Here is a 288,358-nt window from a genome sequence, read left to right as displayed (position 1 = left end):
CATATGTGAACTCATCACCACAATCAATGCTATAAACTTGTTCATCACTTCCAAAAATTTCCTCCCACTTCTTTTGCTTTTATTTTTATTTTCCTTTTGTGGAAGAGCACTTAACATGAGACCTGCTCTCTCAGCAAAATTTAAAATGTGCAAGAGAATATTATTGATCATAGGCCCTATTTTGTAGAAGAGCCCTCTGGAACTCCTTTATCTTGAATGACAGAAACTTCGTATTGTTTGATCAACATCTCCCTCCTCCCCTCACCTCCCAGCTCATACCAACCACATTTCTACTCTCCGTTTCTAATGAGTTTGACTACTTTGGATTCCAGAGTGAGATCATGCAGTGTTTGTCTTTCTGTGGCTGGCTTATGTCCCTTAGTATAATGTCTTCTAGATTCATCCACGTTGTCATAAATGGCACGATTTCCTTCTTTCATAAGGTTGAATAATACCTCATTGTATATAGTACCACATTTGCCTTAAAGCTTCATTTGTCAATGGGCATTTAGGTTGTCCCCATATCTGAGTTGACATGAGTAATGCTGCAGTGAGCATGGGTTGTGCAGATATCTCTTTGGGATCCAGATAACATTGGGGAGTTTGTGTTTCCCAAGGGTAAGCTACTAAGACCTACATAATACTCAGTGCAGAACACCAGTTATGCAGTCCAACTGTGGTTGGCCAGGCCCATCTGGACCTTCCTAGAGAGGCAAAGAGAGGATTGGCCTTTGACTCTGCTCTTGCTATAGTTTCTTCTTTGCCTCTGATCAAGACAAATAGTCAAATGAGTAATGGTAAAAGCACCCTTTAACAAAGATGGGAGTTAAGGATGGCAAACAAGTACAAAAACTTACAGTGATTAAAAAAAATGCAAATAAAACCCACAATGAGTGCCACTCCATACCTGCTAGCATGTCTAAGATGAAAAAACCAATAACATCAGCTGACAATGCCAAGTGCTGTGGAGCACTGGCTCTCAGATGCATCACTAGTGGGAGTGCAAAGTGGTACCGCCTGTTTGGAAAATGGCGTGGCAGTTTCTTATAAAGTTAAATCTACACTTACCATACAATACAACAGCAATCCTACTCCGAGGTATTTACCTGACAGAAATAAAACTATCCATACAAAGGTCTGAACATGGATGTCTACAGTGTCTTGAGTCATAATTGACAAAAACTAAAAACATCCCAAGTACTTATGAACTTGTGAATGAATAAAGTTCCCTACAATGGAATACTACTCAGTAACAAAGGAAGGAAGGAAGGAAGGGAGAAAAGGAAAAGAAAGAAAAGAAAAGAAAAGAAAACAAAAGAAAAGAAAAGAAAAGAAAAGAAAAAAAGAAAGAAGCCCAAGGCAAAGATAGTATGATACTGTATAATTTCATTTATATTTACATATCAATATTTTATTTCTATGTAGTTTAAAGCAAAACTACAGAGACAAGACAGAGGATGAATCAGTGGTTGTCAGTGGCTGGGAGTGGGAGAAGGAACTGACTTTAAAGAGGCATGAAAGAATTTGAGAGGGTGATGGAAATACATGTATTTTGATTGTAGTAGTGGTTACATGATTTTATATATATATATATATGTGTGTGTGTATACACACACACACACACACACACACACACACACGTACACATCAATACATTTGGAAGTGGATACTTCAGCACCGATCAAACAGCCTTTAGATGACTGTCACTCTAGCCACTGCTTAACTGCAATCTTGTGAGAGAGCCTGAGGTAGAACCTTCCAGCTAAACTGCTCCCCCCAATGATTCTTGACCAACAGAAACAAGGTAATAAATGTTTGTTGTTTTGAGCTGCTTTTTGGGATAATCTGTTATGCAAGTATAGATTACATATACATCTCCTATTATGTGTCCTTCCTATCTATCTATCTATCTATCTATCTATCTATCTATCTATCTATCTATCATTACTCTATCATTATTCCAACATAATCTGCATTAGCTTAGAGCCACTGAAAGATATACTAACTTTATACAGAAAACTTACAATCTAAATCTGAAACATTATCATCTGTATTATTTCTGTTTACTTCTTCCTCATGATTGTCTTTTATCTGCCTCACCAAAAGGGCTTGTCAAAATGATTCTCTACGTAATTAAGAGAAGGACTTTCTTCAAAATCACTTGTAACATTATCATAAAAGGCTGTAGTTTTAAACCATTTACAACTGAAAAACTGTCAGTACATTCATTCAGCAGTCACGGTTTGAGTACTACCTCTGAGCAAGACACGAAGCCAGTCATAGAAGTCATGCTGGTGTAAGACATCTGTGTAGCCTCCACTTTCATGGGTCTTGCTGTCTAGAAGGGAAGAAAGACATTAAGTGAAGAATCCAGCAACTGAATATGAGTGTGATAAAATACCATGAAGGAGACACGTAGGATTCAAATTTTTCAGTTTCAAAAATACCTTACAGTATTTCCACTGGCACCTCTCTACATAGGAAAATAGTCATTAGTTCCTAACTATAAAACATATTCCCGTTCGTAATTGTAGACATTTAGAAAAACAAAGTGCTCATTGTGAGAAAAAAAAAAAACTCAAAAAGATTTAGAGAAAAAAGTAAAAATTATTTGAGAGGCCCTTGTGCCCTGTAGAATGCCTTCTTCCATGGAGGTCATCCTCCCTTTTCTGTGCTGGGAGGAACTGGAGCTGCGGCTGACCCTGCATATGACATTCTTCGTAAGCACCAGCTGCTACATGGTGACCTACATCCTGCCCACACCTTGCATCGGCTGAAATGGATATGTTGATCCTTGTGTTTGCAGCCACATGGGTCTACTAACAGCAGCCAGCAGTCATTCAAGGGGCCCTGAATGGCCTTGAAGTTGTTTATGGGCTTGGTGCGAGCTGGTGCAGGATAGTGAGAAATCACCGGGGCAGTTGCCCTGGGACTGAGCTGCTGTTGTCTAGGCAACTTTATTAAGAACCTTCTGTTCCTCGGAAAATGAAACCTAGATTAACTCTTGCATTCTTAGAATTAAGGCTTTTTGTGCTGAACTGATCTTTGGCATTTGGAAACTTCCAGGTCTCTTCAGTTGAGTCATTTTCATCTTGTTTGGAGTCCAAAAATATTCACCAAATGGAATTGTAAAAGTCTCTTCATTCTTAAATTACAACTGAAACAAATTCTTTTACCATCCAGATGGCAATCAATGTATTTCTAGAATGAGATCTAACCCCAAATTCAATGCTCAAATCCTGATTTGGCCTTCAATTCTAAGATCCTCCAAAGATGAACAAAAACCCAAAGGGTGTGATTTTTTTTTTTTAAAGCCTGTTTCTTCCACTAAGTAAAATGTGAAAAAATCATGTACATTTCCTGAGTTTTAGCAGTGGCAGCCTCATGTCCATAATGCACAGCATGAAATGAATTATGTGCTGCATTGATGATCAGTGAATCTTCTTTTAGTATTTCCAACATGAAGAATTTCTTCTTCAGTGCTGAAACAGTTATTTGTTCAGTTGAGCAGGAGGCAATAATAGTTGATCCTTCTGTAAATACTTACAGTGTATCAGGGATGATTTTAGGCACTATTTTGAAGATGTTAACTCATTTAATCCTTATAACAAACTTATGGAACAAATGTGCTAGTATCTTTATTTTATAGAGAAAGGAATTAGGGCATGCAGAGGTTAAGTAACTTGCCCAAGGCCACAGAGTCGGAAAATTTGGAGTCAGGTTTTGAACTTGGGCAGTCAGGCTTCAGAGTCTAATTACTGGTATAGCACTTTTGAAAATAGTCAGCTTATGTTTGGAGTCACAGTACATGGAATTCTTCCATTTCAAACACTAGAATTACACTTAACACACACAAAAAATATTCACACCAGGAGAAATATGCAGGAACCAAGACCAAATTATGAAATTGCACATGACAGATTCATATGTTCCAGATAGTTAAGTTAATTTAAGATTAGCATTATTAAATTCCATTCTCTCTCTCTCTCCTTCTCTCTCTGCTTGAAAAAGCATAGACTTTGAATTCTAGTTTGAATTTTGGCTTCATTGTACCTATTGTTTGTCATTTCATACTCTTCCCTAAGTCTTTTGTCTTCCTCATCTATGAAATTGATCCTTTATTCCCATTACAAAGTTCACAGGCGGTCGAGTATATGAATGCTATGTAAAGTATAAGGCAGAAAGAATTTCAGGGATTTATTTTTAATATCTAAAGGTAGAATAGGTTACCACGTATCTGGTGTAATTTGGAAGCTTCCAAAAAGGACTTGCTTTCTCCAAGTATCTCTTATTCTATTTTTTTTTAAATCAGTACCTGAAACTCTACGATTAATAAGCAAATCTTCTAAGTTTAGAAGATTTTTATCTTAAAAAACTGATTGTTTAGATATAAATATAAATGGAGGAGTAATTCTTAAACCTTTTCCACGAATGCATTGGAGATGATCTAACCCATATTTGATTATCTGTCCCTGTGGGAATGAGACAGTTGGGCACCAGACTGGAGAAAGGGTGGGAGGAAATACACACTTTGCAGATAGTACATTTTTGCTAAATCTCAGCCTTGGGCTATTTGAAAGCCAGTCTCTGTTCCCTGTTATTAATGATGATGTCACTAACTATGATAATCTTTATAATTCTCTTATAGCAAATTTGAGTGAGGTACTTTCCTTATTAGAATCATATTTCTGTTCATTTGTTTATGCTACATATACCGAGTATCCACTCTATGCTATATATTGTTTAAGATGGATCCCATACAATGGTGAGGAAGCCAAAGTCTAGTGAGAAATAGGTAATTCAGACAGTAAGCCAGTGATTGTGCAGTGTGATGAGGACTGGGAGAGGTGGCCAGCGCTGTGCTGTTGGCATCGTATTGGAGGAAAACCTAACAAAGCCTTTGGAGGGAGGGATGGTTTCCCAGAGGAACCAAGAACAGAAGCAAAAGGAAATGTCAGCCAGGCAGTGCTATGATGGGGAGGGAGGTGGGTGGATTTGTGTTTCAGATTAAGGGAATGGTACACTCAGAGATTTTGAGTTGAGGTAGAGCAATGGAGCTTCAGAGAACTGAAGGGTATTTCAAACAGCTTGACCACAGGATGTAAAAGTAAGAATTGGAATTAAAAAGGGAAATAAAGATAAGGTCAAGGAAGGCCTTGTAATTCACATCAAGGAGTTTGAATTTTATCAGTATTTATCGCAGGCTATTGAGCTGGGGAGCTGGATCAGAGTTCTCTTTTTTGTGTGTGGTTCTGGACCCTCTCTGACCTCATCTTCTATGATGATTACCCCTCACCCACTGTGCTCCATCCAGGTACACTCCCACCTTGTCTCCGTGTACTGGCATTCCACTAAAATCAATCTTGCTCCCAGATCCCCATCCCCTCACTTCTTTTAAGCCCTTGCTTCTCAGTCAGACCTTCTTTGTTTACCCTATATTTATAAGGTCAATCCTCCTTCTTTCTTAACAGTCTCTACCCACTGTCCCCAGCTCCCTGCCTCTCTTGGTATTCGCCAATATCTGATATACTGTGTTATCTGTCTGTCTGTCTGTCTGTCTATCTATCTATCTATCTATCTATCTATCTATCTATCTATCTATCCATCTATCCATCCATCCATCTATCCATTCATCCATCCATCCATCCATCCTTCCATCCATCCATCCATCTAATCTATTTCCCTGTTCCCTGACTCTACCCTCACTAAAATGTAACCTCTATGAGGGTGTGGGTTTGAGTTGAGAATTTTTATTGGTACATAGCAGGAGGTAAAAGATATGTACTTGCTTCAAGAAAAAAATAAAAGACTCTTGAGTAGTCATTTTAGCTTTAGTGTAGAGGTAAGATTGGTGGCAGATCTGGAACCAGGAAGGCCAGCAGGAAGCTGTTGCAGAAATCCAGACAAAGGCATGATGGTGACCTGTACCACTGATTCTAGAAATTTTAAGAAAATTGAATGAACAGGGCTTAGTAATTGATTGAGAAAGATGGTGGTAGAGGTGGTGGTAGAGTATGGATAAGGGGAAGGAATAGTTAATAATGATCCTGCCTAGATTGAACTATTCGTAGAAAAGATATTACTCCCATCCTTGTTCATGCTGGATTTGGCTGTGGAACGCACTTTGGCTGATGGACCACTAGCAGAGCAACGTGAGCAAGAGCTTTACATGTTCTTGTACAGTTTTGGTTGGTTTTACACTCTAATAATGTGGTATCTGAATAAAATGTTCAGGATGTCCATTTGCTTTATCAGCCTGGGTTCCGGGGTACACATGTGGAGTCAACCTGGCCCCAACCTAATAACCCAAGTCAAGCTACTTGATCTGCAGCGGGAAGTAGAGCTGCCCCACCAAGCTCACACAAAATCAATCAAATGGCAGTTAGCTTTTAGACCTACAGATATGATAATGAATATTTTAACTGTAAGCCACTGAGTTTTGAGGTTATTTGTTTTGTAGCATTATTATAGCAATAGCTGACTTACACACCAAGGTTCTGGCTTAGACTACTTGGAAGATAATTGGTACCTTCTATAAATATAGGGAGTCTGGAAAAAGGAGCAGATTTGAGGGGCGCAAGATAGCAAGTTCACATTTGGACATGTCACGTTTGAGGTTCCTATGTGACATTCAAGTGCTTTTATCCAGTGGGTAGAGAGATAATTGTGTCTGTAGCCCAGGAGGGACAGCTGATCAAGAACTGTGATTTGAGAACCACTCCACATGGAAAATGATGGGAGTAATGAGAGAATGCACAGAATGAGAAAAGACCCTAGGACAGAGGCCTCACTGGCCATCTGCCTCTGCAAGGACTGAATCATGAGCTGCTGGAGCCACTAACCTTCAGCACACACATCTTCAGGGAGTTTAGGGTAGAGATCAGGAATGAGGCACTCTGTGCTCTGGGAAAAGCTGATGGTACAGGCCTTCAGATGGTTAGGTATTTTCAGGAGATCTTATGAGCCCAAATCCTTTTATCTCCTCATGTCTAGAAAAGCACTAAATTCATTATCAATGGCATCTGCTCCTTGTGACTAGCAGCAAGCCTCTGCCAGGCGTGTGCCTGGCTGCATGTGCCCCCTTCACAAAAATCGTATAAAATACTGACCCTCCCCACTTTGGAGCAGTTACTCAGAGCTATCTTAAATGCTCTCTCCTGGACTTTAGTCCTCATTTTACCCCAAATAAAACTTAACTCACGACTCTCACATTATGTGATTTTATTTCAGTCAACAGAAGTAATGAAAGCATGCATAGAATGAGGAAAGACCCTAGGACAGAGATCGAAGAGGCATTTCATTTTAAAGAACAGTAACTGAAGAACCCTTAAAAAAGCTAGACTTCATAAGGAAGTTGAAGGCAGCAGGGCAGGAGTGAGTGCAGCATGTTTTCCAGCCCTGCACTGGGGGCTAGGTTCAGTACATGTCTCCCAGACCCAGAGAGTAAAGCCCTGAGTTAGCTTCCATTCTGTTGTCCCCATCCTCCACAGCCCTCAGCAGAAACAACAGTAGCCCCAGAAAACTCAGAAGGCCGTTTGATAGCGCCTCTTCCCAGGTTATATGCAATGGCCGTTTCTGAAGTACTCGTTATGGAAACACATAACAAGTCACAAGTTCCTCTGATTATCAAGAAGGGCAAGGAAGGGCAGAAGTGTTCTTCTCTGCTCAATGATCCATGCGGCTGAAGCAATATCCATCGTAGGCAAATTCAAAGCAGAGATAAGTTAAGATGTACAGCCCAGCAGTTCTCATAAATGAATTTAGTTCAAGTTGAATTAAGGTGATCTGTGAAAATGTATTCCAAAATGATTCTCTTCAGTATTGAGGACACCAAATCATTCTGAAAAATGGCTTAGCACTTTTCGTAAATGTTTCTATTATAGCCTTATAATTCTATAGAAGTTAGACTAGGGACCCGCTAATGAGCTTATTGAAATGGTGAACACTAAATGCTGTTTAATATTTGCTGTCACTTTCCTGAAGGCAAAAAGACCTCTTCATTCTGTTTTTGCTGACTGCTCTCAGCTGAATTGTAAATGGGTAAAAAGACCATGTTTGCCAGGCATGGAAAAAATAATCTGTTGAAGCTGGAAATTACAAATGATTGTTCTTGGTGAAGAAGGGTGATGGCATTTGAAAGAGACAGGGGCTTTTTCCTCTTGGAGAATTCTTCCAGCAGCATTTTCAGATCTTATGGGAAGAGTCAGCCTTCTGACTTCTCTCATCGCTTACTGATCAATCTTGGCCAGACTTGACTTAGAACTTTCTGAATCCCACTTCATAAAGTGCTGCAGGGGTGGAGACTGTCAAGGGAGCCAGGAAAGATTTCCTAAAGGGGCTCCATATGGAGATTTGGAGTGTAATTTGACTGGCTACTGGAGAAGGGATTACGTCTCTATATTCAGTACCATGGGGAACCTTTAAGTATTTCAAGCACTGGGAGAGCATGATAATATTTATTTTGTGAAAAGATCACTTGGGTAACTGATTGAAAGGAGGCAAGAGTTTGTAGAGTTGAATCAGTGGAATTGTCCACATGAGAGATTCTGGTGGGTTGGATTAGGGTAAAGGTAGTGGCTATGAACATGAGAAGACATATCTGAGAAATAATTAGAAGGCAGAACTTGGAAAAAGAGACAAATGATGAAGATGAAGGTTGTAAGAAACAACTTAGAAGGTTGACCAACTTTTGGAAGAGAACCAGTTTCTGCCTTATTTAGTTAGCTGGGGTGCAGAGTGAGTGGAGTTGGTACAGGAAGATAATTTGATTTTGGACATTTCAAGAATAAAGCATCACTGAGACATCAAAGTGGAGATGTCAAGTAAGCAGGAGGCTATATTGATCTTGACTGCAGAGGGAAGTCTGGAAATAAAGATTGGTTTATAAATTGTTTTGGTGGTAATTAGAACTGAAGGCAGGGATATGTTCTTGTAGGGAGAGGATACTGAGTGAGTCAAGAAGAGGGTCTTAAACAGCACTAGGTAACTACAGGATTGAATGCCTGGGGGAAGGAAGATGAGGTGTCAGAGAAGACAAGGCAGGAGGCAGTGAGGAGGAGGAGAAGCAGGCCAATGGGATGGAACAGAAGAACAGTTTTAAGAACAGGGATGTGATCAGGAGCATGAGGTAGGATGAGACTGACAAACAACCACGGAATTCAGTGGCATGGAGGCATTTGCTAAGTGATAAGAAGAAACCACATTAGAGAGGAGCGTAGATGTGGAGTCTGTGTGACCCGTGTAAAGTTTGACTTTGAAAGAGCATAGAGAGGGTGTTAGGTGAGTCAGGGGGAGACATGGCAGGTCAAGAGAGGTTTATATTTATTTGTTCTTTTTAGCAAAGACAGTTGTTCATGTTTAAATAAATAAGATGGTAAAGATGCTAATAGGGTGGTGGGAGGAAGAAGTTATTTTGAAAGTGTTCTAGTTGAAGGGTACAGCCAAGACTGAGCTACACCAGGGAGTGTGCATGGAAGATGGGGAGGCAGTGTAGGTCCCTGGAGGAGGGAAGGAGGGGGTGATCAAGAAAATGAACAACCAGGGTGTTGGATAGGGAATCCATGTGGATGAATAAGTGCCTGGGTTTATAGCGGGGCTTGGAATGGAGTAAAGGGTAATGCGCTAAGCAGCAAAGTGTGTGGTTAATAAGAGGCTGTAATCAAGGGTATGACAGATGACAGCAAGGAGGAAGGGAAGGGTGGGATTGCTATAAATCCTAAACGTCAAAGCAGCAGCAGATTTTGTTAGAGGGTGGGAAGTAGTGGTAGAGAGTAGGGAGGACATCAACTCCCCTTGTGGTCCCTAAGGTCACAATTTAAGAGGATTGTATTCAAAATAGGTCCTCAAGAATAGAGCATGCTCAGTTAAAGCCAGGCATCCTGGCACGTGTTTGGGGTGAGATTGGGGTTTGGGGGGATTTTTATTGGCTATGGAGTAGCAGATTTAATGTCAACAGTGGAAGGTTAAGTATTATCCCCCCCCCAAATTAACTGATTTTCTTATAAAATTTCTTCACTAAATATTTAAAAATTAAATAATAATAAAAAAAAAGACATAGTAAATTTAAAAAAAGAGAGAAGTGTCTCAAAACTTACCTAAACCCGCTTCTGGTCAATTCAAATTGGGGCTTCTAAATAATAAATCCTATTTCTTGTTTGACTATAATTAGGAAGCAAGTAGTTTCTGACTGGGATATTAGTGATTTCATTATTTTCTTTAATATCAAAAATAACCAGAAGTACATTTCCCCTGAACATTATTAATGTGTTAAATATCTCACAGTATGGTGAGGGAGCTTTACCAAAGAGCTACTCTGACAAAGAAAACGCATCTTTTATTTGAATGGGGATTTTCAGTGCACACAGTTGCAATGTGCACTTAGGCTGTGCTGTAAAAATGTATCGCTGGTGAGGTCGTGCTTCACCCTGAGTGCAGTGGGTCTTCTACATGGATAAAATTAAGTGTCCAGTAGCTCCCAACAGCCACCCGCAATAACCAGAGCCTTGAGAGTTCTTACCAACTCAACCAGGCAGGAAGATTTAAAGTTAAGTGTTGGGAAAGAAAAATAAAAATGGAATCGGTATTGCTAAGAGAGCTCTCGGAAATGGAGCTGGGAAGCCATGGAGAAAGTGTGACTCAAGCACGTCTTAGCCTGGATGGAACCTGACCTTTTGACCACTTACTGTCAATGCAGGCATCCAGCACAATGTTCCAGAAACTCAAGATACTTATCGGATCCTTACCCTAAATAATTCGTGACAGCTTATTCCTTAAGGACCAATGCTTCCTTTCCTGAGTCAGAGTCAATCATAATTCCTGCCAGAACAAACTTGTGGCTTTTGCCTTTTTAAGTCCCTGACTCTTTCTCTTCCCTGAAACACTCTTTCAGCTTTAACCAAATCTGTGTCTCCAAAATTGTAATTCGAAGACCCCAAATACACTCTTTTCTTATTTGCTGCCTTCTACATTTTGTTGGTTGACAGTGTTAGCACCCAGACAGCAGACATTTTGTTATTTTTACTTATCTTTCTGTATTCATTTCTATTTCTTGGAATGTACTCAGCTCTATTTTGGAGAACTTAGAGAATTTTATTCTCCCATCAGAAAGCTGATGAAGGAATGAGAGATACTGAGGAGTGGGCAATTTTAGCTAGAGACATTTTAATAATATGGAAACAGAGGACAGAGTTTATAAAATGAGTTCTTAGCTGAACCAGGATTGGAAACCGGGATTTCGGACTTTCAATTTGCCAGTTAGCTTTGGGCCTTAGCATATCATGTAGTGTCATTTTATTTCCATTTTAAATGCCCAGAAGTGCTTTCTTCATAGGCACCTCTGCTGCCAACTATCTTTTTAGAACCTGGCTCCAAATTTTTTCCCCCTTTCTCCAATACTTAACGAGCATGAATGCTGTAAATTGCCAAAAAGAAATGGGCACCCATCCTTACAAGATTAGCTCTAAAAAGACACAATCATCACAGCCAGTGAGAAAAATGTCTGTACCTAATTGGCTGTGGTAGGGAGCAGGGATATGGTTCTTGAGACCTGAAAGTCACACAGATATTGGAGAAGTGAAGAGAATGGTAATTTTCCAATGCCCCTGATTAAAGCCATCTGTGCTTCCCTAGTGCCGGTCCCCTAATGCATTCTAATGCAAAATAGCCTTGTCTCTTGTTTATTTTGGAGCACAGCTGTTGTCTTAATTGAGTCTAACAGATAATGGAAGCATTGTTGTTCCCTCACCCCCTTCTCCAAACAAGCCATTTGTGGGATTTAAGGAAGATGGGAGGGAATCATCTTTGCTATTGGGAATCTGTCTGCCTGTTCTCGTTCTACAAATGTACTTATCTATTTATGTTGTTAAAAATGGAAGGTGGAAAATATACGTGTGCACACGTGTGTATTCTATTTCTCTTGGAATTTGAACTTGCATTTGCTTTTCTGTGTAGTCTTGATAGATTTCCCCCACATTGTTATCACATGATACATCCAGTGATTAAAGTTGAGTTTTCAGAGAAATTTTTTTTTCTTGCCCTTACCTTTTCCAAGCTGAAGGAGGTACAAATGATAGAATAGATTGGTTTGCTTTTTTCTTATTACCTACCCCTGCCTCTCTGTCTCTTCCCACCAAAATCATTGCGTGCCACTTTGAGCAAGTTAAACTGTTTGAAATTCTATCGTTTTCTTAATCTTTATTGATTCACTTAAATCTTGTTACAGGATATTTCAGAATTCTAAAATCTAGGTTTTTGGTTTTTTGGGGCTTTTGGGGGGGTTTTTTGTTTGTTTTTTTGGTCATGAAGTCTCTACAATCTTGTGAACCCTTGTTAAGGAAGAGAATACAGCTTTTTAATGGTGACAGCACAGAACTCACAAATTTCAGACAAATAACAATATTTATATTAATTAACTACCTCAAATGCCTACATAAAGTCTTTTCCCCCCCTACATATTTTGGCTGCATACTCTTTGCCTCTTCATTTGACGATAAGTCAACAATACTAGTTCTATTGGGAGAATAAAGACAATTCAATCTTCTTTTTCTTTATCTTTATTAGTAGTAGTGGTATATTTAATTGTGATATATAAAATGTGTGACTTCACAATTGTACTTACTGTTTCCAACACTGCTACAGGTTTGTGCCCTGTAAATATAGAAATTCAAAAAAAATTAAAATGCATGATGCCCATCAAAATAAAAAAAATATGTGGAGTTTCCAACTACAATGCTACTGGTTGGAAGTTGACCTCCTGCTATAAACTATAACACTGGACAAAATATATGAAGCCATGGATTCTTGGCTTTGATAATAGGCAGGACTGTAATCCCAGAGGGTGTGCCTCGTGTTCACCTTGGATCTCCCACAGTTTCCAGATTCTGACACAGAGGTGGAGCCTATGCAAAGGGCATGGTGGTATTGCTGAGGTGAGAAGGCAGAGATTGGATCTGGGGGCTTCTGAAACAGATAGGACCTGTAGGGCTGGCTACAGGAAAAGATAGAATGCTGTATATGGGCGGTAGGAGCAGAAATCTGTGTGAGGTTTGCTGCGGGACCTTAGCTAAAGCCTGGGCTACACATGTAGGTAGGACCCCATGAGTCCTAGTAGAGAATGGCTGCCATGGAGTAGAGAGTAGAAAAAAGATATCAGGAGCCACAAAGTGGTGGCAGAAAAAAGTGCTCCACACTCAGCCAGGGTGAGGAGATCCTGAGGACCTAAGGGTCATATTCCAGCCCTGAATGGTCTGGTAAAGACATTAAGACATGGTGGTTCTGTAAAGAAAATACTCAGTGGGGGTTAGGATTGAGTTTGCTTTTGAACCCTTAAACCCATAATTTATAATATTTGCTATATACTCTATGTGTGTCAGGCAGTAACTTGAGGAATGAACTTACATCCTACATAGGAAAACTTTTGAGCCTTCAAAAATTGAAGTAGCAAATACCTGGAGGAGCTGGCATTCCAGCTCAAGTCTGTGTGACTCCAGAACTGAAACTCTCAGCTACAAAACTGCATTTCTCAGTGTGGAGTAGGTGAGGAATGAGAGAAGTCCACACTGAGGAATTGGAACAAATACTGAGTGTGAGTTAGAACCCTGCACAAAACATGCCTCTTCTCATTTGTGTCCTCTCCTCCCACTTGTCACCCAGAGGAGTGGGAGAGTTTGTCTTTGTTTTTGTTTGGGGTTGTTGTTGTTGTTGTTGTTTGTTTGTTTTTATTTTTACATTTTTAAAAATTGAGATATAGTCAGTTACAATGTGTCAATTTCTGGTGTACAGCATAATGTTTCAGGCATACTTATACATGCATGCATTTGTTTTCATATTCTTTTTCATTATAAGTTACTACAAGATATTGAATATAGTTCCCTGTGCTATACAGAAGAAATTTGTTTCTTATCAATTTTATATATAGTATTTAGTATCTACAAATCTTGAACTCCTAATTTGGCCCTTACTACCCTCTTTTTTTTTAAACCATGTCTGGACCTAGAAAATTAGCACATATACTCTTTACATAGAGAATATCTCTGGGAATGTCATTGTTTAGGACATACCTCTTTCTCTGCATGTAAAGCTTCTATTCTGAGCTGACCTCAGTGAGCTAGGTATTTCAAGACATGGAACTAATAATCTACTTGAGCATCTGTGAGACCAGCTAATGAGCTGCATGACCCCTTCTCCCCTATGATTGAAATCAGAATGAGAAGGCAGGCTCAGGAGGCATGGCGAAGCACAGAGACACATGGAAAAAAACAGAAACTAAAGAACATACAGGAATGCTGGGTAAGTGTCCCAACCCACCAGCCTAACAGGGCTGCAAAAGCAAGCTCTCACCTGAACTACCAGCAGGAGGGGCTTCTGCTCCTATTGCTTCCTGGGATGCTCGACCACCTCAAGCATAGTCCTCCTGTGGATCAGGGGTGAGTGCCCAGGGGCACAGAATGTTGTTCCAAATAAGGATGGGCCCTTTCCCTCAGAGAGGAAAAGGGGCAGTCTTGCTGCCAGAGGGCTCTGAGCAGGTAAAGTGAATTGAGCTGGTGCTTATTAGCACAGCACAAGGGGAGGCAGTCCATACACACATGCAGATGCTAAGCCACCTCCAGTTGGTGTAGGCTCTCGGGTTCCCAATCTACAATATTTATACCTTCCCTTCCTCAGTGTCACCACCCTTCTCTCTCATTCCTTCTCCTGGTCACCTACCCACTCATTTCCCTCAATGAGTCTTAACAAGAGAAATACCAGGAACAAAGGCCAAGAAAAAGTAACCAGGAAAAGTTTGAAAAATGACACTCAGGGGAAGACTGTTGAGTGTGTCTGTTAGAGGCAGAATTGTAATATTTAAAAAAATAATTTTAATTCAGTGGATGTGCCCTCAGAACCCTCACAGCTAGGGGGTAAGCCCCACTCTACTCTACCATCAGAAGTGCCACACACAGAGGTATCTGCCCAGTGCTTTGAGATCACAGAGGAGGGTGTGATTGATTTTGCCTGAAGCCAGTTGGAGTGGGAGTAAGGAAAGGATCATGCATTTAAGCGGGTGGTTGGGACCACACAGCTTGAGTCCAGCACAAGAGCATTCTCCAGCCCCATACCCCACGCAGTTGTGCAGGGAAACCCTGTCTAAATCTCCCACCTGGAGTGGAACCCTGTCCATGGTAGGACTTCTCTATTCCCTGCAGTTTTCTGCACCCTTTGATCTCCATTCCTGCAAGATGCTTCCACCTGGTCCATCTCACCCTTGATAACTGGCCTGTTATCAAGTCAGCAAAGGATGGATGCATGACTTGCAGATGTCCCTCCTCCATCCTCCCTGATGGAGGATCTGACCCATTGTTGCTCTGTGCCTCGCCTGAATCCTGGACCCTCTTTTTGCCATCTCTTTGCCTCATTCCTGCTTCCCTTATGGTCTTTCCTGCACATTCTTCTCCTTTCCCCTGCAGACCTCCTGGCCCCCAAATGATGTTCTTCACTTGCAACCCAGATACAGGGCTCACCTCTTTTTAGTATTTTCCCCCTGGATTTGCCTTAGAACTTGACCTGACTTTGCTGCTTTCATATACTTTGGCATGAAATGACTGACATGTTGCTAATCTACATAATAAGTGTTTATGTGTGTTTATTCCTCAAGTCTATGCTCCAGTGCTTCTCATGTTTTATAGAATAGGACCTGGACCTCACAGTCAGACAGGACTGGGTTTGAATCACATTTCATAGCCGTATGTCCTTGGGCAAGTGACTTAAACTCTGGGTCTTTGTTCCTTCACATGTGAGCTTGGGATGACGGTAATACCTGCCTTGCTGAAGTCGAAGAGCAGTTGCAAGTAGTTGATGAAACAATGCCCGTAAGCTATTTAGCACAGCGACCAAAACATAGTAAATTTTCAGTGCATGTTACTTGCTGTACTAATTGCTACCCAATCACATATAAATAGATGTTCGGTCAACATTGTGGAAAAATCAACAGGGAAAGAGCCCAAAGATCAGAGTCACATTGTCTGGGATTGGGAAGCTGTACAGTGTACTGAGCAGGGAACTGAGAGGATCTGACTCACGAAGCTCTGATCCCTGCTCCGTTGAAGCATGGGCAGTTCAGCCTCCATCATGCTGCCTGGCTCTGCAGGAATGAGATCCTGAATTTGTGAGATCTGCCACCTTTGGATGCACAAATACAAAACACAACTACATAATGCAGTGTGGAAATTAAGTGTGATCCACTGTATCGGTTCTGGGCACATTAGCGGAGATTGAAAATGGGTTCACACATAGACATTTCTGATGGATGATAAATAGGGTTAATGGATTGTGACTAAAATACTCCTGCCCTCTTAAATCTTCCAGGAAGCTTTTAAAACTGGCAACTGCATATTCTTTATGATGGTTTGTGAAAATCTGCTCTAATTCAATTTTGAGCTGCTTAGGACTGTGCAGAAATTCAAAAACCTGCTTGCAGAAATATCCGAGCCCTGGCCCTTAAAAAAAAAAAAAAAAAGACATTGAAAATGACACCTCTAAATCACCAGCTTCCCAGAGTCTTTTGAAGTCCTGCACATTAGAGTTGGCCTGGTGTTAATCTTCTTTTAAGATTAAAAACCAAGGTCAGTATTTTATTATTTTGCATGTTTATCTCAGGAAGCTTTGGAATGCTCAGGGTGGTTCTTCAAATTGATTTGTGCATGTAGTCACGTGTATGGGAAGCAGAAGAGGGAACTGGGGGCCATGGATCTTGTCGTCTGGGTGGATGCAACGTCCCCCACCTTGCCTCCCTTAGCCTTGAGGGAACTAAGCTCACTTGAGCCAAGGGAATAACGTGACAGAACAGCTAGGATTGTGACACTGCTTGGAGTTATTCAGACTTGCTTCCCTTATAACTCCAAAGGCTTGAGGGCTGCATTCCAGTAAGATCCTTATCATCCCAGTCGTCATGTAAGTGCTCAGTGGGGAATCTGCTCTGCTGCCCTCTAGTGATAATGACACAGTAGAGGTGGCAGGACCCCAGGTCTGTACCCTCATGGGGCAGCTCAAACCCAGGAACAAGGAAGAAATCTGAGACAGCAGCAGTTTTCGCCAGGAAACCTGGGTGAACCCAGGGCACAGAGGCTGCTAGGATGGGGCAGGGAAACACGAGCAATGACAGATATGAAGTACAACACAAGCTGGAACTAGAGAGGTGGGTCTTTCCAGTTTCTAAAGTGCATCACCTTTGAGGGGGAAAATGGAAGCGAACTATCCTCTTTTAACCCATGTCCTGGGCATAAGACTCATTGTTCCACCGGAGGCTTGACATAGCTATGCTGTAGAGAATAGTGCTTGAATTTGGGTAGGAAAGTCTAAATTTAAGCCACTTAGTAGCTAGATGGTTTGGGTTTTCTTTTTTAATTTCCCTGTTTTGAGATTTTAATTGCTTCCTTTGGAAAGTGGGGTAGTCAGATCTACTTCAAAGGGTTGTTTTCTATATTAAATGAGATAGAAATATTTTATAAACTTTAGAGTCCCACATAAATATTAATTATCTTCATTAGCACTACAAGTAATTTCTCAGGAAGTGATCTGGCAAGGCGGAGTTTCGTTTTCCTTGTAAAGACCTCAAGTCCACAGACCTTAAAATAACATGACTACTGATTCTTAGTGGATGGGCTGGGGAAGCACGTTCACCTAACTCGCGTTTATATCTTACTTCAGTGTAGCCTCCGTAGCATCCAGATGGTAAATTAAATACATTTAAATATTTTTTAAAATGATTTAATAACAGTCATGGTGAATCAAATATTGATTTGTTTTAGGTTTTACTCCCAAGGGATTTTGAAGAATGAATTCCGGGGGGGTAGGAAGGAGTCAGAGCCAAGACCATGTGTTAGATAGATCAGTGGTTGTCTCTCTCTCTCTCTCTCTCTCTCTCTCACTCCCTCTCTCCCTCCCCACCCCTCTCTCCCTCTCTCTTTTGAGACCTTTATCATTTCAGTCAGCCTGGGTACCTGATAAAAAGTCGACAAGTGCTTTATTTGCCCAAGGAAGGACACTAAGACAAAACAAAACAGAAAGCTCCCATCTATTCTTATTCTCATTTCATAAGGGAAAGACTATTTAAACACCCTTCTTTCCAAAGTTGGGAGGACACAATCACAGGTTTGGGTTTTTTTAAGTAGCTTTAAGGAAAACATACTTAAGCATCCTTCTCATGTCCTGATAAAGTCAAAATGTTGTTGAGATCAGGGGGATCTGTGTTTGGAAATCATTTATATGCATGTCTCTGGACACATCAATCTTCTGAGATTTCTAAACCCAGTTTCTCCTTGCCTCCTCCTCTCCTGTGTAGAAGTAGCTATGCCATGTTCAGAAGAAACAGGGACAGATGAGACTATAAAATTCATGTTCTCAGAAGCTAGTAACCCTTGTTAGGGCGCTTCCTGGAATAATTGCTTTCTCATTGCAATGGGCATTTGACAGACACACATTTTCCCTTGTATATCTTTCAGCACAGACATAGAAAGCAAACCACTCAGGATAATGGAATGAAGAACCACATTAGGATCTGCAAGCATATGTGCACTTATTCATAACAATGCTGAAAAGGACTTAAGGCATTTAAATCAATTGCACATGTATTCACCATATAATTTAATTAGCACTTACGGAAGGCACCATATGAGCTCCTATTACACTGCTTCCATTACAAATAATTACTTATATTATTAGGGGCAGTGTTCTCTTTGTAATTACAGAAGGGCAGTTTATTTAAAAGCTCCACTGACGTCATCCATGCAGTAGCTATTTGTCATTTCAGCAAAATGCAGCGGAGAGATTTTTGCCGAAGGAAATAGTGTTTGTCACTGTAGCACTTTACATTATTTAAATATACATAATGAAGCCAATAGAGTTAGGTGGTCACTAACTACTTAAATTGGCTGATTTTTAAATCATAGAGAAATTTCAGGAAAAAGGAAGAGGAATATAAACTCAGTGTTTATACTGACAGCAGTAATAGCTTCCACTATTTGCTGACTCCTGCCGGTTACTGGGCTAAAAACTAGGTTTAATACATACAATGCCTCCAATTCTCACAAAGAACTAATTCTTATAAATAATCTTTCTTTTACTTATAAGGAAACTAAAGCTCAGGCAGTTCTTTATGTAATGTGGACAGGGTCAAATCAGAGGCATCAGGAGGTGAGGTTGTATCAATTCCCATCTTATTTCCAGTATAGAGCATTATTTTTACTAAAGTATACTGGTTTAGTGTAAATAATAGGTGAAAATCCACTGTGAACCCTCTCCGGAGCTCCTTTTAAGAAGAACCAAAGGAATTTAAACTATACGCTGCTGTGTCCAGGTGATTCTGTAAACAGTGACATGAATTCAGACCCACTCAATTGTTTCCAAATTTTGTTGCAAATATTTTTGACGATCATAGTGAAAGAAAACAAAAATGGATTTTTTTTTGTTTTTGTCCTAAATATTTTTCATAAGAAGAGCAAGTGATTTTTTTTCTTCTACAATCAGAGACCAATGCAAAACCAAAAGATATCTGAGCACTTAGGATATAATATCACAGGGGGAACCTCACTTATCCAAGAAATGCTAAACTTGAGATAGTCAGGGTACGGCATTTGTTATTTCCTCTTTCACCTTTCAAATATTTCTGATGACATCCTAAAAACATAGCAGGGCTCACATCTCAAGTCACTTCTTCAGAGAGTACCAGTCCACTGGGTAAACCTGACTGGGGAGCCCTATAGAAGTAGACACCTTTAAAAGACTCAATTGAAGTTGCTAATTAATAGAAAATCACATCTCAAAAGCCATCACAAGACACCAAGAGCTTGCCTCTCTCTGTAACTCTGAAACCATTCTTTGTGTTGTTGGAAAGCGCTACATTCCTGATATACTTAATTGCGAATATGTTTTCCCTCGGAATAGGACTTTACTTGGGACTCTATCTACTTGGGACTCTATCATTGTTTAAAAAAAAAAAAACTATTATCACGATAGATCAATGTTTTTTTCCAACTGGCATAAACTGAATAGAAGCATCTTGGAAAGGTTTTTTATTTCTCTCTAGGGAATCACAATGCATATTAGCCTTCTAAAGGCTCTGAGAAGTTCTGCAATAGGAATTCTGTTTAAATTTCTGTAGCTGAGCAATTACAGTCTGAGAGTGCAGCACTGTTTTCCAGCATTCCTACTACTAACAGCCTGCAGAAAATTTGTAGTGGAATCTGAGATGTGCTATCCAGGTACCTCTTCAAGGAAGGACTTCTTACTCCCACTGTCAGTGCCTTTAAGGTTTGCCTCAGTCACAGAGAGCCTTACCCAGTGGTATACCCTTCCCAGTGGTCCGGAGGGAGACTGGACCACGTTCAGTTGCATGTTGAGGCAGGAGTATAAATCTCTAGGCATTCTGGCCAAATGGAAGACAGCTTTGACCGCGGTACATGCTGCAGGGCTCCCCGTGGGGTTGAATGAGGTGTTTTTGGCCTAAATAGCAGTTTCCCTTTTCTGCTTAAGGCTGCTTTCTCTCTCTGCCTTCCACTGTTGACCCCAGTAAAGAGCTTCAACACCAAGCTCCATCTCAGAACTATTTTCTTAGAACCCCATTTGGGGATGTTACCAGGGGGTGTTACCAGGAGTGGTCCCAGAAAGCAGGCAATAAGAGGGGATGGGGGAGCTAGAAAACTTACTGCCCAGCAGACAATGGATACTTTGTTACTGGTAGCAAAGAAAGCACACCCGGGCTCCTGGCACCAAATGCAATAGAATTGTTCAAATTCTCACCGGCGGTGAATTGGGATGTTGTACAGATGGAAAAGAATGCAGTGGCTGATGTGATTCATCAGGCGTTTGAGAAATCCAGAGGAAACAGTGTCTATATGGATGATGGGAGGGGGCAACTATTGCTAAGCACCACTGGTACTGCAAAGAGGGAAACGAAAAGCTTGATTTGTTACCAGGAAACTGAAAGCCAGTTTTGAAAGTGGGAGGGACTCCTTGGTAGCTTATAAAGATGCTCTCATCTTCTGAAGTGAAAGAGAAGGGACAGTTGAGTTAATAAGGTTCTAGGACTTGATGGTCACAGTGGCAGAGCTCCAGAGAAGGTTGAATGCTCAACCAACACCAGTCTGTTACTGCACGGTCAGGACATAGGTTGGGAAATGTATGAGTGATGGATGTCACTCGACTGGTAATTGAGGCAGATGAACGAGAAGAGGCTAGCACATGGGAGGCTTGGTAGAACTCACGAGCTCCAGAAGATAGGAGATAAACCCTGTGAAGATTCAGGGGCCTGCCACATCTGTCACATGTTTAGTTATCTAGATTTCAGGGGTGTTTGGGGATCATCTCACATGAGTAAAAGACAAGTTACAAGACACTAAATGACCACTCATCTGGAACTGCCTACTGTGAGCTGAGTTCTGCCAGATCCACCAAGTCATATAGTGAAGCAGCCCCAGTTTCCCAACAGAAGGTGGACGTGGCATTGGATATATCTGGGATGATGCACTCTTGTCATGAGTGGGGCACAAGCAAACTGGTAACCCAGTCTCCAGTATCACTCTCAGTTTGCTCTGGTGATCTTTCCTCAGCTCACATCTGTGGTCACATGAGAGATTCCTTAAGATCAGCATCCAGAACCCTAAGTTCGGTTTGAGGTGGTGTCAGCTTGGTACATGAATGCAAGCCAAAACGGATGGGAGTCTCACAGCAGCCTGACTTAGGAGCGACCTTGAGAGAATGTGATAAGGGAAAATCCCCTGAGGGGTAGGTGGGATACTAGGCTCTCAAAGTGTACGGACATGAAGTAGCTTAAGGTTAGAGTGTATAAGGGCTTGTGGGCAGTGGGGGAAAGTCTGGCTAGCCAGCCAGGGGCTTGAAAGAAGGAAAACTGGGCTTTGGGAATGAGATCTGAGCTGGAGATAGGTGGAAGAACACATGGGCGAGGACAGCAGGTGGGGTCTTTGTGCGATGGGTTAAGATCAAAGAGAGGGAGGGTGTCCTCCAGGGAACAGGCACTGAGCAAGCAAGTAGCCAGAATGACTGGGTCGCTGTTGTCAGTCAGCCTCAGCCGTTGGCCACCCCAGGGCTGGTACAGTAAGCCTCTGAATGGGGTGGTCACGATTGGAGAAATGGAAGTTCTGCCTGGGTCTAACAATTACAAAGGCTGATTTGGCTGTGACTGCTTCTGTTTGTCCACCTGCTAGAAAGAAAGGTAAACGCTGAGCCCCTGATGTGGCAATACTCCTCAAGAAGACCAACCAGCCACTTAATGACAGCTGTGTCAGGACGCTTTTATCCTGTAGGGCCACATGTTTGTTCTAACATTAATAGGCCCACGTTTTGCTTTTCTCACTGAGGACTAAGCCAGTACCTCTTTGCTGGTAGCTTATGGAGTGTTTGATCTACCCACATGGAATCCCATATAATGTTGTGTCAGACCCCAGGACTCCTCTTACAACAAAGTAAATGTAGACATGGCCCACAAACGTGGGATTCATTGGTAGAATCACACGCTATGTCATCCAGGAGCTACTTTCCTGATAGAGAATTGGAATGATCTCAGACGCTCAGCATATGTGATGGCTGAGAGTGAGGCGGTGTCAGAATGGAGAGTAGAGGGAGGAAAAATGAGTATCACCTGTGGTCTTGAGAACGTTACACAGTGATGGGGGCTGTAGTTTGTCCCACTAACTTTCCTCTTCAAAGTTGCACCCAGAATGAGTACTTCCCACTGGAATATTGGAGGTGCTGCTTCCTGAACAGAAGCGAAGTGGGTCTGAGCAGCACTAAGGGGTAGACTGCAAGAGACACAGGGTGTGCTGCCCAGATCCCCTTTCAAGAAAGGACTTCTTGCCCCAGCTGTCAACTCCTTCCAGGCTTGCCTCAAAATGCTACTTCTCCCAAAGGCTTATCCAGCCCCTGTTCAATGAGTGACAGAAGCAGTACTAGAAAGGCCTGGCTGATGCAGGCAGATGCAGGACAGCTCTGACAGGCTGCATTAACTGCACACCTCCTCCAGGGGTAAACTGAGGCTTCCTTGGATGTGAATCACAATTCACCTTCTTCCTCTGCCCATTCTGCTGCTTCTACTTCTATTCACAGAGATCGGTTCCTAAAAAATACTCTGAACTCTAAATTCCATTCTAAGCATTTGCTTCAGGAAACCCTACCCAATGAAGGAAGTGTTCTGTAAAATTCTGATTTGCAAAATGTTCTCCTAGAAGACTGTAAGAATGAATTATATTTTCCTTCTCACTTATTAATCCTTTAAAGATAAAAAGTATCTTAAAAATTATTACCACCTCTTTCGTATCTTAAACCTTTTCACTTGTTTCTCTTTTAATTAGGTATATGATCATTAATTAGGTGCACGTGGATTAACGCAAGCATTAAAAAAAAAAAGAGAGAAAGAAAAAGAAGAAAGAAAACACCTTCATGCCAGGCATTACTATACCTGGAAACTATAAGGGAATTTGTGGCAGTATAGAATGCCGTGTTGACTAGAAGAGGCTTGGAACCCTATTGAGACGTAAGAAACATACGGAAAAAAAAAATCAGAATAAGAGATGGAAAAGCAGTTCACTTTAAAGTACAACAGTTGTAAGACAGTACATGATTACCTCCTTAAGACGGAGTGCAAGTAAAACATGGTCCAGGAGCTAGAGTCACAAAAGGGAGGACACAGTTAAAATACTAACAAAAGATATAAAAGAGGAAAAACAAATAATCTCAGACAGGAGTTTTTGGAATCTTTTTTTTTTTTGAGAAAGTTATTTTTTAACATTTTTTTTATTGATTTATAATCATTTTACAATGTTGTGTCAAATTCCAGTGTAGAGCACAATTTTTCAGTTATACATGAACATATATATATTCATTGTCACATTCCTTTCTCTGTGAGCTACCATAAGATCTTGTATATATTTTCCTGTGCTATACAGTATAATCTTGTTTATCTATTCTACAATTTTGAAATCCCAGTCTATCTCTTCCCACCCCCCAACCCCTTGGCAACCACAAGTCTGTATTCTATGTCTATGAGTCTATTTCTGTTCTGTATTTATGCTTTGTTTGGGGTTTTTTGGGGGTTTTTTTGTTTTTTGGTTTTTTTAGATTCCCCATATGAGCAATCTCATATGGTATTTTTCTTTCTCTTTCTGGCTTACTTCACTTAGAATGACATTCTCCAGGAGCATCCATGTTGCTGCAAATGGCGTTATGTTGTCAGTTTTTATGGCTGAGTAGTATTCCATTGTATAAATATACCACCTCTTCTTTATCCAGTCATCTGTTGATGGACATTTAGGCTGTTTCCATGTCTTGGCTATTGTAAATAATGCTGCTATGAACATTGGGGTGCAGGTGTCATCCTGAAGTAGGGTTCCTTCTGGATATAAGCCTAGAAGTGGGATTCCTGGGTCATATGGTAAGTCTATTCCTAGTCTCTTGAGGAATCTCTATACTGTTTTCCATGGTTGCTGTACCAAACTGCATTCCCACCAGCAGTGTAGGAGGGTTCCCTTTTCTCCACAGCCTCTTCATCATTTGTCATTTGTGGACTGTTGAATGATGGCCATTCTGATTGGTGTGAGGTGATACCTCATCGTAGTTTTGATTTGCGTTTCTCTGATAATTAGTGATATTGAGCATTTTTTCATATGCCTATTGATCATTTGTATGTCTTCCTTGGAAAATTGCTTGTTTAGGTCTTCTGCCCATTTTTGGATTGGGTTGTTTATTTTCTTCTTATTGAGCCGTATGAGCTGCTTATATATTCTGGAGATCAAACCTTTGTCGGTTTCATTTGCAAAAATTTTTTCCCATTCCGTAGGTTGTCTTTTTGTTTTGCTTATGGTTTCCTTTGCTGTGCAGAAGCTTGTAAGTTTCATTAGCTCTCATTTGTTTATTCTTGCTTTTATTTCTTCTAGGAGAAAATTTTTGACATGTATGTCAGATAATGTTTTGCCTGTGTTTTCCTTTAGGAGGTTTATTGTATCTTGTTTTATGTTTAACTCTTTGATCCATTTTGAGTTGATTTTTGTGTATGGTGTAAGTGAGTGTTCTAGCTTCATTGAGTTACATGCTGCTGTCCAGTTTTCCCAACACCATTTGCTGACGAGATTGTCTTTATTCCATTGTATATTCCTGCCTCCTTTGTCGAAGATGAGTTGACCAAAAGTTTGTGGGTTCATTTCTGGGCTCTCTATTCTGTTCCATTGGTCTATATGTCTGTTTTGGTACCAATACCATGCTGTCTTGATGACTGTAGAGGACTTTTTGGAATCTTTAGAGAAAAAACAGGGATTTGAACTGAGCTGGTGTCTTCCTTCCAAATATATCTGCCTCTGTATAAAATCAAAATGCTCAAAACTTATTTGAAAAAATCCCCATATTTGTCAGGCACAGTGCTTCATTCCACAGATAGAAATTGTCAAAGACTGAATCGTTTTCCCTCCAAATTCATATATTCAAGTTCTAATCTTCACTGTGAGTGTATAAGAAACTAGGGCTTTTAGGAGATAATTAAGGTTGAACCAGGTCCTAAGGATGGGGATCTTAATCCGAATCCCACAGGATTGATGGCTTTCTAAGAAGAGGAAGAGAAAGCTCTCTCTCTTCCTCCATGTGCATACATCAAGGAGAGCCCATGTGAATACACAGTGAGAAAGCAGCCATCTGTAAGCCAAGAAAACTCTCACCAGAAACCTTATCTGTCCTTACCTTGATCTCGGACATCCTAGCCTCCAGAATTGGGAGAAAATAAATTTCTGCAGTTAAAGCCACCCAGTCAGAAATGATTCTAAAAGGAGAGGTGGCCTCTTTCCTGTCAGATTTTATATTCTGCCAGAAACAGAAAACACTGGCAAGACCCATGTTAAGAAGGGAAATGTTCCAAACACATGTGTTCTGTATGAGTAGGAGAGGAGAAGGATAACACACACACACACACACACACACACACACACACATCACATTTTATTTCAGTTGGATATAGCAAGTTTGTTTGATTATAAGATATTTATAATTTTATAATCCAGTAAGTTCAAAATAAGCCCATTGGGTGAGAGACACAAGGGAACAAAATACTCTTTGAGCAGGAGCAAAGACCCTACAGAGATTGCATGGCAGTTTGCAGGTTGGGGGTGGTGCAGGGTGAAAATTGATGATATAATCTTTCAACTTAAATAAGACAGAGCAAGTCAAATGAACAGAAGCCACAACACCTAAATGCAGAGCTTCATTTACATAGAAACAGGAACAATTTCACATTCAAGAAATGTCAGTTTTCTATAAATACGGAGGTTCAGTCATTACCACCAGAATTATTCATTATACTATGATTCAAAACAAGATGAATATACTGGGCCAACATTAGAACACCAATCCCCAAAGTGGCCTTTCATGGATTTTTCAAAACTGGCTTTGTCCATCCAAAAATAGACGTTTGCTTAGTATGTGATAAGGTCAGAAAATAAAAAAGAAGTGAACTCATTTCTTTCCCAATTCAAGTGAGCAAGGACTAGTCATTATAAACATTTGGGACATTTAACTGACTTGCATAGATTCTCATTTCCTTAAATATTTTGAATTTAAAATTTGGTAATGGAAGAACATGAGCATCTGAGTTCTCATTCCATCTCATTATCTCTTCCCTGCTCTGCTGCCATTTTTCACCCACTTCTTTTTTCTTTCTATTCTTTATCACATTCATTCTTTTGGTGGTTGTGGAGGGGGAGATAATTAGGTATTTATTTAATTATTTTGATGGAAGTACTGGGGATTGAACCCAGGACTTTGTGCATGCTGAGCATGCACTTTACTGCTGAGCTATACCCTCCCCCTCCTTCACATTCTTTAATGAATTACTTTTTCCACCGACTATTTTCTAATGGCTTGCTTTTAGGATTTTCTTGAGGAGTGTATGTGTGTGTGTTCAGATACACATGTACACTCTTATTCATATTGCTCAAGGTTTAGTGGACCTTTTAAAACTGAAATGTCAATTTCATTTTTAACTTCAATTTCAGGATATTTTGGTGTATTCATCTTTTCATAATTGCTTTATCATCATTGCCTCTGTTCTCTCAATCTGGAAGTCCTTTTAGAAACATCATTTAAATCTTGAGTACATGCTTCTAGTCTGTGTATTTTTCTCTCATATGTTTCATGTCTTCTCTGTTTGACTTCTAGATCACATATTTTGCCTTCTACAGCGATCATTCTAGTAAGTTATTTCAGTTGTAAATAAATTTTTATATTTAAATGCCAAACATTTTTTTTGTTTTCTGTTATTTTATCATAGCATGCTGAGTTTATATTTATATATGTACATTGCCTTCTCTAATTTCATTGAGGCTCCATAGAATTGTTTCTAAAGTCTTCCTCTGCCATCTCAGTGATCTCTGTTTCCTCCAGGACCCGTCTTTCATGTGTTCACTTTGTTCTTACTATTTCATGGTGTCGGTTTTTCTCAGATGAGTGGTGATCCTTGTTGGTATGCTCATGCTGACACATGAACTGGGTTAGTGGAGTCGGGAGGCCTGGGGTTTCCCTGCGCTTCTTCCATTCCTTTCTTCTACAGGCTTCTACCTGAATGGAAGGGCTCAATTAGGTCCTAGGTGTGTAGATACCTTGTTTCAGCTAGCAGGCTACCTTTTATGTGCACAGTCATGGAGTTTCCTCAGTTTTAGATACCCCCACCATTGCCAAATAAGAAGAGACTTATTCTGGTAGCAAAGTTGAGTATGTTTTTCTCCTCAATAGAACTGCCTTTTGCGACTTGTTTTTTCTTCTCTCTCCATATTCTCTCACTTTCATAGGAATTTTAAGTAAGCCCTCTGATCAAGTCTGAGCCCTTCTCAGAAAGCATGGTTTCATCACCTTTTGGATTTTAGCCTGGGGTAAGATTTTTCTGGAGTCCATTCCTCAGCGTGTGTGTGTGTTTGTGTGGAGAGAGACAGAAAGACCAGCTAGCACAATGACTTTAATTATAATTCTTTAATAAGGAGTTCGGATGGATTGCTCCAGGAATCCATTTTGTTTTATCTCATTTTGTTTTGCGAAGCTTTGTTTCATGTGTTCACTCTGAGCTTGACGTTTCTCTGCGTATGTGATTATTTTCACAGTGATGTTCATCTACTCGGGCTTGCCGTGGTTTACCCAGTTTCATCAGGCCCAGTCCATCTGTTTTTTATGTTTCAGGACTCTTTTACAATAGCTGAGATTTTCTTATTTTCCATCTGTTATGAACTGAGTCTTTCTTTTCTTTAAGTTGAACGGAATTTACTGAATATAATTCTAATTGTTCAGCATATATATAAATTCACATTCAAATTTGAAAAACATTCTTCAACCACATAAAATGAGACATTTTAAAAAACTGTTATTTTGAAAATGAGCCTTTCGTAATACACTATTGTTAAATTGAACTAATATATTAGTAACTTTCTTATGTATATATAACCTATTTTTTGTAAACAAAATCTTGAGAAAGGCATAAAGATTCCATATAAAAATTAACTCAAAGTCATACCTTTAAAATCAGATTTGACTGTGGAAGAGAACTTGTTTTTGACCCAGTCTTCAATCTTGATTTAATCTTAAAATATCTATCCTGACAATTTATTTTACTTACTTTACTGACTAGAAAAATGTAAATGGAAAAGTGATACTTCTTTCTAGCCATTAAAATGTTAATATGAGAGTATATTTGGAAAAAAAAAACAGCAACAAGGAGGCAATGTTTTAATCTCTTTTATGCAGAATTAGATCTTGGCCATAACTTAGAGCTACATGGAGCCTCGGGTTGTTCATCACTGGTTGAGATGTTTCCTCTCCCAAGGGCACTTGCATTTTAATAGAGAACTCTTGTAGAACAAAAGCCTTCAAGACTAAAAAAAAATTAATCTCTAAAAGTGAAATTTGAGATATTATGAGAGCTCTTGGGGCAAAGACAGGGGGTGATTTTTAAATGGCAGTCCTTCCTACAACCTTCAAATTATACCATACCTATCTTATGAAGCTTTACGAGGGAAAAGAAGGCAATTATATAACCCCGTAGAAAGTAAAATTTATTTTAAACAGTCAGAAATACTAAAGGATACAGATACTAATATAAAAATGCACCAGACTATTTACATACTTTGCAAAACATACACTGTAGCTCTTTTGATATAGTATAAAGTCATTGTATAAAACGTTACTTTGGACCAATTACCTAGTCCAAATCATCTTCTTCCTCCTAATCCCTACCAAACAAAGAGTTGATTCAGATTGATTTGTGTGAAGCATACACTATTAAATGATATCCATGCATGGATATTGATATAGTGCCAGGTACAGCATCAGATATTTTTGGAGTAGATAATATTGATGATGGTAATCCCTGAGTTGAACAAACTGCCAAAAGATTAGGTGCCCATAAAACAGACTGAGGCCATGATTCCAAAGTATGCATTAAAATTGATTTCTCCAACTGAGATACAGTAGATCAGATAAATTGCATAGTTAGGTATTATAGAGCCTAGGTTATGCAACAGTTTTTCTTACACCACTATGTACAAGAGTAACGAATCATCATTTTCTTCTCCTCCTTGTTTTCTTGTACAGTCTACTTCCGAACCTACAGTTATGTGTAGAAGTTAGTAAGTAAGTAGAAATGGTGAACAATACGCTCAAATCCTAGAAGTGACTGAGAACATAGAAAATGAGCTCCTTCCCTCCCACCCCAATTTTGCTTAAAGAGATAAAAGAAAAGAAAAAGTCAATCAAGGGGAAGAGATACGTAAGACTTCTGTTTCCAGCCAGAAGAAACCTAAAAGAAGTTTTGACCCCCGCACAACTAGAACAATTGCTTAGTGACAATGTGGAAATGCTGTTTTGCAAAACCAGGTTACATGTTCCTTTTATTTAAATGGCATAAATGTCTTTAAAATGAAGTTAAAAACTGGCAAAAGAGGTTTTTATTTCTGAACACATAACAAAAATCAACTGGAGTATTTTAACACTTCACCCACTAGATAGGGGAAGAGCAGCATATGGAAAGTCATGTACCTTCAAGTAATTGTAAAGACAGAAATTCTGGTCATCTCAGGCAATCTCCTCTCTGAACTCTGAGTCCTGATCAGACCACTTTTATATTTACACTGATGGCAACAATAACTGCTTTCACTGGACCTAGTAGAAAAGTATCCTTTCCATGAATGAGTGAAATATCTGTGACCAAAGCAACTAAATAAAGGTTTTAGGACTTTTTTTTTTTTTCAGCTTAGAAGAATTATTGTCTGTCTGGCTTTAAAAAACAAAACAAATAACCTGTAAGCAACATTATCCCAGACTCCTCTGGAAAAAGCAGATGTCACAGACAAGAAATTCCTTAAGTCATATGTCACAGAAAGAGCAGGTGTGCCCTCGAGAAAAACAAATCTGGTTTTCATGCAATTATCTTTTTTAATGAAAATAAATGAAGGAGAAAAACTCTCAAGACCGCATCAACATCAATATCTTCTCTCTTTCCCCCTCCCAAACAGTTTCCCCTGAAACTAAAGTAGCTCTTCACTTCCTCAATTCTTGAATCTTCTACTGAGTAAGCACTCATCAAGATAAGGACTGAAATCTGAAAAGAATCTTACTGATTGATTTCAAAAGCAGCCATTCAACCTCACAAGAGTAACTTCTTTAAATTAAGAACTGAACAGCAGGTAGATTGCAAGAAGACGGGAAAACAGATAAAGGAAGCTTTAGCAATGCAGAGAATCTCAGCTAATAAATGTGGGAGGGCATTCTAAATATGGAGGCCCAAATGTATTTTATGCCACAATTCAAGATATCAGATAAGGAGAAAATTAGAACATTAGAGTCCAGAATGAGAAATGAAGGTACTTGGATCAGAGAAGGGAGTGAAGTATATTTCATAACTGCGCTCTTAATCCATTTATCTAACAAAGAACAATGGGAAAAATTACAGGGGTCCCCTGAGAAACGTAAAAACAGCAGAAGCCTTGGACATCAGATGGCTGACACTATGAGGAATTCAAGTGTCAAAACCCCAATGAACCTAACGTGTCCATGAGTGGGGTGACTGGTCAAGTGCTGAGGATCATACGCTTCATTTTTTCTGTACATTTTAAATAATTTCAACTTTGCTCATTTATTCTACCATCAGGAACATTTTTCCTCTTCTCTACAACACTTGTTTATATTCTACCATTCTTCAGTTCCTATCTCTTCTCTGAATACTCCTGCTTTTCTCAGGCAATGCTGTCAAAAGCTAAGAGAGAGGCAACTAACTGGTGGTCATTTCTCACCCACTGGCTGGCTTCAGGTAGGGCTGTAAGTAAGCAAATGAGGTGCTATTGGCCTGACCTAAAGACTAGTGTAAAGTGGTTTTCTTTTTTAAATGTAAGCATGCGAGTTTTAAATTGTTAAGTATTATGAAAGTCAGGTAAAAGAAAGGGGGTCTAGAGTGGTTAGGAAACGGCAGTGGAAGAAAATGGGCTGGAGCTTTGTCTTGAAGAGTAGGAGGGACAGGAAGAAGAGGGACAGGAGGATGAATCAGGCAACAGAAGGAACAAGACTAAAGGCCCAAGAACAGGAATGGGAAGCATTCTTAGAGGAAAACAGAACTGACCTTTACAAAGCGTAAACCAGATCATAGCCCTCCTCCACTTAAGTCTCCCCAGCGGTTCCTTACCATAACAACAAAAGTAAATTCCTTCCACAACTTTCAAAGCCTTGCATGACCTAGTTGCTACCTACTGTTCAGCTATCACCTCGTATTCTTCCTTGTTTATTTCAATCCAGCCATTGACCTTCTTTTTCACATCTGGGGCCACACCAAGCTGTTGCCACTTGAAGCCACTAAATCAGCTTTTTCCTCTAATAGGATGTCCTACCTTCTTCTTATCTTTGCATGGCTCACTCCATGATATCTGAGTCTGTTGACTGTCATACTCTGGTATAGCTTCTTAGAGGAACTGGGAAGTTTTGCTCCAGCAGAAGCTAGAGGGCGACAAAATGCGAGTGGCTTACTAAAGTCTGGTGGTCCGGGTGGGGCGCTTGTAACTGTCCTGCAGATAGCATATCGGTGATGACCTGTCAGTGTGAAAGAAGTGCGGGTACCTTGCTCATGAGAAGTAGGATGACGTCATCAGAAGAGTGGATGTGGCTCCACCACAGCTGCTGAAGTCAGGAGAAACCAGAGCCTGGGAGGACAGGGCGATTCCTAGAAGCAGCCGGCCAAGCCTAATCCCAGAAGCCATTAAGGATGGGATTCTCACCCAGCACACGAAAGTGACTCAAGAGAGACAAGACGTCGAATGTTCTAACGACATCTAGGGAGAATGTTATTTTGTCTTCCCACAACAGATCAGCTTACTAGGCACTCTACCTTCCAATAATTTGAAGATTTACAAAAAAGAAAATCTAAAGTTTAAGATTCCAATAAGTCATTGAAATGCCATTGTTATAATAACTCATGTGTGTGGAGTGCTTCCTGTGTATCAGACCCTGTGGCACACCCACTATGTCAGTTAACTCTCTCAGCAACCCTTTGGGGAGATACTGCTGTTGTTCATTTTAACTGAGGCTTAAAGAGGTAGCACATGGCAAACTCAGTGTTTCTAAACACAAGAAGTCTTAAATGAGAGCTGATGCTCTTAATACCTATGCTTGTGGGCTTCCTCATCTAAGAAGCTCAACTGCAAAGATTCACAAAAAGAAAAGCTAGAAAAGGGATCCAGAAAAATTCTAAATACCCGGATATCATCAACCAGGTCGTAGATGAAGCATGATATTGAACACAGAATTATAAATGCTATTACATGATTTTTCACCACAAGACTCTACAATTGGGGACTCCTACAAGATGTCTACAATTAGGGATTCCTTTCTTTGGCTCCTGACAAATTTTTGGATTCCCAAGTTCTCATTAAAGAAAGGAGAGAGAAAACTTCCCCACAATGAATTCTTACTGAATCAGAATCTCTGAGGTTGGAAATCTGCATTTTTTTGTGAAAGCTCCTCAGGAGATTCCAGTGAACAGACAAGTTCATATCATTGCCTCAAGCTAACTCTTTATTAAATAGTTGGAAGCCTGTTCAAGGCCAGACTGATACTTGGTGTTAAGACAGTGGGAGCAAAGTCAGGGAAAATGAGAGTAGTAAGTAGAAACCACATTTTCTACATTTCTTACTGAGATACAGCCCTGTGGAGGGGTATTTTTTTCAAAACTGCCTTTATCTCATTTAGGGCTCTGAGAGACTTTGTAGCAAACTGCCCCCATGAAGTAAATAGAAGGGTAGCACATTCTACAAATCTGCCTTTGTCCCTCAGAGGAATGAATGTCCTGGGGATAAATAACCCGAATGAATACAGTATCATCCTTGGACAGACAGCTGGAAGCCAAACTACAAGCATCATCACGTGTTGAACGGCACAAACAATGTCACGTTGAAGTGAACAGACATGACTTCACGAGCAAGTTCTTCATATCAGAGTCACTTGTATTTGTGTTATTTTCCTCTAACGATGAACTGATAGTCTGCCTGATGTTCTGGCATGTCCCTGTCACTCTTGCACTCATAAAGCAGAAAAATGGAACTGCATAGCAGGAATTCTTAGAATATAAACTTATACTGGGAAAAAAATCTCAGAAAATGAGTAGTTTTCAAGTCAAGGATCAGTTTCATGTTCTTCTATACGCCCATTTGTGGCTTTGTGCACAGCATGATTTCGTATCATTCTGTGGTCATTGGTCACGTGTAACTATTGAACTATACTGATGCCATGAGGATCATAAACCCTTCTACAATACTGTCAATATCTATTTTCTTCAAGTATTATTTTCAAGTTAATTTAATCTAAAGCGTTCTGGAGGAACAGAAAGACTATTTTAAAGGAGTCAGCATAATAATTATAATATGATTTATGTCTTTATCTTTAGAAGCAGGGCAGGACATCTTGAGTCATTTATAGCATTAGATAATGGTGATGCTGATAATAACATTTCACATTTGATGAAAGTCAATCTTAAATAGGAATATTAGAGGAACAGTCCAGAATATCTACGGTTTCCACTGAGTTTAAGAGTATTTAGACAAAAATGCCTCTGTTACCTAACTCATAATTATAAAAATAGAAATGAGAGGAGGCTGATGCCAGATGTTTGCCTAGTTTGGCATGTGTTCATTGGAGGATTGTGAGGGTTGTTTATTGAGAACAAGTATATCTGTTATCTGTTCTTCTTTTTAATGGTAAGGGTCAGAAAAGTCTACTCATCTTATACAATTTCAAAATCTTATTATTTGCAATGTACATGCAAGAGAGCAAGAAGATTGAACTGTCAACATTACTTAGATAACGTTAGTATTTGCACATCTAGGGGAATTGAACAAGGATGTTTTCATTCGACAAATGTGTGCATTATCATGTTGCATGATACTGAATGTGCAAAACATGAAATTTATTACAATTAATGTCAGTTAAACTCAAATGTTGCTACCTGGTGCCAATAAAAATTTGGGTGCATCTCTGAATTTCACATGCACAGCCTGTGCTTCCTAATCAGCAGAGTGATGAGGGGAAAACTCTAATCAATTGCTTTTTAAATTGCTGATTTATTTGCTTCATCACAGATGCGACAGTAGGGCTGATTCCCCCCAGCAAAGTGAGAAGAAAGACTGAGGAAAAATAATGGATACATATTTTGTAAACTTGGCAAGTTTGTTTGGGGTTTGGTGCAAGTGAGAAAAGGCAGTTTAAGGTCACGTCTCATTTCATCCAAATTAATCTCTTTAGTCGAGTTATACATTTAGGGGGATATAATCTACAAAATGCTCCAAATCACTTAACTTTCTTTCACCCAGATGAATGTAGTGTGGCTGGAAGGCTCTGCCCAGGGAATGAAGGTTTCTAAATTGTGGCTGGTTTTATCAGAGGGTGAATCTTCCCTCAGAGAGAGGATTGGAGATGTAAGGAAAGGTCCTAGCCAGCAGCAGTAGCAGACTCTGTGTCACAACACTAGCAGCAGAAGGAGAATTGAAATCTAAAAATGAAATGTGCTATTGGAAGGAGGCTCTTTGTCTTTGCCCTAAATGCGATCTGTTCTCATTGGTTTAGCATATACCCTTGGCTTGGACACTCATAGTGAGGACAAGAACGAGAAAGGAAAACTTAAATTTTGAGCCAGTTCATTAAATGTTTAATTACTAGTGATGGATAGCTCTTTGGTTCTCATAGATTAAAAAAATATTATTTTTTTAATTGAAGTATAGTCAGTTACAGTGTGTCAATTTCTGGTATACAGTGTAGGTTCTTATAGATTTGTATCAGATCAAGGACGATCTTGGATATGATAGATCTCTGTTCCTTGCATCCAACCTCTGCCTAAGCAGGCGTCCACCCCAGAACTGATTTGGTAGAGAAATGGAGTCAAAGGTGAAAACTAGCATTATTCTAGTAAAACTTGGGCCATGCGTTCCTGTCACACTGTCACCTGTCAAAATTCCACTGGCCCTTTTATTTACTTGTTTCAGTGCCTACTCCTAGAAATCATTAATCTTTGGAATTGGCACTTTAATTAAAACCTACAGGGAAGTGGTTGGCATGAACTTGTGCACATGTGTTGGTGCATATGTGTGAATGTGTACGTTTATATGTTGTTTGGAGTTCGTGTGCATGTATGTTAACATATTTAAAATATACACATACTTCCAAGTGACATTACATATTATGCTTTTCAGTTTTCTTTAAAGTCATATTTGTTTTGGAAAAATCTGCAACACATGGAGACACATCTGAAATTGTAACAGATGAGTGTAGTTTTGAGAGGAGAACTATTGTAGATTCTTGTATAAACAACTATTCATTTCAAAAACTGAAAGATATATCTTTTTGTAACTTTTGTGCAAGATCAGATGTTTATAGATTACGTTTATTTTAAACAAGAAAACTGTAGATAATAGAACTGATTCTGGTCAGGCAAAAGAACAATTAGATCTGAGGATGTTTTTAAATAGGCCAATCCCTAGAAAACCAACGTCTGTCTTTACTTATGTGAGACTTCCAATTAGATTTTTCCACACAGAGCCCTCCCTCAGCAGGATGATAACATTTCTGATTTCCTTCCCATCTTCCATCTTCCTTACTAGTGTCATTTTCCATCCTAAGTCTATTTCCTCCCTTCAACAATCCTCTGGATAGCCAGTCAGATCTCTCCCATCTGCCACCACATTGGATGTGTCTTCTTCTAAAAGAAATTTCCCTCTGTAAACTCCAAAACCCATCAGAAATCTCCTTTCAAGGAACTGTCTTTAGTTAACTGTCATGTTGGATATACATTAATTGCTACAAAGTTTAGATGAGGTATTCCAAGGGGGAATTTCCTTTTAACCAGGGCAAAACCATAATCAATATAAATGAATTTCTAATGGAATGTCAAATTCCAGCAACACAGTCAATGAGACACATAAAGGAAAAAAATTAATCTCTGTCTCCAAGGAGCCTGTACTCTTCTGGGGTAACCTCTCAACAGGGCAAAGGAATAAGTGATGTTCTTGCAACAGTGCAAAAACGTATGTGGCTGGGAAGATTGTGTTCTGATTTCTGTAAGCTGAAAGACCACGTTGACCATTTTCTCCCACTGTGCAGACCGCGTGCCATGAACATCCAGCATCCCTCCTTGCGCCTGCTGTCGGAGGCCCTCGTTGAACAAGCCATAGTCACCTTCACATGTTAGCAGAAGAGAGACTGAATCCAGGTCACTTTTCTCAAGTCAGGAGTAAATTAAAAGGGACTGTTACGGCTGCCAAGAAAGGGGTCATCTGCAGTTGAGGTCTTCTGTACAACAAAGTATTACAAAGTTAAGGGTATGTGATATTTTAGGAGCATCGACAGGAAAAGTAACTCAGAAGAAGCAATGAAATCATTGATGGATCCTGTTTGGCTGTGTATTTCTGGGTTGAATGTGGAAAGATAAATACATGCATGTTACAGTCCCTCAATCTCCATTCTCTGTCTCCCAGAGATGAATCATATTAAGTAACCATAGCATCTTGGCAATCATCACCTTGCAAAAATATGCAGATAGACCTGGTTTCGTAAACAGTGAGGACAGGGGAGTGTATCACAGGCTGTGAGAATGTCGTCCATGAGAGTGGAAGATGACAAGAGACCATGGGAATTTTCAGCTTTAGGAGAGTGAGAAAAAAACCTTGTGTAAGGCTGAGGAGGAGCATATCATAAGAGCCCCGCTGTATTAGTTTGCTAGAGCTGCTGTAACAAAATACCACAGACCAGATGGCTCATAAAACAGAAATTTATTTTCTCACAGTTCTGGATGCTAAAACTTCAAAATCAAGATGTCAGCATTTTGGTTTCCTCTGAGACCTCTCTCCTGGGCTTGCAGATGGACACCCTCTTGCTGCCACTTCATATGGTCATCTCTGTACACACACACCCTTGCTGTCTCTTTGTGTGTCCAAATTTTCTCCTCTTACTGGAGATTGGATCAGTCAGATGGGAGTAGGGCCATCCCAGCAGCATCATTAACGTGATCACCTCTTTAAAGGCCCTAACTCCAGATATAGTCACATTCTGAGGCTCTAGGGGTTAGGTCTTCTGTGTACGAAGTTTAGAGGAACAGAATATAGCCCGTAACACCCATTGTTCCGTATACTACAAAGTGCTGTAACCCAGTCTAGGGCTTAGCATGGTCTTGGTTACCTACGTAGACTGTCAAATCTCCTAAGTTAGCTTCTGTTTTCTTCTATTTCAGCATTTTAGCAATACTGGCTCTAGAATGATGTATCTGGAGCATTATTCCACCCATTTGCCATTCCCTCCATTATGCTACCTCCACTTCCAGTTATATTAATAATCATTATTGATAATTACCTCTGGAGTATAGCTTCTCAGTAAAATGTTTATGTCTCTTTGATACTTGGCTTTGACCGGGAATCACAAATTGAATGCCTGCGGGGGATGGGTAGGCAACACAGCAATGGGGCTGGCTCAGCACAGGCTAATAGGACTGGGGGAACGAAGGTGAACTGGAGAGTAGAAAGCACAAGACTCTTCTACAGGGGACAGGGCTGCAGAGCTCTAGCTGATTGAAGTGATGTGGACATTTCAGTAATACTAGATTTCATGATTTTTTTAAGAGAAACTGGGAATACAGATTTTAACTGAATACTTACAGTTTTGAAATTTTATGAACTATTTCAAATAAATAAAATGCTTTGTAGTTCCCCAGTCCATGTTGGCTCATCGAGATGCATTTTCATCTCTTGGAGATGCTGTTTCAGAACCATTGGGCAGTATAGAAATCTCAGGGATACTAGGAAAGACTAGAAAAGGATATTCATTCACGGAAGGAGATGGAGACATTTTTATTTTCCAGAATCCATCTTAGGTGAAGCATTTTGTGTGTTTCATTGGAAAATGCTACTTACAGTGAAAAGAAACCTACAGAGTCATTCTCAAGCAATAAAAAATATATTTCTAAACCATCAGTCACAAGAGGAAGGAAGGCTAAAGAATAAGGAAGGCAGGAGAAGGGAAGCAGGGACAGGTGAGCTGGCGAGATGGGGGAAGGCTATGCCTTAAAAGGCAAGGAATGGTCTAAACAATCAGAAGCAATCAGAAAGGCTTCACAGAGGTGGGGCACTTGAGCTTGATTTAATAAATGAATGGGAAAGCAACTTTTAATTTTAGGATATTGTAAAGGTAGAAACAATGTGTTGTTACATTTGGGAAATAATAAGGACTCTTAATTATCTGAGAGTGGTGGCCATCCTTCTGTAAAGTTAAATGAAACCAACTGGCATCTTTAGTTTGGTATTATTTCTGGTTGAGTTTCCTCACCTTGTGATCTTTGCCTAACTAAGAAGAACATGCAAGTGAAGAAAGGAAAAAAAATAAACTAAACTCTAAAAAATGTTTTGTCTAGAGCAGAGGTCCACAAACTTTCCAAGGGCCATGTGGTACTTGGGACAAGCGCACAACTTGGTCATAACATGGAAACAGCATGGCTGTGTGCTGATAAACCTTTATTTATAAAAGGAGGTGGTGGTCCGGATTTCGCCCACAGGCCATAGTTTGTCAAGTGCTGGTCTGGAGAGCAGAGACACACTAATACCGGCCAGGCTTAGCAGGGGAAAGCAGCAGCTTCCAGAGGGTGACTCTAAATAGTGCCGGGCACAGTACCGGGCACCCTCATTAATATGTTTTGCTGAAACTCTATGGAAGTAAAAGGAAGAAAGGAAACAGTGGGCTAGGGAGTTGATAGATAAATGATTTTTTTAAATGCAGAAAGAATTGTGTGTTACTGTATGGGAAAGAGTAAGATCTAATTGAAATGAGAGGCCAAGCCTATTTGAGAAGGCCAAATGGAAGAAGAGAAGCCAGAGCACGGAGGTCAAATCATTCGGAGAAATATCAACGTATCAAAGATCAGGGCAGACGGGGGCTGTGCTCTGACAACAGTAGGTGATGACGTGAACTCACCGCATTACAAGGCCTAGTAAGGGGGGCTTGGGCTCTGTATTCTACTGGCACTACTTCTTTGAACCAGGAGCTCATAAGCCTCAGCAAGCAAGGCCTGATTTTTCTTTCAGCAGCTGCCCTAACGTCCTACTCTATCTCTAATCAGTCATCCCAACTCTGGGAGGCAGACGGGAAAATGAGAAATAGGGAGGGAAGTCGGCCTCTGTGGGTGTTTCTGGGCCCCTCCTCAGCACCAGGCCCAGGTGACACCTCTCCTGATTTCTGAAAGCTCTGTCTATTCTGGTGAGGCGTGGACGACCCCATCGGCACAGCGTGGTGTCTCATCTACAGAGAATGAAGCCTGGCAGGTGTCACAAAGGCAGCATTCCCAGCTGATACAACGAATGCGGCCAGCAGGAGACGCAGAGAATTGAGTTTATCAAGGGGATTGGAGTAGTCTTATTATCTAGTTCAACAATTTGAGGACCACCAAACCACATATCATCATCCCTCCCTTTCTGCCAGTGTTTTCCCCTTCTATTTCCAGACCTGCCGCTGAATCCTTTCACAGTACACTTTAATGACAGTGGATATGGGATTCACTCTGGTTTCATAATAAAGCTGCAGCTGACAGGCTTGTCTAAAGAATGACAAGGTCTGTTTTCCACGCACAGTGAAATGAATATCACATCAAAAATAACACCGAGGATTTAAAACTAAATGGTGCTTGGATACAACCTGCAAGGACCAAATTCTCTTGTAGTTTTTCTCCCAGAGCATTTCCTGAGCATCAAGAAGATGCCCTTTGGGTGAAGTGAATGTGAGGTGAGGATTTGCTCAGGGCGGAACTAGTTGAGCCTGTGGCCTCCATCTTTAGCGAGCCCAGGTGACACCCCATTCATGTCCTTGTGCAGCCAGTACCTGGCTCAGTGCCTCGGCCTAAGAGATGCTCAGTAACTGGGAGGTAGGTTGGATGGATAAATAATTACAAATTTTCCTTATGCTTCTCAGGTCTTGGGAGGGAGCTGGTTACTGTCCTCTTCTCTTGTTTTTTTCATCTTTATTTGCAGATCACCAGCAGGATTGGGATGCATTCCAAAGAGGGATTTTTATTTAGCAATATGAGAACTAGGCAACCTACTTTCTTATTTTCACTCAAATTTGAACCATTGCTAAGGAAATATTTTGAATTGGTGGAGAAATGGATCATATCTCTGCACACAGCCTACATAGCTTAGGACCCTGAAACTTGAGCTGTTTTTCAGAAAGACTCATTAATGTACATGCTGTGGTCAGTACTTACCATGACTTTAATTACTTAATAATTAACACAAGTGCCATCATGTGAGTAGATATTTCTCCCCGAGGAAAAGCAAGACATAACCTCCTCTTGATCGTAATTTCCTCAAGCTCCTCCTTTGTCATCTCTCTGCTTTTTCTCCAGGTAATTAAAATCTGTGAAATTCAGGATGAAATCCAATAGTTAAATTTTTGTATCGTTAACAGACAAGCTGTACTCTTCACTTATTGAAGGTACAATTAAAAACACATAAAACTTTAATTCATAGGTTTGAAGCCAATTATGGTACCAATGTGCTCTTCTCTCAATTTTAACTCCTACATTATTTTTCATTTAAAATGTTAAATTAAGAGAAATTGTCATGAAGTATAAGCAAAAGCTGTCCCTGAACATAGCAGGTGGTACCTGTTAGCAAAGCTAAGTTCACTTAGGAAAATGGTTCCAATGGAGTCATTTCTTGATAACCACTGTCAGGCAACACACACCCACCCAACCCCCAACACACACCACACACACACCACACACACACACCCCCACTGCAGTATTCTGTATATTCTGTACTGAAAGCTTCAACATATTCTCCAAGCCAGAACATTGGAAAGCATCAAAATATTTTTTTTAAATCCATAATGAAATACACATGAGTTAACACTTACAAGACATAAAATTGGTACTCTTTAAAAAGATAAATGTGTCTAGTGCCCCAGAGACACAGGATTACTCAGCTTAAAATGTTAAATGCTACTGGATAGGATCTCCTTCCCATTTTTGGCTTTGCTGCCTTCCCAAGAGGACATTCACATCTAAGAAAAAACTAAAGTAATCAAAGCCATTGGTACAATTGAACTCCTGATCTGAACCATGAATGTTATCTCTGCCCCTTTCTGCTTCAATTTTTCACAAGAGGGCTGTAGTCACCATTTACAGTCTTAATCAAAGCAACTTAAAAATTATAATCTCCTCTCCTTTTTGTTTGATTCCTTTTCTCCAATTTATATACTTTCTATACTTCTTTAATAATTACAGACCCTGACTGGAAAAATGTTTTGTACTGGAGTGTGGACTGTGCACAATTGATGTAAGATGAGGTAGAAATCATTCTGTCCTAAGGAAAAATCAAAATAATGTCACAATTCCATAGACATCTATGTTTTTACCTGGGGACAGTGTTTTCTAGTATTCATGTGCTAATGGATCTGTGAGTTGTATCAGAACATTATTACATGTTTCTCGATTCTCCTTTCAGGGTTTCCCGTCTTGTCTGTCTTTCCTAAGAGTTTCATGTTGGAAGGAACCCTAAATATTTTATTTTATAGTCTTCCAAGATGAAGATGGCCTCCCAGCAGCCCTGCAGGATTATCATTCAGCTTCTGTTTGAAGATTTTCGGGGAAAGAAAGCTTGCTGTTAGCAGGCATCACATCCCACTTGTGGGAGACGTTAATTTTAAGGAAGAGCTTCCCTATGATTTCCAGCCTTCATCCTGGACCAGGGGTGTGGTTATGGAAACAAGGCCAGAGTTTTGATATCCTGGCATATGGTTTTTCAGCTTCTGCTGTTCTGACACTTTGTAGGGGAATGATTCTTTGTTGCAGTGGTGGGGTTGGGTCGGGGCTGGGGACTGTCTCTTGTGCTGGAGAATCCCTGCCCTTTTCCCATTAGTTGCTAGTAGTACCCCTCCGTCTTCCCCTACTCACTCCCCCCACCAGCTGTGACAGTTAAAAATGCCCCGAGGTGCTGGGATGGGGGAATAGCCCCTGGTCGAGGACCACTGTCTAGAGAATGAGAACATAGCTAGTTTGTGGCAAAGCTTGGGCTCATACCCAGGCCTCTGTGCTCTTTAATATTTCTGTATTCACTTAGCAGGGACTCTCATTTAAGAGATGACTTTGGGAGTTCGAGATTTGCAGATACTAATATATATAGATAAAGTAGATAAACAACAAGTTCATACTGTATAGCACAGGGAACTGTATTCAATATCTTGTAGTAACCTATGGTGAAAAATAATATGAAAACAAATATATGTATGTTCATGTATGACCAAAACATTATGCTATACACAAGAAATGGACACAACATTGTAAACTGACTATACTTCAAATATATATATATATATATATGTGTGTGTGTGTGTATATATATATATATATGTATATATATAAAAGGGAGATGGCTTTAGACTGATGAAGAGGACAGGGATTAGAATCTCTGGTTCTAAATGAGTGTATATGATGTCACCTGGTGTCACTCAGCAGACCTGCTTCTACACTTTCACGACACCAAGTGCTCACCAGACTGGGGCATTGGAGTATATCTCTAAGAGTCTCTTTTCACTAGAAGTCTGCAAGCTTATGTGATACATAATGGAAAGATTTAAAGATGCATCATAACATCACATCTGCTATGGCTTGGCCTGACCTGCTACTTCTTTGATAGACACTCCGGATATAGCTTCCAGTTGGACAATTTGCTAATTTCATACCCTGCTGTCCTGTTCCCCCACTCTAACTTTGAAAATATATATGTGGGTTTTATTAAAATTTTGGGGGGCTTTTTTTGTGCTTTGATTAACAACTGTGCCTGTTTTGAGTTAGTCTACCCCAACCTTATTTTTCTCCAGGAGCCCTATTATTTTTAGTGGTCAATTTTGTCGAATGTAAGATTTCTCAGGAATGTGTATATTGTGTTATTACTGTTATGACTTACAGTTTTAAAAAGTGAAATACTGCCAGAAGGTTTATAAAAATAGTCCTAGATTTCTGTCTCAAAACTTTAGAACCTTTTCTTCATCCCCAGTGTTCTAAGATTTCATGATGTGCCTTTTTATGGGTCCTCTTTCATTTATTTCACTGGACACTCTGTGGGTATTTTTAATCTGGAGTTATACGCCTTTCACTTTGGAACATTTTCTCATATCATTTCTTTGATAATTCTCCCTTCGCCATTTTTTCCCTAGAACTTCTATTAATATAATGGAAGTGGAAGAAGATTTAAATGAAACTTCTTCAGTTATATAATCCAAACTATAAAAATAGACCTCAAGAGGAGGCTGATGCCAGGTGTTAGCCTAAGAGTTGGCATATATTTGTCAGAGGTTTATTGCAAGCAAGTCTTGCTGTTATTTGTTTAAATTTTTCAAAAGCTAAAAGTCAAAATAGCTAAAATAACACAGATCATCTCAAAAACTCATTATTTGCGCAAGAAGGAAGTTAGACTATGAAGAGTTACTAGGAAAGGATAAAATTAGACTATCTACATGGGGAAAATGAATGAGAAAGTTGCATTTGGGTAGTAAGTATGCTCTTTTCCAGCTAGTGCCTCTCATTGCTTGGGGCCGGGGTGGGGCGTGGCTGGTAACTCACAGCATCCTCTTCTCTAAAGAACTGTCCTGGCCAATCAGGAGCTGTCTCTTCTGAGTGGCTATGCACCTCCTTCTCATGGCTGAGAACTCACACAATAACTGACCAACATGAGGGTAGACAGGCTGGATGCTTGTCCAAAGTGGGGTTGATTTAGAGAGGGTCAATATGTAGTCTGCGTTTTTTCACTATGGGATCAGACTGGAGGAGGTCTCCAAATGAGACCAGATTCCTCTGTAGTTTCCTGCCCTGACCCACCCTGCTTCTCTCCTCTCTCCCAAAAGCTCTCCTGCGATCTATCACTTGAGCAAGAATCCCTATCTCAGGCTCTGCTTCCAGGGTACCTAATGTAAAACAGCAGTCATAATTTTAAATTCAAAGAGGTCTTTTTTCCCCCTCTGATTATTCCTCTTTATAGTATCCTGTTCTTGTTATATGAATGTGATATTTTAAAAGGTTTGTTGTGTTTCATGCATCACCTCTCCTTTCTTTTTATTGTTTGCTTTGGTCACTCCTTCACAATGAAGGCTTTCCTCAAATGTCTGGTGATTTTTGTCAGTCCATTCCTATTTAAGATAGGAATACCAAAACATGGTTTGGAAGCTCTGTGTGGATGGTGGACTTGTCTTTGGTGGATGTTCCTTGTGAGAAGGTTTAATGGCCATTGATTTATCACTAGATATTCACAAATATTTCATCCTTTGAATGGTTCAACTTCCCAAGAAGGGTTCCCTTCTCTCTTACCTACATTGCATATGTAAGCTCCGTTGCCTCATAGGTTTTCTGGAGCAGTGGAGGAGGAAGGGTCTACAGAGTCATTATTCAGTGGGCATCTTTCACTTCATCCCCTTGTTTCAATCCAACTGCTCATTCCTTGCCCATTTTAAGCCTAATGTATCTTCTTCTAGAGCCTCTCTGGTTCTATTTTTATGGAAGATAAACCCAGTTATCTCCTGGCAAGAATCAGGGAGGAGAAGAGGTAACCAAATGTCTGATTCTTATTATAGGGACTTTCAAATAAGTCCCTCCCACCCTACTTTTTTTTTTGTCTTGTCACCTTAGTCATCCTTCCTGGACAGCCTTGCTTTTTATTCTCCCTATCACCACACATTTCATCTAGAATAGATCTTTCCACAGCATTCTATTTACTTAACAAATACTTACATAGTGTTTACCACACACTAGTGTAGGTCTCAGCACTCTGCAGATAGAACTCATTTCAATATCACAATGATCCTATGAGGTGATATTATTACCCCACTTAATAGTATTACCCCATTTTACACAGGGTTCCTTGCCCAAGTCACATAGCTAGAAATGGCAGTGCTAGATTTCGAATCCTCGCAGTTTGGTGCAGAAGTTTTCATTCTGAGCCACCACAGGACTGTTGCTTTAACTTTGGGTCACTTGTCATTTTACCAAATCTTATTATGGCTTGGGGTTACAAATATCTGAGTTTACTGCAGGTAGAATGTCTGTTCCTAATCTTGGTTGAGGGATAATTTCAAGGGGAGGAGCTCACCGGATTTTTTGAGTTCCTTTGTGGTTAAAGTTTTGCACTAGGCATAATTATTTTCCTTAAAGTCCTAACATCCGCTTAGAGGGACAGTAGTACTAGAACACTATCACTTTGGAAAAAAAAAAAAAGAATAAATTCTCTGGCTACTTGATAAGTTTCTGGGCCTTTGGATATCTTCTCTCAGTCTGGACAAGTCATCTGATTTTTTTAATAGTTTTATTGAGGTAAAATTATAGTAACTACACAAACAAATTATAAATAAACCATATACAGAGACGGCTATGATAACTTTTGACACATCCTGGTTAAACCATCATCAAAATCTAGATAGTGAATATATTCATCACACCATAGAGTCTTTGGGCCCCTTGGCAGTCCCTCCCTTGCCAACTCCCCATTCCTGAGGCTCATCCCCAGGAACCTGATCTGCTTTCTGTCACTAGTGATTAGTCTGCATTTTTGAGAATTTTATAAAAACAGAATCGTGGAATCATAAAGTCCGTACCTTCTATTGTCTGTCTTCTTTTTCTCAGAGTAATTGTTTTGAGAGTCATCCTTACTTTTGCATGTATCAGTCATTTATTCCTTTTATTGTGGAGCCGTGGTCCATTGCATGGATGTGCCACGTGTGTTTACCCACTCACCTGTTGATGGGTATTTAGCTGGTTTCCAATCTTTAGCTCCAACAAATAAAGCTGCCATGAACATTTGTCTAGAACTCTTTTTATGAACACCTGCTTTTATTTCACTTGAATAAAGCCCTGGGAGTAGAAAAGATGGAACATATGGTAGATACACATTTAACTTTATGAGAAACTGCCAAATTGTTTTCCAAAGTGGATTTAATTTACATTCTTGTTAGTAGTGTAGGAGCATTCCAGTTTCTCCATATCCTGGTCAGTATTTGGTATGGTCAGTCTTAATTTCAGACATTCTGATAGGTGAATTTCATTAAGGTTTTAATTTGCCTTTCCCTAATGACTTACAACATTGAGTACATTTCCATGTGCTTATTTACTGTCTATATACCAGAAAAGGTGGAGTAATGGTTGAATTTTTTTGCCCAATTATTATTTATTTTTGTCATTATTGAGATTTGAGAATTGTTTCTTATATATTCCAAATACAAATCTTTTATCAGATATATGGTTTGCAAATGGTTTCTTTCTGTAGGTGGTTGGTCTTTTTTTTTCCTTAATAATGTCTTAATAATGAAGTCAAATGAACAAACTTATTTTATTGCTTATGCTTTGGTATTATATGTAAGAATTTTTTGTCTAACCCAAGTTCATGAGATTCTCTCACATATTTTTTCTGGAAGTTTTAGATTGTACCTCTAGGACTGTGATCCATTTTTAATTTATTTTTACATATGGTGAGAAGTATGGAGCAAAGTCCATTCTTTTTTACATGAATATCAAATTATTTCAATTGTCACTTTTTGTAAAGGCTCTATTTAATTCAATTGTCAAAATTCAATTGAGCAAATACTTATGAGTGCATTTGTCTACTCCATTCTGTTTTATTAATCTGTTTGTGTTGCCACCAATACCTCACTCTTTTGATTATTGTAGCCTTATAATAAGTCTTGAAGTCAAATAATATAAGACCTCTAACTTTGTTCTTTTTCAAAGATATTTTGATGATAATAGATTCTTTGCATTTTCAGATAAATTTTGGAATCAATTTGTCAATTTTTGCTAAAAATAATTCTCCTGGGATTTTGACTATGTTGAATTTATAGATCTTGGGGAGAATTAACATAATAACAACAGTGAGTCTTTTAGTCTATGATCTTTTCATTTATTTAAGTCTTCTTTAATTTTTCTCAGCAATATTTTGTAGTTCTCAGTATAAAGGTCTTAAAGATATTTGGTCAGAATTATTCCAAAGTATTTCATATTTTTAAATATCATTATAAATGATTTTTTCATTTTTAATTTCTAATTATTTATTGCTAACACATATCAAATAAAATTGATTTTTGTATTGATCTTATATTTTGCAACCTTGCTAAACTTGCTTATATTTTGGTAGCTTTTGAAATAAATATCACATAGGATTTAAATATAGACAGCCAAGTAATTTGTGAATCAAGACAGTTTTGCTGCTTCTGCTACTGTCACTTAAATTAACCTTAACCATTGTTCATTCCTAATCTGTAAGTTAAGATATGTGCAAACTGAGTTCCAAAGAGAATGAATTCACCAAGTTCATATTATTGGTGAAAGAGAGATTCAGAATTGAATTGAAGTCTCTTGACACCCAAACTAGTGTATTTCCACAAGTTATTATTACCTCTCAGGAGTAAGATTCTCACTCAACTGCCCTAACTAAAAAGGTACTTACTCTCCTCTCATCCCAAGAGATATCAGAAAGAACGTCCCTAACTCTCACCTTCAAGTATATTTCTGCTAATCAATTGCCCACCTTCAGGTAAATTTCTGAAACAAATCTTGGGGAAATCTCATAAAGAATTTTGTTCTATCTAGTCCCAAGTCCCATCTTAGACCCTAGTTGATTCTACTTTTTCCCCTCTTTTTCATAGGTGTCAAGGAAGTGGGTTTCATCCCACTTTTCTCTCCTTTGAAAACTGCTACCACCCCTCTAACCTTTTTGGATCTTTCTCTTGCAAGTCTGCCTGGAGAGTATGAAGCTATATTTCTGCTTTCTTCTTTCCTAATGTCCTGAAGATAAGCACACAGACTCTTTTTATTTTAAGAAGTTTAATGCTAATCACTATGGGGAAACAGATGGTAATAGCAAAAATAGCATTACCAGGAAAGTTAGGAAGGTTCTAGAAATTTTACAAAATTCTTATAGTTGTTTTCTATGGCCGATGGTTCTCGGCATCTCCTAAAGGGATAACAGGCAGTCTTTTGTTTATGTTATCAATGTCTGTAGGTAGGACTCCTCATCCACTTCTAGCAAAGGAAGTTTCCTTTACACTTGACACTCTAATCAGAGGATGCAATAAATCTAAAGGTTTAGTAAAGGGAAGCGCCGTATTCCCTCATGTGGGAAGTCTGTGTCTCTGCAGCTTTCCAAACTTGGTGATAGCCATTGTCCTGTCCAAGACTGATCCCTTAGGAGTTTTCTATGTAAAGACTCTGTGATTACACAGTTGAATCTACACCAGGAAGTCCTGGTAAATAAGATTCAGATTCAAAGTCCCATTAGATGAGTTTCCAGAGGCTAGGAAAAGAGAGAGCCCAACTCTTAGAGTTCTCAGAAATTGGTGGATGGGTTTTAGAGTTTTCCTGTTTCTGGGAGATCAGAGAACAGGTAAGGATTGGGAGACAGTCCAGAGTTATAGCACCCAGAAGCAAAGTGTAGTTAACAGTGGGGAGTTAAACACAGAGAGCTGGAATTGGAAAGGAAATGCTGACTTAGGTCAAGAAGAGAAGCCAGTGATATAGCAGCAGTGCTGAAAAGCTGAGTCAGAGTGGTGACTCTCAGTTGGACAGGGGTGAAGGCAGAATTCCTTTGGTGTCACTGATTATGAGGGTAAAGACGGAGTCAGGACAGCAGCATGGCAAAGTGTCCTCAGAGGCTTTTGACATTTAGCTACACCTGATTCTGACTTTTCTTTCATCTGGTCTGGCTTAGAGACGACATCCTTTGCCAATTGTCCACATGGTCTCGACTCACTTGAACCTGTTGTGTGAGTTCATTGATGGTTAAGAGTGGTAGAAACATTGAGTGATCCTCTAGTTCAACCCCCTCACTTAACAAATAATGAAAAAGATATAAGTTTAAGAAAAAAAATTATGAGACAAGTGTGACCTTGTGATGGTCTGCAATGTATGGGGAAGAACACCCAAAGAGATGTCAGCAGGCCTCGAGGAGATCCCTGCGCATGTCCTTTCTACACTATGGATTCACCCTCTGTAACACCCGACTTCCTTGTGTGATTGCATAGTTGGAAGATCAAATGAGATGATGCTTGTGAAAGGTCTCTGCAAATTGTGAAGACAGCAGAAAAATAAGGCCCAAGGATCGCAGACTGGGTAGTCCCAGGAACTAGAATTTGGAGAATTCAGTTGGCACATATAAGGAAAAAGATATGATCAGCAAATATCTGTAAGCTAGGGGGAAAGGACACAATTAAATAACAGTAATGATAATGATTACCATTTGCTGAATCAATACCATTTTCTCATCTCATTTCATTCTCACAATGTTACCTTTACATGATTCCCTCTATTTTATGAATGAGGTGGCTGAGACTAGGAGAGGTCAGGCAAACTCTCCATGGCCAAGCAGGCAGGAGAAGCTGAGGCAGGGTTGGAACCCTTCAGTTTGATTATAAACCCATGTGCTTAACTAACCACACCGCCCTGCCTCCCTAATAAAAACAAAAGCACTTGGAAGATGTTTGGGTGCAACACGTTGTAAAGTGATGGTCTTTGTGTTCAGCCTACTGCTTCTGAACAGGCAAGAGGCTTGATTTTGTAAGTTACCAAGAGATTTCTGAGAGGTCGGTAGATACTTACCAAGGTGATGCCCTGGGGAAAAGTTGAGTGTTTCAAATAACAAAGTAGGCTCTCCAGGGGAGCGCCTAGTCAAGGGATGAACTAACTACCCACTTACCTTACATCCACAATTTTAAGGGAAAAAAGAGATTTACTCTGACCTACTGTTTGGAAAATACGGTGTGGATTTGCCTCATTAAAAGAGGACAGTAGAGCCTTCTATTTTACTGATAAGACTTTAATAGGGGGCTGCAGAAGTACTGGCCCCCGTGTCAGGGAATAAAGCTAATTAAGCTTGAAAGTCACCTTACTGGATTGGAGAAACAGAGAAAACCGTCGCTCTCTCCCAACCTACTAACTCCCATGCAGGAATGTCTCATTAACACCAGGGTTCTGATTATGTAAGAGCCAAGGATTTGCTGTCCAAGGGAATGCAGCAACTATTTTGAGATTCCAGTGAGAATAGAATTAAGAGGCATGAGACATTCCACCAAGTAAGTTTACGTTTGCTAACAGCAGAAACCAGAACTAACAGATTCTGACAAAGGCTGATTTGGACCCCACCACCAGATTCATTAAAATAAGATCGAATTGAATCTTCTGGAGGTCTGGAGAATCTAGCTTGGTGCTCACATCTTGGGGTGGTTGTGAATACTGAATGGCTTCATATGACGAATCTAAGTGGAAGTTTATTTCACCCTCCAGCAGGTGTTTAGCAGTGTCCAGAAAGACATTTGTTTATTGTCACTTTCATTGCCAGTAGGGTGCTACTGGCATCTAGTGGGTAGAGACCAGGGTTGCTGCTACAAATCCTAGAATACACAGGACAGACCTCCTCCCTGACCCACGTACAGAAAACAAAGAATTACCCAGCCTGCAGTGTGAACAGTGCTGAGACTCAGATTGACTCATCCTGTGCCCTAGTCAAAGAAAACTCTTAAGACAGTACCTGACACATAGTTGGCTCTCAGTAAGTGTCAGCTATTGCTCTTAGTACTACAGAGCCAGCACGACACACACAAAAATAGATGGAGGAGAAAGGTAAAGAATGGTGTCCATTCTAGGCAGGTTGATGCTGAGATGCCTTGGGAGAATCAAGTAGAGATGATAAGCAGGTAGTTGGCTGTATGCGTCAGTGTTTGAAGGAGAGAGACCTACAGCCAGACATTAAATGCAAACATCCTCCAGGCTTAGCTAGTGGTATATCCCATGGACAGACATGACCAGCTACAGGGTGTGCAGAGTCAAAAGAAAAACACTGATTAAATCCTAAATAACTTCACAATTTAAAGAAATAATTCAACCAGAGGGATCAACAAAGATAACTCAAAAATGGCGAGGAAGCCACTCCTGCTGCTGCTGCTGCCCCCAAGCAGTTGACTTTTTAATGGTCCCAGCTGTTTAGCCAGAAACTTGATCAGGTTGTAAGCGCTCCTGCTTCCGGAGACAGATTCCTGCAAGGTTTCTGATTCGTGGCATCATTAGCTCCTGTATCAAATTCTAGCACTGGCGAATCTGATGAAATGTAGATCACTGATCATGTCTGAGCTGCAAGGGAGGATGGAAAAGAGAGTATCTGACCTTTTCCTCTTCTGTCATGGGAAGTGGGACCTGCTTCGCACCACACTTCCTGAGACAGAGATTCCCCAAACATAGGAAGGAAGTCAGTTAGACAAAAATTAAATAAATAAATAAATAAATAAATAAAATGCCCATGACACTGAGGTATTGCAGTCGGTGACTCTGAGAGGTGACAGAGATGCATTACCATGAACACTACTGAGAGAAAGGCAAACAAGTATCTTTGTATGTTCTAAAACAGTAGAGAGTCTATACTGAGGTGTTCAACTAGAAGAGAGAGACTGAGAAACCTCCGTTCTAGGCTTGTGTTCTTTTCACTCCAGTCTAATTATCAGCATGCAAGTTATCCTTAACATGCCAGTTATCAAATTGGCTACCTCTAGCCTATGCCTTAGCCACTCATCTGCAGTGTTGGATACTTTTGACTCTCCCTATTGATTAAAATTCTGTATTCTTTTGATTTCTGAGTTACCCCTTTGATCTCTTTGGCTGGATTCTCTTCTTCTTGTCTCTTAAATCCTGAAGTTACCCAAGTTTTCATCTTTGTTTTTCTTTTCACTCTGTAGTTGATCTTGCCTGTGTCCATGGGCTGTGCTAAGACTGGATGATATTTGCATTTAATGCCCTGTTGGAGGTCTTTCCCCCAAATACTGACCCATGTGGCCACCTACCCACGTACTGTCTACATGAGACTGTCCTAAGGCTTCTCAGCACCAACCTGTCTAGAATGGACACCATTCTTTATTTTTGTCCTCCACCTATTTTTACTCATATTTTCTGTCTTATATAGTGTTGCCAATATTTGACAAAACATCCAAGTAAGAAAGGAAACATTCTAGATTTTTTCTTTCTCATTGCTCATATCTAATCAACAATTAGGTCCTTTTATTGTCTCTGTCATATGTTATATCTGCTCCTTCCTCTCCCAGCACAGTTATTTCCTTGCATGTCTGGTCATCCACAACAGACAGTAAAGCCTTGAGATCAGGAATATGTCTTACTCAACTTTATATCCACAAAACTGAGAAGCAAGAGTGTCTGTGTCAATAAAACTTAACTGTAAAGAGAAGACTGTGAACAAACACAAAGTTGGCTGTTTGTTTCAGGCAATTCTGGCAAATCAGTTTATCCAGGCAACCTGTTTGTTCATCTGGGCAAACAGTTCTCTTATGGGCCGACCTTCTTCTCACTGGGGCAAACAGCTCACTTACCAAGCAACTGTTTTCTTATTAAATTTAAATTTGTATGTTGACTAATTTAAAACTCTCCTTATGCATTTTGCCCAGTTCTAACAACCTCTCCCCACCTAGAAAGACTCACCGTAAATCATGTGAGTGAGGCAGGTCTCCAAAACCCTCTAAATATCTTTCCCCGACTCTCCTCTGAGACGCTAATAAGACTAGGAGTGTGGTTTTTCTCCCTTGTTGCGGTACCTCTAATACATTCAGCTTTGCCTGATCAACACGCTTCTCTGGTGGAGGCTGTGAAGGAGTCAGCAGTCAGCATAGTTCCTGACACCTGGTAGAAGCTCAACAAAGTTTTTTTCCATCAAGTAACAAGGCAGAAATGTGGGTAGGGTGTTGAGTAAGAGAAATGTACAAGAGAAACATATCTGTTTCTGCTCATCTATCCTGAAGGGCTCCTGTGTGACCTGGCAGAAATAGTTCATGGTTCTCTTGTAAGAAGAAAGTGTTGATCTCATAGTAGCAACAATAAATCCAGGTGTTGAAGGTATATGGCATTTCCTCATGCTCAGTCTGAAATAATTATAGACCCGAATATTCAGCATTCCTTACTTTCACTTTACCCTGGGCCAGGCTGTGAGAAGCAAAATGAATCCTTGCTGTTCTCCTAATCCATTTCCACTCTTCATCTGTCTCCTCCCAATATCTCTGCTTCTAGGAATCTAACCTCTTAACTCGCAGTCAAGATTAGAAATTGTTCTGATAAGCTGATCTGCACTAGGATATTACCTTCATAGGAGATGTTTGAACATGAAAATACCTATATATTTGGAATAAGTAAACGAATTTATAAGCTTTATTGAATGAGTCAAAAATGAGCCTTACAGAGGGTAGAGGAAGGGAAGCCGTACATGATACATAGTTGATCCTTGATATTCTGAAAGGAATTGTCCTGAGACCCTAAATCTCTGAATTCACAAATACTAACAGGCCTTACTATTCCTTCTACCAGCTGTTTACCCGATAAGAAATAGTGGAGAAAGCAAATCCCCACTGAATTGCAGATGCTGAGTTGATGAGCCGTTTGCTTGCTAGCTAACTTACTAGCTAAAATATTTCCCTTCCACCCCTACTCTCCATACAGATCCCCAAATCTTATGCATCATAATTCAAATTCATGCCTCTTCAAAATTACAAATTCCTCTGTTACAAACTTTGAACACATAGTAACTGTTGAAACTTGACTATTAAGTCTAGGAATGACAAGCTTCTCCTGTGTAAGACATGCTCTTATTTACTCAATTACTTGATGGTAATCTTTCTGAAATGAAAGTCCTGAACTTAAAATGTTTTTATTTTCACCCCAACAGCGTGCATGATGCTGAACAGAGTAGATATTCAATTCAAGTGTTTACTGAAGTCATAAATTAATTTTCCTCAATGAAGTGAAATATAAAGGATGACAGTAACTTTCCCCAGGTCACACAAGGAGCCAGTCGAGGTTTCTCATGTGGTGACTACACATGGATTTTCCCAGGGAATCCCTATTTATACCTGGTTTCCCGTTCAGTCCTACTTAGACTTTTTCAGAACAGAAGTATCCAAATTTGGATGGTAAATTGTCAGATCACCCTCTGTCTAAACTTGATCGTTTCTTACTCTAAATTTGAAATCTACTAATTGGTTGCTTTCATTTTTGTTTGGGAAAGATTTTTCCTAGAGTTTAAAAAGCAACCTTTCTCTGGGAATGACAAAGTACAGAAAGCTAACTCATACTGTAAGAAGTTCTCTCAACTTAATCCAGTGGGCGCTTTGCCCCATAATTCAGAGACTTCGAGTATTTCATACCCAGAGACTGCTAGAGCATTTAAACTAAATCATTTGTCATAAGAAACTCTTGTGCACTTGCCAGTCTTCCCTGCAGACGTTTCAATCCATGATCTTCCCTTGTTCTCTATCAGGCTGAGGTAATGGAACTGGCCCTCAGTTCTAAGAATCTTAGAGCTCAATGAGATTTTACATTCATGAAGTTGGCCAGTCGGTGTGTGGACATGTATGTTAGCTTCTGCAGGTTGTGACATAGAAGGAACAATGAAATTACCTGATAGATCTTGCAAGAAACTGTGAATCTGTCAACATTTTCTGTCCCTAGAGGAACAGCTTCTCCTGCATGTCTATATTATGCCCAGGCTCAAGATTTGCCTGCACGGAGTAACAGGAGATAAAAATGTATTCACTCATACAGTCACTGAGTACTTATTTAGTATTTGCTATGTTAACTAAGCACAATTCCAGTTTCTAGCAGACACTGAGATGGATAAAACAGAGTATTTGTTTTCAAGCATCTTTTGATATATGGATGGGGCTACAAAGCTAAGATTCTATTTTCTCAAAGAGAAGCAAATGAAAGGAAATAACATCTTAGGGCTACACAATTTTAAAAAGACCCATGTTCATACACTTTCAGCTAATCTCCTGTCGACCCTCAAAGGTACCTACAAAAAGCAAAATCATCTCTCCTGGGAGGGTTCTCTTTACTTTTTATATAGACTCTATTAACTTAGGAAAAGAGTGTGGCTTAGAAGTTATTGTCAATTGCATTTTGTTGCAAGGAGGGAAAAATAAATCTTTTTTGTTTGTTTAAAGGAGTAGAACATCAAATAATTCTTGAAACGGAGGATGACTCTTCAGATACCATTTTCGTGTAATTACAGCTTCACCAAAGATAATATCCATCAAGCCAAATTATTAGTAACACTCTCCAGTGTGGTAAATCCAAAATGCCACTTGGCTACTTACGTAAGCACATAACAGCTTTTAATGGCAGTGAGTATTTCTTAGGAACAAATGCTAAGTCTCCTTCCTCATGTGAATGCTAAGCCTAACTCTTGTTTTGGACTCAGTAGAGATGGGGACGATCCGGCTGCTCTCCTAGGAAGAAGCGTGTTAAGGCTTCCATTAATTAGACCGTTGGCACATTTGTTGAGGTTCATAAGACACTGAGATATACCTTAGGAAATGAAACATGTTTGCAATAAATAGAAAAGTAGCAATTCCAGGCTATACAAAGGCTAAAAGGATGGTCCTGGTAAAAACGTGCAGTGGGAAGAGGGAGTATGGACAAGGGTCTTGGAGAGAACGAGACTCGTGGTAGGCGCTGAAGTGGAGGAGCCGGACGGAAGCTGGACAGAAAGGAGAGGCCATGGAGGGGGGAAAAGCAGCATGGACCAAGTTTCCTAAGAGAATGATTTTTAAGGAAAATTGAATTAATTTATTCCCAGCATTAGAGATCGTGTGCTACCTAAGAATATTTATTAAATAAATGTAAGAACAATACATTCTTATTAAAGAAAATTTAAATACATTTAAGATAGAAAGAACAACAAAAATTTCCTCAAATCACGTCATTCCTTTGCAGCCACTATCGATGTTTTAGTCAAGTTGATTCCAGACTTACTCTGGGCATTTTTAAAACACGGTTTCAACCAAGTCTGTAATCATGTGGATTTTCAAATTTAACGCTGCAATATAAAGCATGGTCCACATTAATTATGCATTTATTTTATTCCATCAAGTACATCTACCATAGTTTTATTTAATAACTCATATATAGTTGTACCTTCGAATAATCTCACATTCATTATTATTATAAATCACTTTGCTATGAACATCTTTGTACATGACACTGTTTTTCCATCATGCAGTCACTTAGAGTGGGAGCATGGGGGTGTGGACAAATCCCAGACTTTGGAGTTAGATCTGGTTTGGATTTTTAGTTCTTCCACTTATAGCTTGTGATCTTAGGCAATGTGTCTAACTTCTCTCCAGCCTTGGTTTCCTAAAATATAAAATGAGCATCACTATGGTTACTTTGTAGTGCTATTTTGAGAATGAGAATTAATAATTGCAAAGTGTGAAGTGCTTAGAACAGTCACTGGCACATAATGGATGTTTAATAAGTAATGGTTATTATTGTCAATATTGTTATTAGTATTGAGTGTGATATTATGTGACTCCCCTTGAGAACATTGGGGAATACTGAGTAAAACTTTCTTGGAAGGTGGGGGAATCCTGTAAGGAAACTATGAGAAATAAATTTAGAGAAATTCATAGCCTGATTTGAGTGTCTGTTTAAATCCTGCTTCTTCACCTCTGGGAGCTTGTCTAAACTCTTTTTCTAGGAGCTATTTATGATTCTAAACAAGAGAGTCTTTTAATGAAAGCAGTATTTTGAAGAAATCAATAATTAGTCTTGTTTTTTCCTCGAGGGTAAACAACCCCAATATCGTTAGCCTTCCCCTATCAGACCTTATGCTTTCCACGCTAATCCTCTGAATCCTCCGTGTAGCATTCCATTTACATAGACGTGACTTCTATTTAAGTATGTGATGTGGCTCTTCCCCCACCCAATTTCTATCTAACTCTATCACAGATAACTCATGTTTGGGGCAGAGAATAGAAAATTTGAAATTGCCTAACATCAGATAAATAAAAACAAGAACAAAACCCAAAATTTTATAATTGAATCCCGATTTCAAATCTTGGTCTAGCAAAATTAATTAAATGGCCAAGCCTTGAGAGGAGACTGCATCAAATACTTTGGTAGGTATTTTATTACTGAACTCTTAATATATATTTTTCACATTCATGTAAGTCCTTCAAAGATTTATTCTCTCAATTACCAATCAAAAGAACTCATAAAGGGAGAATCAGTGGACCAGGCAGGATTAGAGCTGCCCTGGGAAGACGGATGCACTTGCCACAGCATCTGAGCTTTAAACGGCCACACCTGCTGCTCATTCCTGGACCAGGTGACAGCTGACACAGAGAGTGGCTCATGATGAACCATTTAGACTTTTAAAAAGCCACAGTCCCCACTTCGTAGGATTAATGAAGATTGAGACTAAATGGGTTGATTCTTAACACTTGTTGGTAAGAAATCAGAAACTGAATTCCTTTCAGGGGCAAAAATAGCAAAAAAAAAAAACCAAAAAAAAAAAAAAAACCCAAAAAACCTAAGAAAATACATTGTTGTAAAAGCATTGAGCCATTCTTTGTTTCTTTTCAGAAAAAAAACAAAAACAAAAACAAATAAACACAGTTAAATAAAGTACATGCCTTACTTGACTTTGGGCACCTTTACTGAAATCTGTGAACACTGTTATTGCCTGCTTGGAACTGGATGTACTTCCCTTCCTTCTTAGGAATGAACTGAGGTGGTGAAGGGTATTTATGGGGTTTTGTCATATTCTTAATTCTGTGACCTTCCCCTGTCTGTATTGATTTGCTTTTCCACAGATTTATCAAAACTATCATTGAATTAATTAAAATAATATTCATAATATTGTTTTACTATATACGATAATACATAGTAAACCAAGTAAAATGATATGAGCTCAGGAAATTAACATATAGAAGTCATATGAAGTATCTTTTTATGAAAACACATTGTTTTTAACTTTTCCTAGTATTGATAGAACTACATCATTTTCTTCTTCAACTCATCTTCCATGGAAGGTGTGTCCTAGAGTTGCAGACTCTCCTGCCTTCCAGTTAATTCTGCCATCTGTTATCAATTATTAGCAAATATGAGTAGTCAATAAATATTTAAATATACTAAGGGCACGTCTATTTAAAGTCACACCATGTTGAATTCCTTTGTAATGTTTATCCTTAATAAAGTAAGATAAGTGAGGAAAAAGGGACCAGAGCAGGGCCCAGGCTACATAAAGGGGGAGGATAGAGGGAGGGGGCAGTTGTTTGGGGGTCGGGAATTTGATGGTTGATGTTTGAAAAGAGCCATGGCTAGGGGATATGTCGACTCTGTACGCCAGCGTTTATTAACCATTTTTTTCATTATCATCTCCTGAAGCAATTTTTTTTTTTTGCCTTTGTAGGCATTTTTTTCCTACCACTGGTATTTTAGTACCATAGATACACTGTATATCTGTTTTTGTCCTATGTGTACATCTGTGATTTACACATAAAAAGAGTAAGTTGTTTTATTTGTTTTTTTTTTACTTCACACTCATGTTTACTCTCTTGGGGATGATATTGCTTCCATTGAAAATCCACATTCTATGCAAGCTTGCTACACTTGAGATAAATTGTGCACGTAATGTGGCATAAGAGAAACTATCTATATCATAAAGAATGGGCAGGAGTTGGATTGATGCACTCTTTGAATGGGAAGGATGAGAGCCAAAGTCCTTTGTCATGGGGTTGTGTGGAGAAGGAAACTCCAGGGTTATCCTGGCAGGAATTACCAGGTGCAACGCTGGCAGTGTGAGGTTGGGTTTGAGTTTATCTTCTGTGCTCAGAGTAGGGGCTTTCCTTTTACCCAGGAGATAGACTCATTCATTCCACTAATACCTATTCATCAGTTTCGAGATTGGGGGTTAAAATGGTGTTTATCTCTTGGCTGTGGAAAAGTTGATACTCTCCATAAAATAGAAAAAGTGCGTTGTGTACTGGTATCACTAATACAGTTTTGCAAATAATTCTACTCATTAGGCTTTTGCTAGTGTCTTTTCATATGATCCTGCCAATGATTGCAAGGATGTTTTTAGCAGTCTTACATAACAATGTAAAAAGCCAGACTTTCCACATGGAGGGTTCCTTAAAGAGTGAGAAGTATGCTTCAGACAGTGTCTGTTATAGGTTGAATTGTGCCTCTCCCCGCCCCCCTAAATAAAGATACGTCAGAAGCCTAACCCTCGGTCCCTCAGAAAGTGACATTATTTGGTGATAGGGTCTTTACAGTTCAAACAAGTTCAATGGAATGAGACCTAATCTAGTATAACTGGTTTCCTCATAAAAATTTGAACACTGTACTAGTCAGCTTAGATTGCCGTAATAAAATACCAGAGACCGAGTTGCTTAAACAGACATTTATTTCCTCACAATTCTGTAGTCTAGAAGTTCAAGATCAAGGTGCCATCAGGGTAGGTGTTTGGTGGGACCTCCCTTGCTGGCTTGCAGATGGCCACCTTCTTCCCACGTCCTCACACGGCTTTTTCTCTGTGTGCTTGCAGAGAAAAAGAGCTTGCTCGCTCTCTTTCCCTCTATTCATAAGGATGCCAGTCCTATCAGATTAAGGCCTCAGCCTTATGACCTCATTTAACCTTAATTACCTTCTTATGAGGCTGTTCTCCAAATACAGTCACACTGTGGGTTAGAATGTCAACAATGGGTGGCTGGGGGAACACAGTTCAGCCCATAATAGACACAAAGACACACATAGAAAGAAGACGATGTGAACTGACTCAGGGAGACTTGGAAGGCCATCTGCAAGCCAAGGAGAAGAGCCTGGAATATGTCCTTCTCTCACAGTCCCTAAAAGGAACCAACTCTCCTAACACCTCAGTTTCAGACTTCTAGCTTCCAGAACTGTCAGGCAGTAAATTTCTTAAACCATCCAGTTTGTGGCATTCATTATGGCATCCCTAAAAAACTCATACAGCATGCGTCTCGGGGTCTTGTAAAGTAGGAGCGGTCTAAGTTAGCCTCACGGTCATTGTAAGGAAACACTAGAGGCCAAGCTCAAAGGAGCAAAAGTAAATTAAGCCTAAGTCTTCTGAAACAAATTGTGAAAGCTTTTATCAAACTGGTATCTGGTCCATCCTCTGTTTGAGGCAACTACATTCAAGCTTAGCTGCTTCTGTGAGTTGATCTCTGCCCACCCTTCTGGCGTTTTGGAGCAATTGTTCCTAGGACAAAGGAAACTGTGGAAGCTTAAGCTGAAAAGCCAGATGAGGGTCAACAAAGTCAGGGTGGTGAAGAAAGGATGGCCTGAAGGGTGAGGTGCATGAGGATAGTGGGAATTGGAGATAAGGCTGATTTAAAGGTGCTCGTAAAGATAAAGAACCTTTGGAATGGGGAAATGAATAAGGGTCCTGAAAAGTAATGAATTACCAAAAGGAGCAGTAGTGAGAGGAAAATATATCTGTAGATAATTTCCAGAGAACACAGGATCCTGATGGTGAGGATTGATCTCGAATGGGAAGATGAGAGATTAGCAAGTGAAACACATGTTGCATATTCCCAGTAAAGATTATTTACCTCTTTAAGAGCAGATGTTCCTAGTTGCTCATGAGGCCAAATTACTGGGATTCTTGGTCTCCCTTTGGTGAAGTGTGTTCTTTTCTGCTTTAGTACACTGTTTGGTTAAGAGACCACCTCTTTAATACTAAAATGTGAAGCCAGAATTGACTGACATGATAGTGTAGGATTAATAGACAAGGATGTAAGATCATATGGGTTCAAAGATTTGAGGAGGAAACAAAATGACTTTTAGCCACCTTAATACAACTCATTGTTCTTTTGTAGTAATCTGTAGAGGTCTTTTAGAGGTCTCCTAATTCCATTTTTCTTCCATTTTTTCCTGCCTGGTAGAATATATTTTTTCTATTTTATCACCACTTTTTTTTTTAAACATTTTTCCAGAGATCCAGATAACTCCATTCGATTGTACTGTGAGACAGCTAGATTTTAGCCCTCTATTCCAACCTGTTGTATTTTTCCACACTCAAAGTAACTTTTTCTTCTTTTATGGTGGTTGTTGCATTAGGTTATAATGGAAATTGTTTGCTTTTGCTAAAGTAAGAGAAAAAAAATGGAGTGAAATCAACCGTGATTTTTTTTTAATGCTAGTTTTTCCTGCAGAGAATGTTACTGATGATATGGCAGAAAACATATTGCTGTATTAACAAGGTCACTCAGTCACAGAATCCTATTAATGTGGAAAATGACAGAACCAAGCTGTGTGGTGACAAATAAGGCAAATTGTCACCTTGTATTCTTAAGATTCCTTGTTCAAATTCACATGGATGGCAGGGAAGCTGAGAACCAACTCAGGTGATGTGCATGACTCTGTAAGAAATATAATTCATATATCATCAGTATTGACTGTTTTCTAATTTTATTTGTTTTTTACTTTTTGCAAAAATAATGGTAGCACACTAAATCAAGAAATATATTTTCTCATTTATGTTCATATTAAAGGCTTATCTACAGAAGTATAAAGGAACCTGCTGAGTAGAAAATTTCAAAATAAGCATATACATTCATAATATCCCTGACATATTTACTTATCTTAGAAGTAAAAGCACCAAATAGTCATTTGCATTTTGAAGGATAGCAAACGCATTTCAGATTTAGTTGTCAATTTAATGAAGCCTCAAATATTGATTTTCGCAAAACAGTAAAGTAGGATATAAAATAAAAAGGATCATTATAATGGTACCCCAGAGGGAATAACTATGGTCACTTCAGTCAATGATAAACTGATTTTAGTGTTGTGGACTAGACAAATAAAAATAAAGATTATCCTGATTTAGCTTAAGATGGAAAAGAAATTTGCAGGTTTATGGCTTCATAAATTGTTCTGAATGTTTAACATCCCATGAAGAAGAAGCAAACATTGAGGACACTTCATTCAACAATGCAAAATCAGGATACTCAGGCAAAGGCTTTGTAATTCAGATTTAGCATCTTGTTATCCATGTTTGCATCGCTGAAGGGCCTTCTTTGACTATTCTCAAAGCATTTCCATGCAGATGTTACTGACCAGTTAGCTTTGTGTTTTAAATACCTACAAGTCTGTCTGACTTAATGACATTGTAGTTATCTGACACCTTTGTATACTAGGTTATATTTCTTTTAATGATTTATGACTTTTTGGTGATTACAAATCAATTACATACATTCTGAGAATTAATTTCTTGCATAGAGTGATAACAAATTGTATCCAGCAAACACTTTCATTTCTCATTGGAAAACATAAGGGAAATTAAAGTTGGATGTTTTATTAACTATAAGGTTGACATAAAGCAACATCACAAAAAAAAAATAAGAATTTTTTAGGTATATCTTAGTCTATAATAAGCATGTCATGGAGAGGTTCTCTTGAAATCCAGGAATGCTTTAATTCTGTCTTTCTTCTGAACTGGAGATTTCTTAATGAATGCAGCATCATGACAGGCCCCACATAGGTTTAACCTATATCAACCCTGTTCTCCATATTCAAATAGAATTTCTGAAATGAGAAGGAAAGGGATGGTGTATAGTTTTGGTTCTTTTACCAATGTCCCTGCATAAATTAAAGAACAGAGTCAGAAAAGAATATATTGGAGGCTCCAACAAATAAGAACCATCCCCAAAGAGCTGAGAGTAAATAAGATTGGTTGAAATAGATATTTATTTTTTAAATAAAAATAAACCATGAATTAGCAGATAGAAAAGCTATAAAACTGATGAATATATTTAAGAACTGGTTATTTAGGAAGAATAATACCAAGGATAAACCTCTTACAAAGATATTTAAAAAGAAAAGTGAATTTAAAAAAATACTACAATGAGGCAATGGATATAAATCATAGATACAAAAGGGTTTATTTCAAACAAAATAAGATACCATCCGCTCAACCAGAAATAAATTATAAAGTTTCAATAATTAAGTTGAGACAAATTAGCACAGGAATAAACATATAGACTAATAAAATTAGGGAAAATATCCATAAGGAAGTCTCCCATATAAATTTAATACTTTATAAAGATGGTAATTCAAATCAATTAGAAATAGAAAAATCATTCAATAACTAGTGTCAAGCAACTGGCTGATCAGTTTAAAAAAATAGGCATTTTTTTTTTCTCACACCATGCCACATGGAGGGAAATGAATAAAATCTTAAAAAAATAATTTTAAATTGTTAAAAAATTATAGGTGAATATTTATATATTCTTGGGATGGCAAAAAGTCATTCTGAAAATGACTGTTTCTCCAATGAGCTAGTCACAATTTTATTAAAACAAATAAGCAAAGAAAAAATAATGAGGTCTACTGAGAAAACAGCAGAATAAGAACTGCTTTGTACAGATGGCTAAGGAAATAAAAACCATTTATATTCTCCACTTTTTAGTTGCTAAAAATCATAACTATGTGGCATTGACATGGTGTACACACACATACATAAATGTTTGCTTTTGAAATGTGTTTTGGATGTGTGGGTATATATGTAAGAGTGCAGACATAATACATACACACAGACACCTGTATTAGTTTTTATTTATGACCAAAAAAAAAAAAAAGGATTCTAGAAGAGGAATGTTGAGGATACTGGATGGGACACAGATTCCCTAGGATGCTTGAGCAATAAAAGATTGGTATTCAAGCACTAAGTGGCACAAATCATAGCTAAAATTATCTTCACTGACACTGTTACCGACCCTCTTGGACCGAATGGACCTCAGTTGGATATTTCGCTTGCTCAGCTCTGCTCCCCGCCAATTGAAGGAGATCAGGTTCAGCAAAGCAGAGCAGAAAATTAATTCGTTGATCAAGGAATGAGAAAGGAATAGCTTGTGCTCTAGAGATTCCTCCTCCAGGGATAGGAAGCAAGAAACTGTTAAGGGGTAACAGGTGGATATGCCATCAGAATTTAGGGAAAGTGGCAGCGCGTGGTTAAACAGCCGGTGCATGCGCAGTCCTCCGGGCCCCTTTGAACCGGCACTAATTGTGCCTGGCCACGTGCGAGTTCCGGTTTCGGCGGGGAATCGCAGCCCGGTTATAAGGCCTTGGGTGTTTCGTCTGCGCAGGCGCTGACCTCGTGGTTAGGCAGAAGCGCGTTCAGGAAGGTTGCCGGTTACCACTTTGGCGTTTTCTGCCTGCGGCTGGATCTGCAGTTTTGCTTGTGTGGCGTCTGCCTTAGTTTCTGTTAAGCCCTCACAGCTATGGGCACAGACTAATGGACTGTAGTGCAGAAAAAGGGAAGAAAGTAGGTTTGTCTGTGTTCCGGTGTGGGTGTCTTCCCTGTGACCCCGCCATTGCCTCTGGAAACATTCTCACTGCCGGTCCTGGAAACTGTTCTCCTCCGTCCTTGCTTCTTTGCATTGCTTCTGATTAGCCAAGCCTGCATTTTGAGTCCTTGCCCTGGCTACCAGGTAAGTAAGGGGAAGCAGCTACTTAATTGTGGTTTCTACAGTGAGAGGCAACCATATGGATTTGTAGATTTTCATGTGAGTGTCCTATGAGTGTGTTTGTGTCTATGTGCTTGGGTAGCATTTGTAGTTTGTGTAAATCACACTGTCAGTGACATTGTCTGAAATACGTTACACATTGATTTGGTGTTTTTGGTGTATATACCAAGTATATAATTGTGTTGCATGCGAAAGTTTTTCCCTTGCTCAAGAATATGTAGTCTGGGAGCTCAGGCTAGCCTATGTGAAAATAAGCAATAAGATAAGGCAGCCTATATTAAGGTTTGCAGTTATTGATACAATTGTTAATTGCTAAGGGAGCTTGGAAAAGACAGATTTAAGCAATTGAAAGAGCTGAGAAGGCTTCATAGAAAAATTTGAAATGGACTTTAAAAGATGGATGCTATTTATTACAAATTGTCTACAAGTCAGTGTGTATATATATATATGGACAAGTATGCTTACATTAGTAATTATGAATATATCTTCATCCAAGACAAGAGGCTCATTTCATGGGTGGATTCAGTTTATCTAAAATAATCCATTGATTTTGTGTGGTAAGATTCTGAGCTAAAATGTCTGCAATTATTTTATAAACTTAATTATATGTACATAAAGAATAGTGTACAAGCTATAGATGTATACATCCTGATAAATACAAGGTGAACAGATCATATAACTAACAGATTAAGAAACATAACATTTCCAGTATCCTAAAAGCCCCAGTTGTGCCCCCTTGTAATCACTGCCTCCACAAGGGTAATCAGTATCTTGACATCTCTTGCCATAGTTTATATAAATAGAATCATGCAGAATGCATTCTTTTGTTCTAGCTTCTTTTCACTCCGAATTATATTCATGAGATTTATCCATGCTACATGACAGTGTTTATTTTCTCTCATTACTGTATAATACTCCATTGTCACAATTTATTTATCCATTCTGTTCAGCTCATTTTCATTGTTTCCAAATTTTGGCTTCAATATTGCTGCTGTGAACATTCTTTCTGTGAACATATGCATGCTTATCTTTTAAGTAAACATTTTGGAATGAAATTCCTAGGTCATAGGGCATGCCTGTTTTAAGTTTCAGTGGATGTTAAATGGTTTCCAAAAATGATTGCTTGAATTTACACTTCATCCAACTGTAAGGATTCTGATTCTCAAAATCCTTGCCAATGCTTGATACTAGCAGCTTATTTGTTTTTGTGTCTATCTGTTTTAATATTTATCATTCTAGTGTTCGTGTAGTGGTTTCTTACTATGGTATTTACTTGGATTAATGTGTTAAAAATGTTACCAAACCAAACTTGGGTCTGCTCGCCCACACCCAGTAAAACCAATCTACTGACACTGGGTTGTGGTGAAGGAGAGTGCCGCATTTATTGTAAGGCACCAGACAAGGAGTCGATGGCAGCCTATGCTTAAAAAGCTGAAACTCACCGGTGGGTTTCAGGGAGGAGTTTTTAAACGACAGGTGAGGGGGGGAGTCACAGGGTTGTAATCAGCTGGTGCACGATTCTCTAATTGGTTGACGGTGGGGTAACAGGGCGGAGTTAACATTATCACTCCTCAGGCTCCAGCTGGTATGGGGGCTCTGTGCTCATGGTCATCAAGTTGTTAACTTCTTCCATTTGGCAGGGGTTTTAGCATCTGTAAAAGAGCTCAGGAAACCTGCATCAGATACTGTTACCGAGGTGCTTCACAGAGGAACTGAAGCAGAGGATGTGGGGAGAGGCTCTGTCCCTGGAAGGCCCCATAGGGTCCTGCGCGGTTACAAAAACACCTTTCCCTATGGTTTTTGAACATTTGTATATCCTTCATATTTTTATGTGAAATTCACTGTTGAAAACTTGGCCATTTTTTTATTTGGTTGTCTGTTGTCATTGCTTTATAATTCTATATCCTGAAGGAGTTCTATTGCTTGTGTTAGAAATATTTGCCACTTAGTACTTACCTTTTCACTCTCTTAACTGTGTTTTTGATTATCATAGGTTTAGGTTTTATTGAGGCCTAGTTTATCAGTTTTTTCCTTTATACGTGGTTGGTGCTTGTGTGTGTGTGTATGTGTGTGTGTCCTGCTTAAAATCTATGACTCTCCAATTGACCAAGCATCAGTTACTGCTAAAAATGTAATCTCCCTAGTGCATTGCAGTGGAATTTTTTTTGCAAAACAAGTGACTAAATTTTTGTGGGTCTCTTTTTAGTCTTCGTATTCTATTCCAGTGGTCAGTTTTGTGGATAAAATCAGTCAGTTTAAGAAAGAAATGGAAATTTTTATTTGAGCCAGATGTGATGATTATAACCTGGAAGAACATCTCAGAAAGCTCTGAGAACTCTGTGGCCTGTTAGAAGCCAAGGCGCGGTCATGTAAGTTTTTTGAGACAGAGTGCATATTAAATAACATACTGTTGACAGTTTACACAATCCAGATCTGAGCATCATGGAGGCCCCATACAAAATCCAAAAGAAATGTCATCTTTTATGGAGTTGTTTTGTTGATGCTATGAGAATGTTACTCTTGTGTTTAAACAGGTACTTCTGCCAATGGGAAAGATTTGGTCAATGCATGATGCAGATGTACAATGTATGGGGGCAGGGAGTGCGGAGAGAAATGGAAGAGAAAATTTTTATGTTTAAGTTTTCTTGTCTTGCCATAAAATACGAGTTTTATTTCACAGTTCGTATATGCTTGCTGGTATGGAAAACTGCTCGCTCCTTTAGACGGCAAATGATGATAAAGAATCAACTTCCAAGCAGAAGTCAAATCCAGGGAACTTCCAGGGAATATGGTCTAAGGATAACCCCAGAAGTGTGGTTGTGAAATCATGGCCTCACTTTTCTCCTCTAATCAGTTGTTATGTACTTGTTATGTTCATACTATTGTCTTTATTCTTACTGCCCTCATTGATTTGCCCAGGTTAGTTCTTGCCTAGGTTATTCCAGTCAACTAGTACTTTTTCTCCCTGCCTCCCCCATTGGTAAAGAATAATTAACCCCTCTTTCAGTTCTTCCAGTTACTTCCCTTCTTAGGAGGTGCGGCCCAGCTTCTGAATGTGAGAAGCAGGGCCGCGGCCTGCACCACTATTTGATTTCATCTCCCTTCTTTCTTGCGTTTATCTTACAGCAGTGTCAGTTGTAGTGGCTCAAACCTTAAGGTTTTGTTCCACAAATCTGTCTTTACCCTTGTGTTGCCTCTGTGAGGAATTTTTCACTGACCTGACAAGCTCTGACTCATTCTTAAAGCCCCAGCTCAAATTATAAATTCTGTATGAAGCGATTTTTCATTACTTCCTGACAGAACTTAATCATTCACTTCTATCTACTGGGTATAAACTGATATTTCGGCTGTATCGTATCCATCTTCGTATCCCAAATACCTGGCAAAGATTAGATGCTTAATAAATATTGGTTGAATTGAATCAAATTGATAAATTTTGATTTTCTTGTAGCATTACTCACACTCTTCCACACACACAAACACAGAAAACCCAAATGGATTGGAGTTAAATGTTAAACATTAAAGCTTAGACATAGTACAAGATAAAACTGTATATGAAACTTCAATATTTGGAAAGCACAGAAAAAAATCACACAAAAATGAATGTCTCTTTTGAAAATATGTGTTATAAAAGGTTTTTAGTAAACCTTTTTAAAGAGAGCATGCTGACCCTTCACATATCCAACACCCACATACAGTTATCAAGATCTTGTAATACTTGCTTCATCTACCTCTTTTTTACATGCTTTTCCTCTGCTGAAGGTCTTAAAGGAAGTCAGTGATGGCAGGTCATTTTGCTTTTACGTCTGTCAGTACATGTTGTTTTAAATATAAACATTTTCTTACAGAACCAAACTGTCATTAACACCCAAAATAAATTCTTACGAAGTGTTACTTAATATCCAGTCTATAATCAAATGTCCATGATTATCTCAAAAATGCCTTATTGTAGTTGGTTTGTTGGAATCAGGATTTAAACAAGTTCCACTCACTGCTTCCGTTCTTGATGTCTCTTGGGTCTCTTGCTTTGTTTCTGTAGCTCACCCACCTCTCCTTCGTTCCCCTCAGGCTATTGAGGTTTTGCAAAAACTGGCTTAGTGGTCCTAAAGAATATTCCACATCCTGGGTCTGTTTTTTCAGGATTTTTTTTCCAGTGTCATTTTCATTTAAATAACTTCTGTTTATCTCCTGTTAATGAAGTTAGCTGTGAATCTTGATTAGATGTAGTTTGTTTTTTTTTTTAAATTTTGTTTCTTTGTTTTGCGAAAGCACTTCATAGGTAATGCTGTGTGTCGCATAACATCACATTTCAGGACCACAGTGACTGCTTGTTCCATCTTTAGTGATGCTAAGACTAATCAGTGGATACAGGTCCTGGCAATCCAATCCTACCATTATGAAGTATCTCAACTTTTCATCTGCTGTTTTCATTAATTTATGATCGATCATTGCCTGAATCTATTACTTATTTCATTAGGAATTGCAAAACAAAGATTTCCTATTCTGTCAATCCTTCACATTTCTCGCTGGGATTCTTCAGCAAAGTATAACTCTTTTCATCAGCTAGAGATATTTGATTATCTTGAAATATATTAACACAGAGAAGGCAGGATAGTGTCCTTCTCTTTAATGGCCAGTTTTCAGTTACTGCCTTAGTTACTTTTATTGATAGCCAATGAGGCATTCTTTCCCCTTTCTCTTTCTTGAGTATCATTTTGAACTCATAAATTTTTATATATCCAGTGTGTTTTAATCAGCTGTACTCACCAGATTGCTGGTGTTCAAATTGTTATTCCTTTGACCAAAGGGGGTCTTTGAATTTGTCTCTCTTTTCCTCTTATGCGTTAAGCCATCATTCCTGGAAACTTTCTTGCTTTCTGGCACAAGGTATCTCAGCCTAATCCTGTATATTTCCAGCTCTAGACCTGCCTGAAATCAGGTATTCCTCCATGGAACTCGGTACCAAGTTACTCATTGCCAATGAGTTGTCATTAATGCTAGTCATTTTCCATGGACAAAGCTAGAAAATACATAGTTTTAAAAACAAGATAAAATAATCAAGAGTCCATACTGACGTTTCCCATTTACATGAATAAAATACTGTCAGTATTTTTACTTCATTGCTTTGGTTTTATCCGTATATTTGTTTACTTTTATGCTAAACTTGACTCCTAAAAGCAGTAATACGATTTCTAACCTGCTTTTTTCTGTACTCTACGTAGGACAGGTTAAAAATTGCCACATGAGTGTAACTATAACAATGGGACTACCTAATAAGATTTAGTGTATAAATGCTACTAATAATGTAGACATAAAATAAAAGTTATCTCACGAGAAAATATAATACAGTGTTCTACAGTCACTGGAAATAATTCTTATCTGTGTGTTTATGTTGCAACTTGATATATAGCCAAACTCAATCAAGTAAGAATAAAGGCATTTTTGACATAAAATGACTCAGGAAATTCACCTTCTATATACTCCTATATTAAATAATTTCTTGAAGTTTCCCCTGGTAAAAAAAATAAAATAAAACAAAATATGGAGGGTTTAGGAACCATGAAACAGTGCATTAACTTTAAGAGCACAGCATGGAGACTTCCCCAGAAAGCAGACAGCTGGGGTTCTAGAGAGGAACCAGCGCAGACTGGAAAAGAAACATCAAAGTTTTAGACAGAGAGGTAGCTGTAACAAAAATACTTATTCCATGGACAGTTTCAATAGGATGCTTGAGGTATTGGAATAATTTAAAGATACAAAATAAAGGTACTACGTAGAAAAAATTGAGAGGGCACTTTACAAAAACTAAAGGCTCTGTGAGAAGGGAAACGCTATCATTGAACTTCCATTGTTTCTGCGGTGAATCTCCCACATTGGTACTAATTTGATGATGCTTAATGATTTTCAACGTTTAGCATTAGTGTATGAACAAAACACAGAGGATTTAATTACAGTTGTGGAGAGGGGTATAAATATTAACAGCACTAACTGTATAATAATACAGATAGCAGAATTTAGAAGGTCAAGTAATGGGAGGGGAGATGGGCAAAGAAAAAGCAACTGCATTAATATCTTCATCTCATCAAGAAGGAAATCAAGAGACACTATGAAACAGATTTCAGTGTATTTAAATATGCAGAGGAAACTTACAATCATAAAAAGAACTATAGCAGAAACTATTAAAATGTGTGCTCTTTGGGGGAGCAGCATTAAGACTGAGAAGTGTAGTGCTGGGATAGGTAACTTACATTTTTTGTAAACCATTCTGTAGTAATGGATTTATTTTAAAATGTATAATATTAATATTTACAGTAGTAGCATTAGATCACAGAATTGCCACTTCAAGAAATGTATCTCACAATATGAAGCTTGGGATAGTCTCCCAGGATGCCAGTTAAACTTTAAATTACTGAAAGTGGAGAAGGAATGGTCACTTTGGAGACCAGAAAATAGAAATACCATCTGTGAATAATTAGTGTGCCTAAATGAATTGAAATAAAATGATATAGATGAAATAGGAGCTATAGTCAAAGAAAGTAGAAAAATATTTGTACCTGATAGAACTGTGAGTCAGAAAAAGAAATGACTTACTCTTTTTATATATGCATATATTTTTATTGAAGTATAGTCAATTTACAATGTTATATCAATTTCTGGTATATAGCACAATGCTTCAGTCATACATGAACATTCGTTCTCATATTCTTTTTCACCATAAGTTACTGCAAGATACTGAATATAGTTCCCTGTGCTATTCAGTATAAACTTGTTATTTATCTATTTTGTATATAGTGGTATCTGCAAATCTCGAGCTCCCAGTTTATTTCCCACCCCCACCCCCCCCACCAGTAACCGTAAGTTTGTTTTCGACGTCTGTGAGTCTGTTTCTGTTTTGGGTTTTTTTGTTTTTTTTAAGATTCCACATACAAGTGATATCATATGGTATTTTTCTTTCTGGCTTACTTCACTTGGAATGACATTATCTAGATCCATCCATGTTGCTGCAAATGGCATTATTTTATTATTTTTTTAATGGCTGAGCAGTATTTCTTTGTATAAATATACCACAGCTTCTTTATGCAGTCATCTGTCAGTGGACATTTAGGCTGTTTCCATGTCTTGGCTGTTGTAAATAGTGCTGCTATGAACAGTGGGGTGCATGTATCCTTTTGAATTAAGATTCCCTCTGGGTATATGCCCAGGAGTGGGATTGCTAGATCATATGGTAAGTCTATTTTTAGTCTTTTGAGGAATCTCCATACTGTTTTCCATAATGGCTGCACCAGACTACATTCTCACCAACAGTGTAGGAAGGTACCTTTTTCTCCACACCCTCTCCAGCGTTTATCGTTTGTGGACTTCTGAATGATGGCCATTCTGGCTGATGTGAGGTGATACCTTCTTGTAGTTTTGATTTGCATTTCTCTGATAATTAGTGATATTGAGCATTTTTTTTCATGTGCCTATTGGCCATTTGTATGTCTTCATTGGAGAATTGCTTGTTTAGGTCTTCTGCCCATTTTTGAATTGGGGTGTTTGTTTTTCTTATTTGTATGAGCTGTTTATATATTCTGGAAATTAAGCCTTTGTCAGTCTCATCTTTTGCAAATATTTCCTCCCATTATGTGGGTTGTCTTTTTGTTTTGCTTATGGTTTCCTTTGCTGTGCAAAAGCTTGTAAGTTTAATTAGGTCCCATTTCTTTATTTTTGCTTTTATTTCTGTTGCTTGGGTAGACTGCCCTAGGAGAACATTGCTGAGATTTGTCAGGTAATGTTTTGCCTATGTTTTCTTCTAAGAGGTTTATAGTGTCTTGTCTTATGTTTAAGTCTTTAAGAGAAATGGCTTATTCTTTGAGAAACAAATTTTATAAAAAGCATTACTTAGACATATCTGCAGAAGAAAGTTATGAAATTAAGAAAAGAGAGATTACAACAAACATCCCGTCAGGCTCTTTTTTTTAAGTTGACTTACAAAGACATTGGGCTGTCCTAGGACTTCCCTTCCTAATACTTGATTAATATATGATCACCGGTGTAGTATGGGGTAAACAAAAGTAGTGATCCAAGAATTTGATAGAAACGAGTTGTTGTTCTCATATCAAAAGAACAAGAAATTCTCAGATACTTAAGGATTCAGAAAGTACCCCCCAATGAAAATCGCATTCTGAAACAAACTTGAAGGCAGTGTGGTGCTGACGTTAAAAGCAAGGATTTGAAACCATATCTCCTGTTCAGATGTTGATTCATTTCCGTTCCTGGTTGCATGAGGCTGATCTTGCACTTCTAGAACTTGTAGCTGCCTGCCAGATACATACAGAATTCCTTCTCTCCAAAACAAAAATCATTCTAAGCCACAACATATATCTTAATCAACTTAATAAAGGGAATAGAAAAAGGATGAAACTCCAGAACTTGGTTTTCTGTAGCTAGTATTTATCTGATGCTGGATATCCAATAATGGTTGATAAATAAAGGAAAATGGTTGTTGTCTAAAATTTATGAAACAAAATAAATGTAAAAGTTGTTCGGGTTATTTTAGGAAAAAAAAACAGGGTGCAGACAAAAACTTTAAAAGTATACTATAATTCTACAATAATAAATACTACATGTAAATGTCAGAATATACAAATTCATTAATGAATCAAAATTGTCTATCTTGAAAGAGACCTAAATGTACGTGTAGAAAATAAATGATAGAAGTGATTTTTTTTGTAACAGGAAAGAATGAATTATTCAAAAATGGTTTAAGAACTAAGTAACCAAAAAAATATATAAAAATCTCATCCCACCTCATACTTCACAACAAAATTCCTAATGGTTTAAAAACTATTTTAAAATGGAATTATGGAAGCCCTAGGAAAAATGGAGGAGAATATTTATGTAATTTTATAGACAGAGATGATTTCTATCTATGACACCAAAGGAAAAACCATAATGTTTATTTTGATTGATAAATTTGACTAGATAGGGAAATATTTGTAGTTATGATACAACATGAATGGAAAATGGGCAGCTTTTGCTGTTGGCCATAATGGAGTGACGTGGCCTGGGATTACCCTACCATCTTAAACCAGTTTTAAAAAAACAGACATTTATGAAACAGTGCTTTTCAGACATTGGATACAGGCTGCACAAGAGAGTGATCTTTGAAAGAAGGGAAAAAGTTGAGATGAGCCTTACAATCACCTGGTTTTCGTTGCCTGCAGAGAGTTTCCATGTTGCAAAGCAGGAACAGGGAATCCAAACAGTGCCTGGTGGTCTCCCAGGGTTGAGAAAATGGTTGAGTGTTCAGGGAGGATGAAGCTGCTAGAATTTACAGGGCAGAGGACTGGGGAAGAGAGGGCAGCACGGAGAAAGGCTCTGGAGACAGAGATCCCCTTGAGTGCGTGATGACAGAAGAAGCAGGTGAGGAATTACCCAGGACTGAGGAAAGAACTACTATAAAGGAGTGAAGAATCAGTTCCTAAAGTTTTCAGAGAGCTGGGAATAGTCACCAGCATCGTGACAAAACCTACTAATACTCAGGGCATCAGGCGGAGACCTCAGCAATGGGGGCACATCAGCTCTAGACTCAGGGCTCCTCTGTTCTGCTGATCAGAGATTAGAAGCAAACCTAAAAAGGATTAAACTTTTCTAGGTAACATGACTGTGTACCAGAACAAAGCTCAATATTTAGAAGCTAAGTTGTTTTTTGTTTTTTAAGTTGGTAAGTAAAAAAAGTACTCTTGGTTGCATATTAACTGACTTTTACATACTACTTTCCAGTTCACAACTGGTTCTTATAAACATGATCTCACCTTCCATATGATGACCTTGTGTTATAAATGCAGATATTTAAGTGGATTAGGATCAAGCTGATCCAAACATCTGACCATCCTCACATACAGGAGACATATCTTGGTGCCCTTGTTTATAAAGCTCAGTTTAGAGATGGCTCTCATGGAGGTGGACTGACGAATACTTACAGAAGCTGATTTCCAAAAGGACTTCCTTTTGTGATTAAATAAAGCACAGGATGTATTTATGACTTAGACTTGTCTCACACCTCATCCCAAAGATCAAGTTTTCACTAGTGGGGTCCTAATTTAATTATTCGAGGAAGTAGTGAAAACTGTTAGGTAGTTTAATGTGGTGACAGCTCTCTGTGTTGCAAGGTGGTTTAAACTAACATACTAACAGCTGATAGTTTTGTTACCTGCCCTTGTGCTGATGCCAAGGTCAACTGACAAATACAGTTGGAGGTGGGGGACATGGGGAAATGCAAAAGCTTAGGAAGTTGCTTTTGGGGAAGAGAGTTTTGATGCATGTGCACGTGTTCAGTGACCAAAAAGGGAAATGGCAGATGTTGCATAACTGCCTGTAGCTTTTCTTGTTTGTTTAAGTCACATTTAATGGTCTCATCAATTTAAGCAGTGAAGTAAAATATATTCACAACTAATAAATTTACAAAAGCATTAATATGTGCAAGGAATACCTAAACAGATTCTATATGCAAAGTGTAAAATATCAAGCTGAACTAGAAAAGGGCACATCCCAAGAAATTACTGATGAATCTATTCAAAAATTAACTCCTAAACATTGCTTTCAAATTGCCTTTTCATATATAATATTGTGTGTTGTTAAATAATGTTCTGTCTGATTTTCATCCTCGATGGTTAGCTTTTTTCTTTGATAGTTATTAATATTTTTATTTCATTTAATGAAACAAACTGTCCTGTTGCTTAACAGAGGCTAACATCAATGAGTCATTTATTCTTCAAAAGGGCACATGGTCAATTTTTTTGAAAGAAATATACAAAACAAACCACATATGGATAAGAAATAAACATGCTTTCGTATTCTTGAATACCATGTTTATTTGATAAGTGAAGAAAGATACATATTATTATTGATACTTTAATTATCACTTTCTTTTCCCTAGGATAATCCTTAATATCAAAATTGTGACAAAGATAATTTTGAAAAACATAGTAAACTCCCTGGTTTTTGTCTTTGAATAGAGATGGGGTCACAACTCATCCTGTACTCCTGCCGGTTTTTCTTACCAGCATCTCCCTGTGTATTCTTCTCTGTTCAGGTTTACTGCCTTTCACTAATGAGGTTGTGAGTGTAAAACAGACTTAAGACTTTTGCCTTATTGTCTGAAAATAAACAGTGATTTTTGTCTTTTGCCTCAAGAAACATGCTTGCCACAAGATAAGGGTTTTATGTAGAGAGAAGGATGATCATTGATTGCTTCCCATCTCTTCTTTATAATAGGTACAACAGAAAGAGATATTAGAAAACAAAGCAAAAATAAAGCCCTCTGATGCAGCATGAGATCAGGTTTAATTGACTAGGGTGCCTTCCTGTTGGTTTCTGTAAAAGTATTTTCCCTTGCAAACCTTATCAAGAAATGCATCCCCAAAATGATCTGTCTCTGCTTCTAATATGTCAGACTCAGAATGTAGTTTTTTTCGCAGTGAGAGATGCCGGGGAAATTGAAAGTTAGAATTAAAAGGAAGCTAGGAGGGAAATTAATACTTATGCTTAAGGTCATTCATAAAATCTTGCTTCTTAGCAGAGTGATGAAAAAATAAACAGTTTTATTTCCAGGAATAGGAATTCAATATTAACCTTTGTTTAATGTCTTAGAAACAACAGAGAGGGCAAAACCATCCATCACATATGACCCACAATAAAACCTTGTGAAGTAATAGGAAGAGCTTTTGCTCAGCCGGTCATCGGAATGGAAGCTGGAAAATAGAGACTTGAATTGACCACTAAATAAATAAGACTAACTGTTGGACATTAACTTTTTAAACAACCAAATGCCATTCAAGCCAAGTCTCTGGAAAATTACTTCAGAATTAAAATCTGCCTATTGGGCCAAGCAAGAAACCAGTTACCAGAAAACCCAGACCATATGAAAATGGTACAATTTTAATACTACTACAACAAAAGTAACAAAGTTCCACAGAAGGAGCAAGGTCAAGTCCCTGCATGCCATTCAGTTCATTGCTTATCATGCAGTTTGCATTATACTGTCAAAACATTGTTCTTGGGAATATAAAACCTCAAATTCTTTTGAGGGGAGTTTGGCAATATTTAGATAATCTCTGCCTTTACTTTCTGACATAGACATCCTGTGTCTAAGTAGCTATACCAGGTTACAGTGAGAAATGTAGGAAAAGACAAGTGTTTCATTCTGGCATTGTGCTAATAGTGGAAGACAGGAAACAACTCAAATGTGCATGAGATAGACAATGACTGAACAAATTATTGCACATCAGCACGTTGAAAAACCATCAATAGTATTTAAGAATGAAAATTTTGTTGTTTAGCTATGAAATGATCTCCATTACATATTGTTAATTGAAAAAAGCAAGGTATAGAATAGTATATGTGAAGTACACTCCCTTTGATGAAAGAAGGAAGTTCTATATAGATCCATATAAGAATAGTTTTACAAAAGGTAACACTAAAACTTACACCAAAGTTAATAAAAATTGTTACCTATAGAGAGTAGGAAGAAGTAGGGTAGAGGGGACAAGTAAAGAAGTGAGATTAAAAAACAAAAACAAAAAAAAACTTGGTATATGGTTTTGCATTGATAAATGTTTTGAACACCTAAAATAAAACCTAATAAAATAGGAAACTATTTAAAAATTAAACAAGAAATTTTAATAAAGCACACAGAGTTAGCTTTTTTAAAGCAACTTTAAAATACATTATTTTCACTATAATAGGCTTAGTGGAAAATACTGTAAGGACAAGTAGAACTACAAAGAAATCGTGGATTTTAATCAGTAGTCTAATTGAGAATAGTCAGATTAACATTCTGAAACTACTTTATAGATTAATGAAAATAAGCCATTTTATCAAGAACAAAATTCAGTTTAAGAGAAAAAAGATACAATTATAAAATCCAAATGTCAAATAAAAGTACTACAGTATTAAATTTGAATTGAAAGTGTAAATATGAACTCTTTTTTTTTTCTTTCTCACCAATACTTATTTCTAAGTAATTCCTTGAAGTAATAACTGCTCAATAGCAGTGAACATATCTAGTGCCCAGATTGTGGTCTTTAAATACCATGAGAAACCAGAGCTCCTTGGAATAATAAGTGATTCCCTATCTAGGGTGAAAAATATACAAGGTAACCTTGGAATATCTAGTTGTAGCGAAAAGCAAGAAAACTATCAAAGATAAATGGATTCTGTCAAAGTGCTATGGGGTAAAAAACCTAAGTGGAATCTCTTGGCCAAATTTGAGACAATTTGCACATGAAAAAGAATAATGAATGCATTTGATTGTAAAAGACTGAATATATAAAAATCTTTGTGTTAATGATGTTACAAAAGGGGGTGGAAAAGACAAAATAGAAAACAAAGCCAGCAAGGATACAGTTGGAAGCAACTAGGGGATCAACCCCTTAATGAGAAAATTGAAAGGAAAGATTAAACTATTTTAAATATTTATGCTGTCTTTGCTTATAAATTGTATTTTTTAGTAACCAAATAGCTTAAGCTGAAAAGGGATTTCATATATATGTATATACAAAGAATGATAAGACTTTGTGTAGAAAAAGTAATAAAACTAGGAAATACCATTTTTCAGTCTCTCATGAAATAATTTCATTCAGGCAATCATCAATGGATGAAAAAAATGATGAAAAAATGATACTGAACATAATAGGGGGATGAGTCTACCACCACTTAAATCCCCAAATCATACCTAATATTACTGAAAGTGGGAAACAGAGATACTGCTTTTCTCTTGATGAGACAACATGAAGTACATAACACCATTTTTGAAGATTTCTTAACACCCTCCCCACCAAAAAAAGGGTAAACTTTAGCCTAATCAAAACTCTGTCATTTACTTTTATTTGCAGGAAGTATAAAGAATAGAGAAATTAAGCTACACCAAAAGGAAATCAACAGACACATCTAAATTGCAGATACATATAATCAGTAGGAGTACTGATTCCTCTTCTGTGAAAAGTTAATAACATGAAAGAAAAAAAAAAGTAGAGAGGCATCAGCTTTTGATTAAAATGTCTTGAGAGACATGACACTCAAAAGTAAAGTGTGAACATTGTTTTCACCCCAGTTGGAACAAACCAAGTATAAAAAATACTATTTTAAATATATATCTGTATGTAGAAATATGGGTGTGAATTGCATATTAACGTCAAGAAATTACTTTTATTATGATTGGCAAACAGCAATGTGGTTATGTAAGAAAATATTCTCATAGATGCCTACTAAAGAATATATGGGTGAAATGTATGAAGTCTGGAATTTACTTTAAAATACTTTAGCAAAGAACAAATAAAGAAAAAGACAAATGAAGCACATATGGCAAAATCTTGATAGCTGCTGAATCTGCTACAGTTATACAGGAGTTGTACTATTTTATTATATATGTTTAAAAACTTTTATAGTAATTTTTTTAAGTTGCAGATGTTTTAAAATTAATGCAATTAATTTCTTTTTGAAAATGTTACAGTTGCTTGGATATGTCTAGACAAACAATGAAAGATGTGGAAAACAGTAATGCCCATATTTTGGGTTAAGTTACTGCACCATTCTTGGCTACAGGTGAAGTTAAAACAGAAATATTGGCCTTATCTAATAAGCATATAAATATGCTCTATTCTTGAATTTCTAGTAAGACAGAGACTCTAAGAGCTTCAAGCAAAGTAGCTCATCTTACATATCAAATACTTACATGGAAAAGTAAATATGCAACAGAAGTTAGACTACCTAAAAATCACATGATAGAGAAAAATGTTTTTTTCCCAAGAAAATCTTTATTAAAAAATCTGTATTTCTGATTATTAATTAACCTACTTTACTCATATGGAAAAGCTAAATATTAAATTAACATAACCTTCAAGAAAAGAAGCATGAATTCAGAGCTGCAACATTTTATTAAAAACACTAGCTCCCTACTCTGTGCTAGATACTGTTATTGGCTCTGAAAATACACAGATATTTTGTGTATCTGTATCAGGGAACCTAATAGTTTAATAGAGAGCACAGAGACCTGAGCATTCATACAAGCTGAACTGAAGTGATGAGGAGGAAATGACCAGCTGAAAGAGTTGGTTTGTTTATTTTTATAAGGAAAACTGTTTTGAATAAAGAAAAGCAGTAAGTGGAGAATCCACACAAGTGTTTACAAAATAAATGAGCAGATTAGTGTTGCCAGAGCTGCAAGGTTAAGACATTAAGAGTTGAATAGATCTTACTCTGAAAGAAAGGCCACACCAAATGGATGGGAAGAATTCTGAATTTGTGAAAGAATATGAAATCACTATCATAGACAGTGATACAAAATCACCTAAGTTCATTGACTGAAAAGAGAAAAAAGGGAAAGCACAGGCACTAGTTAGGTGCACAGTGATACACTATTGGAGAAAAATAAAAGCATGTTTGAGTAAAATGGCCTTTGTCCTGCCAAGGCAGCTGTGCTGTGGTGCACTCTGAGATTGCTCCTGGCCCATTCCTGCTCCAGCACCAGCCAGGCTGCCAAAGTCGCTCAGAACCCACAGGGTGTGCTCTCACATAAGGCCTATCCTTTAAGACTGGGAGCAGTAGTTCTTTCACCTAATTCACGGAAACAGACACAGAAAGTCAAACAAAATGAAGAGACAGGAATATGTTGCACAAGAATGAACAAGATAAATCCCAGGATAAAGAAACTCTCATGAAATGGAAATCTGTAATAAAATGGTCATAAGGTTGCTCACCAAACTTGAAAAAGAATGGATGAACTCAGTGAGAACTTCAGCAAAGAATTAGAAAACATAGGAACCAGTCAGAGCTGAAGAATACAGTAATTGAAATGAAAAATAAATGAGGTAATCAACAGCAGATTAGATGATACCAGAAAAACAGATGAGTGATCTGGAAGATAGAATAGTGGAAATTACTGAGTAAGAGCAAAAAGGAGAAAAAAAAGAATTTAAAAAGATGGGGAAAGTTTAGCAGATCTGAGACAACATCAAGCATACTAACATTTTCATAATAGGAATCCTAGAAGGAGGAAAGAGAGAAAAGGGTAGAATATTTATTTGAAAAAATAATGAATAAAATCTTCTTTAACCTGGGGAAGGAAGCCAACATGCAGGTCCAAAAAGAACAGAAAATCTAAAACAAGGTGAACCCAAAGAGATCCACACCAAGACATATTAAAATTAAAATGACAAAGGTTAAAGAGAGAATCTTAAAGACAACAAGAGAAAAATAACCAATCACATACAAGGGAAACCATATAAAACTATCAGCTGATTTTTCAGCCGAAACTACAGGCTAGAAGGCAGTGTCACGATATATTGAAAGTGCTGATCAACAATAAGACAAAACAAACAAACAAACAAAACCCTTACAGCCTGGAATAATCTATATGGCAAGGTTATCATTCTTTCTGAAGAAGAGATAGTTTCCCTGACGGGGGGAGGGTATAGCTTAGTGGTAGAATGTGTGCTTAGCTTGCACAAGGTCCTGGGTTCAGTCCCTAGTACCTCCATTAAAATGAATAAATAAATAAACCTCAATACCTCCCCCCCCAAAAGTTTCCCTGAGAAGCAAAAACTAAAGGATTTCATCACCACTAAACCAGGCTTGTAAGAAATGTTAAAGGGTCTTTTTCTTGTGGAAAGAAAGGCCACAACTAGAAGTAAGACTGGTAAAGGCAAATATATAGTAAAGGCATTGGATCAGCCACTGAAAAAGTTAATGTGATGGTTAAAAGACAAAAATTGTACAATCAGCTACAACTGTAATAACTGGTTAAAGGATACACAAAAAGATGTAAAATATGACATCAAAAACATAAAATGTCATGGGGGAGTAAAAATGTAGTCCTTATGGAATCAATTCAGACTTATTGAAAGATATACCCTGCTCACAGTTTGGAAAAATCAGTATCATTAAAATGTCCATGCTACCCAAAGTAATCTACAGATTCAGTGGAATTCCTATCAATATATCAATGGGGTTTTTTTTTTTACAGAACTGGAAAAAATAAAACTAAAATTTTTATAACCTCAAAAGAACCTCAGAAGATCCTGAATAGTCAAAGGAATCTTGAGAAAGAACAAGAAAACTAGAGGTAGCATGCTCCAAGACTTGAAACTATACTATAAAGCTATGATAATTAAAGCAGTATGATATTGGCACAGAAACACAACCCACCTTCATATGGCCGATTAATCTATGACAAAAGACACAAGAATATACAATGGAGAAGTGACAGTCTTTTCCAAAAAGGGTGTGTGGGAAAACTAGACAGCCACATGTAAAGGAATGAACCTGGACCACTTTCATACTCCCATCTACAAAATTAAATTTAAACTGGTTTGAAGACTTAAATGTAGGACCTGAAACATAAAATTCCTGGAAGAAAACATAAGCAGTACACTCCTTGAGGTTGTCTTAGCAATGTTTTTTTGGATCTGTTTCCTCAGGCAAGGGCCTCAAAAGCCAGAATAAACAAATGGGGCTACATCAAACTAAAAAGCTTTTGCATAGCAAAGGAACCTATCAACAAAATGAAAAGGCAGTCTACTGAATGAGATATGGTATTGGCAAATAATACAACGGTTAAGGGTTAATATTCAAAATATTCAAAGAACACAAATAACTCGATATCAGAAAAGCCAAACAACCAAATTAAAAAATGTACGTGTGATCTGAGTAGACATTTTCCTAAGGGAGACATGTAGATGGCCAGCCAGCAGACGCATGAAAAGATGCTCATTATCACTGATCATTAGGGAATTAAAAATCAAAACCACAGTGCAATACTGTCTCACACCTGTCAAAGTGGCTATCATCAAAGAGACAACAAAAGACAAGTGTTGGCAAGGATGTGGAGAAAATGGAACCCTCATATGCTGTTGATGGGAAGGTAAATTGTTGCAGGCGTTATGGAAAACAGTATAGAGGAGTCTCAAAAAAACCCCACTAAAATAGAATTATTATACGATTCAGCAATTCCACCTCTGGGTATTTATCTGAAGAAAATTAAAACACTAATTCAAAAAGATACATGCATTCCAATGTTTACTGCAGCATTGTTTACAATAGCCAAGATATGGAAGCAACTTAAATGTCCATTGATAGGTGAATGGGTAAAGAAGATGGGTAAAGATCTTTAAGAAGATGCCTAAAGTCATCCTTTAAGCATATTTAAGAAATCATCTTATTTTAATGAAAATCCATCATACTATAAATACCTAACCTTTCTCAACACATTTTAGGTAAGTTTATCTTTGCATAAAATAGGTTTTTCTTAAATTCATCCTACCTCCACTAATAGTTAATCAGATACTTGCCAAATTTTGCAACTGTGAGCAACTCAAGACTGCATTTCTATAGTCACATAAAAGGCTTAGGACATAAAAGAAGAGTTATTATAGCACTGAAAATAATTGTTAAATATCAGAAGGCAATGTTCCAGAAGTTAGTTTTCTAGCCAATTAAAACTGATACCCAAAAATACTAATTGATATAGTTAACAGATTTTAACACAGAAACATTTAGGAAAGAGGTAGAAAGTCATGAGCAAGTGTTTAAGTGTTTCTTATATTATGGAGAAATATTTTTAAGGAAGGATCTCATGAGATATGTTTATTTTTTCCATTTTATTTCTAATTCTGTATCCATTTCCTCTTGTTGATTGTACCATTTGAAACACTGAGCATGTATTTCTCAAATTGTAGGCCAATTCACAGAAGGTATTCAAGCAATGGATTTCCTGGCCATAGTCTCAGTAAACTAACTGTAAAATTAGACGACAACTAATATTTTCTGCATAACCCTAATATTCTCAGCATTCATTCCATGAAGAGAGTGAAGTAGTCAAACATGCATTCCTTTGAATTAAAGAATTTAGTAGGTCCATTTAGCAGCACTGCTGTAGAGAAAGCATAAGTCTAAACATGAAAAAATTCATTGGGTTGCCATCCACTACTGAGAACATCAATAAAAAGTAAAAGATGAAGTTGATGGCTTATAGGAATTCAATTGGGGGAGAAGATGAAGAGGCAAAAGTAACCAAGTTAAGACATTGAGGATCAAATAACTTTTGTGTGTTTTACTTTATCTTTGGTTGGGTATATAGGTGTGCTTTTAAAGTCTTATACAATATTTTCAGGAAAGGTTTTAGCTTTAATATGGAAAGCCTGTGACCTAACATAAACATATTAATAATAAAATAATGGATTAATTTCCAGATGAACTTCATCTTCAGTGTGAGATAATATGTTCTGCTGCACACAGAGGCAGTTACAGGTTTAATATATTTGGTGTTGGACATCAATCTTGCTGAATCAGTCTTGTTAAATTATCTCACATACATACCTATAATTTCAATGGCACAGACTCAAGTGGAAAGCTAGCAAAGTTCACCCAACAAAAGTGGCACACAGATTTATTTTGTTGTTGCTCAAGAACGATTCTCAAAGTCTATTTAAGGATGTCCAGATATGATGATTGATACTCTATACACTGAGTCTCCTGTGTCTCACACAGCACATAATAGACTCAAGAAAAACTTGCTAATACACAATTTTTTAAAAACCTGCTAGTCTTGGTCCCACTTATTATGGTTTCTTCATTCTAACACTCATAGTGCTCTTCAGTGTTAAATTTCTGCAGTATCATTGCATCCTGATAGGCAGAGTAATTTTTATACCCATATGAAGATGAGAATGTGTGTTGTATTTCTATAGACTTCTGTCAGTAATTAAGCTTTAAATGGTGGATAGAGGTCATAGGTATCCATGGTGCCCTGAAATGATACATGTACAGCTCTTTGATTTCTCAAGACTTCAATCTATAAGCTTACTCAAAGGAGGAAAGCAACTTCTGACAATGGAAAGATCCCTTTCCCACCTTTCTGCTCTAGGTTTCTTTCTGCTTGCTTCTCAAGCATCTCAGTGGCATCATTGTTATTTTGCAACAAGACTCCTGAAACAATTCATTTCTGTTGTACATAATCTTGTTACAGAAATAAAAATTTCTTGTTAAAGTTTTTCAGTTAACTAGATGGGAGGAATCCTTTTACAACTTATACATATATCAAATCATCACTGTGTACTTTAAATACCTTGCAATTTCATTCATCAGTTATAGCTTACCAAAGCTGAAAGAAATAAAAATGATATTTGACTTTCCAAAAATATATAAAACTTAAATTTTCCATCTTTTTTCTACATATATGGCTAAATATACACCAAATATATGTATTTTTAATTTATAAATACATATCAAATAGACATATTTTATCTATTTTATATTTTATGTAGATAAAATATAGTAAGATAAAATGTCTATTTGATGTATATTTATATATAAATGTATAATATATATGCGTGTGATATACATACATATTTGTATGTACATAATCTCCTATTAGTCTAGCAAATGTTGGCTCTCAGTTCAGTGCCTTTGGTACTTTTTCTTTAAGTTGGGCTGATTTCAACAGAAGACATCTTCCAGATATTGGAAGGAGTAAGATTTGAACCCTGCTACTACTGTGTGTTCTTTTGTCTACTTCTGGCTTGAAAGAGACCTGGCAAAAGCATGCATACTTACACACAGAGTGAATCTAGATAATACACATATTGTTAGTCTTGAATTTTCTATTTTCCTAATATTTAAATCTCAAAACAAAACAAAACAAAAAGGGAATAGTAAACATGGCTCTCCCTTGGTGTGCTTAATAATACAAATGCTTAAAAATTACAATAATACTGTAATGAAAGACATCTTGATTGATCAACAAGCTGACGCACTCTGCCTGAATATTAGGCACTATTCATGTGGTTTCCATTTGGAGCTGGTGCCTCTGTAAGTCAGTAATTGTCTTCTCTGGCTGAGATCATGCTCCTCCAACATTTTAAATGGTCATCTGGAATGGCTGCATGATGGGCTGGCCTGATGACTTCAGGTATGAAAACCCCTTTCAGCCTATTACAAGCTAATTTTAGCTAATGGGCTTTCATATCACTCTGCTCCTCTAAGCTGCACCCTCCCCCGACCCCCCTGCCCATCTCCAGCCCAGAATCCAAGTCATCAAACCAGATATTTAAAAGCATTCTGATCCTACTGGAAACTACTTGCATTTTAATTTTGTATAAAATTCACGTGGCCAACCTAACAGCCCAACTTGGCTCCAGACAGTATCATAATACTGTACAACATAACTAAAAAGGAATTCCACTTTTTTCTAACTGGTCTGCATAGGAAAATGAAATAAGGCTTTCAGCCTACTAAATAATTCAGTGGTAGTATGCATTCTCTAAATTTATTTCTCTTGGCTAATCTATAGTTTTAAACATAAAATAAACGTTAGAATCTGAACTAAAATGCATAAATAGAACTGTCTCTAACAACCGTGGCTATAAAGAAAATTCCATTTGCATAATTCACTGACAGTGACTATGTATGATCAAATTTATTTTGATTAAAAGTTTAACAAATAAAGTGAGAAACAGATCTGACTAAAATAGCATTCAGCACTCTAACTTCAGGACCATGTGAGGGCAAGTAGTGACATATTTTTGGTTAATTGCTTCACACATACTCTTGTTTCTAACACTTCTGCAGTAAATTAGACAAGACTACTAAATGTGTTATGGAAGTTATGTCAAAGATCACATATTACTCCGCTTGGTTTTTACACTATTATAGCTTATAAAGAAAAAGATAAAGCAGAAGTAATACAAATAAAATCAGATACAACAAAGGCATTTTAAAAATTTGGCCATTGTCCTCTCCTATTTTTGAAAATTTTATTTCAACAACTAGAGATTATGTCCTGTCATATAATCCATCAGTTTCTCAGTCTTCTCCATACTTTGTCACTACATTCTCTGACACAATTGTCTTCTTCCTTCTTGATGCTTTTGTAGGCTCACTTAGTGATAATGATGATTAGGCAACAATATTAATAACAAAAACTGTAAAGAATGTTTATTGAGCATTTGCTGTGTACAAGGCATCATGCTAAGAGCTTTACCTAAATTACTTTTTGTAAAATCTTCACAACATCCCTATAGAATTACAGTAATTAGCCCCTTTTGACATGTGAAGCAACTGAGATCCAGAGCAATTAAGTAATTTGACAAGTGTCCCTCCTAGGGTAGGATTTCATACACGGGCATCTGGCTCTAGTGCCACACATCTAGCATTTTAAAACATAAGTCAGGTGTTATCCAAGCCTTTACCATGTCCCACAAGCTGTTTTATGATCTCTCCCACTGTTTCCCTCTGACTGCACCTCCTCCAGTCTCACATTCACTCTCCTTTAGCTCCAATGGTTTCCTTGATCCCTCCAACATGTGAAGCACACTCTGATCTCAGGGCCTTTGTGCTGCCAGTTGTTCTGCTTGAGCCAATTTGCCCTCATGCATTTGCTTGGCTTACTTCCTTACGTCATTCAGGTCTCTGCTCATATGACATACAAAGAGAAATTCCTCCAATGTCCCCTCCAAAATGCTACCTTGCTCCTCTTTAGCTTTATTTTTCTTCTTTTGGGCTTAACATTTGCCATTGTGTTACATATTTGTATGTGTATTTTTTTCTTCTTCCTCACAACAATGGAAGCTTCAAGAAGGCAGACCCTTCATTCTGTTCTGTTCACTGCTGCTTCCCTAATGCCTGGTGTTGTACGTGGTACATGGTGGGTTGTCAACAGTTGTGGAAGGAAGGAAGGGAGGGAAGGAAATTAGAAATCACAAGCAGGATACAAGTTCTCAAGCTCGACCTTCTGTTCCCAACTCAAAGCACTGAATCAAATTTCTAACAAAATAAAACACACAGACAAACACACGTTAAAAAAAAAAGCATGAGTATTGTTTTAAGGGAAAAATGATAGTGATTCAGGGAAAATTTTTTTCTCAAAGCACATGATGATTAGATATCATTATGAATACATATGTAATACCACATCTGGGTTAAAGTAAAAAAATAGGAGATTTATAGTTATTTAATTTTATAACCGTAAGCATTCCTGGGAATTGTTGATTTTATTCTAGTTTGAAATTGATCGTAGTTCTACTCCAATGTTGTATATATACTATGCTAGACGTTTACTTGGAAACCATGATATTTAATCACTATCCAGATGTTTTCAAGGAAACACCCCAGATGGTAGACATTGTGTCTGAAAGATCCAGTCTGGGAGATTTTCAGAATTTTTATTAAGCTAAAAATTTTGTCCAATGCATAAAGCCAAATGAGAATGAATAATATTCTGTTTTTTTCTACCTGTCTTGCTTCTTTTCTTTTCTACTGCCCCCGCTCTAATTCACCCTTCAAATTTTGTTTGTATTATTGTAATAAATATTCTCTAAACTGATTACCCTATAATTCTCAGTCTACCAGCTGGCTCAAAGTGGAAGATACACTCTATTTGCTTATAAAATCTTAAGCTCTCCATTGCTTACAAGGTCAATTCAGAATTATTTTAACTAGCTTTAAAGGTGTTCAATAGTCTTATCCTACCATACTTATTGAATGTTATCTTTCAAAATCCCCCCTAAAAAGAAGCAACTAGATTCATTGCTCTGTATAATCTGAATGAGAAATAAACTCTTAGCTTGAAGTATACTGATGTAACAGATGCCCCTCAAATCCCAAAAAAGTTTGTCATTCAGGTCATGTGTCCATCAGGTCAGCATGGCTGTACTCCACCATGCTGTCACCCTGGGAGCCAGCCTTCCAAAACTGCAGCATTTCAGAATGGGGATGTACAGGTCACAGGGCTAAGCTTGCCATCAATGGGAAGGGGAAGTATCAACCATCCCAGAGAGAGGCAGGGAATACTTTGAACAGTAATACCGCACAAAGAGAAATTCATTTTTTTTAAAGAAACATATCAAATTACCAAAAAAAATTACTCAAGAAAATATAAGATTTTCAGGTATATCATACCTGAGGCCCAGCCCTTTTAAGGCAAGGAACAAATTCTCACCCTTATTGGTGAGTTCTTCAGTTCTCTGGCCTTTCTTTCTACCTCTACCCTGTAGCGCCCAGCACTGTGGTTCCACAGAACACACATTCCAAACACATGTCCAGACTGAAGTGACTTTATTTACCAGCTCACGGTAATATATTGTATTTGAAAAGTATATTCTTGATAAGCGAATTTTTCCTTTTCTCTCCTTCCTTCCTTCGTTCCTTCCTATTAATTTCCCACCAAAGGAAAATAACTTCTAGAAATCAGTAAGGAAAAGAAAAATATACACCTTTTAAATGAAAACACATATGACCAGTGAGTTCACTTAAAATAAGTTTTAAAAGGATAATAAACTTAGAAAAATATGCTCAATGATGATTGTTATTAAGCATAATTAAGAACAAATTGGGATAGTTTTCTACCTTGAAAATCATCAAAAATTTAAAAATTTTATAAGTCCCACATTTGGCAGATATTGGTGTGACTAATGCTTATTGCATTTAACTTAACCATTTTCTCACTTTCATCAGTGTCCCTTTGTTCTTGAAGTAAGAAGAAAAGCAACTAGAACAATGCAGATTTTATTTTAAGCCCTGCATTGTGCTGACAGTGAATCCACTGAGCGTATTGCTTTGCCAAATAAAAATGTTGGTTAAAAGAAGCATGCGAATTAGGGTTGATGGGGGTGCAGCCAAGCCCACCCACTAGGTAAGTGTGACCAGCACCTGAAACCCTGAGATCTCTGGTGAACAAGGATAATTATGAATAACTGCACACCTTGCCGGTTTGGAGCATACGGCAGTGGTTCTGCATTGCCAAGAAAATAATGTTTCTGCCTGCGTATATTCCGATGTTTCACTCAGAAGCTTTACCTACATGAGACCCTGAAAAACATAAGAAGGTCTTTGCTGCACCATGCTGACTGACTTCACTGCAAAGGCTGATATTCTAAACAAAATCATCAGGAGTTGCCTAGAATTAAATTTTAATCTGATGCTGGAACTGCAAAAGCAGTTCAAATACATACAGTATTTCTAAAGACCGTGCTTTCGTGTACTCATAAATATGAAATGCTAACAGCCAGCATGAGTCAATTGGTTGAATTTCTTCCATGAAATTATTTAAGATTTTTTTCAAAAGTACATTTTTTCTTTCTGATTATTACTAGTCGTAAATAATTTTTATTTCTAAGTACAGGTTTCTTCCTGCTGTTAGGAAATACTCACTTTGGGGAGGCATATTAACTCTTTCATTGATCCTATTCAAAACAAGGAAGTAAAATCTACATTCACTCCCTCTCCTTGTCTGCTTCCACTCGATCTCACACTCATTAGAACTCCTCCCTCTGTGAACCTAATATCTTCAAACATCTGAAACCTCTCCCATCGCCAGCTAGCAAAATATCACTCTGGCAGTGCTTCGCCAACTTTCCCAGTTGCTCTGCCTTATCAGAATATTACTGTTCTCTGTCTAAGCATCTCCTGATTCCTCTCATTAAAGAAACAAACAGCTCATTTTATCCAATAATGACAAAATGTGAGGGAAAGATTTAACCTATTATTCTTCTCTATTAGCCTGTTGTTGTTGTGATAATGCTGCATAACAAACTACTCTCTGAAATCCATTGTCTTATAACAGTAAGCATTTATTTTTCTAACACAGATCTGAGGATCAGCTAAGGTGCTCTGCTTCAGGGTAGGCTGGACTTGGCTCTAAGCTTTGGTCAGATTTAGATTTGCTTCATTGAACTCTTTCTGGGGCTCAGGCTAAAGGGACAGTAGCTTTCTAGAATACACATTTCTCATGATAACCATAGGAACATGAGATGGAGCCAAATTGTGCAAATCCATTTAAGTCCTCTGCTCACATAATGTCCACAAATATTTCTTTAACAAAAGCAAGTTGCATGACCAAGTTCAATATGGATGGGGGTAGTGAAGTATATACTCCACCCACTCAAGTGCACTGTCAAATCACATGGCAAAAATTAGTAAAGTATTGAGAACCTGCATAGCCTCCTAGGAATTGTATCTGCTCTTTAGTGGGAATTTGCTAATGATACTATTGTAACTTAAGGGAAAGAATTTTATTTGTACAAAACGTTGGAACCATTGTAATTTAAGAGACAGTTGGAGGAATGGAACATCTTATGAATCATATCCAACAGGTATTCTTCTATTCTACTGATCATTTAGTAAGAAAATATTCTGATGCTTATTATGTGCTGGGCACTGTTTTAAGTACTTTATGTATGGTAACTCATTTAATTTTCACAATCATCCTATAAATTAATGACTATTCTAATTCCATTTGGCAGATTAGAGGACTGAGGCACACAGAGATTTACCAGCTTGTCCAAGTGCCACACATTTAGTAAGGCATGTCCTCCAGGGTCAGACCCTGTGCTTCTGAGAGGCTAAATATGCAAGTGGACAATAACCAGACCGTACATAAAATGAGGATTCTGCCCCACATCTTGCAGGAAACCAACCTGTTATCTGTAATAACCAGTCTAGGAAGCTATTTTGCTATAAATCAGATTTGTACGAAGTCAGACTGCTATCTTTAGCAGCAATCCAGGAATCCAATCAATAGTCCTTGTATTATCCCCAAGTAGGAATGACTTGACAACTTTCCAAATATTTGTCCCCACTTTGGATTTAGGGCCAACCGGAGAAAGCCAAATAATGCCCCTTAGCCAGTCACACAGGGTGCCCTACTTCTAGTTGGTGTACCTACAGCTTCCGCATTCCAGCTGCCTCCAGTCAGGGCACGCCTGAGGCCTCCGCATTTGATCTTTATAAAGCTTTCCCAGTCCTCTGCCTGCCTTTGAGTCTCCACCAAGCACCAGTGACAGTGGCCGACTTCCTTGCTATAGGAAACTGAATGAATAGCTTTTGCTTTTCTCACTTGGCTAATCTTCATCTATCTCCGCATAACCAGAACAGTACCCGTCACATCCATCGTATCCAGTGCAGCGGAATTTGTGTGTATCTAACGTAGATACTGAGCCCATAGTTGAAACTGCTGAAAGGCTAATACTCAGCTCTTTTCAGTACTTAATTTTGGTAATGTGGCCCCACTAATACTTAGTATTCAGAGAAGTTTATAAATATATTTTAATTTTCTGTAAAGTCCAAGTTAATGACAATCACAGTAATAGCAAGAACAGAAAATACAAGTCAATGATAAGAACAACAGCATAGCAGTAATAAAAGCAGTAGCTATTCTATTAAGTACTTACAGCACCATACACATTGTTAAAGACGTGACTTTAGATTTGCTGGTTGCATACTCAGATTAGCCAAGTGAGCTGATTCCTGGGATCTCGCCATTTCACAGATGGGAAACTGAGGCCTGCAGAAGTTAAGTTGTTGATACCACATTGTTTGGAGATAGATATTTATATATATGTATCAACTGGATTTCCTGTTTAGATAAAAACACCTTAAGAGCAAGCAGTCATTTTTCTTTTTCCTCAAGGGTTTAACTTAACAGTGTGCATGATGCGAACACTCAGTCAGTGCCGGGGGGAAGCAGATCCAGGCTTCTGTGCTACCCACTTACCCACTTGTGCGTGCACCTGGTGAATATCCCAGAGACTTCAGGGAGCAGTGGCTGTGGACTCTCGCCTCACCAAATCCAAAGTCCACAGTCTCTATTAAGCAATCATCAAATCTGTTTCTATTGAAGAATAGTTTATCTACAATGTTGTGTTAATTTCTGGTGTACAGCATAGTGATTCATTAATATGTGTATATGTATATTTTCCTTTTCATATTCTTTTTCACTATAGACCATTACAGGGTATTGAGTATAGTTCCCTGTGCTATACAGTAGGACCTTGTTGTTTATCTTTTTTATATATAGTAGTTAGTACCATCAGATCTTGACTGACTACTATGTATTATGCAAAAAGTTATGGCTAGGAGGTGACTTCCTGACAGTCAAGTCTCATGAGTATACTCTTAGCAATGAAATGTTAGAAATAACCAGTTTTTCAGTTGTTCAGCCGGATAGGAAATTGTAATCCTAATGTGTACATGAGTTAGAAAGCACAACCCCTTTACCTTAAAGAGTTTGAGCTCCATTGTAAGGAGACGGTGAAATGATGACTTAAACTTCACTGTTAAGTGCCACAGTAATGATATGAGGAATGCTCATATCAAAATTGATTGAAAGATAAAAATATTGCAAGGAGAAGGTATGATCTGCAATTATGAAAATTTAAAGGCAAGAGAAAAGAGAACATTCCAGTCATCGGGAAAGTATGGCCAAAGGCACAGCAGTAAGAAAAAGTAAGAGGCATAGCGCTCAATCTACTGTCAGTGCAGTGAGGAGAAGACAGTTTATGCGAGGAAATACGTCCCTTATTTCTGTTACACCCTCAGTGTACATGGGGAAGATCATAGAATAATGGAAAGTAACACAGGAGCTTATTTTGGAAGCAGAACTTCCAAATGGCACTTCTACAATTTACATTTTTAGGGAAGGGGTTATCATGACTGCCATTTTTCTTCACATGTGATGATGCCTGTTCATGTGACAACACATTTGATAAGTAACACTTTGTACCATCCTTCACTGTTTCGAAGGAAATTTGCCTGTGATCCATCTCATTTCTTTCTTGATATCTCACTGCTTTACCCCTTCATAAATTATGTACCATTCCAAAGAATTACACTGACAGCTTTTTTTCTTTTCCCAAAAAAGTCATGAAAATGTTAAATCTGTCTAGTAGGTCATTGAATTCTAGTCTTCCCCCCACTAAAGATTCAAAAGTAAGTTAACAGGCCATATAATCATAACACTGGGAGAATTTTTTCACCTCTCTGCCGTTTACTAGCATGCTGAGATTATCCCTTTATTAGCGCTTTTTCCTTTTTTTTTTTTCTTTCCTGTTTGGGCTATGACGTTTCTCACATCAAACATTTCCCTATCATTATCTCCAATTTTGTTATCTGGATTTGTTTTCATTCCCTGGCACTGATGCATCTTAGATATGTGAAAAGCTGTGAGATTTCCGTAGACCTGGCAGGTGATGATGGAAGTGCTTCCCTCAGGGCACAGAGACAGTGCAGACACTGGAGAACGACAGCTTGAAGCAGCCTCCTCCATTCACACAGCCTGTGTGGCAGAATGGAGTGAGAAAGGGAATTCGGGGCCAGTTTATCATGTTCTATAAAGAGTTTTATTCGACAGTTATTACTAACTCCTCTTCTCACAAGGCTCTGTTCTAGGTGCTGTGAGGGTACAGGGATGGCAAAGATTCTGTTCTTGCCAACAAAACCTTACAGTCTAACACATAAGATGATTTCCTAATCTGTCAGAGAGTAATGGGTATTGTAAGAAAAGTAGGAGATAAAGGGCAATGCGAATTCTCTAAGAAGAGAAGGATTCTTTCTTACTGGCCAAGGGCCAATCATGCTTTGTTGGAAAAAAAAAAAAGCAATACTTTATCTATGTCCTAATGATTAGACTGTAAGCACTTCACAGTAATACTGCACAGCTAGGCACTTTGAGCTATAGAGAATTGGTCAGTGTCATCTGTTACAATCAAACCTTTTCTCCTTCCTAGAAATGATTTTAAGTCCATAGTACCTGATCCCAAAGAGCTCAAGCAGTACATGTCAGCAGTATAAAATGAGCTGCTTAAGTTAATTTCAAGGTTTTACTTTTGCTCATATTGCCTGCAGTTCCATTCATTTGGATAAGGGTAGAAAAATAACCCCAAAAATAATTAAGTAATGGTGCCAAGATTGCTTTCACCCCAGCATTTTATTCTTCCCATTTCATCATAAATTTTAAATTTGCCTTTAGGCTCTAACTGTATTCTAGTGAGCATGAAATGTGACTATAATTATGAAAGTAACTGGAAAAGAAAACATCAGCTTACTAGATATCTTAACCTAAAATATAAATACTTAGGGATGGGGGAGTCTCTGACTTGGAATTGCAAAGCTTCTATGAGGATGTGAAATTCATCTTTTAGCTGCTACTTTTTTCTTTTCTTTTGTTACTTCTCTTTTGCATTAAATTAAGTCTATATTATGAAGTAGCCTGCATTTTTCCATTTCAAATTTTCTAATACATGAGAAGTAATTAACCTTATAATAGCTCTAATTCTAGATGCCCAAATGGTCTTTTTTCTTATTAGTTATTTTAATTTGTCTAGCATGTATTGGGATCCTGACAATAGCAGTCCAAATTTTAATTTAAATAGGCTGTAATCTGTTTGGAAGAGAGAATATCTCAATCTGTAATAAAACCCTGTAATTTTTTTAGTATATATTTATTTCTGAGTGATACGTTACTGTGATTAACCCATCATAGTAATTTTAAAGAAAAAATTACTATCATTATTCCATACATTATTAAAAAAACCCAATGCACAAATTTTATTTTTTCTCTTTTTCAGCTTTATTGAGATACTATTGACATATGATTTTGTGTAAGTTTAAGGTTTACAACACATTTAAATATTGCAAAATGATTACCACCATAGCATTAGTTACCACCTACTTCATGTCACGTAATTACCATTTCTTTTTTGTGATGAGAACATTTAAGATCTACTCTTAGCAACTTTCAAGTGTGTGATTCAGTTTTGATAACTAGTCACCATGCTGAGTATTAGTCCCCCAGAACTTGTTCATCCTACAGCTGGAAGTGTGACTTCTTTGTGTAACATCTCCCTCCCCCACCCCCTGACCCTTATAACCACCATGCTATTCTCTGTCCCTCTCAGATGGGCTTTTTAAGATTCACATATAAATGATATCATGTAGTATTTGTCTTTCTCTGTCTGGCTTATTTCATTTAGCATAAATGTACTCAAGGTCCATTCATGTCACAAACAGCAGGAAAGTCGTCTCATGGCTGAATAACATTCATATATACATTTATATATTTATGTATTTTCTTCAGTTCAAGCATTGGTAGACACCTAGGTTGTTTCTGCATCTTGGCTATTGTGAATAGTGCTGCTGTGAACTTGGGAGTGCAGATATCGCTTTGAGATCTTGTTTGTATTTCTCTTGGATACACATCTAAAAGTGGGACTGCTGAATCATATGGTAGTTCTATTTTTAAATCTTGAGGATCCTCCATACTGTTTTCCATAATGGCTGTACTGCCTTGCAGTCTCACCAACAGTGCACAGGAGTTTCCTTTTCTCCACATCCTCACCAACATTCATTATCTCTTGTCTTTTTGATAATAAACATCCTAACCAGTGTGAGATATTTCATTGTGGTTTTGATTTGTATTTCCTTGATGATTAGTGATGGCGAGCACCTTTTCATGTACTTATTAGACATTTGTGTGTCTTCTCTGGAAAAATGCCTGTTTTTAAATTAGGTTGTTTGGTTTTATCATTACTGAGTTGTATGACTTCTTTCTATATTTTGGATATTAATTCCTTATCTGGTATGTATAATTTGGAAATACTTTCTCCCAGTCCATAAATTGCCTTTTCATTTTGCTGTTGGTTTTATTTGCTGTGTAGAAGCTTTGTGGTTTCATGTAGTTCTGCTTGTTTGTTTTTGCTTTTGCCACCTTTGCTTGTCAAATCAAACAGTTATTGCCAAGACTGAGGTCGAGGGACCTACCCTTTGTGTTTTCTTCTAGGAGTTTTATAGTTTCAGGATGTACATTCAAGTCTTGAATTATTTTGAGTTTATGTTTATATATGTTGTATACAAAAAATGTTTCTGATACTTTGAATACTCAAGAAGTGACAAAGATCTTAAGCTATGTGTGCTATTTGACTAAGAGCTACTACACAGGCTTCAAAATTATGGTAATTTTCAATCCTGAGGTTTTGTTTCTTAAATTTATATTTCAAACAACAGCCAGGCACATTTTATAAATGGCACCACTAAGAAACCATCTGTACATTTTTATATATGGCACTTAAATTTTGTTAAATTTGTTAGCTGCTGAGCTGTGGTTTCTCCAGTCATTGAAAGGTAGCTCTCAAGACCTAAAGCTATTGTGGTCGTAGGTGGAAAATATACCAAATGCCTGTTGTTGCTTTAATACTCACTGGGAACAAATAAAAGTATAAAGCAGCTAAGAGCTTGTGTCTGCATATAGCTAATACATCCCACAAATGTGGAGGATTCGGGTAGTCAGTTAGCCAGATGGTGCTGTGGCTTAGAAACCACCAAATGCTGGAGGTGTAACATGGCTTTTCACATTGATTTACAAATGGCATTTGGTAAAGGTCATACCCCTCCTGACCTCACCATGTGAGCATCGTTGGCTGGTTTGTGACTAGGAGTACCTGACAGGAGTAACCATTGCCCCAGGACACGTGGATTGCCTTAGTTTGGTTTGTACCTAAGTGTAGCTGACCAGGCACCGGCAGTCCCCTGACTTCTGGCCTTGGCTTGCCTTTGAAGTGCTTCTCCTCTGTCAGGGATACAGGCCATCAAGAGTGTTTCTTTAAGTCTAAACTCACTGTGCCGGGTTTCTGACCTCAGACTCAGCCACACACAAATGTCGTTTTTCTTTTGCATGTGGCAAGGAAGCTTAGTCCTGCCCAGGATGTCTAGCAAATCATTTCCAAAGTTTTAGTTTAGGCAAAGTACGCAGAGTAGTCCTTAGTTAAAAGTCAGTCTGCGTTTTTTTTTTAATTAAGTTACTACTCTATCTTTTCCTCTGTATTGTATGTCATCATTTCTTATTATTAATATTGTCCTTTAGAACTGATTGTTTCATCTAATTATGATTGCTGACCAGCAGTAACAATGCTGACAAGAAGTGACCTATATTGGACTTATGCAATATATCTGTATATGTTACTTTTTTTCTGAACTGTTTAAGATTATGGTATAGCTTCGAAATGCTCCAGTGTGTGATTATTAACAACAGACATAATTTCTGGTGCAACTGCAGAGAAACTATCAAAATCAGGGAATTAACATGAATACAACACTATTACCTAATCTGCAAGCCTTAAATTTCACCATTTTTTCCCATTTCAGAAGGTATAAGATGTCAGTTTATCCCATTGCCTAGATCACTTGGTTACTGTAGTGTCTGCCAAGTATCTCCAGTGAAAAATTTGTTTTCTTTGTAATTAGTATTTTGTGGAAAGAAATGTGCTCTTTCCTCATCAGATTTTTACTTAGTAGTTTTAGCGTCCCTTGATGATTCTTGCCTCAATCATCAACTTTTACTATGCTGACGGCCGTAGTGAATTTTTTCTACATTTATCAATTGGCATTTTATTGTTTAAAAAAAAGAGAGACATTTTAAATCTCCATTTGTCTATTTATATAATTATATCTGTGTGGATTCATGGACTCGTTTTAATTTGGTGGGTTATATTCTGTGTGATAATGGAAATGCACCACTCAGATCTCCTTTCAAAAGAATGTGTTCTGTGGATGTGGGTGTCTGCAAACTCCAGTTGCTGCACCCTCACATTCACGGCCACATCCACATCCAAGCCGTGCTTGCCAGGGCTGCTCCTGATCAGTGCCTGGGTACGACACAGGGACCAGAGGTGGGCCATTTATGCCCAGTGTTAGTTTCCAATAAATAGGCGGTCTTCTCTAGGGCTCTTGCCAGTCTGGACAAGACTTCTGCAGAGCTGCCCTGTGTGCACTCTTTCCTTGTTGGAGACTGTGCCTCAGTCCTCTGGGTAACTGCCAGCCTTGATTATCTTTCGCTTGATTTTGTTTGTACTTTTTTGGATACAACAAAAATGTATTCCTAAACATACTGTGTATGTTTTGAGCTTTCCCCAACCAAAGCATCATATAGCGTTTAATTTGCTTCTTTTATGAAGAAATGTTTGTGAGATATGATTCATTATTTTTAGTATTGTATTATATTCCAAACATACAAAATTTAGACACAACTTCTGTTGGTGGATATTAAAGTAGTTTCAATTTTTTTTTTTGCAAATACGAACAGTGTTGCAATAAAAATTCTCGTGCTGTCTCCTTGTACTTACATGCAACAGATTCTTTAGGTCCTCAGAGAAGATTTGCTGTCCCAGAAAGTACATACATCTTTAACTTCATGCAGCTTTGTGGTGCTTTTCAAAATTTGGCTACCAATTTACACTCCTGCCAGAACTATGTAAGGGTCCTTGTGGCTCCACATTCTCATTGATAGTTGCTATTGTGAGACACTAAACTTTTTTCCTTGAGAGTTGTGAAGTAATGTTTTATTTTGGTTTTCATTTCTGTGAATATGAGTAAGTTGTCATCTTTTGTATGATTACTGACTACTAGTGTTTCCTCCTCTGTGAGTTGCTGTCTTTTTTCCCCATCTTTAGATTGTTTTTTAAAATCTTTTTCTCATTGATTTGGAGGAGTACTTTACATATTCTGAATTCTAGTCATTTGATAACTAAGTTTTGCAATTATCTTTCTGTAATTGGTGATCTTTTTTTTTTCAATTGCTAAATGGTATGTTTTACTGGACAAAATAGTTAATATACTTACCACTTTTAATTTATGTTTTGTGTTTTATGTATCTTGGTTAAGAAATTCTTCTGAATACACGAGTCACAAAGATATTTCCTTACATTATATTCTAAGATTCACATTCAGGTTATGCAGGTACATTAAACTGATTCTGGGTGTTATATGAAATAAGGATCAGATTTTATTTTATCTCTATGTATCATTATCTCTATTATCATTCTAGAACAATTTCCAGAATCATTGCCCCTACAGTACCACTTATTTCATATATTCAGTTTCCATATAAGTGTGAGTATGGCTGTAGGCTTTCTGCTCTATTTGTTTATTAATCTCCTTCTATACCAATATTCCCAATCTTTATTAGCATTGGTTTAAAATAAGATTTCTTATTAAACAAGTCCTCTTATTCTGTTATTTAGGAATGTCATTATTCTTGACTTTTTGTTTTTCCATATTAATTTTAGAATCAGCTTGTCCAATCTCATTAATATCTCTGTCAGTATTTTTTTGGAACAATGATTTTTATTGAACATATAGGTTATTTTAATGAGAATTGCTGTGTCTATGAAATTGAAACTAAATGAACATGATAATTCTTTTTTATGTAGGTTGTCTTTAATGTATTTCAATAAAATTTCATAATTTTCTCCATAAAAATCATAAGCATCTTTATCCTTTTTATAATTTTTTATAATTTTTTATATTTGATGCAGCCACCAATGATATATATATATATACACACACACATATATATATATATTTTAAATTACATTTACTGTTTTTGCTGGTGTATAGAAAAGTAATTTATTTTTTAACTGGACTATATATATATATGATATATATATATCTCATTAATTCTAATCATTTGCCTGTAGATTCTCTTGGGATTATCTCTGTAGGCAGTCATAATATCATCTGCAAATAATAGAACCTTTGCTTTTACTTTTTTTAGACCATATACCTCTTAATTATATCATTCTTTTTTTTTAATATGGTGAGAACACCTAGTACATTATTAAATAAAAACAGTCATTGTAAGTATCTTTGTCTTATGCTTGCTCTTAAGAGGACTATTGATGCTTCCAGGTTCACATTATTAGGATTTTGCTGTAGGTTTTGTAAATACCCTGTATTAGGAAAAGAAAACTTTTCTGAGGAGTTTCCTAACTTTTTTTTTTTATTCATGAATTGGTGTTGAATTCTGTTGAATAGTTTTTGTTAGCAACTATTGAAATGATCATGTGGATTTTTCTCCTTTAATTTGTTTATATGGTGAATTTCGTTAATAGATATTCAATTCTAAATTCAAACTCTTTATTCCCAGGATAAAACCAACATAGTTTTAAAATTTATTCTTAGCTACAGTAGCTAACATTTGGTTTAGGAGTTTTGCATCAATATTCATGAGTGATACTGGCCTGTCATTTTCCCTTTTAGCTAGTACTGTTCTCTGTTTTAGTTTCAAAGTCACATTAGCCTCAGAAATAACTAAGGCGTTCTCCCTCTTTCTAGACACAGTGACCAAGACAGCCTTAGTTTGATTACAGTTTAAATAGATTTATTCTTGATTACTGGCCCCGACCTCCCTTGTCTTAGAGCAGTTACTTTAGAAAGTTGCAATTATAAATTCTTTGCTCGTATAAGATGTAAATCCTCTACAACCTAGGAGTGTCTTTTTCAAGAACCTCAGAGCCATCTCTTTGAAATAAAATAAATAAATCACACTGATATTTCTTCAGTCATCAATTTTTCACATGTATGCTTAACCTATACAAACTTCTAGAGCCATATACTTATGTCCCTTCCCCCATCCTCCCCCAAAACTATATCAGTTTCAGGGAGGTGAAATTTATAAAACTATTGTTAATATGGCCAAACATCAAATAATCTCTCTTTTTTCTTTTGGGTCACGTCTTCTAGAGTCTCGCATCCTCCTGTTTCCATCATGTCTGGTTGTTTTCTAGGTCAGGTGTGCAGCTGGCACCCTGGGTCTTCCCTTTACCTTCCTCCTGGGAATTCCTTTCCCGGGTCATGTATTTTTCTCTTCTTGGCTTATCCTTTATTAGAATTCTGAAATATCAAGATGTAGCTCAATGGAGATCATATTTATGTTATTTATTTATTTTTTCATGACATAACCTGGCAAAGGGCTCGCTATCAGACTCACGTAGAAGCCAACACTGTGGTGCCAGTTCTCGAGAAAAGAAAAGGGTTTATTGCAAAGTCGACCAGCAAGGAGACAGGAAATGGTTCAAATCTGTCTCCCTTATCTAGGGTTGAGTCACACTTTTGTGAGTTAGGGGAGGAGAGCTGGTATTTGAAACTACTGGCAGGCAGGTTCCTATTGGAACTTGGCTGTTTATGCTAAGGTAGGGTAAAGCGTGCTTTAGCATCCATCTTCCTGGATGATGGAGCCTTCGCTTCTGAGAGAGTTCTGGCGTTCAGGTTCTGGTCCTTTGGTCCCATGGGGGAGGGAAACTTTGGTTCTGGGTGTTGTTTGAAGTCAAAATTTTCTCCTTTGGGCCTGCTCTGGCTACATGACTTGTGTTTTTATTCTCTTGTCTCTGAAAAACAACTCAGTATCTTGTTCAAAGAAGGATAGGACCAGTTTTGAGTTGGTTCTGTGGTTACAGCGACGCTAGACACTTGGAGAACCATTTCAATCTAGAAACACAAGCTGCTCAATTCTAAGAAGTATTTTGATTTATAATTTTATAATTTCTCTATTTCCTCTTTTTTTCAGAAAATACTATTTTTCAGTTGGATGTTGAATCTCCAGTAATAATACTCTAATTTTGGTATTTCTCTCTCAGCTCTCTTTTTGCTCTTGTTATCTCTTTGTGTATTTGTTCTAATTTCTTGAAAATGGTCTCCACTTCATTATTTAAGCAGCCTATTAAATTGTCTCCACATATATTTTAATTCCCACAAACTATTTCTTTTTCTTTTATTGTCTATTGCCCTGCATTTGTTTCATGAATATCTTCTCTTATTGCTGATGATATTAATTATCGTTCTTCTAAAAAGCTTTGTCACCTGGCTTGCGTTTTTTTCCCTACTTGTCTTGTTTCCCTCTTTTATGCCAGTGATTCCCTTATATGTCCTGTGACTCTTGCCTGCCCTTCATACCTAAGAATGAGACCAAAGCACTGAAGCTGTAATTGGAAACTACGTGCATAACAAGGATTTTTGACCAGAGAAATTTAGTGGAGGTTTTGGCATTTCACTGAGGTGCCAAAATATCCGAATCTGTAAGCAATCTCTGAAGTAATTAATTATATTTTTTAAGATAATAATACTCCAGTCTTCCACCTGGGAAGGGGACTGCTTACAGGCCTACTTATAGATGGAGTGGGAGCTTGTTTCAGCACCTGTTACAAATGATACAATTATTTTGAAAGAGCGGAAGTCAAAAGGGTAGAATCACGAAGCAGTTTTATGGGGTACATGTGGGGTTTCTCGGTGAACACCCTCACATGGAACCTGCACTTACATTTACTGAAATGCTGCCGTGTGTCATTTTCTAGTAGCTGCTGTGACTTCCTCTTTCAAATCCTGCATTTCTGGCAGTCCAGGTCCTCCTTGTGGTCTCATCATCAGGCAGTTCTGGAGTAGGATTTTAAAAGAACCCCAGGCCTGTTCCCACTGTGGGGCCCTCACCTGGCCCCTTTGAGTCACCATCTAAGTACCCGCCTCCTTTCCAGCACGGTTCTCTGTTCTGCTAGTCAGAAACAGACGTGGTTCTGACACTAGTGTCTGCTCCCGGAAAATCCAGCGAAGATAGTCCAGATTCTCTAAGGAGCTCTCCTGGAGCTCCTTCACTCATCTTAAGGTGACTGTGAAGCAGGCTCCTTTCTTCTCCCACAGGAGAAATACTGTGAAGGGATTGTCTCTGAAAGTACAACTCCTTCTTAGCATTTCAAATCCGTTACATATCCTCATGGTAAAAGTTAAAGTAAGGAGGACAAACCAGTCTTCTCTCCACGTCATTCCAGGTCCTGCTTAGGTGATCCAGCACCTGGCTGTTAGATACAGTATTTGCTCCAGGCACCCAAAGTCTCAGACAAAACTGAAACAGAATCTCATGACAGGACCACGTTACCTTCTCCTTTACCTCTTAAATAAACTATTTCTAAAAGGAAGGAAAGAAGGAAGAAAACATTGCCTATAACATAGATTCTGGCCTGAGTCCTGTTTTTTTCCTACATTATCCAGGGGTTTATTAATCTTGTTTTTGTTATGTTTTGTTGGTTTGATTGTTCGTACTTGTGGATTTCACCCTTGTTGCTTCTTTTTTGTTGAGTTTAGGGTAGAGAGAATCCCATTTTAATAAAGACTTTCACATCATCCTCATGAATTCAGTATAAGCTTGTTTGGCTCATTTTCCCCTGATGTTCCATGATGTGAGCCTCTCTAAATTAGGGTTTTCAGAGAAGAGACTCTTTTATTCTGCCACAGTAGATGGATTTTCCCTTCCTTCAGATACATCGGGTTCTATCAGACTGGTATCTCCACACCAGATGTGGCCAGTGAGCTACTACTTTACAATCCCTGTCCTAAACTAACCATTTCAGGCACGAACTTAACTCATTCTCAGGAGAACTGGTTATGTAACCTCATGTTAGAAATTGTAATCCTTTTTGCATTCATCAAAATAAGCTTGTCCAATGTGGAGTTGAGTTGCCTCCACACTCTGCAATAAAATTAGCATACACTAGCTTTTCTACTTTTGAGAATAATGTATTCTGCCTGATCATGTTCTCATTTCCGCAAGAGACTGATCAGTTATGCCTTCGTGCACAGTTCATCCTACTGTGTTCTAAGTTGTCTAGAGTTATTGGACTGTATTTTGAACCTAATGTGTCTTGAGTACCTCCTGGCACAATAGTTTTATGTGACTCAAAACAGCAGGACTTGCATTGGCTCAACCAAAAAAGCCAAAGCTTTATCCATAGCAACGTCAACTAGGAGTTTTTTTGTTTTTGTTTTTTTTCATCTTTCATCATTTTTTTATGAAAGATTTCTTGAAACCAAGCAGAGACTAATGCTAATATTTACTGCTGACCAACAAAATAAGCTTATGGGGGATTTCCTGTGCTGTCTCTCCAGTTGCCACCATGTATTAGTTCATTAGCCTCCCTTGTCTCCCTCCACCCTGGAGATGTGTACTTCAGACTGGGTGTGAATTGATCGTTTCCTCCTTTAACTCACCTCTGTTCTAACACTAGTTATAGCTGGAACAGAGGGATTGTGAAATTACAAAGAGAAAAGTGAAGGGAGTCAGTGTTTACTGAATATCTACTACGTGCCAGGCTCTCTCCTAGATACTTTCTATCCATCATAAGTGAACTAATTTTCAAACAGTCCTAGGAAGTAGGTATTATTCGTCTAATTTTTCTAATGAGAAACTGTAGACTGAAAGAGCAGGGTCTTATAGTCAGTTGTGGTCCAAATACTAAAATATGTTTCTCTTACTTGAGCGCTCATGCTTTGTCCTCCCCATCCCCCTGCATCAAGGTCAACATGCAGTGAAACACTTCAGTTTCACAGGTAACCTCTTGAGGTCTGACTAAGTTTTACAATCTGCTCAGGACTTCTATTTGGAGAGCTCTGTCCTCTGTGAATGAAGCAGACATTAATTTCCTCACCTGAGCTGATAAAGAAGTTATAATACAATTTATAAAGATTGTCAGAGAACTGAAAAAAATCTAACAAATACACAAACATACACACACCACATTATCCTGTGAAACAACTATTACAATGCTTTCACATGGGATCTGCTCTCAGTTGTAAGGGCCAAAAGTAGAGGCACGTGGTAGATTTTAGATGGAACAGATCTTGGATCATTATTTTCTATTTAAGAATAGGTGTTTAGTTTAGACTTGTGTCTCTGCTTGAGTTTAAATCATGACAAATCTTGATAAAGCAGTCAACTTTCAAGTTGTTATATAAATTCCAGTAAGCTGGAGGCTGGAGGAGACCAAAAAATCAAAAAACAAAAAGTGCTATTTATAAATATTATCAAGTTATTACAGACCAGTGCTGATTTTTTTTCAAGGCCTTGATTGGATATTGTCACAGTACATTCTTTGGTAGATGAACACATGAAATGTACATATTATTAATTAATATAAATGATCATTTTAATAGCCCAAACACTCTGTTAGTAAACTTACTCCTCAGCCCCTAGAAATGACAAGGAACACATTATTATTAAATAAGCATTCTATTTTTTTTTCAGATCTCTGCCTTAATGCCCTGTATTTCTTTGGCTATCAAAATTTTGTTATTTTTGGAGGCTTGGACAGGTCCAATAAAAGACAATTTACTAGGCCCACTTCTACTAAATAATAATTCACAGAAATGCATGAATCAAGAATTAGAAACTAAGTTTATTATCCACATTTTGTTCTAGTTTTTGGTGGAGGAAAAAGAAATACATAAACAGCCTTTTGATCTGCCTCCTCTCTAATTAGGTCATAAATTCAAACTGCATAGTAACAATGTGTCACCTAAAAAATGCACATTGAGTTCACCCTTTTAACTGTGAAGGAAAGGAAAACATACAGACACACACACAAACACACAAATGCACAGACACAAACACTCAGCATTTAAGTCAAACAATTGTAAAGTCAAAAATGAGGTAGAATATATCTGAAGGGAATTTCCTATCAGATACAAGTTATAGCTGCAAGAACTACAGATATTTAATTGGTCAGTTTAATAAGAACAGTCATTCTTTAGTTTTCTAGCAGTTTTCCTTTTACTACTGTCTTAAAATTGTATAATTTTTCAAACATTCTATTGTTATTATCCCTGCATTTAATAATCTAAATTCAGTTTTTCAAAGAAAAGAATATCCTTTTGGTCAAGAGTGAAATTAACTTTGGAAATACACAGCAATACATACACTTCACATTCAATTGAATCTTATAAAAAGATAGCAATTTGCAAGATAGTACTATGACTTTGGCCACTGAGATTTGTTACATTTATGTCCTGCTTTAAATCTTCAATGAGCCTCTCCCATCTGTCAAAATTTTATAGCTCCTAAAAGATGAAGGCTCTGTTGCTATGGTAATTATTCCATTACCTAGGTGACAGTGTTCGAGTGATGTCACTGTTAAAGTGATCTAACTCAGGAAACATTTTTAATTTTAGTGTGCGTAGAGAGAAAAACTTAGCAGTGTCACAAAATCAAAAGGGCCAGAAGTACGTTGCTCTTCTTAATAAATAGGGTGTTCACCAGTGAGACTTAGAAGGTGACGGCTCAGGTGAATTTCTCCAATTATGTCTGCTTTAGCTGGGTCAGTACCTTCATCAGCATTTTACAAAGCTGAATGAAGAAGAAGAAAGAGTGCATGTGTGGAGAAAATAAAAAGAAAGCAGGATGTTCATGGGGGAGAATGGTGTAAATGGCATCCCATTTCAAGTATATTTTTCCTTAATTATCTCTGCAGTTGAACCTTACGCTTAATAGTTACCAAGAGAAAAAAAAAATGCTCTGCCCTTTCATTTTGGTACCATGATCTAGTTATTAACCAGAAAGCTGTTTACAAAGAGATATGGAGAGGAGCATAGAAGAGAAAAGAAAAACAGGAAATTAAGTGAAGAAAAAAGATCAGAAGCTGGGTTGCAGGTCCCTGTTCAAATTATGATGAAAAAGGGATTAGAGAGAGAAAAGAGGTAGCAAGATGGGTGGATAAGAGTTTCAAAAGTTTGTGGAACTTCAGTAGGACCTGTCAGGAGGTGACTGCCTTGTGCCTTGGCTGTGTCCATCTCAGCTAAAGGACTTTTAGGTGTTGGCAGAGACACATGGCACACTGCCCTCCAAACTCACCAAATAGGCGACAAGGAAAATGTCTCCTGAGCTCAGAAGAGTCTATAGCCAACCATGCTCTACAGATCCCCGGTGAGTTAGTACCCACCAAAGAAAAATCATACTCACATCTCCTTTACCACAATGGTAAAGCATGTCTTCAGAGATCTTTCTCTCTCTTTTCATCTTCTGGTGTCCTCTCCTGTACATTCATCTACCCTCTTCTCTTGTGCAGTAAGGGCTGAGTTACGAAGCTTCAGGAGAATGAAGAAATCCTAGTCATCCACTTTATTGGGAAGGCAAAAGGTCCAGAGAGGTTCCTTGCCTTGTGCAATAATGAAAACTTCAGAGCTGGAAGAAAAATGTGTCCATGTAATGGTCTAATACCTATTTACCAATTCAAGTCCTGAATGCCTGGTAACCCCCTCTAGCCTCTTGCCCCGACGCTTCCCTGTAGAAGGGTTCACCACAGCTTGGAGGCAGTCCATTTCCCTTGGGCCCCATTGACATAATTCATTCAGGGCAAAAGAATTACATCAGCCTGTGAGAACTTAACGTGTTAGTCTCCCATAATATTTGAATTCTGTAATAGGTGCATGGAGAGAGTAAAATGATTGCTTTGCAAAGCTCATGTGGCAGCATCCCAGACACCATGGTACTTGGGCTGGTGTTTGGAGGATAGCGTGGGGAAAAGGAAACTCCTGGAGACCCCACAGATCACACAACTATGGGCCACTGCTTTGGTTACCTGTAAAGCTAGACTGGGTTTACAGTTTTTTCTTGGGATGTGCTTACACACTGTGTAATATGCATTTTCTGTCAACGGTATCAATCAGGAGACTGGGAACTGACGATGAGCCCCAAGCCAAACCAGGGAAGGAGTGGCTGCAGGGGCACCACCTCACTTTGTGAAAACAGAGACCCATTCCTTGTGGGGTTTTAGGCAACTCCCAGAGCCAACATGGAAGGCATTTCTTGGTTACTAATTAGCCTTTATTCAATTAACAGCTTCATGCATCTTGTTCTTGATATGGATTACACGACTTGACACTGCACCCAGGAGGGAGTTTTTTAAGGAAAATGTGTTCTATAATCAGTGTTACATTACAATGCCTGTTGGTTTCACATTCTAACAGGTTTCTTTCTTTTCCTCAATGGATGAGGGAGGACATACCGAAGGCTGGAATGTGAATGTCTAAAACCCAAAATAACTTGTCAGATTGAACCTCCAGCATCATAAATCAAACTCATTAGCCGCATCTGATAAAGCTTATCTGCCTCACATCACTGGGGAGGCGCTTGCTAGCAGGGCCTTTGCAGAGAGAATTTTCCGTAGATACCATCATTAGAACTCAGTGAACTAGCCATCCACAGGAGCAGCTTGCAGCAGTGGCTTCCCTTTCATAATTACAGAAGTGATTACAGTAGCAAATATTAAAAAGAGTGCCATTATGCATAATTTCTACAACACGCAATCTAATTTGCCGGCAGTACAAACAGTAATAAAAGCATTGCCCAGCTAGGGGACAAAGCAATTTTCAGTCAAGATGCCTAAAAATAACATAAGTTTTCTTACAGCTGGATTCATTGTTAACACGGTTTGCCTAGCATCCCGCTTGAGGGAGCTTAATCAAGAACTGGGCGATAACCATGTTAGCTAAAGTGTGATGCTAATGGACTTTTCACACAAAATAATAGGACTTCTGGTTTTCTTGAAAAGCTATAGCTTTGGCAGAGGCCATCCATGGAGGGTAATAAAGTCTCAGAAGGAAGGCACCATTTCATTTGTCCTTTGAACGCCCCATTTTCCTCCCTAGCACTTCATGCTCCTCTTGGCTCTCACCTGTCTCTATTTGTCATTCTGCTGATATGTGTCCATATCAGATGCCCCCCACCCACCCATCATAGTTTAAGCTCTTGGAAGAGACTATAACTGATTCATGTTCTTAATCTCTCCCTCCCTAGAGAGTCCCACAAAGTAAATGTTTGTCAAATTAAATTGGTGGACCTGGGATGTCAAGTTATTTAATATAAATAAAATATTACTCAGAAATGTCACAATAAAGAAAACATAATCTGCAGTATCTGAGCCCTGATGGAATTGAGTTTTTTCCTTTAAAGCAGTAATTCTCAGCACTGCCAGGTCATTATGTCACCTGTAAGGCTTTACGAAAAACCTAGCTGCTAAGTACAACTTCAGACCATGTAAATCAGAATTTCTAAGAGTAAGATCTGGGCAAAGGGATTTTTTTGAGCTCCCCCAGAAAAAGCCAGGATTGAGACTCATGGATTTAAAAGGTATGAGTAAAAATACACTGAGCGTGTGAGCATGGGAAATGTCTGATGTGCTGGGGGAAGACATAGCTTCCTGTGCTGTGTGTCTTTGGGCATGTGCTTCATTCTCTGGGCCTCTTTTGATTCCACTGTAAACAGAGAGGAGTTTATTATATATGCAGTAATCCTTGAACTATTTTTCATAACAAAATTACATAAAATACATAGCAGCATCCATACCACCAGGCCAGCACCCCACACCGTAAGCTTACTGAGTCTTAGTTCCCAACAGTGGTGCCAGGAGTTTGTAGTTTTAAAAAACTCTCAACCGCTCTTTAGACAAGAATGACAGGACAGGATGACCTTTGTGGTTTGCTGTTAGAGGACAAGATAAGCAATAGGAAAACAAAGTGTTTTCAAAAAGCATTTTAGTTCAGATCTTGATAGCTTAATGTCATTCTTCACCACAAGGACCCAGGACTCCTTGGAGAAATTGGCTGAATCTAAGGCAGGGGAAGATATTACCCAAGATGAACTTGGAGCATCGTGTAGGGCCAGAAAGTAATGAACTGATCAGAAAGCAAAATCATGTGGGCATGCCAAAGGGAACAGGGGCCAATCTGGAAGAGTCCCCAGTGGCCAAAGGTGAAAGAATTTGAACAACAACAACACACACACACACACATACACAAAGACATAGTATTAGATTTTAACGCAAAGTATAAAATAAATATCCATGACATATTGACATAAATGTTTGAATAAATAAGTGGGGACAGAAAAGACAAATCTCCCTTTAAAAGGAATTCCAAATAATTTATGTAGGTATTTCCTCCTCTAGGAAGCGAAGCATAACTCCCCCTGTCTTCGGTGTGGGCTGCACTTACGACTCCTTCCAAAGAACAGTATAGAAAAGAAAAACAGTCACTTTACAGTGAGAATCATGTTAGACACCACCTTAACTGGGTCATCATGATTAACATCCCCAGTGAGGAACCCCATCACTGTCACTTATCCCCTGATAGGATGACAGAGAAGGGCATTTCCTGTGCCCTCCCTCCCCAAACCCACAACCCCAATCTGATCATGAGAGAAACATCAGACAATAGTCCAAAATAATGCAGCACGGTATCTTGGATTGTGTCCAGAACAGGAAAAGGACATTTGTACAGAAACTGGTGACATCTGAATAGTCTGTACTTTAGTTAAGAGTAGCTCACCAGTGTTAATTTTTAAATGTTCACAAATATATCCTGGTTAATATAAGATGTTAATATCAGGGACACTGGATGGTGGAAACATGGGAACTGTCTGTACTATCTGTATGTGTCTTTTATGTAAACCTTAAACATTTACATAAAGTAAAACTTTATTAAAAATTGTACACAAAGAAATAAGGCAAATGTAGGCATGAAACAAAAATATAATTATAAAAATTTCTTATCTTTTGATTAAAGATACTTAAAATTTCTTGAGACATAAAAACTTTGCAATTTCCCTGTAGGCTTGGTCAAAATTAAATATATATTAAATAAATGTATATTAATATATTCACATTTAATATGTTATGTATTCCACTTTTTAAAATAACTTGAACCTCACATTAAGTCAGTCTGGGCATAAAATCGCCAGATTGAGTTAGCAAAGTGTGCATTGTACCCAATGTGGCACCAGAGTGCCTTCCTGACTACTTCCCAGGAACCACTTAGTGGGAGGCACACTTCCTCATTTAAAAAAATATAGGGGGGTGGGTATAGTTCGAGTGATAGAGCATATGCTTAGCATGCACAAGGTCCTGGGTTCAATCCCCAGTACCTTCTTTAAAAGTAAATAAATAAATAAACAAAGAAACAAACAGACCTAATTACCCACACCCTCAAAAAAAAAAAAAAGAAACCATGTCAGGTGCAACCAAATAAGGGCCCAGAGGAGTGTCAGTTCTGTATGAACTCACCATGTGGCTGCCGTGAGCTGTGAACACTGCATAATGATTCACACAATTCATTTTTCTTGAGGCCTAAATCCTATCCCAGAGCAGAATAATTCCCATGCTTACTAGCGGACGTTTTTTTGTTGTTTTGTTTTACTAAGTTAAAATTTGTCCAAACAAAAAGGAAATTTCTTAGCTAAAGATGGGATGTTGAAGTAAATTCAAATTACAAATTCCAGTTGCCGATTTTTTTCTGGTTTACTTCCTAAATGTATTTGGAAAGCAGCCTTTCCACTCTTTTTACTTGCATCCAATCTCAAGTCTTCTCACAGGTCTCTCTCTCTCCCCATAATGTTCTGCTTTTTCCTCTCATCTCTAGTGCATCCATCTCACTCTACCCAGAGTGGTCCATTCTAAGTTGCACATATGACCTTGCCCCTTCCCTTGGTACAACTCTCTTAAAGCTACCTGCTAATTATGTGTTAAGTTCAGATTTTTTCATATGGCACACCAATTTCCCACAGCATAACCCCTTCTCACCCTCTAGAGACTCTGAAAAGGAAGCAACAGCCATATCCATCAAAATAGGTTATGCTTTAATATCACTAAAGTACTTACTTCCTGTACACATCATACAGCTATATGCTTTAGTATCTCTCCTCTTGCTGTTCCTTTTTTTCCCCTTCTTTAATTTGTAAATTTCTAATTATATTTCAATAGTCTTTGAAAGTTTCCTCTCTTCTGTGAGGTTGTCCTTAACAATACTTTTCCATCCTTCCTCTTTCCCCTGCAAACAAGCATTGCCTTATTTTTCTCCTCTGTGTCACTCTTGAATATACTGCTCTTTAAACATTCATCATACCACTTTTCACTCTGCAGTGTGCAGCGTTTTTCTTTCCACTAGATAGTAAGCATTTTTGTTTAAAAAGTACTTAACTGTATTGATTTACAATGTTGTGTTAGTTTCTGGTGAACATCTTCAGATTCTTTTCCATTGTAGGTTATTACAAGATACTGAACATAATTTCAGGTGCTATACAGTAAATTATTATTGTTTATTTTATATATAGTTGTGTATACCTATTAATCCCATATCCTTAATTTATCCCTCCCCTTCTCCTGTCCCATTTGGTAGATATAAGTTTGTTTTCTATGTCCGAATCTGTTTCTATTTTGTAAATAAGTTCATTTGTGTCTTTTTTGTTAGATTCCACATATAAGTGATATCATATAACTTATAGCATTTGTCTTTCTGCCTGACTCAGTTCACTTAGTATGATAAATTCCAGGTTCATCTGTGGTGTTGCAAAGGGCAATATTTCATTTTCTTTATGGCTGAGTAGTATTCCATTGTATACATGTATCACATCTTCTTTATCCATTCATCTGTCAGTGGACAGTTAGGTTGCTTCCACGTCTTGGCTATTGTAAATAGTGCTGCTTGAACATTGTGGTGCATGTATCTTTTTGGATTAGAGTTTTCATCTTTTCTGGATATGTGCCCAGGAGTAGGATTGCTGGATCACACGATAACTCTATTTTTAGTTTTATTTTTTTAAGGAACGTCCAGACTATTTTCCATAGTGGCTGCACCAATTTACATTCTAACTAACAGTGTAGGAGGGTTCCCTTTTTCCACAACTTTTTCAGCATTTATTATTTGTAGATTTTTTGACAATGGCCATTCTTACTGGTGTGCGGTGATACCTCACTGTAGTTTTGATTTGCATTTCTCTGATAATTAGCAATGTGGAACATATTTTCATGTCCTTGTTGGGCATCCTTATGTCTTTTTTGGAGAAATGTCTATTTCAGTCCTCTGCCCCAGTTTTTGATTGGGTTGTTTGTGGTTTTTTTGATATTGAGTTGTATGAGTTATCTGTTTATTTTGGAAATTAAGCCCTTGTCAGTCGCGTTGTCTGCAGATATTTTCTCCCATTCTGTAGGCTGTCTTTTTGTTTTGTTTACGGTTTCTGTGCAAAAGCTTGTAAGTTTGATAAGGTCCCATTTAAAAAAATTTTTCTTTTGCTTTTAGAGACTAAGAAGATATTACTATAATTTGCATCCAATATTCTCTTCTAGAAAATTATGGTGTCATATCTTATATTTGTCTTAAGATATATTTATCTTACATTTAAGCCAGTTTGAGTTTATTTTTGTGTGTGGTATAAGGGAGTGTTCTAACTTCATTGATTTATCTGAGGCTTTCCAGCTTTTCCAAAACCACTTCGTGAAAAAACTCTCTTTTTTCCATTGTGTCTCCTTGCTTCATTTTGTTGAAGTTTAATTGACTGTAGATGTGCGGGCTCTCCATTCTGTTCCATTGATCTATATGTCTGAATTTATAGCAGTACCTTACTGTTTTGATTATTGTAGCTTTGTACTATATCTAAAGTCTGGGAGGTTATGATTCCAACTTTGTTCTTTTTCCTCAGAATTGCCAAAGCATTTCTGAGTCTTTATGGTTCCATAGAAATTTTAGGGTTATTTGTTGTAGTTCTGTGAATAATACCAGGGATAATTTAGGGATTTTATTAAATCTGTAGATTGCTTTGGGTACTATGGCCATTTTAACAAAATTAGATTTTCCAATCCAAGTGTGTGAGGTACCTTTCCATTTCTTTGTATCATTTTTAATTTCCTTTATCAATGTTTTGAGGGTCTCTGCATATAAGTCTTTCACCTTCTTGGTCAGATTTATTCCTAGGTATTTTTTTTTCATGCAATTTTACAGGAGATTTTTTTTTTTAACTTTCTCTTTCTGATATTTCAGTGTTAGTGTAAAGAAATTTTTAGTTAGTGCAACAAATTTCTTTATGTTAATCTTATATCCTGCTACCTTGCTGAATTTATTTATCAGTTCTAATAGTTTTTGTGTGGAGTACTTAGGGTTTTCTGTATAGAGTATCATGTCATTTACATATAATGTTAGTTTGACCTCTTTCTTTCCAATATGGATACCTTTTCTTTTTCTTGTTGGATTGCTGTGGCTAGGACTTGCAATACTATGTTGAATAGAAGTGGTGAGAGTGGGCATTCTTGTTTTGTTCCAGATTTTGCTGGGAGTGCTTTCAGCTTTTCACCATTGAGTATTATATTGGCTGTAGGTTTGTTGCAAATGGCTTTTATTATGTTGAGATATGTTCCCTCTATACCCACTTTAGCAAGAGGTTTTATCATGAATGGATATTGAATTTCATCAAATGCTTTGTCTTCATCTGTTGAGCTGATCATGTGGTTTTTGTCTTTTCTTTTGTTGATATGGTGTATCACATCGATTGATTTGCGTATGTTGAAACTTTCTTGTGATCCTGGAATGAATCAAACTTGATCATGGTGTATGATCCTTTTTATGTATATTGGATTTGCTAATGTTTTGTTGAGGATTTTTGTGTTTATATTCATCAAAAATATTGGCCTATAATTTTCTTTTTCGGTAGGATCTTTGGTTTTGGTATCAGGGTGATGGTGGCTTTATGGAAAGACTTTGGGAGCATTCCTTCCTTTTCAGTCTTTGGGAAGAATTTGAAGAGGATAGATATAGTTCTTCTTTGTACGTTTGGCAGAATTCCCCAGTGAAGCCATCTGGTCCTGGGCTTTTGTTTGCGGGAAGTTTGTTGTTGTTGTTGTTGTTGTTGTTGTTGTTTTTCTTACAGAATCTATTTCATTTCTAGTGATTGGTCTGTTCAAATTATCTGTTTCTCCTTGATTCAGTTTTGGCTGACTGTATGTTTCTAGGAACTTACCCGTTTCTTCTGGGTTATCTATTTTATTGGTTTATAACTGTTGATAGTAATTTCTCACAATTTTTGAATTTCTGTGGTATCAGTTTCTATTTCCACTTGTTTATTTCTTATTTGGTTTATTTGTGTTCTCTCTCTTTTTTTTCCTCCTTGCGCCTGGCCAGAGGTTTGTCAATTTTGTTTATTCTTTCAAAAAACCAGTTCTTGGTTTTATTGTGTTTTTTTTTTCTATTTTTTATCTCTTTTCTTTATTTCTCCCCTGATCTTTATTATTTCCTTCCTTCTGCCAAATTAAGGTTTTGCTTGTTCTTTTTTTCTAATTCTTTTAGGTGGTAGGTTAGGTTGTTTGAGATTTTTCTTATTTTTTGAGGAAGGCTTATATCGCTTTGAACTTCCCTCTTAGGACTGCATTTGCTGCATCCCATAGATTATGTGTGGTTGTATTTTCATTGTTATTTGTCTGAAGGTTTTTTTTTAATTTCATCTTTCATTTTATTGTGGACCCATTGCTTTTTTAGTAGCATATTGTTTAGTCTCCATGCAATCATTTTTTCCTAGTTTTTCTTTCTGTGATTGATTTCTAGTTTTATGCTGTTGTGGTCAGAAGATGCTTGAAATAATTTCTATCTTCTTAAATTTGTTGAGGCTCATTTTGTGTTTGAGTATGTGATCTATCCTAGAAAATGATCCATATATGCTTGAAAAGAATGTGTATCCTGGGTTTTTTTTTTTTTTTTGAATTTAGTGTCCTATAGATATCAACTAAGTCTAACTCTTCTGTTGTGTCATATAGAGTCTCTATTGCCTTATTGAATTCCTGTCTGAAAGGTCTGTCCATTGATGTCACTGAGGTGTTAAAATCTCCTACTATTGTGTTTCCATCAGTTTCTCCTTTCATGTCTGTCAGTATTTGTTTTATGTATTTAGATTCTCCCATATTGGTTACATATATATTAATGAGCATAATATCCTCTTCTTGTTTTGATCCTTTTATCATTATATAGTACCCTTCTTTGTCTTTCTTTATGGCCTTTGTTTTAAAGTCTTTTTTGTCTCATCTGAATATTATTACCCACACTTTGTTACCTGAAATATCTTTTTCTATCCCCTCATTTTCAATCTGTGAGTATCCTTTGCTCTCAGGTAGGTCTCTTATAGGCAGCATATTGTAGGTTCTTGTTTTATCATCTAGTATGCCACTCTCTCTTTGGATGGGAGCATTTGGTCCATTGACATTTAAGGTAATTATTGATAGATATGTATCTGTTGCCATTTTGAACTTTGTAGTTGGTTTTGTATTTCTTCTTTGTTCTTTTCTTTTTGTTTTTCCTTTTGTGATTTGCTGGTTTTCTTTTTTGTTATGCTACAGTTCTTTTCTTCTTGGTTTTTATAAATCTAGTGTATGTTTTTGATTTGTGGTTACCCTGGCTATCAGGTATGTTAATCCATATTTATACCTGCTTGCTTTAGACTGATAGCCGTGTAAGCTCAACACACTCAAAAAGATGTATATTTTCTTACTCCCCTTCTCCACATTTGTGATTTTAATGTCCTATTTTACATCTTCATGCTTACCTTTTTTCTGTTCATTGTAGTTGTAATCACTTTCACACAATTTGATTGTTTATTTAAATCTGTGTACTGGTTTATTTAAGTGATCATCTATCTTTTTGTGTATTTGTCTTTCCTATTGTGATACAGATTCTTTCCTATAGATTCTTGCTTCTTTATATTTAGAGAAGATCTTTCAATATTTCTTTTAGGATAGATTTTGTATTGCTGTATTTTAGTTTTTGCTTGTTTGAGAAATTCTTTATCTCTCCTCTTTGAAATGATAATCTTGTTGGGTTGAATATCCTAGGATGCAGGTTTTTCCCTTTCAGGACTTTGAATATATCCTGCCACTCCCTTAAGGCCTGCAAAGTGTCTGTAGAGAAATAAGTTGATAACCCTTTAGAGTTTCCTTTGTAACCGACTCTTTGTTTTTCTGTTGCTGCCTTTAGAATCCTCTCTTTATCTTGAACTTTTGCCGCTTTAATTATGGTATGTCTTGGAGTAAGTCTCTTTGGGTTTATCTTGTTTGTGACCCTTTATTTCCTGTACCTGGATATCCATTTCCTTTTTTAGGTTTGGGAAGTGTTCAGCTATAATTTCTTCAAAAAGATTTTTGATTCCCTTACTCTCTTTTCTTCTGGGATTCCTATTATGCACAGACTGGCACCGCTTATATTATCCCAAAGATCTCATATGTTGCTTTCAAAATTTTTTTATTTGTCTCTCTGTCTGCTTTTCTGATTGGGTGATTTCCATTATTCTGTCTCCTGGATGGATCACTTATTCATTCTGCATCATTTAGACTGCTATTTATTGCCTTTAGCTTGGTTTTTATCTCAGCAATTGAATTGTCTAATTTTAATTATCTGCTCTTTATAGTTTCTAGTTCCTTGTTACAGTGATCTGCATTTCTAACAATTCCTTCAGCATTTTTATTACCTCCCTTTTGAACTCAGGTCTTAGCAGATGAGAGAGGTCTGTTTCCTCATTTGTTCTTTCAGGGGATTTCTCTTGTTTTAATTGGGAGTGGTTCCTCTGCTTCTTTATGTTACTTGTATTTCTCTGACTCTATGAATTTATGGGAAACAGTTATCCACTGTGGTCTTGAAAGGTTGTTTTTATGTGACAGTATCCCTGTGTAGCCTGTGTGAATTTAGTATTTTTGGTGTCAGGGCTCTTTTTGGTATGGATGACTGCCACATCTTTCCTCAGTGTGTGCTGGCCTTTGTCCTCTTGTTGGGGGTGTGTTTGGTGCTGTGATGACCAGAGCCTGCGCTGGATGTTTTGGTGGGCCTCCTCTTTGCTCTGTGGTTGTCCCAGCCTTGTTGGGGGCAGAATCTTATCCTCAGTTGTTGGAGTAGAAGCCCCCAGATGTGGTTCTAAGCTGCAGTGTGAGGCAGGTGGGACTGGAGTGCTCTTAGGGAAAGGAGTTGCTGTGTGTTCCTCTCTAGCTGTCTACTGGGACATGCAACACTGTTACATTGCCCACCACCTGATGTGTGTGCCCACAGAATCAGACTTATCTCCACTGTATTAGTGCCCATAACTGGCTTGTGTATCAGCCCCACCTGCCTTTGTTGTGTGCATGTTCACAGTGTGTGAGCCCTCAAAGCCTGCGGAAGCCACATCCTGCTGTGAGCGGGCTTACAGGCTTCAGTGGCAGATCCATCCCTGCCCCACTCTTCAGACTGATAATGGGGCTCCTGTACTAGACCATTCTCCATCCATCATGTACCCCCAGTTGCAGCCTGAATTACACTCCAGGCCTTTATGTTGTTTCTGTGTAGTACAACCAAGTCCTCTTCCCGTTTCTGCCCACTGAAGCCCGAGATTGAGCACCCAGCCACCGCACACACCAGCAGGCGCCTTTCCAGGGATGAGAAGTGTGGGGACGTGGCAGCCGTCAGCAGTGTTGGTACAGCACTCTGTCCTGCTTGGTAGCAAGCCAGCCTGTGCACACTCCTGTCAGACGAATTCCAGGCCCCTGCAGCTCGCTGTCTGTCCTGGTGGACCTCCCAGTTGGCAATGGAGGTTCCCAGGGTGAGGAAGCCTTTCCTCTTTCACAGCTCCCTCCCAGAGGACAGGTCCTGTCTCAAGTCCCCTCTTTTTTTTTCTTTTCCCTTTTAGTCCTATTTGGTGATGTGGAGCTCTTTCTTGTAGCTTTAGTTATATGAGCTCTTCTGCCTAATTTCAGTTGGTATTCTGTGAGAATTGTTCCAAGTGCAAATTTGTTTTTGATGTATTTGTAGGGGGAGTTGAGCTCTACATCCCTCTTCTCCACCATCTTGATCTCCCTAGACTGTAAGCATCTTATTCATCTTTGTATCTCCAGGGAAGAACACAGGGCCTGATATACAGAAGAGACTAAATAAAAATTTTCTTGAGCTGCTCTAAACAGAAATTCCTGTTTATTTAAATTAAAATAAATATTTTATCCCTCAAGGGACTTGCTACTTACTTTGAGTCACAGTATATCTGCAGGGTTAGATACAAGTATTATCCCTCTTCATACACATCCTCTCTAATCAACAGTGGTTCATATCTATCACCTGCCAACTTTTCTCACTTAGTGTCAATCTCACATTTTTGTCTCTACTTGAATGTCTGAGAGAAATCTTAAATAAATCCATTTTTAGAATTCTTTTTCTGCTGCTTCTGTTACGCTTGCTTAAATGAGATCCTCAGTCATCTATATTCTAGGCTTTGTGCTGTAAGTATGCACAACCAAGGAAGATCCATTCTTGACCTCAGGGAATTTACAGTCATGATAGATTACACAGAAGAAGCCATCCTGCGTGATGGAGTGAAGCACCAGATGCTCCCGGAAAACAGGGCTCCCAAATCAAAGGTTTCCCTAAGAAGATGGCACTTGAGCCGGGATTTGAAGGATCAGTGGAAATAACCTGCCTGAGGAAGGAAGTGAAAGGATAGGGAAGCACCAGAGAAGGGACAGCAAGTGAAGGTGGTGGGGGCAGGAGGTAGCTTAATATGTTTAGAGATTTTAAGGCAACTGATACACATAGGATGAGGGATGCATATGAGATTGTGCAGAGAGACTAAGTCAGGGGTAAACGTTGAAGGCCCGTGCAACTAAGTTTAGGTGTTTGAATTTTAGACTGACAGCAACCTGGGAGCATTGAAGAATTTTAATCACATTCATGTATTGGAAAGTTCTCTGCAGATGTTCAGAGGAGGATGGAGAAGAGAGGAATAAGGCACAGATAAATTATGTGGCAGCTGCAATTATCCAGGCAAGAAGAAATTGGGGCATGAACAAAAGAATTTGCATTGGGTGTAGAACGTGTGGAATTCAACCAAAAGTAGAATTTAGAGCACTTGTTGACTAAGGAGTGGGTAGACAAGAGGGGTCTAAGATGGCTCCCAGGTTTCTGGCTTGGCCAGTGAGGTCAGTGGTGATGCATTTTGAAAGACGGGATACAGGAGGAAGAGCAGGTTTAAAGAAGAAGATAATGTTAGATTTTACACATCTTTGGATTAAGGCCCCTTGAGGCATTCAAGCAGAAATGGCAGTTGGATACTTTCTAGCATTGGGCAAGTGGTCAAATGAAAAATAACTCTTTGAGAAGCTATGCATTTAGGTAAAACTCCCCCAAAATAAAGTGTGGGGTGGGGGAAGCTAAGGACGGAGATCAAATTACTGCCAAGATTTAAGGAAAGAAAAGAGAAAAAGGAACCCTATACGATTAGTGAGAAACCACAAACAGAAGCTGAGGGAAAAGCAGGAGAGAGTAGTAGAGTGGTATCAAAAATATAAACATAAATAACAGTTTTGAAAATGGAAGACGTGTGATCAACAGTGTTAGAGACCCCAGAGAAATTAAGTTAAAAACTGTTCTCCATTGACATGATGTTTTTAATAACTATTTGCTTGGTTTGTATAAAAAACTTCATAGGTATTAGATTTTTGAGATGGGGTTTAATTTGGTATATATAATGGTCTCTGACTAAAGACAGAATTAATGTCATTACTTTATTCAGCTCACTATAATGGAAGACTTAGTCATCACAAAATGCCTGGTATTTCCAGTGTTGGTAAGTGAGAAATCATTTAATTCCAAATCCTGATTCGTCTGTATTGAAAAGGTCTCTGCAGAGGCTGAGAGGGGAACATACTTAGTTCAAACATTGTACCACTGGGATATACCCTCTGCTTTTTTATAACCCCACTTCAGACAGGAAATCTGCATTCTAGACCCCAAATGTTACTAACTAGTTGTGTGCACTAGGGAAATTACTTACTGTCTTTGGACGTTTTTATTAATTGTAAATTTATGGGATTAGGCTCTTCTCCTGCGGATAAATTAAGAGAAATCACGGTCTGGAAGAGCTAAACTGTGCTTCCTTATTGGTCTTCTCCACTAAATTTTCACCAGGCACACACATCCTTTCTTAGAGATTACTTCTCACTCTTGGTGGGAATGGGCCATTTTGTCAAACCTTTTACACTGTCTGCCTTCTAAAGGCTGGTTTCATCTTTGCTTTACTTTTTCTGCCTATTCTGTTAGGCAGAGCTCCTTCTTCCTCTCTTCTTCCCAAGTATAATTTGCAAATCTCTATTGTATCGCATTTGTTGTATTTCACCCAAATTACAAGATGATGTGGTCCTTGAGGCACAGACTTTAATTATCTTTGAGTGTCCCAAACATATAGCACATATCTGACACAAACTGATGTTGAGTAGACATACCAGAATTGTTCAGGCAGAGGAGTCAGAGATATCATGGTGTCTTCTGATCAGCTGGGAGAGACATGTCTATCTCAGTTTGCCCCAAACTCTGAACGGAACTGAAAGTCTATGGCTCTGTCATTGTGTACAGGGTGAAGAGCTCATGTGGCTCGGGACTCTATAAATGGTTTCCAGAGAAGCTTTATTGGGAAGTTGTATTTAATTAAATGGCAAGACGGAATCACCAGCAGTGAGAACCTGGAGGGCAGCCAGTATATCCACTTTGAAGCAATGCATATTGAAGCATAACTCTTCTGGGTAGGATACGTGAGGAGACGGATGATAACAGAATACTTAAACAACTGCCGGTTGATAGGCTCAAAGGCAGCAGGAGGGATGCTTTATTAAGTGCCTACCACAGCACAGTTACAAACGGCAGAACCACCGTGCATACAGAGAGCAGTGGTAGCAAGCTCGCTTACCTGGGGAAGGTCTGAAAAGCACTGTGAAAAAACCCAAATCTTAAAATGAGATCTGCCAGGCTAAGCAAAGGCGGACTTAGCATGCCTGTGGTATTCTGAGATTGCTCATCTCCTGATCAGTTCTATGGGAGCTTAGCTGGTGGACAGATCTTTTTATGTACAGTATTGTGCATTGCTGTGCCAGTATCAGACTGTTCATAAGTGTTATGGACAATGATATATTGATTTGTTTTATAAGCCATCATATAAGTGGGTAGTAAACTTTATAGTGTTACTTTCAGATAAAAAATGGATACCAGATAGCTATGTCATGTGAGATGTAAACTGTAAAATAGATTTTTTTAAAAAAGAATCACTAACTTCTAATTCTTGATCTTTTCATCAGATAGGATTTCATTTACTGATAAACAAATAATCTGACCTCATTTCCTCTCATAAATATTCTCAGTATCTCAGGTCTATTTTGGTTTTAATTGGAGATCTAGTTACAAATACCTAGTTCTTTAAATAATGTGTAGCAAGATATAGTAGGTTTAGCTCCCATTTATAAGAGGTATTCTGGTTAATCAAGCTATCAGGTAATCTTCCTTTTAGAGAAATTTACAATGATAATGGGAGTTTCTATAAAAATCTTTAAAAAGTGAACCATCATTAAAAAAAGAAGGTCGATACAGAAATAAACATAGTCAAATAATTTAATGTATCTTGAGCACCTACCATATGCAAAAGATTAAGTGAAGAAAAAAATGTAAGAATATTAAGAGAATACATGACATCAGTATTAATTAGGGAAGAAAAAGCTGGGGACGTAAATAACTGTGGTACAAGAAGGAATAGGATCTTTGTGACAAAAACTGTAACATATTGCTGAATGAATAAAGTATATTCAAGTTACAGTGATCATTGGAGGGAGTGTAATTAGGAATTAGGCAGCCATTGTTAGTTGACCAAATTTTCCAAAGCAATAGACAAGATTCTTCGGTAAAGTACAGGCAAAATATATGAGACTTACCCCTCAGAGATGAAATTATCTTACAAGGCCCATTTTAATGAGCAGACTCCCCAGAAAGCAATCTTGATGGTCTAGGATTACAGGAAACAGTGGGCAGATGCTCTGGTAGAATCTAAACAAAGTTTACTGAATACTACTTAAGCCAAAAATTAGACTAATTTCTGAGTATTATCCCCGAACCTTGTCCTAGATGCAAGTAGTTTAAGGAAAAAAAAAATTCATTTAGCAGAGGAAGAACAAATATGTGAACCTTGGTACCCTGACTGGATATGAATTGAATATTAATAAATACAAGGAACTTAATATGCTAGAGCTGAGTACTGTACAGGCATACGGCAATAAGTGAGATTCCACTTGGGATCATTGCGTATCATTCTCTCCCATTTTTCTGTATCTCAAACCGCACTTTGTGAAGGAAAGTACCACCCAGCATTAATGCACTTGCCCTTTGAGTCTAAGGATCCATGGATGTTCAGCACTCAAAATCAAACAGGGAACATTTTCTTTTTTTGTTATTTTCAAAAAATGGTGACTATTCTACCGCTTCCTAAGAGCTACTCAGCAGCAGATAAAGACCCTTTCAGACCAGTGGAATAATAATTACCACTTCTAATCTTCTGACAGCCCTGCCTGCAGCTGAAAGGACTGGCAGAACTCACTTTCTGGCTGCAAGGTAGGAGGTTCTCATACCTGTCAATACTCAGGCTGTGCTACATGACAACCCACGATCTTGAAGCAGCCTGGGAAATGCGTTCAATAAAGCAGATGTTTTTCTGTGTGATATGAAACACCCAGAAACATCAAAATACTATCAAATTAAGATAGTTTTTCCATGTGTAGACCCCTGCACTCCCATCTCAGAAACACTTGGGGACTTGCTAAAAATACTGGTTTCTAGGTTCCATCTCATTTTTACTAAGTCAGGTATTCCAAAGGCAGAGACCAGGAAACTGAAAATAATCTACTTTAAATGTGTAAGTTTGAGAATCCCTTATCTAATTTGGGAGGTATCCTCATGGAAAGATCGAAAATACACAGAAAATAACTGGACAACTTAAATAGTGTTGACCACTAAGGATATCATACATGAATTGTATGCCAATAGCAGGCAGTTAACGTTTCTTGTATATTGTTCACATAGAACAGTGCTGCATTGTTCATTGTTCTACATTGTCCATATAGAAACGACTCCCTAATGACACTGTAGATTAACAAGATTGAGAAGGGCTTCCCGGGAGACTCATGCTTATGAAATAGAAGCACTGTCAGACCAAAGGAATGTACTAGATGGTTTCCTCACATTAACATGGGTAATTACTACGTCAGAGCCTTGGGTCCTTTGTAGATAAAAAGAAAATCTAGTAATAATCCAGTACTTTACAGAAACTGCCTTTTGAGACAGCTGGAGCTCACTTGCTGGGCCTCATCTCTGTCTTCTTAATATCCTACTTTTATATCCATTCTGGAGCCGTCAGCTCTAAGAGGTGGCATATGACTGTTGCCTGATGCAACTTTGTGATTGATTCATAAAGAGTATATGGAGCACTGAAGTGTGAAACTTCACAGTGTTTATAAGCTACTTTTGAAAAATAAAATTTCAAAGTATTTCCAACTATCCAGGAGTAAATTTTCCTCACAACACGGAGAAACGGGAAGTGGGGACAGGTGCATACCTCATCACATTTCAGCAGAGCCACACTAGGTAAGGACTTTTTGGGCAATGCAAACTTGGTGGAAGCCTGTGCACACCAGCCCTTCAGAGGAAAGAGAAGAGGTGTCTTTAGAGTGAAAGCTCTCCCTTCTCTGTTCCTTGAGCAACGAATAAAGTTTTTGCTTTGCTATGTTGAACCCAGTTTTGTTTGATTGACATTTGCGACTGCAAGGCAAGGACTCGTTAAGGGGTCACCGGGTTGGTAACAAAAACAGTAAGGAACTGACACAAAATAGATTCATAAACCAAAGGAAAAGAATAGAAAGCCCAGAAACAAACTCACTTATATACTGTCAAATGCTCTTGACGAGGCTGCACAGTGGGGAAAGGACAGTCCCTTTGACAAACAGATTTGGGAGCATTGGATATCCACGTGCAAAAGAATGAACTTGGACCCTTACACCATCACAAAAATCACCTCAACATGGATTAAAGACTTAAATATAAGACCTGAAAGTATAAAATTCATACAAGAAAACATAGAAGAAAAGCTCTAACATTGGTATTGGCAGGGTTTCTTGTATATGACATGAAAACACAGGCAGCAAAAGCAAAAATAGACAAGTGGGACTACATCGAACTGAAAAGCTCCTGTGCAGCAAAGGAAATAATGGAGCAGAAAGAAACTTATGGAATGGGAGAAAATATTTGCAACTAGTAATAGCTCATAATAGGTTAATATCCAAAATATATTAATATATTTTAATATATTTGCAAATGTATACTTACAAATGTATTAATATTTTACCATATTTATAAATATATTAATATTTAATATATAATAATAAGGAACTCCTACAACTAAACAGCAGAAAAACAAATAACTTGACGTAAAAATGGACAAAGGACTTGAACAGGCATTTCCCCAAAGAAAACAAACGAAAAGCCAGCAGATATTTGAAAACATGCTGAATATTACTAATTATCAGGGAAATGCAAATCAAAACTATAAGTTATTATCTCACAGCTGTTAGAATGGTCTTTATCAAGAAAACAGAAAATAACAAGTATTGCCAAGGATGAGGGGAAATCAGAAACCTTGTGTACTGTTGGTGTATATGTATAATGGAATATTATTTAGCCTTATAAAAGAAGGAAATCCTGTCATAAGCTATAATATAAAAAAAACTTGAGGACATTATGCCAAGTGAAATAAGTCAGTTACAGAAGGACAGGTAATCCATGATTCCTTTTATATGAGGTAGCTACTTAAATCCATAAAAGCAGAAAGCAGAATGGTGGTTGCCAGAGTCTGGGGGGAAGGGATCGTGGGGGTTGCTGTTCAGTATAGGAACATTTTATTCGTGCCAAATGAAAAAGTTCTAGAGATTTGCTTTACAACAATGCTTTACTGTGTGCTTAAAAATTTGCGGAGAATAGATTCCATATTATGTGTTTTTACTACATTAAAAAAAAAAAAGTGGATCCTGTAGTCCCCAGTTCTGCTGAATACGGGGAGGTTAAGTGGTGTGCAAGTAGACGATCAAGGCCTGCGATAAAGGGTATTTTCATTTTTTATTCTTATATAATAATATTTTCTCAATTAAAAAAAAAGCTTGTATTCATGTATTACTTGTGTTATATGGAAATAAAACAACATGGTTCCAGTTTTTTGGAAAATGGATTACTTCCAGAGTTACTGGTCCTTTCTAGCATAGTAGGCTTTACTCCTCGGGTCAGTGAGGCAACATGGGGAATCTGCTTATTGGGTATGTTTTGGGTGCATCCAGGAATTGAGGAAATCACTAATAAGGGCTTTTACAGACTCGCTTGGTCCACTGCATTATAAATTTAGGCCAAAATTTTGCTTATCTCCTGACTTCCATAAACATCCTCTCTGATGGATAGGCCACAGAAGTGTTTCATTTTCCAGGGTTTATCTTAGTTCAGAATCAACATCTCACCCTAGAAAAGTCTGTTTTCCTCTTCCTTGGGTACAATCAACTTGGTAAATAATTGCATGGCCCTTAGTAGAAGGATAGAAAGAAAATTACTGGATACACATAAGGCAACAAGTGCTGGCCTCTTCCTTGTGCAAACATTCCAGGGCTATGAATTGGCTCAAGTCTTAGAACTGGAAGAGAGGCTGCGATTCTATATCGTGAAGCAAAACTGTTCTCTTTCCACTAAACCTTTCATTTTTCACTTGTGTAGATTCTGGAGGATTTCATTTGTTAGTTTTCTAATGTGAAATCAATTGTTATTCCTGGGATAAACTCAGCTTGGTCATAAGTTATTATACCTTTCACATCTTGCTAACATCTTCACAGTTACTTTCATCTATGTTCACAAGTGAATTGGTATGCCATTTTTATTCACAAAATGATCTTGTCAGGTTTGGTACCAGGATAATGCCAGCTTCATTACATGAGTTGAATAGTATTTCCTCTTTACTTATTCACTAGAAGAAATTGCAGAGACTTTGAATTTTTTCCTTAAATATTTGACAAAACTCTGGAGGAATCTACCTAGAGCTTAATTTTTCTTTGTGCAAATATTTTTTGACTAATTTAGTTTCTTTAGTGGTGGTAGGTCTGTGAACTTTTCTATTTCTTGAGTTAGTATCAGTGATGTTAATTTTTCTAAGAATATGGTCTTTGTATTTGAGTTTAAAATGTACTGGAATGACATTTTTCATAACAGGTTCTTTATTACTCTTAATATGTGCAACACCTACTGTGTCTAAATACTAAATTCTGACATTTAGCCATGTCTCCCTTCTCTGTTTCGCTTCTTCAGTTTTTCCAGAGCTTTGCTAAAATTATTAGTCATTTATGAGAAACAACTTTGGACTTTGTTCATCTCCTCTACTATTTTAGGTTATTTTCTGTGTAATACATGTCTCTTGCTTTTGTTACTTCCTTTCTTCTGCTTTCTCTGTATTCACTTCGGATGTCTGGATAGTTATTGAGAAAGATATAAATGTCTCTATTCTTTCATTCCCCTTACTGGTAACATTTACAAATTTATAAAATTCAGATGTGCGCATGCTAACATTTTTAAAAAAGCAGTCTAAAGTATGTGGTTCTCTTTTTGTGATTGCTAGAAATCAATAAGGAACGGCAAGCTGTGTAACCTTTGTTACACAGGCAAATACATTTCACTACATGGTTGCTTGAGATACCTAGGAAAGCAGACCAGCAACTGGAGCTTATAACTATAGTAGATTTGGTTGGAAAACCTTAATTATTACTCTGTTAGCTTCTTTTGTTTATTTATTTATTTCTTCTGTTTTTATCAGTTCATCAGCCTAGCACAGGTGGCTCTGGCAAGGCAGCCTTAGTAGCAGATAAAACGGTAACCTCACGTCTTTTCCTAAGCATGGCCTATTAAGTTTCCAGCCAGGCAGTGAAAATGAGCTCAGGGGCAAGAATCAGATTAAAATGTGGGGCTCTCAATCTATTAAAGGTAGAGTGAGAGAGGCCAGTGGATTAAGGTCTGTGGTATTTAAGAATAAAAAATCTTTTGATGAGATTTTTTGCTTATAATTACATGTAGATAGAATTGGCTAGAAGCCTACTCATTTCTTTTGTAAGAAATTTTATTTCCAAAGACACACAAGCTACCTACAACGGCATGTCATTTTTCTAACCCTACAGCAAAACTCTGGCCTCAAACCTGTACTATCATGATGTGGACTGCACAAAATATCCAGCTTCTAAAAAGGACATACTCTCCAGTGTTTTGATTATGAAGGATAAGGACAAGGAAAGTCCCCCAAAGGACAAAACCAAGGACCGCAGTGACAGTATCTAGGGGCATTGTCATGCACTACGTATGTGTTAATGAAGGAACTTAATTCAGTGACAAAACAGATTTTTCACCAGTCCTGCCTGGAGGGGTTTGATGGTTACTGTAGTTCAGTGACTGGGAGGAATTTCCAGTGCTTCCTCTCAAAAGAGAGTTTTAAGAGCATTTGTGCTATTCCTTTTCCACCATTTTAGATTGACGTTGAGGTGGGAAAGTCTCATTTTCTTTTATGTTTTACTGTTGTGAACATGATGAGCCACATCAAGATGAATTATTTCCTTTGGAATATTCACTTCCCCTACAAAGGAGAAAATTCCAAAGTTGCATCCAGTGCAAAGTCCACCTCTGGGTGCTGTGCGGTCCTCTCCATCAAGTCTTGGTGTGACTCCCCATGTTTTGGTTTGATGTGTGGGAAAGGGAATTTGAACTTCCAGGGGAGAGATAGGCAGTGGACTGTGGCAATGTTACTAAGTCCAAACTCGTTCTGCTCTCTGCACAACAGGCCAGTAAATCAGGAGATGAGATCTTGGGGCAAGGAATAACAACTTTGTTTGGAAAGCCAGCAGATTGAGAAGATGGCCAATTAATGTCCTAGAGAACCATCTTATCCAAATAACAATTCAGGCTTCTTTTGTACCAAGAAGGGGATAGGGTGTGGTTGTTTGTTGCAGACTTCTTGGTGTTGGAATCCTTTGTTCTTGCCACTGTCCACATAGGTCAGATGTTCTTGTAATCCTCCAACAGGACAAATGTTATTCTTTGTTCTGCAACTTTTTATCTCTGTATGAGTGGGAAAATGTTATACCCTTAAAGGTCAGAGCCTGAGAATAGGCTAGCCTGTATATTTCAGGCTATAGGTGACGTTCTTTTATAAAAGATGCAGAACCAGGATGACTTAGCACAGCAAACAGAGCACAGGGTTAGAGCTAAAGAAACTGATATAAAATGGAGTCAGATTTGTTTTTCTCTGTTACAGCAAGACTGATAGCTGCCCCTTTAGAGAGCCATTGTACCCTTTTATAGTAACAGAATTTTAGTGAGGCATACGGCTGCACAGCTGTAAAGATAATTCCTAGCTTCCTCTGTATCAAATGTGCCTGTGCCCTGGCCCATGGGTTCTAAGTCGGAGTAATCATAGCTTATGGGTTCTGCCTTTAAAAGAAGCATCGTGCCTGTCCCTTCCCTTTTTCCATACTTCTTCCGTCTGGTTGGCTGAATGTGAGTGGCTTCGCAGGAGCTGAAGAGAAGTTATCTGAGACTGGCAAATATGTAATGAGGATAATTTAGCAACAGTAAATAAAGGGCCTTGGCCCTTAATACAATAAAATGACCATACAAGCCCTAGACCATTTATTTTGGACTGCCAGTGAGGGATATACAAACTTATACTCTGGCCTTCATTACAAGACATGAATCTGTACCCTAACGAGTATAAGACTAATGGAAGTAATTATGATGTCAATAAGCTGTAGCTGAAAAGTGCTTTCTCCTTCTTTCCACACATTTAGGATCTTAATATTTGAACTTTGAACAGCATTTGAAGTTATTGATGAAGTTCAGCTCTGCTCCCTTTTGATGTGAAACAGATACAATGTTGAGAATCCCCAAGGTGACTCCTTATGGTAAGTGATATGTCTACTGCGTTTCTTTCCCTGGCATTAACAGTTCCCTGATACTATTTGAGTTAATGTTTCAGCGGTTGTTGTAGTTATTGTTTTCTGCCTTATCTCCCTGAATTTAGTAAAATCTCTGCACTCCTCCTGGTACTGAATATGATAAATCACATTACAGTCAAGCTATCTGGAAACTACACCTCTGGCATTTAAGATAATAAATTCCACAGCAAAGCCCTTTCCTCATCTCCCACTCATCTTTTTGCCTTTCTCAGTTTATGACAAGTTGGAAATAATATTGCTTTGGTGTTGCAATTGCAGAGGATACAGAAATTCAAACTGTATGGTAGTTGATAAAAATAAATTTAATCAGGAAAATGAGAAAATATCTTCATATAATGAACTTTTAGATAGCTTTGGAAAGGTAATCTGTGTGTCTAGCTGGGAGATGAATATCTAGATTACTGTACTAGACCAGCAGAAGAAAATTTATTTTTTTCTTTTTGGATTTTTGAATTACATGTGGAATTTCAAAACTCTTGTCCTGCAAAGGCTTCTCATACATTTTAGTATCTGATGATCCTGTGTGGTTTATTCTCTGCTTCCAAGAACATTAGTACTTTTTAGATAGATGAACAAACAAACTGAGTTATAAAGCATGTATAAGGTCATATTTTATTACTAGAGAAACCTGGACTAAATTTTTGAACCATTGCTCAAACCAGTTTAATTTCATTTTCACTGCATTGTATATGCCAGAAAAATTTCTGTACTGTATATGAAGAGTTATTTTGCATGACTCCCTGATTTTTGCATTTTTCTTATCCTATATTTTAGTTGGCTGTTTTCCCTTTTTTTTTTTTTTCCTACTCAATCTAATCTTTTGGCATCATGTTTCTCGTCTCCAGAGAAACATGTGTATATGTGAATTGTACAGCTTATCACATTTGGGGTATGTTCACATGGTAAATTCAAACCACTGAAACTCATTGAGCATGTCACTGTGAAGTGCTGTAAAAGCGGAAAGGCATAAAGAGATTATTCCTGGCAGCAGTAAGCCAAGTGGTCCTTTACAGATGTGTTCTTTGTAGATGTTATGTAATAAATGTTAAGAGGCTATCTGTGTATGGTAAATGGGTGATAAATGCAGTAAATTAAAATGAGGTATTAACGTCCTTTAAATAAAGAGGAAACCTGTTTTATAGCCAGTCAGCTTGCTATAGATTGAATAACATTAAGGCATCAATTCTCTTTTTCCTGAGCGTACAGCATTTCCTTTGCTATCTTTTCTAGAATTTGGCTCTTCTGAAAAAGTAGCCTGATTGTAGGCTTTTCTTTATTCTTTCCCAAAATTAAGCTTTCTTGCTTTATACTGTCAAAGAAAACAGAGTTCAGTCTTTTTCCAACTTTTTTCTATCAGTGCTTGAGGAGAGATACATGTTCTCACAAGCACCAGTCAAACTAGAAAGAGAAGAGTTTGCCAGTAGCTCAATGGATCAGTCAATATTGTACACTTTTTCAAATTTATGGTATGTTGAAGTATTAATAAGTAATAATAATAATAATAATAATAATAATATCATTATTATCTGTAACAACAATACCACTAGTATTACTATTACATAAATGTCCAAACAAATCAACATGATGAGCCTTTCTGACACCAAATATTTGCTTTATTCATTATCTGTTCCTGCCTTTCCAGTAAACATTCAACCACTATTTATAAGATCTACTTTTATGCTTCTCAGCTGCATTTGTAAATAATAATAATAATAATAATAATAATAATAAATTATAAAATACTTTACCACTGATTAGCTAGGTAAAACTCATCATTTTCTCTTTCCTGAATCTGAGTCTGCTACTTTTTAAACTGCTACCATTGTCTTTTAAATCACTGAAGACTAGAAAACTTTTGAATGTTCTATATTCTTTTGAGATGTATCTATCTATAGCTACACACACACACACACACACACATATATATATATATATATATCTCCCTTCCCTGACCCCAGGTTTTATTCTGATTGTGTGTGCTAATTTCTCAAAATTCTTTTCCCTCCTTGTTTGGTGAGGTTCTTTGTGTCTACTTCTTTTTTTATGCTGAGACTTTATTTATATGAAGGTTCACTCAAAACTATGTAAGCATCCTGGATGATAGAAATACACAAGATTCTAGAAGGATTTGACTACTTATTTTTTCTCATCTTGCAAAGGTAACTAAAAATAGTTCCTGTAGTTTCTCACTACCCTTCCCCAAAAGAAATTCTCTACCTCCAGTTCTGGCTGTTCCAGCTCCTGTTCTGACTTCCAGATTATTCCTCCCATCTCCAGTTTCTCCCCACTCTTATCCATTATCCTAGGCACCCAAGTGATTTCAGAATACAGATCTGATCATGTTACTACTCTGCTCAAGCCCGCATTGCCTTCAGTCTCCTCAGCATGGGTGCTCAAGGTCCTTCACCATTTGACGGCAGCCCACCTATCAGCCTCTTTCTTGTCACTCTTGTCTGTTAGGTTGGGAACATGTTGTGTCTACTGTTCTTTGGGGAGGTCTGTTTGGGAACCTTTTGAGATAAAGAGGAACCAGTAAGACTACGGTTTTGATTCTTAAATTAATAAAGTGCCCCTCTCCTTCTTCCATCAGTTCCCATTAAAAAATTAAAGTAAAGAATGTGTCAAATTTTAGGACATCTCCAGCACCATAAACTTGATTGTGGCAGAATTATCTAGATCAACTGTTTAAAATACCATAAACATACATAAAAACAATTATTTCCATCTTAAATTTGGGTTCCATGTGTTTTTTTTTAATTGCATTTTAAAATTCAAAGAAAATAACCTGTGTTTGATGCTGTTATTCAGGAACACACATGCATGTGCACGCACGCATGCACACCATTTATCAATGCTTTGTTCCCTCAGTTACCTCCAGAGTTATTCAACTGTGACTACATTAGATAATTAACTTGAAAATACCTCATTTGGCATAATTTTTTAAGTATAATATTATTCAGAGAGAGAAATTTTTTCTGTAGAGTTTTGCTTTAATAATACTAGATTTTTGGATAAATGTTGACTTAAAAAGCCATGAATAGTATTACATTGGATATCTCTGTTTCTTCAGTGTCTAGGACAGTGTCACATAGGAAGAGGTGTTCAGTTGACATTTCTGAAAGGCAGATAATTCACTATAATGCAGCCAGAGGTAAACTAACATGTTAACTTTCAATCAACTGATCGTTTACTGTGTGTAAGGCATAAGAAGGGTAGAAAAAACAATGCTGCCAGCCAGATACCAAGGTCCATACTGTCTAGGGAAGAATAAACTTATACATGTAAAGAGAATAAATGACAAGTGCCCATGAGAGTGACAGAGTTATCCACTCATGAATAGTATAATAATAGTAAAAATAATGATGATTCCTACTTATTGAGTGTCTACTATGTGCTGGGATCTGTGGTAAGCTCTTCTGGCACTATAGCTTTGCATCTTCATAGAAACTCTAAGGCTTGAACTACTATTACCCCCATGTTGCAGACTGAGAAAGATAAGAAGTTATGTATACACTGGCCTTTATCCAGCTGGTAAGGGGTAGAGCTGGAACTGTTTTTTTTTTTCCTGAGTTTATAACTTCATAATACTGTAAAGGGAGAGTTTGCTTCTATCAGTGGCATCACTAATATGGTGGAATTGAATAATGACCAGAATCAAATATATTCACTATAAAATAAAATATAAAAAAATATAATTTTTATATACCAGAGCACAATTAAGACAACTTCTGAGTGTTATCAGCTCATAGGAAGAAGGTGTTTTCCCCAGGGATTAGAGTTCACCTTTGGGTAGATCTGGCACTCAGCCAAACTTATTTCTACAGTGTTTTGAAGTCTTGATGTTTTAAGCTATATATAGCATGAACATTGATAAATCGAGTGTGGCATATGCTTGAGATTTCAAGTTTTAAAAGTACATCCTAGATAATTTAGCAGGATTAAAAAAAATAAAGCATTGCTCCTTTATATTACAGAAATTGCCACGGTATGTTTCAAACCACAATTCCAAAACAGCATGAGCATACACGATCATGTGACTAGCTGAGTGCATAGCACACATGGCACAGGGTGCACACGTGAAGATCTACTTTGATAACTGAAATATGTTTTGAGTAAACAGCAAACAGTATATCTTAAGTTGTCATTACTGTGGTATTCAAATGAAAGGAAATTCATGAATGGTTATGCAAATTTCAAGAAACACATTCAAAATGCAGTTTGAAAGCAGTGTGCAAAACATGAAAAGATTTCTATTTCTTGTTTTCTGAGCTGAGTTAATCTACTTGTATTTCAGAAATCTAATATTTAAGGGGGAAGAAACTGGTAATTTAGTTGTCATTGGCACAGATATGATGACAGGAAATTCCTATAAATATTTTTAGTCAATTAGGGTTGGCCAGGAAGTTTGAAAATTTACGATACAAACAGAACAATTCATGGGGAAAACGACAAAGAAAATGGATTTTCAAACCATGAGACAGAACATAAATTAAAGGGATAGAACAAAGGAAGATGAGATTCATTCACTCGTTATTCATCCAATAGATCTTTATCAAGCACTTTACTATGCAAGAGACAGCAATGGACAGTAGCCTCTGCACTCATGGCACTTTCTAGTGAGGGGTACAGAAATTTTAAGACAATAGTCCAATTCATTATTTAATGACAATTATGATAAATGCTTTAAGGAGACATTAGAGAGAACTATGGGTGTAATAGAGAGCTTGATTGAGTGGGTGCAAGAGAATGGGGTCAAGGCAGACGCATCAAAGATAGATTCATTAATGAAGCTACATTTCGACCGAGGTCTGAATCATCAGGGCAGTGAACTAGCGAACGAGGCGGGAAGGCGGGTACTTCTGCGGTGTGCAGTACAAGGGCGTGCAGAGCTGTGGTGGGCGTGGCGTGGTGGGGTGATGATGGTTAACAGACCCTCTAACACTTGGGCAGTGCTGTGTGTGTGCCGGACGCCGTGCTAAGGGCTGAACCTGCAGTTTCTCTTACTTCTCATAGCAACACCCTAAGGTCAGTTTTATTATTACCTCATTTCAAGGGTAAAGAACAGAGGCAGAGGATCTTGCTGCTGATCTGTGTGAGATCCCTAACCGGATCTCACACAGATGACCGAGGCCATGTGATTTTAGAGACTAGGCTCTTGACCGCTGTCTACTCAGATGACACAGTTACTTGGTATTGGCCAGTATCTCTGTGAGTTTCTACATCGAGCTGTTCCATGGTGTAGTAAGGCAGCTGTCACAGAGCTGAGCGTGGTTTATGGTTAGGTGACATCCAGGAAAAGCGCTGTATTTAGAAGCAGTGCTCCCTGATGGTTAAGTTTACTTTGGATTGTATACCCAGGATGTGACTCCCTTCCTTACTCTTTGTGCAGATGTTGGACAAGTTTCTTTAGCTTTCCAGATACTGATAAATGGCTATAAAAATAATAATGCCTTTATTACAAGCTTGATATGAGGTTTACACAATAATAAATGTTCAGTATATCCCTGGCACAGAGTATAATTGCTCAGTATATGTTGGCTATTACTAGTAGAAAACAAAAGATTGAAAATGAATGTCATAGAGGACTTTGAATGCCTTGCAGAAGAGTGTGAATATTATTTCATAAGCAGCAGGAAGCCATTGACATTTTCTGAAAAAGAGTTACTTCAGCATACATGGTGAATTATTAGTCATGACCTGTAGTTTACAAAGTGCTTTAGAGTAGATTATTTAATTTAATCCACCTTAATCTCAGAGGGATGATATTTTGATTGTCATTTTACAGATCTTAAACCTAGATCTTAAATGGCATGTCCAATAGCTCAGAGGACTTAGCAAGAGTAGCTTTGTTTAGCTGTGATTTAGATTCAGTACTTGGAGTAAAAGGACAGTGTAATTTTCGTCATTTCACAGCCTGTGGGTGATTTTAAAAGACATTGGAAAGAACTTACGTAGGAAAATTAAGGGGGAAAGCTGTTTTTGATTATTATGAATTTGAAGTGGAGAAAAAAATTTTTTTTTTAAATTTTAGAATGTTGATGGGAAGAACACAGGGACCTGGTGAGGGGTTGAGAAGCTGGGAACCTGGGTGTTGGCCCCACCCCTGCCACGTCTTGGATTTTTGATAAGTCATGGACAAGTCATCTAACCTTTACGGTTGTAGGTTTCTTCAAATGAGAAAGGGAAAATATAATCCCATTTCTTGGGATTTTTCCAATGGATCAAGTGACACACTTTACTCCTCCAAAAGGCCGTGACAAACAGAATAGAAAACTCAAAACACACATGGGATATTGTTGTCACTTTAAAAAGAAAAAGATTTCATTCCTAACCATAAATTTAAAATCTTATAGGAAAAATAAAGTCAGAGCCACTGGAGTTGAAAGAGAATCTAGTACATTTATTATTATTATTATTAAAATGAGCCCAAATACCCAGAAAACTTGGAAGATTTTCAATGGCATTTTATACATGTTAACCCATTAATATGGCAACTCAGCTTTGTTTTCCACATACTGACCCTACTCACCAGAAGCCTTCTGGGCACTCTCTGTCTTCCAGTTTGGATTGTGAACATGCAGGCCTTTCTTGGTTTGTTGCACATGTCCCATGTATTGAGGGACATTTTTCCAAGTCTGGTCTTTATTCAGATGTTAATAAATTTTTTGCTTTTATAGCTTTGCTTTCTGTATCCTATTATGTTTCCAAATGTATAATCTGCCTCTCTAGAGAAGAGGGAATAAAAGTTGAAGGCCCTGATTGTATCCTTCTCAGCTTCCTTTATTATTTGCAAGACCCCTTGAGGTAGTTTATTTTTTTTAAAAGGGGATTAGGGGGTGAAGGGATTTGGAACTTTCTATCTGATGGAAAAATCTGAGATTTCTGGAAATGTCCTCAGATATAATACCACGCATACTAGAAATTTCCATAGCATAAGTCATATTTTTGGAGAGTTTAATAGGCTAACCAACAACATATTGTAAGCCTTTTTTAAATTAGTGCTTAAAAAACTGGGACTCTGACCTGTAGAACTTTTGTAAAAGCTAGAATATCCAAAATTATTTAACTGCTAGAAAGAACAACTGTATTAAGAATTTCCCTCCTCATCCCATTCCCTTTGCTTATATCAGATAATTTTATCATAAGAAACCATGTGAGAAAAGAATATCCAAAAAGTGGTGAGATAATAGATTGAAATATGTTAGAGCTTGGTTTTGTTGGTGTGTCAGACGGCACTGTATTTTAGATACTTACAAGACAACTTGAGCCACAAGGTAATTTAATCTGTGTTACAGACAAGCAGTCAGCAAGTGAAAGAAGTTTCCTCTTCTACAAAGGTAGTTTTGATTTATAGCTAATGTGGGTTGTTGTTTTGTTTTGTTTTGTTTTTTGTTTTCTTGCCACATCAGCAATAACAATGCTTAGAAAGTTAGGTGACCAGAATGAGGAATAAGCATTTGCAACCACGTAGTCCAAAAGCCTTATTTTACACAGGAAAATGCTACGCTTGGAGGAGAAGTGAAGTGGTTAACTGAGGTCATACCACTAGTGAGAGGCTCCGACAAGCACCCTGACACACCAAGCCTGGTGCCGTGCCGCTGTGTTCATCCTTATCTGTGTCTCACTGCGCATCATGTTTTGTGCATCTCCAAACAGAAGGACCCTTTCTGGGATCAGGTGGTCGCGCACAGGCAAGAACAAAGCCTAGTCCCCAACATGTGAGTCAGTTTCAAGCAAAGGAATGTATGCCGACAAACAGCACTATGAAGAAGGGGATCTTCTGTGGATCAAAGAAATGCCCTTCACGCAGGTGGAACGAGAAGCCATGCTGAATGCACTATAAGGTGGAGGAGCAAATAAATTATATACAAGGATAGTTCCCGTTGATGATGGCAGCAAGAGACTATTCAACAAGGACATTCACAGGCAGCCTTTACTAAAACGTTTTTCTCTTGTTCCTCAAGACAATATTTAATTCCTTGACCTGGAAGAAAAAGGTGTCTAGGTGGAGAACTCCTAAACCATCACATTTTGTTGCAGAGCAGTCCCATTGCTACTAAAACTCACCCAACATTTAAAAGCTTAAAAACCAGGGAAATATGCTAAATGGAGTTCATGTGACCTTGTTGTGAGACGGAGGCAGCTCAGACGCTGAAGGCAGGGCTAGATTACAGTTTGGGAATCTGCATAGTGAATGCTTCTTCCTAGTCACCACCTAAGCAGAGGGGAGAGAAAGCAATGCCAGACTGGGGAGGGCTTCCCAGCAGAAAGTGCGAGAGGAATGTGCTGGGTCTGACTGCCAAGTCTGATCGCAGGGGCTGAAGGGCACTGGGCAGTCCTTGTGAATAAAGAGCCATGTACTATTTTAGAATTTGCTTGCAGGGGAGAAGACTGGCTGGGAGGTGGTTGGCTGTCTTCACAAACATTAAAAAAAAAAAAAATCAAATGTATGTGGAAAGCCTTGAAATCAACTCCAAAGGAGAGCTGGAACGGTTGTCCTCAGTGCTTGTATTTCCCTCCAATACAGACAGCCTTCTCCTCATCCTGAAGCAAATGATAATCAGCCACTAAAGGCTTAGGAAGTAGAGAGGCATGATGAAAAGTCACTCTGCTCCTCACTGTCCTCCTGTAAATGTACTCACGGAAGTGGCATTTCTTACAGGAAAGTTTTTCATCAGCCTCATCCATGACCTCTGAAGCCCCTCTTGTGTTTATATCATCACAAGTAAAGGCATTCAGTAAATAATGGAGGGAGAGGAAACAGGTGAAGAGTAAGGACCACCTGTGATGACAGATGAGCAAAGAAATCACCAAGGCAACTAACAGGAGACACATTTGGAAGTCCTAAAAGAAGCCAAGAATGAAAGGGCTTTACTTCTCTCCAAGGGCTTGCACAAACAGTTTCTATCCACCACCAAATGTTCAGTAGAGTTTTCAGTGTTTAGGAAATGGCAGTAACTCCACTCGGATAAAACCACCTTCCTGATTATGGTGTCTCCGTAAGCAAGACAGGAAGAGCTGCATTGAAAAAGACATGTCAGAAGCTAGCCATCCAGGGTCAGTCATGTAGATATAGGGAGATGCGGTGCATGAGACTGAGCTCACGTATCGACTGGACTATAATGTAGCCTTGCATTTTGTGGAAGAAAGGCGGGCTGTGCTTCAGGACTGTTGGAGGCATCCCATGGCCATGGGTGTGTGGCAGGCTAACATTAGTTAGGCTATCCATTTTACAAAAATTTATACAAAAGGGTGACTCTCACCTTACGTGGATTTTCATGACTGGAATATGCATATCACACTTCCCAACAGGGCCCAAATGTGGAGGGGACGATAATAATTGCCCTCTCTATTTATAAGGTGCCTGGCATATTTGGACCCTGTACATTGTTGTTTATAATCATTCATTAATATTAATGGCATAACCCTTTTGCACAAAATGAAATGAAATTAATTAGTTACTTTCTTCAGTCAAACATGTTCAGATATTCAGGATATTTTAAAGAATTCTGACCAATTCTATTGAATTTTTTTTTTTTGGTAGGAGCACAAGCTTAATACTAGGCAGCTAACTGGAGGGTTCAGGTAGACGTGGGCATGTGTGGAGAACTGACAAGTAGAACTTACAGTGTTCCATTTGCAAATGACCAAGTATCTCTTGGAGGAGAGGGAATCCAGATGACAAAGTTTTTCTCAAGGCCAATGGGCCAGACTCAACAGAGTGGCAGGGCGCAGAGTCCAGCATTCTCTTGTGACATGGATTTAGAGAGAGTGGGGAAAAAAATACAGTCAGTAGAAACCAAAGAAAACTACTTCACTATGTGCTCTATGAAATAATTGGATTTTAGGGGAAAGGGTCAATGAATTGCATTGTTTCTCCCCTCTCCAGAATTCAAAGTTAATTGAAAGATAGGCACAAGAGGCAGCAGAAATTTAAAAAACAAACAACCCAGAAAAACTCCTTTATTATGAACCAAATAGAGAATGGAAGACAAGACTTCTGAGTATAGTCAAATGACCTCACAAAAGTTTCATCCATCAATTAGGCAGACAGACTCACCCAAGCAGCCCCTGGCTCTCCTGGACCACTGCATGACGCCTCTGCAGGGCAGTCCGCTTGCTGCGTTTCCGAGAGCGGACCAAAGTGCAGCCTCAGACATGATTTGGCAGGGGCTGGGCCACTGAGTCCCACTTCCCTTCACCAGACTCACTCATCAAACCATTTACATCTCTTCCCCACAAGAGAGAAAATGCCCTGGGGCAGGGGAAGTGGAGCTGTGTGTGCTGTGCTTTCCGTTCTAGGGAAGAGTGATGACTGAGGAGCCTGTGGTCCTCCCAGTGATAGAGAGACTACAGGGAATCGCAGCCGAGGGGCCGGAAACAAGAGGAGATGCTGGAGACAGTTCTCTTAGCAAACTTAATCCTCTCTGCATTTGATATGTAACTGTGGTATAGGCCCAGGCAACAGTGGCGGGGTTTGTTTGTGTTTTCATATAAAATCAATGTTTTTAAAATTACACTTGATTTACAGTGTTATGTTACTTTCTGCTGTACAACATAGTGATTCAGTTGCACATATGTATTATTTTTCATATTCGTTTTCATTGTAGGTCATTACAAACTACTGAATATATTTCCCTGTGGTATACAGTAGGACCTTGTTGTTTATCTGTTCTGAACATACATAGTAAGTTAAATCAGCCAATCCCAAACTCCCAATTTTTCCCTCCCTCCCCTTTCCCCTTTGGTAACCTTTGGTTTGTTTTCTATGTCAGTGAGTCTCTGTTTTGTAAATAAGTTCATTTGTGTAATTTTTTAGATTCCACATATAAGTGATATCATATATTTGTCTTTGTCTGACTTACTTCACTTAATATAATAATCTTTAGATCCATCCATTTTGCTTCAGATGGCATTATTTCATTCTTTTTATGGCTTAGTAGTATTCCATTGTGTGTGTGTGTACCGTTATAATCTCTTTAATCATTTGTCAATGGACACTTAGGTTGCCTCTATGTCTTGGCTGTTGTAAATAGTGCTGTTGTGAACATTGGGGTACATGTGTCTTTTTAAATTGGAGTCTTCTCCAGATGTATGCCCAGGAGTAGGATTGCTGATAAATCTGTTTTTAGTTTTTTAGTGAATCTCCATACTGTTTTCCACAATGGCTGACCCAGTTACATTCCCACCAGCAGTTTTGGAGGGTTCCCTTTTCTCCACACCCTCTCCAGCATTTGTCGTTTGTGGAGTTTTTAATGATGGCCATTCAGACTGGTGTGAGGTGATAACTTCATTGAAGTTTCAATTTGCATTCCTCTGATTGTTAGCGATACTGAGCATCTTTTTATGTGCCTTTGGCCATCTATATGTCTTCTTTGGAGAAATGTCCGTTTAGGACTTCTGCTTATTTTTTGGTTGAGTTGTTTGTTTTTAAAATTGAGTTGTATGAACTATTTGTATATTTTGGAAGTTAACTCCTTGTCGTTTTCATGATTTGCAAATATTTTCTCCCAGTTTGTAGGTTATTTTTTCATTTTGATTTTGCATTTTGCATTTTCGTTTTGCAAAGGCTTTTGAGTTTAAGTCCCATTTGTTTATTTTTGCTTCTATTTCTGTTGCCTGGGTAAACTGGCCTAGAGGAATATTGCTACAGTTTACATCAGAGAATGTTTTGCCTATGTTCTCTTCTAGGAGATATATGGTGTCCTGTCTTATGTTTAAGTCTTTAAGCCATTTTTGAGTTTATTTTTGTGTTTGGTGTGAGGGAGTGTTCCAACTTCATTGATTTATATGCAGCTTGTCCAGCTTTCTCAGCACCAGTCGTTGAAGAGACTGTCTTTTCTCCATTGCACATTCTTGCCTCCTTTGTTGAAGACTAATTGACCATAGGGGTGTGGGTTTAATTCCAGGTTCTCTGTTCTGTTGCACTGATCCACATTCTGTTTGTGTGCCAATACCACTCTGTTTTAATTACTGTAGTTTTGTAGTATTGTCTAAAGTCTGGGAGGGTTATGCCTCCAGCTTTGCTCTTTTTTCTCAGAATGGCTTTGGCAATTTAGTCCTTTGTGATCCCATGTAAATTTTAGGATTATTTGTTCTAATTCTGTGAATAATGTCATAGGTAATTTGATAGGGATCATGTTAAATCTGTAGATTGCTTTGGGTATTATAGCCATTTTAACTATATTAATTCTTCCAATCCAAGAATATGGGATATCTTTTCATTTCTTTGAATCATCTTCAGTTTCCTTTATCAATGTCTTATAGTTCTTAGTGTATAAGTCTTTAATCTCCTTAGTCAGGTTTATTCCTAGGCATTTTTTAATATGATTTTAACAGGGTTTTTCTAAAAAAACACTTTCTGATATTTTATTGTCAGTGTAAAGAAATGCAACAGATTTCTGTATGTTAAGTTTGTATCCAGTTACCTTTCTGAATTCATTCATCAGTTTTAATAGTTTTGGTGTGGAGGCTTCAGGCTTTTCTATATAGACTATTGTGTCATCTCCATGTTACGACAATTTTACCTCTTCCATTTTGATTTGGAACCTTTGTTTATTTTTCCTTGTTTTTGTCTGATTGCCGTGGCTAGGACTTCCGATACTGTGTTGACTAGAAGTGGTGGGAGTGGGCATCCATGTCTCGTTCTGGATTTTAGCGGAAAGGCTTTCAACCTCTCACTGTTGAGCACTGTGCTGGCTGTGGGTCTGTCATAAACAGCTTTCATTATGTTGAGATATGTTCCCTCTGTACCCGCTTTGGTTAGAGTTTTTATCATGAATGGAAGTTGAATTTCATCAAAAGGTTTTTCCTGCATCTTATCGCCTTGATAAGGGGTTTAATTGGTGCTGTGTGACCAAAGCCTGCACTGGATATTGGTCAGGACCTTCTCTTTGCTCTGTGGTTATCACAGCCCTGTTGGGGACAGGGGCTTCTCAGTTATCAGGTAGAAGCCCCCGGTTCCAGGTTTGAGCTTGGTGTGATGTATGAACTGGATCACTCACACTGAGAAAGGAGCTGTTGGGTGTTCCTCCCCAGGAGCTGTCTATCCAGCCATGCCCTCTGTGATGAGTCTTGTCTCACCCAGTGTGTGCCATCAAAAGTACAGAGTTGTTGATACTACCCTCGGACCCACTGCCATGGTGCGGATGTGGGAATCAGCTCAGATTTCAGTTTTTTTGCTGCTGGCCCTGAACCAGCTTCAGCTGTGGCAATGCCTGTAATCTGTTTGGATGGCCCCCAAACTCTGCCACCAATGTAAATTCTCTGGAGTCTTGCACCAGGCGGGGATCTGCTGAGATTTCAGCCCTGTCTCCATGTGTGGTAGACCCCAGCCCTTGCACGGTTTGTAGGAGTAGAACCAGGCACATGGTGAGCTCTCCAAGAATGAGGCTGCTAGAGCAGGGCCACGCATCTCCCTTTGCACACACAACAGTGGGGCTTCTATGGGAGACCCGGGCTCAGTCCTGCGCAGCTCACCACACTGCAGCTCCTTCGGACTGTCTCTGCACAGCCAGAGTCCTCAGCCTGGGTCTGTCCACTGCAGCCCAAGTTTCAGCACCAGCCACTGCACACGTCAGCAGGTGTGCATCTCGGCCTGGGAAGTGCAGCGAGGTGGCCAGGATTGTCTGCTTGTCTCTCTGTTCTGCCTGCCTTCAGCCGATTGATGCAGTCTCCTCTGAGCCTCTGAGGGTCCCTGCCTGTCCCAGTGGACCTCTCTGTCAGTGAAGGGAGTTCCTGGGGTGAGGACACCTTTCCCCTTTCACAGCTTCCTCGCAGGGGCATGGGTCTCATCCCGATGCCCCCTCCCCCCCCCCTTTCATCCTGCTCAGTTACGTGGTGATCTTTCTTGCAGCTTTGGTTATGAGTTCTTCTGCCAGTGCTCAGAGGGTATAGTCTGTAAGGATTGGTCCACATATAGATGTATTTCTGACGTATTTGTGGGAGGAGGTGAGCCCCGCATCCTTTTATTCCACTGTCTTGATCTCTGCCTCTCCTGTGCTTGCTTGATCCATCTTAAAAGTACTGTGACATGAGTCAGAGCAATACTGAGCAACGTAATTCTGAGACACACCCAGACATAGAAAAATAAATTAGCTACATTCCTTGCCCTTCAAAGTCCATACCACATAGAATTTACGACATGTAGCTATAGATGCAACACAACAGAAGTGCATTGATTGAGACAGTGTGGAAGTAACAAAAAAGATAGTGTTCATATCTGACCAAACCTTAGGAAAGGCTGAGATCTGCGTCAAGGGTTAAAATATCCTTTAGCAGGATCCCAAAAAATAAGTGAAATGTCACCAGATAAGCCTAGAATGAGAGAGGACATTTTAGGTAGTAACTGGAGCAGCCCGACAAAAATAGGGTGCTTTGTTCGTGGAATTCCAGCTGTTGCTATTATGGAAGAGTAAGATTCAGCTATAGCAGTGGCAAGAGTGAAAGGCCAAGATGTAGGCAGAGACAAGCTCCCACGAGTTAAGTGCCATCTTTGCTTTGTTACTATTACATCTTTATTGCTTTGGTTTGTTTTTATTCTCTTTAGCAACAGATACTGTCACCTAATGCTAAAGAATGGGTGGGGACCAGGTATCATCTTTGAATCACTGATGTTTGCCATGCTTAGAAAGAAAAATGAATAAGAAAACAGCCCTAGTATTTCTGGGAGAAAAGGGTAGCCCCACTCTGAGAGAGGCTTATCACTGGACTTGGTTTTGTATTTCTGTGATGTGGAAGACGTTGAACTCTGTCTTCCCAGCACTCAAGAGGTTGATTTGCATTCCAAGAGTTAATGTACATGATGAATAAATACATTTATAGATCTGTAGTACTTTCTTGAGGGCCTGTTCTTGATGCTGTTCTTGGGAGGTAATTGTTCCCCCACCATTACTGTTGCAAAAGAGCTTGTCTCCAGAACTGGTGATAGCTGCAGAAGAAGATCCTGCCTCTACTACTGAATTTTGGACCAAAATGAGGTCAACCGTGTCTATTGGGAAAGTGCCTCATCTTCATGTAGTCCTGCGGAAGAAATTAACTCCCTTCCTGTTCTTCCAGAAGGACTCACCATTCCTCCATTCCTGCACTTTGGTGCAGGAGCACTGATCTGCGAGAACTGGTGATCCTTGCCAAATCATCCCCACGAAGCCAAGGAGATCATAAGAGTTTAACTTACATGTCGTCAGCTAGCTTAGCAGATACCTATCCACTAAGCAAATCACTGGGCAGTGAGTAGCCCTCCCCATAACATGTGTTACTACAGATGCTCTCTCTGCTTTAGTACAGGTCACTGCTATGGAAAATGGGATTCAGTCCTTTTCTTTGCCTGGGACACAAATCGTCAAGCCAGTGAAGGGTAGCAGAAAATGCCACCCTAAAACACGCTCCTTTGGCATATTGATTACTTTTAACTTAGGGTCTTAAAAAAACAGCTAATGTAGGGAGGAACTTTCTCTGAACTCCTATCTGTTCAGATCCTGCAAAAGGAGCTCAATTATCATAAATTGCCTCCCAGAGAGTTTCATAAACCAGGGAGGACTGACTCACCACGGCCAGGAGATGAGAAGCCGACACGACACTCAGACAAGCCTTGTCACAAGCTATCACACCTCCCATCTGTTCTTCTAAGGGCCAGTTCATCTCTTCTAATAGTTGTTTATTCTCCCCTTAGAGGCCCGCATTCCTCTCCCTTTTCCCTATGAGGGTGGAACTTAAGCCTGAATTCTAACCCACCTGGCAGTTACTCAGCTCTCCCTGGGTATCTCCCGTATAAACATACATGAGGTATACGTGGTAGTAATCTCTTTGTTTTTCTCTTGTTACTCTTTTACTGTAAGAGTCTCAGCTGAGAACTCAGAAAGGTAGAGGGAAAATTGTTTTCCCCCCAAAACCACTGATTCTCTGTCATCCGTTTACCATGTCCATCGTAATGACATTAGACTGATCTGGTGGTGCGCTCCTACATCACTCAAGGTGTGCGTAAGGGCCCCTGTGCAGGGGAGGGGTGAAAATATCCTTGGAAGAAGGCAAACTGAGCTTGCGGGTACCTGGCTATTACTGGTCCGGGGAGGATGGTCAAGGATTTTGCACTTTGGGGACAGACTGGGATAGGTTTTTGAACTTCAGTGATCTGACCTCATCCTGGTTTTATGAAAGTGTTCAAAAAAGAGATGGTCCATGTTTATAATCAAGGGACATAGACATGATCAGATACGCTTTGTAGCAGTCTGCTGGGAGTGGAAAGGTGGATGAACAGAGGGGATACTGGGATTAGACCAGCAAGGAAGCTACTGCACATATTCACAGCCAGGTGGAGAAAAGCGGTAGATGGAGAGAAGGGAAAAACTGAGACTTCCTCACTGAGTATATCCATGTACTTTTGAAGTATTTCCCATTTTTTAGGGCATGATTTCTCAGGAAACATTTATTGCAATCCCAGTGCCACTGGTTGGCTCATGGTGCAACATGTCCTTTATGGGAAGGGAATGAATTAGGCCATGTCCACCCATGAATGACTTGATGTGGGGGCCTTGCTCCCTGGGGAATGTCAGATACCGGCCTCCTCCTGACTTCGTGCCTTCTATGGAAAAATGAATCCCCCTGTGTAAAGGTGCTCTACCCCTACCATCCTCCTCCTGTGTCTGCATTTTCATCTTAAAAGACATACCAGGTGGTGCCAAGATGAAGGAGTTGCCTGGAAGCAGTAATTGAAAGGGCAGACAAAAATGGTGTTAACTGTCCCAGTGGTGTTCTTATAAAATGCTCAGGAGTAACTGGTAGTTAGGAAAAGTTAGGATTGAAGGCAAATACCAAAAAGGAATTTCAGCCGTTGCTCTTCATTAGGAGAGCTGAGTGTATATATTTCCCTGATCCTTTGGCAGCCAATAAATTTTGTGGCAAAATATTTTTCTGAGGCAACGTATACATACCTGTCAAAGAAATGTAATCATCTATTTAAAAGTATAATTCTCTATTTTAAAAATGAAGTATTTTGCGCCATTAATTGGAGTGAGGATAGAATGAACAAATGGTTAAGGACTTATGGCTTGAAGTTACCCAAGAACCACATCATAGCATTTTCATTGTTTCTGAAATTACCTTATACGCTTTAGGAAGAAACACTAATCGACTGCTGTCAAAGATACAAAACAAACAGAAAACAACAACAAAAATAAGCCTAAAAAAAACTAGAAAATGTATGTGATTCTCAAAGGGGTGAATAAGGCGCAACTACCCACAGAAACTTCTAAATAAAGTTTCAGTGTAGATATCAGGCTGACATTTTCTTAGCAGAGACTTCAATTAGAAATTCTCCGCAGGTGAAGGGTGGGAGAAGATGAGCAGGTGAAATTCACCTTACTTCTCCAGTACATGCTGTGAGAGCCACGTTCTCACCTCACAAACCAGTGAATCAAAGGTAATGAGGATTCCAGCAGTTTTCTTCCAGCAGTGGGTGGCCCAGGTACCTCCATTCAGCAGTCTTTTCATATTAGAAGGAAAGCTACAGTCATTGTCACCCGTGTAACATCTCATTTGTTCTGCTGCTCTCACTCAATTTTTCTGAATTTTACCTGGGGTTTTTGTCCCACTAAGAAAGTGAACCTGTGGTACATTTTTCTCCACTTAAACTATGCTGTTAACTCCTCCTTTCAGAAAAAGGAAGGATAGAAACATTCATTTTTACAAAGAAATCTGGCTTTGGGAGGCTCTCTTTTCATTACAGAAATAAATGGGGGATGATCAGATTGTTGCATTCCATAGATTTACTCTGTAAACCTTAAAAGTTTGCCCTTTTTAAAAAATGATTTATCAACATTCTACTTTCAATGATGACTAAATAATATGATTGCAAGGGACTTTCTCCAGAATGGCCAACCATTCGACAATAAATTCCAGTGACACATCTCTTACGAGGGCAGGGTTTATGTCTGGGCAGTTTGCCTTCCATTTAGTGGCGTTTGCCATTCCCTGACTCCCCGCCTGGGAGAAGAAAAAGGCAGTGGAGGAAGTGGAGGTGGAGGGGAAAATGGAAATCACCTCACTTGAAATTAATGGGGCATTATTTTGAAAAGTGTATTTTAATTTTCTTTTTTTATGAGGGGGTGGTAATTTTAGCTTTGATTGTTTATTTTTTTGTTTATTTAAACAGAGATACTGGGAATTGAACCCAGGACCTTATGCAGGTTAGGCATGCACTCTCATACTGAGCTATACCTTCCCCCATGAAAAGCATATTTAAATCAATTATAAATGTAGGTTGTCTTCCTCTGAATCCCAGGACTGTGCTGGGTGGGGCTGGAGCAAGGTACAAAAAGAAACCTAAGATATTTTTCCCTGATGAAACTCTTCCTGTTGGAAGAAAAGGATTTAGCTGAAGGAATTAGAAAGCAGTATGTAATAAGCTGGTGGGGGAAAGGAGTAAAAGTCAATCCACAAAGTCTTCCAACTTCACCCTCCACTCCCCTCCATCTTGGTATTGATAATTCATAACTTTATAGGATTTCAATAGACTATATGTATTAATTAAGAGTCTTTAAGTCAGAAGAAAAACTAGCTGAAGCAAAAAGGGAAAACAGAATAGTATATAATGGAGTATGAAGGCCAGCTGGGCTTGGCTGGGGCTCATGCAGGAACTAGGACAACCAGAAAGCTCTCTGTGTGTCTCTGTCTCCTTTATTCTTACAGGGAACTCTGACCACCCCACACATCCCAAGTTTCTATATTCAGTACCAGTGATGCTCAGAAATACATGACCTGCTCTTGTTCAATCTCGATTCTCAGTTTCTGGGAGAGAGGATTAGATTGTCTCAGGTGAAGTCATCAGCTCTGGCTTGGGGATTTAGGATCACGAAGTTTAAATCTGACCATGGTTGGTGGAGAAAAAACTGTTGCTCAGAGTTCAGTTATTGGAGAGGAGCAGATTGCTCCTGAATTGAAAAGGTATCCCCAAAGTAGGGGAACTTAATACACTAATTTGAATAATTTACCAGAAAAAGACGTCAAAAATGCCATATTTTATCAGGAGCCATGTATACTTCTTATTTCTCTCTGGTGTTTCCAGGAAAAATAAGTTTTCCATTCTGCAACAGAAAAGATACACTGTTTTTATTTGTCAGTGTGCATGCGTGTTTAAGGCAGAATTATTTCTTGACTTCCTTCTGTGGTAGAAAATGGAAAGACAGTCAGCCTCAAGTCAGCTAGCTTCTTGTCCTTGACTCTACCATTGTGCCAACAGAATTCTTTTGCCATATGCTCTCTGCATGGTTTAGGCAGATCTGTGTTATGGGGGAACCATATGTTGACTTTGCAGTAGCATATTTTCTACTTTCCAGAATTGAGCCCACCATATTGTGGGCACAGGCATTGGGAACCTCAATATCTTTCACTTGAATGCCAAGATGGTATTAAGCATGTGTGCAAATGGTACAGCTAGAGGTATGACTGCTTGATTGTAATGAGTGAATGTGAGTCCTTGACAGGTGACCCTACCGTGTTTAGAATCCCATGGAGACATTTTAGAATTCAAAACCAAAGGAGAGGTCTCGCTTTGTTTTGGGTTCTTCATTATACTTTGGTCTTTGTTTAAAGGTTCTTGCACGGGTTACATCTTGAAGATGTTTGGAATTGACTCAAAATGACAGCTCCCCAGTATCCTTGGAAGAAAAGTAAAGGGCAGGTTACTCTAAAACTTTGTACATGGAAACACACTACATACACACACACACACACACACACATATACGCGTGTGTGTATATATTAATAATATATATATATATATATTATCTTTGTCTTCCTGTGTATAATGTATATTTTCCATATATTCTCATACGTTTAACTACAGTAAGAGAAGTTTCTTTTCAAAGAAATAAGTTACTCTAGTTTGGTTGGGTGCCTAAAACTGAATCACCCTTCTGTACCCTAAAGGGTGTATCTCATGAACTAGTGTGGAACATTGAGCATTCTGTTTGCTTTTTGAAGCAAAAGAAGGTAATTTACAGAGATTTTTTTTAAAAGGTCTTTTTTTAAGGTTTTTAGAGAACTTGTTAAAAAAACACCCACAACCATATTTCAAGTCACATTCCCTCTCCTGTGTCTTCTCCCCACAAAATGCTCAGACTGCCAACTTAAAGGAAAAACACAGTCAAGCCAGATAAAAAGCATCCAAATGAAGAGGTTAATCGTGGATGGCAGTGGAGGTGGTCCAGACAATCTGTTGATTTGTTTGGAATGACTGCATTTAAGCCTTTTCTTCCCCAGGCCCCTGAGACATGAAGGCTGACATCGCTAGTCCTTAGACTCCAGGTTGTAACAGTGTTCAGCCACAGCTGGAAACCTTCCTCACTGTCAGCCTTCTTCTGACCTGAGTCTTGGGTGGGGAGCCTGAGAGGGAGGTCTTGGGAAAACCCATAGAAAAGAAAATAAGCAGAAACGTGAATAGAAGTGGAACATCCAGATGCCCTGGTTTAGCAAAGTTAAGTAGTAAGCCAGGTCTTCTCTCTCTTCATCTAATGCAAATAAATCCAGAAAGAGAAGTCTTTTCTTTTTTTATGTGATCACCGGAGGCATTTTTTAGATCCATTTTTAGTTCATGGCATGACAACCCAGTGAGTTGTCATGACAAACAAGAATAAAATATAAATTCAAACTTGTATAATTGTTGTATTTCAGTCCTCCGTTCTCCTTGTAATGATAATAGAAACTAAGCTTGTATTCTGCATTATGCTTTGATCTTGGTGGCTACTTGTAATAATCTTAGCCCACAAATTGCCAGTGTCCTTATCTGTAAAATGGAAATGTTAATGCTACCTACTTCATAGGATTGTTTTAAGGGTTGAATGAGACAATGGGTGTATACTTAGTGCAGGGCCTGGCCTGCAGTAGGAGATCAAAAAATCTTAGGTAGCCTCATGCTTACAACTTTTGTTTGAAATAAGAATTCTTATACGTGCAGTATACATTTATAAATATAATTACATTCTGCTCTCAGACAGAAGACTTGGGTTCTAGCACTGGCTGTGTCACTGAGAAGCCGAGAGTCCTTAAATCAGTCCCTTAACACCTCTGGCCTCAGCTTATGAAATGAAGAGTTTGGACTGGATGATTATCAAGGTCTCTTCTGGCCCTCATATTCGTTTAGGTTTGACTTTTCCATAGCAGATGTTTTCTGCAATGACTAGTTGGGCCAGAGATCTCTCTACAACATAGTTTCCTTTTAGAGAAAGCACAGATCAGAAGTGAGCGTTTCTTCTAGGAGTCAGTTCGGTGGTCAGAACTGTCACTTTCTTGGGAATTTCTGAGCCCATGCTCAGGAGGAAATCTCCATTTCTTTACTATTGAGTATTTTCCCAAAAAGAAATCTGGTTCAGTGAAAGTACTGGTTAAGCAGTGGGGTCTAATGGAGGTACGTGTCATATCCCAGGACTTAGGCAGCAATACAGTGATGGCTGAAAGAGAGGGAGGGTTGAATTGGAGCAGATCTTGGTGGTAAACCAATAACAACATTCCTTCCATGCTGTCCAGGACCAAATCCAAGTTGTTATGTGGTGTTGGCAGTGGAAACGTCCAGGATCCCAAAAGGATATTGACAAAAGTGATGGGAAGGGGTTGGAGGAAAGAGTTGACTGGAAACCAGATAGGCAATGGCTTCCATTCAGGAATGTTGTCCACAGGGAGCTGACCAGCAGACATGAATGTGTTTCAGGGTCAAGGTAACCAAAAGCAAAACCCCAGTCCTAGAAACTCGTAGCAACATGGGCATGAGGGAGAGACAAATTACAGGGCCAAATTCCTGGACTCCACTGTCACCACTGTGGCAACGAATCTGCACTTGCAAAAAGAGAAAACGGTCTGGAGGCACCCCTTATTTCAAGAGGCCACTCCAATATGAGTCCTCAGAAAAGCTCCATATATCAGACAGTTGTCCAGAGACAACTAAATGTGGAATTGGGGGCAAACAGATGTACTGGAGGATAGTATACAATCTTGCTCTGGATTGGTGAAACAAAGGGCACCATAAAGCATCAGAAGCATTGATCTATTTCTGACCTGCGCCACAAGTCCATCTTTTTGCTCTGAAGCCAGCAGAAAGCAGACTAAGTAACATCTTTAACAGGCTCTTTGTATTCTGAATCAAGAATTCAGATAGCGCTGGAATTACAACAGTCATGGTTGCCCTGGCACCATTACTTGCATGTGGAGATCGCAGCAGGATGTTTCATGGGAAACCATCTGACTGACTGTACTTCCTTTTTTCTACTTCTATTACTTCCCCATTTATTCCACAAGTTGAGGAAGAAAACGGAGGTGAGAAGTTGTCAGAATAAGTTGTCCACATGTCAGAAACATCAGACAAAGGATGTGGCATTTAAGATGCCTTGGTGGGATGCAAATGTTAGAGAACTTGGAACTTGGAATATTAATTTCCATGCTTTAGAGTCTTTAGAGAAGGGCCACATCTTTGCAGTAGGTTTAGCAGAACATTTCTACCAAAGGATGTAATCTGTTGGAAACCCTTTATTTCAACAGGATTCTCTGGTTCTGTTGTCCAGTGCAGCTCAGCACAGAGCTATCAATGTCACAGAAAATATATATTTAAAAATATATATTAAAAGTATTACCAGCAGCAATAGATTTTTAGATATGTAATTAAGAACTGCACTGAGGTCTAGAGATGGAATCCTCATATCCTCCCAAATTAACAGGGTTTGAAAGAAAGACACTGGGTTTTTAAAAGGCATTGGTACAGAGAAAATTTCAATTTTTAAAATTTAAATTTAATTTATAGAGAATTCTAATGCATTTAGCATGCAGTGAGTTAATGTAACAGAAAATCTGGTGTCATTTGGGTCAATAGCTCTGGCACTCTTGTTGAAAAAAAATGACACTGTTAGAGCATCAGAGCTTGAGTGCTTTGAAAACGTTGACTGTAATGGCGAATCCTGAGTTTGCTTATCGTTAGTCAAGTGACAGTACATTAAAAATGCTTTTATCCTTATTTAGCATCAAGTACATCTTTGTTTCCAATAAATACTAGATGGTGGTCTAAAGGAAAGATCTGGGAGTCTCCAAAAATTCTCTCAGCTTTACTCCACAATTCAAAAATAGCTTATTGAGCAGCCTCTGGATTATAGAAAACAAATACAGTAGTATTTTGCATCATATAGAGTCTATGAATACAGCTGGTGGTGGAGGCAGCCCTACCTTGGAAGAGATTTAAACTAGCAGCTACTGGAAAGAGCAGCTGCTGCACATGTGTAGAGTTAGGTACACAGAGAAGAGGAAATTCCATCATCTGTAAGGGGATGGCTTGGCCCCAAAGGCCCCCGGAGGCTTGGAGTAAACAGTCCAGAAAAATAAGACTAAGGCAAAGGCGGCTGCAAAGAAAAGCAGGTAAATAGATGTCTAACAAATTCCTCTGCATTTAATATTAACAAGTATAACCAATATACTTCAGTAAGTATACTAAATAGACTTAAGAGCAGATTATTCAGGGACACTGATACTGAATTTGTGCAGTTCAAGTTTATCTCAAAAAATACCTTCTTTGTTAAATGAATGCATTATGGCCTTTGTTACTGTCCTCATTTTTGATCTGGAGATTAAAGTTATATTAATGTATTAGTGGTATTCTGAGTTTTTTGACCTATTGGCAGACCTTTACTTTGTTTCTACTGTCAACTGCTGCTGTAGCACCAAGCCCCAAATCAAAGCTATCCATCGCAGCCTAGAGTGGACCCCAGTCAATACCAGTAAAATTTAAAAGGCAGCAGCTATGGTGCAAGATTATTAATTTTTCAACAGAAAAACACTACATTACAAAACTGCAGCCCTTAGGGCCGTTGTTAGCAATATTCACATCATGGTGCTTTGTTTTAAGAAAAAACATTACATTCCCTTGAATGTGAATTTGTTTCATTAGAAATAAATACTCATAACTATTTTTTCCATCAGTCAACAAATATTTATTGAATACCAGCTGTGTGTAAGATGAAGAACCAGGCATATAGTGGGCACCAGAAGGAATAAAAGAATGCAAAAGACTACAATTCTTCCCAAAGAGAAAACCTGGGGATGAAAAAAGTTAACTGTGTAACAGAGATGGTACCATTACTCAACATCATGTACAGACAGTGAACGCTACAGTGTCTGTAAGAGGGCAAGACTGAAAATGGGCCAGGATGGTCAGAGAAGGAGTCAGTTGATTCACACCCTGAACTTGGCCTTGGAAGGTGGTCAGATTTGGATCAGTGAAGATGTCAAGGGATGGCATGACTAGCAGAGGTGGTAGCATGAACAAAACTATGAAGACAGGGCTCCCTGAGGAATGACCAGCAGACAGTGAGGGAACCAGTCCAATGAGAGTGAAAGGATCAGGAATAGGAGAACATGGCGCTAACCTGTTAATTTTAGAAGGGATGGTGAAAAGTCTCCAACTGTAGACTGTGTAGCAGGAGATCCTGTCTGGATTTGTGTTGCGTCTCATGAGGAATCATGGTCATGAATATTTTAACCTTTGTGTTTCATCTCATTTTTACCATCTGTCTCTCCTTTTCAGTCAATTGGTGTAACAGACGTCTCCACCATACACATATAAAAAATTAAGTAAATAAATTAGTAGTTCTGGATAAATCATCAATCATATGGTCTAAGTACCTTGGTTTGGAGAATATGTATTTGATTATTTAAGAATGACATCTGGACAAGCAGCAAAAACTCACAGCAGAGTGTCAGGGGCCATGGTGCAGGCTGAGTCCAAATGCTTTTTTTTTTTTTTTAATAATGAGTCCAAGCGTTTTAAATACTGTTTTAAACATTTAAGTATTAGGTTATTAAGTGGGATCTGCCAGTAACTTACTTCTTTTCAAATTTTCTCTGATTCTTCCAAGTTCAGGCTGTTATGCTTACTGCCCAGAGAGTCTCACCTATTTTGCTTCTGTAAAACCCAAGGAATATTCAGGGTTTAATCTAAAAATCTTCTCTGTTCATCTTAATTATAGCACAACTTTTTTCCCAATCTCAAATACCTAGACCTTTTTTTTTTTTGAACCATGCTTTTAAGGAAAAAAAGTAAATCATATAAAAATGAACATATGCTATTGAGTACTTGTTGAATCACAACGATCTACTATGTCTTGGGCTCAGTACTTACTACACTTAGTCTCGTACCTACTTTATCTAGAGCAGTGATAATTAGAACTGACGTTTCAGAATGATGACTCCAAGAACATTTTCTAGTATTTATCAAACAATATTCAATCCTTTGTGGAACGAATGAAGGTTCTCAGAGTTGTAATGGCTCTAAACAGAATGTCATTCTTTCAGAGACTTCACCTTTCATGGTTTCTCCACTTTCTCCTGTGTGAATGACTTCTTCACCTACATCCTATACCTGGCTTCATTCCCAATTCTGTATTTCCACCTGCCTACTACCTGCCATCTCCAAGCTTCCCTCACATTACAGTACACGAAATAGGCCAATTGTCTGCTTTCATAGAGTTCATGTGCTGTTTGAGAAACGTATTATTCTGTTATAATCTCACACGGTGATTAATGCTGAGAGTGGTACTAATTTAAACAGGGCTGTCAGAGAAGTCCTCTTAAAGTGCCAAGATGTGAACATGATGAGGAGGAAAAGCACAGAAATATCTTGGAGAAAAAATTTCCAAGCTGAGGAAACAGCATGCTAAGAGGCCCTGAGGTGGGATATATTTTGTGAGTTTGACTAAGAACAAAGAGGCCAGTGAGAAGGAAAACCAGTAGTTGGGTAGTACTGCCTCTATTAAATCTATTTTCTTTATTGAGGTATAGTTGATTTACATTATTATATAAGTTTCAGGTGTACAACATAGTGACTGACACTTTTTAAATGTTATACTCCATTTGTAGTTATTATGAAATATTGGCTATGTTCCCTCTACTGTATGATAAATCCTTATAGCTTGTTTATTTTATACACAGTGATTTGTACCTCTTACCCTCTGACCATATTAAATCTTACAGGAACTTGGGTCGGTCCTTCCTTCTTTGAAACCATCAGTAATAACACTGTTACACCGCCCTTTCATAGTCTTGTTTTTCTTAAACTAGTCTGTCTCCACACTTCTGTGCTTTCAATCCTAACTCCTAACACTTTCTTCATGAAGATTTCTCAGTTACTCCCACCCATACTGAATGATTCCTTTTCTGAATCTCTGTAGAAATACTGGCCTTCAGCACACATACTTTAATACAATGAACATTTTTTATATGCACCCATTTTGTTCTACTCACATTGTGAATTCCTTAATGCAGAAACACATTTATTTTACTCTATGAATTTAGAGAAAGAAAAGATGATTCATATAGCTTATTATTGATAATACTTAGCCTACTACTGGGTGCTATATACGATTATTACAATAGTATAGAGGAATTACCTGTTAACCTTTAATTAAATGGAAATGTTATTCATCATAATTCCTTGCCTTTACTGAAAACCTCAGATTGGTAGAAATTTAAGGGTTAAAATCCCACTGAACAAAAGAAATCTGGTAACTGTTATATTTGCATTATACATATGCTATACGTATGTATTTAGAATTATACTTGACAAACATATACAAACACATTTTATACAAACCTGATACTTATTTTTATCCTTTTCCAAATAGGGATATCTAACATTTATTAAGCATTTGATAGCTTTCAAAGCACATTCATGTATGTTATCATATATGAGTCTCAAAGCAGCTTGTGAATTAATAAGCAGGGTATAGTTTTGTCATCAGGCAAGTTAAGTGACTTGTTGGAGATCATGTCACCTGGTAAGTGACAGGACATACAGTCCCTAAGCCATTGCTTTTTCCACCATAAGCCAGAAATGATCAAATACCTATGTTTGTTCTGATTATGCCATCATTCTGCCTTGAAAGAGAGAGAGAGAGGAGAGGAGAGGAGAAGCATGGGGTAATGGGAGTGGTTAGGTGAATTTTGAGCAGGTTTATTTTAGGTAATATTTACAAAAAGTGTGTATAGTGGGTCATGTGTACACTTTCTGTAGATTTAACTGAATACGGAAAGCCCAGCTGCTGGCACATATAGGCTCTTAATAAACGTGTCAAAGAATGAGAGTGTTGCCATATTATTCTAACTTGAATTTTTTTTTTTTAGAAACTATCTCCCTTTTTTAATGACTGAGATTCTACCTATCTTTCCCACCTTTGATGGAATAAAAATAACCACATATAAGTTTAAGGAAAAAAAAACCCATCTCCACTAAGGTTTTATGAGGGAGCTCAGAAAACATGCTTTTGATTACTGCCTGACTGCATCACATCAGACCTTGTGGTTAGTCTAGAAATTAGCAGTGTCAATGTGGAATTACCCATGCACTCCTTGGCAGCAAGATGTAGCTGATGTCAAATTAAAATAGCTAAGCATGATGGATGATAATAAAGGGGAGAGTTGGGGGAAGCTGTTTATGGGTTGTTCTCAAAACTGCCTAGAAAGAAAAAATACTTTCATATTGTCATATATTATACATCAAATGCACAGTCACCAATGTTTGATAGTTACATGACTATATCAACCCACTTAGATTTGTAAAAACTTCTTCCATCTTTGGGGATACTGCACCCTGTTATATCATTTAAGGTTTCCAATGGCACCACTTAGTATAGGTTATTGGTAAATAAGTTGAGGCCCAAGTTCATGTGTGTGAACTTTCCCCTTTGTCCAACCTATGTAATTTCATTATTGGGACCCATCATATATAGTGACATAACAGTGATATTTATAGGAGCGGAGAAGTTGATTACAAAGGATCTCTTATCTGCTGCTTACTTGAGCTGTCTTCTGCAGTATCGCCAACCCTGCACAACGACATGTTATTTACATGGCTTCTACCCTTTGACTCTGCGGCACAAAAATACCTTTTTACTTACTTTTTCAAGTGTTTACAAATTCCAAAAAACAATAATAACTTCCAGGTTAGGCACCACTGGCAGTTAGTAAGCCCTTTTAAAAGGTCTAAGGTTGTACCTCAGGATCTCTGTCAATTTGACAGGTCATTAAATTCCTGAAAATACTATCTCCATCGGACATTGTGGTCTCTGTGGAGAATGGGAGCTATTGGTAGATAATCTCATCAAATTCTTGAGAGTAACTTCTGAGCTTGTATCTTGATCAATAACTTGGGATAGATTCGCATTTGATAAGACACTCAGAAATTTCCAAAGTCTCAAAAGCTCTTTTCCCCGCCCTTAAATATATGATCATTTGTCTGTTGATTGGTCCAGTGATGTAGCAATCTATCAATCTATTCATCTATCTATTGTCTCTATGATTTCTTCTCCAACTGAAACCAAACTGGATTGCTGTTCGTACAAAATTTGGGGGGATAGAAGTTTTTGACGTCCTTGTCTTAGTCTGCTTAGGCTGCCATAACAAAATACCACAGATGTGTGGCTTAAACATAAATTTATTTTCTCATAGTTCTGGAGGCTGATAGTCTGAGATCAGGGCACCAACATAATTGGAGAGACTTTCTTCCCAGCTTATAGATGGCAGACTTCTCACTGTGACCTTAAATGGTGGAGAGAGACAGCTCTTCATTGACTTTTTCTATAAGGACATTTATCCTGTTGGATCATGACCCCACACTTATGATCTCATTTAAACTTAATTACTTCCTTGTAGGCTTTATCTCCCAAATACCGTCACACTGGGGATTAGGGCTTCAGCAAATGAATTGGGGGAAGGGGAACAGAATTCAGTGCATAGCAGTCTCATATAGTTTTTGTGACTTTATGAAGTGTTAGTTTATGAGAAAAATATCCACAAACAGCATTCTGAAGAATATTAAAACTGCTTCTCACAACTGAGATGAAATTCAAATCTACTGGTTAGAGGACAGCTCAGCTTTATGTTTATGGCAATTGCATCTTTGTTCCGCCATGCAAAATATAATCATTTTTTCCCTAGTCATGTCATTGTTCTATTGGTAAATTTGTTTCAAAATATTACTTATGGTTCACTTCTATCAAACTCACCATCTGTAAATTTTAAATGCACAAATGATTTCAGGGAGACTTTGAAGATGCATGTTAACCATCCACAGGAAGGGGTATTTCATTTTAACTGGATGTGTACAATTATCTACCTACTTATCTGTATCTGCTTCAGATATGTGCTCTGGATAATGTATGTCAAAAATGTGCCCTGAAGCTCATAAATTACACCACCCACCATGGTGAAGAATTTAGTATAAATTTATCTAGGTTTAAGCAAAAGGATTCTTATAAACCCAGGTTACAAAAAAGTTATAAAACTACATGTGGTATGTTAAAAACCTGGTACAATTTTTCAAAATGTGTACTCTACAGTGCCTTAAAAATGGTACTTCAATTTAGAAAAAAAAGAGCAAATCAATTTACAAATAACAGTTAAGACACATATTTATAACTGACACGAGTGCCTTGCACTTTTGCTTGGCATTTATTAGATATCATCCAATAAATAGTGACAATGTCACAGAGACAGAAGAGTCAGTGAGGTCTGAATACGAATTCTGGGTCTACCAGTTAATTTACCATGTTATCCTGGACTCCTAACTTTTCCTTAAGTGTGGTTAAGTTGATTTACAATACTGTGTTAGTATCAGATGTTTAGCAAGATGATTCCATTATACATACATATCTATAGTCTTTTTATAATTATTTCCATTATAGTTTATTATAAGATATTGAATATGGTTTCCTGTGCTATATAGTGGGTTTTTGTTTAGTTTATATATAGTCGTGTGCATCAGTTAATCCCATGTGCCCAATTTATCCCTCCTCCCCCACTCTTCTCCTTTAGTAACTAAGTTTGTTTTCTGTGTCTGTGAGTCTGTTTTGTAAATTAGTTCATTTGTGATTTTTTTTTTTTAGATTCCACATATAAGTGATATCATGGTATATTTTTCTTTCTCTTTCTGGCTTATTTCACTTAGTATAATAATCTCAAGGTCCATCACGTGGCTGAGTAATATTTCAAGGGGTGTGTGTGTGTGTGTGTGTGTATCCCACATCTTCTTTATCCGTTCCTCTGTCAATGGACATCGCAGTTGCTTCCATGTCTCAGCTGTTGTAAATAATGCTGCTGTGAACGTTGGGGTGCATGTATCTTTTTGAATTAGAGCTTTCCTCTTCTCCAGATATATCCCCAGGAGTGGCAGTGCTGGATCACATGGTAATTCTAGGTTTTTAAGGAACCTCCAGACTCTTCTCCATAGAGACTGAACCAGTTTACATTCCCACCAGCGTTCCCTTTTCCCTGCACCCTCCCTAGTGTTTATTATTTGTAGATTTTTTGATGATGGCCATTCTGACCAGTGTGAGGTAATACCTCATTGTAGTTTTGATTTGTGTTTAATGATTAGCAATGTTAAGCATCTTTTCATGTGCCTGGTCTTTTTTTTTTTTTTTTTAAGCTGTATGAGCTATTTGTATATTTTGGAAGTTAGTGGAATCCTTTGTAAATATTTTCTCTCAGTCAATAGGGTTGTCTTTTCATTTTGTTGGTGGCTTTCTCTGCTGTGCAAAAGCTTATGTTTGATTTGGTCTCATTTATTTCTGCTTTTCTTTCTTTTTCCTTGGGAGACTAAGAAAACGTTACTGTGATTTATGTCTGAGAAGGTTTGGCCTATGTTCTCTTCTAGGAGTTGTATGGTACCATGTCTTATATTTAACTCTTTAAGCCTTTTTCAGATTATTTTTATGTATGGTGTGAGGGAGTGTTGTAATTTCACTGACTGATTTACATGCAGCATCCAGCTTTCCTAACACCACTTACTGAAGAGACTTTTCTCTCATTGTATATTCTCGCCTTTGTTGAAGATTAATTGACTTGAAGTGTGTGGGTTATTTCTGGGCTCTTCATTCTGTTCCACTGATCTGTATGTCTGTTTTTGTGCCAATGCCACGCTGATTAGATTACTGTGTCTTTGTAGTATTGTCTGAAGTCTGGGAGAGCTATGCCTCTAGCTTTTATCTTTTTCCTCAGGATTGTTTTGGCAACTCTGGGTCTTGTGTGGTTTCCTAATAAGTTTTGTTTATCCTTTAAAAACAAGGGCTCAGTTTTTTTATTGATTTATTTTTTGTTTTTTTAAATCTCTTATTTTATACATTTCCATTCTGATCTGGGGGCGTGTTTGGTGTTATGACCAGAGTCTGCACTGGATGCTGGGCAGGGCCTCCTCCTTGCCATGTGGTTGTCCCAGCCCTGTTGGAGGCGGGGTCTGCTCCCCAGTTGTTGGAGTAGAAGCCCTCAAATGGAGTTTCTAAGCCGTGGTGTGAGGTAGGCAGGACTGGAGGGGTCCCACTGGGAAAGGAGCTGCCAACATGTTCTTCCCCACGAGCTGTCAGGATGTTCAGTTCTGTGACCCTGCCTGCTACCCACTGTGTGCACCCACAAAGATCTCTGTTGCTGGCACTGTCCTCGACGGCCACCTTCACTTCCAGGCTTCAGTACTCGGCTTTAAGGTATGCACGCATGCTGGCTTACAGAGCCACGAGCGCCTAAACCCTCAGTAGTCGAGTTCCCTGAGCCTGCAGACAACTAGCTCAGGTGTCCCTCAGGCATGCCCTGGGGTCCTAGTCCCAAAAGCTGTTTGAGTAAGAACCCACTGGAGCTGTGGAACCTGCAGTGGAATTGCCAATAATTGGCTCACATTCCAACCCCGCCTGTGTGTGTGTGTGTGTGTGTGTGCCCACAAAGTTCCCAGAACCCACAGCAGCCAGAGCCACACACTCCTCCCTGCCTGTGTTGACAACGGGGCTCCAGTGGTGACCTGAGGACCCACGTTCTGTCCTATGCATGCCCCAAGCTGTGGCTCAGGCCATGTTCCCGGCTCTTCAGGCTATCTCCACGAGACCAAATCCAATCCTGTCCCCAGGTCTGTCAGCTGAAGCCTGAGTTTCAGCACCCAGTCACTGTGCACGTGTCTTGGCTGAGAACTGTGGTGAAGTGACCAGGACCACCTGTGCTGATCTACCATGAGGGTCCACAAGGCAGCTCCCACACTCTCCATCCTCTAAAGCTCATTATCTGTCCTAGAGACTGACCATCCAGTGAATGAGATTTCCAGGATGAGGGAAACTTTCCTCTTTCACAGCTCCCGTCCCAATTCCTCCTCTTCTCCCTTTCCCTTTGTCCTACCCAATTATGTGGGGGATCTTTCTTGCAGCTGTGATTTGATGAGCTCTGCAAGCTTTCAGTAGGTATTCTGTGAGATTCGTTCTACATGCAGATGTGTTTTTGATGTATTTGTGGGAGCAGTGTGCTCCACATACCTCTACTCTGCCGTCATGATGTTGAGTCTATCCAGGTCTGGAGGTCGGAAGTTCAAAATGGGCTTTGCAGAGCTACAATTAGGGTGTCCAACACTAGAGCACCTCAATATATACAGCAAAGGTTAACAGACATAAAAGTAGGAACTGACAGTAACAGTAATACTGGGGGACCTTAACACCCACTTACATTGATGGACAGATCATCCATATAGAAAATCAAGTAAACAGAGAAGTTAAATGACACATTAGACAAGGTGTGCTTAATTGATACTTGTAGAGCATTCTACCCAGAAGTGGCAGAATATACATTCTTTTCAAGTGCACATGGAACACTTCCCAGGATGGATCACCTGCTTAGCCATAAAGCAAGCCTTAGTAAACTTAAGAAAGTTGATCATATCAAGCATCTTTTCCAACCACAACACTGTGACATTAGAAATCAACTACCAGAAAAAACCTGCAGGAAACAAAGACGTGGAGGGTAAATAATATGCTACTAAACAATCAATGGATCACTGAAGAAATCAAAGAGGAAATCAGAAAATGCCTAGAGACAAATGAAAACAAAAACATGATGATCCAAAATCTATGGGAAGCAGCAAAAGCAGTTCTAAGAGGGAAGTTTATAATGATACAAGCTTACCTCAGGAAACAAGAAAAATCTCAAACAAACTAACTTGACACCTAAAGCAGCTGGAGAAAGAAGAACAAACAAAATTCCCAATTAGTAGAGGAAAAGAAATCCTAAAGATCAGAGCAGAAATAAATAGAGAATTAAAAAAATAAATAGGTAAGATCAATGAGACTAAAAGCTGGTTCTTTGAAAAGATAAACAAAACTGATAAAACCTCTAGCCAGACTAATGAAGAAGAAAAGGGAGAGGGCCCAAATCCATAAAGTTAAAAAGGAAAAAGGAGAAGTTACAACTGACACCACAGGAATACAAAGGACCACAAGAGACTACTATGAGCAACTATATGCCAGTAAAATGGACAGCCTAGAAGAAATGGGCAGATTCTTAGGAAGAAACAATCTTCCAAGACTGAACCAAGAGGAAATAGAAAATATGAACACACCAATTACCAGCACTGAAATTCAACCAGTAATTAGACCCCTAACAAACAAAACGTCCAGAACCGTTGGTATGTACATATATAACTGAATTACTTTGCTGTACATCTGGAAGTAACCCAACATTGTAAATCATACACGTCAATAAAAAATAATTTTAAAAGTGTTGTGGCCTCAGCCACTGCAGCCACCCCTGACTGCACCCTGAGGGGATCCTGGATGGAAAGAAAAAGAGGACGTTGGCCCAAGATCGTTACGATGTGTATCAAAGGACTGATTTCAGTGAGCCCAGACTGTTGCATCTTCCCATATACAGAAAAGTTTTAAATTCATTAACCTTAGATACCTGACTTTCTTTAATGTTCTGGCCATCTGGATTTTAGCAAAAACTCCTATGTATCCTGGTTCCTTCCTTACCTCTTTGGAGAAGCCCCTCAGCTATCTGAGATGGTGCTTTTTAGGCTTGATTTCTCAGCAAGTCTGCCAAGTAAAACATAATTCAAAAAAAAAAAAGGATTTTAGAGGAGAAGGAAAACTTGGTAAGCTGAATTTTGCACTGTGGAGAGTGAAGGATAAAGGCGAGCATTTGCAAATACACACTGTATATCTTCATTTGAGCTTTTGCTATATAATAAACACAGTGGTAGGCATTACACAGAAAATGCTGAATAAAATGGTCTTTAGCGCTCACCCAACTCACAGTCTGTAGGTATGACATACTTAAAAGTGTTTCCTGGTGCTAACAAAAAGCTCATTTGACTATTAAAAACATTTCCTGTGGTTTTCCCAAATGCCAGACTCATGTCTTCTCATATCCTTCCATATGGCTCCCAGCCTACTTCACCTCATATCCATTATCCCTTTCTCACACTCTTTTGGGGGTTTTTTTGGTGGGTAGACATATTTCAAAGTCACTGTTTGGGCTCAAACCAAGGTGATTCACCACATTTCCTGAAAATGAAGGTCCTGAAAGTTTTACTTCCATAAGCCATCCATTGGCCAATTTGGAAACTTATTTTGAGAAAAAGATACAGTCAGCAAGTATTTGGGGAGAGTTTCTGTTTTAATCTAGTAAGATAAAAGTTAAGGCCCCAATGTGTGCACTCCTCTTCCACTCTGAGTGACACGCTGTCATTCAGAGAGATGTTCAAGTAAATTCAGTGTCAGAATCCAGCTGTGGGAGCAAACTGATGAACTGAAACAAACTGCCTTGATGGAAGGCAGACCATAAATACGGGCTGCTCTTCCTTCTTCTGTGCCTAAGTACCCTGATTTTGATCAACAGCCTCTCTTGGCTCTATCGAGGCAGAGATTTCCACCTAATTCATACAGTTTCTCTGATACAAAAACCTCAAGCATGTAATTTCTTCCTCCTGACAGCCTGTGGCCTCTGAAGTTCATTCCTCCAAGGGTAAGACATCAGCCTGAGAGGGTGCCCAGGCTAAATGAGGTCTCATAACAGACAGATTCTAGGGAGAGGTGAGTGAGTAATATTAACGATGTATTAAATAAACAGCAGTGACCATGTATTGAGCATTCACTGTATGCTTTATGTGCATAAATGCATTTAACCCCTATAACAGCGCTATGAGACAGCCACTAGTATTATCACATTTTACAAAACAGCCACGAAGAATTTTAAAAGTACATATAAGATCACACAGCTAGGATGTAGCTGAGTGATTTTCAGTTCAAGCAGAGTAACTGAAGCAACTGCTTATAATCACTACACTACAGAAAAAAGCCTTACTCTTAAAATAAGACTTGCTCACTCAGTACTAATAAGTTTAAAATCCTTTTTATCCTTAGTTACTTGCAAAAGAGAGATTAGCTTTTAGTAAAAATTTTCAGCTACTGAGTTTGTATTGGAGACCCTCAGCCAACCATGTTTTATATGCACAGATTTCACAATATAACTGATAAAAAGACTTGAACATAGGATACTGTTTAAAATCTCAAAACCAATAATAATTTTAAAAAACCCAGTCAAAAATGGGCAAACTGAGCAGACTGTTCACCAAAGAAGATGCACAGATGGTCAGTAAGCACAGAAAAAGATCCTCAATATCAAAAGTCATTGGGGAAACGCAAATGAAAAGACGGTGCTTTACCACTACATGGCTGATGAATGGTTAAAATTACATAGACTGTTTATACCAATTGTTGGTGAGGATACGGAAGAACCAAAACCCTCAAATACTGGTGTTTATGTAAAATGGTATAAACATTTTGGAAAATAACCTGGCAATTTCTTGCACACTTAACAAATGAAGGAGGCATTCCACTCTTTGGTATTAACTGAAAAAATAAAATAAAGGTATGTCCACATAAAGACCTAAACACAAATGTTCATATCTGACTAATCTGTAGTAGCCAAGACCTGGAAACATGCAAGATGTTCAACAATATCTGTATGGCCAGACTGTGGTATATCTATACAATGGAATGCTATTAATCAATAAAGTATGAAATACTGATACATTCAACAACATGGATACATCTCTCAAAATAATTATATTGAGTAAAAGAAGCCAGATACGAAAGATTATGTAATTTATGTTTCCAATTATATAAAACTCAGGACAATGCAAACTAATCTTTAGTGACAGCAGAGCAATTGTTGCCTGGGAGACGGGTGATAGGGAAGGAGAGGACCGAGAAAGTATAGATACACGACAAACTTTGGGAAACAACAGATCTGCCCACTATTTTCATTGTAGTTATGGTTTTTCAAGACTTATCAAATGGCATACTTCCCATGTGAAGATCATTGTATGTCAGATATACCACAGTAATAAAACTTTTAAAAGAAAAAGAAACAGAAAAATGGCAGTAGCACTGTTGTTGAGAAACATGAAGATTTCTCTAAAATTTTCACTGTTGGAGCTTTGTGGCATTAACATTTTGGGGGATTTTAATGTATATTTTGTGGACTCTGTAGTACTCAAAATATTCTAATTCTAAAAACTTGAATAGATCTGGAGAAAATGTTTTTTCCTGCAGGGGAGTCTCCTCTTGTCATTCAGATCTGCTGAGTGGTTTGGTTGCTTTTTCCTGACAGAAATTTGAAGTAGGCCTGACTGCACATGTTGGGGTAACATCTGGTAATCTTCCTGAGAAGTAATCTCATGATGGAACCGTCTGATCAAAGTGTTCCCCAGGAGATGTACAACTGAATCATTTCAGGGTACTGCTTTAAATTGTCAGTCATTTCAGAATGCCAGAGAAATCTGTTTTTCTAGTATATTGAAAAAGGAGACTCCTGTAAGATCCTTGCTTGGCTCACCTTGAACCTGAATTCCTACTGCAAATGCGTATTTCATTTCTCCTAAGTGCCTGTGATTAACTTTTAGGAGTCGTTTGGTTGTGTTATTGACAACCACAACAAAGAAGTTACGTATATTGAAGGTTGATGAGTGTCCAGCTAACAACTTCTTTCTACCAGGGGATATTCAAAAGTCAGTAAAGAACATTTGTTATGTAAGACTGGAAGCACTTTTGGATTTTCAGCTATCGTATTTCAGTAGCTGTCAGGAAGATTCTATACATACCAAGGGTGAACCTAAGCTTTCACAGCCATTTTTTATCCACATCATAGTACTATAAAGTTAAGAGTTGTGTGCTGTATTTCACACATCTTTGAATGTGCATCAGGGCTCTGTAATATTCTGTGGGGAAAAAAAAAACTTTTCAAAATGAAATCAAGCAAATTATGAGCATGTATTACAGATATGTTAGTATCAAAGTGTATCTTCTCAGTTCTACCTTTGGGAAGTACTTGAATCCCTCAAAAGTAGAGATTTTTCAGGTGATTTTATTATACATTTCTTATTTTAGAATATATTTACTTTGATATGCTATTAAAAATAGATTTATATGCATATTTATTTATACATATATCCACACACTGTATATAATTAATGATCATTAAGTAGGTTTTGTTTATATTTTTCACCAAGCCAAAACTTACCTAGAATTCAGCATTCCTACTTTTATAAGTATTATTAGTAATCAGAATGGATTTAATTCTTACATTGCATAGGTATGATTATTTCACATCATAGATTCAGCCCTAGGAAGCATTTAATTGATACCCATAATAAACTCAGTTTTTTTATAAGCTAACAAATCCTAATCCTTCAAGACAGAATTGTAAACAGGACCAACATCCATGAGGCACATAATTGTTTTTTCTTCGCTGATAATAATTATTTGCTCTATCACCATATGTGTATCTACATTTATTTACACACACACACACACACACACACACACACACACTCAAATCAACTCACACGGTCCTGTACACATACTCAAATGCGGGAAGTCAATTAATTGTAGTATTCATGTGTAAATGGTATGACTCAAATATAGTGCATTATTCAATCAAGAAAATAGATTTTTAAAAAATTGTAGGCTTTTTTCCTGGCAAAAGTGTGTAATTAAATTAGTTCTCTCTGTTTTGTGGATTTTTATGCCACAAAAATAAAAATTGTGTTGCACTTAGGAATTGTTTGATAATATTCAAAATTCTGATGGGGTTTCAAAAACTTTAGATAATTTATATTATATTAGGGACTTCATGTGCACAAGAGCTACTGCCTACTTTTTGTGGTCTACCAGTCATCAAATAATACGTGATTTTACTCCTATGCTTTATCTTCTGGCAAATTATAATCTACCCTCATAGCCTACTGTTCAGTTTCTAAAACACTATGAAAGGGTACTGAATGTAAATAAGGGCATTTTGATAAAACTTTATTTTATACAGAAAAATAACAGATTAATGAATATTTAGAAGTAGGCTGACTTCAAGACAGTATCAAATTTCCAGAAATAGACTAATTTAAAAGATGTATGGATGGTTTTATTTTGTTGGGAAGGAAGTGGATGGAACAACCCAGCCTGGAAACAGGAACAAATGTTCGCCGAAGGCACCGTGAGCCCCTCCTCCTAGAATTTTATTACACAGCCCTATTATCAAGTGGGCACTTCCTCAAGCTAAATTAAAAGCACACTTTTACATAATTTTAAATATGTCTGGTATTTCCATTATAAATCAGTAATGAAGAGCAGTTTCTCTATGCCTTCCGTACTCTCAAACTTCTAAAATATTCTAAGACATGGCGATGATTACAGAGAAAGTTTATACCACAAATGACATGGAGAACTTACCAGTCTTACCTCTGTATGCATCTCTGTACCTTGTTACTGAAGGAAAAAAACATCTAATAGTAGTTAAGGATTTAAATCATATTTATCACAATATGCAGGTAATGTAAGTCATAGACTGATACCATCATACTATTATTTCAAATTACTCTGATGTGGTCTAATGAAAGCTGTTTAGAAAGTGGCAAAATGAAGCTAATTTGGGGGGTACAGTGTGAAGGAATGAGGGGTGACTACTATCGGGTATGGGGTTTCCCTTTGCAGTGATAAAAATGTTTCAGAATTAGATAGTAGTGATGCTTTTACAATCTTGTGGATATACTGAATTGTGCACCTTAAAATGATACACTGTATACATTTAAAAATATGGGAAATATATCTTGATTTTTAAAAATGAAGCTAATTTGGAAAAAAAAGTTCTATGAATATGGTACTTTTATTATGAACCTAGTCCTTCATCTAATAGTATTACTGTGTTGTATTGAATATATTTCTTTCAAGAGTTTGAGAATTTTTATAGCAACTGATTTAAAATCTGTCAGATAATTTCAACATCTGTATCATTCCATCACTGACATCTGTTGATTGTCTTTCCTGATGCAAATTGAGATTTTTCACGTTTCATTATACATTGGAACATTTGGAGTATTACATTATGAGACTGAGTCCTTTTTTTTTCCAGTTTCTCTGACCTTTTATACTTTTTTAAAGTTCTTTTTTAATTGAAGTATAGTCAGTTACAATGTGTCACTTTCTGGTGTACAGCATAATGTTTCAGTCATACGTGTAACATACATACATTTGCTTTCATATTCTTTTTCATAATCGGTTACTACAAGATATTGAACACAGTTCCTTGTGCTTGTACAGAAGAAATTTTTTTATCAATTTTATATATAGTAGTTACTATTTGCAAATCTCGAACTCTCAATTTATCCCTTCCCACCCTCTGTCCCCCAGTAACCATAAGTTTATTTACTATGTCTGTGAGAGACTCTGGGTCTTGTTCAAATCCTGTGAAGAAAGTTGGTGCAGGTGTATCTCAGAGATGTGGGTTCAGTTCCAGACAGCAACTGTTGCAATAGTGAGTCACACAAATTTTGTTTCCCAATGTGCATAAAAGTTATGTTTACACTATACTGTAGTCTATTAAATGTGAAATAGAATTACGTCTAAAAATAATATACATACCTTAATTTTAAAAACCTTTATTGTTAAAAAGTGCTAACCGTCATCTGAGCCTCTAGCAAGTTGTAATCTTTTTGCCAGTGCAGGGTCTTGCCTGAATGTCGATGTCTGCTGACTGATCAGAGCGGTGGTTGCGGCAGTTTTTTAAAGTAAGACAGCAGTCAAGTTTGCTGGCATTGGCTGACTCTTCCTTTCACAATTTCTCTGTAGTGCGCATTGCTGTTTGATAGCATTTTACCCAAAGTAGAACTTCTTTCAGTACTGGTGTCAGTCCTCTCAAGTCTTGCCACTGCTTTATCAACTAAGTTCATGCGATACTCTGAATGCTTTGTTGTCATTTTAACAGTCTTCACCAGGAATAGTTTCCATCTCAGGAACTGCTTTCTTTGTTCATCCATAAGGAGCAACTCATCATCTTGTCATGAGACTATAGCAATCCACCTCTTTTGGCTCCACTTCTAATTCTAGTTCTTCTGCTGTGTCTGCCACATCTGCAGTGACTTCCTCCACTGAAATCCTGAACCCCTCAAAGTCATCCGTGTGTGTTGGAATCAATTTCTTTCAAACCTCTGTTAATGTTGACATTTTGACCTCTTCCTATGAATCACAGATGTTCTTAATGGCATCTAGAATGGTGAATTGAATTGTTCCCAGAAGGTTTTCAATTTACTTTGTCCAGATCCATCAGAAGAATCACTATCTACGGCAGCTATAGCCTTAAAAAAACAAATTTCTTTAGTGTTGAGACTTTTAAAAAGTTGGATTTACTCCTTGATCCCTAGGTTGCAGAATAGATGTTGCATTAGCAGGCATAAAAACAACATTAATCACATGGTACACCTCCATCAGTGCTCTCGGGTAACCAGGTACCTTGCCAGTGGACAGTAATACTTTGAAAGGAATCTTTTTTCTTTTTTCCCCTAAGCAGTAAGTCTCAACAGTGGGCTTAAAATATTCAGTAAACCATGTTGTAAAGAGCACTGCTGTCATATCCAGCACATCTCTGTTGCTCCACTGATAGAGCACAATTTAGCATAATTCTTCGGGGCCCTAGGATGTTTTGGAATGGTAAATGAGTACTGGCTTCAACCAAAAGGTTACTCGCTGCATTTACCCCTAACAAAAATGCCAGCTGTTCTTTGAAGTTGTAAAGCTGGGCACTGACTTCTTCTCTGTAGCTATAAAAGTCCTAGATGGTATCTCCCAGTAGAAGGCTGTTCTGACCGCCTTGAAAATCTGTTGTGTGGTGTCGCCGCCTTCATGAGTCATCTTAGCTGGATGCTCTGGGTCACTTGTGGCAGCTTCTACATCAGCATTTGCCACGAAGGTGGCTTCTTTTCCTTAACTTCATGAACCAAACAAACTCTGCTGGCTTCAAACTTTTCTTCTGAAGCTTCCTCATTTCTCTCAGCCTCCATGGAATTGAAGAGAGTTAGGGTCTTGCTCTGTATTAGGCTTTGGCTTAAAGGAATGTTGTGGCTGGTTCAGTCTTCTGTTCAGACCATGGAAACTCTCTGTCAGCAATAAGGCTGTTTTGTTTTCTTGTTTGTGTGTTCATTGCAGTAACACTTTCAATTTCCTTCAAGAACTTTTCATTCACAACTTGGCTATTTGTCATAAGAGGCGTAGCTTTGGCCCATCTGGCTTTCAACATGCCTTCCTCACAAAGTTTCATTGTTTCTAGGTTTTGATGTAAGTGAGAGACGTGCAGCTCTTCCTTCACTTGGTTACTTAGAAGCCATTGTAGGATTATTAACTGGCTTAATTTCAATATTGTTGTGTCTCAGGGAACAGAGAGGCCCGAGGAGAAGAAGAAGGTCAGGGGATCAGCTGGTCACTGGAGCAGTCAGAACAGTATCTGTTAAGTTCATCATCTTATATGGTGCCCCAAAACAATTACAGTAGTAGCATCAAAGATGTTACCATTACAGAGTTACCATTACAAATATATTAATAATAAAAAAAGTTTGAAATAATGCAAGAATTACCAAAATGTAACAGAAATACGAAGTGAACAAATGCTGTTGGAAATACGGCGCCATTAGAATTGCTCGATGCACGGTTGCCACAAATCTTTGATTTGTAGGAAACACAGTGTTGAAGTACAAGAAAGTGATCTGAGGTAAAATGAGGTATGCCTGTATTTAGTTTCAACCTTTTGTGGCCAGTGGTTCCAGTGTCAGTTCGGTTTTCCCTGATGTTGCAGCATTGTCCAGGTCTGTCCCACTTGTGCACTACTCAGGTCGCTCTGGGATCTGGGCAGAGGTGTACACAGCAGTTCAAGTTCTCAAGGTTTTGGTGTGTTAATTAGGATCAGATCCATGTATATACTGATTGAGGATTGAGCCTAGGGATGCATACACTTTATGGTGTCATTTCCTCCTTACTTTCCATTACCCCAGTATTTTTCTTAAGCACCTCTTTTCAATTGTTCAGCCAGAGACCACCTACTTTCATGACTTGTACCACATCTGGGGCCAATTAGTGGGAGGTCTTGGAGAGAGAGAGAAAAAGTGAAAAAAGGCAATTGGGTTTGGCCCCAGCCTCTGGTTGCCACAGCCGCACCAGAAGGAGATAAATGTTTCCTGCCCTCAGAGTTTTGGCTCTTGCACACGTCATCGCCAACCACTGTCACTGCCTCCAACATCTGCACCATGGCGCTTCCTGGTGACTGGAGTGTGAAAGAACAGAGGGAAAAGAGAAAGAAGGCCAAGGGGTGGATTTAGTCCACTCTCTCTGAGTTTTAAGAGCTTCCTTTCATGACCCTCCATCCAGGCTCTCCTGGGAGTCTCACTCTCTGCTCTTTCTAATGCCCACTTCCAGGCTGCAGACTGGGGACACACAAAAAAGTGGGATACTCACTGCTGGTTCAGTGGTGACTCAAATTCTGCTATCCTTCTCTGATCCATCTGTGCTATTTACTTTTCAGAGTTCTCAAATAATGGGGCCATGAATTTTGTTCAGGTTTTATAGTTGAGTTCACTTAAGAGAAACTGTTACCTTCATCTCGGGTTAACTCCATATTATCTGGAATTGGAACGCTGTAATGCGTATAATATGTAAATAAGATGTAGCATACATAATGTCTGCAATGTAAAAAACTATTTAGAAAAATAGTTTTCTCTGGAATTCTTAAAATAATATTTTATTCAGACATTGTAGAAACCATGGCAATAATTGATGATCATCAGTTCACAGTTTTACTTGACCAGAACTTCTTATCAAAGGATAAGACATCAGATAAAATTTAAATGATAAAAATATAAACATACCTGTTAATAATATTTATTGATGTTTTGATCAAGCTTGGCATTATTGGAACATACAGAAATTTGAAATAAGATATACGCCCTCAAAAAATGTCATCAGGGCAACAACTAGAGAAAGTATGTGTTACAGCAAAAGAGTAAAACAACAGTTTAGGAGGATAATGGGAGGAAAATAAGAAGGCAGTGCTTTGTGTAACTTGACAAACTATATAAACAGGATGTTTGCAGAACCACAAAGATTAAAACACACTCTTTGGGGGAATGTGAGATTTTCGCTGGGTCTAGAAGGACTGTCAAGAGTACAACGGTGGTAGAGAAAGTGCAGAGGTAAGTCTGTATGAGTAGTGTGGCATGCACAAAGTATGAGATGGGAAAAATATAAAAATAGATGTACTAATTTGGCTGAAGTTAGGGGTCTGTGCCAGGAAGTGGGTAAACATGGTTGATAGAGCAGTAGAAATCACTTATAAATGTAAAGCTTAAAAGTGTAATCTCAAGTCTTCATTTACTTGTTGGTCTTACTTACTTTTTAAAATTGAAGTATACTTGATTTGCAGTGTTGTTAGTTTCAGCTGTTCAGTGAAGTAATTCAGTTATATATCAATATATAGAGAGATACTATATTCCAGAATCTTTTCTATTATAGGTTATTACAAGATACTGAATATAGTTCCCTGTGCTATACAGTAGGACCTTGTTGTTTATCTATTTTATATATGTATCTGTTAATCTCAAATTCCTAATTTATCCCTCCTCCCCTTTCCTTTTTGGTAACTGTATGTTTGTTTTCATGCCTGTAAGTCTATTTCTGTTTGGTAAATAAATTCATTTGTGTCATGTTTTTTAGATTCCACATATAAGTGATATCATATGATACTTGCCTTTCTCTGTCTGACTTACTTCATTTAGTATGATAATCTCTAGGTCCATTTCGAGACTCTTCTCCATAGTGGCTGCACCAATTTACATTCCCACCAACAGTGTAGGAGGGTTCCCTTTTCTCTATACCCTCTCCAGCATTTATTATTTGTAAACTTCTGGATGATGGCCATTCTGACTGATGTAAGGTGACACCTCATTGTAGTTTTGATTTGCATTCCTCTAATGATTAGCGACCATCTTTTCATGTGCCTGTTGGCCATCTGTATGTCTTCTTTGGAGAAATGTCTATTTAGGCTTCCACCAATTTTTTGATTGCTGGTTTTTTTTTTATATTGAGCTGTATGAGCTGTCTATATATTTTTTAAATTTAATCCCTTGCCAGTCACATCACTTGCAAATATTTTCTCCCATTTGGTAGGTTGCCTTTTGTTTATGGTTTCCTTTGCTGTGTAAAAGCTTTTAAGTTTGGTTAGACCCCTTTTATTTATTTTTGCTTTTATTTCCATTACTCCAGGAGACAGATCCAAAAAAATATTGCTGCAATTTACATCACAGAGTGTTCTGCCTATGATGTCCTCTAAGAGTTTTATAGTATCTGGTCTTACAGTTAGGTCTTTAATACATTTTGAGTTTATTTTTGTACACAGTGTTAGAGAATGTTCTAATTTCATTTTTACATGTATTTATTATTGCCTTCTTTGTTGTAGACTAATTGACCATAAGGGCATAGGTTTATTTCTGGACTTGCTAGCCTGTTCTTTTGATCTATACATCTGTTTTTGTGCCTGTACCATATGGTTTTGCTTACTGTAGCCTTGTAGTATAGTCTGAAGTCAGGGAGCATGATTCCTTCTGCTCCATTCTTCTTTTTCAATATTGTTTTGGCTATTTGGGGTCTTCTGTGATTCTATACAAAGTTAAAAAATAATGTTTTCCAATTCTGTGAAAAATGCAATTGGTGATTTGATAGGGATTGCACTGAATCTGTGAGTTGCCTTGTGTAGTATGGTCATTTTAAAATGAATTCTTCCAAATCCAAGAATATAGTACATCTTTCCATTTCTTTTTGTCATCTTCAGTTTCTTTCAACAGTGTCTCATAGTTTTCAGAGTACAGGTCTTTTGCCTCCTTGGGCAGGTTTATTCCTAGGTATTTTTTTTTCTTTTTGATGTGATGGTAAATGAAATTGTTTCCTTAATTTCTCTTTGTGATAGTTTGTTGTTAGCGCATAGAAATGCAACAGATTTCTGTATCCTGCAACTACCAAATCACTGATGATCTCTAATAAAGTTTTCTGGGAGCATCATTAGGATTTTCTATGTATAGTTACCATGTCATCTGCAAAAAGTGACAGTTTCACATCTTCCTAATTTGGATTCCTTTTATTTCCTTTTCTTAGATTGCTGTGGCTAGGACTTCCAAAAACTATGTTGAATGCAAGTGACAAGAGTGGGAATCCTTGTCTTATTCCTGATCTTAGGGGAAATGCTTTCAGCTTTTCACCATTAATATTATGTTAGCAGTGAATTTTTCATAAATGGCCTTTATGATGTTTAGATATGTTCCCTCTATACTCACTTTCTGGAGAGTTTTTAATCCTAAAATGAATGTTGAATTTTATCAAAATTCTTTTTCTGCATCTGTTGAGATGACTATTAATGTAGTGTTATCCCATTGATTGATTTGCAGATATTGAAAAATGTTTGCATCACTGGGACAAATCTCATTTGATCAAAGAGTATAATCCTTTTAATGTATTGCTGGATTCAGTTTGGTAGTACTTTGTAGGGATTTTTTCACCTACAAATCACTATGTTCATCAGTGATATTGGCCTGAGATTGATAAATTCTTTTGTGGTATCTTTGGTTTTGGTGTCAGGGTGATGGTGGCCTCATAGAATGAGTTTGGCAGTGTTCCTTCCTCTGTACTTTTCTGGAATAGTTTCAGAAGGATACATGTTAACTCTTCTCTAAATGTTTGATAGAATTCACTAGCGAAGCCATCTGGTCTTGGACTTTTGCTTGTTGGGTTATTTACCTTTTAACACTCTGTATTTGGTTTAATGAATAGAAATAATGTATATTCAGTTACTCAGCACTATGTGTGTTCTGCCTTTGATGGGCCAAAAGGACTATTGTTAAGGGCACCTCCATGGACAAAGGGTGATAAATGGCAAGGTTGGCACAGGGGCCGTGCACAAATGGCCTGTCTGTCTCTGACAACAGAGCTAACCTACAGGAGGTCAACTTGCCAGCTTCATAAGAGCCTTGCCCAAAAATAAGCCTCATGTACTAGGCCAGTACCTGGATAAAAGCAGGCTAATTCTAGCATCTGAGAAAGGACTCAAGCAATCTGGTAAGGAAGCTGCTCTAACAAGTTATTGAAATGAATTGTGGCTTTTGATGTATCATGCCAGCTGCACTCAGAAGCAAAGACATTTTAGTTATTAAGGAACAAAGTTTGTTGCTAAAGCTTGTTTAGGTCCTCCGAGTGACAGACTTGGCCCTATGGTAGCCAAAATCTGTGATTTCTGGGCTGTGCACAATACCATGTCATTGCAGATGTGTGTGCTCTGGAGAAGCATGTCCCTCCTAGATTCCACAGGGGTTCCACCCTCATGGCCTTAATTCCTGTGATCAGGTTCTTATTCTTCAATCCTGATGTTAAGACTTACCTAGTTGGGCTGATAGGTTTCTTCCCTCCTTCCCTGCCTCTTTCTTCCTTTTCCAATAACCTTCAGATATTCACTGTAATAGCTTCTTACAAGAAAGACTGCACAGTCTTATAATGAGTCTTTATCTGACCCTCTGGATGTAAGATCTTGAAGGTACAGAACATCCCCTATCCCAACTCTCTATCCCCAACGTACCTGTTTGGCGGTTTACATAGCACTCATGACAGGAAATGAAGAAAATCAGCAAACTCGGTGCCTTGTTCTGTAGCAATAATTGGAGAAGATAATAAAACAAGTGGAATAAAAGAAATTAGATGATTGAAATATTAAAACAAGCAAAAACCACACAGCAATATCTCTAAACAGCTGTTAAAGGTGACCTTTCTTCAAAAGCAAAGAGCCATATGTTTTGTTTGCATGTTTCAGCCCTCCTTGCTGATTATATGAAAATGGAAGGATCAAGAGCAGATTTATCCCATCTAAATTTACCAGCCTCTAATTGGTGGGATTACTGTACTACATTTTATGGAACTGTGTCCATGTGTGACAGTAAATTCCAAGGCAAATCCTACAGTTCTTTGACCAATGCCTTATTATGTCTAATCACTTTAAACATGTGCTTTTCATTTTAGCATAAACATACTTAGCACAGTGGTTAAAAATCTTGGTTTTCCTGTGTCCTGATGATTAGAACCTCCAAAGTAATCACAGTCCTTCCTCATCCCATTCCTCTGCTCACTCTACTGCCTTCGTTCAGATACCAGTTGATTTCTTATCAGCTGTCTGTTCCATGCGGATCTGTAGTCAATAGAATCAGCACTGTTTAAGTGAAAAGGCAGTAACTGTTATTTTGGACATATGTATGTGTGTTTCCTCACTGGCCTCCCTGCCTTCAAATATTAGCATGATACCCACACGTTTCATGTATCTTTGTTCCTAGTATCCTCATAGCAACTAGCATTCTACTTTCTTTTTGTTTTGTTTTGTTTTGTTTTGTTTCCCAGTGGAAAACCCAGTCTGGTGTTACAGTTGGTGACAAAGGAAGTGCTAATTAGCAAATGAATGCAATTAGTAGTTACCTCAAATGTTTTCAGGTAACTTCTGTTTCTGACACATACTTACAACAGTGTAAGTCAGCATTTTTCATTTTACACAATATGAATTCAACAGAACAGTAAAAACATTGGGGGAGAAAAAACATGCACCAAAACAAGGCACTGCCGGTGTATCAGAGGAGTGGATTTTAAGGCCTCTTCTTCATCTTAGAAGAAGCACGCACACTCGTCCTCCCTGACCACTCAGTGATGGCCCCTCCTTAATCTCGTTTTTTAGATATGAAAAGTGGGACCATGAGTCCCATCAAAAGCAACACTCATTAGTACTATAATTTTTCCTTTGTCTTCATTCATTCATATGGATGTAATGGTTCTCAAATCCTGTGCATTCTCTTGTCAAATTGTCTCCTTCTCATACCACTCATCTTCTGGGGAACAGGAAGTTTCCCCTCCTTTGAGTTCTTTAGCCCTCCCTGCTCCTTACGTGGTTACAGCAAGGATCGATCATGAGAATGCTCTACCTTCTGGTCCTGTGACTCTGGACAGGTCTAGCAGATGCCTTTCCAGAGATGTGTCACATTGAAACTGAGGGGAGAGAGATCACCTCCCTGGGAGCGGTGCTGGGAAGATGTGGGCCCATGCACATTAGGCAGTGTTGGTTCTTGGGTGAGAAAGAGTAAAATGTTTATTCAGAGAAAGGCAATACAAGAACTGGAAAAGTGGCAAAATATTTAGCTAATGTCAAACACTCTTGCATAAATCTCCATATCATCTTTTTAAACCCTCATAAGAAATCATCTGAGTCAGGCCACCTTGACAGCTAGCCTATACTGGTGCCTTTGTGATCATGAGGATAAACTGTCTTTTCCTCCAGGCAGAGGAAGTCTGTGCCTGGTTACCTGTCCTGGTGAGTGTAAGGCTAGATTTCAGTCCACAGTCACTCCTCAGCAGGTCCCTTGTAAACAGCACAGTCTGTGCAAGTACATGGCGCCTCTGAATAGGAGGAGGAGTATGATTCCTGTTTGATATGGACCAGGAACCTGAGGTTCCCGTATTTTAGGTAAAAGTGTTTCTAAGGCAGGGGATTTTTTTAACGCTTGAGCTCCCACAGCGGGTAGGTCACAGAGCTAGAATTCCCATCAGTGTTTCCCAAAGCCACATGCTCTCCTCACCCACATGCTTACTTGCACGCTCTCATGATCGTGCCTGTGCGCTCCCTCCATTTACTCTCTCTCTTGCTGTGGGCACCCCTTTTCTCCACTGGTGCTACTGAGAGGCACACTCAGATCACTTTTATTGCAATGGACAACACTTTTTTTTTTTGCACAGGGCCACTCAATCCAGTATAGAGGGCCAGCACGTGCTCTGAAATAAGCAGATGGAAACCCTCAGCAGTGTGATGTCACTGCTAACGAGCAAAAGGCGATACTGCCTCTTTTACCCCCTAGTCTTTTCACAGTTTTCTTTTATAAACAGAGTGAAGATAGGGCCAGGAGAGGTAGCAAAGTCCTTTCCAAAATAAGGAGAAGCATGGCAGTGACGAGCTTCAAACACCAGTTTGTGCACGACTGGGAGTCTGCAGTGCAGCCATAAGGAGTCTACATTCAATAGCAGCATAAGGAGCTAAGTCTTTTGGGTGAGTCACACTGTACCTGGCCGGATTAGATTTGCCTGGGAAAGGTACTCATTCTTTCAAGTTGGTAGGACAAATTTCATGTGTTGGAACAATTATTTACTGAATGCTAGAGGCCTGAAAAAGATAACACAGTTTTACAGCAGCTGCATCTAACTGAAGGTATAGCTTGTGAAAAATCATTGATCAATGGCCTTCTGGTACTGTTATGTACTCCATTCACCCTGTGAAAAGAGGACAAAATGAGACCAACTCCTGCCCTCCAGCACTTTGTAATCAAAGCAGAAAGCAGTGCCTACTTTTCGGAAGGACCAGAGCACTAGCCACATTTTCGGGAAAGAATTAGGCCCAGGAGTCAAGTGTAAATATCCAGTTACCAAACTGAGAGAAAGGAAGTGGAGACTTGATTTTAGAAATAAGAGACAAAACCTGCACTTTTAAGCTGGGAGGGCTAGAAGTAGTAAATTTAATGAATTTGGGTAAGATCTGGTCCACTACCCGCAGCAAGACTGACCCTGCAAGGAGTTGCAAGAGCAGCAAAGGGAGGAGCAGGCAGCCAGACTGGTAGCTCCAAATGAACGGAGACCTGGTCTCAAGGAATTTTCATTCCCTAGGGAAGCCGACATGTATTTACATTTCACAGTGCAACTAATTGTGTGTAGCATGATTTCTCAAAATGTAATACAGATACATTTCTGGGGACTTAAAAGCTACATGGATTCTGATCCAGGAGGTTGGGGCTGGTCCCAAGGGCCTGCATTTCTAATCAGCCCAGTTGATGTTGATGCCGATGGTTTGTGGACCATAGGTTAAGTAGCAATAAAGGAACCTGAGGAATTAGGAAAGTGCTGTGGGAATACACAGCAAGCCATGTTAAAGGGGAAAATGTCTCAGAAGGTGGGAATCCTGACCTGGGCTCTGGAAAATGCAAACCAAGAAAACTTGAGTTGTGCAATAGCATTCAATAGATTGGTGAGCAAAACTGGATTTCTTCACTCATTCAGCCAATGTTTATGGAGGCCTGTGGCATTCCACTGCAAAATACTTTTGTTATTAGAAACTTTCAGATCAATTTAATCACAAGTAAAAACCAAACCATGGTGGCAGCAATGATGAGAAAGGAAAGGCCATGGGTATTCTATTTCAGAAAATCAAATTTTAAAATGCTACTAATGCTTCACCTTTGAAAATTTAAACGGCATTCTGCTTTTCAAATTATGAATTTTTATAAAGTTAATGCCAAGTTTTCATGTATAAACCTCTTCTCTGAATGGGCAAGCCAGGGGGTCGTGTGTTCATTCTGCTGGGTTTGTATTTTGCTTGCTTCTTATGGAAGGGAAATTAAGGCCGAAGACCTCGTTTCCATTGACTCAAGCACCAAATGACCTGTTTCAAGGAGACAGTAAACAGCAGTTATGGAGCCAGCCGCTCACTGTGCCGCAGGTGTAACACCTGTAGCTGCTTAGCTCCCGCCAAGATAATCACCTCTCTCTCAAGGCAGCTGGCTTACGTCAAGCATTGCGCGCCATGGCTTCCCCTCAGATGCTGCAGCAAGACAAAGGGAGATCTGGATGCCAGGGAACCACTCTGGTCAGTAGAACATGTAGTTTAAGCCACACCTCCTGGTACTCCGGCAGCCACACATGGAACACAGCACCTGGACGGCAGAGGCCTGAGCCAGAAAACATCAGCTTGCAGTGGGCACTTTCTGCTGGGGGCTACATCTAGAATTGGCTGGAGAAGTGCTGCCTGCGAAGTAAAGGTGACAAGGCGTTCTCAGGGAGGAAGTCACTGCAGCAGCAGAATTCTCTGGTAAATTTAGCTGTAAGCGGTTTGACCCTGCACCTGAGTATTGTTATTTAGGGTTTAGCTACATGTGTGCACGTGCATGTGTGGGTGACTGCTCATAGTGCGGGCATGGGAACCCCCCACCTCCCGGCACACACTGAGTCCTTCCAGGCTGTAATCGCTACAAGTAGGTTCCTGTTACACTGGTGAGTAGCAGGTGCTCATTACCATTCATCAGGTTAGGCCTGAGAGAGACACCGCCGTGCCCTCGTGCTTCAGCCACACTTGCCTTGACTCTCTCGTGTTGCAGAAGACTTCATCTTTCAATCTGTTCTCCAGGGCCTCAAACAAAAACCTTTACCTATATGACATGTGTTTTTAAGGGACATTTTAAGCTGCCTTTTAAATGAAATAACAATAGAGTAAGAGGCAGTCACAAACTTTGAATTTTGGAGTAAACTGCTGAAGGTCAAATAGTTTGGCTAGCCTTCAGGTAAGGTATCTAAATAATTCTGGAAAGATAAGTACTCATTCTGTTTTTAAAACTCTCTAGGGAAAGAAACTGCCTTTTCACTTGGTTATCCTATATATATATGCTGATGCCAAAGGTCTGTGGACTGTAGGTTAAGTATCAGTAAAGGAACCTAAGGAAATAGGAAAGTGCTGTGGGAATATACAGCAAGACATATTAAAGGGGAAAATGTCTCAGAAGGTGGGAATCCTGAGCTGGGCTCTGGAAAATGCAAAGGTCCATTTATCTAGTCTACTTCAACCATTGTTACTGGAACTGGAACTGATACTCCCTAGGTTCAGGTTTATATGTTCAATTTAGGACCTCAGAAATTGGAGATTATGATATTGTCAAAAATGTGTTATATTTTGACTGTATCAGAGGTGTTATTTTCCCTATATCATGTATAATTTTATTAAGAGAAAAAAGTTAGTTACTGGCAGTTCACATACCAATAGCTGAAACTTTCCATATCCTTTCCTGAGCATTTTCTCAGTTTGTTCTACCAAAACATTCATCCCAGAAAATGTCAAAATATCTTTTAAAAGCCCTCTTTACTAGGCAGTCCTTCTAGGGATTTTTAAAAATCTGCTTTTCTCCAGTGTGCCATGGGCTGGAAGGGACATTTAGAGACAGCCTAGGTGGATTGCGAAGGTAGGCAAAAAACATTTGCTATGTTCTTTGACAAATCAGTCTGTCAGACACAGATGGGCCAAATTCTTTCCCTTTCAAGGAAGATCAGCAGTGTGTAATATCACTGCAAAATGCAAGCTCTTTTTAAATAACAAAAGTCATGATTAAGAAATTGGGGTAGTGTTACAGCTCTGAGCTTTATCACAAAACTTTAAGAATATACAGGAAGCCTAACATAGTAATTTTCCCCCAAAGTCATAAAAACAGGAAAATAGCCGATATGGCAAAATAAGTTATGTCTACTGTCAGGATCATGTGAGAAGGAATGACTACCTCCAGCAAAAGCCACGGACTGTTCCTTACAGTCTAAGAATCAGTATTTCTAAGGTCCACATTATGGTCCAGAGCTGTAAGGGTCTTGGAATTGCTTTTCACTCTTCAGTGGACTATTGCCACTAGTCTGTCTTCATACAGATAAGGACACACCTAGTGACGGTTGCTAATCAGCGTATCACTGGATAGCTAAGATCCCAGAGATAAAAATGGATAGTAAAAGCCATTTAGACCAATCATTAACTGTACAGATAGGGAACTAAGCTGTAGAGATCATCAGGAACATGTCTGTCGTATCTTGAACTATGATTCCTTAACCCTAGATCAAGGCTGAATGGAATATAGCAAGAAAAACTGATATTAATTAAAAGTCAACTTCCAGAAGATATAAATAAGGCACGAGAGAAAAAGATCTGATAGCAAGTCAACATTAATGTATAAAGATTAAGATGGAAAAAAGTATTCCAGGGAAATGGAAATCAAAAGAAAGTCAGAGTAGCATTACTTACATCAGACAAAATAGACTTTAAAGAAGTTTACAGGAGACAAAGAAGGATGCTATGTAGCCATCAAGGGATCAGTCCAAGAAGATATAACAATTTTATATACACACACACACACATGCATGCACTGGAGCACCTCAATATACAAGGCAAATATTAATAGACATAAAAGGAGAATTTGACAGTTAAACAATACTAGTAGGAGACTTTAACATCCTACTTATGTCAATGGACAGATCATCCAGACAGAAATTCAGTAAGGACTTTAACACCTATACCAGATTTTAATTGGCATATATACAGAGCATTCTATCCAAATGCAGCAGAAAAAGAATATATATTCTTTTCAAGTGTACATGGACCACTCTCCAGAATACACATGCCAGGCCACAAAACAAGCCACAGTAAATTTAAGAGAACCAGAATCATATCAAGCATCTTTTCCCACTACAATGCTATGAGACTAGAAATCAACTGCAGAAGACACGAACACGTGGGGAATAAACAATGTTTCTAAACAACGAGTGGATCCCTGAAATTAAAGGGGAAATCAAAAAATAGGTAGAGATAAATGAAAATGGAAACATGATGATCCAAAACCTATGGGACACCACAAAAAAATCCAGAAACACTAAATCAAGAAAGATATATGCACTTCAGTGTTCACAGCAGCACTATTTATAGTAGCCAAGGCATAGAGACAACTTAAATGGCCATCAACAGATAAATGGATAAAGATTATATATACACATATTTTATTTGTATGTATATGTGTGTGTGTGTATATATATATATAAATCTCATATATACACATACATTCAATGGATTACTACTTAGCCATAGAAGAACAACAAAATTTTGCTGCGATGCCATTCGCAGCATCATGGGTGGACTTGGAGGGTATTATGCTAAGTGAGATAAGTCAGGATGTTAAACACCATATGATATCACTTGTATGTGGGATCTAGAAAGTACAACAAACTAGTAAACATAGCAGAAGCAGACTCACAGATACAGAGAACAAACCAGTAGTTGCCACTAGTGGAGGGGCAGTATAGGGGTGAGGTAGTGGGGGGCAGGAACTACTGGGTGTAATAAAGGCCCAACCATGTAGCACAACATAAGGAAAATAGCCAATATTTTGTGGTAACTGTAAGTGTAACATAACGTCTAAAATTTTACAAAAATAAAAATTTTAAAAAGAGGTAGATATAATGGAAAGAAAATTGGCTGTGAAGTCAAAACACTGGATTTACATCTCAGCTCTGCCCCTAAATAGGCAAGTACATTGGGCATGTTGTCTTTCTCATTTGAAAGCTACAGAATTAGATGAGATGCTTTGGAAGATCTCTTCCAGTTTTAAATAATAAGCAATTCTTGAACTTAATTTTTTGTACTTGCTTTCACTGTGTTTACCTGTAATGAAGCACAGAATCACTCATAGTTTTTTTCTAGATTCTTCAGTGGCTCCTTTTTCTCTTGTTGGTGTCTTAAACACTGGGCTTTCTTGAAGTTCATCCTTGCCCTTTTTTTCTTCACTTCACAGTTTTATTTATAACCTCATCAACTCTTGTATCTTTAGTCATTATCCTTACGCATCTCATTTACTGATTCCACAGTGAATTATTAAGATTGTTGTCAATTTTGCCTGAAAAATGCCTCTCAAATAGTTCCCTTTTCTCTGTTCCCACTTTCGCAGCCTTAGTCTGAAACTCTGAGTATCCGTAGAAGACTTCAGAATCTTCCCTAATTGCCTCTTCAGTCCTTTCCTCTTCCAACCCATCCTCTGTGGCTTTCAAGGTCATCATTTAAAAATGTAACCTCATCATTTCTCATTTCACACATCCCAGGGCAAAACTCAAATTTTTTCCCCATTGATCTCCTAGTAACAGGAAAATGTCCAATTATTTTTCCAGCTTAATTTTCTACATTTCTTGCATGCTGTGTCCACAACAACCACACTAAGGATTTGCCGTTACCTAATAAACAAACTAACATTTTCCTGCATCACTACTCTGAAGTGACTTTCCAAAAGACTGTGAGCTTCAACCAGGCATAGAGTCTCTCTCAAGTCATTTCACACATTCAAAGCCTAGCACAGCATTTTTCTCTTAGTTACGGCATTAATTCATTCATTCAAGAAACATTTGTTGAGTTACTACTAACTGGTAAGGGAAGATGCAATGAACATGGAGTGGTGTCTTGCAAAAGTTTTTAAAAAGTGTTGAACAGTAAGGATGCAAATTGCAAACTGCCTTTTTTAATGTTTCATGTTCTAATGCAAGCTGTGGTATCAGATAGAAATAGAACTATACAGATCTCTGATTCACCTATCTACATACTCTCCGGTCCTAAAATAAAGCAGAAAAATGCATAAGCCTCCACAAGAAGGCTTCTGCACAGCTGTGCTGAACTCCTTGTGCTAGACCAGCCTTTATAGCTCTGTGTATTAGTTGCCGTCGATTATAAATCCTACCCTGACTCTCAGTTATTCTGATACCAAGGGGTTCATTTGCTGCGGCTACAGTATAGTATGTTAATCCATTTCCAGTTTAACATTCCTCATATTTATTTTGCATATGTTTTATGTCTTCAGGGGCTTTAAACATTTAAAATCTTTAGAAAGCTGTATATTTTTGTACAGTTTTCCATGACTTCAGGGTTGTTTATGTTGCCTGGGTGGTTATCTAATGTTCCCAGTTAGCCCCTTACACAGTTCAGTGGACATGTGGGCTGCATATTTAAGGTAGCAAGTCTTATGCCATCTGGTTTGGGTACCTAGGATATCATTAGTAGTGAGCTATACTTGCAAGATCATTTTGAAAAAGGAGAGCTTCTGAGGCTGCAACTAACTTTATATCCCGTAAGTTTGATGCTTATTCCCAAGCTCTGACCATGTGTTTCAGGACAATCAGTTAATAACAGAAGGTTTCAGTTGGGGAATTTTTGCATTTGTGTTCTTTTTCTCTCATTATTTACAAGTTATAGGTATCATTTCTCAAACTAGAGAGTAGTATTTGATCTTCTATTTGTTTTTTGTTTCCAAATCTATCCTACTCTCCCAACACCTGCACAGAGATAGCCACAGACTTAGAAACTAACCACAGAGTTTCTCAAGGTATCCTATGGACACTCAGGTGTCCGTTCTGGAAAATGGCACAGCAGATGGATTCACGCAGACTAAATATTCCTAAGAGTTGACCCCTAATGGAGTAACAGGCTACAGAAGACCTCTATTCCACAGTTCTCTTGTGGGGTTCTGTCTCCTACTTTCACTATGAAATCCCTGGAGGAAGAACCATTTTCCCTTCATTTATTCATCAAATATGTATGAACGTGTCCTATGTGCTAGTTACACCAGGCTTTGAAAATGGAACATTGGACAAAACAGTAACATCTTTACTCACCTCTTTATCATAGTTTATCGCTTTGAAAAATGTTCTTACAACTGGCAGGAGACCTTTCAGTAACTAAGAGTAAAAAAGACCCATCTGGCGTGTTTCCCAATGGTGAAGCGTACACACCTTCCTCCTCTGCTTTACTCCTCTCCTCCCAGGGCCCCCTGGCTGTGACGGGGGGGAGGGGACTCAGTTTTCTGCCATACTGAATTCTGATCACTAAGGTTCAGATCCAGTAAACCAAGCAAATGGACAATTACCAAGTATTAATGAGCAACTCTTAGATATGGTTCATTCATGTACCACTCAACTGCTAGGTGGAGGAAACCAATCCAGGCATTGTTCCACAGTTAGGTCGGAGAAAAACAGGTATGAAGTGAGGCCGTCCAGTCCTGAAAACATCTTCGGTCAAATCTGAGTCTGGTTTTCCCCACCAGTCATGGGAAACAAATGGCCTGATGGGATGTAACCACATGCCACGTTCCAGAGGGGACTGAGTGTACTCCTCAGCTGGCTACCCAGTTTGTCGGTTTCAGTAACTTTTGATTGAAGACAAGACAAAGATACACAGAGAGCAAAATTTCCTCATCTACACTCTCTGGCCTTTGAGCTGAAATGTCAATGGATTATTACTGCTGCCTCATTTAATGAGTAGAAGCCTAATTACCTGGAATGGAGGGACTGCATTCGGATAGTCCAGGAGCTGGAAAAACTTCCCCATCAGAAGAGCTGCTCCCCCACCCCCGCCACCTTCTGGGGATTGTTGATTCTGCTTGTTCATCATTGGAGGGTCAAGCAAGCTGTTCTGACCCAGCAGGTCCCATTTAGGATATTCACCACCAGCACACTGGACTTGATCCTGCTTTAGGTCTTCTATATTTCTCATGCCCTACAGAACAGCGAGAGGAAGCTTTTGGTTGTAGTAACAAATGTAAAAGATCAGTAAAATGAAATGTGGTATCCAGGTTCCTTGCCTTCCCTTGAGCAAGACAGTATTGCTTTTACAGATTATATAGCACTGCTTTTTTGAGCCATTCCCCTGCTGAAGCAGACAGTGACTCTCCACCATCTATTAGATCATGTTCAAATTTATTCTCTCCACATTTGTGGCCTGTACGTAACCTCAACCCACTCTGCCCATTCTGATGATCTTTTGCTGCGCTGGGCCATACACCCTTTACTTTGGAAATCTCATCTTTTTTTAAAGAGCTGTGTAGCTAAAATCTCTCTATTTCTTCCTCCTTTTAACTGAATATAGTTTGCATTCCTACAGCATTCTATGTATGTCTCACACCTTTACTAAATTATATAGTGTCTTCAAACTATGTCAAGATAGTCTACCAGAGAATGATGAGTTGGACTTTTTTCTTACTTTTACCAAAATGCTCTAATAGAGTTCTTATACTTTGACACAGTAATCCCATCATGATGTATTTATATGAAGGAAATTAGGAGAAAAAGGTAGCTGTCATGGGTGCTTACTGCAGCTGGGGATGGGTGCTGGTACTAAATTTCAAACACTGGGGGCCTGGGCAAAAAAATTATTGTGTAGCAACTCTAAGAAATATTTTGATATTAAAATTACAAAGATTGGTAACATAGAAACTTAAAAATTAATAATAAATGAAAGAAGCAGAAATAAAAAGTATGGCTACATTATTGCAACACAAATCAGGTGTGTATCCAGAGGAGAAATGGGAAGGAGAAAAAAAATTGAAAGCTGTGCACATGTAAGTTCTTTGAGGGCATGAATTTTTGTCTTTCATTTAGTGCTGTAGTCCCCAAATCTAGAACCATGCGTGGGGCATAATAGCTGCTTAATAGATACTTGCTGAGTGAGTGAATAAGTACATATTATGAGTGGTGGGGTTGTAAGTGATTTGTCGTCTTTTATTACTTCCTTTTCCATTATAATGATCTCTGTTTTAAAAAAGGTGGGGTAACATAAGGAAAGATTCATTAGGATCTAAAACACACTATTGATTCTTACGTGGATACTTCTGGGGTAACCCACAGAGGGAGAGAGAACAGTGTTCAATGGCTCATATTATTCTAACTAGTTCTCATAATAATCCATTGAAGTGAGTGTTCTTATCATCATTTTACAGATGAAGAGACTTAGGCTCAAAGAATTGCTTAAGACACTCATGAGTTTTCTCTCTGTCACAGTGCTACATATAATAGGTGGTATCTCTCTCTTTAAACAAATCTCTAAACACAAAGCAAAAACAGACCTAGGATAGGTGAAGATCACAGATCAAATAAGGGATAGATAAAGTAGGATTTAAGATTGTGGGCAAGATGCAGAGGCCAGAGCATGTACAGCACCCACATCACTGGTTCTCTTTCTAGGCTTACTGAGGTACAATGCACAAAGGAAAAGTGAATAATTAAATTAAAAAAGAACCTTTGCACAAGCAGCCCGATCCCTCGAGCAGTGTTTAGGCTAATGCACCATTCCTCCTCTGACACCTGAGGTTATGACTGCCGTAACTGACAGCAAATGCAGTGCCAAGGCACTGAATTGTGTTGTCGCCATTTATGAAACTGCAGCCTTCCGTGTGTGTGAATGCTGATGGATTGCACTAAGTGACTGGATTCAAAGTGAGCAGAGAAAGGTAATCAGCATTACAATTTCATGCGAGGATGGCCTTTTTTATCCTTATATGTGTGGAAGTAAATGACAGTAGTGGGATCTCTTTATTATTTAGTTCATCTAAGTGTTGTCCTTTATCAGCTTCAGAGCATAGAAAGACAGAGGTTTAATCTGTGTAGAAGTGGAATGTTTTACCAGCTTGAACTGCAACATTTCCATACAGGACAGTGGGTTGCCTCTGTATGAATGTGTATGTGTATGTGTACGTGTGTGTGAGACAGACAGACAGATGGGCTGAAGGTGGTTGATACGCAACTTTTTTAAAGTCTCATGTATTGCCTAGTTTGCTTGTGTCCTGAGACCAGCTCTAGAAGGCTGGTGATGGCAGCATTCTCAGGTCAATTTTTGAGAACTCTAGAGAGTTTCAGGTTCTCTTGCAGTATTAGAGATTTGGGGTGAAAAATACTGGGCACTGCTATAGACTGAATGTTGGTGTTCTCCCAAAATTCGTATTTTGAAACCTAATCCCCAATATGATGGAATTAGGAAGTAGGGCCTTTTTGAGGCAATAAGGCCATGAGGGTAGACCCCACATAAATGGGATTAGTGTCTCTATAAATAGAGACCCCAGAGAGTTCCCGTCCCTTCTGTTGTGTAAGGCATTGCCTTCATTCAGTAGTATTTTTGTTATCATAGTCTGAATGGACTAAGACAGGGACTAAATTATAATGTCCTTGTCTTCATGGCCTGGGTGGTTTCTACAGAACAGAAATTTATTTCTCACAGTTCTGAAGGCTTGAAGTTCAAGGTAAGGGTGTCATCACGGTTGGGTTCTTGTGAGAGCCCTGTCCTGGGTTGCAGAGAGCCGTTTTCTCTTTGCATCCTCATGTAATAGAGAGAGCGACAAAGCGCTCACTAATTAGGGGCACTAGGCCCGTACATGAGGTCTCTGCCCTGATGACTTTGTCACCCCCACAGGGCCACCTTCTAAAACAGTCATATGGGGAGCGGCTAGGGTTTCAACATGTGAATGTGGAGGCAACACCAACATTCAGGCCATAACAAACAGTCTCATTATTATTATTATTATTATTATTATTATTATTATTAATGGATTTTTGCAAGGAGATAGCGAAATTGAAACTTGTTGGAATATATTTGGTGCTTTCTCATTAGGAACGAGGGTAGAACCCATGGCTTTTTATTTTTAAAACCAACTTCAAGTATTTGTCCCTGATACTTGAAACTTTTCTAATAGTGTATCTTCTACTTTAAAATAGTCTGGGCATAAAATGACAGATAGGACAGAATTAGCCTCTTGCATCCTGACTTATGTGCTCTGCTGTGCTCGCCTTTCTGTGGCAGTGTTCCCTCTTCAGCCTGCTGCGCCCGCCCGCCTCTCCTCAGCGCCCAGCACCCAGAACCCACTGTCCAACGCAGGCGTGCCTCTGCCTCTGAGAAGCTACAAAAATGTATTCCTGTTTTTGTCACTTCTTCCTTCTTAATATTTCTTATCTGAAAAATGCCTTTTCCTGCATTATAAATACTAAATTGGGTGATATATAGAATATTTTGATAATGTAAAGTGCTCTACAAATCTGATTTTTATTATAATTCCCCCCCAGATTCAGAGTCCCAGATGCCAGTGTATTTCCATCAAAATCCCTTTAGGACCTACTAGGTGAGAGGCAATTAAAAGAGCCTTAATCGATGATGAAAACTAAGTCAAACAGTACAGACAGGTCAATCTGGATGAAGACTGAAAACGCATCACTGGATTTAGCAGAGTAGAGGTTGTTGGTGAGCTTGAGAAAGTAGTTTTGGTGGGCTAGGAAGATGGAAAGCCTGATGGGTGTCATTTCAAACAAAGAATGGGTAGAAGAATCAGATACACTACATAGGCAAGTCTTCCGAGGAGTTCTGCCGTAAAGTAGCAAACAAATGAGTCGGTAGCTGGAAAGAGACACAGACCCCAGAGCAGGCTTGTCTGTAAGCCAGTGGGAAGGGTTCAGCAGAGAGGGAAAATGATGATGCAGGATGAGGTTGCCAAAGTGTCTCTGGACAGAAGGGGATTAAATGGGGGCCCAGGGAGGTGGCCTTAGCAGCACAGGTGTTTCATCTCTTGTGAGAGGGCAGGAGGCAGCTCTGGCACCAGTAGCCGGGTGCCTGTGGTGGTGAGCACTCGTGAATGTCTTCTTCTAAGAGATTATTTTTATTTCCTGAAATAGGAAGCAAGGTCATAAAACTGAGAGTGAGTTAGAGTTCAAAAGAGAGAGGGAAAGGCGTGGAATCTGCAGCTGGGGCTGGAAGAGGAAGTGGACTGGAGTACTGCGCTGTGCTCCGGGGCTGCGTTAGGAGCCCAGTCGAGATGAGCAGTCTTTGACTTAAGGACATAGGCTGTCGGCTTGGAAGAGAGGACAGTTAGGATTTCCTCAGGGCTGAGGTTTTCCTAAATGAGTACAGCAGGGCAAGAGAATGTAGGGTAATTATTAGGGAGTGGTGCTAATGGTGGACCATGGAAATGAAAGGGAGGTCAGGCCTGAGGAGGCTGAGAGACAGGGAAAAGGAGGTACGGTCAGTGTCAGATCCAAGGACTGCTGGAGTCAGGGAGCAGAAGGAAAGCAGGAAACAATGGAGACAGTGGTCAGAGCATGGAGTGCAAAATTGGTATTTGGGGGACACTGCAGAAAATGCAACGTACAGGTGTACGGTAACCAGTCTTCCCGGACATCTGCATGGCTTGCTTGCTTTTGGTTCTTACTCCCCAAACTACATTTCAGGAAACCCCTCCTCATTAGCTTATTTAAAATCTCCACTTCTCCACAGCTTCGCTGGTGCTTCATGTACCTGTTTTCTGTTATGTTTCCCCAAATCGTTGTTTACCGTGTCACATTCTGTATATATCTATATACTATCTTTATTGTGTGCCTTCCTCCACTGTCCTCAGTGAGGGCCAGGATTTGTGTCTATTTGGATACCTGTACCATCTTTAGTGATTAGAACATTGCCTGGCATGCAGTAGACCAGGCACTTGATATATGGTTTTGTTGAGTGACTTGAATAAAGCAATTTTGCCCTTTAATATGGGAATTCCAAGAGCCTGTAAAAGGACACTTGTCAAGTTCTCTTAATTTTATGACCTCTGGGTAGTTTTCTAAATAGCTGATGATAAATTGAGGCAATTCCTCTTAATTCTGTTTTTTGAATAGAAATTCAAATAAAGGGAGACTGTGGAGCTGTTCTTTACTCTAAATTGGATTAAGTAGGACGCTAATCTTTTTTTAAACATTCTAGGTCATTACCATAAAATCAACTAGTAGCCTCTCCTGAGATGTGTGTGAGTTTTATCCCCTTTGCAAAGGGCTGTTAGTGATCTTGAAATGACAGTGCTTTATTTGAGTCAGTTCCTTTTGTCTCCTGTTTGCTGTCATGCCCCCAGCTATTATTTTGTACTATTATGTGTATACTTGCCTGTAACAGCTCATTCCACTGCCACTCCTGCCCCTAGCTCATTATTTGCTGTCTTCATACTTTTTGGACCTCTTTTAAAGGATTTCTCTGAAATAAGAGAATGTAGACATTAAGTGAGGGCATGAGGGCCACTCTTATGGGATTAAGATCCAGGTTCCACTGTCTTTATATTGCTTGTTTCTAGGTTCTTAATTGTGTGCTGAACGGGTAAGATTGATACACATTTGAATTATTAAGAGGTGAGGTGTCACTGTAATTTATACCTCACGTAAGTCACGTGATTCTTTGGACCTTCAAATCCCCTTTTTCCCAGGTGGATGGCTGCCTCCTCTGTCTATTCATGGGGTCAGTTTTATGCAGGTACAGCTAAACACACAATGCCTCAAGAAAAGGTAGCAGAAGGAGTAAGGATACTAATTAAGGTCCTCTGATTGGAAAAACTCTGCTCTCAAAATGTGCCCATTAAGGACAGAGTTCCACGAGAAGACAAAATCTTGCTGAAGCAGCAAATGGTGAAATACTTCAAAAAGAAAGAAAAACTGCAGTGCATTTGAGTGGTTTCACAAATAATGCAAAGGTCTATGATAAATCTTGAATAATTCACCTGACCTAGATTTAAATAGCACAGGTAGTTCATGCAGCAATAGGCATTTGGTTGCTTAATAAACCTTCCTATAGCAAGTAATACATTTATTGATTTTGTTGTGTTGTGTTCAGAGCCTCCATCCTCCACTGTACTTTCGGGGACAGCTAGCCATCTAAGAGTACCCCCTTTGCGAAGACTTCTCCCTGAACTGTCACTTTTTCAACACATACTTTTGTTGGGAAAGCAGAGTTCTTTGGTCTCTGGTGTAAACTGTCGAGTTGCCCATTGTGCTTTCTGGATGTGAGTTTCCTCATCTGTAGAACAATCCTTTGTGTTGTTTCTAGAATTTGAATTTTACAACACACTGAGCTGGCTTGAAGGATTGTGGAGGAGTTCTGGTTCCACCCAGTAGAGGGTAGTGTTACCTAGACAAGATCTCAGCCTGAGTTGGGGACAGATGGAGCAATGGAAGCAGAATTTAGAATATGGAATGGGGAGCTACCTACCTCTGTCTTGAGTCACCAGACCACAAATGCTTCTCCACAAAATAGCAATCTCCAGCAAGGGGAGAAATACACTCCCCCTCAATCATTTGCTACTATTCCTAAAATGGACACATTACTCATTGCTGCTGGAATATGAACAGGAATTTAAACTCCTACAATCTGTGTTGTTTGCTGAAATTTAAAGTTTGTTCTATGAATACATTCATTTATATAAAATACAGCAGCTTGTCTATACATATTGAACACTTAAAAATTACAGTTGAAAGTAGCAGATTTTTCCTCCTGCAAAAATATTTAAGAAGTATTTATAAAGTTTGATTATATTTAATATCATGCAGAGAAAGGAAAGCTTAATTGTACTTTTTAATATACTAAGAGCAAAAGTCACTGGCCTGTGAAAAACAGGTGATTTTTGAAGTTCTGAGTGTCAAACCATAGTCACAGTACTGGATGGAACTCTGATTCTCACTCAGCCTGCAAAGTTTACAGAGTGCCTCACAGTGGAGTGGTGCCCATGAGAGCCACAAATGCTGTCTAAGAACCTGATCTCAAATAGCAAGTCCTGTCTGCTGGGATAAGACTGATGCACACGAAGGAAAATAGTAGCAGGAGTAGACAGTTTAAGATGCTCTCTGTTCACTACAAATAGTGACTCAGTAGGAGATAACAAAAGTATGTGTTGAAAAAGTGACAAAATGGATGAATGAAGACATCAGGATGAAATACAGCTCAGGGAGAAGTCTTCGCTAAGGGGGTACAAAGTTAACAAAAGTGAAAGATTAGGCAATACATGTAAAAGACATTAAAAGATCAAAGGGACTCTGCACATGTAAGATATTATTACCGTCATTATTAGTGTTGAGGTTCATGGTTACCTTGAGACCCTGTACTTGGGTACCTTAGCACTTTGGTAGAGCCTTCCAACTTCTGCTGCTTCTTTGATGTTTATTGGTGAAAGAAGGCCTACTTAACTTTTTTGTTGTCATATATATGCTGAAGCCTAAACGGAAAGCGTGAATGCAAGAGTGGCGTAATCCTCCCTGGGCCGGGAAGGCACCGTGCCCCGGGCCCGACCCACACTGCGGAGCCACACTCTGTCTGTCCGTGCCATGCGCCACCTATGCTATTCCTGGCTAGGAGTCTGCTCCCTTTTAGGGGGAGTCATAAGTTTCTCAGATCTGGAGGAAGTCTGGCTACTTGAAATGAAATCATGCTCCCCCGCCCCCTTCTCTTTTGCCTGTAGCAACTGTAAGTGCAATAAAATGTGAGAGTAGGAACAAGTCGCTATGGCAACAAAGTGTACGCTAATAATGAAGATGGTCTCCAACTAGCAGAGCAGCTAGAACTTGAAAGGAGAGGGAAAGGAAGTATATACCTTGAAGAAGCAGGAAGAAAAAACATGACAAGCTTAAAGTTTTCCATTCTCCACTGGCCTATTTAGAAAAGATGGATTTATGTCTTATCTAACTTCCTCCTAGGGGTATTCTAACAAAGCAAGGTTTTATTTAGGGGGAAGAGAGGGGTCTGGAGGGTACCTCATACTTTCTAAAAGAAGGTAGAGCAAGAGATCAGACCCTTTGATACAGAAACATGGAACAGTGAGCAGTTGATGGTCCATCCAGAGATCCTTTGGACCAAGCCCCAGGAAGCTGGGTGGTTAAGCAAATTCTTTGACAAAATAATTCTCTTAGCCACAAGAAATATTTTAGAAAAATGCCTACCAAGCTGGAAAGGGGCCCAGAAACAAGGCACACCCATCATGAGTAAAATGAACATAGACGTCTAGGACCTTAAGGAAAATAAAGAGGGGCTGGTGAAAATCAGATACCGGGTTGAAGAAGACTGAATTTATTCTACCTCTTTCCCCCCAGAATTCAAGTTAAGGTGTTCACAATTGGCCAGGTTATGCTGAAACGTAAATCAACATTTTCGTGGTTTAAGCAACATAGCTTAATTTCTCATTCACAGTATCTTTCAGTCACATCTACATAAGGGAGTGCAGCTCCATGTCCTCCTCATGCTGGGAGTTCAGATGGATGTTGACAGTTGGGAGGTCATGGTGAAGAATATTTGAGGGTCTTACGTCAGAATTAAATGCTCTGATCTGAAAGTGACACATGTCACTCATACTGCTTTTACCTAATCCACTGGCCAGAATAGTGCTGTCCAATTTCAAGAAGGGGGTGATGGGTGATAATCTTTATTATCTTCCCATTTGTCTGGAAGAAGAAAAGTAGACGTAGCTATAGACAAATATCACAGGTCTCTACCATAGTTTGGGTGCACCAGGGATTTTTATAGGAGATGTGTATACTAAAGCTTATATTTATAACACACATTTATATTATCTGGGAAAACAGGAGGCCACTGTATTATATAAAAACAATCTTATTCCCTTCCATAATGTGTATGAGTGAGGACAGGGGTGTGGCGAGCATTCTGGAGAGCAGTGGTAGATGGTCATGGTTGTTTGGACTCACATTCAAAACTGAAAGGTTTCAGACTGGCTGCTGGCGGGAGTTCAGTGGCCGATTTTTGCAAAGGTGTAGGTTGAGACCTTGTCATCCATCCAGAGGTGGAAAGATGGATTTAAGGATGAGGTTTCTCAATATCAGGAAGCTGTCAGAACCTCTTATCGGCTGTCAGCAGGCTTGTTTCCTCTTCCCGATCTTTACTAAAGGTGTTTCCCAAATTACAAACAAGTCAAACTAAAACAAAGCCTGAATTCCCCACTCCCCTTACTTAAATTCTTCAACCTCAGTTCAACCCCATTTCTACTCACTCCATTCTCTGAACCCCCAGTGCACTTATACTCAGCTTGCATTTCTTTAAAAAAAAAATTATGGTTCGCTAATGTTCCATGGATTCTGCTTTTTGTTTCCACTCAGTGCAAATCCTGTGGCAGTAACCTCACCTTTCACCTTTCTCTTTTGCAGCCTCCTCTAGCACTTAGCGCAGGGCTGTTACAAAGTTGGCAGACAATTAATCAGAAAGGAAAGAATTTTTATTGAGAACAGTCGGCCAGGCTAATGCAAGTATACTTTAGGTAGCTATGTTTTTACTGAAAGCTGTGTTTTTTATTTATTTTTTGCTATTGTTTAAATTGAAGTATAGTCAGTGCACAGTGGTGTGTCCATTTCTGGAGTATGGCATAATGTTTCATTCATACATGTGCATACCTATACAGCTCTCAGATTTGGATTCTGTTGTCACTTCAGTTCCTTCAAGCCACCTTCCAATGAGGTGGGAAAGGCAGTAAAAGAGAAAGTGAGTAGCTGATGCTGAGAACAGTCTGGCACAGGGAGATGAGAGGTGAATTGTGTGCGGTCAGGCCACCCAGGATGGCGGTTTTCTTGCTCTTTGTCCATCCCAGTTGAGCAGTGCTTGCCTCGCCTGCATGACTCACACGACTGACCTGCTCTCCTGCTCACAGAGCCTGATCAGTAAATGCCTACATACTTGCCCCCAGCCCCAGCTTGTGCTCACTCTGATCTTTACATCAGAACATCTCCACCATGATAGCATATCAAATGGGCAGTAAGGGGCGAGCTCCTCTGCTCGTTTCCCTGGTAACCAATGGGCCAACCTGATGTCAGCTCCCTCTATAACTGCCTTCTGCCACACACGGTGGGGTGTCCCTGCAGGACCTCACTTCAGACGTGTAAGATCCTGCATCCATTAATCCACTGATGTCTCTGTCACTGACTCCAGGCCCCTTCCTCGGTCTTGAAGCTGGGCAAGTACAGGGCTTGCAGGCCTGCGGGGTGCAGCCCAACAAAGTGGAACCTGGGTCTTGAATTCTAGCCTTGATTCTCCCACTCACTAGCCGTGTAAAGACGGGCCTCAACATCTTCACCTCTGAAAAGGGATACTTAGAGCTGCCTTGCTGCTTCACAGAATGCTGTGAGAGCTGAATAAAATCATATACATATTTAAAGGAATCTGAAACTTTTAAAATACTTGACAAGTATCATTTTCAAGTGGGGTCATTAAGAAGGATCTCACTTGTATCTCATGTCTTCTGTGCTATTTACAGAGTGATTTCAGGATGGGAAGGGGACATATGATAAACCCCCGACAGCACATGCTCTGAAAGCCTGTATCTAATCAGCACAGGGTCCTGTTGCTAATTGCGGGGGGTTTCTCCCTGGGCAGCTAGTTCAGTTTGTAAAGCGGTGTATTTATAACTTTCGGAAGCCTCAGTCCCTCTCAGAATCCCAGGAAACAAGAGTGTGATCTGATTGTGACTGTAGATTGCAAGTTGATACTGCCAGGCTGGTGGTGATTTCAACAAAAGCGAAACAGCAGGTATCTCTGAGAGAAGGGCACTAAAGCCTTCTGCACCTCTGAGCGGGCCTGCTCCCCCTCCCTTCATCTCTCTCTTCCTCCCTCCCATCCAAAGAGCAAGAGAGCACGGCCAGAGCCAGAACAAGCCTGCTCACCTGCAGAAGTGGGCATGCGGGGGGAGACAGGCCCGTGGGGGCTCCGGCCGCAGAGAGAGGATTACCGATGGTGCAAGGAGCTCAGATGGGGTTTGGAGCATGCAGATAGTACATGATGGGACTCCTTTGTGAATCACAAGAATTCTGTGAGGGAGTGATGTTAATACGTGAGCTCTGCGGCACATCCCACAGAGGAGCTGTTCCAGTGGGAGCGTGGCAGATAAACTGGTGTGAAGACAAGGGGCCTGGGCTGAAGTTTTATTAGCTTCCCCCTTAGCTTCTTAGTTCCATCTGGGAACTGGCAACAGAGGAGTGGTAAGAAAAGGCAGTTCAGAGCTTTGGTGTGAGAAATGAATGAGAACGCTTTTCTTTCAATTAAGAGTAAATCACTTGTAATTTTGAAGGATTTTATGTCAGTATTCTGCACCTCCTCAAGAGATCTAGGCGATGAGGACTGGGATGACAGGGACACAGGCAGAGAGAAACAGACCTGGGAGCAGACAAACTTCCATCCAGCATCATGGACATAACACAGCCTGAATCCTCAACTATGGGAAAACAGAGGTGGAGTCCTGTGGTTGTACCATGGCAATTCCGAGACTGTGGTTGGGAGGCTGTTCAGCAAGTGGTAATTATGGCCCTGGAAAGGTAGCCACGCCCTAATCCCCCAGAACCAGTGAAGATGTTCTTTTACACAGAATTAAGGTGGAGGATGGGATTAAGGTTGCTAATTAGCTGATGTTAAAATAGGAAGATTACACCGGGTGTACCCAATAATGAAAGATAATCAGAAAGGTCCTGAAAAGTAGAAAACAGAGTCAGAGGAAGAAATGCAGTGACAGAAGCAGAGTCCAAGTGATGCAATGTGAGAACTCAACCAGACACTGCTGGCTTTGAAGACGAAGGAGGGGGACCATGAGCTGCAGAATGCAAGCCATCTCTGTGCTGGAAAAGGCAAGGACACAGTTCTCCCTAGAGCCTTAGACGGAGCACAGCTGAGCCCATACTTTGGTTTTAGCCCAGTGAGATCCCTGTCAGACCTCTAACCAGACTCTCCCTCTGCCTTCCCCAGACAGAACTATGAGATAATACATGTGTATTGTTTGAAACCACTATGTGTGGGGGACTGTACTCAGCAGCAGTAGAACACAAATATAATACTCAAAACAATACTTGATACTCAATAAGGTCTTTGAATGTTAATATCAGAAGGTTTGCAACTAATCAGAAAGGCAAGTTTGAGAGTGACACAAAGAACTCAGAGAGTTAATATAAACTGTATAATGGACATGAAGTCGTCATTTCTAGCATCTGCCCCACAACCTCAAGAAACAAGATTCAATTTGAGAAAGTCACCAAAACTCATCTTCTTCACTGAGGCCCAAGTAATCATTCTGGAACACAAATCTGATCTTGGCAAGCCCTGGCTTGAAATCCTTTGTGGACTTCACATTGCCAAAATAATACATGTAATATTTTATCTCTGCCATCCAATTTCTTTCTCCAGCTGCATCTCTAACTGTTCCACATACAGACTACAGTCTAACTGTAGCAAAAATATTCCTGTTACTGAAAGTGTGGGGCTTTCTACTTTCTATGTCTCTGCACATAGAGTATGTTTTCCACTTAAAATATTCTTCATTTTCTTTAGTTAGAAAGCTCCGACTTATCTTTCAGATACTTCTTTGGAAATATTCCTTTTAGGTCTTTTCTCTAACCAAGAAGACTGACCTAGATTTTGTAAGCAGACGTTTGTTCATTTCTTAGCTGATCACCGTCCAACCCACCCGCTTTTCATTAGCAGCCTGGGCTCCCTTTTGGGAATTTAGCACAGTGCACAGTATTTTGGGGAGACGGAGTCTCAATGCCCACTTCTCACTATGGGCTCCCCTTCTTAAAACTTGACTTTAGCAAGCCAAATTTTCTTTGTCCCCACGCCCTACAACCCACGGACAAGTACATGCTCTAACACTGATGGAGCTCCCGGCACTTTGAATTTTGAGTGAGGGATGCAAAGAAATCAGTTCACAGACTGAATGTAAGGAGTGCAATGGCTGGCAGACTAGATTTTGTTCTACAACATGGTCTTTGCTTGCTTGATTCCTGCCCAGTTTTCAAACCTAGTTCTTTGGCCCCTTCCCCTTGTCTTTCCAATAGTTTTCCCCCTAAAGCAAGCCAGAGTCAGTTTCTGTTCTTACATCAAGGGTCCTTACTGATAAATGCTCCTTTTCTATTCCCACTCCACACTGTTGCTGCCCGTAATATACCACCTGTCACTTGCACTGCTATACTTATGTAGTTACTCATAATGAGGATGGGTTTGGACACAGCAAAGTTGTGCTTTACCTGATCAATCCAGTAAGATGTTTTAAAATAGGGGATAACTTTTGGAATTTTTAAGTATGATGTTAAGGGGGACTCTTGCAGAGAAGAAACTCACATTCACTTAAGCAACTGGAGTGTGATCAAGCCTGTGAGGGAAGTATGGTGTGTCTATGAGGGCAGTCAAGGATGCAAGAGAGAACAGAACAGGGAGGCAGAGGCTTGTGAGGCAGTGGATTGAAGCACAGTTCATTGAGCCTAGATTTGATATTTGTGCATAATTGCAAAGAAGGACCTACAACGTTCACTGTGATGTGTAAGAGGATCATATTAAATTAAGGGCACCTAAACCCTGAGGAATTTATGGGACAAAGTCAATGATACTTGTATTTCATAGCTTAGTATTTTTTTAATTTAAGAAAAATCAAAAACAGGTTTGAAATTTCCTGTGATAATTTCTTTCGAAATCTAAAATATTTACATTAAAAAATGCCTTTTTTTTGATATCTCTGAACTGTTTATACCTTAATCACTGGCTCAGTCTGCCTGTTGTTGATCCAGTGCTGCTGTGCTGGACATTCAGTGTATAAAAACCCATGGACTGGACCATCTTCCAGTGAAATCAAGCAAGTTGTTTACATAATACGTAGAGTTTTTGCTGGTATTGTTATTTTTTGTTGGTGAGGGTGCTGGCTTGGGGATTAAAGGACTGAGCATTTTAAAATACCAACTGTGAACCATGTAAGCACATTTTCTCATCCTCCGGTCTAGTGGCTGTATCTATTTCAGTTTGAGCTTGAGAAAAAAAGACCATGGATCAGGTAAGCCTCCCATGCAGCTGTTTTATAAAGGACCTTTTGTATTTTCTTCGTGGAGGTAGCAATTTTCTTTTCAAGTGAGATTTTTGGAAAGGCTTTTTCTGAAGACTTAGAATGACAACACCTGGACTAGACCCCGAATACCAGAAAGGCAGGTTGCACCTTGGGGGTTAAGCATTTGAATCAGGCCATGTCCTGTGGAGTAGCTGCATCAAATGCTTTTGGAGAACTCTCTTGCAGAGTCACATTCACTGACCAGTGCTGCAAAAGGGGTAGCTCATTTTCTTTTAGATTCCATGAAGAAAATACCACTACTTTGTAGAAGCAGAATTTAAATGGTGGAAATGTTTCATCCATCACATGGCCAGTAAGCCTCGTGAACCTCCCCCATTGCTAACCTAGGGGCTCTAGCAAGGCGGGAGAGCATGGATAACATCAACACTGGCCGTAAATCAAGTGCCCAGTTAATATTTTCCACATTAAAATATTAAAATATCTCCAAAATTACCAAGAGCTGTTATTACTGGGGAAATAGTATCAAAACATACACGGTGTGTGTGTGTGTGTACATGGGTATGGTGTGTGGAGGGGTGTGCATGTGCATGTTTTAGGGGGTCAGTGGTAGGTCACCTACAAGAAGCATTACTGTGCATAAATTCTGGAGAGCCCTCTCAGGAGGACTTTATAAATCTTTCCCTAAATGCAACTCAGCTATCACACACAAAGTGCAGACAGGGGTATTACTCTTGCTCACACCAGCTACATGCCTACTTCTGAGTTCTGCGGTCTTTTCAGGTTCCCTATGGACACCGTTCATCTCAAATTATGTAGTGTAAATGCACGAGGCGGTCAGTGTGCCAGCCTCCGTGCATCATCTCCCAAATTCTTTGATTTACTGGCTTTGCCAACAACTACATGAAAATAACTGTTTCATCATGCAGTGACTGCTGAGCTTTGTAGTGCTCACCTAGTCAGGGTCTAATTCCTTAATAAGCTATGCCTTCAGTGGTTTCTAAAGCAAGACCAGGGGAACACTTGTTATTGAGTGGAGCCCCTACCAGTCTTAGTTGCTGTTAAGCCACAATTAGATGAGTTTCCTACAAGCTGTAAAATCATTTTGGCATTACTGATGCTCAAGGAACTTTTTGCATAATCTCTTGCTTTTTAAATTTTTTCGAAGTTGAAACTGATCCTTGTGTGTGCTGGGTGACCCTTGGTTTGCCTGTTACTCATCATGTCTATATTTAAGAGAAGGGCTGAGTATTAAGTTTACAGATGACTCCATCTTCACTTAATTTGTAGGCACACCATTTGCACACTCAGATTTGTCATTGTCTAGATATATATGTACATATAGTGCATGGGCTGTGTGTGTACAGAATATAAAAATGAAGGCCTAGAAATGGAAATGGTTTATATAAAGGCAGTATCCATTTATCAAATGCTTGATGTTTGCAAAACCTTGAACAGGCTGCTGGTTTTCATTCACTCTTTAAACATGTAAAAATTATTTGGCTGGAATGTTTGCATCAGTTGTTACTAAATATTAAGTTATAAAGATTTGAGGAGTTTCTATTGAAGAACTTAACACTCTCCATTCCTGATTCTGCCACGAGAGAAAGTGATAGAGTCTGTGCATTTGAGAAAGGAATGGTGCTGAAATGTTTGTTTAGGCTCTGAAAAGTCTTCAGTTAGTTGCAGGATGTTCATAGGGTAGCAGTACATCTGGGTTCGGCCACATGGCCTAGGTTAGGCTAGTGGCCCTACAGGAACAGGAACAGCTGTTCACTGTCACAAGTGTCATGGTTTGAATGATGCATTTATTAACCTTCTAGATGTTAACCATTTTAAGAAATTGGTGTCCTCAATTATGTAATAAAGATAATATTTACTCTGCAAACTCGATCAGTAAGAATTTTCTATGCTTCTACCCTGGACACACGTGACATGCTACAGGTGTGCATGACATGATTCTGCCCCATGAGGAATTTCCAACCTTCGTGTTTTCAGTCCACTGTAACATATTTGATAGTGCTCTGGGAAGAAAGAAAAGCACTCCACAAATGTAAAACGGTAACAATGAGATAACATCACTGAGCCTATTTCTCCATCCATAAAATGGAGAGAGATGTAGGATCCTTCTTACAAAACTGTGGTGAAGAATTAATGAAATAAAGTCTACAGTGGGCTGAGCACCATTCTGGTCATATGACTGAACTCAGATGTCAGCCCGAAATAAACAGATGAACGGATGGATGAATTAACAAGTAATAACTAGTAAATAAATTCACATGTGTGTTGAAAAGAATCAGAGTGGGAGAGAAAGGGACAAGCATTCACTAAACATCTATGTGCTAAGCAATGTTATGTTCTCTCTTCCTCTCTCTCTGTCTTTCTCTGCATCTCTTCATCGCTGCCATTTACTAACTCTGTGACCCTGGGCAGGTTACCTAATCGCTTTGTGCCTCAGTTTCCTCAACTCTACCATAGGACAGTAATAGTTTTTAGAACTTTCATCATGTAAAAAATGCTGGTGCATAGTAAGTGCTCAATAACCTTTAATTCCTACTATTTAGCTGTTACAATTTCCTGAAAAGCATACAATGATAACAGGAGGAAATGCACACAGTCCTCTACTGAGAAAAAATGGGGAGATCACACTGGATATCTTTGTTGCTAGGGGTTTAGAAAGGTTTCCAACTGAGTGAGACCTAGATCCTCTCTACTATTTGGTCCTGTACTCTTACTTTCAGCAAACATGATTGTTTCCCACATGATCACTTGCCACAGCTAAAACAACAAAAACGAACAAACAAACAAAAAAACCTACGTGATGTGGTTAAGTCAGATTTAGCTATGGAACTACAGACAGCTTAAAAAGTTCCTCCAAGGCCAAATCCAAATGCTTAAAATTCAGAGTGTGTCTCCAAAAATATTCGTGAACATATTCATGTAAGCAGTGCTTCAGTAACTAAGAGTTCTTTATAATAAGCATCCATTCCTCCTACCATGCCTCAAAAGGAAAATTGATGCTATTCTAGCTGAAAAGATGGTGAGACAGAGGGAGGTGAACTGCCTGGACTAAGGTCACATACTAAGTCAGCAGCAGAGGCAGACTCAGAATGAAGAGTAAAAAGAATGTTCCCCCCAACAACAGTGGTGCTTCAGTTCTAGGACTGTTACCTTTCATTGCCTTGACCTGAAGTTTTGGTACATTTAATTGCTTTTGAAAGCAGCAAGCTTTATACTTTTCTACCTACTTGGAAGCATTTTTAAAAATCACAAATTTCAGACTCACAGACATAGAAAGCAAACTTACAGTTGCCAAAGGGGAAAGAGAGGGGAGAGGGATAAATTAGGAGTTTGTGATTAATAGGTACACACGACTATATGTAAAATAAAAAACAAGGACCAACTGTATATGGCACAGGGAACTATATTCACTATGTTGTAATAACCTATAAGAGAAAAGAATCTGAAAAAGAGTATGTAGTTATATGCATAACTGAATCATTTTGCTGTACACCTGAAACTAACCCAACATTGTAAGGCAACTATACTTCAGTTTGAAAAACATCACAAATTTCTGCACACTTGTGGTCAAACTCCAACTAGCTGTCAGTGTATTAAAGACTGCTCTGAGTCCTACACCGCTCTGGCCTAAAACTATAAGGAGGCTGCCTCTGGCCCCATCCACAGTATCCACAAGACCAGAGGCAGCTGGTCTCACTCTGCCGTGGCTTCTGACGCTGAAACTGACTTCTCCAATTAGCCAGGTGGTATGCGGCACTGGTTTCTAGGTCTTGTCACACATCCCTGTTATTTGGGAAAGCAGTTTATTATGTTGAATCCTCATTATTTTCACTGTTAATAAAAATGACAGAGCATCATGGAGTTCTTAGCGAACATCTCAAGTCAATGTGGAAACTGGGGAATATTAAGTAAAGTGACCTGTCTCAGCAATTCATTTCCAATTTAAAGAGGAATGTACCTGGGAGAGTTTTGTAAGATGGCTTTGGCTTTGACTTGATTTGGGTTTTGTTCTGCTTTCATTTTGCCACTTAGCTGTCTGACTGCAGTGATGAACACTGAAATGTAGGCTGTCTCTTCTTTTTTTCTGAGAGCAACAAGAAGGCAGAGAGCTGGGAAGCCACTCTCCTTCCCACAGCCAAGCTTCAGGGGAGAGTGGCCCAAAGGACAGTAAATGCACTGCAGACAGGCCGCCTCGGGTCTGAGAGCAGGGGACATGCAGTCGCAGCTTGAGTGTAATGTGTGACCTTGGAGGTCTGAAGAAATAAGCCACCTGTGGAACTCTTACGTTGAAGACAATCAGCCCCGCTTTTAGGAAGCTGAGAAGGACTCCCAGGAGCCTTGCCCAGCACCAGCGCGGCCCCTCTGCCTGCGCAGTGTGGTCCCAGGTTACCTGTCCAACCATATTCCCACGGTGTCCTGTCATGCGCACCACGCTTTATGTAAACTAAACTATTTGCAATTTCCACTGCAAACCCAAAACACTCCTACCTTGTGCGATTCCTTCCCCTCAGACCCGTCGTACTCATATCTCCACCTGTGTTCCTCATCCCATAAACAGAAACTCTTCGCCAACAGTGCTAATTGCTCAAATGAAAAATTTGAAACCAGCCGTAAATTCTTTTCTAAGTCCACCTGTCAGATCTACCAACGAACCCTGATTCCAGCCACTTCTCACCCGGTCCCTTACTACAAAGCTGGGGCAAGCCTCCGCCTCTCTTGCCTGGATCATTGCAATAACCTCATCAGTCTTGTTTCTTTCCTTGCCCTCCTGCTGTCTGCTTTCAACAAAGGCTACCGTGCCAGTGGTGATTCATCAGACCTTGTGTGATGACCTGGCCTCGTCTCCACTCTCCTTGCGCCCTACTCATCCTTTTCCAGTCAGAGAAGCTTCCTTGCGTGACCCAATCACACCCAGCCCTCAGATCCCTGAAATTCTCTTCTCTAGGTTACACAAATAATGTTTCTCCAGGATCCTTTACAGGTATCTGCTTAACAGTCATAGTCTCTGTGAAATCTTACTATTTTTACCCCTGCACAGTATCCATCATTATCTAACCTACCATATATTTTATTCATATTGTTTTCTTATCTGTCATCTATCATTAGAAAGTAAGTTTATGGAAGCAGGAAGCTTTATCTATTTTGTTTACTGTTGTACCTCCCAGGCCCTAGAAGGGAGGCAGACATACAGTAGATTCTCTTTAGATATATCTAAAATGGATGAATAAATAAAATCACCCCTTCACGTTGCTGAAAGTCTGCATGAGCATATCAAAAAATGATTGAGTTCTTTCTCCCCCAAAGGGCTGTAGTTTGTAGAGAGTCCAGAAGCAGGCAACTCTTGAATTCCAGAGAGCAAGGATGATGAAATCTTCTTTTCAAAGAAATGTCAATATCACTATTAGGTCCTGGTTACAATTCCACAAACTCCCTGTAGGCACAGTTAATCTGAGGCCCCTTTGAAAAAAATGTCAATTACCTCTTGGTTTCTACTTTCTCTAGCAACGTGACATCCTCCCATGATTAATTCTCACTTCATTTTCCATAGCATCAACTTCAGAGCCAGCACTCACTCTCTTCAAACAGATTACTAAAGGCAACATGATAACCTGGCAGAATTGTCTTAACTTCACTTGTCTTTTTCCCTTTGAAGTTAAATCCCCTCTGCTCCTATCAGATTATCTGAGTAGACTGTATATGATGTATTATTGGTTTTGTTGTTCTATTTTGGTATAAACATTTTCGTGTATTCTAATGAGAGGTGAAATAAATTTGCAAATGACATGAATAATTATAAGTGTAAACATTAGCTGGGTATGTGACTACTGGGAGAATGCCTCAAAAAAGAAACAACCCTGTGGAGGCCAACAAAGAGAAAAAGCGACAGCTGTAATCAAGTCTCTCTCCCCTTCTGGCAGTTTAGACTGCAGACAGGCACTTGATGCTGAGTACAGGAGCAGACAGGAAGGAGGAGGAGGAGGAAGATCCCAACTAATTCCAGTTTACAAAGTTGGTAAGTTACTGACGAAGGGTGGATGGGCGCAGCGCTGGACTCTGAATTGCCTAGTGAAGAGACGAATGGCTCAATTACTCCTAACAGCCTAATATGCGTTATGGACTTACTTATAACAAGGCACTGTGGTAGGCGTTTCCAAGCAAACAGAGAAGAGTAAGCATCGCTTCTGGTTCCAAGAATTTTAAACTCAGTAGAGAGTAGAAGACAAGAATATAAATGACTACATTGCAAAGATCGAGTCACAACTTGACACAGAGATACAGGCACAGGCACGGTACGAGAGGCCCAGAGGGCTGGGGAGTTCAGGGGATAAAGAGGCCACAACCAAGTCATCTGTGTGTACTGGGGGGAGGAAGGTGGGAAACGGGTGTGGATGTGTGTGAATGCTGGGAAAAGTCTGTGCCTCTAGGAAGGGAGAATCCAGGATACATTGTGAAATATGAGTATGATTTTAACAGTCAAAGAGGAGCATGCCAGGAAGTAGATGTAAAGCTGGAAAAAGTCAGACTACACTAAGTAGTCCCCTGGGACGAAGCACAGGGAAGTGACGGCAGGCAGCGCTGAAAGGCAAATGGAGAGAATAGTAACACACTCCACGAACGTCAGGCTGCACGTTTGCACCTGTGGGAAATGAGGAGCCACGGAGGACTCTGAGCAGGAATGGGACATGATGAAAGCTCCCCAGATGGTGAGATTCTTTTCGGAGTTTCCAGCGGGAAGGCACAAGTGCCGCCCTCTCAGTCTCTCTTGGCCCTTGGCTTCCAGGGTCGCTGCAGAGATAGTCTGACCCACGGGAAGTGATTTGGAGATGGAAGCTGAGAGTTTGATCAGTGTGAGTCCTGAAACAGAGCAGAAACCTCACGGCAAATACACTGTTATTTTTCCTGTTTTAAAGCTGAGGAAACTGAGGTGCAAAAGATTAAGTAGCCTGCCCAAAGTCACACAGTTCGTTAATGTCAGAGAGACAGAGATGGGGCGGTGGGGGGGGGGGGGAGCGGAGCGTGAGCTGAAAACCAGACATGCATTGTTGAATTGTTATAGAAGTACATACCGTTAGACATTTGCTTTAATACATTATAGCCTTGGGTAAATTAACTTAAAGCACTAGAATTTTAATGGGGATTAATGAGTTGAATTAATAGAAGTTTTAAATATGTGGCTGAATATTTTGGTAGTTCTAGTTAAATGCTTTTCGATTGCCTTGTTATGTTGACTGAACAGTTCTAATCAAAGACCACACAGAAATAGTTCATATACTGTAAGCTGTCAAGGCTGTGGTTCTCACGGAAGAACAAACAGATATTTGAAGCATGAACAAAGAGCAAAGCCTTCTAACTTTAATTGTAGACAGATAATTTTCCTTAATAATAGCAAGTGAACAGTAAGATTTGGTTTTGGAAATTAAGTACAAAAGCAATTTGGCAACCTCCTTTTTTTTTTTAAAGAAAACATTCTCAATGCAGCTGAGGTGTTCTTGTCTGCTCCATTTAACGGCTTTTCTGCTCTGTTCTCGGATGGTGTGTGTGAAGAAGTCAGTTATAAAACATGTTGTAAGCACCCTTAGTAAGAAGAAGGTAGCGCGACAGCATCCCTTCTACCCAGCCTCTCACTCACCTGCGTAGGGATAATTGTAGCTAGACAGGTACTCAAAGAATTAGAAATGGGATTATCATTCAGAGAATAGTTATTCGGGAAGAAGCAGTATTTTTTCCTTTCAGTTTCCAAAAGAGGGGAAGTTGTGACTAATACTTTCTCTCTCTTCTCTTCCCGGTGAAACACTTAGCCTGAGAATAAATGTTTCTTCCTTTGGCTGTTCATCCTTTGGCTACTGTTCCCTCCAGAAACTTGAAGGGACAAGAGCGACATCGCCAATAATACTGGTTTTGCTCCTTTCTGAGGGCTGGACCATCATAAGGTTAAACTTAAACTATCTTTCACCTGACTGTATTCATGTGTGTACATTTCACTTCCGTAATTAAGCTGCAAAGGTCCCTGTACACAAAAACCTGAAAACGTGTGTGTGTGTTACTGTTAAAACATTTTTTGTGGAATAAGAAACATAGAAAAATCCTTTGGATTCAAAGTCTGGAAATCTTTCTTTTCTGAAGGACCTGAAGCTAATGGGTTTCTGTAATGTTTAGTTCTCAGATAGCATATTCATTATATTTCTGTTCTCCAAGTACAACAGACATCATAGAATTCCTTTTACTTCCTTTACTTGAGGCTGAGCTTTTATCAGAAATTAGTATTGGGTCAAGAATTTTTAAAATGTAAATTCTATTCTTACCCAACAATTATTTTAGAAATTATAATCCAACTAGACAGACTGCCTTAGGTCCAGCTTAAGAATTCATGGATAAGTGACTTCATAAAAGAAGGTGCCTCAAGAACCACAAAGAGAACAGAAGAAGAAGAACAGAGAAGAGACAGAATCCAAGCAAGACTGTAAAATCAACAAAGTCCCACTATGGTCACATCAGCCAGATGACACAGGGGGACACTGCAGTATAAAGTAAGCCTCAGTGTCTGTCCTGACCTGGGGCAGGGAACTGGGCTTCTGTACTCCTGTGCCTGTGTTAGCTAAGGGTGCTTCCAGCTGTTTGCTCCTTGTGGGCCAGGCAGCTCCAGAACCCCGAGAGCAGTTCGCCGAAGACAGGTGTAGGTGTGAGCGGTGCGAGCAAAGCCCACGAAAGCTGGGAGGGGAGCTTTATTCACAGCGTGGATACTACACAGACAGTTTAAAGTTTCGGTTAATTTACAGAGAAGAATTTTTGAACTTGACTCATTTAGGGCACTACAAATATATCAGAAATGTAGGAATAGAGAAAACAGAAGAGAAAACCTCCCCCCACAGGGCTAACATTCTAGAGGAGAAACAGTAAGAGAGATGTAGTGTGTGGATGGCAGTAAGTTACATGGAACAAAGCAGAACCGGGCATGGTTAAGAAGGACTTCCAAGGGCAAGAGGTTGTATGTAAGAAAAGGGAATATATGTATTTTAAATTAAAGATAGAAATGAAAAAGATCAACTGAGCAAAGACTTGAAAGAGATGAGGAATGCCACATGCATATTTGGAGAAAGATTTTTCTAGTCAGAGGACATCATTAGTGCAAAGGACATATATGCAGAGGAAATACGCCTGGTGTGTTTGAAGAACAGTGAGAAGCTCAGCCTGTCTCAGGCAGATTAAAAGAGAGGAATCCTAAGGCTATGGTGGAAATCATTTTGCAATAGGTAAATGTATCAGGGCAACATGTAGTACACGTTACACTGACACGTTATACATCAGTTTTATTTCAATAAACCTGGAAAAATAAAGAAATAAAAAATAAATATAAAAGAGATGCCGTCCTGTAAGTCATCAGGTCTGAGAATGAACAAAGCACCACATCATCTCGGGCTTCGCAGGTCACAGTGAGGGCTTTCGCTTGAGGAAGATAAGATGCTGCTGGGAGATTTTGAGAAGTGTGACATGAACTGAATTACTTTTTGTAAAGAATCACTCTGGCTGGGTCTGGAGAACAGATTATAGGGGGGCCAGGATAGAATCAGGGAGACAGAAACTACTGCAATAATTCAGGCAAGTGATAACAGTGAACTGGAGCAGGACTACAGCACTGGAAAGGGTGAGAAGCACTGGCTTATGTTATAAATGTAGACAACAGAATTGCCTACCTAATATATTAGACAGACAGCATGGGGGTGGGGGAGTGAGTGCTAAGAAGGATTTAAATTTTGGACCTGAAAAATTGGAAGGGTAAAGTGGCAAGTAAAGATGATTTTAGTTTTCACCTAAAGAAAACAGAACAAAAGAGGAAAGTATACCCAAAGTTAACAGAGAGGAAACAATTAAAATCAGAGCAGAAATAAGAAAGATAGAAAACAGAAAAAGTATAAAGAAAATGAGTTGAACCAAAACCTGATTCTTTGGGAACAGCACTTAAATTGGTGAACCTCCAGCCATATTAACAAGGAAAAAAGAGGAAAAACACAACTTATGAATATAATCTGAGAGAGGGAAATCATTAGCATCTTCAGTTACTGAAATAATGACATTTTATGAACAGCTTTGTGCCAGTTAATTCAACAATTTAGATCAAATGGAAAAATCCCTTGCACACAAACTACTAAAGCTGACTCAAGAGGAAACAGATAAATTGAATAACCCTTTGTCTACCAATGGAATTAAATTTGTAATTTAAACCCTTCCCTCAAGATAACGCCAAGACCAGATGGCTGCCTAAATGGTTTCTAGCAAATATTTAAGGAAAAAGTAATACTAATACTACACAAACTCTTCCAGGAAACTGCAGAACAGAGAATACACCTCAGTTCATTCTATGAGACATACCACCTTAACAACAAAACCAAAGAAAGCTAAAGATCAGTACACCTTGTGGGCATAAATACAAAATTCAAAACAAAACTTCAGCAAGTTGAATCTAACTACACACACACACACACACACACACACACACACACACAAAATAATACACACTGGAGGGGGGCAGGGAAACTTTTCCCTTCTGCCCTCCTAGGTTCTTTGGCTGGTATAATAATTAAACTGACATAAGACAGACTAATGGGAGAAAAACAAATTTCATTTCATATGCACTAGAATTCCAAAGATATGAGGCTCTCTGATAGTCAAGATCATGGAGGCTTGTAAGAGGAGGAAGGGGTCTGGGACTTCAAAGGGGAGGAAGACAGTTCACAGGAACCTGGGACAAACAAATGTGCGGTTAAAAAATGTTATGCCACATCATTCAGATAAACCTTCCTGATGTCACAAGTTATTTCTGGTAATAGTTCCTTCCTGGTACAAGTCTCCTATCTAAATTATTTTAGGCAGTTAAGGGAGAGGTAAAAAGCTCTTGATTCTATTGGGCCCTACCTTCACCTCGAAATAATCCAGTTGCCAAAGTGGCACATTCTGTGGCAGCCTGCCCTGAACCCAGTCCATGCTACATGAGGTGGAAAAGCAAGCAAGCTTCCCCAGCGCTCACCTACCCCTGTGTGCACCAAACTGTGCCCTCTCATTTGATACTTGGCAATGGGCTTACACTGCAGACCCAATTTTATGGAGGACTCAGTGCTGAATAGACTGCAATCACTGAAGTAGTCATTTACTCTGATACCATAAAACAGTGCATAAGCCTTGCTGTGGATGGAACCGGATCCTCCCCAAATTCGTATGTTGAAGCCCTCACCTCCAGTGGGGCTGCATCTGGAGACAGGGACAGTAGGCACTCAAAGTTAAATGAGGTCGTTAAGTGTGGGGCACTGATGTGTAGGTTAGTGTCCTTGTAAGGAGAGACATCAGAGCTCCAGTTCTCCGAGTACACACAGAGGAGAGGCCACAGTGAGGAAGAAGCCATCTGCAAGCCGGAAAGAGAGCTTTCATCAGAAACTTAACCACGACAGACCTTGATCTTGGACTGTCTAGCCACCAGAATGATCAGAAAATAAAGTTCTGTTGTTTAAGCCAGTTTATTGCATTTTCTTACCACAGCCAAAGGACAAGATTAAGAAAGGGACTTGCTGAGAGACTCTCCCTGCTAAAGGACTCTCCCCTATGGGATTAAAGTCTGGAGAAATTTAGAAACTTAACGGGTACACTGTTTGCCTTTGGTACTTACAGAGGGAAGCCAATACCAAAATGTCTATAGAGCGGTTATACAAATACCATTTTAATAGTGCATTAATATTTAACCCATGGGATAATCTCTTAACTCCAGACAACTGTCTAATCTACCTGTATGGGGAAAATTAACTGGGATTACTCTTTGGCCTCCTCTGTCTTTAACAATGCACAGGTTATGTGTGTGTCTGTGGAATAAGTGTAGCAGGAAAAAAACTCCTGGTTTCAATGAACTCATCAAGCAGCACTGAAGAGGAAACACTGTCATCCCCATACTCAGGGTCCACTTGACTCAAGATGGTAGAAAATGGATATGTGTATTTGCTATTATCTTCAAACAGAGTGAGAGACACACTGCACGTGGTGATGGAATATGCAAAAGTCTGCTGACTAGGACCCACCTTCTTTGAAAGTGAAAGAGCCATCCTAATGTTCAAAAGCCAGGACATCTGTGAACATAATCACATTTATGTAACTAGACCTAGTTGGTTTTATCCGTAATATTTCACAACAGATTTCATCAACTAGCATTTGATTCATTACTCTAAGATAACTTGTGCAGCAAGAGATCTACATGGTTGCACAGTATAATTATAAGATAAGGCAAAAGGTTTCAAAGACTTAGTTCAATATACAGATTCTAGGAATATACACGTAAGCAGAAAGCAGATAAATTAGTATTGGTAAGAAAGAAGACAAAATCCTGCTCTTTGAGAATCATGGGAGGGGTTTCTCCATATTGGATGTGGAATATGTTATCTTGATATAGTAATGATATATTACCATCATTGTAGTGAACAAGGGAAATAGCTTCAACCTGAAAAACTGAAAGAATGTTGATTAAAATATGCAAGTGATAAGAGTAATAAGCTCCCTTGAGTTAACTTAAATCTGTAGGCCTCTATGAATTGGAATCCTGTTAGACAGCAGACGTTGATGATGTGGTCACAGATGAATTCAAGGCATCATAACAGAAATCAGATGAGAAAACATCTTTCAAATTTTCAAACAGATAAAACTAGTAGATGACTGAAATGAAGAAATATATTGAAGAGCTAGATAAACAAATTTTATGTGAGTAATTAGTGCCCAAATTGGCAATTACCAGGAGTTGACACAGGTTCACAGACCAAGCTAGAATGGTTTGGTATTTTATCTTAAAGAAGGTATGAGTACTCCCATGTTTGTTGTGTCTGTGTATTTGTGTATGCACATCCGTGTGTATTTCAGCACAGTACTGGACAAAAGGTCTCTTAATATCTTGCAGGCATTATAGAGTGAAATAATTACCAGATTTTGCTGATCCATAGGTGGTTGAATATTTATGTGCCAATGATTTATTAATGAATAGATTTCAACCTAGAATGAAGTGTTTGTTATATCAAGTTCTCAATCTTGCCTCTGTTGTTTCCTAACATCTGTATCAATTATTTGAATGAACATCAAATCAAAGCACAGTTACGAAATTTGCGGGCTACCTAATGTACAGGATGACAGAATTAAGTTTCCAAAAAGAATGAGCAGAAATGGTAATCATAAATTTAATTACTACATTTTGGAGTAGCTACTGTGTGCTGACTAGACAACTTTATATGGTTATTAAATTCCCAAAGTAGACATAATTATTCTTGATTTCTTGTTCTTCCTAAAATGAGTTGTTACAGAAAATGTGTGAAATTTCTGTTTGGAAAATACATATATCAACAACTTACTTAGTCCTACAATTTCTGTTTGGAAAATACATATAAAAGTAACTTACTTAGTCCTACATAGTCGTATCTCCAAATACAGACAGTTAGGGAAATAATTCAAGTGTGAACTCATGCAAGATTACTGGAAGGACAGGAGCTCTGAATGAGTCTTCAACATGAAGTACTTGGGGATGAAGGCAAATAAAGCAAAATAACAATAGAATCAAATTTCCTACATCACAGTAACAACTGATTCCCCCAACTTCTTAAGAAACCCTAATTCTGCTTCTGACTATGTATTAATTTGCGTTTCTGTCTATGTGAAAGCAATACTAGTATAGGGTATCAGCACTATAGCAGTTAAAGGGCTAAATGAGGGCCCGGGAACCCAGCAGACTCCCTGACCTGAGGCAGATAAAGCTGAGCCTGGGGGAAAGTAAGGTAGCTAGAGCGAGGGTTAGCTCAGTGGTAGAGGGTTTGACTAGCATGCCTGAGGTCCTAGGTTTGACTCGGAGAGAGGAGAGAAGAGAGAGGAGCTCTAAAATACCTGTTTTGCCCTGGCACTTGCAGCGCTGTGCACAGTCAGCAAGTGCTGCAGAGCTCACCCTGCACCGAGCTGCCCACAGGAGTAACGCAGCGGGGCCGGAACGCATGTGGCAGGTGTGCTGGCGCCCCGGGCTTGCTGGAGGCGCACGTCCAGCTCAAGGGGCCAGAGCTACTCAGCCCCAAACAACTGCTGTCATGTAGGAATACAGGCCCAGGTGGGCTTCTGTCCTCAGTGCTCAGAGGAAGCAGAAATATGAGTGTTTCTGTGGAAGTTCCTACCAAAAGAGTAACTTTTCCATTAAATTTGCTGTAAATCCATTGAGTAGAAAGATTATCCTATGGACCTGGAGACTCATTCTAAGTGAAGTCAGTAAGAAAAAGACAGAAAAATACTGTATATCACTTATAGGTGGAAACTAAAAAAAAAAAAAAAAAAAAGACACAAATGGACTTACTTACAAAACAAACAGACTCCCAGATGAGAAAACAAACTTGTGGTTACCAGGGGAAACAGGGTGGGAAGGGATAATTTGGGACTTCAGATTTGCAGATACTAACTAATATATATATATATATATATAAAATAGGTAAACAACAAGTTTCCTCTGTAGAGCACAGGGAACTATACTAAATATCTTGTAGTAAGTTATGGTGAAAAAGAACATGAAAATGAATATATGTATGCTCATGAATGACTGACACAGTGTGCTCTGCACCAGAAGTTGACACGGCATTGTAAACTGACTACACTTCAATTAAAAAAAAGATCGCCCTAGTTCTTCTTATTAAGCTGATGAATACTGTTTCAATTATTAACCAAAAATAATTCGGTTAGAAGCACCACACATAGATAATACAATAACGACCTAGAGACCTGTATGCAATATCTAATAATTATTTTAAGAAAAAATGGAGTTTATTTCTGGCCTGGGAATGGCCTCTAATATGCAAAAGGAGACATGACATGACTGCCTCAGTTGAGGGGAAAAACATTCAGTTCTTTGCCTTCCTGTCCAAACCCTCTAGAGCAAGGGTTGGCACGCTTTTCCTATAAAGAAGTTCTGTACACCATATGGTGTCTGTTGCCACTACTCTGTTCTGCCTTTATAGTACAAAATTAGCCACAGACAATGTGTAAATGAATGGGCATAGCTGTGTTCCAATCAAATCTTTCTTTACAGTAACAGCCTGTGGCCCACATTTGGCCCAAAGGCTACAGATTGCCAACCCCTACATTAAAGGAAGGCTAGGAGTGTCTGTCTCTGTTGGATTTCCAGCTAAGCAGTTTTAAAGAGGGCTGAGGTCTTGAGGCAGGACTGTTGAATTGCTTGAAGCAAATACACGTCATTCAGCAGAGTTCAAGTATAAACCCAGGGACACCAAGTCTCTCTTTGGGTACAAGAAACAGGTATACCACCAAGGAAAAGGGTGAAAATACCAGGCACTAAACAAATGGAGGAAGGACGTAACTAACGAGAAATAAAGGAATGGATGGGTCAGGAAGAAGTATTTAACCTGGTTTTGAGTAATAACAGGGATAAGACACACAGTGTTTCTCACAAGGCCCAAGGTAGAAGCGGACACTCTGTCTCCAGGCCCTACGATTATTAAGTTCCAGAGGTAGCACTTTTCATCTTTCCTCTATCGAAAAACAGGACAAAGAAACGATGATAGACCAAGCAGTAAGTTTGCAGAGATTCAAATAAATGGACGAAGATACAGACACACACATATGTACACAAATGCGTGCCTCTTTAGGGCTCCAGCCAGTAATGCTCACCACTTGGAAACTAACACAACATTGTATATCGAGTATACTTCAATTAACAAAAATGTTTTTGGTAAACAATAAGCACACAAAAAAATTCACAGAAATGGACAAAGAAATTCACTAGCTGTCAACTTCTCTGCATGAATCCCGCTTAGAGATGCCTTTAATGTAACTCATCACTGTACACCACTTAGGGTGTAGGTCTGTCTGATCTGGCGGCCAGACCACGTGAGGTCACTTCCACCTCTAAGCTCCTGCACCAGTTCTCTGGCCGAACGTACCTCTTGTCAGCTGAAACAAGATGGCTATACCCCATGTACCACACTGAGTGTGGGCAGCTGATCTGATGGAACCAACAGCTGGAGAAGCATTCACTGTATTGCTAGTTTCATATTACTAGTGTTTCTGAGAAGATTTTCCTACTTATTTCACCCTAGATACTTTCAGGCATTTAAGCGAAATGCTTTTAGCCAAATGCAAATGATACAGGAAATGGGTTTTTCCCTACAACATGTTCAGAGGACTGCATCTTCTGGTTTCAAGAAGCATTCATTTCCATTTTACGTCTGTATCTTCAGTAGCTATTCTGTTTAAAAATTAAGTCTTGATTCACAGCACTGAACACGGGCTTCAGTGGATGAAATAAAAAATTTAAGTTCAGGCAAGAGCCCTTAGGAAAAAAGAAAAATTGAAGGTCACACAAGGTTGAGTACTCTGGACCCTAAAGTGAATGAATGAAGAGGAGAAGAGAAGGGACTTAAAACAAGCTTTGACACATGACCATGTGGTATTGTGTGAACAAAGCAGTTGAAGAGGGTACGCGTGCTGTCTCTGAAAGGAGCAAGTACACAGGTCGCACTTGCCCTTTAAGGACTGGCTGCTCTGGCCCAGGTGAGTCATCACTGTACATGTACTATTAAAACGCATTACTGGCCTTTTGCTTCTTATTGAACCCATCTGCACAAACACTGTTTATTAACCTTTGCATTTCTTAGTGATCATCTCCTGGCATGTAAACCATTTATAAAGGCATTCTCTGCTCCCACTTTAACGTGGGAAAAAAATACTGATAAGAGGAATAACTTAAAACACAGATGAAACAGTATTTCAAAGCCCTCGGGGTCTCTGATTAGACTATTACCCTCTGTACATAATCTCTTATGTGACTAAATTGATTCTTTTTCAATAGACGCCTTTGAATTTTGAACTAGCCAAGTTTTGTGAGCTCTTCAAATTGCGAGCCAGAAAATAACAAATCTTATTTAATTAACAAAAGAATGAGATAGGGATGAAAAACATGATGTTAAGACACAGTAAGAATTGATTGGAGCTGTGTTTTTCACTGTAAATTTGGCACGTAGGCTTTGCTGGTGAGACAGGCCACATTAATTACTCTGTTCCCATAGCATATTCTGTGTTAGAAAAAAAAATTAAACTGCAAAGAAGCAGGGAAGCATCTGTGAGAGCATTCTTTTGCACCAATAAAATAATTTTATTAAACTCCATTCATGTGCATACTTAGAATTTAGATCCAGAAGATCATATAGGCCTGTCTTCATTAAATATTATGTACCATTTTATATGGGTATACTCATAAAAGGGGAATATGGAATACAATTAAAAGAAATAAATTCAGCATGACTTTGGCACTCTATAAAATCTCCTTGTCGCTGTGTGTCTTCAGCTGACTCCTTATACCCAAGCAGAACCAATATCCCAATGATGGGAGAATTCAAAAGCAGTTTGTTTTCAGAGTCAAAATTCACTGTATTTTAAGTCATCTTAATAGTCTAGTTCCTATACAACCACAAGGACCACAGTTTGACAAGGTAAGCATTTTAATAGCCTCTGATCATTTTTTGTTTCCAGTTATACTGGAAAACATACATGAGTTCATCCCTGTATTTTCTGCTCTATATAAAATTGGTGCAAACTCCACCTTGCAGCATTTTGGTGGGTAATTAAAGGAGTAAGTATTAGAGGTGTTAGAAAATTGTAACTTTTATACCCACTTCTCTGGTTGCCTAATAACTGATTTTTAGCAGTTGCCTGACACAGGTGGAAATCAGAAGTCAGAGAACTAACCAGGTTAGCACAAGTAGTTTGGGATCATACTGCTGAGTACAAGATCAGGGTAGGCAGGGGTGCTGGTGATCCAGGAGCAGGGGATTTAGCCTGGCTTCTACAGATGGGCTCTGGGCTCACCAAGGACAAGGCAGATCTTGGAGGACATGAGGACCTTTTGATTATGTGGTTTGTTACTAGAGGGTAATCCAAAAACGTATCATGTGCTGCTTTATTATATTACTTTTCATTAAGGCTCAGTGAAGGACTCCAAAGAGGCAGCACATTTCCCCACTGCTCTGTAACAAACTCAAGGCAAGCAGACAAAACCCTAGGGCATCGCTTTTGTCACAGTGGTTAGGAGGGCAACACTCCTTCTGGAAGGAGAATTTTCACTAAACATCAAAGTCCAGAGACACATAGTTGAACTTCTGGCAGTTTATCTTCTGGCCCCTTGATTAATAAACCATGCACTGACACTAGTGATGGGACAGTGGCAGTCACTCTTCTACCTCACAGGAAAATACCACAGATTGGCCAATCAAGCCCTCACAGCCTTCGGAAGGGGAGGACATCATCAAGTTAGTATTCCTTCTGGAAACGATTATATCAGTACTATTTTCAGCTTTAAATCAACAGTATTGGGGTTACAAAAACCAACCAACCACCCAAAATACCTTTTTATGTGGGTTTCAAGAACATTTTGGAAATGCTTATTAATTATCCATTACTATATTGGCATATTTACTCACCCCATGGGGGACCCTCACACCCTCATTTCTCTGCCCTTCTATGAACCTTCCTGTGTTCCCATAGGTTTACTCTCCTCTTCTGTGATCACCAACAGGAGTCACCACCATTAATGAATGGCCTTCCTTATCTTCACTATGCTCAGGTAAACGCGGCCAAAAGACTTTCAAAATGCAGTTTCTGTCTCTGGTTTTGATACTAACTCTACACCTTCAAGTTGTCATGAGGACAAAATAATGAATCCCCAGGTTGGGTTATGCAGAATCTTCCCCCTATATAAAGTCATGTGGTTCTTATCAGTCTTCTAAATCCCATTCTAGGTTCTGGGAAATCTCTTTAGTAGGGGGGAAAGAGTCCTAGTTCCCGATCCCAGAAGGCCAGTATTAAGTCAAACTTCCTGACATTGGCCTTACTTTTCAGTTTTAAGAAATGGAATTCAGCCTTGTTTCCTTGACCAGGCCTCAATCTTGTACAGTAACATCAGTGACTGACTCCTACCACAACAGTGTCTGACTTTGATTCCACTCCCATTATCGTATGTCCTCCCCCATAGAAGCCAAGCTCTTCCCTGTCCCACTCATCATTGCTCTCTGTCTGAACCACAGTCCTGTCATCAGGCCATGTGCTTTCAGATATTCTTATCACCAACTTTCCACATTCTGTGTTTGATCAAGTCTTCATATTCTGACAACATCTCTTTCTTTCCCTTCCTGATGCCCAATCTGTTCAAAAGCATTCTCAACATTTTCAAATGCTTACATAATATTAGGTGTTTTATTTTTAGCCACTGCTCCATTTTTAGACAGTATTCTTCCTCGGTGTGCACAGAAACACTACACTGATTCTTCCTTTCCAAGACTCATCACTGCTCCTCTGTCAAGATTGCCGCCTCTTGTCTCTCCTTCCACACAGTAAGTACAGGCCTCCCCTTCAGAGTTCTCTCTTTGGTCATCTACTGTTCTCTTTCTTCCCACTCCTCTTCAGAGACCTCAGCTATGCCATGGTTATAACCCCCAACGCTAGGCAAATGACACCCAGGTCAACATCAGTCAGGAACTCTAGTCCTTAACCTTCAACATCCTGTCTACCAGATCCTTAGTTTAAGAACTCCCAAACTAAACTAATCCTCTTTCCTCAAAAACCTGCTTCCTCCAGGTAATCCCATTTTTATTTATTGTACCATCATTTTCCCAGGCATTAAGACTCAAAATGTGGCGTCATTTTAACCCTTTCAACTTGGAAGCCACTTCCACTACCAGTAAGACCTATGGATTCCCTATCACATCTCTTTTTATTCCCTCAGTGAAGACTCTGATGCAGATCTTTATTAACTCCTAATTGTATGTTTACCTTAATCTTCTACTCTCCCACTTCTAATCATCCTATATACTACAAGGTTAATCTTGCTAAAATTATCTGGCTAAAGCTCTAAGAGCTACCCATTGATTGTAACAGTTTTTAGCAACGAAGAGAACACATAATATCAGTTAAAAATGTAAAAATAATTTAAAGTTATGTATTTATAATGGAATAAAAATCTTATTACTTTAAACAATGATTATGTAGATAATATTGCTTAGGATGAATAGCAAACTTTTAAAAAATAATCAATTGAAAGGAAAATATAGCTTAGGTTGTAGGAAACCATGACCAAAAAATCCATACACCTTGGTCTCCTTTACTGTTTTGCCTTAATTTTTCAGTCTCGTTTCTTGTTATCCAACTAAAATTTTCTCTTCCCAAAAAGTGGATCAATTTAGCATCACTCGAAGAAAATATATTCCATTCCACCACGTTTATGAGGTTGCCAAAAAGCAATAGGACAGTGAACAGAAGGAGAAGTAGTTCAGTGGTAAGTATTATAAGGTAGAAAGACATCAGAAACAGGAGCCAAGGTCAAAGGAGGGAACGAAGTAAGGCATCAAGCCAGTGAGGCAAGCCAAGGATGCACCTAAGGATCAGAAAGTGAGGCAGGTAAACAACGAGGTCAAAGTGAATGGTGGAACAGAGCACCATGTAGTTAAGGCCCAAAGTAAGTATTCAAAATCTAAATCTGGGACTGCCTGGAATGCAGCACAAGTAGGCTTAGCTCCTTCAAGACTCCAAATTCAATCCAATTATTTCTTATTTGTGATTAGCTTTGTTATTCTCTCAACTTCAAGTTCCCAATCTCCTAATATTAAACTTTCTAAATCCTACCAGGTTGCTGCCCTGTTCAACTCCTACTTTTTCTTAGGACTCGTGTTTGATAAGCCCAACTCAAGTTGATGCCTACCTTCTTTGAAATGTTACAGCACTTACTATCACTTCTAATCACACGAAGTGATGCCAGCTGGTTCTGCTTCGTATCACAGTGGTTTACATACTTATTCTGCTACTTCGGAAGCTCTTGAAGAAGAGCTACAGTGACTTGTACACACAAATCCAACGGCACCTCATACAATTATTGTATGGGGTAAATCTGCGGATTACAGGCTTCTTTTGTTCTAGGTCTGTAAGGGAATATTTTTTTCTTATGCTCTGCTCAGTATTTATTCAGTTTGTTTAATATGTAAACAGAAGTTAAGAACACTTCCCACAATGTATTAGAGGTCAGAACAATGACAGCTAACTGCAAACTAACTAATCTGGGGGGGCAGACACTTGTGCTGGTGCTATTCAATGAATGTGTTTTATGTGGAAGAGGGAATAGTGACAATGAATTGCCTTCTTCTAAGGAATGGATTTAGATGCATTTTTTATGAATAGATGATTTTGAGATCATTGCACTGTACCTGAGGAGGTTTATCACGTAGCTATTTCAAATCAAGTCGTTCAACAAAGTCCTCCCATCAAAAACATGCGATCTATGCTATTCTGCATCTCCAGAGCCACAAGGAGACAGGAAGGTGGACATGTATACATATATATGTACATATACATATATATATATATATATATACACATGTATTTGTAAGGAATATAGATCTATAGCAGTAGAGTTTAGTAGGAACATACTTGTGTTCATATGGTTTTACATTGTTTTACCTCCTTAATGTTAAGGAGTTTGATTCTGATATCTAACATTCCTCCTGCAGAAATCTTAGAAAACTCACTTTCATTGTAAGGAGTTTTAAAATATTAGCCCTCCACCTGACCTGTCATGAATGATCACTCCTGACCCATATAATTAGACCAAAAAAAAAAAAAAGAAGGAAATATAGCCCTTCAAGTTTCTCTTAAGAATTCTGTTTCAAAAAGAGAATTTTTTTGAAACAAATCTGCATTTTTTGCAAACATCAACACTCACAAAACTTAGCACAGTTTCAAAGAACAATATCCAACATAATTGCTGCTGTTACACTTACTACACTGAAAGTTTCTTACTCTTCCATATTGACCCAATCTTTGGTCCAATCTGTCAGTTAAAAAACAAACATATATGAATTCATTTACTATAGATAACAAACTATTTTAGGTACCATGGAGAAATTAAAAGTGTGAGGACTGCACAGCAAAGGAAACCATAAGTAAAACAAAATGACAACCTACGGAATGGGAGAAAATTTTTGCAAATGAAACCGACAAAGGCTTGATCTCCAGAATATATAAGCAGCTTGTATGACTTAATAAGAAAAAAACAAACAACCCAATCCAAAAATGGGCAGAAGACCTAAACAAGCAATTCTCCAAGGAAGACATACAAATGATCAATAGGCACATGAAAAAAATGCTCAATATCACTAATTATCAGAGAAATGCAAATCAAAATTACGATGAGGTATCACCTTACACCAGTCAGAATGGCCAGCATTCAAAAATCCACAAATGACAAATGCTGGAGAGGCTGTGGAGAAAAGGAAACCCTCCTACACTGCTGGTGGGAATGCAGTATGGTGCAGCTACTGTGGAAAACAGTATGGAGATTCCTCAAAAGACTAGGAATAGATTTACCATATGACCCAGGAATCCTGCTCCTGGGCATATATCCAGAAGGGACCCTACTTCAGAAAGACACCTGCACCCCAGTGTTCATAGCAGCACTATTTACAATAGCCAAGACATGGAAACAGCCTAAATGTCCATCAACGGATGACTGGATAAAGAGGTGGTATATTTATACAATGGAATACTACTCAGCCATAAAAACTGACAACATAACACCATTTGTAGCAACATGGATGCCCCTGGAGAATGTCATTCTAAGTGAAGTAAGCCAGAAAGAGAAAGAAAAATACCATATGAGATCGCTTATATGTGGAATCTAAAACAAAACAAAACAAAACAAAAAAATCATAAATACAAAACAGAAACAGACTCATAGACATAGAATACAAACTTGTGGTTGCCAATGGGGTGAGGGGTGGGAAGGGATAGACTGGGATTTCAAAATGTAGAATAGATAAACAAGATTACACTGTATATAGCACAGGAAAATATATACAAGACCTTATGGTAGCTCAGAGAGAAAAAAATGTGACAATGAATATATATATGTTCATGTATAACTGAAAAATTGTGCTCTACACTGGAATTTAACACAACATTGTAAAATGATTATAAATCAATAAAAAATTTTAAAAAAGTGTGAGGACTGTGTCTTTCCTATGCTGAATAAGTTACCTAACTATAATTGTAGATATATGATAAACAAATATGAACGGTAACTTAATTCAGAAATATAATTAACATTTCAGCAAAACTTTACATCTCAATATATGCTAAACTGGCAAATGAATAATATAAAGAATAAGTATCACAGAGATTCAGAAGAAAAATATCAGCATAAATTATATATTCAAGTCAATTGTAGTGTTCTCTGATTTTTTATCCATTTGTAAAATATGGTCATTAAACATATATTTCAAGTGATCTGTAAAATCTGCATGAAAGGCTTTTAGGTTCTTTGACAAATTCAATTTTTCCTGTCAATATGATAAAAATAGCTTCACTAGTCTGTTTCAGTTAAGAAAACACTAACTCAAAACAGCTCATCCCTGAAGACTTCAACTTAGTGTTCTCCTCCATCCAGCCCATTCTACTTTTTAACTAATATTTAGAATATGTAGTATCTCTTACCTAGATCAACTTCCTGTTCTTTCTGCTTGTAATATCTTCTCTCTCCAGTGCATCCTAGTATCAAACTCACAGTTTCATGGTATACTTCTGACCATGTCCTTCCACTGTTCAAAAAGAAAAAAAAAACTCAATGACTTTTCTCTGCTTATAGAATAAAATGCAAATTCCTTACCTTGGTGTTCTAATTAGATACAACTTTCCTGAACTTACTTCTCATTATCCTGCCCTCCACTCCTTACACAGAGCTCATGTTTTCCCACTTGAAGTTGTTCCCCTGCCTGACAATCTCACCTGGTCTTCACTTCCATGCAATCATTTCAGAGTGCCCAAGTCTTTATCTTATTCCTTAAGATGCATTTAAATGCTTTTCTTACATAAATCCCTTACAGACCTAATGCAGCTTAAATCATTCTTCTGAAATCTGACTGTAGACTTTGGAAACTGATATATTTTTCTGGAGAAGCAGCAATTCTAGGGAGCCAATGACGACGAAAGTTACTTCCCTCCATTTCAGAATCTACAGCAGCCTTCCCACACACAGGCATCACGTGCTGCCCGATGCTGTGCTGCACTGTGTCTCAGACACTTCTCCTTTGAATTTTATATAACAAGGCAGGATAGCACATAATTTTTGCTTAATTTCTGTAATATTTTTCTTTGAATTTTGATAGTCCCCTAAAGAAACTATCATTTTCAACCTCCCCAAGCTGATAGATAGCCTATGGAAATGTGTCAATACCATTCACTCTTTACAAGCAATATGCAAAGGACAGGCTTTGAAAGGAACATCTGAATATTTTACCCTATAAAATGTAAACATACATTATGTATATATATATTTTTAGGCTTGCCTCAAAAACCACTAGGATAAATAAGCATAAATCCCTGTATGTTCACAACATACTCAAATAAATCATGATTATCTAAAGTAATTAAGGATAGGACAATTGTAATTATTTCTTTTGAAAGAAATGGATTGCTAGGTGATCTGTCATTTTGTAAAACTTGGAGTGAGGGAATCTCAAAAATCAAGGGCTTAATTTTCATCATTGTTGGAAAGAAGCACTAGGAGTCCCCACACCCAAAGTCCAGAACTCTATTTCCCTGACAAAACAGCAAAACTGAACTTAATCAAAATCTGTCACATTTTCAGTCCTGCTTAGAAATGAAAGTACATGGAATTTTCCTTCTAAAGATAGTTTTAGTAATTAGTTTTCTTGATTTTGGGAAATCTTTTTATTCACTCTGCACTTTAATGCCTGAAAGTGTATCCTCACAAAACCTCTTACTAGAAGACCAAATCTCATGATGTTAAAATTTGGGACACTGGGGAAATCTCTGTATAATCATCCCATTTCTTTTTTATGCAGTTGCCTATCCTCTGGCCCACCTGTAACCCTCCTTCCCTAATTTCTGGCTGTGTTATAAGCACAGTCATTCTTTACCATCCGCATAAGCTAAAGTAGCCTTGACGCAACTCTATGAGATACGTCATCACATAGAACACTTCCCAGAAGTGCTGGTTTGGACAAGTCACTTTTAGTTGCTTCATTTCCAAAACAGGCAATAAGGAAAGATGTGAGAGATAAAGAAAATAAAGTTTGTTAAGCACTTATCTGGTATGTGCCTTTGGGCCAAATAAAAATTAGTTATTCTTTCCCCTTCGGCAGTGAAAGAGCATGCTTGGCCGGCCTACTCTCTCCTCCATTCTTCGTATCTTCCAAGGCTCACAAAAGGGACTATTCTTGGCCTTTTGTAATGAAGAGTCAAGTACAAAGAAAGACCATAGGAAGCACATAGAAGGACACAGGGGCTACGAGGGCCGGGACAGGGCTTAGGTGTGTGAGTAGCCGTTGTATGGAAAATCATTCAACAGAAGGGGACACAGAGGGTGTTTTAAGAAATTTGACTGTGCAGTGAGTTTCTTCAAGGTGCTTGAAAACCACAAGAGATAAATTATTTCAAAATTGCTTTTGACAGAGGAGCCAAACTGAGAGCTCCCAATGGCCAAAGCTGGAATAATTTAAGCAACAAAAATAAATACTAATAATACTAGATTATAACCCATAGAATAAAATGAATATCCATGAGTCCACAGTGTAATAAATAGTAACTGAACAAATAACTAAATGGTGGATCTTGCTTCCAGTAATTAATGGTGTCTTAATAAATGCAAAAGGAATGAGGAAAACAGCAAACCATCATTAGAACAACAGAGCAGTTCTAATAAAATTATCCACAGATGCTAAAATTAGAGGCAAAAGCTTGAAATAAAAAAAGAGGAATACTGGCAGATACTTATTAATTTCAAAGGGAAAAATAGTAACTTTACTATGGAGAAATCCAGCAGACACTATCTTAAGGGGTCAATGTTAACATTACCCATAGTAAGACAAATCAACATGATATATACATCTTGATATGATGCATTGAGGGCATTTCGTGTATGTGGCATTCCTGCTAAAAATGCAAACCCTGTACCCCGTCATTAGAACTCAAACCAAAAAACATTGTACAAAAGAACTGCCTCATGGTCTTCAAAAGTGTCAAGGTCACGAATGACAAGGAAGAGGACAGAAGTATCATACGGTGGGAGAGACCAAGAAGACATCACAATGGAATGTCCTGTGCCATCCCAGACTGGCTCCTGTTCATAAAAATATTGGTGAAAACTGAATGATAAAGCTGACAGTCTAGTTACTAACACTGTACCAATGGAAACTGAGTTTTGATAATTATATCATGTGATGAAAAATATTAGAGGAAGCTGGGTGAAACACATACAGAAACTAACTGTATGTAATATTTTTGTAATTTTTCTGTAAGTCTATAGTTATTTCCAAGTAAAAACTTAACACAATTAGTTTAGCTGAACAAACTATATCCTTGTCTATTACACCGTTCCAGGATAGAGCTAAGAGGGTGTCATTAATTGCCCCCTCAGTTCTCAGAGGCACAGGCTTATTACCAAGAAGCTAGTAATGTCTAAACTGCGGCTGACCCCCTCACTTACTGGGGGCTCTCCCCTAAGGACCTAACTGAAACTTTGCATACATAATTGTTGTTCTAAAAAAGGCCCCTCTCCTACATTTTATAAGCTTTAAATTCCACAAAACAGGGATCTGCCTCTGCCCAAGAGTAAAGGAAATTCTAACACTGATTTCTGGCTGTTAGGAGAGAGGAGAAAGCTGGAACCTGGGCTAAGAGAACCCACCCAGTTACAGGACCAAGTGTCACGGGCAGTGGAAAATGATTCAATTTTCCAATTCTAAATAGGCATGGCAAACTATAGCTTACTCAGACCACAGCAGATATTCCAAGAGGTCCCATTTCACAGAGGCATCAGGACAATTACCAGCTTAAAGATAATGTGGAAAGAGAGGTGGCAACACATTTGGAGATGTCTTAAGTATTTGGAGGGAAAAAAACCCTGGCAGAGCAGGAAACCAGGAGAGAGAATCCAGTTGGCAAGAACTAGGCAGAAATCTAATTAGGAGACAGTGGTAGAGCTTCATTCCGATTGAGGATGCCAAGTGCTGAGCAGCAAAGAGAAGGGATGTGCCAGTGCAAGATACAGGAGAGTTGTGTTTCGGTGATCGTGTGAGTGGTCCTGTCCTCTCGAGTGCTCAGAATGGGGACAGGAGTAATGGAGCCAAGATCCATTGAGAATGAAGTTTCCAATGTTCTTCTTATCCTGGGCAGCACTGGTGCAGGAAAGAGAGACTGGGTCTTCAGGCAGACACACCATCAGTAAGACTGTATAAACCCTGAAAGACCAGGGCACTTCTGCCCAGAGCAGATGCCTAATTCTTTTGGTTCCATGATTGATGAATAAACTCTCTAGCACACTCTAGGCCTGAACCTTGCTCACTCAAGGATTGTTTTTTTGTATGTAGTAATAAAATGATAGACTAATAATACAAACATACATAGTTGTCATTTAAGGAGAATGTGTTATAGGTTAGATACTCTTAGTGGCTTGTTATTAATAATCTTATTTAATTAAAATGGTCCTGCGTCTTGTTTATTTTATTTTTTTTTTCCCTCACACTTGTCAACATTTGAATTCCTGAAATCAGAGAGGTGAGCAAGGTAGTTTGTGAAGAAATTGGAGGAAGAAATGGAGTAGAATATTGAGATCTCAAGAGGAAACAGTAAAGTCAGAACTGGGAAAAAAGGAAAGATTTATAGTATATTATCAACTCTACAATGTTTTCTCTGTATTTTATAATTTATCACTCTAGATAGAATATAAACTTCTTAAAGAAAAGAGTACAACCTAGGCACTTAAGCAGGCATCACACAATGTAACACCAATATACTGCCGACTGAGCTACACATTTGCCAGCTGTTGACCCTGAGGAGGGAGAATCTGTGATAAAAGAATGAAATCAATGAAAGAATTCAAATTCTACCTCTTAAACTCTAGCTATTCACAAAAGTTGTTTCTTGCATACCAAATATATCTCCCAGGATATTGAGTTCCTTGCTTATGAATTCCCTAATTTACAATAAAAAGTTACAGCTATAAAGTTATCCTCCGATAATTAGCAATATTGAGCATTTTTTCATGTCCCTATTGGCCATTTGTATGTCTTCATTGGAGAATTGCTTGTTCAGGTCTTCTGCCCATTTTTGGATTGGGTTGTTTGCTTTTTTCTTATTAAGTTGTATGAGCTGTTTATATATTCTGTAAATTAAGCCCTTGTCAGTCTCATCTTTTGAAAATATTTTCTCTCATTCCCTAGGTTGTCTTTCTGTTTTGCTTATGTTTTCCTTTGCTGTGAAAAAGCTTATCAGTTTAATTTGGTCCCATTTATTTTTGCTTTTATTTCTACTGCTTGAGTAGATTGCCCTAGGAGAACACTGCTGAGATTCACGTCAGATAATATTTTGCCTATGTTTTCTTCTAAGAGGTTTATAGTGTTTTGTCGTATGTTTAAGTCTTTAAGCCATGTTTAGTCTATTTCTGTTTATGGTGTAAGGGAGTGTTCTAACATCACTGATTTATATGCAGCTGCCCAGTTTTCCCAACACCATTTGCTGAAGAGACTGTCTTTACTCCATTGTATATTCTTGCCTCTTTTTTCAAAGATTAATTGACCAAAAGTTTGTGGGTTTATTTCTGGGCTCCCTACTCCTGGGCGTATGTCCAGAGGGAACCTTAATTCAAAAAAATACATGTACCCCAACATTCATAGCAGCACCGTTTACAATAGCCAAGATATGGAAACAACTTAAATGTCCATCAACAGATGACTGGATAAAGAAGCTGTGGTATATTTATAAAATGGAACACTACTCAGTCATAAAAAAGAATAAAATAATGCCATTTGCAGCAATATGGATAGACCTGGAGATTATCATTCTAAGTGAAGCCAGAAGAGAAAGAAAAATGCCATATGATATCATTTATATGTGGAATCTAAAAGAAAGAACAAACTTATTTACAAAACAGAAACAGACTCACACTCATAGAAAACAAACGTGGTTACCAAGTAGGGGAAGGGGTTGGGAAGGGAAAAATTGGGAGTTTGAGATTTGCAGATACTAATATGTATAAAATAGATAAATAGGAAGTTCATACTGTATAGCACTGGAAACTATATTCAATATCTTGTAATAACTTATAGTGAAAAAGAATATGAAAATGAATGTATGTATGTTCATGCATGACTGAAGCATTATGCTGTACACCAGGAATTGACCCAACACTGTAAACTGACTATACTTCAGTAAATATATATATACATAATATACATGCATAATAACATACTAGTAATTAAAAAAAAATAAAGTTATCCTGAGTGGCTTGGAGAAGTGTGTGGCTGGAATTGTCCAGCACATAGAGTTCATTTTTAAAACTCTGGAATACATTTTTTTCCTCTCTTCCTCTCTCCCTTCAGACTGAGATTTTGCATGTCAAATTTCAGCCTAGAGACATTATTTTAGTAGTGCAGTTACAGATCCTGACAGGAGTCGGTTACTATAAAACTGCTGACAGACACTTAGCTCCAACACTGCTAGCGGGCACCACGAAGGGTGCCAAATCAGTTAAAACAAAACAAAACAAAACAAGAAACCCTTACTCTGTCATCTCTTCACCTAGTTCTAGCAGAAGTCAAAGGATAGGGCTGCTTTCTTTAAACAGAGCCCATGATCAAGAAGCCCAGTGACAGATAAAGGAATTTAGAATGTTCTATATGCTCCCTATTGAAGTAAGAGCTGCTCGAGGATCTACTGAATAATTCAGTATTTGGGGCTTCCAGCTGATGAATGCCCTCCAATAGAAACACCCAGCAGAAATTATGGGAACTCATATCCGGCAGATTTTCTTCAATGCTTTAGCCAAGTATGATACACAGTGGATGTAATAACATTTCAAAAATCTGCCCAGCCTCCCAGGACTCCGCCTTTAGAACAAGTATTCTCTCAGTCTTGTCACTTTTTTCTCTCCAAACTCATACTTGAGGACACAAAACATGTATCCTTCTCAGCACTTTCCTTGTGTAGAATTAAAGTAGCACCAACACATGGCGCTAACATTATACAAATGATCATTTGAAAAATAATTCTTCTATGTATTAGTACAATGATAATAAAGGAAATGACTTTGCTATTATTTCCTGTAACTTGATACAACTTAACACACATTCCAAAATTGTTTCAGCATAGTGGAATTTAATCACATAACACTAAATCAGTGTTACGATCCTTGGTTAATAGCCTACTTACTTTAAACAATATTTAATTGTATGAACTTCCTAAAAAACCAAAACATGTGACTAATCTCTTGGGTGTGTGTAGGAATCAATGACTTTAGAGAAATAAAATAAACAAAGCATAATCATGTTTAATTTCTCTCTCAATTTTAGAAGCTGCATACTTGAAGTAAATAGCCTAATTACGAAATGTTTTCCTTTACGAACTATTTTTAACTTGGATATCCAAAGCTGATTTGGCACAACCTTTCTGGGAACGAGCATCTTCCTTGGATATCATTTCCATAGTTGGAAATTCTCTTAGAGGGGTTGTGAGCTTCTTTCATATCCAACAATGGAATACCAGGTTGCCAACAGAGACAAAAGGATCAGCTAATCTGGATTAGTCCAGTTGTCCTTTTAAGATGGGGCCTGCACTTTAGGATAAGTGAAAATTCACTATAATTGTTAGTTACGCAAAATTAGTTTTAAGGATGCACAAGATAATTAGCTGCCTATGTATTCTCAAGAGTCCTTTGTTGACTAAAAGTATCAGTCTCTTCTTTCTCACAGTTTTTGCAAGTGTATACTGTGGTATTATTTTAATCAGGTAACTAGTAAAGATCAAAATTCTTTTGTGTGCAAATGAAAGTATTAGTATTTCTAAGAGGGATAATTAAATAAATCCTCATCGGACAGCATTTCAATGGAGATGCCAGGTGAAATCCTTTCTGGAGCAAGGCAAAGGATAAATAATGCCTATAAACATCAGCAAGGATCTGTTGGATGTATGTCTACTTGTGATGACTGCTCAAAGGACGATACACCTGGATATCAGGTACTGAAGAGCTAGGTGCTGACCGATTTATTACCCTCTAAGTTTGTCATCAGGTTGTGGGCTGATGATGTTTTGAGCAGGAATTCTTACTGGTTCCTCTGTACTGGGGTAGATTGAAATGTCTTCAACATTTCAGGGGAGACCCAAGACAGTGCCATGTGTGATCAGTCTGAGTGAAATGGACTAATAGCTTTCAGAACGCTACGGAGGAACCGAAAGAGCATGGACTTCAGGGACAGGAAGGAAAAAACAGCAGTAATTAGGGTTTGAGTCACGGCTCTGTCTCAGCCTAGCCACTTGTCCTTGAGCAAGTCATTTGCCTTCTCAGAACCTCAGTTTTCTCTGCTATAAATGGAAGAGCAGGATTATCTTGGAGAATCATTGTGATGATGAAAGGAGACAAGATTTGGGAACTACCCAAGAATATATTAGGAATGCAGGCGGATACAATCGCAGATATGATTAAGTATCCCCAGTCACACAGGTTCCATTTGTCCTCTTTCATGCTACACACAGCTATTTCATTCTTTTTTCTCTTTGACTTGATTTTACTTCATAAATCTTTCCACTACCACCCCAACAGATGTGCTGTTTAATCAAACTAAACCTAATTCCACCTTATGTTATAAATCATACCTAACCCATCTAAAATCCTTTAACACATAATGACTTCCCATAAGCTTTTCAAATGAGTAAATCCAAGACACTTACTGAAAATGAACTTGAACAGCAGAGCAGACGTCTACCACTTTTCAAAAGGGGAGTCTCCTTGAAGTGAAAGCTCTCCACTTTTACAGTGCATAAAATAGATCTTTTAAAATGTTACTGAGAACAGAGTGAGGTGTGCAGGGCCATGTTTCTCAAACCTTGGGCTACATATGATGCACTGATGTCTTGGGGCAGAGTTCAGATGTCTCCGAAAGAGCCAGGTCATTGTATTAATTAGGATTGCTCATGCATGCATGAATATTTCAGGACAAACTAACAAAGACTGGAGGAGAGCTCATCCTCTCTTCCACATGTTCTCAGGGCAAAAGTTACTTTTAAATAATGCCAAAGTAGCTGCACAAATTCCCATAGAAGAGACATGTCTGCTGTGATAAAATTGGCTTCTATATTTTTTCCCTTTCCTGCAAGGTAAAGGCAGAGTCTGAAAGACACTGAATAACAAAAACACTGATTTGTTTAATGAACAGCCCTGAGAGGTAGAAATGCCTCAAATATTCTTCCAACAGGCAACATAGCACAAGTCATCATATTCATGGAGCCAAAAAAGCAATAATATGAATAATTCTCATAATATTTTCCATTAATTTATCTCTTATCATTAAAACCACTTAGTATGAACCCTGAAGAATATACTCCTTCTTCCCCAAAAGCAAAACTAAGCCAAAAATTCCAAATGAAAGAGAAAATGCAATTTGATCAATGTTTTCTAAGGCTATAAAAGAAACTTCTCCATCATCATTCTTAACCAGTCTTACTAATGTTAAGTACCGAACATGTCATCTTAAGTATCAGTAGAGAAATAAAAGGAATGTGACTTTAAACTTTGGATTCTAATGAGATTCTGTTAAAAATTCACACTCTTCTTAGCCTGGGTACAAACCCTGCCAGGAAATGAATTAATTTTTGGCAATTTTCTAATCTCATTATACCTTTTGTCAGGAGAATGATTTATCAGAACTACAATGCCTAATGCTGTATATCTTGTGAAATACAGTCATCTGGACCAAGACAGTATCATCATTTGACTCTTTCAATATATGATGTTTTCATTAGCGGCAGGATATTCATTCCTTCCTCTCTACTCAGCAGGGCTATAAATAGAGAGGCCAGCCAACCAAATCACACAATATTGAAAAGGTCAAAGAAGTACAGTATATTACTATAATTTACAGAATATTGTCCATGAAGTATTAAAAACTCTTGACTCCTTATTTATGTGCAGAGAAAATAATGAAAACATAAAGCAGTGTACAGTGGTCACATTATCATTGCTGTGATGGTAGAGACAGTATTGAATGAAGCTTTCCTTTGCAGCGAAACAGGAACTACAGAAGCAGGAAAGTCTGTTGAGGTAGTCGATAACAAAATTAAAGCTGTACTTCCTATTCGATCAATACAGGATTTTAAAATAAAAGGAAAAGAAAGAAATAAAGAAGCACACTGCTCGGGACAAGGCACAATCTATTTGCTTGGTTCCAGAAGAAACCAAAACTTAGGATGTACTTGATAGAACTAAGACACAGTCTTTAAGAGCATCTGTTTCAGATCAGGCACAGATGGTTTCATTTTACCAGGTCACATCTATGATTCGGGATGAGCCAAAAAAAAAAAAAAACCAACTATATAATCTCATTCTAGGTTTTTGGTGTTTGGCTTTTTTTAAGTGAAGTATAGTCAGTTTACAATGTTGTGTCAGTTTCTGGTGTACAGCCATGTCTCAGTCATACATATACATACATATGTTCATTTTCATATTCTTTTTCATTATAGGTTGTTACTAAAAGATATTGAATATAGTTCCCTGTGCTATACAGAAGAAACTTGTTGCATTAGGTTTTTGGTCTTAATAAACACTGCTTGAGCTGTCAAATTATTTCTATGATTGAGGGAAAGGAATAACAAAAAAGACAACTGCTCACCTACACTTAAGCAAATGGTATTTCTGGGAAATGCCCATACAAATTCATGAACAACATGCTGACAACCAAATCTTATTTGGAATAAAGAGATTAAAGAGAGCCGTATTTGAAACTCTTCCCTACCTGCCCCTCCCCCAGAATCTTTATCCAAAGCCTAGACATCCTATTGCATTTATTCAAGGACAATTATTAGCAGACATTATGCAAGGTGTTGCAGAAAGCAGAAAGAATGCATAATTGTCATTTCTACCATATTCTCTTCCTTCTTACCACTGTTGTCTAAGTGTAGCTCATGATTTCCCATTACTTAATCTAGAGTAATTTTTCTTACATAGACTACTATCCCTCCAATGTATTCTTCCCACTCTTACCAAAGGGAGCTTTTCTAAAGTTGAATTTTGTTATTATTTCCTCCCCACCTTAAACTTTTCCTTGTTCCCATCTCACAGAGAGTCCAAACTCTTCCACTACCCATTCACGATCCACCATGATCTGAGTCTTGCCAGATTATTCAGGCCCCTGTCCTGTCAGGTCCTACCTCAGAGCTCTATTAGCAGCATCAGTCTACTGGCTCTACTCTTACAGAGATCAGGTAGAAAATCTGGTCAAGCCTGACCTGCTCAGGTCCTGCCACACTACCCCTTGTCCTCCTTAAAGGAATAGAAGGATATTAATACATTACGGCCCTTCTTCCAATTATCACTGGGCCTTCCTTACTTAAAGCAGAATAAAAGGTACAAATAGTATCAAAAATCACTACATTTGTCTCAAGGTAGAATGAAGAATGTATGTCAATCCCCTCCTTAGATCTGTTGTCATATGCTGAGCTGCTCAATCTATTTACCAAACTAAAAAGGAGACAGAGAGAAACAAATTTAAGAGGAAAAAAAGAAAAATAGAGGGCAGGAAGGAGGGAGAGCTAAGAAAGCAATAATGCCAGGTAAACTAATAGGGTTTTTGCCACTGGATTAGGCTACTGGCTTGGTTCTGGTTCATTGTGAGTGTATGAATTTTGCCCAAGAATATTTTAATCAAAGACCAAAGCATGCCTTCCATTTTCTAGTACAGTCACCTGGAATCTTCCTATAGAAAAAATGTGTTCTACTATCAAAAAAATTATCTCTCATCTGCCACCAAACCTGAGTGAGGAACACCAATTCTGCCAATTAGGACTGCGTGGAAAACTGAAATAACCAGCTTCTAGGCAGCACATATAAAAGAGATTAAGAAGACTTCTATTTAGGTATTCATTTGTTTTTGTAGTTTGTATGGAAAAGGTGGCAGTTGAAATCATTCAATTTGTTCCTATCTCTTGATTTCCTAAAACATCCATGTCATTGTAATGAAAATATCAAAACACAGCAACAGTGGAGAGAGAGGAGACAGTCTAAAGTTAGGCAGATAAGCTGACCACCAAATTAAAAGTGCCACCCTAATCTGCTTACATTTTATGTGTACCCACTCCCCTTGATTTTCCAGATACCACATACATATGCGTAGAATTACAGAAGCATTTTATCTGGTGAGAGGAGAGCTGGTTTAGACATAGACATAACACTATGCCTTCTAATATTACTAAGTATTTACGATACAGAAGATGACTGTAGTATATATTTAAAAGATAGCAATAAAAGTGATGGTAGTATCTTCCTCTGAGTATTACTAAGAGTGAACTATTTTTCCAAAATTGCCCATCTTCCCCCAGTAGAATGTCAGTACCAGTACTGTCTTGTTAATCACTGATCCATGCTGTTCACATGATAGGTACTTAAATGATATCTGTTAAATAAAAGAATTAATCCTACAACTCACTATAATATTTTCTGCCTCCATAATACTCCATGGATTATTTCCTTTCTGGAATTTTTTTCCTTTTCTTCATTCATAGCTAGAATTCTAATTTATCAATGAAATCCCAACTCAGTTGTTGATTCTTCTATGATCGCACCCACTGCTCATCGTCTTCTTTCCTAGGCTCTCTTTGTACATATGTAGAATATACTGTGCTCATAAAGTTGAATTATACTCTGCATTTTCTTGTTTCTAAAACAATGCAGACCTTTAAGCTGGGCTAACCCTATCATTACATCCCTGTGGTCTAGGGTGACCATTCTTTTTCAGTCACCTAAGATAGTGTCTGTTTATGCCTGTTGTCATCATTCATTTATGTAAAACAACCTCTTTCACTCCAAACCACAGCCCTGTTTGGAGAATAAATTATGTCATCACACCAACTGTTACAACTATTGCCAGTTGATGAAAATCTAAGCCAATCTACAGTGACCCCCCTCAGTCCTTTTTGACTGGAAGTTGATTTCTCTGATTGCCATTCATCTCCCTGCTATCACAAGATCTCACTTCTCCCTCGGTTCTTGCCTTCTTAGGCATTGCACCACATGTTTTCAGTAGTTTCTGGCTTAGCTCACTCATCTCTCCTAGTGGGAACTCTATGCTCTAAGCCTGCATCCACAGTTTCTCACTATTCTGGCTCCTTGGCAGGGTCCAGACAACAGAGCCAGTCCTGACCTCATCCTGAAAAGAGAGGAGCTCAAATAATACCTCCCTATCTCCTACCAGATACCACGTTATTATTTATTTCCCAAATACTGAATACACTTCGTAGCACATAGTAGAGGCTCAAAATGTTTATTAAATCAAACTGTGGAATAACTGATACGGGTTGACTTGTGTCCTCCCAAAATGTTTATGTTGAAGTAGTAATCCCCACTACCTTACAATGTGACTTTGTATGGAGATAAGATCTTTATATAGAGAGTTAATCTGGTTAAAATAAGATCATTAGGGTCATTTAGTAACTGATATACTTGATATCCTAATCCAAGGTAAGTTATGTCCCTATTAAAAAGGAGAAATTTGGACATAGAGATACACATAAATACACATAAGGACTGACAATGAGAAGGTGGCCATTTACAAGCCAAGGAGAGAGACTTGAAACAGATCCTTCCCTGACAGATCTCAAAAGGAAGCAGCCCAGCTGACACCCTAAGTTTGAACTCCTAGCCTCAGAACTGTGAAACCACACATTTCTGCTAGTTAAGCTGCCCAGGGTGTGGTGCTTTGCTATGGCAGCCCTAGTAAGCTAGTGCCAATTCCACTGTATTTTCTCACGTATAAAATGGATCGCGATAATACTATCTATTTTACAGAGTTTGTGCTGGAATTAAGGGAGATAGTTTATGTAAAATTCTAAGCACGATGATCAGCATATTCAGTAAACTTTAACTACTTTTGTCATTATTATCACCACTGAAATTTCCTTCAATGGGCAATGCATTCTTTGCTAATCTGTTCTTATGAGCTTTTATTTACTAAACTGTTAGCTAAGGTAAGAAGCCAACTATTTTCCTCATTATTAGAATATTTTCTTTTCCGTCTTACTTTTAAAAAATACTTTGGTCATATATTTAATTTTGAGACTTTATTTTCTTGTACCTCAACTTAATTCCAGAGCCCCATATTTATATGTGGAACACACTCCAGGAGACTTCAGATAAAAGGCATGTTTAATAACTCAAGTATATAAGTTACTAAATGACATGCTTTTAATCATTCTATACCCTAGTTATGAAAAATATCTCAAAATGAGTACCTTTGAAGAGGGGACTTCATTCATTACTCTAAATCATTCCATCTGATGAAGAATAGCTGGTTCAGACTTACATTAGAAATGCGATATCATGAAATTCTCTAATATTACTAAGACTTTATGATAACAGGATACAGCTAAAATGTATTTTAAAGGAGTGAAATAAAGAAACTGGTAATGTCTTGCTTCAGATATTTAATAAGAATGACCATTTTGCTAAAACTCAAACACAGAAATTTATCTTAGTATTTAAAATCATGTGAATGTTTTAAAGAGAATTGTATCACCTTTCTGGAAACCCAGACTCAAGAAGAAAAAGTATATTCCTAAGCACCAAAATTACCCCTTTAGAAAGAGACCCTGACGGTAGTATTACGTACATCGAAAGGGTATTAAGTGACCTAAACCTTTGATTTTGACATTTACCTATAAGACATTCTTTTCATGTGGCAATAGGTTTTTTTTTTTTTAAGTTTGGCTTTTAAACTAACGTGTTCTACTCATATTACAGTGATTACAGACTTATTTTCACTAAGACAAGTTTCACTAAGAATTGTGGCCATTGGACTTCGAAAAGAGTGCTCTATACTCTAGGAGATGCAGCAGTGTGTTGGAGACACGACCTGAATTAGAGTTAAAGGTTTGGGTTCTCAACCATCTATCACACGCTTGTTTCAGGAAAGCAGCATAAGCATTTTGTGTCTTAGAGTCCCTGTTTGCATATAAGGAGAATGATATCGGCCCTGCTTTGATCGGGATTGTTGTAAGCAGTAAACGAGATAATGTGTATAAAACGCCTCAAATACTTTGCTTTGATGTTGGTTTATCAGAGCAAAATCAAGCTCCACGACAGCCCATAGATACGCTCTATGATTCCTGCCTTGTGGTAAGAATGGAAGAAGGGAAATGAGGGGAATGATTTTCATTGGATGAAGTTCTAATTTGAAACTGGTATTTTTATAAAGTTTAACTGGCAATTGTTGGGGGTGGCTTAATGGCGGGCACTTTCGTTTTCTTAGATAAAGAACTGTTCCGTCTATACTGGAGCCATTATGTGCACTGAGCAGTTTGCTTGCATGGTATTTTATGCTGAAATAGCAAACTAGGGTATCTGTAAAGATTAATACAGATAAAATATATTAAAATTTCATTAATGGGATTATTCCTACTGCTTAATTGATGTTCTAAACATTATGAACATCTTCTTTATGTTTAGACACTAGTAATTGGGAACAAATAATATTACAAGAGCCAGAGTCTATGTCTACTCTTAAGATGGCTGGGGATGAGGGATCAAAAAAAAAAGTTTAATTTGTACAGTGGGTTAGAAATGAAACTTGACCTTCATTATGTCTTACTTTCCTCATTTGTTAAAGAAGGGTAGCAGGATTCACTTCTCTCACTGGGGCGTCACACAAATTAACTTGGCAGTGACTGTAACGTGCTGTGAAAATTCAAAGAGCTCTCTACGGGTTTCTTATGAACGCAGCTCTGGAGGTAGAATGGGGTTAGTCCATTCAAAAGACTCACCAACACTAGAGTCCCTTTACTGTCTGCATCAAGATAGCCCCTGAGTAGAGTTGGGACCATCTTAACTACTTTAAGTTCTTGGAAAACTTCTATGAATGATTAAACTGTAGCATTTTTATGGACGTTCAGGGACTGAGAATTTTTTCGAACAAAACTAGTAACAATTCATTTGTGTGACAGTAGGCATTTAAACTATATACATATACATATATGTATTTTATATATGTATTTGGGCTTTCTGCCCCATCTCTTTAATTAAGCATGGAGATCAGAGTACCAATCAAGCTGTAATGAGGGTATACATTTAACTAATCTTCAGAAAATGGATTTCTTTGTTTTGATCATACAGTGCTGAGTTCAGTAAATTTACCAAACAAGGGAGACCACCACCTTTACAGGGTCTGAGTGGGGTCTTAAAAGGGAAGAAGTATTCAGGGTACTTACAGCATTAGGGGACTGGGGATTAGTCAAGGCTGGTTTCAGGTTGAAACCAGTAAGCACAGTATTGGGTGGGGGTTGGTCAATATTTGTAAACTATGCACATTTCTGAAAGTTACCTTCTCTTTAAAACTTGTAAACTTTGAAATATGAAACATGAGACTCTAATATGGAGAGTTAGTGCCACTCTGGTCTTTCTGTAATATACTGGTTCTGAAAAGCTGGTTTTAAAGAAACTTGAGCTCAGATACCTTCTGTTGCACATTATGGCTTGATACAGTTGATCTTTTTTGCAAGCCAGAAATACATGTTGCAAGTTGTAGTTTTGATTGTATTTTTCAGTCCCAGGCCAACTCCCTACCCACTTATGGTTACGCTGCAGCTTAAGTTGGAGGATAGACTATTACTTTAAGCAGACAAGATCAATCTAGGTCTTTACTGATGTTTCATGACTGTACATTAAGGATTAAAGTAATTGTCTTGGCTTCTATAATTGCTGGACCTTCCTGTTCTTACTGTTGAATGATCATATTTTTGAATTATCTAGTTTATGGTAGTCACACAACAACAGTTAAGATTCCGGATATCAAGTACTGTAACTAAAACACAGATACATGCTAAGATCTTCCTTGGATAACCAGTGGCTTTGTCATTTTAATTTGGACTTGTATTATTCAATTTTGCCAGTATTTGAGGAATTGGTAGGCTGTCTGATGATTATCAAGCCTAAGGGTTTGGGGAGTACATGACTGAATGATAGGAGCATTTTTTAAAAGTAAAGGCCAAAAGCAAACCACACAAAGGGTCATATGACAATCAGTGACCCTGGTATTGGGGGTCAGGAGCCTCCCTCCGTGGTCTACCTCATGCAATCATGACTCTGGGCCTGGCAGTCTACAGCCAGGAATAGCTTGGAATATCTTTTTTCTTTGGAATATCTTCTTTTGGACATTCCCTATAGATTATCTCCAACAAATATAATTTTGGTTTTTTTTTCTTCTTTTTCATGTTTTGTCATTGTAGAGTAGACAATGTTGATTTAGCTGGGAAATATCTGATCAATCTTCTGGAACTTCACTTGTATAATAACAGTTAAGAATACTTTGTGAACTCCTCTCCAAGAAGATTCAGGTTTAGTCTTTTTCTGATAGTGTTTCCAAAATACACATTCTCTCAGCCTAAGATAATGTAGAGGCTGACTACATAGTGCTAAGGAAAGGTCGTCCACACCTTTAGAGGTAAGACTGAGTGGCTCTCAATTTCTTATGCTAACTAGTTTTATCAGAATGGAGGAGGGCTGAATTCCCTACTGAGGTATAACACATAATAATTTACAAATATGTCATCAGTGATTAACCTGGGAGAAATAATATATTATGAATAGCATTTCATTTATCCTATGTAGTAAACTATGGATGTCATCAATTGACAAGATTATTTAAATCTAGAGAATAAATAGTTTTGTTGATGTAGCTGACACTTAAAGTATTTTCTCAACTTCTCATTTATCAGTTTTTTTCCTGTATCCTAAGATTGATAATGGAAATGGTGCTTTTCTTTTTACAATAAGTTTTGAATTAATTAAATCAAATAAATGGTAATATGAACCTTATTATACCTGATAGCCTTTACTAAGATGAGAGGATAAACATATGTTTTCCTCTGGCTATCCACGAACCTTTAAGTTAGGTTAACTGTAAAGGACTTCTCAGCAGTTTTATTGTTTTGTATCTGGGAACTGAATTTGGGAAAGTCACAGGCAACATTTTAAAAGGCCCTACATTAGGTAGTATGATTATTAGAAATTTAACTTTTTATTCCCCAAAAGACAATGAACTGCTTTTAAGAAATAATTTAAAAGCATGCTAAAGCAAAGAGAGACAATGCATTGCTTGGTGGGGAAAAAAATTAACCTTTCTTATCAGTTTGGTATTAACTCTAAATGGTTAAGAAAATTCAATGAAACCATTTGGAACTGATTGTTACTTTGAGGAAATCTCTGAATTGTGAATTTAATTATATTAATGTACATGGTTTTATACAGACTTTTCCATTTCTTATTCATCCAGTTTTGATAAGTTGTGTTTTTCAAGGAAATTGGCTATTTTACAAAAGTTATGAATTATTTAACAGAAATATTTTCTCAGTATTTATTATCCCTTTAATGTCTGTTGGATAAGTAATGATATATTCTTTTATTCTTGATATTGGTTAAGTTATTTTTCTCTCTCCTTTCTTAGTAAGTCTTTGTTGAACACTGTTGATGTTTTTTTCAAAAATCAACTTTTAGTTTTGCTAATTTTCTCCATTATGTGTTTTATTAATTTTTGCTTTTGTCTTTACCACTTTTTTATTCAGTTATATTAAGTATAACTTGTTCTTTTGTTTCCTGTAGTCTCGCTATGAACTGAATTGTGTCCTTCTAAATTCATATGTGGATCCTTATTCTCTGATGTTATGGTATTTGGGGATAGAGGACTTTGGGAGATAACTAGGTTTAGTTAAATTAATGAGGGTGGAGCCTTCAAGATGAGACTGGTGTGTGTAAAAGAAGAGACACAGAAGGTTTGCTCTCTCCTCCAGCCCTACGAGGAAACAGAGAGAAGGCGGCTGTCTACGAGTCAGGGAAAGAACTCTTATGACAAATGACCATGCAGGCACCATGATCTTGCACTTGCCTCTAGAACTCTAATAAAATAAAATTTCTGTCCTTTAAAATATCTAGTCTATGGTATTTTGTTATGGTAGCCAGAGCACACCAAAACACTTTTTATGGTGGAAACTCAAATTGTGAACTTTTCTTTCTTCTTTCATCCTATAGGCATTGAAATCTCTAAATTGCCCTCAGATTGCTTCTTTAGCAGCACCCCCACACATTTGGATATGTTACTTATTTTGTTACTGAATTTTAAAGATTTTTTTTAACTTATTTTTCCTTCTTTTTCAGTTTTATTAGGTAGAATTATTGCAGTTTGACTGCACATACACATTATATTGCATGTAAGTACATATATACTGTATACTGCATTTTCTTGTTTACATATATGTACTAATTATTGTTTCTAAGAACATATTAGATCTTTAGCTTTTTTTTTTAAACTTACATAGTTATCAATGGCATAAAGCCAACTACAAAATAAGAATCAACAGAATGTGGTAATCCAATCATAAAGGACAGTCAAATATGCTTACACAAATTCAAGAAATCAAAATAGTAATTAGTTCATTTGTGTCATTATTATTGTTATTATTTTTTAGATTCCTCATATAAATGATGTCATATGGTATTTTTCTTTCTCTTTCTAGCCCACATCCCTTAGAATGACAATCTTCAGGACCATCCATATTGCTATAAACGGCATTATTTTATTTTTTAATATGGCTGAATAGTGTTCCATTGTATATATATATACCACATCTTCTTTATCCAGTCATCTATTGATGGACATGTGGGTTGTTTCCATGTCTTGGCTGTTGTAAATAGTGCTGCTATGAACCCTGGGGTGTAGGGTCTTCTTGAATTTTATTTTTCTCCGGATGTATACCCAGGAGTGGGACTGCTAGATCACATGGTGAGTCTATTTTCTGAGTTTTAAAGATTTTAAAGCTTCCCTTGAGAATTCTTTGGATTATTCAAAGCTGTATTGTTTAATTTTCAAACATTTAGCTCCTTTCTAGTGACTGTAATTGATATCTATTTAATTATATCATGGTCAGAAAACATATTCTGTAAGATTTCAGTCTTTGGAAATATATTGAGATTTGTTCATGATCAAGCATATGATCTTGGAAAATAGTCCATGGACTCAAAAAAAATTGCACTCATATTTTTGTTGAAGTTGTCTGCAAATGTCAACTGTATCATCTACCGTCTTACCTATTTTTGGTCAAATTTTCTAATTATTCTTAGTAGAAGGGCATTAATATGTGCAAAAACCACTGTTAAGCTGTCTTTTTTTCTCTGTAGTTTTGCCTGTTTTCATGTATTTTGGAGCTCACTTATTATTTGCATGAACATTTAAGATTGTTTTCCTGAGTGCCTCTTTATCACGAAATGTCACCCTTTAAGAAACACTGTTGAGATCTACTTTACCTAGTATTAGTATGGAGATACTATTATTGACATATATTAGTCTGGCCATACTATGCTAATTCTTCTGCTGACTGTCTGACCTTTTTCCAACCATTCCTTTGAAATGCTGTGCATCTTTATATTTAATATGTGTCTTACAAATGACTTATAATCAAGTCTTACATTTTCATCCAGACTCACATTCTTTGTTTTATAATTGGAGTATTTCATTTTTATATAATGCATTTTTTATATAGTTGAATTTACACCTACTGTTTTGCTAATTATTTTTAGTTTGTCCTTTCTAGCTTTTGGTGTTGCTTATTGGCTGTGGTTCCTTATTCATGGTTCCTTACAACATTCTACAAGAGGGACTGCTGGGAGCTGAATTTGAACATGGAATTATGGAGAAATTATGAAGAGAAGATTATATATGCCATCCTAATGAGTCTAAATTTTATTGTGTAGATACTGAAAATCCATTAATTTTTTTACTTTCAAGATTTTTCTCTTAATGAGAGCATGCTATAGAGAGTATCTAAATAAAACCTGGCCAAAAAGGAGGACGGGTTCCAAGAAATCTAGGAAATAGTCTGTCAAAACATGAAGAAAGCTTGAAATTAAGGAATTCAGAATAATGATGAAGAGAGGACATATCTGAGAAGAATTCAGAGGGAAAATTGTCAGAATTCTGGTGATTGACAGGCATGGAAGTTTTGATAGTGAATATTTCTAAGACCCTCTTAAGTTTCTATCCTGAGAAACATGCTTGCTGATGATACCATTCACTGAATACAAGACACCAGAAGACAGAGAGGCTTGAAGGTGCCATGAGCTTGCTTTTGAACTTAGTGTTTTCAGATACTTGTGGGGCACTTAGCTGCAAATATTTAATAGGATGCAAGATAGTCAAGTATGAAGATTCAACAAAAATTGTGGTCTAGAGAAACACATTTTAAAAGCATTCAATTATATGTAGGTTAAATGGGGAGAAGGATGCAATTTCTTGAGGAGTGTATAACCAGAGATTTGGATGTATTTAATGTGATTACATGAATGTGGGCGTGTATGTGTATACATATGATTAAGCATGAGAATATTTTAAAGACATGAAATCAAACATCTCTTTCAATACCAAATCAAACAAGATAAGAGAACATACACACTAAAAAGTGAGTCTCTATAGATCAAAACTGATAAGTAGAGTCCTTCCCAGTTCAATCGTTAGCTTTTATCTATGAAGTTATTCCATTTAATGTTCTGCTTTTTTTAGGCTGCAACTATTTTAACAGGGTTGGGGTTTTTCAGCTCCCATTTTGACTGCCATCTCTGTGAAGACTTTTTTGTCTGTTTACTCGTGAGAAGTTAATAACCAGCTTCACTGGGTAAACAGACCAACATCTACTCTAGAAGAAGGACAGCTCTGCAGAGTCTAACGGTGCCTGAAATTTCAATGGGGGCAGATCCTAACTACATCCAGTTTCAGGAGGTCGTAAAAATGTTTTTGATCCTAAGACTTGGTTCTATCTAATGATTCGTAAAATAGTACTTTTTAAACATTTATCATAGATTTTTATAATAGCAATACCTGAAATTTATTTTCAGATTTTAGGATTGCTTTGAAGAAACTGTTCTTGCAGCAGCTTTGCTGGTAACATACTAGGTTGGAAGGAGAAGAAGGAATTAGCAACATGAAACAATTAAGGAATGAGGATTCAGATAAAAACTGTTACCTAGGATACCTGTGCTGCACAGAATGACCTTTTCTTGTCTAGTGATTTCCCATGTTCTCACAGATGTCACGTGAGTCAGCTTACACTGTGGGACACAATCATCTGTATCTTGCTCTACTGCCTTCTTGCTGCCTACCCTGTGCTCAAAGACATTTAAACGTCATGGTCAGACTGATTTCAGGATGATGCCAGATGTTGATAACGTTTATGACTCTAAAAAATTATCATTCAAAAATAGCACTGCCTTTGTTAAAACCCACAGTGTTATTAAAATACTTCCCATTACCATTTTCCTACAGGGCGGAAATAGACAAGAAAAATAAGTTATCTTAGGAACTCTCTTTTCTTATTTCCATGGGAAACTCACACACTTCATATGAAATGTATTTGTTTTCTCCTCAGGCTGCAGTGTTTCTTACCCCAATTTAGTGACATCCATTCTGCTAACTTCACGCTTAACTGCATATCCTAGGGCTATGATAATCTACACACCCTCTGCCCACAAAGGATGCTGCAGGTCAAATAGTGTTGTTGACAGAAAATGCACAATGACACGCAGCTACCATACCAGTTCTCTGTTCACGGTCAATGCCTGGACTATTGTACGCATATAAAATATGTGTCTGTCTGAATAAGGCCAGGCATTCTAGAGAATCACACACGAGGACAGGCAATGTAGTCATTATGCAGAAAACAGAGTGTACGTTTTTAGAGGGCAAGGTTGTGTCCCTTCGGTCCTGGTCCTCCTTTACCACCAGCTCCTGAATACCTGATACATTGCTCTACGTGTAATAGGTGCTTAAAACATGGCAGTGAATGACTGCTTCAAAGAAAAGCAAAACACCAGTTGACATGGTGGGAATAAAATATACAATGATTCATATTCTCCTCAATTCTTCTCTTAAACTAATTTTCTGTTTGTTCTATAAATGCCTTAAACTGTTTGCTCCTTATGTGTGTGTATATTTATAACTTATTCCAAATAGTAATGGCTTAAACCTACATCACTTTTAAGTTCTTTTTAATATTTTGTTTGATTCTACAACCACCTTGTCTCCACTCTAACATGAGGTTTCTAAAACCAAATTCTGTCTTAGGTTGACATTCTAACCGTTGAATGAAAAAGTCAGTAAATAAATTAATGACCATTTCGGGGGAGCATCAGAAATTATGTCATTACAGCAGCCATGCTGTTGAATTCAAGTCTGATTACTAATAAGCAGCGGGCCAAAGGAGTGTTACTTATGAGGAAGCAAATAAATACAGATTGTCTGTTACTATGGAAATTGCAAAAAACAAACAAGCAAACAAAAACATTCCTGGAGGGGAAAAGGAACAGACTAAGTCAAGTCATAGAGTAAGGCTCAGAGTGGAGAAATGTAAACAAACCCAAGGGAGAGGTCACTTATTGGTAGGATTTGAGGCATTTTGGCCCTAAGAAATTGTAGGTAGACAAGTGGGAATTATTGTTGCAAGAAGAGATGATCAGCAAAAGAAGAGTGAAAGAACATACTTTGGGGTTTTTTGGTTTTTTTTTTTAATTTCTATTGTTGTATAACTAGTGAGCACTAATTTAGCCTGTCCCGTCATGACATAGCTCGGTTTGTGCCCAGGGTCTCACACGGCTGAAGTCAGGGTGTGAGCCAAACTGGGTTCGCATCTGGAGCTCAGAGCCCTTTCCTTAGTTCAAGTGGTTGTTAAGAAAACTCAGTTCCTTGCACCTGTAGAACTGAGATTTGATCTTTTTTGTTGGCTGTCAGCTGGGGGTCACTTTCATCTTCTAGAGGCTTCCCAGAGTTTCCTGCCCTGTGGCTCTCTCCACGGCATGGCAGTTTGTGTCTTTAAGGTCAGCAGGAGACTGCCGGCACTCTATTTCTTTTAAGGGCTTACCTGATTGGGTCAGCTGTACCTGTTAGTTAGGTAAGTGGGGGCAGATAAGGTGGAAGAGAGGGAGGACGGACCAGAAGATGGCGATATGCCTGCTTTAAGCATAAGGGCTTTTACTTCCTCTAAAGGAAGGCCAGCAAGAAACTGGTTGGGACCAGACGGCCGAGACTATGCAGTAGCAACAAGGACCTAACCAGACATGACCCAGTGCTCATAGCATTGCAGTTTAGGCCCCCTCATTGGGTTTCGCTGTGTGCATCATGGGTAAGGACATGAGCAAAAGGGGATGGGCATGACTAAGCACTCCAGGGCCAAGAGCTGTCAGTCAACCAAGAGACTGCCTCTAAGCGAGGGTGCCAGACAGAAGGGACAGAGACAGACCAGGGCTGCCATCCTCTCTTGGATCAGCCCGGCTTCCACTCTTGGAGGTGCATATTCACTTTCCTAATAAAATCTTTAAGTACACAACACTTTGGTCTCCCATCTGATCTTTCTCTTTCAGGCAAGACAAGAACCAAGGCCTTCCCCTTTTGGGGTAACACACCCAGCTGATCCCCTTTTGATTAGATCCTAATTACACCTACAAAATCCCTTTTGCCCTATCACCTAACCATAGCACTGAATGCTATCCTAGCATGGTCACAGGTCTACCACACTGAGGAGGAGAAGATCGCACAGGTGGGTGTCTTGGGGGTGCGTGCTAAACTCTACCTACCACAGAGAAGGAATTATTAATCTCTGAGTAAGGGAGAAAATGAAGGGAACTGATAAAGAAAGAAATGAAGGAACGTTTGAAAGGCTTCCCGATATTACTGGATTGAGAGCTGCTGATTCCCAAAAATCGTAGGAGAGAACTGTCAGACTTGAGGGTGAGGAGCGGTGAACAGAAGCAGTCTCTGAGGGGAAGACAGCAGAGAAAGAAACTTAATAATTATCCAAAGGCTGGTGGTGCCTTGTCAGAAGAATCAAAGGAGAGAAGTCAGAGTGTTTACCTAGTGAACACATTGGGAGAACTATGATTATAAAATTACTGTGGATAACTCTGAAAGACACGTTGGCAGTAATTCAGCTTCCAAAGATTAAATAGAAGTTTTAGAGGTGGAGTAATGGGGTATGTTTTGAAAGAAATCTAGTTCAGAATTTTAAAAAAAATTTTCTCAAAATTGCTGGTTTGATTATGCAGAATTATAGTGATAAAAACTATATGAATGCTATTCGGAAATGAAATGACTGCTAGAAAAGACAAAAATAAATGACTAAAAAGGCACTAGGAATGTCGTAAGCTTCAACTAAGTCAGAAAGAGGTGAAAGTGAAACACGTAAGTAAAAGCATTTAGGAAAAGTTCAAAGGGTCATTCAATGCAAGGCATTATAATTTGTGATGCTGACCGGTGTGGTCCCCTGGCCACATGTGAGGCATCAGCCAGGTCTCTTTTCCCTAAGTAGAGAGGCTTGGGCTGGTATACAGGGTCTGCCAGAGGTAAACAACACAGAATTTTTTATTTAAGTGCTTTAAATATGGAGAGGAGAAACAAAACACACAGGTGCAGAAACAGTATTTCAAGCCAATTATGTGACACGGAAGGACATATTTGGTCTAATCACTCAGTCATATCTTTAAAGACTAACAGAAAAAAATTACACTACAGATGTGTGGAATAACACGGGAAAAAATACACATTTTGTAGGGGACCTAATCTGACTGGAGAGGTTGTGCTCTGCATCACTTAAACTAGAGCCAGCGGAGCTCAAGGTGACCCAGGGGAAAACAGTACCAGGGCTCAGGCTGAGAAAAAGCCGAAACATTCCAGGAATACGTGCATTCTGGGATCGACATGTACTTCATTTGCAAATAAAGCTCTTCATCTAGAAAAGTCATATGAAGGAAAAGAAATCACACAGAAGCTTGAGGAATGGTGATACAGGGGGGAGAGGCATGGAAAAGAAAAGGTCTAAATGATCACAGAGCAACGCAAATTGAAATAAGATAAAGAAGTGTAAACGGCCGGAACGTAGAACAGAAGCAATTAGCAGAAATAAAGAAATGCCTATGGAACAGAATAGAAGCCACAGTATCATTTCCCAGAAAGGCAGCATTCCAGCCGAGCACAGCTTTTCACCAAGCGATGGACATCTTTCGTTCCTGGACCCCTACTTCTGCCCCTCGGGCGGCAGACCCCCGTGTCCTCCTGTAGTCCTTAGGTCTAAAACCTCCTTTCCAAATCTGCCTTTCTTGGTCAATGCAAAAAATAAACTCGAAAGACTATTTTATCAGAACTATTTTTAAATTGGTCATTGTTTGTTGCTGTTGAAGAGGGACCTAGTGAACTAAATCACAAAATGACGCTGCCTGATAAAGCTTAATTAGCTGTCCCCTCAGGAAGCTGTACATTTGTTACAAGGAAAGGAGTGCCTACAGGTGGTACTTTCATGCAACAAATGGCTGATTTAGGAGCAGGGCCTTTCCGTGCCTATTAAAGTTAAAGTACATATATAAATACCTAGTCATCCTGCAAATACAACTAGCTCTGGATGAAAGTCATGAAGTTTTGCAAGAACATGTAGCTCTTATGATTCTCTATCACTTACTTGTAGCCTGCACGGTATCAAGTTGTGATCATAGAACAGAGTCTAGGCTAAGTGTTGTTAATGATGCAGTTTCATTTTGCATCTAAATTTTGGGGGCACACTTAACAAGAATTTACTGAAGAATCTGTTATGTATCGAACAGTTCCCTTGACATTAGAAGCACAATACTGAGTCACGTGCCCCTGTTGTCATGGAGCTCATAATTCAGCACCTTAGCGAGGAAGGCAGTCCCGCACCAACTACCACATTTCACTCATTCTAAAACACATCTTTTATTTGTACTCTACCACTTCTGAAGGTGAGATGCTTCATAAAACTGATGGCCCCACAGTTTAATGTGAGCCTTTTCTTTTTCTTTGTTTATAAAGTAGTGGGACACATTCTCATCAATGGCATCTTAGATGTGAGAAATACAATAACCCTAATTGTAAAGAGGTAAATGCTACTCAGATCTGATTAAAGAACAAGGGAGGAAACAGGAGAGAACAAAGGCGAAGTCCACAAAGCAGCTGATTCAAGGGAGTATTAGCTAAGATTCAAACGGTTCTCACCAGGCAGGAAGGGGGAGGGCTGGGAGACCTTCAGGGCACAGGGAACAGCAAGAACATTGTATATTTAAAGCTTCACACAACTGGGTGACCTAGTATGCTGCTTTACAGAGGGCCTTGGACGCATGCTGTAAGATGAAACTCACATGGAAAGGTAACTTGCGATCAGCAAGTAAAAAGCTTTAAATCGCTTTAACTGTAGATCTCCAAGCATTAGTGTGACAACATTCATCTGATTTCTTTACGTTTGTTTACTTTCTTCCTGTCTCATTGAGAGGGAGCTTGTACTAATTTTCCTGACTACCTGCCAGTTTTAACTAGCTTAAAGGAAGCTTGTAGAAGCATTAGCAGTACTCAAGGTTAAGTTGTCTTATAAGGCAGGTATTGATTTGATTCTTAGCTGGGTGACTTCTTAACCTCAAATAACAAGAAATACACAAAGGTAGAAAAGAACAGTGATTTTTTTTTTAAGTGACACTATGGAGACGGGGTGTAAAAGCCTTCCTTTCTTTCCCGTTTGTGAGTTATGCATCCATTAACTGGTTTGTTAGCGAAGAGTTTTAAATCTTTCTTTGGGGACTTATGCATGTATGTTCCTGATTTCCTGTGCCTAGGAGAAGATGACAATCATTGTTAACAGTAATATTTCTGCAAGACAGGAACACGTTTGATAATGGTTAACTTAATGTTAATTTTTCCTTAGGTGGTGCTATTAATTCAAAAATCACAGAACACTCAATGAATCAGTAACTCAGGATTGACTTGGTTCTCAAAGTCACATCTCTGGTACCACTGTATAGCCAAGGTTACTTCTTTGTCTCAGAAATCTAAGAAGGGCTCAGTATGTGTTAGGCCAACATGCTCCAGAGAGCTGGCTATCAGTAAAGTAGAGTGAATCTGGATCCAACTGTCAGACCCAGCCTGGGCTGCAAGAGGAGGGATGTGCCGCTGGCCTTGGATTAATGAGGGCAGCTGTTAGGCAGAGTGAGCAAGGCCCCGCTTAGCCAGGCTCAAAGGCTCTGAGGTGTGCTACCAAGCACTCCTCCTGGACCCCTCTGTCCTCCCACCAGCTGCCAACATGCTAGGTATCAGGCTGTCACTCTTCATCCAAAATACAGTTCCCTACTTAATTTGGGGGCGTTCTACTCTGACTGACCTGTCAGATCAAGAATATTAATTACTCTGAATATTACATCTTCTCAATGTTAGATTTCTCTAAACTTTAAATTATTTTTTAATGGCATTCTATCATTTAATTTCCAAATTCCAAAGATGCACCTTGTCATATGTCTTCTGTTTTCAGTCTCAGGAAAGACTCATTTATAAAATGGCCCATTGTCAAGTAACACATTTCTTCAAAAATCATTCTAACTCATAAAAGCCTTCATTTTAAAACTTGCTATTTAACAAATTATAAGATAGAACTAGAAATGGTAATACCATGTTAATAAAAACCCCTTACCCTATGGCATTATGTACTTCACACGATGAATCTCCCTCTTTGTCCCGATTTGTTTTTTCCACACAACTAAGGACAGGAGAGAGGACCACGCCAGAAAAAAACAACTCATGACGTGATTTCAAAGTCTCATGTACTCAAAAAATAAATGCCAGAGGGCTGAGGCACATGTTACTGAGACTGATGTGGAACAGAAACAAGTACTAAAGAAGATTCCTCTGTACCCGTTACAGCAGGCAGGGGGCTAGACATGAGCAGAGAGAGGGAGACACAGGTCAAATGGCAAGAATTGGGCTAAAAGGAGGGGCACTGGCCAAATGCAGGAAACCACCCATCATGCAGACAACTGGGGTTCCTGGGCAGAGAAAGAGAAGGAGGAACCTGTAGGCTCTAAGCAGTCACACATTTGGGGGTTACCAGTGGCCTGGGAGCCAACAGAGACAGGTGGGAAAACACAGAAATCTCTAGTGTCCAAATGTAGCTTTTTGCTTATTATGGCCTCATTACAATAACATTAGCCTTGCAGATTAGAAGTACCCATCATGCACCAACACCATTACACTTCCCATCCAGACTAAATAAGGACAATAATCCCTCCTTCCTTCAGGAAGGTGGAGCAGGGATGAAAATCAGGGAATACGACCCTGAGCCCTTCCCTCCGAAATGAATATTCCACACATTCATTTTTACACTCTATGTAACCAACTTGCCAAAGAAACTGAGGGTAGCTGCTCACCTGAGCCTGCTCGCTCTCCCCTTGAGAATGTACTGTTGTTACTGAGTCCGAACTCGTTCTGCTCGCCGCACGACAAGCCAGTAAATCGGGAGACCAGCTGTTGGGGCAAGGAAGAGCGACTTTATTTGGAAAGCCAGCAGACCAAGAGGGTGGCAGATGAGTAAGGTCTTGGAGAACCACCCTCTGCCTGTCAGAATACAGGCTCCTTTATAAAAAAAAAAAACCCCAAAAACCAAAAAACATGGGAGGGGGTGTGGCTGACTGCTGCAAACTCCTTGGTGTAGGAACTCTGTTCTTGCAGCTGTCCACGAGGGCCAGCTCATGGTGCTCCAGAAAAACCTCTAAAAAAACCAAATGTTATTCTCAATTCTGCACCTTGTTATCTTAACTTGAGTGCAGAACTAGCCAAGACTAAGCCTAGAAAACAGGGCACAGGATTAAAGCCAAAGGAACAGATCTAATTTGGAGTCAGATTTGTTCTTTTCTATTACACTACTGATCCCTTAATAAACCCTCATGTTACTTTCTTAACCTCCCTGTCCCATCTCTGAATCCTTTCTCCCGTGGGACAAGAATCTAGTCACTTGCAACACCGTGCTAGCAGCCCCAACTCTTGGATCTGGCTAGAGGCTCGGCTGACTTGGGCCGTAAGCTTTAGAGGACCCACATGTTGTAAATACATGTTCACAAAAATATATTAAAGATACATGGAGCCATATATCATTTAGAATCTGGCACTGAAATCTGGCAGAGCACAGTCCATAATTCCAAACATTAATTCTTAAAACTAACACTATTCAGGGAAAAAAAAAAGGAAACTCATCCAAATGCCATAAAGGTTTATGGGTTGTGCTGCTGCCTATGTCTGAGTGTAGAAGTGCTTAAGTTAAGGGGGAAATATCAAATGAATTAACCTGTTAAATATATCCTCTCAGATTTCACTAATGTAATAGACTTTTTGATTAACAAAGTAGTAGTTTTAAGCATTGCCAAGCATCCTTTTTCTTACAGGCTTTCCAACTGGTGGTTCTGAATACTCATGTACTGCACTGCTATTCCTAACAGTTACAAAGGAGGCTGAGAACCATTTTTAATTTGAAATAAACCATATTATTCTCACATTTCTTTGTATGCTGGTTAGAAGTAACAAGCACAAGCCTAATATTGATTCCTTCTATTGTCAATTACATGAGCATTGAACACTAGACTTGAAAATTCTGTTATTTGTACTTAAAAGTTAAAAACGGGGAATTACTACTTCAAAAAGTGAAACAGAAACCCAGTTCTTATTAATATAATTTGATTAAAACTGCTTATATGAATCAAATATAATTTGTATAATGCACTGCAATTTTAATAAAAATCTGGTATCACAGAAGAAACATAACTCAAAAACATGAAACTACTTTACTGTTTTCATCTTTTATTTTTGTTTTACTTTGCACCATTGCTGTAAACATATCTAAACTTTACACTTGTTGAATACATCTTTTTTATTCCTGTTCCTAGTGTTACCAAAATACTAATTATGTGAAAATTCTGATTTTAACAATAAAATCAATCACTTTGCTGAAATTGAAGCAAGATAAGTTCACTAAAATAAAGAGATACTAATTGATGTATTTTTTTACTCATCCAAACATTGCCATTCCAAAACAAAACACCAGAGACGTTCCAATAGTAATTAAACTCATCACTTTTAATATTTTAATGCCAAATCACAGGCATTCAGGTAAGCATAACTTCACTGCCTTTTAAAAATCCTGTCATTATGAAGCCGTTTTTGTGTTAAGATAGCAGTGTAAGACCTGTTTTATTTAGCAGACTTGCTTTATAACTTTTGAGTATTTGGACTTAAATTTTCCTGGTCTGTGTTGGTACTTCTGCTGGGGCTCTGGGCAAGTCTAAGATGGGCCAACAAAAGTCACACCACTGCCTGATGAAGACCTGTAGCACGTCTTTTCCAGTCTGGGTCCTGGGGACACAGAGTGGAGTCATTTCTTAGGGCCAAGCTCGGCCGTTCTTCTTAGATGTTAAACATACAGATTTTTAGAACTGGAGGAGATTTCAGTGCTCATCTAACACAAACCCTTCACTTCATGGGTGAGATCACTGAGATTAAGGAAAGTCTCATGACTTTCTTGAGCCCAAAACTGGTTCTGGAAAAAGAGACAAACCTTTTCCTCCAGTGCATCAACTTGTATATTTTCTGAAGGCATATTTAGGAGATGTTTCTTCAGAGGTGTTTTCTTTCTCTGAATAATAGTGTTTTAACCATAGAAGCAAAGCTAATTAGCTGTGGGACAGAGGGAGGGAGGAAGAAAAGAAAGGAGGGAGAGATGGCGGGAGAGATAGAAAAAGAAGGGAGAGGAAAGCAGAGCAGAGCTAATAAAATAATCTCTCTGCTTTTTGGAAATGTGACATGGTCTTGCTAGAGGGGAAAAAAGAGAAAAAAAAAAATCAACCTCCCCAGGACCCTCAGTGACACTGAGTCAATGTTCAGAGATAGAATATTAATTTAGCAGCAGCTTAGATGCTTTGCTTCCATTTCCGTCTGCATGTTGCAGATTTATTTTTTAATACAACAGAATAAAAAGTGCAACTTCTGAAGCAAAATGAGATCTTGCAGTCCAAAGCAAATCATGTTACTTATGCATCAACCCATCTGAAACTGTCCTTCAGAAAATTAGAAATAACATACTTTCATTTCTTAAAAAATATTTCCTTGTACATTAGATGTTTATGGAATTACTGTGAGATAGTATGCCTTCCATCTCCCTCACTCCTGCTGTCAAACTGACATGAATTTCTTTCAAGTCACCAAAGACAGAATGTAAATAAATGGAGAGGGAAGCAGCCAAGACCTGAATCTCAGCCTTAAAAGCTACCAGGTCCCAGCTTCCTCCACGTTATGATTGGTAGTGGCCCAAGAAACAGTCTCATAACTCCGCCCCTCCTTCTTAATGATGCTGTAAATTCCTTCATAATAAACAAAATCAAGCCTCAAATGCAAATATATTAAGATAATCATGGTAAGCACTTGCTTAAAAATAAACGTGGTCTCTTATTTGCTACATAAGGCAGGGTCTCAACTCAGACTATCTTGGGTCTTAAATTTCTGATCCAAACCTAATTTTCTGGTCTCTCCTCTAACCATTTGATCCACAAAGCCTAGCTCTATGTCACACATCTAGTCGTCATTCCTCCAAAATGAAGATTTCACCCTTCCCCATACCTTCGCCCCCGCTATGTCCTTATCCTGAAGGACTGCATGTGGCAAAAAAAAAAGCTTCAGAGCTGGTTTTAGTTTTCCCTGGAGCTTTCCATAACCCCCAGGGCTAACAAATCCCTTCTTCATCCATAATTTCCTGACTCTATACTAAAGTCTGTCTTGCAGCATTTATGTTGAATTTTAACTGTTTATGGATCTCCTTTCCCTGCTAGACTTTTAAGTTCCTGAGGGATGGAGAAAGACAATACTTTATTCATTTTTATGTGCCCGGCAACTAGCGGGGTACCTGCCACATGCAGACCCAATAAATGTGAAATTGAATTGACCCTTCCAGGGGGCCTATTGGCTTCAAATTACACCAAAGTAGACATTACTAATATAAATCTTTCCTGAGGGCAGAGTGGTTTGGTTTTGTTTCTTTTTTAGGGGAGAGTGTAGGGAATGCTTGGGAGCACTGAAGTTGAGAAAAATGTAAGATATTTTATGACACTTTCTCTCAATATATATGTCCAGTTTTAGCATGCATGTAATTATACTGTGTAGAGAAAAACCTTTTTTTGTTTATTTCAATGTTGATGTAGCACTTGGCCAGCAGAGGGAGAAAATACAATATGAAATACAAGCAGCCATGTTTAGCACTCTCCATTACAAATTATGTGATTTCACATATATATTTTAAATTTAGGTCAGAGTATGTATGACTTTGATCCAAGAATAAGTAGTTATCCAAATAATCTCTACCAACTCCCCAAATTTAAAGTCTTACCCTCCTTATTTCTCTTTAGGTTTAAAGAACTCAGCAGTGTACTTTTAGTCGAGAGCCAGTAAGCTCCCATCTGAAATTAATGGAAAATTATGCCTTTTGGAGAGAGCTGCTGTTTCCAGATGCTTATTTCTTCTCTCACTGCACACTGAGGAAATGAGCTGCAATACTGGGGCACTAGGTATTCTGTAGCATGGGTTTGAGGCAGTTAGCCAAGATCTGATGATGCAAAGTGGACCTCCTTCTCCCCTAGAGCAACAGAGACACACTTATAAGATGAACTGGGGCGGGGGGGCGCGGGGGGAGGTGTGGGTACAGTATGACTGCTCATGGTGTGCCGGAAATGAAACATATTTATATATATATTTTTCTAAATGGCCAAATTAATACTATGTGTGGCTAATGAAAGCACAATATATAAAATGCATATTAGCAAAATAGGTAAAATGAGGTTGATTATTCACATCAAAACCTGATTCTTTCAGTGAACTATAATTCACAGCTCTCATTAGTGCCTGTCAAATAAAATTAGATCTTTGAAATAACAAGATGCATAAAGTTTTCACACCCATTGCAAACATCGACTGTTTAGATAATACAGCTTGGAATGAAAACAAAGCTGAGTGATACTAGCACCAGTTTCAGAGAGACTGTGATAAACGTAATGTACCACCCTCCTTCCTGAAACAGTTGAGACTCTGTAGCACCATTTTCTCCATACTCTCCCTGCCTAAGTTCCTGTTTTGCTTGGCTTCTTCTCCTCATCCCTTTCCCCTGAACCTGCTTCTATTCAGAAATGAACTATTTCAGTGAGTATCATCAACACAATACAGTTACCCAAACCCCAAATTCGGACTTCATCCACCTTCTTTTCCTTTACTCCCACATCCAAATATTCAGTAAGTGCTACTGACTTCTACCACCTCCACATATTTCAAACTGGTCCAGTCCTCACAAATACCATTGCCAATGATTTAACTCACATCACATCTGTTCCTTCCTTCCATTAGTTCATCACCTCACCTTTCCACAGTCTTGCTTTCCTAAAACCATATTCTACACTGAATCCAGAGGGCTTAAAATTTTTTTTTCATTTTGAGATCATTATAAAGTCTTCTGTAATTTTAAAAAATAATACAAAGAGATCCTATGTACCCTTTACTCAGTTTCTCCCAATGGTAACAGCCCCCACTGGTAATACCTCCCAATGATAAATCCCAGAGTACAATATTACAACCAGGATATTGACAGTACATTTCCATCACCATAAGACTTCCTTGTGTTAACCTTTTATAGTTACATCTACCTCCCTTCTCCTTCCATGTCCCTAATCTGTTCTCCATTTCTATAATTTTTCATTTCAAGAATATTATGTAAATTGAATCATACATTATGTGATTTTGGGGGATTATTTTTCATTCTGTGTAATTCTCTGAGGTTCATCTAGGTGACTAGATATACCTATAGCATGCCCCTTTGGTTGTCAAGTAGTATTTCATAGAATGAATGTGCCACGATTGTTTTAATTATTCTCCTACTGAAGGACTTCTGGGTTGTTTCAAGGTATTGGCTATTGTTAATTAAACAGCCATAAAAATTTATGTACAGGTTTTTGTGTCAACCTAAGCTTTTATATTTCTGGAATAAATGTCCAGGAAGGCAACTGCTGTGTAATATCCTAGGTGCTTGTCTAGTTTCAAGGAAAATGCCAGCCTTTTCCAGAATGGCTGCATTCCTACCACAATGTGTGAATGATACAGTTTCTCTGCATCCTCACCAGCATTTGGTGCTGTCATTATTTCTTCTTTTAGTGATTTTGATAGGTATATAGTGATACTGTAGTTTTAATTTGTATTTTCCAAATGTCTAATAATGTTGAACATCTACTTGTGTGTTTATTTACTATCTGAATTTTCTCTTCTGTGAAATATCTCTTTATTGGTTTTGCCCATTTTCCAATTAGACTATTCATCTACCGTTAAGTTTTAAGATTTCATTATATATTCTAGGTACTAGTCCTTTGTTGGATATGAGGTTTGTGAGTACATCGAGTACATCTTCTCACTCTGTAGCTTATCTGTCATTCTAACAAGGTTTTACACAAAGCAAAACTTTTAAATTTCAATGAAATGTAATTTATCATGTTTTTCCTTTAATGGAACCTGTTTGTGGTGTGAACTCTAAGAACTTTATGCCTACTGCTAGATCACAAAGATTTTTCTCTTCTGTTTTTTCTGATAATTGTATAGTTTTATATTTTACATTTATGTGCATGATCTATTTTGACTTAATTTTTGTATAACTTTGTATTTTTGTATAAGTTATTTTTTACTAATTTTGTATAAGGACAAAGTTCATTTTTTTGATTATAGATGTCTAATTACTCCAATAGCATTTCCTGAAAATGGTGTATTTCCTCCACTGAATTGAACGTGCGTTTTGGTCAGAAACCACCTCTGTATATTTGTATGAATCTACTTGTGGGTTATCTAGCCTGTTGTATTGATCTCTGTGTCTAACCTTTAGCCAATGCTATGCAGTCTTACTATAGCTAATATGAAGTTTGGCATCTTCTTAAAAACAATGGCCACTGATGGAAGTAGAAGGATGATACGGAATGAGTTGAAGGAATGTGTAAAAAGTCTCTGACGACATTGAGACTGAAAGACGTGGATTATAAGTCCAGATGGAGGAGTCTATAAAAAGGGCAGCTCAGGATAGCAGACTTCAGGAGCCATTCACCAGGATAAAGAGGGTTTAGGGCATGGATGTTCTGTGGGCAGAGTCCATAGGACTGTCATACACTTAGATTTCAGGCTTTTCTTAACCTAACTCCTCATTTTAAGTAAACACAGCCCCTATACTAAGATGCTCTGTGACATACAAAAATTGCCTTGAGCACAGAAACCTGGTCTCAAACATAAGCCCAGACACCTACCTGCTTTTAGCTTCTAGTACATCCCTCCAGCCAGTGCCTACCTATTCCCTATCCATCCTCTGTCCCACCTCCTTACTGTGCCACTTTTTACACCAGAATCTCAATAAGTATTAGTTATTGTTATCACCAATATCTTCCTCAAAACACAAACACACACATATTCCTTTGCTCAATGTACACAGATTTTATGTAAGAGACCCTTCTGTTCCCAGTCAGAGGTTGACTAATTCATCACTTCTTGCCTGATTTCTCACTTGGAAGAAGGGGAAAAATCCAACCACATTCAAAGATAAAAATGTCAATCTGGATTCAAGAGTAAACATGATGTCCAACAAAACTTAATTTTAGATGTCTAGTTACCAAGAAAGTTAAAAGAAGAACTCAGCTTTGGACTGACAATGGAAATTCAAGCTGGTTGAGCAAAGACTGATAATGACCCCTAACGGTGTAGTCCTATGTACTCGGGATTAGGACAAAAATAGTAAGATTAATAATTTAGTTATGCACACTCCCATTTTTACCATATCCACTGCCACTTGCTATGCTAGTTGCTTTTTGCTTTAAATCAACTCACTTTTTAACTTAAATTTATTCATAAAGTAAATTTTATACCACTCCCATCAACAAAATTCCAGTAATTTCTCAGAAGTGTCTAACCATTCAAATTGTAAATGTTCTTTGCTGTATGACTTAAAATTATCTTCCAGAACACTAGAGGTTCCCACATCAAAAACAGTATGTATATCACACAGTGATACATACTACTTAGCAGCCAGCTAGCTGATTAAGGACAGACTAAATACCAGGAATTACCATATCTATACTGTGCAGGATTTGTCCTAGTGGGTCACCTTGACATGAAGAAAATACTGTATGTAACTTGAAATAACTGATTTTTTGGGTTAAACTGTAGAAAACAAAATACTGCCACAATTTCCAGGGTTCAGTCTTTATAGTTTTGGATAGATCCCTCGGAGAGCGGCCAGAGTCGCCATGGAATACAGTGTTAACATCTTTTTAGGGGCTGCCCTAAAAACTGAGTTTTCCACATAACAATGTTTATGTCATTTAATTTAGATTATGATGATCTATATTTCTGTAACACAGCATAGATCTTGCTCCTGTATTCTAGTATAAATGACAGAGGGAGGGTGACAGAACAGAGACAAAGAATCAATACAATATTATATGAGAACACTGAAACTTAATATGACAAATTTAACTTGACCAAAGCTGGAACAATATGAAATTGGCTATTTCAAGATAGTGAATGGACCATTATAAGGACTAAAAGAAAGTTCAGGGATGCAGGTACAGAGAAAGAAGGGGAGAGTCTTGCAAATGGAGACTGGAGATATGGACATGTTCAGATCTGACAAAGCTGAGATCTTACAAAATCTGTTCAGAGATTTTGGTCACTAATCTCAGGACAAGAGAAACAAACCAGCTTTTAACTAGTCAGAGAACTTAATTATAGTACTACCTGGAGATAATCAAGTTGTTTTCAAATCAGACCCCAATGGCCAATTATTTATTCTACCTATAAATATTTTCTACCACCCATTCAAAAATTTTTTTTAAAAACCTTCAAAATATGGATATCTGCCTCCATCAGTAATTCTGGCTCTATCAGATATGTTTATTTCTGAGCTCTTGACTGTATACTTAAATCAGAATTTGAGAAAATGTCTTAAAGGAACAATATGAGTGACTTGTATTTTGAACCAGCTGATGCTTATAGACACTCTTTGACAGAAACAAAGATAAAGAGCCAGTTGACTTGAAGATTCCTTAAGGTCTTGTTTAGCCTGAGTATTCTTCAACATTGTTCCTGACCTGTGGGCTAGAGAATGAAAATGTTCCTTTAGCTGTGTGGTGTTTTACAACAGGCCAATTCAGTTTAAACTCTTGACTGAAATGATCACAATATGAAACTAGTTTTTAGCAAGAAAGCATCTTTCCTTCCATCACTTGACTAAGTATTTCCCACTCCCAATGCTTGACACATGTGTGAATCCTTAGAAACACTAGGGTGAATTGACATGAGATCCATAATGCAACTTTGAGAAGTTAGCTAATCTCAAATGTTCTTCGGTACATTTGTCTGTGGTACTTGTCAGCAATTTTTCAGAGGCCTAATATTGATTCAGTATTTCAAAATCCTACAAGTAGTGCTCTCATTTCAGCTAAAGCCAGGTAGATTTTCAATAAATGGCTAGCAGGCATCTGGGGAGGATAGTAATATCAGGTAACAGAAGTACTCCAAAAGCTGCTACCCAAACTCCTCAGAGAGAGAGAAGCTAGAATTTGATTCCATACAGGTCAGAGTCTCCAAAGGAATATCCTTAAAAGCTCGGCATTGTCTGTTTTTCTGCCTCCACTGACATTACTTTTTATAACTCACTATTTCACCCCAGCTTACATTTGAGGGGGACTAGAATCAGCATAAAGAGATAACAAAGGTGAAAAGGTATCATATCTTTCTTCTTTCCTTTTGTATAACGTGAAGCTACTCTGTAGCCCTTTCTCCAATCTGACAAAAATATAGGTCCTAGACATTTCAAAGGTTAGGAATTTAATGGACAAGAGATAAACATATTCTGTAGCTTCTGAGACTGGATATCACCCTGTGGGTGATCTCGTATGTCTATGAGTGGATGACACATACTTAGAGAAGGATGAAGTCAAGTCTGCCTAGAGTATCTGTTCACCTGTTTCATTTGGGAGGGGATTACCTCCCAGACCCTCTTGGATCGAAGTGCACCCCTCCCCACCATAACATCTAAATAGCCAAAGTAACTCCTGAAAAATAGCAACATGAGTCAAAGGGTGTGTGGGGTCAGGGTTTTGCAGAGAATATGCAAGTCAAACCACACTACTTGTACTTGTAAGTATTAAAACCTCCTGGGTGACATGGCAATGTGCAATATGCATCCCCCTCCCCATCATCAGAACCTCATTCACAGTCATGCATTCATATGTCTCTTCTTAAAATATACCTAAGTCCATCAGCTTGCTTGATTCTTACTATTTTTTTTAAGGTCCCCACATTCAGACAAGTCCAAATCACAAAAGGAGAGTCTGGTAAGAAGTTGAAATTTCCTAGGAATCAGTGTCCCTTACTGAACCTCACAGGAAACTGAAAACCTATAATTAATTTTCAAATTTGCTTGGGGACATAGCCCTGAATGTCTCACAATAATGCCTCACTGGAAATTGGTGGCTATTATTAAATCTCAAGAGCTAAACCTTTAAAGACAGTAATAAAACATCTCAACTATGGAGTAAACTAAACTTGAGAGATAACAGGACACCATTCCACCCTTGTCTTCCTTGGAGCCACTGGTGGGCCGTGCACTCCCCTGGTGCCGACTAGGGCCTAAACTGAGTGGTTCTAGTGCCTGGGTCTGTCTGGGATCGCTCTCCTGCGGTAATGTATCTCTAGGGCTGGGACCCTGACTACTGGCTGGGTTCCTCAGTTCTCCACATTGAAGCTGCTGGGGCTAGAGGCTCTCAACACACTCTTCATTCACTTGCCTGCTACCTGGGAGGAGATGGCTACAACAGCTGCATCTGGCCAGGTTTCTTCCCCCTACCTGTCTCTCCATATGGCTACCTTTGGTTTCCTTACAAGAATGATGGCCTCAGAGCAACTTCCTACTTCCTAAGCAGCTGGTTTCCCTCAGGTTGACTGGACTAAGGCTGGGCAGAAGCTGCAGAGCTCCCTATTAAGCCTCAGAAATATGAGAACACTACTTCTGCTGCATTCTGGTGGTCAAGAAAGTCACCCAGATCTAAGGAGAGGGCAACTGGACTCCACCCTACATTGGATAGATTTGCAAAGAATGTGCCGTGTCTTTAATATACTATCTCTTTAACCAAAAGACATTCGCATTGAGGAGACACATACATTTAATTCCATTCCTCTCTTATGTATTAGAAAAGCCATCCAACTGTTCTGCGCTTGCATCTACAGAGTGGTAAGAATGATTCCCTCTTTCTACTTACCAGAAATAGTAACAGAATACAGAAGGTAAAAAACACAGCCGTCCATTAAGCTATTCAAAGAAAAATATTTTACATAAAAATAGCCTTAGGGTTAATATCGTTGCCTTTGGGGTAAGATAGAACTAAAGTTAAGAGAGTTCCATCACTTATTGTTATAAGGCCACAGGCAAACTACTGATAATCCCTGAGCCTCAGTTTCCTCCTTTCTAAAACAGGGAATGATATGTCAGTTATTGTGCTGGACACCTTACACTCACACAGTGCTGTATATGTCAGTTACATCTGAATAAAACTAGAAGGAAAACACAACAAAATGGGGAAGGTGGCAGAGCCAACCAGATAGCATGTAATATTTAGCGATTCCCATTACACAGCAAACACAGAATAAACGTGAGCACATAGCTATTATGTGTTCTTCCTATCAAATGTGAATTTATGAAGGTGAATTGTTGATGGAAATTGTAGGACCAGCTTTAGATAATACTGACAAAGACCAGACTCTATTCAATATCCTGGAGATGTCACTTTTGCAAAGTCAGTATGCTAGAAGAGAATTATTTTTTTCCTTCTCTTTATTTTTCCAATCAGTGCACAATACACTTCTTGTTACTGAGAGCCACCAGTAGGGAGGTTCAATGTAATTAAAAGATTGATCTTCTGGAAACAATGCTTAACAACAGGCATGAAAAAGTGAGAGTAATTCTGCATTTTCAAACACTGTCCTCAAGTTAATTTAACCTGAGCTGTTTGTGAACCACCTACAAAGTCTGGGATCCATATATCCAGGCTGAAATCAATGGACCAGACAGGAGAGGAGAGAAACTCCAATTGGCTAGTTCATTCAGATCAGTGGAGCCTTGTGAAAGAAGCACTTAGTGGAGTATCTATTTTGTATGCTAACAGCGTAGATGTGCAAGGGCAATTTTTTGTATTTTTCTTGTTCTCTGAAGGAAAGATCAATCTTTATGCATATATGTATATAAGTGTGCTTGCCAATATATAAAAAAGCATTTTACATATTAAAAAGCCAAAAGTGAAAGTGGTTCTAAGAAACTTCTTCTTCCTTATACGTCAAAACACACCCTCTAAACCAACAAAAAAACAACAGACCTTGAATAATCATCTATTACATTTGTCTTCAAATTTTCTTCACCTGAGTATCTTTGGGGCATAACATTTTCATTACTACTCTTTTATTTTCTGCTGTTACCTATGCTTCTGGGCCAGTTTTTGGATGCATTTGATTTGCCTCCAATACACTTTCGCTTTTGTTCTATCAGTTACTAATCATTGACATTTTTTCTTCAGAAACTATTTTACTTCAACATTCATTGAGAACCAAGCATGAGCAAAGCCTGCCACAAAATGTTACTTATTATATTAGTCACTGTATTGTAACATTATAGCCGCCAAGTATTTTCTCATTTTCTTTTCTTTTACTTAATGAAAATTTGCCCTAAGAACACAGTAAGATTTACTTTTAGACTGCTGATTGTTACCTATAACACAAACATCAGGAAGTCAAAAGGAATGAAAAAAAAATAGATGTCAAAAGAATTTTCTGAGTGGTTATATGATTCAGTTTGCAGGAAATAAGAAAATTTTCACTTCTGTAAATCATTCAAGCCCATAATAACCTGTGGGGAAATCAGGCCAAAAATACCTAATCCAAAGATTTCAGTGACTTCTGCTAGGTCACCCAAACTGTGGGAATATAGTACTGCATGTAATACTTTAGTTTCCAAAACAGCACAATTTGCTCTTCCCAAATACTTTATAAAATTTTGATCATGAGGGTGGGTGTGAATTTATTTCATGATCACTTTGCGTTAAGACAGAGCTCAGCAAACTATAAGCATTTATTTTTCATGCAGGATATATCATGTACATTGGAACATATCTAGTCTATCACATAAATTCATGTACATTAGAACATATCTAGTCTATTACATAAATTATTTCACGGAAATTTACTTATCTCATCTTAACTTATAATTGGCAACAAAGAAATGTGTGAGAATCTGAGAGCTGAGCTTACAGTTTGGGACCAGAGAGCAATTTCATAGAATGATCTTACAGAAGCTCGCAGTTGCAAGCACAGCCATAAAGAATGCCACTGGAAAACCAGCTAAATCCCACTTTTCTGATTTATGTACTAAAAATTGAAAAAAGAACTAGGTTTCTTACTATTATATTTTTCATTAAGAATAAAATAGAAGAGAAAACCATTGAGGGACAGAATGAACTCTTCTGTGAGGAACAAAATGGGTTGCTGAATAATTATACAATTTCACACTAACAATTGAACCACTGAGAATAGTAAAATTAACTTATTAAATGTCTACTTCACTGAACCTAGCAGATCATATAAGAAATAAGAGGCATACATGTTGTAAGCATCCCAAAATAAACATCTGCAAAGAAAATAAATAAAATAATTGTAATATGGGCAAAAGGGTTCTACTGAGTTGCTATTTCCCACCATCTTTCACCTTGCCCCTGTGAATGCATGACACAGTATTTACCAAAAAATATGGTGAAACCTAAATCAATCCTCAAAAGACTAAAAATAGACTTACCATATGACCCAGCAATCCCACTCCTGGGCATATATCCAGAAGGAATCCTAAGTCAAAAAGACAGCTGCACCCCAATGTTCACAGCAGCACTATTTGCAATAGCCAAGACATGTAAACAGCCTAAATGTTCATCAGCAGATGACTGGATAAAGAAGAGGTGGTATATTTATACAATGGAATACTATTCGGCCATAAAAATAACAACATAATGCCATTTGCAGCAACATGGATGTCCCTGGAGAATGTCATTCTAAGCGAAGTAAGCCAGAAAGAAAAAGAAAAATACCATATGAGATCGCTCATATGTGGAATCTAAAAATAAGAAAGAGGAGACAAATGAACTTAAATACAAAACAAAAACACTCACAGACATAGAATGCAGACTTGTGGTCGACAGAGGGGAGAGAGTGGGAAGGGGCTTACTGGGAGTTTGAGATTTGTAGATACTGACAGGTGTATATAGAATAGATAAACAAGTTTATATTGTACACCACAGGGAAATAAATTGAAGATCTTGTAGTAGCTCATGGTGAAAAAGAATATGAAAATGAATACATGTATATTCCTGTATGACTGAAAAATTGTCCTGTACACCAGAAATTGACACAACCTTGTAAATTGACTGTAACTCAAAAACAAACAAACAAACAAACCTAAACCAAGTGAATAGTTTCGACTTTCCTGGACAAAGTGTGAACAATCAAATCACTAAGTAGCAAAGGTTCTCATGTTTTAAGGTAAAATTCTTAAAACTACTCACTTGTATTGCTATTACAGTACAAAGTGTTGCATATTCTGAAACTTTGATCATGCCTGGCTATAAAAGAGTCTCGTGTATGAAAAGCTGGGTAGTTAACTAGTTTCACCAAATGATTTCCAAAAAGATGCCTCTAAATAGAATACTCTTCTAATGCATTTAAAATTGAATTACCGCCACAAAACTTATTCACAGAGTGTTCCAAAGAAGTATTAAAAAGGTTTATCTATTTTTGAAAAAGTACATCGATTTTTTAAAGTATACCTATTTTCTCAATAATTGTAGAACTTTACAATTTTAGAACTCATTACAGCCTAATGTATTTGAAACTAATTTAACTTTATATATTTGATACTTATGAAAGCCCGTAAGCGTGCTTAGGAAATTTTTATTTGTTACCCATTTCATAGTTACGGAATTGGGGCTCAGAGAAGTAGATTTGCCCAAAGTCAGTAAGCTACTAAAAGGCAGAGCCAATGCCACAAACCAGGTCTTTTACTTTGAGACTTTTCTTTCTTTCTGCCTGTCATGATAATACAAACCTTAAAATTTCACAAGTCCCTCTGTTCCACTAGTAACATTTTTCATAAATGAATACACGATAGTTCCAATCCTTTGTAAATGTTTCTTCTCAGGATTCTGTTAATTCCAGGCTAGACTTACGGTGAAATATATGATTCAATTTCTTAGCTGGATTGCTGGATGAGAACGCTATGTGCTAGATCAGATATAAATCTCTTCTCATTTTACATAATATACTATTTATTTTATTTCTGAATCATCAGTGTATTGTATCTTTTCAGGAATCTTTTCAGTAATTTTCACTTACCTCAAGATGTTACTGAGTTCAAAATTTCTAGTACCTGAAAATGCCACCCAGTCTAAGTTTTTAAATCTATATTTTTTAAAAATGATAAGAATTCACAGAATTAATCAATTAAATCAATGCTTCATATTTATAAATTTTTTCCTCTTTATTCTGTTCCAACTCACTTTGTTCATATTAACTCTCCAGGTGTTTATGTTTTCCTTGGTACCAGAATATCTACGTCTTTTTTCATATATATGTGGTCTGTAGTCTTTAACACTCAAGAGTTGTGCTTAACATATTTAAATATCTTTTAGGAATATAAAATGTTAGAAATATCCTTCTATTATTCCTACTTTTATACAAAAATATTCTCAAATGTGGTATCTCAATTGCTCTCTTAGTTTTTCTGAGTGATTAATGTGACAGGGATGTGGAAGACCTTTTTAACACCTCTTACTGTAAGGAAAACATGACAAAAGATTTTGAGCAACACAACGTGAGCTGATAGGCATGGTAGGCAGTCTTATTTGTTTCACTCATCTTCCATTGATTTAGTAGTAAAAGTATAATTTTGCATTGTTACTGTTAATCATCAAAAAGCAAAGATTTTTCCATAATCTCTCTCATGTAATCTAATGAAATGAACATGTGCCTAATTATGGAAACCACCAATTTGAAACCATGACATCACTGGGCAAAGTGATTCTGGCTTATGATTTTAGTGCTTGCATTACTTGGGAAGGCATTTCCAGGTTGTCAGAGAATTAGAGTTTCTGTATTCTACATTATAATTAGCACACCCAATCCTTGTATTAATCACTGGGCTTTCAATTGTGACAGGGACTGACAGAATGAAGACCCTTGAGTTATTAGCTGCTAGATTTCAGATTTAATCATTCCTATATCACCCAAAAGTGGAAGTCAGATTCATCCAGGAGCTCATTTTCAATACAACTGTAACTTTCCCCACTATCTCAGCTTCACCAGAGCCATCTTTTTTCTACTCTGCCCATGCTATTCCAACCAAATCATTATTTTAAGGTGCCATTAAAGAAGTTATAACTAAGTCAAGAACCAAGGTGTTTACTTCAGCAAGTTAGTATGGTCCAAGTTTTAAGCGTTCATAGTACTTTCTCGCTCCTCTCTGTTGTCCCCCCTTTTCGATGTCATTTTTCCACTTGGGTTACAGACCTCCCTGTTGCACTATTCCACCTGACTTCTGGCCTGGACCTTGAGTCAATTGACAGCATTGAGCTAGCTACCTGTTGGCTCTGGAGAATTAAAGAAATTTTATACATGGGTCTCCAGTTTCTTGGTCCACTTTGCCTATTTGAACAACTAAGGTTCATTTAAGCTATGTGAATCACATTAATACTGTTAATGATAGTACAAGCTGTGATTTTCTGACAAGTTTAGGGAGAAAAGTTGCCTGAGTTCCCAATCATTTTTGGGTAAGGGAGTGCTCTATCTCCACAGTGTTAGTAGAGGACTCTGTACTTTTAAACGGATTACAAATACATTATGCCATTTGATCCTCATAAAAACCCTGAGATAGGCTGGACATTTTAAAGACAAAGAAATAGGCTCAAAGAAATTTTCTAACAAAGCTGGTTAGTTAGCGGCAACATCAGATCTCCTGGTGCTTACTTAGCGTGCACTCTTTCCACCAGTGAAGGCTTAGCTGAAAGAGCTGAAAGGAAAATTTCCTAAGGCTTCAATACATCTTTTTTAAAGTTTCTTGGTTTCTTATTATTTAAGTTTTTAAAAACTACTCACTTTAGACAAGTTAGAAAACCTTGAAAATATAAATAAGATGTAATTTACCAATAATGTCAACGCCTGAAGGAAAACGTTTTTCCTCATTATGTTCTTATATATTTACAGAGTTGACATTATCATACTAAGATTAGAGTTCAACTTCTTATTTATAGCAACAACTTCTAATTATATCCAGAACATGTTTGCATGCTTTGAATATTTTTCAGAAACGTTAAAAGATGACCTAACATTTCATCGTCTGGATATATCATCAGAAATTTTACCATATACTATTCTCCTACAATCATGCTTTTTCTGATTTTTCACATCATTAATAATAATATAATAAACAACCTTGGAATTACATCTATGGTTAAAAATTAGAATTACTAGTCACAGGATATAAATGTTTTTCATATCATTACTACAAACCGTCAAATGTTTTCCTAAAGCTTTGTACCAATTAACATTCTCCTAGCAATGTAGGTGACTATTCAGCATTAAAATGTAGAGTCTAATATTTGCCAATTTGATCGACTTGTTAACCAAAGGAGTGCATATCAAAACTAGTTATCAGTGCTTTTGTCTCCAGTTTTAGGAGGACATTTCTGGTTCTTTTTCCTCCATCATATTTCAAGTACCCTTTTCTTCCTCAAGTTTCCTATTTCCGTAGCTCACTCTTTTCCTCCCTATTGTGTTCAGGGTTCAGTGGGTTTTCAGCCTTATGCCACTGGAAAAATACTTCCAAGAGAAGGTACTAGATCATCATTAGCCATGTAGTTCTCCAATGTTCTTTTCTTCTTGGAGGGTAGTATTTTTCCAAGTTTCCCCATGAGGAATTGATGCTTTAATTTCCCAGATTTTGGAAAGAATGACAATTCACTATGACAAAGACTTGTAAGATAAAATGAGGACTTACTTCAGTTCTATTGCTTCTTCCTCATAATTGGAAGCATTCTTACTCTTGCTGGTTAAGTCACCAGGGAAAAATAAACTTGACTGCCTAAACACTATTTCACTTGTACTTGGTTTAGAACATTATAAACACAATGTCATATTTTATATAGTTACTGGAACTTGCTCCTTCACTTAACAATATATTTAATCTATGTAGATGAGTGCATCTGGAGTCCTTTCATTTTCACTACTACATAGTATTCCATTGTATAAAAACAAGTTGTTTACGGTTCTTCTAAATATGAACATTTGTGCTGTTCTCAGTGTTTTGTCATTAACTCCAATGCTGTGAACATGCTTGTACTTGTTTCCTGGATCACATTTGCAAAAATTTCCTCAGGGGAAATTTTTGAAAAGAAGCATAAAACCAGTTTAAAATAATTAGATACTTATTCATAGCACTAGGTACTCACAACTTTCTTGGTTGATATACTTAAGGCAAGATGACAAGAAATCCTTTTCAAAAGACTTAGTTAAAAAAAAGAAACTTATGTATAAAACTCCTATACAAACTAGCATGTATAAAATAAATAAGCTACAAGGATATACTGTACAACACACAGAATATACCCAGTATTTTATAATAACTATAAATGAAGTATAACCTTCAAAAATAATGAATCACTGTGTTGTACACCTGAAACTTATATAATATTGTACATCTACTATATCTCAATTAAAAAAAGAAAAACAACAAACAAATAAGCCATATCTAGGTTTAAAGTAATTCTCATTTCCTTTGGATTTTGTTTCAGAATTGTACTTCATGTCATCAGAAGTTGCCATGTATGTGTTCTGGACCATGACATTAAAACATACCCCCCGGATACCTTCTTAGCATAGCAGAAAAGCCTAGGAGAAACATGCGCTACAGTAACCAGACCATGGGCTTTCTGAAGCAGGAAGAGTAGGGTGCATTCATCACTGATTATAAATATTTATTGGATATTTTCATGGTGTCAAAATTTGGACTCAGGATACAGATGAATGAAACTGGGAAAGCTGAAGTCTGGAAATCCGCAAGGGGAGGCAAACACCGGTTCAGAACAGGTAATCAAGAAAGGGAGTGAACTATTTCAGAGAGGGGATAAGGGACCAAATGAGGGCTTGGGGACAGGGGAGTCTCCCAACAGCACAAACAGAATGGTGATACTGTTAGTTAAGAGGCTAACCTCTTAGCCTCTTAGCAAAGATCTGGAGCAAACTGCTACTCAGGGAAGGCAGACAAATACAGGGGAGCTGCTGGAAAGGCAACTTAGAGAACACCAGGGAGTCATGTGTGTGTGTGTGTGTGCATGCATGTGTGTGTGTGTGTGCATGTGTGTGTGATAAAAGCTTAGAAACAGGTTTCACGAGTGTAACAAAACGGAGAAAATTGTTATTCATAAAAGCACCTCTTAGGAAGAATACTGTATTTACTTGAAAGGCCAGCAGCGACAAGTGTTCTTAGGGAAAAAGGAATCGGTAATGACCAAGATTTTAGAGATAGGAGTGAATCCAATTCTACTTGAGACCAAAAACATACAAGGCAAAAATAGCAGTAAACTGAGAGAAGGAAGTAGGTAAGGAAGGAGAGGCAACAATATGCAGGACTCAATCAAAAACTGTCTCCACAACTGCTTCTAAACAAGTCTTCAGCAAAATTATTATTCTCTAGAAGTGCTGATGTGAGTAGAGTTTTTAATCAAATCCAAGAAAGGGCTGAGTTTTAAATTTGGGTGGAAGCAGGGTGGAACCACGACAGGATGAAAATACATGGAAGCTGGAAATGGATATAACCAGCGAAGAGAAGCACCAGGGATCTTTAAACTACCACGGGGATAATTTAGGTCTACTGTCAGCTGCAGGACTGGTAGGTAAACTAGTTCATGTAGATGTACAAGGAGTCAGAAGCCCTTAGCTAACTCCTGGTTTGCAGAGGGAAACTGCAAGAACCCCACATCTACCAGAAAGCCTGAAGTGTCAAGATTAATACAGTGCCTTTACCAAGACCGATCTTAGATGGCTGTGATGAGATGTCAAATTCTAGTTCCTCATGTACTTCATGCTGGGACACAGAAATTGCTCCAGGGCCAGAAGTTGCTTTCAGCTCTTAAGGGCAGGAAGGAGTGGCTGAGTATGTTAAGATTAAAATACTTCAAGCAAGGAATCAAATTCATAGCACACGAGTCTCAATGGACATGTGGATTCGGTGTGCACACCAGATGCTGCCTAAAAAGACATTAGGCAATGTAGTAATACTGAGGATAATAATAAGGTCTACATATATAGACTATGGATTGTTTTGAAGGTTAGCCTCGTAAGGTTTTGAAATAGTCTTTTTTGTTGCTGTTAAGTTTGTGTTACGATAAACCCTTGACCGATGAACCAGATGAAGGCATTAAAGAGAAATGGTGGAGGTTAAGCACGATCGAGAAATAAAAAACAATACAAAACAAACTCTGAAAAGACAGAGAAATAGAAAATGATGGGAGGTCATCCAGAGAGACCAGATGGGAAGAGAGAGCCAAGGAGATTACAATATCCAGCACATCTAGACGGAGTGTTAGATTTCTCACGGATTTCGTTTTGCCATCCTTCCATACCCTAGTATGCTTTTCCTTAACTGCTACAAAAGACCTTCAGTCGAGCTAGGTTGAAAAGTAGAGGGAAAATTCAAGGTAGGACCTAGCTTAAAATTATACTCTATTTGATCAAAAGATTTTTTTCATCACCAGAGATCTTTCCTGTTCATTGTAAGAAAAAAAAAACGTAAGGCTATCTTCTCTGTCCTTGGTGTAGTATTTTACATTACCAACCAGCTGTTTATTTTCCCTTCTCCTCCCTCCCTTTGTATCTCGATCGCCTGACTGTCCTGTTTTGTCTCCATTCTGATGAAGAGGTGTATGTGTTCTCCACTCAGACTTTAACATGGGTATTTCTAAAGGTTCTAGCTTTGGACTTCTCTCTTCTCACACAGTACTTTCTCTTCAGAACAGCAGAGTGTCAAGGTGAAGAACAAATACTTTGAAGCCAGTCTGCCTGGATTCCAATCCTGACTCCACTATGTACACAGAAGTATGATGTCTGGCAAGTACTAACTCTGAATCTGATCCAGGCTTTAAAAAATGGTGACAGTAAGAATGCCTTCCTCTCAAGGCTGCTGGAAACATAACTGACTTTAAGTATAACAAGCGCTTAGAACAATGCCTGGCACACAGCCCTATTAACCCATTGGCATTATGATGATGATGATACTTAGAAATATGACATTCCTTATATGCCACCATGAGAATAATCTTTGATTCTTTCTCCCCTCCAAGTCTTCATCTGTAACCTCACCCTGCGCTGCTACATTCCTGCTGGATATTACCACTGGATGATTCTGCCAGCACCTCCACTTAATATGCCCAAAACTCAAATCTTTGTATTTTTTCTCAGATTATTTCCTTCTTCTGTTCTGTGTTTGTAAAATGATACCACAATCTTTGCATTCACTCAACCTCAAAACTTCTTGGTCAACCTAAATTGCTTTTTCTTCAACATCATATCTCATCTGTCTCTTAAGTTCTAGCTATCCTTTTCAGATATGCCCCTCATATGTATCTTTTTTTCCATTTCCTGGTCACAGCCAGAGTTCAGACACTTATCACTGCTTATTTGAATTACCTACCTCCATAGCCTGTGAACTGGTCTCCCTACCTCCATTCTCTTGTCCTTTCAACATGTCACCTATGTGAGCAAATCATCATGTTAAAACTCTGTCTGCCCTAATCACTCCCTTGCTCAAATTATATTAAACTTATCACAATTTAAGAGTACTTTAAAGATCATTCAATGGATTTTCAAGATGCTTTACAATCTGCCCACAAGGCATGTATCCACATTTGTCTTCCAGGACAATCAAAGCTTTCCTGGCTCTAGGAATGTCTACAGCTCAGAGCTCTCAAACCACACCTCATTTTCTCACCATCACGTTTTTGCTGACTAGAAAATAGTTCTTCCATATCTCAGTTTATTAAAATTTTTCTCAGTATTCAAGACCCAAACCAAATTCCCTTTCTCCTTGAAGCTTCTCTGATTGCTTCCCCAGCTTCATTCAATTCAGAATTTCTTCCCTCTCTCCAACAGCATCCCTTGTTTAGAATTGATAAAAAAATTAATAAATAAAACTTTCATACTATATACCTGAGAGCACCTACGATATACTTTAACCTGGTCTGGATGACTTAGGAATACTATTTATATTACCTGCAATAGCCTTATAATGAAGGCAAGTATGATCGTCTCAATTTATATTTAAGGAATTGGAAATCAAAGGTTAAACAGCTTGCCCAAACACATCCTAGTAACAGGCAGAAACAAAGAGACATACCAAATATGTGTGTCTCTTAAATCAGTATTCATTTCATCATTTATCTCAGCGTCCTTTGAAGCATCACCTATCAGTAGGTGCTTGCTCAAATTCCTAATCACAGGACTACTAGGGAAGGGATAAGAAATCTGCATCTTTAATAATTTCCCCAGGTGATTTTCATGCACTGGTGGTTTTCAAAAACAGTGCCATAGTTCATAGAAACTCTTTTACTACCTCAATTATCATATATGTTAAATACAGTGGTGAACTAATTTCTTGAGTTTTTTTATACATGGTATGAGAAAGAGGTCCAAATTCATTCTTTTGCATGTAGCAGCCCAGCTTTCTCAACACCATTTAGCAAAGACACTGTCTTTTCCTAATTGTATATTCTTGCCTACTTTGTTGAAGATTAATTATCATATAAGGGTGGGTATATTTCTGGGCTCTCTATTCTGTTCCACTGATCTATGTGTCATTTTTGTGCTAGTAACATACCTAAAGAAAACAAAAACCCTAATTCAAAAAGACACATGCATCTCTATGTTCACAGCAGCATTATTTACAAAAGTCAAAATATGGAAGCAACCTAAGTGTCCATTAACAGATGAATGAATAGAAGACGCGAGCTATATATATGTTTATATATATATACACACACACACTCAGTGGGTTATTACTAATCCATAAAAAGAATGAGAATTATGCTATTTGCCATAACACGGATAGATCTCGAAGTTATTATACAAAGTGTAACAAATCAGACAAAGACAGATACCAAATGACCTCACTTTTATGTGGAATTTAAAAGGCAAAACAAATAAACAAAACATTAAAACAGATTCATAGATACAGAAAACACTAATGTTTGCCAGAGGCGAGGAAGTTGGACAAAACAGGTGAAGGGGATTAAGAGAAACTTAGTTACAAAATAAATAAATCCTAGGGATATAATATACAATATAAGGAATATAGTGTATGGTGACAGATGGTCACTGGACTTGTGGTGGTGATCATTCTGTAAATTACTTGATTGCTGGATCACTAGCTGTACACCTAAAAACTACCCTAATAATGTACATCAACTATACTTCTGTGAAACAAAAAGTAAGCACATAAATAGGATAGAAAAAAAGAAGTCACTTAAGAGTTTCATGCTCCAAATACTATCACTGTTCATGTTTTGAGCATACATGTTTGAGTGTGTATTTTTGTTACTATATATATATATATATATAAAGTGGAATCATACCGCATATACCATTTGATTTTTTTCTTCATCATCATAGAATTTTTTTCCAATGTATTTAACTTCCTCGAAAACACTGGGGGAAAAAAGAACAAAATTAATTTTTTTCTGCTGCTCTTCCCACATGTAAGAAAAACCTCATCCACTAATGGTGAAAAAGGCACATTATAGTAACAAATGAGGAGTCTTAAGCAAAAGACGGCAGATTCAGTAACTCATTATCTCATCCCTCTCCAGAAAGTCCACTCCAAGCACAGTAAAAAGGATTAGAGCATAACACCAAAGGAAAAACAGTAGCAAAATCTTCTTGGAAATGGTAGAGTAGAAGGACGAATGGCAACTGACGATACAGATACAAATAGCCAAGACCCCAGCCAGCAGTGAGAAAAATTAAAAGGCAGCATAAATTGTGCTAAAGGTCCCAAATGTTCAGAGAATGTTCATTTCAAGTACTTCTGGCTGTAGGAAAAAAAGGTGGAGCTGAAAACGAGTGGACTGATCAGTCTATGAAGATAGATCCCCAAATCCTTACCAAGAGCCCACACAGCAGAGTAACAACCTAACCCCAATCTCAGCATAAGGCCTGAGGAATACACTTAAAAAAAGGTAATACAAATTGGACCTACGCCTTACTCCATCTACAAAAATTAGCTCAAAATGCATAACAACCTAAATTCTAGTGCTAAAGCCATAAAACTCTTAGAAGATGGCATAAGGGTAAATATTTATGACCTTCGGTTTGACAATGGGCTCTGAGATTGACACTCAAAGCATGAGTAACAAAAGAAAAAAAACAGATGAAGTGAACTTCATCAAAGTTAAAGAGTTTTGTGCAAAGGAGTTTATGAAAAAAGTGAAAAGACAACTTATAAAATAGAAGAAAATATTTTGAAAAAAATATAGCTGATAAGGGTTTTGTATGCAGAATAAAGTACTTTTCAACTCAGCAACAACAACAGAAGTAAATTTTTTTAAAAGGGCATAGCACTTGAATAAATTCTTCCAAAGAAGATATACAAATGATCAACAAGCACGTGAAAAAATGCTCAATATCATGTCACTAAGGGAAGGCAAGTCAAAACCACAGTGGATACCACTTCATACTGACTATAACAGCTATGATTTTTTTAAAAAGGTAAACAAGTGTTGGCAAGACCAAAAAAATAGAAAACTCATACATTGTTGGTGGGAGTGTAAAATGCTTCAGCCACCATGGAAAAAAATCTGCTTAAAAAGTTAAACATAGAAATGTCATATAACCAGACATTCCACACCTGAATATATATTCCTGAATACATTTAAACATATATTTGAATATATAAACATACATTTAGCTATATACAAAAAATAACTGAAAATAAATCACATATATCCAATTTTCAACGTAATCATGTCTACAGAGACAAAAAGCAGATCAGTGGTTGCCACAGGCTAGAGGGAGGGGACGATAGGGAGCTACTGCTTCTTGGTACTAGATTTCCTCGTGGGGTGGTGAAAACGTTCTGTAACTGCACAGAGGTAGCAATTACACAACACTGTGAATGTACTACATGTCACTGAACTGTTCACTTTAAAATGGTAAATTTTATGTTACATGAATTTTCACCTCAACAATTCTGACAACAATATTTTTAAAACTTCAAGCAGGAATACAAAAGATTTTTTTGTGTGTATGAGAAATCTCTCCCTAGAGAAAAGGACCACCATATTTTAAAGTAAGGCCCTAAAATGTTTAGTGTAAGTTACTTGCCTGAGAATAGGGTCATGTGAGGACTTCGCTGTAGGATGATTCAGCTGCACAATTCCATGTAGGCATCCTGCAGATGACCCTATTCATAGGCAAACAACTGACAGTCTTAAATATGAGAAATAGCAATGAACAACCTAACATACGGGAAAAGCCTCTGACATGAAAAACAGGAACCAGAACACAGGAAAAGAAAAAAAGCAACTTTAAGAGATGAAAGACCACGGTAGGAGGGAAAGATAAGACAAGGTATCTCCTAAAAGATCAGAGAAGATACTGCAACAATTAAATAATAAGGTGATATTTTTAAAAAATAGTGAAATTGATGGAGCTTTAGAAACAAAACACCATCACAGGGTAGATGAAATTCTCAACAGAAGTGTTGGACAATAATACCGAGTAAAATTCCAAGTAAATCAGTTAAACGAAAAAGAAGAAGATAGAATAGGAAAGATAAATCATCTGAAAAGTAGGAATTTAAGACAGAAGTAAGAAAACGGGGGGAATAACAAAAGACTCAATTTAAAGTATGTATATTTCAGAACCGAGTTCCCGTCCTTTGATTGTCTTGTATGCACATTCCAAATAGGCTCTATATCCCAACATTCTATCAAAGCAGCTCTTGTCAAAATCATCCATCATCTCCAAGTTGCTATGCTGAATGCCCAATTCTCTGTCCCTATTTTTCTGTTCTTCTTTGCATCATCTGACACAGTTTCTTGCTTCCTCCATCCTAAAATTCTTCCATCATTTGACATCCAGGAAACCACTCTCGAGGTTCCTCTGACACCTCACTTAGGGCCTCCAACTTCAGTCTGTTTTGCTAATGTCATATTCTGTAGGCTACATCTGGGCTGCCCCCTGAATCTCTTTATTGCCACTCCCTTGACCGTTTCATTTGATCTCATGACTTTAGCTACTGTTCTATACTGATGATCTGCAAATGGACAACTTTAATCCAGAACTCTTCCATGAATTACATCCTCTGATGTATAATTAGCTATTTAACCTCCCTACTTAGATATCAAAGAAAAATTTCCAACTTACACATTCTAATACTGAGTTTAAAGCTTTCAACAACTTATATTGTTCCTTCTCTTGGCTGCCCTATCTCAGTAAATCACAGTAGCATTCTTCCAGTTACTTCAGCCAAAATTCTTGCTATTATTTTATCCATTTTCTCTCCCAGTTAAGATCCAATCCACTGGCACTTCGTATTAGATCTACCTTAAGAGTACCTCCAGAATCTAAATATTTATCTTCTCTTCCACCTCGACCTCTGTGGTTCAAGTCGCAATTCCTCTCACCTGGATTATTCACTAACCTCTTGTCTTGCCTCATTCCTACCATTCTTGTCATTCTACAGTATATCCTCTATAAAGAAATCTAGGAAACCTTTTAAAATGTAAGACAAACCATGCAATTCCTAAATTTAACTATCTCCAGTTGATTCCCATATCACTCATAATAAAAGTCCATGGCCTTACACGGTTTACAAAACACCACATAATCTCACTTTCAACTGCTCTATACCTTGTTGAATCTACTGTACCACCCCAGCTTCCTCTCAGATATGTCCAGTCTATTCCTCCCTGGGCATCTTTGGTCTTACTTCCTCACTTCTTTCAGATTATTTTCGTACATGCCATTCTCTTCAGAGAGGCCTTCACTGATCATCCTATTTCTCTTAAAAAATAGTGATCTGTTGCCTTAATTGATTCATACCAATAAGAATTCGAGCAATGCTTAATGTGCCAAGAGGAAAATATTACCTCAGATTCTACCACCCATAAAAATTACTAAATAATCAGCTTTCTTAGGTAACTGTCCTTGCAAGTAAAGATATTATATACATAATATACATATATTTTTATATATTATATATGTACATATATCTATGAATATGTATTTAGGGCAATCAGAAAGCTGTTTTTGATGAAAATCATTAAATTTTATTTTAAGAAAATATTGGGAAAGTAAAGTGAAACTGAAAAAATTGTTAAACACTGGATGTTCCTTTACCATGATAGCTACTATTTTTCAAAGTACCAGAAAGATTAAAAAGAGATTATGAAAATCGTTACAAAGATGAAGTCTCCTTTTGATACGTGTTTCAAATTCAGAAGCCTCAATATAGTCCTTGCACTGATGAAATGATTAGCACTTTTGTCTTGCCTCCTAAGTTTTATGAGTTGTATTACTGATTTTATATTGTCTTAAGTTTGACATTTAGGTTCCATTCTATAACCATAGTTCTCATGGTTTAGTTTTAATGTTTAAATAGATTCAATGTTGACTATTACCTACCAGCTTTCCATTCCTGGTTTCAAAGTTTTCATATTTAATGGATAGGATTTCCTTTTCTTGATTTATTTTGAGAAAAGAACACTGGTGCCACCTTCCCTGGGTTCTTTTATGTTTGAGGATGTTTCTCTGTTGACTTCGTATTTCAACTATATCTCCGCTAAATACACTTTTTTTGGATCACACTTTATTTTTCATAAACTAAACAGACACTTCTCATTATATTCTGTCTCTGAATGCTGTGGATTCACCTAAAGCTAACTTAATCTCCCTTTTTTTCTTTTAATGCTCCTACCTATAAGACTAAAAGATGTATTCATACTGAGGATGTGCATTAGTGGCAATTAGTTTGTATCATTTTCCTCTGTATTAGATGACATTTCTTCAACACTAAATTCTCAACATGTTTCATTTTAGGGAAATTTTTTATCATATTTTAAGGTACTGTTTTGTTCTATCCATCAGATTTTCTATTCCAGAGACACAAGCTGTCTTCATGCTGGATTTCAGTGGCTCTTTCATATCTGTTATATTCTATCCAATTTATTTATTGGTTATTTTCCTCAGCATTCTTTGTGATTATCTGTAATCATTCATGTTCACTATTAATGCTTCTTCAGATCTATCTATTCTGTTATTTGTCTCCCGTTTATCAATTAGTCTGACTTTTTAATCTGCTTTCTTAGCGCTGCAATTCCTTCTGTAATTTCATTCTGAAGTGAGTATCTCACTTTAGCAAATTAGTACTTTTACTCACTTGTTCAACAGCATGGACTACTTGTAGAGCAGTGCCTTACGTGCCTTGGGTGTGAGCCACTTCAAAGTATCTTCTTTTCCTGGGTTGTATTTATTATGCTCCACCCACCCCCCCTTTCTTCCCATGAAGAAACTACCAGCTGCTTCCCAATATTCTCTTTTCTCCCTAAGTAATAAAAGCCTTATTTTAGGCACATGGCTGCTGGGTTACAGGTTACTTTTCCAGCCTCCTCTGGAGTTAGTCATGGCTATAAGGCTGTGTTCTGGCCGTCCACAAGGGAACAGAAATGCCTTTAGCATCTGTGGAGCACCTTTAAGAGTTGGAATATGCTCCCTTTTCTCCTTCCCTTTTCTTGACACCGATAATCTGGATACAAGGGTAGAACTTGAATGGTCATTTTTGAGCTGAAACTACATGTTGAAACCTGGATCTCCGATTACATTGTTAGCAGCCCTAAAATACTGAACAACTATATACTCTTTAAACATGAAAAATAATTACTAAAAATCCTGTTTAAGCCACTGGAGTCTTGGAGTTTCTTTTGACTGCAGCTAAGACTAATCCTCATGGATAACCTCTCCATTTCCTCCTCTCTCCCTTCCTCCTTATTTCCTCTCTGGTCACATCTCTGCATAATTTCCTGCCATTTTTCTTCATTCTGCTCTTGCTTCACAGCTCTGTTCAGGCTTGTGTTGGCTGTCATGTTCTGTGGGAGACGTTTCCGTTACTCCCTTCAGAGACCTCTTTGGTTGGCTCTCTGAGCTGCAGCCGTGAGCAGGGTTTTGTGTTCTGTTGTCCATCCCTCCCTCTGGGGCCTGAAAACTGAAGCATGTGTGTGGAAATGGGAACATCCAAGGCAGCGTGCCACCTCGGGGACAGGGAAACAGGCAGTGGCATTCAAATGCTGACTCTGCCACGTGCAAGCTTATTTAATTTGCTAGACCTCAGTTTCCCCCTTCTTAAAGGAGGATACAATTAATACCTATACCACAGGGTTATGAAAACCAAGCAAGACAGTAAAATGAAAGAACTCAGACGTTCACATGGTGCATTTAGAGTGCTGTGCTTGAGTGTAGTCACCATTACGTTTATTGTCATCACACATGAACTTCTTCTTAGCTTCTGTCAAATGATGTACACTGAGTACACTCCGCCTAGTGCATCATTTTACCAGGACAGGTACTCTTGATCTTTGAGGCTTTCTATCAGCCCAGTGTGGATATCTATGCCCTCCACAGAGCCCAGTGCAGAGTCTTTTCACATTGCATTTGTGTATTACTTATCTCATAGGCACTGCAATCTATCTGGTCTCCTTTACCTCAGGTTCCAGTTGGAGAGCAGCCTGGAAAAGGCAAAGCTCATCTCTACCTAGCAGCCCACTGTCTCAACAGCAGCAAGAGTTTCCTAATTACATCATAAACTACGGGTAAATATTAAATTATCTTTGAGGTTCATAACTTCCGCTTTCAGAGCATCCTACAAACTTCACATTACAGAGCTATAATCTGGGCTATGTTTTTAGATATCCTCATAGATCTCCAAGAACTTCTAGAAAATCTCCCTGCATTTCAAGGTTATTAATCTCATTTGGACAATGAGCACTTGGGAGTCACAGAGGCTAAGAATGGTGTGGAAGCAGAAGGAACTGAGTCCACACATCCTCATCCCAGCCCAGTGCCCCAGTCCCTGATCAACCTTCCACGAGTCCTCTGTGAGAGAGGACACATTTGATTGACAGCTGCAGGGCCTGAAGCCGTGAAATTAAACAGAGGTGCAAAATAATGACACAAAAATCCTACTCATAAATTGTAATATTTAACCATTTACACCTGCTCTGCATCTCCCTCATTAACTGAATCTGCTAATACTTTTCAACAAAGAAGCTCTTTTCCTTCCTTTAAAAAAAAACAAAACCACAGAATGACTCTGATGATCCAAGAACAACCGGCACAGATTTGAAGGCACATTTGCAGTGAAGTATTTTTAAATTGTAGATGAATTCTCTCTGCATTCTGTTTTCCTGACCCAGAAAACACAAACTCTACTTTGTTATAAATTAAGCTGTCAGCTTTGACCCCATTTTGTACGTGGTGGTGGGTTGTGGTCATTATCCTTCCATTTATTTTTGAAGCAGGAAAATATTTGGTATAAATTGGATATTTATGAAAATTCATCAAATAACATTTACTTTAAAAATCTAGTATATAAAAGCCCGCAGGTTGTCTTTTACCTGCAGGGATAAATACTGGTGAGATTAGGAGAGGGTGAACTAAACTGTATCGTTTTCTCTCTTCCATTAATTTCACTCAACCACACACAGGGAGAGGTGGCAGATGAAAGGGGGAACTGGTAGCAGAAACAGATTTCGCCATGCCTGCACAGGCTAGACTCTACTAAGTGAGGGGAAACAACGGCAAGAGGGAAAAGTGGAAATGTCTTGACTTCTGGTTCTAACGAGATGGTCTGTCATTTCACAACATTCTTGGAAAACAAACAATGGGTATATATTATGTACCGTTTACATGCCCAGGCTTTATTAACTTCAAGAGCCATTTCCATGGTTCTCTTTTTAAAACAAAGAATCCTCTAGCCTTCAAGAAAAAGCAGCAACAGAAATGGCCACTTGAAGTTCTTTTCCAACTTTGTCACTGAAATAAGTACTAAGAAAAATGAGACAAAGGAAAATGTCATTACAGACAAGAGTAGAGCTGAATGTGGTTATGGCTATCAGACTTGAGAAAATCAGTTATATGAAACTGAAAATCTATTAGCTACTGTGGATTAGACACAGTGGACATGAAGCAGGTAGAATATATTCCAGATTCTTTTCCACAAATCCTAGCAGCTCTTGGTAACAGAATGCTTTTATTTTTGAAAATTCTGAACATTTTAAAGGTTGATTAAATATATTTCTGCTTACCTCCCATGTAAATATGTATTACAGGAAGGTTAATAGCAAGGCTTTCCTTGTTATCAAACATGTTAAGATCTGGTTTCAGTGTTCATCAAAATTCTACAACATTCACAGCCTCATGGCACTCAGGAAAAAAATAAACATAAAAATAAGAACCAAGTAACAAGTATTGATGACTTATATTGTGCTCAGCTATGTATGTTCTATTTAGGTAAACAGCAATTATTGATATAATACCACATCCACTTAGTAGTTAATATTATTTTCTTTTGCCTTGGCCACATAGGAAATTTTATAAACCATGGAAACAGAATTATCAAGTTTGCACTTAAATTAATCTGCAGCTCATATCCATATTAAAATGAGTCTGATTGCAGCTACCCACTTCCTCTGAGCCAGCTTTCTCCTTGATCTTTTTCAGTCCGACTTCCTCCCTAAATACTCAAACCACAGCCTCTTCGGTCTCTAAAGATCTTCCATTTCTCTAAAATCTATCCCTGTGTCATGTACATTTTCCAGTGGTTTCCATTCTATTGCTGCCTAAGTGTTGCCACTTAAAAAGCAAATCTCCCAAATCCCCCCAATCTAAAAGATACACATACATTACATTATGTATTTTTTTATCATATTTTCTGGATTATGAAGTCATAATATTGGGACTATTTTTAGCTGCAAGGGAGAAAGATCTGCCTTAAATAACAATATAATTAATACCCCAAATAATAAAGTCCAAAGATAGGGCCAATTTTCAGAATTAGTTGATTGAGAAATTCAACTGAACCATCAAGTGCCCAGACTCTAGTCATTACCCACCTTGGCTACTGTGTCAGCCTAACACTGCTTCACCTAATGATCTCAGAGCAGCCATGAGGAAGAGGAAGAGTTACATGTTTCCTTTTTCATATTCATAAGGATAGAGGTACATGCTCCCTGAAAACTACCCCTTAATGGTAAAAATGACTCTTCACCAAACTTGCCAGTATCTTCTAGCATCTCACTAAAATTGGGCCACATGACCATTTCTGAATTGTTCCAAGTAACGTGATGGAATTTGGGGTTTTCTGCTATCTGCTATAATATTTATATCATATTCCACCATTCTTCTGAAAAGAATCTTGAAGATAATTTTCTATAAGTAATCCAGTAAGGAATAAAGGCGCTGATTTACCGGGGTGTTCTTTATTTTAGAAGTAAATGGAAGAAAAACATGAATGAATGACAAAAATTTAAATTCAAGAATTGTGAAGCTGCAGAAGTTATCTACCTACGGAAGCTGGTGATACTTAAAATTTTCACTGTGGAATGAGAAATGAATTGAGATAAAATCTATTTTAATGAAGAATAGAGATTTGATAATAAGCAGATTTAATAATGTTGGAACAAAGCAGATTCCCTTGACACTTAAAAGAATTAATTAAAGACAAATAAAGGACATTTCTCTTTAGCATTCTCACAGAAGAGTAAAGGAGTAAGGATTTACCAAGTGTTCAAAATTCCATAAGCAAAGTGCTAGGAATTATGAATAGTACCAGGCATAGAAGACAGGCCCTTACAATGAAGAAATCTACACATGGAAGAGTCAGGAAATTATGTGAAAGATTAAACAGCAATAGAAAAATAAATAAGAGTTGAAGATAGCCACAGTAGATTTCTTATAATTAAATACATTATAATTTGCCAACTGAATTATCCTGACCACAATTTCTATTAGAGGTCACAGGGAGAAAATCATTACATGAACAGAAGCAGGTCATTAATGAGAAGTTACTACAGAGCAAAACATAAGTTTACCTTTATTGGTAATCCTATCAAACTGTTAAGGAAGAAATAGAAATCTTACACAAATTCAGAATAGACAATGAGGGATTATTACATTTTGAAGCCAGCACATCCTTGATACAGTATCTTTACTTCTTTTTTTTTTTTTTTGGTAAGAAATCTGCAAACCAAACATTTCTCCAAAATGCAGGTGCAAATATCTTAAAAACAATATTTACAACTCCAACTCAACAACAACATATAAAAGAGATAATAGATAAGAGATAATAGAAACTCCAAGTGGAGTTTCTTTCAAGTATGCCAGGCTGTTTTAATATTTGAAATTCCATCAATGTAATTTACCACAGTAACAGAATAAAAGAGAAAAAATACATATATACAGAAAAAGCAACAGAGAAAGTTTATTCATCTATTTGATTTTTTTTTAATTTCAGTAAATAGAAATAGAAGGAAGCATCCTTGATCTGACTAAAAAAAAAAAAGGATATGTATGAAAACGTCGCAATTAACATCTCACTTACAGTAAAATGTTGAATGTTTGCCTCCTTACATCAAGAACAAGGCAAAGATGTGTTCTTATAATTTCTAATCAACATTATACTGGAAGTTTCAGCAAGAGCAATTAGGAAAGGAGAAAAAGCAAAAGGCTTACAGGCAATTAATTAAGATGCAAACTACCTTTATTTGGAAATAACATACTGTTTATATAGAAACTCTTAGCAATGTATTTTAAAACTAGTAGAATTAGTAAGTTAATTTAGCAAGATCTCAGGATAGAAGGTTATATACAAAAATAAATTGTATTTCTAGACTAGCAGCAACCAACTGGAAAATGAAATAATATCATTTATATTTGTACCAAAACCCATAACATACTTAGAAAAAAATTCATGTAAGAAGTACAAGATCCCTGCACTGAAAACAGAGTATCACTTTAGAGAACATTTTTTAAAACCTGAATAACTAGGAAGGTTACAATATTCATTAATTTTAAGACAGTATTATTTTCAGTGCTCCACTATTTGACTTGCAGATTGAATGCAATACAATAAAAATTCCAGCTATCTTTTTATAGAAATTGGTAAGCTTAATCTAAAATATATGTGGAAATGGAACCTAGAATAGCCTAAATATCTTGAAAAAGATCAACAAAATTGGGGGACATACATATCTGGCTTCAAGACGTATTATAAAGCTAGGTTAATCAAGACTGTGTGGTATTGGCATGCCAGTACATGTACAGATCAATGGAATAAAATAGGAAATCCAGAAATAGGTTAACACAAATATGGTCAACTGATTGTGAACAAAGATCGCAATACACCTCAATGGAGCAAGAAAGTCATTCCAACAAATAGTGCTGGTAAGAGTCTGGAGGAAGGAAAGAGTCTCAAGCCCACACTCACATTAACCACAATAAAGTATCTGAGATGATTCACAGACCTACAGGAAAAGCTAAAAATATAAAACTTCTAGCGTGAATCATAAAATAACTTCATATTCTATAGTATGCAAAAAGTGTCCTGGGCAGAAGAGCACAAATCAAAAAAAATAAGGGAGGGACTGAGTTTTATCAAAATTAAAAACTTTTGTTCATCAAAAGCTGCCATTAATAACGTCAGATCACAGGCTTGTATAAAATGCTTTCAAAACATGTATTTTACAACAGATTTGCAGGGTATTCAGAATGTACAATGGACTCCTATGAATCAATATAAGGAAAACAACTGGATTAAAAAAATGGCGATGAGACTTGAATAAATTTTTCAAAAGAGAAAATTAAAAATTGACCAGTAAGCATATGAAAAATGCTCAACATCAGTCAGAAGAAAAATGCAAACTGAAACTTTAATAAGACACAGTCTCACAGCCACCAAAATGGGTCAAATTTAAAAGACTGAAAATGTTGGGAGGATAGGAAGCATGTGGCAGTCTCAGACATTGCTGGTGGCAGTACACAGTGGAACACTCAGTTTGGAAACTTATTTGACAGTTTCTTATATAGTTCAATATACACCTTTTATTATAATC

The 288,358-nt window shown here is 38.3% G+C and overlaps 2 long non-coding RNA genes across 3 annotated transcripts; one reads left to right on the top strand and one right to left on the bottom strand.

Annotated features, from left to right (window-relative positions):
* Positions 1-64,502: 64,502 nt before the first annotated feature.
* On the top strand, positions 64,503-243,108 carry LOC116279438 (uncharacterized). Of its 2 annotated transcripts, XR_012059045.1 has the most exons (7): positions 64,503-64,833; positions 129,750-129,863; positions 207,030-207,124; positions 219,658-219,736; positions 238,958-239,086; positions 242,810-242,874; positions 242,998-243,108. It is a non-coding gene; the product is annotated as an uncharacterized lncRNA (long non-coding RNA). The 2 variants fall into 2 exon arrangements; XR_004188803.2 differs by having other exon boundaries at positions 242,810-243,108.
* LOC140685701 (uncharacterized) lies at positions 180,836-253,529 on the bottom strand. Its single transcript, XR_012059046.1, has 3 exons — positions 253,439-253,529; positions 224,650-224,753; positions 180,836-180,920 (listed from the first exon to the last, which is right to left on the bottom strand). It is a non-coding gene; the product is annotated as an uncharacterized lncRNA (long non-coding RNA).
* Between the last annotated feature and the right edge of the window lie 34,829 nt (positions 253,530-288,358).

Source organism: Vicugna pacos, chromosome 15 (genome assembly GCF_048564905.1).
Source record: "Vicugna pacos chromosome 15, VicPac4, whole genome shotgun sequence".
In the NCBI taxonomy this organism is placed as follows: domain Eukaryota; kingdom Metazoa; phylum Chordata; class Mammalia; order Artiodactyla; family Camelidae; genus Vicugna; species Vicugna pacos.
The sequence above is the reverse complement of the archived record's forward strand: the minus strand, read 5'-3'. Positions and strand labels throughout refer to the sequence as shown.